This window comes from Triturus cristatus, chromosome 9, assembly GCF_964204655.1.
Source record: "Triturus cristatus chromosome 9, aTriCri1.1, whole genome shotgun sequence".
Taxonomy (NCBI): Eukaryota; Metazoa; Chordata; class Amphibia; order Caudata; family Salamandridae; genus Triturus; species Triturus cristatus.
Genome location: NC_140592.1, coordinates 936,058,423 through 936,333,511, shown reverse-complemented (window position 1 = coordinate 936,333,511; position 275,089 = coordinate 936,058,423). Strand labels below are relative to the sequence as shown.

General features: G+C 44.6%; 1 protein-coding gene across 1 annotated transcript; it reads left to right on the top strand.

The window, feature by feature from the left end:
• The first annotated feature begins 77,943 nt into the window (after positions 1–77,943).
• On the top strand, positions 77,944–273,167 carry LOC146799098 (general transcription factor II-I repeat domain-containing protein 2-like). Its single transcript, XM_085628042.1, has 3 exons — positions 77,944–80,192; positions 80,413–80,766; positions 272,462–273,167. The coding sequence occupies exon 1, from the start codon at positions 77,960–77,962 to the stop codon at positions 79,418–79,420; it is 1,461 nt and encodes a 486-aa protein (XP_085484168.1). The 5' UTR covers positions 77,944–77,959; the 3' UTR covers positions 79,421–80,192; positions 80,413–80,766; positions 272,462–273,167.
• Positions 273,168–275,089: the final 1,922 nt, after the last annotated feature.

The window sequence follows — 275,089 nt, the reverse complement described above, 5'->3', positions numbered from 1 at the left end:
CGATATTCTGTCAGCGAACCCTCACCAGGGCAGATATGACCAACCGGCTGATGAAACTTTGGTCCTGATCCCTCAAACGTGTCACGTACGAAATGGGTCCCACGGAAATGCATTACAAGTATCTGTATGCAGTAAATGTTATTCGTCTCATAGGAAAGCATTACACGTAAAGACGCAATATATTTTATGTTTGACTTACCTGCTAAAATCAATAACACAGAAAGTACATACCTATATACAAAGTTTGTGGTATCTAAATTGATATAAATGCTTAGCAATAACCTCTGATAAGCCTAAACTTCCCACCCACACTGCCACAAAATAGAGCATGTAGTGGTCGTCATTTGAGCCCTGTAAAGCAAGAAGGGTCATCTTAACTCTACACAGTATACCTTACTTGGGTGCACTATATAGAGATCCAGGTTCCTACAATGCCAAATCAAAATAGGTTTAATATTTTCCTAATATTGACTTGTAGATTAATTAAGGCTCTTCACAAGGAGGAGAGAGCATGTCCGACTTCAAAAGCACCATAGGTAACACATCCAGAACCTTATGACGCCTGTGCGACACACCTGACTCCGCCAGAATAATGGCCCCTTCTTCAATAGTGATTTTCCATGTAATTTCCAAAGCACAATTCCTTGATTTAATGATGGCTAGAACATGAGTAGACATTGTGTCCAAGACCTAATAGTAGTACAGAAATACTAGGTCTATTTGATTTTTAAATTTTTTTTACATAGTCTAAGGAACAGCCCTGGACACTGATCATGTTGTCCTGTGGAGTGTGTTATTAACCCTCTATGTAGTTATCCAGATGTCCTGGAACCCATCCTTGTTTGGCTGTACTTACACTGAAACCCTTTAAAACGTTTTGAACATCTGAATCCTTGGATGAACACGAAAAACATGCAAAGTATATTTGTAACATTATTATTACTATACCACTAATCTACTTCAAGATGAAGTCCTTGAATGTGCTCCTTAATGCAAAAGAGAAAAACTTTTACAAAATGTAGAAAAAAATAATGCGTTAACACTGTACATTGGGTAATGAGTTTTACAATTAAGGGGCCGATACCGATCCGGGTCGGACAGCACTCCGACCGAGACAGATCCGGAGTGTTTTCCAAACGAGCCGGGGTCCTGCAGTCCGACCGAGCAAGTACGATGCGGCCGTATGCTGTCGGACTAGGTTCAGTCGAACTCCCATAGAAGTCAATGGGAGCCGGTCGTACATGGGCTCCCATTGACTGAATGGGTACGTCGCGGACAAGTGCGCCCCCTAAAGTGGGTACGCGTCGGTGCCATCCGAACCGTACATGCCTGTGTTAGGGAGACCCATAGGTCTCCCCCTGTGTCCGAGTTGTAAGTCTGCGGGTGACCGGGGGGGGGGGGGGGGCCGTCGCGGACCCCCGAAGTCCAACTCCGGGAGCTATTGCGAGCCGGACGCTCATACTCGATCCGGCTGTCCGAATCGAGCATCATACTAGCTCGGTCGTGAAACGTCTCCATTGCACGCCACGGTTTGCTTGTGACCATGTTGTACCGAGCGGTTTGGAACCGGAAAAGATTCGGACGGAGATTTCGCGCTTGTTCGCATCGTACTTCGACCCGTGTACGACTCGGACTGAAAATCAGCCTCCGAATCGGATTCGTTAATGCCGTAACCCGATTCGGTGCCCTTCCGACCGAGATCGGAATCGGCCCCTAAGTGGTATACCATATACAGAGCAAGCTTCTGCCAACATCCAACTTTTTAAATAGGACCACACTCTGCTCTGGAGATTTTTCTAAATATACACTAGCGAAAAGCAAAAATACTGCTGTTCAGTTTCATATTGTCATGGGAACCCTAGGTCGTTTGGGCAGGTCATATGGTGCCGAACCAGAACATCGTGCTAAAAATATTGTTGGTCAAGAATATCGAAAGAAAAATATTGTGATGCAGAATATCAATTTTGTGTATTTAATATAAATGTGAAACATATCGAAGTGTTTAATATAGTTTGCAGAAATATAGATGTTAAAAATGTCAATTTTTGTATTAATGTTATGTATTAAAGTAAATATGTTATGTTTGTGATGCATGTATTTTTTGTATAAGAATTGTTTGTATTTTTATTATTTGTGTTATGGTGAGAAGAGTGGGAAGTAGTTTATTTTTAATTGATAAATTAATTAGTTAACTATTTTGAATTAATTAGTAATTAATTATGGTAATTGTGCAATTAATGTTAGGGGTGTTGTGGTGTTTATAGGTGTAAATGATGAGAAGGGTGAGAATTAATTTATTGTTAAATTTCGGAATCAATAATTAGTTAAAAAAAAATTAATAAGTAATTTTGGTAATTGTTTAATTTATTTTCGGTGTGTTGTGCATATTATAGTGTTAAAGAATGTGCATTCAACAAATGTGTATTAATCTTTTTTTATACTAATTTGTAAAATCATAATTACGTTCAAATTTGAAAACCAAAAAAACATTTAAAACATAAATGTATTTATTTTGTTCCCTACCATATAACACCACCACCACTTTCCCTATTGTTGCACTCACTGGAGTGAGAATAGTAATTTTTACCCCTCTGCTATCCAACACTTTCCCTACTGTTGCACTCGCTGGAGTGGGAATAATAATGTTTACCCCTCCACTATCCAACATTTTCCCTACTGTTGCACTCTTTGGAGTTGGAATAGTAATTTTTTCCCTTCCACTATCCAACACTTTCCCTACTGTTGCACTCACTGTAATGGGAATAGTAAGTTTTACCCCTGTGTTTTCAAACACTTTTCCTACTGTTGCAGTCACTGGAGTGGGAATAGTAATTTTTACCCCTCCGCTATCCAACATTTTCCCTACTGTTGTATTTATTTTACTGTGAAATGTATGTTGTAATTATTTTTATAATAGTTAAATGTTAGAATTACTTATAAAATGGTATGTTTAAATTTTAAATTGATATAATTAATTTTATGTTTATGTAATTTAAAAGTTTACAAATTCAATAAAGATAATTGTTAAATTATTTTTAAGTAAATATATGTATAAATTATTGTTTGTGTGTTTATATTTTTTAAATTAATTTTATTTGTAATATTTAGTTAAAATGTCAATTAAATTTAATTAGTTTGGTTAAAAATAACATTCGTATTTAATACATTATATTTTTGGTTATATATATTTAAAAAAAATCTATATTATTTACATCTATATTTTTGTACTTACCTGTTCAAGTTTTGGGTAGTCAATATTTTGGTATTCAATATTTTTACTGCGATATGTTACATCGATATTTTAACAGTGAACCGGTCATATTCTTCCTCCTTGGACCTTTCTGTAGCTTTCAGCTCCCTATGCAACAGCTTAAACATTCCAACATATAATCCCTGCCAAATCTTTTCTGTGGTGGACAACAGATTGTGTGCCCCCATCTGTTTTGTCACCATGTATGAAAACTTTTTTCAAATCCTTTCTTTCTTTGAACTCCGCTATTTTGACCGTACCTTTCTACCTCTCATCACAATCTGTTCCACAGCATCAGTTCCCGTGTTTGACCTTGCCCCCTCGTTGTTCTCTTGCTGACTTACCTGTCCGTGCACAAGATCCTACATCTCTTTGTGCAGCCTCCTTTTTTTGCGTACCTTCTTCCTTTGTATCAGAGCTTCGCTCCTCCGTGCCTAACCCAGTGTGCTTAACATACCAGTACATCTGTAGACATGTTGTTTACTACTTTCCATTCTCAGCCTCCACCACAATTGAAAACATAACAGTGGCAGAGAAAGCGGCACTTACATCCTTACCTGGCATTAAAGTCAGTACCCGCTCCGTAGTCTGCTGCCTTGCTTCTGTTGCCTTGCCAGTAGAAGTCACCTGCCCGCCAACCTTGTGTCAGTGGATCTGGACAATACTGTGTCTTAAACCTGTTAAACACTAGGTGGACACTGATTAACAAATCCAGCCCCCACCACCCACTGACATTCCTGCCCCTTGCTGCCACCACGTCTGTGACGCCTTATCAATTACATGACTGCCCAAGACCTCGTCCTCCTCCAGGCTATCCTTCTCATAGTCAAAGTCCATCCAACCCACCAATTCAGTTGCCTGGTCTCAAGATGGCCGCTTTCTAGGTGAGCTCCGTATGCAATCGTAACTATCCGGCAGGAATCCGGCAACATCCAAGCAACAAATTACATGCTCGCTGCCGCTCTGTAAAGCACTTGAGGTTCATTGCCCATCGGCGTGCTCATCGTGTCTGTCCGAGTTGCTAGTGGACGGGGCTGCGCTGCGGCCTCCAAAGGCCTAGTGAAGACGAGTGACATAGTCCTGTAGTGAGATGGCTTCCCACCACTTGGCCGTTTCAGACTTTTTTAGTTTCTCCAGGCGTCGTAATTTAGAATTCAATGATGTATCCACTTGATAGGTAGTTTTGATACTGGTCCCTTTTCCTGGCGCACGTGCCAGCAGCGTCACTGCCGCTGCCCGCTGTTCTGTTTCGGTGTTCATGCTGACTGCAAAAAATTCTGTAAATCTCAATGCACTTTCAAGAAAGTGCACTTGCGTAGTACTCGAAAAAGAGGTAGGCACTCCCCCTCTAGGAATGGTATGGTCACCTTCCCCTCCCAAATGAGGAGGTTCCTGCTGCCGTCTTGCTATGCATTATGTATTTATGATTAACCGCTAAGGTTTCCTATACATAGGTGCCGATCACGATCCGGTAAAAAATTCCCCCGTGCGACTCGTATCGGGTCTTTTTACCGTACGAATCGTACAAGTGCCGTACGAACTGGCAATCACGATTCGCATGGTAAAAAGTCCATACGACCCGCACCGGGAATCATTCCCCACACGTCCTCGGGTCGGAAAATGTGTCCGACACGTCCTCGGACGATTTACCTTACAAACGTAAAAATCCAAGTCCGACCGAGGAATCACGATCCATCCCGTGCGTCCGAGCCTACAACCGTATGGAAAAAACACCGTCCGCACCGAACACCAATAGCAACCATGGAGACATGTGCCCGCATACGCGCCCAACACTCCCCCCAGCCCCCGTACGTCCGACACGTACCCCCAGTATATGTATACCCCCACCCGTCTATGTACACCCCAGTACGTTCCAGTCGTACCCCCACCCCAGTACGTGTCGTACCACCGTCAATGTACACCCCCCCACCCCAGTACGTGTCGTACCACCGTCAATGTAAACCCCCCCACCCCTGTACGTGTCGTACCACCGTCTATGTACACCCCCCACCCCTGTACGTGTCGTACCACCGTCCATGTACACCCCAGTACGTTCCAGTCGTACCCCCACCCCAGTACGTGTCGTACCACCGTCAATGTACACCCCCCCACCCCTGTACGTGTCGTACCACCGTCAATGTACACCCCCCCACCCCTGTACGTGTCGTACCACCGTCTATGTACACCCCAGTACGTTCCAGTCGTACCCCCACCCCAGTACGTGTCGTACCACCGTCAATGTACACCCCCCCACCCCTGTACGTGTCGTACCACCGTCAATGTACACCCCCCCACCCCTGTACGTGTCGTACCACCGTCAATGTACACCCCCCACCCCTGTACGTGTCGTACCACCGTCTATGTACACCCCAGTACGTTCCAGTCGTACCCCCACCCCAGTACGTGTCGTACCACCGTCAATGTACACCCCCCCACCCCTGTACGTGTCGTACCACCGTCAATGTACACCCCCCCACCCCTGTACGTGTCGTACCACCGTCTATGTACACCCCAGTACGTTCCAGTCGTACCCCCACCCCAGTACGTGTCGTACCACCGTCAATGTACACCCCCCCACCCCTGTACGTGTCGTACCACCGTCAATGTACACCCCCCACCCCTGTACGTGTCGTACCACCGTCCATGTACACCCCCCCACCCCTGTACGTGTCGTACCACCGTCCATGTACACCCCAGTACGTTCCAGTCGTACCCCCACCCCAGTACGTGTCGTACCACCGTCAATGTACACCCCCCCACCCCTGTACGTGTCGTACCACCGTCTATGTACACCCCAGTACGTTCCAGTCGTACCCCCACCCCAGTACGTGTCGTACCACCGTCAATGTACACCCCCCCACCCCTGTACGTGTCGTACCACCGTCAATGTACACCCCCCCACCCCTGTACGTGTCGTACCACCGTCTATGTACACCCCCCCACCCCTGTACGTGTCGTACCACCGTCCATGTACACCCCAGTACGTTCCAGTCGTACCCCCACCCCAGTACGTGTCGTACCACCGTCAATGTACACCCCCCCACCCCTGTACGTGTCGTACCACCGTCAATGTACACCCCCCCACCCCTGTACGTGTCGTACCACCGTCTATGTACACCCCAGTACGTTCCAGTCGTACCCCCACCCCAGTACGTGTCGTACCACCGTCAATGTACACCCCCCCACCCCTGTACGTGTCGTACCACCGTCAATGTACACCCCCCCACCCCTGTACGTGTCGTACCACCGTCAATGTACACCCCCCCACCCCTGTACGTGTCGTACCACCGTCAATGTACACCCCCCCACCCCTGTACGTGTCGTACCACCGTCAATGTACACCCCCCACCCCTGTACGTGTCGTACCACCGTCTATGTACACCCCAGTACGTTCCAGTCGTACCCCCACCCCAGTACGTGTCGTACCACCGTCAATGTACACCCCCCCACCCCTGTACGTGTCGTACCACCGTCAATGTACACCCCCCCACCCCTGTACGTGTCGTACCACCGTCTATGTACACCCCAGTACGTTCCAGTCGTACCCCCACCCCAGTACGTGTCGTACCACCGTCAATGTACACCCCCCCACCCCTGTACGTGTCGTACCACCGTCAATGTACACCCCCCACCCCTGTACGTGTCGTACCACCGTCCATGTACACCCCCCCACCCCTGTACGTGTCGTACCACCGTCCATGTACACCCCAGTACGTTCCAGTCGTACCCCCACCCCAGTACGTGTCGTACCACCGTCAATGTACACCCCCCCACCCCTGTACGTGTCGTACCACCGTCTATGTACACCCCAGTACGTTCCAGTCGTACCCCCACCCCAGTACGTGTCGTACCACCGTCAATGTACACCCCCCCACCCCTGTACGTGTCGTACCACCGTCAATGTACACCCCCCCACCCCTGTACGTGTCGTACCACCGTCTATGTACACCCCCCCACCCCTGTACGTGTCGTACCACCGTCCATGTACACCCCAGTACGTTCCAGTCGTACCCCCACCCCAGTACGTGTCGTACCACCGTCAATGTACACCCCCCCACCCCTGTACGTGTCGTACCACCGTCAATGTACACCCCCCCACCCCTGTACGTGTCGTACCACCGTCTATGTACACCCCAGTACGTTCCAGTCGTACCCCCACCCCAGTACGTGTCGTACCACCGTCAATGTACACCCCCCCACCCCTGTACGTGTCGTACCACCGTCAATGTACACCCCCCCACCCCTGTACGTGTCGTACCACCGTCTATGTACACCCCAGTACGTTCCAGTCGTACCCCCACCCCAGTACGTGTCGTACCACCGTCAATGTACACCCCCCCACCCCTGTACGTGTCGTACCACCGTCTATGTACACCCCAGTACGTTCCAGTCGTACCCCCACCCCAGTACGTTCCTGGCGCACCCCCAACACAACCTCCTAAGTACGGAGCGCACCCCATGCCCCAACATCACAACCGCATGTACGAGTCGTACAAAGCCACACACAAGGACCAAATCGTACAACCAAATGGCCCATGTACACACCGTACACACGCTCAAAACGCACGTACACAACAAGGACAAAACAAAACAACTCAACAATACACCATTCGAAAGGCACACAGCCACTAAACATGGCCAACAACCACTAAAATAACACAATCACTGACCTGCAACTGTCAAAAACAAACAGAGGCCCAATACACCACCACTCCTTATAACACACCCACCCAAAATTCAAACACTGCCACACCCACCCATGGACCAATAAAAAGGGCCCACACACACAAACCATGAGCCTTTGCAACAGACCCACTGCTGCCAGACACCACAGAACCAGACTACAAGCGACACCACATCTTACACTTGCACACCTTCACACGACCACCCTCACAAACACCCTCTCATCACATTCACACACACACACAACCATCCACACCCCCCCCCAACATCCACACACCCCCCACACCCACACCATCCCCACCCACACCCCTCACCATGCCCACTACCAAGAATCCAAAGTTCAGTCACCGAGAGTTGGAGGTCCTTGTTGATCAAATCCTCAGAGTCGAGCCACAGATCTTTGGAACATTGGTCAGAAGCACCAGCCAGGCAGCCAAAACAGCCATGTGGCAGACCATCGTCGATGCTGTGAATGCTGTTGCGGACACCAGGAGGACCAAGCAGGATTGCCAGAACAGGTGGTACGATCTGCGGAGGAGGGTCAGAGCCAAGAGACAGGAGGAACACGAACAGGCCAACGCCACCGGAGGAGGGCCCTCCCGCAGACCCGTACAGTACCATCCCTGGGAGGAGAGGGTGATGGCCATACTGCCGGTGGAGGCAGTTGAAGGAGTAGAAGGACTCCGAGACCCGGGTGAGTACACAAACAATGCACCTCACATGGGGGGAACTGCAACCACAACCAAAATTAATAACAGGCACGCAAACACCACAAGCCATCGCATTACTCAACCACACTCCATGAGCAGGCACATGCCACTGCTGCCACCATGCCCCATGCACCCAGCTGGACAATGTCAAGTCACAGGCCACAGAAGACAACAACACATGACACGGTAACCCGGATGGCGGGAGTGTGGGCACCAAGAATCACATAGTGCGACTCCAAAGCAGACAACAATGCCCTCTGCCCATATGGCCTAGGTCACAGCCAGACAAACACTGTGTCCCAACACAGGAATGACTTGCCAGCAAATGGCGGATGCCTTGCATCAACACATGGGGGTGAAGGCACTGTTTTGCACATGCCAGCAGCTAATGAACAGCCAACAGTGTGAAAGAGTGGCAGCACACACCACCACAGCAGCAGCGCACAGACACACAGCAGACAAAATGGGTGCCTGGAGATCAGAAACAAACTCACATCAACAGGCCAAGGGCCACTCAAAGATCTGCTAACAGTGTGTGCCCAGGAAGCTGGGCCAAGGTGACAGAGGGTGACACACGGAGGGAGGGAGAGGGGGACACAGAGGGAGGGAGAGGGGGACTGAGAGGGAGGGAGACACAGGAAGATGGACAGAGGGAGGAGGCTGACACACAGAGGGAGGGAGAGGGGGACACAGAGGGAGGGAGACACAGGAAGATGGACAGAGGGAGGAGGCTGACACACAGAGGGAGGGAGAGGGGGACACAGAGGGAGGGAGACACAGGAAGATGGACAGAGGGAGGAGGCTGACACACAGAGGGAGGGAGAGGGGGACACAGAGGGAGGGAGAGGGGGACACAGAGGGAGGGAGAGGGGGACACAGAGGGAGGGAGAGGGGGACTGAGAGGGAGGGAGACACAGGAAGATGGACAGAGGGAGGAGGCTGACACACAGAGGGAGGGAGAGGGGGACAGAGAGGGAGGGAGAGGGGGACAGAGAGGGAGGGGGACACAGGAAGATGGACAGAGGGAGGAGGCTGACACACAGAGGGAGGGAGAGGGGGACAGAGAGGGAGGGAGAGGGGGACAGAGAGGGAGGGAGAGGGGGACAGAGAGGGAGGGAGACACAGGAAGATGGACAGAGGGAGGAGGCTGACACACAGAGGGAGGGAGAGGGGGACACAGAGGGAGGGAGACACAGGAAGATGGACAGAGGGAGGAGGCTGACACACAGAGGGAGGGAGAGGGGGACACAGAGGGAGGGAGAGGGGGACACAGAGGGAGGGAGAGGGGGACACAGAGGGAGGGAGAGGGGGACAGAGAGGGAGGGAGAGGGGGACAGAGAAGGAGGGAGACACAGGGAGAGCAAATCAGTCCTTTGGTGTGTGGGAATGTCTGCTCGTCAGCAGGTGGACTGCGTGCATGTAGACAAGGGTGCCCAGTGCCAGAACCCCCCCTCTTCATCATGGCAAAACGCAGGGCCATGTTACAACCTGTACACGAGCACAAGGACAGCCACCTGCATCATATGAGTGTGTGGATCCACTCCATGTGCACATGTACAGTGCTACAAGGAAGGCGCAAACGCATAGCTCGGCACACATGCACACTCCACTGCTGACTGCAGTCACACTTGACGCAGCAAGTAAGACTGTGCCACACATAGTTAAAGGGGCCAAATTGGTGCCCAAGGGACACACACATGCACAAGTGCACTGTGAGTGGAATGCAAGACAGATCCTAATTCCAAGAGGAAATGTGCCAACTTTGTAACGGATGCAACATGGATGTTGCATGGATCAAAAGTAACATTGTCTCTCTCACACACAGGTCAACGTCGTGCTGCACCCCCCAACACTGGGGGGGAACACTCACAGGACCCGGATCTGCAGGAGACCGATCCCACCGGCAGCGACCACTCTCACCACTCTGCGGACGACCCCGACCGACCTGGCCCCTCTGGTGTCCAACCACCTGCAGCACCTGCGTCAGGTACAACCGTGCCAACCACCACCCCCACTCCTGCCACATCCCAGGAGACACCCAGGATCCCTGCCCCAACACCACAATGCAGCCAGGCTCGCCAGGAGGGACACGGTGTCCCGGGCACCCAGGAGGAGGCAGGCGACAACGCCAATGCCACCCCTCAGGGGTCCCGGAGACCCCATGTGCCCACAAGTGCAGGCCAGACGCAAGTGGGCAGGGGTGGTGGGAGTGGAGAGCGGCGGAGGCGCGAGCCTGACCAGTTGGCTGGGGATCCGGTATTTTCCCATGTCCGTAACATCCTGGACTCATACCGGCAGGACACCACGGGCATGGCCCAGGTTGTGTCCGTCCTCGAGGGGATCAAGGTCCAGCAGGCCCAGCAACATGCGGAGCTAATAGCCTGTCTACAGCTACACCAACGGAGGATGGAGGACAGACAGGCTGAGCAAGTGACGGCGTCCCAGGGGATTCACGCTGAACTCCGTCGGATGGCCGACACCATGGCCGACCCTCCCTGTGCCAGAAGGCGGAGAACATCACCACCCACAGGGAGGGATCATGAGGAGGAGGAGGAAACATCCGACGGAGCATCCCAGACGTCGTCACGGCCTGCTGCTGAGGTTCCCCGCAGGAAGCCGGGTCGTCCACGGAAAGGACCGTGAGGGTGGCTGCTACATCACCATCTCCCAGGACACCTGGCCTGGCACCTGGCCCACTGGAGCAACAGCATCACAGCATCAAGAGACATTCTCTGCCACATGGCCCTGCTGGTCACTGGCTGACCAATGTTGACAAAGACTGTGGCATGGACTCTGAGGATTTCCAATGGCAAGGACACCAACTCCCCTACTGAACTTTGGATTCCCTAATCCCGGAAAGGCCCTCACTTGGCCCCCCCCCCCCCAATAATAAATCACACTATTAAGAGTAGATGCCTGCTGGTAGCATTATTACCTAACATGTGTCTTGTACAGTCTAAACATGCCTGAGTCATCTGTTCACTTCAACCATCCACACCCTGGGGCCTGAGTCTGGCACAGGACACATGGGTCACAGTTTTCTAGGCAAGACAGACATGGAGCACCATACACACCCGTGATGGTCAGAACCAGCTGAGGGGGTGGCCGAACAACCGTGCTGACAGACACATTGAGTACAGCAACAGTCATGCGCAGAGGTCAGGGATCCTGGCCCGTGTCCTGGGGGGCACCCAGGTACGTGTAGACAGGTGGCAGAACCATGTCCTGCAAGCTTGAGTCCGGTGGATGCAGAGAATGGGGTCATGGACAACGTTGGATGCATGGGGATGGCACATGTCACAATACCCACACAGTCATGGACATCATGCCCATTACACAGTCTCAGCACACACACACAGCTTGCATCTTGCCACTCGACACATTGACACATAGCCACAATCAGGGAATACCATGCCAGACATGCAGGATGCACCGTGCCAACACACCAGCATTGACTGAGAAGAGGCACCTTGGAGGCATAGGGACACCTTTAATAGTCATGTGTTTGGGATTGCAGAGGCAACTTGAAGTACACATGAACACATCATGTGGAGTAACATGTGGCTCCAACACTGGCACCCCCCTTCTGCAGCACAAATGCGTGATAGCCATGGAACTGGCACACAAGTGTCGGATAATAGCTAAATACCCACAGCTGCTCACGGAGAGCCTGCCATACACCATACATCCGCTGATGTGGAAGTCCCACGCCATGTCAAGACAATGTTAACCGTATGTGTCCGAGGGCAGTGTCACACACATTGATGCCTTCATCACAATCCACCATCCCATCACTGATGACTGACAACCAGGCAGCCCATCTATTCAGGTGTACACAGCTGCATGTCGTGTCCCATGGGGATGCCACATGTCTGCAGAGGACCCAAACCCCGACCGGGGCAGTGTGCACACATCGTGAACAACTGCCACACCCAATACACCCCAGATGCATCCCTTACCCCATGGAGACTTCCAAACGTGTCCGTGCCTGTAACGCTGAGTCAGCCCACGATGCCATGTCCATGAGGAATAGCAGTGCCACAACAATGCAACCAGCAAACGGCATGCGCAGGTACCTGGGGAAGAGAGACACACAAGAAGTCAGCCACAAGAAGCACAGCCACTTGCATGTGCATGTACTCGACACATGTATGTATGACAACATGCTAGGTCACAATTATGTCTGGGGAAATACTACCATCACTGCCACCATCACTCCAGTGACACACCCACACACACCTCTGACCCACGTGCCATACATGCAGGTGGAGACACACATCACAACGCATGCCACACGGGGACCAATGCGTGCACACTCAGACCCTGGTACTCACCACTAAGCAAAGAAGTCGCGTATGAGCCGAGTCCGGATGTCCTCTTGCGGCTCCACATCCTCCACATCACTAGCCCCATTGCCAAGCCCTTCGTCCTCCACGGGTGGATGGTCCTCGTCATCTTGATCCAGGATGAGGGGCACAGCTCTTTCAACTGCCATGTTGTGCAGCATGCAGCAGACCATGAAGATCTTGCAGACCTTCGCCGGGGCATATGGGAGTGCGCCGCCGGTCTTGTGGAGGCACCGGAATCGGCTCTTCAGCATGCCAAACGTCCTCTCTATCACTCGCCTTGTCCGGCCATGGGCGGTGTTGTAGCGGAGCTGGGCCGGCGTGATGGGGTTGCGGAGAGGTGTCAGCAGCCAAGGCATGTTGGGATAGCCAGCGTCCCCTAAATGGAAAGCACATGGATATCGTTAGAACAGGCGAAGCGGTAGTGCTGCTCGGCCAAACAGAATACAGGACAGACAGACTGTACCCACCAACAACACATGCACGTTCGTTGCGCAGCTGCATCATCATATCAGGCATCCCGCTACGCCTCATGATGTAGGCATCGTGTGCTGATCCTGGAAAACGAGCACAGACATGTGAAATCACCATGTTGGACAGACACACCACAAGGGCATTGATGGAGTGGTAGTGCTTCCGATTGCGGTACGCCACCTCCCGTGCGTGTGGTGGTACCAAACCTACATGTGTCCCATCTATGGACCCAATGACATGGGGCATCCCTCCCAGGGCATAGAAACCACGTTTGACCTCAGTCATCTGTTCAGGGGTTGGGAACTTGATGAAGTCATCCAGGTGAATCAACATGGCCTCCAAGAAATCATGCAGCACACCGCTGAACATGCTCTGGGACATGCCACCAACATGAGCTATGGTACATTGGAAGGTACCCGTGGCAAGGAAATGTAGGGCAGCCATTACCTTCAGCTGGGGTGTCAGTGCCGTAGGATACCTGTGCTGCGGTTGCAGGTGTGGTGCCAGTCTCGCCGTCAGCTCCAGAATCAACGGTTGGGTGAAGCGGTAGAGCCGGATCCTGTCATTCTCCTGCATGGTGGCCAAGTCTGGAATTCTTCGGGCAACAGGAGGCGCTCTGCAGTAATTTGGAAGTGACAAGGAAGAGTGAGTGCACTACGAGAACAACTCATGTCTACTGAGCACATGTAAATCTGCCAATACACACATGCCACATAGGGAGTCAGGCATGTGCTACATGCCCAGGACACGTATGGATGCAAGGTGACACTCCTTCCAAGACCCAGCTACACACGGTGATTGAGAACCTCCCCATGCCACGCCATGGGAATAGCTGTGTCCCAGTGCAAGTGAACAGCCCGACGCAAGACAGAAGTGACATACACCCACACATCAGCAGAAGTAGGATGCCGATTGTAGAGACTGGTAGCGGAACACCGGAGCCACAGGTCACATGACATTACACTAGGCCTGCCCACACACCTTGCCATGAAGGTGCACATGTCATGACTCACCACACATTCCTTGTGAGGATGCTGACATGGCCTTGTCACGCTACTCCGTGTCCCATGCATACATGTGCACCTCACATCAGATACCACATGTGGCATGGTGTGCGGAACAGTGTGCAATGACAATCTACACACAGACACATGTTGGTTGCTGCAACGGCTGCAGCTTTTGAGGGTGCTACAACATCAACCTGATGTAAATCCCGGACACATAAATGACATAGTCACATTGTGCACTGTGGGTAGTGACAAGTCAGGTGTCATGACCCCTGTACCGGGCATCATGGGACACTTCCGTGTGTTGGTGTCCGTGCCATGCCAGTGACGCTCACCCCAAGTGCGCAGTACGACATGCACACATGTCAAAGGAGTCAAGGGCATGCCTGGCACACATTGCACCCTCACACAGTACACCTGTACACATCTCATCATACATCTGGTGCCTCCTCCACTCAGGAGGCATGTTCCACATCACAGCCTGTCACACCTGTGCCCCACACATGTAGTAATGCACAGACGATGCCTTGATGTCCATTCCTGGACAAGTATGTCCATCCATGGACAAGTATGTCCGCCCTATTCCTACCTGTGTGTCGACTATCACCACAGTGATGTGTACAAACCGGCGTACTGCTGCTAAGAGGGCCTGTGTATGTTCCCCAATCACTGTGGGAGTGCTGCCGTATGTGTACCCATCGTGATGGCGAGCGTACAGGCATTTGTACGGTCCGTACCACAACGAGTACGCATACGCGTGCAGACCCATAGTGATAGTGAGCGTACATGCGAGTGTACGGCCCTCTCACTATGGGTCTGCACGCGTATGCGTACTCGTTGTGGTACGGACCGTACAAATGCCTGTACGCTCACTATCACTATGGTTCTGCACGCGTATGCGTACTCGTTGTGGTACGGACCGTACAAATGCCTGTACGCTCACTATCACTATGGTTCTGCACGCGTATGCGTACACGTAGTGGTACGGACCGTACACTCGCATCTACGCTCACTATCACTATGGTTCTGCACGCGTATGCGTACACGTAGTGGTACGGACCGTACACTCGCATGTACGCTCACTATCACTACGGGTACACAGACCCATAGTGATAGTGAGCGTACAGGCATTTGTACGGTCCGTACCACTACGTGTACGCATACGCGTGCAGACCCATAGTGATAGTGAGCGTACATGCGTGTGTACGGTCCGTACCACTACGTGTACGCATACGCGTGCAGACCCATAGTGATTTTGAACGTAGGCATGCATGTACGGGCCGTTGCCATGCATTTGGGGTGCCCTAGGGCCCGGAAACGCACCGTACCTGTGTGTGATTCTCCTAATTACATAGGGGACAAGTATTAAGGCCTACATGCATGCTGGTTGTCATGGCGACCAGGTTCAAATTTCGATTTTGTTCTGGAAGGTGCACAGCAGAAGTCAGTTGGAATTCTTCTACTTTGTTGCAATGTGTTTGTGGGGCTGACATCATGCAGGAGAATGAAACCGATAGAGAACCCACAGACTGCTAGGTTTGAAGGGATTGGTGGAAACATAGGATGCAAATGTGAGTGACCAATCACTCTGTACTCCTGTGCATGAGACTGGGCAGAAGGCCACATATAAGGCAGCCAGGTCCCATGAGGGATTACTTGCCTGCACATCTTTGCATTTGTCGACCAAGCTGCTGCTACTGATTCCCTGGAACCATGTCAAGGGCTGTGGAGAGGACACAGCCATTCACCCTGGAGGAGAACATGGCTCTGCTGGATGTGATCCTCCCACAGTACCCCATGCTGTATGGGCGACCAGGGTATCAGGTGAGTGCATAGGCCACTGCCACAGACTGTCCCTATGTTGTGACTGTGTCTTCAGGCATTGTGACCCGGTGTGACACACATGCCATGTACTGTCGGGGGGGTACCAGGGGGGGGGTGCCTGATGTCTCCCAGCAGTGCCCTGAGACAGGAGGGGTGTGTGCAGAGTCCTCCCAGCAGTGCCCTGAGACAGGAGGTGTGTGTGCAGAGTCCTCCCAGCAGTGCCCTGAGACAGGAGGTGTGGGTGTGATGCACAGTGTGAGCCTTGATCATTGATTGTGACATTGCCATCATTCCACCTGAGTACCCACTATGGCACGTACTGCCTTTTCTCTCACCAGAGGATGATGTCCCTATGACAGAGGTGCAATGCGTTGGCTGCATTACATGCCATGTAGTAACCAGCTATTATGTTCACATATGTCTCTCTGTGACATGTGGCTGGTGTATTGATGTGGTGTCACTTGTACTTCCTCACAGGTAGGCGCCACTGCCAAGGAGCAGATCTGGCTGACCGCCGTCAGTGCCGTGAGGCGTGTGGATGGTCGGAGGCGGAGCCTGTCCCAGGTGAGGAAACGCTGGCAGGATATCCGGTGCTGGACGCGGAGGATTGCACGGCTCCTGCTGGGGGACTCACCTGAGAGCCACAAGAACCGCGGCCGCCGCAGTCTGACCCACCTCCACAGGCGTGTGCTGCCGGTGGTCTTTCCAGACCTGGAGAGGCGCTTACAGGCGATGCAGCAGGCGGAAGGGGGTAGGTACATGTGCGTTTGTTGTGTGTCACCGGCATTTGTAAGGGCACAGTGGCATTAATTCACTGGCAGGGTTTAAAGGTGCTGTGCCCATCCAGTTTGCCCAAGTGTAGCGCTGCGCCCCTGCCACCCTTCCCCTCCTTGCAATGTGTTCCCTGGTCTGTGTGTAGTCACTCCTTCACAAGGTAATGTAGGCTGGCGCTTTGTCCACGAGAACAATGACTGTAGCATCATGGGTGGTGGTGGTGGGTAACAGGTTGTGGGACCTTGCCTGTGAACTGTCAAGTTCACTGCATGTGGGTTCCATGTCAGTTGGCACTGATGCTGGCTCCAGACATGGGAGTTGGTCTCTCATGTGTCATGCCTTACAGCGCGCATGTCCTATGTAGTGGCCTGTGACATGATGTGCATGAGTGTGCGCTACGCATAGTGCAGGGATGGTGACGTGTGTAGCAGTCATTCCCATTCAGTAGCATGTAGTTGCGTGCCCAATACTGTCCCCTGGGGCACCTTATCCTCAGTGTTGTTTGTGTCATCATCAACGTGGACACTCTCACTGTCTACAGCGTAGGTTGTGCTCTGTGCCATTGTCCCCTGTCACCATGTATATAGACGTGCTATTATGTACAGGTGTCCACTGTGCAGCCTGACCTGATTGTCCCTCTTCATACTCACAGTTGCCAGTGCCTGTGTGTCTTGTTATACTCATCTGAGGATGGGCACTGGTACCTCATTATTCGTACAGGCGCACCTTTGCTGTTTTGCGTCCAATCTTGCCTTTTGCCTGCCACTGTGTTTATCACCCAGACTATGAGATGTTGGTGCCACCTGTGTCTCAGCAATTAGCATCGTGTGGGGGTTGCTTGGGGCGGGCAATGCCTATGTGTCAAATCCTGATTCCTAATTGCTGGGTCTGGACAGTGTGTGATGTTACTGGACACACACGCAAGGTGCAGTGACCGAGTTATGTTGGGCATGTTTGCAGCATTACCTATGCAGCATGTGTCTCAAGTTCATGGATATTGTCCCTGGTCATAGGTATTTTCACAAACGCTGTGTGGTGCAGAGGCAGTGCAGGATTGTCCCCAGGGCCTGGGTGCTATGTCAGACTCCGTTTCCTGTCATCAGCTATTGTCTCATGCTCTCCATGGTATTTCAGTGGCATGGTGGCTCAACCAACTGTGTTTCATGCCCTACATCGGTACCTTGTTTTGCAGATGTTAGGGATCTGCCTCTTCAGGCTATGCAATGTTGACTATGTAGATTGGACTCATGTGACAGATGTGTACAGGTGTCTGATTAATTTCTGTCTCTCCACCCTGCCCACAGCATCGTCGGGGGACACAGAGGGAGACATGGACACGGACCAGGCGGAGGGACCGAGCACCAGTGGCAGCCGTGACATCGGGGCTGGCACATCGAGTGGGACAGAGGCGGAGGATAGTGTGGCCGAGGACCTGTCGACTGGCACATCAGACTACGAAGCTGACAGGTCCGAGGAGGATGTCTCAGGGTTGGCGGAGGCTGCACCAGCAGCTGACAGTGGAACAACACCTGCCACCGCCCCCTCAGTTCCCACCAACCGCCTCCCACTTGCTCGTGTCCCTTCCCAGCGTGCCCGGTCACCGCATGTCTCCTTCCTGCCAGGCACCGCACCCCCTGCCCCTGTCTCCACTGCTGCCGCCAATGCTGAGTCTATGGACATCCAGCGGCAAATGCAGGTTGGTCAGGCTGCGATCCTGAATGTCCTCCATTCCCACGGGAAAACCCTCACCAACATCGAGGCATTCTTGGAGGGCATTCATTCTTTGCAGGCTGACCAACGCAACTTGCTGAGGTCCCTAGACTCCACACTGACTGCAGCAGTGGGTCTCCTGCAGCGCGACCTCCCCCCACCTACCCCTGCCCCATCCACACTTCCCACTTCCATGCCTGTCCCACGTACACCCAGACGTCGGCATGCACCCACCACAACAGACACAGGCACCACACCAGCAGGGAAGGTCCACCGCACTCCTCCTGACACGCACACACAGGGTGAGATAGGCACACCCACTGGGTCGGGGGGCAAACGTGTGACACGCAGCCAGAGTGGGAGTCCGCATTCCACACAATCCACTCCCTCCAAATCCCCTCCCCTCAGCTCTCCTGGCCACATCTCCCCCAAGGACTCCTTCATGGCCGCTCTGTCCCTGAGCCCCACAGTTACGCCACCACGCAAGCGGTCAAGGAAGTCCTCGGTCAGGGTGGTTGAGTCTCCCCCCCTGTCTCCACCCTCCCCCGGTGGCGCTGCAACCCATCCCTCTGAACCCCCCCCCTCCTTGGGGCCTGAGGTCACTTCGGGTGCAGGGGACTCCCTGGAGGACCTTGCTAAGGTGTGTAGTGCCATCCTGGCCTCCGCCTTTGGCCATGACACACCCCCTGTGGTTGAGTCCTCCATCCCTGCACCCACAACGCCGCCCCTTTGCCCTGATGTCCCTGCGGTGCCTGTTGCTTCCCCCCCCCCTGATGCCCTCACCAGTATGGAAGACGATGGCATTTGACTGTGCAGGCAAGGTAGGGGACACACATCCCACTGTGTCCCCCATGCAGCTGGGAATAATTGACTGCCCTATGGCCTTTGTTGACTTTGAACTGCCGTTGATCCACGGACATTGTGCTCATGCTGATTAAAGCTTTTTTTTTTTTCATTATCACACTCCTGCTATGGTGGTATTGGTGTTGGTGGGGCTGCTACATTGTTTTGGGTGGTGTTTAAGGCTTTGGGTGTGTGGGATTTGTAGTAGTGTTCTGCTCTTTGGGGCCACCCTAGGATCTGTGTGCCATCACAAGGTGTTGGCTAACTTCCTTAGGTCATGTCAGCAGTTACTGCATGGTTCAATTGTCCCAGGGTGTATTCCTTCCTCTGTGTACCCAGTTTCTTCCCTGCAGGGTGTTCCCAATGTTTAGCGCAGAGCTGTGTGTACATGAGCTGTGTGTGTGACGGAGCCCTTCTACTTTGGCCATGCATGCATGGCCATGTCTCCACCTGCAACAATCGTGGCATCCTTGGTGATCACTGTACTTGTGTGTGGAGTCAGTTGACATGAGTTCATGGGGACATGTTCCCTTGTAGGCAGTATGGATGTGGGTAATTGTGGCATCACACACATGTGTTACACCCCTCCTGGGTGTGGACACTGCTGGGAGGACTCTGCACCCACCCCTCCTGGGTCTGGACACTGCTGGGAGGACTCTGCACACACCCCTCCTGGGTCTGGACACTGCTGGGAGGACTCTGCACACACCCCTCCTGTCTCTGGGCACTGCTGGGAGGACTCTGCACCCACCCCTCCTGGGTCTGGACACTGCTGGGAGGACTCTGCACACACCCCTCCTGTCTCTGGGCACTGCTGGGAGGACTCTGCACCCACCCCTCCTGGGTCTGGACACTGCTGGGAGGACTCTGCACACACCCCTCCTGGGTCTGGACACTGCTGGGAGGACTCTGCACACACCCCTCCTGTCTCAGGGCACTGCTGGGAGGTCTCTGCACCCACCCCTCCTGTCTCTGGGCACTGCTGGGAGGACTCACCACCCACCCCTCCTGTCTCAGGGCACTGCTGGGAGGTCTCTGCACCCACCCCTCCTGGGTCTGGACACTGCTGGGAGGACTCTGCACACACCCCTCCTGTCTCTGGGCACTGCTGGGAGGACTCACCACCCACCCCTCCTGGGTCTGGACACTGCTGGGAGGACTCTGCACCCACCCCTCCTGTCTCTGGGCACTGCTGGGAGGACTCACCACCCACCCCTCCTGTCTCAGGGCACTGCTGGGAGGTCTCTGCACCCACCCCTCCTGTCTCAGGGCACTGCTGGGAGGACTCTGCACCCACCCCTCCTGTGTGAGGGCACTGCTGGGAGGACTCTGCACCCACCCCTCCTGTGTCAGGGCACTGCTGGGAGGACTCCACACCCACCCCTCCTGTCTCAGGGCACTGCTGGGAGGTCTCTGCACCCACCCCTCCTGTCTCAGGGCACTGCTGGGAGGACTCCACACCCACCCCTCCTGTGTCTGGGCACTGCTGGGAGGACTCTGCACACACCCCTCCTGGGTCTGGACACTGCTGGGAGGACTCTGCACACACCCCTCCTGTCTCTGGGCACTGCTGGGAGGACTCACCACCCACCCCTCCTGGGTCTGGACACTGCTGGGAGGACTCTGCACCCACCCCTCCTGTCTCTGGGCACTGCTGGGAGGACTCACCACCCACCCCTCCTGTCTCAGGGCACTGCTGGGAGGTCTCTGCACCCACCCCTCCTGTCTCAGGGCACTGCTGGGAGGACTCTGCACCCACCCCTCCTGTGTCAGGGCACTGCTGGGAGGACTCTGCACCCACCCCTCCTGTGTCAGGGCACTGCTGGGAGGACTCCACACCCACCCCTCCTGTCTCAGGGCACTGCTGGGAGGTCTCTGCACCCACCCCTCCTGGGTCTGGACACTGCTGGGAGGACTCTGCACACACCCCTCCTGTCTCTGGGCACTGCTGGGAGGACTCACCACCCACCCCTCCTGGGTCTGGACACTGCTGGGAGGACTCTGCACACACCCCTCCTGTCTCTGGGCACTGCTTGGAGGACTCACCACCCACCCCTCCTGTCTCAGGGCACTGCTGGGAGGTCTCTGCACCCACCCCTCCTGTCTCAGGGCACTGCTGGGAGGACTCTGCACCCACCCCTCCTGTGTCAGGGCACTGCTGGGAGGACTCTGCACCCACCCCTCCTGTGTCAGGGCACTGCTGGGAGGACTCCACACCCACCCCTCCTGTCTCAGGGCACTGCTGGGAGGTCTCTGCACCCACCCCTCCTGTCTCAGGGCACTGCTGGGAGGACTCCACACCCACCCCTCCTGTGTCTGGGCACTGCTGGGAGGACTCTGCACACACCCCTCCTGTCTCTGGGCACTGCTGGGAGTGATGGGCACCCACCCCTCCTGTCTCAGGGCACTGCTGGGAGGACTCTGCACCCACCCCTCCTGTCTCAGGGCACTGCTGGGAGGACTCTGCACACACCCCTCCTGTCTCTGGGCACTGCTGGGAGTGATGGGCACCCACCCCTCCTGTCTCAGGGCACTGCTGGGAGGACTCCACACCCACCACTCCTGTCTCAGGGCACTGCTGGGTGGACTCTGCACACACACCTCCGATTTCTGGATATGTGCGCTTGGCACATACACGGTGGGGTTACGCACACTGCATTAGAGGTGAGGGTACGTGTCTACTGACACTGGTGTGGTGGGGGTACGCTCCGTACGTCCGCGGGTGTGGGTACGGGTCGTACTTACACTGTTGGGCAGGGGGGTACGCTCCTTGCATTCGTGGGTGGGGGTTCGAGTCATACTTACACTGTTGGCATGGGGGGTACGCTCCATGCATACGCGGGTGGGGGTACGGGTCGTACTTACACTGTTGGGCAGGGGGGTACGCTCCTTGCATTCGCGGGTGGGGGTACGGGTCGTACTTACACTGTTGGGCTGGGGGTACGCTCCGTACGTCCGCGGGTGGGGGTACGGGTCGTACTTACACTGTTGGGCTGGGGGTACGCTCCGTACGTCCGCGGGTGTGGGTACGGGTCGTACTTACACTGTTGGGCAGGGGGGTACGCTCCTTGCATTCGTGGGTGGGGGTTCGAGTCGTACTTACACTGTTGGCATGGGGGGTACGCTCCATGCATACGCGGGTGGGGTTACGGGTCGTACTTACACTGTTGGGCAGGGGGGTACGCTCCTTGCATTCGCGGGTGGGGGTACGGGTCGTACTTACACTGTTGGGCTGGGGGTACGCTCCGTACGTCCGCGGGTGGGGGTACGGGTCGTACTTACACTGTTGGGCTGGGGGTACGCTCCGTGCGTCCGCGGGTGGGGGTACGGGTCGTACTTACACTGTTGGGCTGGGGGTACGCTCCGTACGTCCGCGGGTGGGGGTACGGGTCGTACTTACACTGTTGGGCTGGGGGTACGCTCCGTACGTCCGCGGGTGGGGGTACGGGTCGTACTTACACTGTTGGGCTGGGGGTACGCTCCGTACGTCCGCGGGTGTGGGTACGGGTCGTACTTACACTGTTGGGCAGGGGGGTACGCTCCTTGCATTCGTGGGTGGGGGTTCGAGTCGTACTTACACTGTTGGCATGGGGGGTACGCTCCATGCATACGCGGGTGGGGGTACGGGTCGTACTTACACTGTTGGGCAGGGGGGTACGCTCCTTGCATTCGCGGGTGGGGGTACGGGTCGTACTTACACTGTTGGGCTGGGGGTACGCTCCGTACGTCCGCGGGTGGGGGTACGGGTCGTACTTACACTGTTGGGCTGGGGGTACGCTCCGTACGTCCGCGGGTGGGGGTACGGGTCGTACTTACACTGTTGGGCTGGGGGTACGCTCCGTGCGTCCGCGGGTGGGGGTACGGGTCGTACTTACACTGTTGGGCTGGGGGTACGCTCCGTACGTCCGCGGGTGGGGGTACGGGTCGTACTTACACTGTTGGGCTGGGGGTACGCTCCGTACGTCCGCGGGTGGGGGTACGGGTCGTACTTGCACTGTTGGGCTGGGGGGTACGCTCCTTGCATACGGGGTGGGGGTAGGGTCCGTACATATCCGTCCCCACGCTATGTGATGTTTGTGCGGCCCGTACCCAGGCCTTTGCCACGTGGGTGCGATCCGTCCCGCCATTGTTGGGGTGACGTGTGTGGGCGTGGTCCGACTCGTACCCACGCTCTTCAGGCGTGGGTACGGGACGTACCTGTCTGGTTGTGTTGCCGGTTCGCGTGGTGACGGACTTCCGTTGTGGCGGTCGCTGGATTATCAGGACACGCCCCCACCCCCTCGTGGTGACCAGGGCATGGGAGTCAGGTATGTCCAGGCCATGTGTAGTGTGTCACTCATGTGGTTGTTTTGTGGCCTGCCCTGGTCGTGCCACCCCCACCCCACCCCACTTTCCCCCCTCCCTTAGTTATTCTGACCTTCTGCGGCGTCTGCGTCGTAACCTGTAGAGGAGGTGTACTGCTATGAGGGCAGGGATGACTCGTAGGTTCGGGTCCATGTCTGTCCGTCGCGTACTGGTACTCCTTGCTCGCGTCGTCCTGTCGCGTACGGGTCCTCCTTGATCGCGTCGTCCTGTCGCGTACGGGTCCTCCTTGGTGGCGTCGTCCTGTGTGTCCGTCACGTACTGGTCCTCCTTGTTCGCGTCGCCGTCTGTCCGTCGCGTACTGGTGGTCCTTGTTCGCGTCGTCCTGATTTCCCGGCAGTTTTTGGCTGCCGCAAAATATTCACCGTGCGGGGTGACGTCGGTGCGAATCGTGATTCCTGGGTCGTGAATGGCTGGCTGCGTGCGTCCCGACGTCAGGTCGGCGCTTTCCCGGATCGCATTGGTAGGTGTTTTTTGTTCGGTCGGTCTTTTTTACGATTCGTACGGTAATGGTGTACCCGTGCGAATCGTAATTCCATGTTTGTATATTTTGACGACCGGGTACGCGTCGGACGGAGAATATGCTCCGTCCGACGGTTCGTACCCGGTTTTTACCGGATTGTGATCGGCACCATAGTCTTTTAGTGACTTGGTGCATTTAGTTTGCGAGGACTTTGTCCGTATATTATTTAAGTAACACCAATTTATGTATATAATATTGTACGATGTACACATACAGGCTACGACATTCACCCACTATGGGTTGTATTATATGGATAGTGTTAGTTGTATTATAGGGATAGCGTTAGCACCATTTCAGTGTTATTAGGCACTAGGATACATTCATGTTAGAACTTGGTTGAAGCTATGCTCTCGCTAAAGGGTGCAATACATTAACCACATAAATGCTCAAACTGGGCTCCGTATTGCAACTCCCCTTTTAAATGTTCAATACAGAGGGTGTACAGCTCTACGCAATGTCGCAAAAACATAAATCTTTACGCTGCGATGAATTAATTTCACCCATTATGGGACGCAGTATATGGACAGTGGTAATATTATTTTAGTTTTTTCAGGCACTAGGCCACTTATACGAAAACTAGGTGGGAGCTATGCTTGTATTAAACAAACTACACATCGCTAACATGGGTTCCGTATGGCACTATGCTGGATACTTACATATTACGGATGGTGTTAAAAAACTATGAAGTATATAATTTTCATCTTTGGCTACATGTGGCACTTTGCCGTTTTTATGCATAGCACGGAGATTGCTTGGCTTTATACGATGCAGCCATATGTATGCTACACCATGTTAAATAGGAACACATACGAAAATTCTAGGCAGCGTATACGAGCAATGGCTATGAATAAATACTGTATGTTTTTAATGCATTTCACCATGCGCCCCAATCACATATGTAATGGTTAAAATGTATTCAAACGTATACTCATTGGTTTCTTGCACATTAAGAAATGGCCGCCGTGGTACCTGTTACTACTTGTCAATTACGAGTCCATCATCGATTTCAACATCTATGTAATGCCTCCTCACTTTGTGGTATACTGTGTGATCAAGACAGCTTGCCTGTCGAAACGCGTTACCTACACAAATAAACCGTGGTGCACCTTCCGAGTGTGAGTCCTTCTTTGAAGAAGACGAATGTGTGGAATTTAATTTGCCGGGGGACCTGCCCGACGCGACTCACCACCTGCCTATGGGCCACAAACTTCAGTAAACCTGGTCGTCTTGTGGATATATGTATATATATATAGGTTTAAAGTAGTAAACCTTGAATTTGTTGTTCAAAATATCTATTGTACATTATTTTATTGTTTTGTTTAATTATTTGAATTTACTACTAGAAAAATCATATACATATATAAATATATATATATATTATATATATAAAATATTAAAAATATTTACATTCCAAAACATTGTATAAATTACTAAATTAAAAAAAATAACAAATACATTTGAAATAAGGCATTTACAAAAAATATTATACAAATTTAGAAGCAACACTATTAACAATTACTATGACATTCTAAACAAATAATAATAATAAATATATTTAAACGATGTTAGGTAATATATTTTAATCTAGTTTATGCAATATTAGAGAAAACTTTGGACTTCAGAGGGGTAAAATGTACTATTCCCACTCCAGTGTAAGCAACAGTAGGGAAAGCACTGGACTTCAGAGGGATACGATTTTCTACTCCCACTCCAGTCTGTGCAACAGTAGCGAAAGTGTTGGACTTCGGAGGGGGAAAATTTACTATTCCCATTTCAGTCTGTGCACCAGTAGGGAAATTGTTGTACTTTGAATGGGTAAGATTTAGTATTCCTACTCCAGTCTGCGTAGCAGTAGGGAAAGGGCTGTACTTCGGAGGGGTAAAATTTAAAATTCCCACTCCAGTCTAAGCAACAGGAAGGAAAGCGTTGAACTTCAGAGGGGTTAAATTTACTATTCCCACTCCCGTCTGCGCAACAGTAGGGAAAGGGTTGGATTACAGAGGGGTTAAAATTACTATTCCTACTCCAGTCTATGCAACAGTAGCGAAAGTGTTGGTGTTAGAAATGGGGGTCTCTAGTTGGCAATGGCTGGCCACTGTCCAAGTAGGGACCCTTCTTCCTAAGTCAGAGTAAGCAGCCTACACCCTTTGACAACCCCTGCTCAACCCTGTGGTAACGTAGCACGAGCAGCTAGGCTTATCTCAGAGGCAGTGTGTGAAGCATTTATGACCATACACAGTAATATAATGAGGAACACTACAAATGGACACCACTCAAGTAGTTATGAAAAATAGGTATTTTTATATCGACTTAATCACAAGACCAATAACAGTAAAAATCCACAATACTATAAAAATATAATTACTTTAGAAATGCTGCAAGGAAAAATAGTTCAGGATGCACAAAATGATGTTTAGTTCAAGGCAGTGGTCTCTGCGACCCTTTTACTCACAAAGTATCTGGTTCCTGGAGCAAAGCAACAAAAATGTCGCTAAGGAGTTGTTGCAATAGATTTCCTCATGCTAGCCAGCGATACGGTGAATCCTTACCGCAACGGAGGATGATGCGCTGGGTTGCGGGCAGGACAAAGTGACAAACTTCTTCACGCTGATCCGGTGATGCGATAAAATCCTTGCCGCAAAGGGAGGATGATGCACCGGGCCTGTTGCGTGTGCGATCTTGCTGCGTTGACAAAGATGGCGCTCCGCGAGGGAGCGACGATCCGGATTCCATGCGGGGAAAATGGCGAACGCTCGGCGTCCGCGCTGCGATGATCCTGTTGCGATGATTTCAGATAGCGGGCGTTTTCAGGCCCGCAGACAGGTGCTGCGACGATCTTCGGATAGTGGGCGTTTTCAGGCCCGCAGACAGGTGCTGCGACGATCTTCGGGGTTAGCGAGCGCTCGGCGACAGCGGAGCGGCGATTTTTCTCACGCTCACCAGCTGCAGCGGCTCGCTAACGGAGGTTAGCGACGATTTTCAGCGCTCTCTTCTCAACAGTAGAAATAGAGGTCCTGGAACACACAGGAGCCTCACCTGCAGATAGGAATCCTCGCTGGGAGGAAACAGGAGGCTGATGGTGGAGTCTAATGTGCCTGAGACTCCAGCAGGAGGCTAGCTCTCTCCTAGCCCTTGGGTAGTTGCTGTAGCAAAAGAAATAAAAGTCCAATCAAAGTTCCTTTCCTCTTCTTGAAGTCCAGTAGTAACAGCTGCAGGCCAGTCCCAGAAACAGCACACAAGGCACAAGGACAGTCCTTCTCTTGCAGATTCCTGTAGCCACACGGACAGAGGTTCTTCTTGTTATCCAGGAGCAATACAAATTGTAGGGGTTTGTGCACAAATATTTATACCCCCAGAGTCTTTGTTCTTAGGGGTCCCAAGTCTCTGAACCCAGCCAGAACCAGTTCTGCCCAGCCCTGGAGCACTTTGTTGATCAGGCTGCATCCTTCCTTTCAGAAAGAGGGGGTCTGCCTCAGACGCACAGTGGGAGGTGGAGCCAGCTTTCACCTTGCCAGGCACAGCCCTATTCAAGTGCAGGAGCTACCCCTCCCCTCACACCTAGGCAGGTCGCTCTATTCAACCCAGGTCTGACTCAGCCTGCCCTGTCCCTCCATAATCAGACAGCCAATACACATAATAGCAGAGCAACTGGAAGGCTTAGGCAAGAAAGTACCTATACTCTAAAAGTGGTAGTTTCAAACACAGAATATAAAAATAACCTTCACTAAAAGATGTATTTTAATATTCTGAGCTCAGGCATACTAGATTCGTTTTTCTACCATGTTCTGTGGGTCAGTTAGGACTACAGGATGTAATAGCCCAGACCTCCCATTCTGGCCTATGGAGAACAGGTAGCCTTACAGTAGTGAAAAACGAAATTGGGTGTAATTCACTACTAGGACATGCTACATACAACAGGGCATGTCCTACCTTACACATACAATGCGCCCTATCATAAGGGGGGCTTACATGATGCCAAGGGAAGGTTTTAGGGGCTGGGAAGCGGTTGCACTTCACAGCCAAGATGGCAGTTCTGGACTGCACGCAGACACTGCAGTGGCAGGTCTGAGACACACTTTACAAGCTGCTTCTGTGGGTGGCACAAACCAGTGCTGCAGGCCCACCAGCAGCATTCGGTTTACCAGCCCTGGGCACACACAGGCCACGCTACTAGGGACTAACAGGTAAACCAAATAGCCAATCAGGGATGTACCAATTCATATGTCATCTTTACAAAGGGAGCATTCGCGCCGTGGCACTGAATGGCAGTGGCACAGCGCCCAGAGCATCTATAACCAGCAAAAACAGAGGAGATACAGCGGAAAAATGGAAGGGAGACTCACGCCAATGGTGCCAGGTCTAACAGTTGGGCTTTGGAGGGGTTAAATGTATCACTCCCTCTCCAGTCTGTGGAACATTAGAAAAAGCATTGGACTTTGAAGAGGAACAATTTCCTATTCCCACTCCAGTCTATGTAACAGTATGGACTTTGGAGGGGTTAAAATTAATATTCCCTCTCCAGTCTGTGCAACAGTAGGGAAAGTGTTGGACTTCGAAGGGTTAAAATGTATTATTCTCACTTCAGTCTGTGCAAAAGTAGAAAAAGCATTGGACTTCGGAGGGGAAACATTTACTATTCCCACTCCAGTCTATGCAACAGTAGGGAAAGTGTTGGACTTCGAAGGGTTTAATTTGAAAAAATAAAAAAACTCTGAATACAAACATTAAAACGTAACATAAAATATATAGATATATGTATTAAGAACGGAAAATATAAAAACCAATTACCCAATTTTCAAAATTATTTAACAATGTAATAATGACTTGCCTTTTTAAAATTAATCGTTATTTAATTATTACTTAATTTACTTGCCAGCCACTACTCCTGCAAGCCTAGCAACCCATAACTAAAATAAATAAGTATAACTCAATTTACATAATTGATAATCAATCGAATAACTAATTAACAATTATTAGTTAATTAATAATTGCTTAATTTATTTCCCACCCAATAACCCTACAAACCCAGCAGCTCACATCTAAAATATAACTAATATATATAATTATTACACAATTTACATAATTATTAATCAATTAAATATTTAATTATACAAGAAACATTATTATTATTTGTTTTATTATTAATATTTAAATATTTCTCAATTAACATCCCACCCTCGACCCCTACAAACCAAGCAACCTGCAACCAGAATATAACTAAAACAATTCAGTATTGCATAATGTCCATAATTAATAATCACTCCAATAATTCATAATGCTGTAATAATGTATTATTAAATAATAATTACTTAGTTAAATTCCCACCCTATCCTACTAAAAAACCAGGAGCTGCACCTAAAATGTAACTAAAATAAATGATGACTACATAATTTACATATGTAATAATCAATGAAATAATTAATGATGAATTAAAACTATGATGTTTATTATTACCTAATTAACTTCCCACCCAATATCCCTATAAACCCAGCAACCTGCATCTAAAATCTAACTAAAATAAATGACTAACACATAATTCACATAATTAATAATCAACTAAACAATTAATTAGAAATTAAAATTAAGTTTTAGATATGACCTAATTAACTTCCCACCTATAACCCTACAACATAGCAACCTGTACCTAATATATAATTAAATAAATCAGCATAACATAATATACATAATTAATATCAATCACATCTCTTTAAAATTATTAATTTATTAATACCCAACAACTTTCTATGACACCATAAATTGATGTTAACTAATTATTTAGTAATTCGAAATCAACTAAAATTACACACTATATTAAACTATTAATAACAACTATACAAACAATAAAACATAAGATTAATATTTTAATAGGGGAGAACATGGCGGCAGACGGCTGATCTGCCGTGGTGCTCCGTGAGTTCGGGCTCCCGTTTCCTCGCTTCCCCCGGCTCCCTCGATTTCCCCGTCTGAGTTACCGATGGCTGCCGATGGCGGACACTAATTCAGTGTTTTGACTCTCTTACCGGTGTTTTGTGCTTGTGTCTGTGCCCTCGGTTTTGGCAGTTTCCTCGGAGACTTGCTGGGTTTGCTGGTTTTCCTCTGTGTGCTACGTGCGGTGGCTGCGGTCTGCTGACTGCCTGTCGCCCGATTGCTGCTGGGTCCTAATTCCTCCCTTTGGTGCGGATCTGTCTTCTCTCTATGCCTTGCTACTCCGGTGACGCCCTTGGTACTCTTGGAGGTGCAGCTGATACTCCTGGTTGCCGCGGTTCTTCCTCTTCCATCGGCTGTTCACTGGTTCGGTGGTCGTGGTCCTCAGCCGCCCTGGAGCTGCGGCGCGGCAGGAGAGCGCGCAGTTTGGTGAGTGCTGTGTGTGTTGGAGACAGCCTTGTTCAACATTTGGAAGACTTTTCTCAGGTTACAGCTGAGAATACTGAAGCGGTTACGACGGAAGCGGATGGTTACAGCGACACAAGCACACAGGAATCAGCCTCAGTCTTACCTCAGTGTGGGGTATTAAAAGATTCTGAAGGTTTGAACCAACACTATCAAACGTCCAGAGGTAAGGGGAGAGGTGGAAAATCTGGTCGAGGACGAGGTAAGGAGCAGGCTAGAGTGCCTACGAGGGGGGTTGTTATCGGCCCTAATTCATCCGGTGCCGTTATTCCACCCCAATTTGGTAAGAGAACCTCTTCCTATTTATCCAAGGAAGTGAAATCAAAGGGCACCAGAGGGAAAGTAACACGTAATCCCGTTGCTGGAGCCGAGGTTGCATCTAAAATTACACCATCTCTTCGGTCATACTTCAAAGTTGTTCCACAGGTCTTGCGCCTTGTGGAATCCAAGGCAATGACCACACCAAATGATTCTGCTCAACTGATTTCCCCTACTTTAACTCCATCATCTCTCTCAACCCCCCCCCCCCTTTAGTTGTTGTGCCAACCCTTTCGGTTCCTGGTGACTCCGTGATGACTGTAAGGGAGGTAGCGCCAGCTGTCTCAGTTGCTCCTGGAATCTCCGTACCTTCCCCACCTATTATTATACCCAAGAGTGGAGTTTTGTCTTGTGAAATGACGGGAGGCCGGGCAACACCTATTAGTTCTAACATGAGGGGCGACGTTGCAGCAGCTAGTGAAGGTGGTCTTACCCACTCCGATTCCTGTGCTCTTGAATCCATCACGCAGGTCACTGGGGGGGCTACTGTATTGGAGCCATCTCTCGAGCTATCCTTGGCAACATCTGTCCCTGTTCTTGTACCTTCCATTCCATCTTGTGAAGAAGCAACACCAGAAAACATCTCGGCAGCCACCTTATTTGCGATGCTCACTACCTTGTCTCAGGACATAAAAAAAGGGTTCGAGCAATCCTCAGTTATGCAGAAGGAGATTCGCGATTATTGCCAGTCATTGGATAATAAGATCGATGGGCTGTCAACAAGGACAGAAGTCTTGGAGGAAAAACTAGCTATAATGTCGATACATCTAGTTAAGACAGAAGAGGACATTACTAAACTTAAAAGAGATGATCAGGCCTTGTTGGACAGGATGGAGGTTTTAGAAAATAACGCAAGAAGATGTAACATTCGTATTCTTAATGTTCCGGAGGGATCTGAGGGGGCGGATGTTAAGCAGTTTATTGTTTGCCTTTTGAAGGAAGGTTTATGTCTGGGTCAATCCCTGGAGCAGCTAGCAACCGACATTCAGAGGGTCCATAGGGAACCCTTCAAACAGAACCCGCAAAGGCAAAAGCCGCGTAAAATCCTTGTTAATTTCCTTACATACACTCTCAAAGAGCAGATACTGAATGCAGCTCTTAAACAGAAGTCCCTACCTGGTAAGGGGTTTACTTTCCTCACCAGGTCTGATCTATCTAGGGTCACACTTGAGAAGCAATGGGAGTTTGGAAGGCGGCTGGAGTCCTTTAGGAAGTTGGGCGCTTCTGCTCAATTGGTGTTCCCGGCCTCTCTGAAGGTCATGTATAATAATAAAATGGTAAACATTAGGTCAATCGAAGCTGCCGATGAATTCCTTTTGGATATAGGCAATAAGTCATCTGGTAATAGCACTTAACTCGCTTTTTTCTCTTGGAGTTTAGGTCCTTTTACAGCCTTATGGTCGCCCACAGGGATTGAAGCATATTTAAGAAAAAAAACAAATGAGAAGGAAAGAGGAAGAGAGAAAAAAAAAAAATCTATTACTTTTCTTTTATTATTTCAGCGAAGGAAAGGAGTAGGAGAAAGGGGAGGGAAAAAAAAAGAAAAAAAAAAAAGTATGTTTTTCTCTTGCTTTCTCCTGCTTTCCTTTTTTTTTTTTTTTTTTACACTATCATAAGTGGTATCACTTCTCTTTTTTTTCTTTACCTTTTAGCTGTGAGTTTCGGGGGGGGTGTAACGGGAGCCTGAGGTAGGGGTGCCATCTACTGGACTTGATCCGGTTAGATACACCACGGGTTCTCCATGGGGAGGGTGAAGGGCGGGTGGGGGGGGTTCACGGGCAAAATTTAAAAATTCCTCATCAGCCATCTTTTCTATTTTCTGTAGGTTTTTTTAAGTTTTTCTGCGAGATTTCTCATGGAGGTGGGTCAGTATATATCTGGTCGCATTATAAAGGCAAGACTGGTTGTGCTCTGGTTCAGTGGAGATGGCTAGTTTAAAGATTATGTCTTGGAATGTCAATGGGCTCCGTACTAAACCTAGGGCTAGAATATTGATGCAGTATCTCCGGGACTCTGATGCCCAGGTCATCATCCTTCAAGAGACATATTTGATCCAGTCTGAAATCGATACCTTGGTTAACAAGAATAAATGGATTGATTTTATGATATCAACCTCACAATCTATGACTTCCCGAGGTGTGTCACTGATTTTCAGAAAGCAGCTTAGGGCCAGGGTATTAGAGTTTAAAGTTGACCCTGCGGGAAGATGGGTTATTGCTTCTGTGGTAATTATGGGTGCCTGTTTTACTATTGTTGGATACTATGGTCCCAATCTTGATGACCCTACATCTTTGGAAGTGATTTTTTCTCACCTTTTGTCCTTCCCGGAACCAGTTATATTAGCTGGCGACTTCAACATTGTTTTAGATCCAGTCCTGGATAAATCTCATAACAGTAGATCCCGTGTCCCTTCAAAATCAAGATCTTTCTTGTTGAATGAGATGAAACAATACGGATATATCGATATTTGGAGGTTAAGGGCCGGGCAGCAGCAGGGGGTGTCTTTTAGAAATTATAAATATAATCACCAGTCCAGGATAGATTTTATATTAATTAACCATAGTTTATCCGACGCAGTTAGGGACATTTGTTATTTCCCGTTACATTTATCTGACCATTCTGCAGTTTTCCTGGAACTTATGGTACCTACCTCTGATGCAGTAAGGACTTGGTCTTTTGACCGTACTCTACTTTCTCACCCTGAAGATGTCACTTTTTTAAAAACTGAAGTGAGGTCTTTCTTAGAGATGAATGTGGGTTCTGCTGGACCTGGTGTGGTCTGGGACTCACTTAAAGCCTCTTTGAGGGGTCTTATTACAAGTAAGATGTCATATAGAAGGAGGGAATATAGAGAGGCTATTGCCTCAGTTGAGGCGAACCTGACTAGTACACAGGTTGACATTGATGCCAACTTGGCTTCCACAGATGCTGTTTTAGAACCTTTGCGGGTTAAATTATTGACCCTAAGAGGCCAACTGACCTCGATCCTTAACCGGCGGCTTCAGGAAAGATGGGAGGCCAGTAAAATCGCACATTTTCAGTATGGAGAGTGTGCTGGTAAATTATTGCCATGGAAAGTAAAAACTGATCAGGTTTGTAACAACATCAACCAGATCTATGTCAATAATGTCCCTCTTTCTTCTGATGCAGATATTAGAGCAGCATTTAAAGATTACTATCAAGATATTTATCATGAAGATAAGAAATTGGATACTGATATGATTAATGAATGGCTTGGGAAAATAGATCTACCAAAACTCTCTGTTGATCAGTCAGCAATGCTAGATAGTAAAATCTCGGAAGAGGAGGTAAGGAAAGCCATTCGGGATGCCAGGAAAGGCAAGGCCTCTGGGCCTGATGGGCTGCCTGCTGAAATATATAATTCTTTGGAGCAGGAACTTGTTCATTTCCTGGTTACATTGTTCAATCAGATATTGCTAGATGGAGTACGACCACCTGTGTCATGGGATAACGCTTCCATAACTGTTATTTTGAAACCAGGGAAGTCTCCAACCGCCTGTGGCTCCTATAGGCCAATCTCTGTTTTGAATGGAGACTATAAGATCTTTGCCTCCATTCTTGCAAATAGATTGGCCTTGGTCGCTCCTTCCATTTTACATGTCGATCAGAAGGGATTTATTAAGGGGCGACAGCTTTTTGAACTAACTTTTGATTTGATTGGATCAATAGATATGGCATGTTTGAAGTCTTTGCCCTTGGCGGTTCTCACGCTGGACGCCACCAAGGCCTTCGACAGAGTTAATTGGTTGTATCTGTCGGAGGCCTTGGCAAAGTTTGGCGTGGGGGGTAGATTTCGTCAGGCGATTAGTCTTCTCTATAGTAACCCTAGTGCCCATGTCTTGGTTAATGGTATACTCTCCGACTCATTTGACATCTCGAGGGGTACCAGACAGGGATGTCCTCTCTCCCCACTCCTGTTCGATTTATATGCTGAACACTTTGCCCAGATTTTGAGGGATAGTGTTAACATCAAGGCATTTGCGTACAGGGGCTGGGAGAGAAAGGTGGCACTTTACGCTGACGATATTCTCATATTTACCTCTGATCCGCATGAGGCCCTCCCAGCAATATTCAGGCTGGCTTCGGAGTTTGGGATGGTCTCTGGATATGAGATTAATGCTCTAAAGACTGAGATGATGACCTGGAATATTGATCAAAATACCTTTGATTCGGAAATCCGGCCGGCGAGTCGGATGAGATACTTAGGTTTGGATATTGTATCTGACCTCGATCAGATTACTACTACTATTTTTTTTTAAATTGCAAAGGATTGTCGTAGGTTGCTCCAGTCCTGGGCCCATCTTCCACTCTCCCTTCTGGGCAGGGTCAGCCTTGTCAAAACGTCCATCTTGCCTAAGGTTTCTTTTTTGTTTAATGCGATACCTCTATGTTTTGATCCCGCCTCTATCAGGAAATTACAGTCGGATATTAGCACCTTTATTTGGAATAAACATCTGCCAAGAATCTCCTGGAAAAAAATTAGGAGACGTAGGGAAAAAGGAGGGCTTGCTGCTCCTGATCTCCAGGCTTATGCCTGGGCTTTCCAGCTTTCGCATGCCAGGATTCTATTAAAGAGACCAGTAGGGGTTGGAGTGGGTTCCCTCTATTCAATGTTTTTGGATGTAGAAGGTGTAAGTCAGTCAGGGTTTCTTTTTAAATTTGGAAACCCCAAGTTTTTCAAAAAAATTAAATTGAAAATTTTAAGGGGTATGGCAAGAATGTGGGCCCAGATGTCTAAAGCAATTAAAGTTGGTTACTATGGAAGTAGGACACCGTTGTGGGGCCTTCCTGATGGTCCAGCATGGTTAGGGGATGCACTAGCTACACCTATGAGAGAGGCAGGGCTGGAGGAGTGGGGTAACCTATTTGTTGACGGGGACTTGTTACCCTGGGATTATCTTTGCACAAAAATTGGTCCACACTTCTCCAGGCTTAAATATCTTCAGATGTTGAGCTGGTCTCGTGCATACTCTGTTCAACCTCCACATGGTGTTAAATATCCCTTGGGCGCATATAGTTATCTTATAACGCTTTTGGCAGATAAGCCGTCTGCCAAGAAGGAAATTTCACTGTGGTATAATTTAATCTTGGAGGAAATGGACGGAACTTTCTCACTGCCAGAGGATCTTTGGTCTCAACACGTTATCAATTCCGATTTACAACATCTTTGGAATTCGTCTTGTAAGATGATGTGGGATATTGTCAAGCCTGCATGGTTACGCAGGAACCATCTTTTCACCATTCATCGAGCATACTACTCACCCCTTCGTCTTTCTAAATTTACTGAGGGGAGTAGTGTGGCCTGTGCGAAGTGTGGTTTGGTGGCTGCTTCTGACATTCACATGTTCTTTGATTGCCCACATTTGTCCCCATTTTGGGATGCCATTAGTAAGACTCTTTCACTTTCTGTTGGAGTTAACATTACCCTAGATTTAACATCAGTAATTTTTGGTTGCTACCAAGGGGTCCCCTCCTTGGCAAAAAAGCTTATTTTTTATGCCATCCTGCTAGCCAGGAGGGAGATATGCAGAAAATGGAAGGATTCTTCATCTCCTTCTATTAATGACTGGTATGCTTCTACTTTGCTGGTCTCTAAGCTAGACCTGGCTAGAACTGGTAATCCAGATACAAGATCTTTCTGGCACCTCCTGAATTGGGTTCATTGAACATCTGGTTTTTTTTTTTTTTTTTCCCCCCAGGTCCAATGATTATGCCATCAACCTCATTCCGGGGGTTACTTGTTTCATGGTGCTAAGTTTAGTACCTTGGCTGGACTTTAGCAATTGCCTGTCTGGTAGCAAATTAGTGATCATTGTTGGTTGAAACATGTTGCTGAGGGGTGAGCTTTCCGTTCTATTACTGCCCCAACCAGTCTTGGCAACTGAGGCAGCACAATGTGTGTAAACCTACAAGATTGCATATTGAAACTTGTCTGGCAGATGAGGACAAAAAAAAAAAAGAAACACAAAAAAAAGATTAATATTTTAACTGAAACACATAAAATTATTAGAAAACGATATTCTTTACAACTAATCATTAAAAACAATATTAACTACAATATTCCTGAAAACATTATTACTTACCTAAAAAAATGATATTCTTGACTATGATATTTCTGCAACCCAATATGTTTTTTCCGATATTTCTATGTTCCGATGTTTATAACTCAATATTTTGTCCAAATACCATATCATATACTTTGGCGAGTGCAGGAGGACAGGGATGAGAAGGTCCTTCTCTCCCTGGAGGCCGAAAAGGCTTTTGATCATGTGGATGGGGTTATCTTTATCTTTTTCGGACAATGAAGAAAACGAGTATCGCCAGGACTTTCTCACACTTGTCAAAGGCATGTACTATGACCCTACCACCTCAGTTATATGCATGGACATCTCCTCCCTATATCTCCCTATACACCATGCTACAAGACAGTAGTGCCCTCTATCCCTGCTACTGTTCCTATTGGTGCTGGAACACCTGGTGATCGCCAATGACAAAATTATGGGTATCATGAGGCAGCAGGGAAGGTCAAGGCCTTGTATTACGGATCTGACATTTTTCAGTGGTACGTCTACTAGGGAGAGTTGCAGAAGCCACTGCTAATAATGGTTGCTGCTACAAGTGTAAGTTGCACATAACAGCAACATTTAGTGGTGTTTCCAAAGAGGGGAGTCATAACACCAATATTTAGAGATTCTCCCAAAAGATCAATCCACAAATACCGCCCACCATTTAACTGTGTTGCTCCCAATGAAGATATCTGCACACACAATCAGGTTTTATGTGTACACCTTTTGGGAGTTAGTGACATCCACCACCAATTTTTGTGTCTCTGCCACTTGAGTAAAATGACACACCTCCATTGTAGGTGAGAGTCACACCAACCGCTGTTAAAGTCTCTCTGGGGTCGGAGCACCAACCGTAGCAGCTTGATACACCCACCCTCAAAGCAGTGATTAGTACATTTAATTGGTGGAACAAATTGTGGAATGTCACTGCATAGTTTCATCAAGATGCAACTCATAAAATACCAGAGGGTACAGTCACACCAAAATATTTTCCTACTTATCTAAAATATTTTCCTACTTACCTCCAGCATCTTCTTCCAGTTGTCCTCAAAACCTGCTCAGGATATAAATAAATTGGAGTGAGCAGGTTCTCCCAAGCTGTATATACGACACACTTTCATTACATCGGCTTGACAGACAATTACGGGCTGACTAGCAGTATTGTAACTGTGACTGGTCTAGGGACCCTGGCTATGAAACTCACAGATCTGGGAAGGATTTCTGGTGTTTCCCTTTTCACTCACTCTGGAGCATATTATCAAGAAACGGCGTTAAAATTATCGCCGCTTTAGCGGACGAAAACTGCCGCTAAAGCGGCTCTAATGGGTTTGATAATATGCCCTTGAGAATTCTAACAGAAGCCCATGTTCTGGTGTCAACATGGGCTTCTATTGGAATTCTCACGGGCATATTATCAAGTCCATTATTGCCGCTTTAGCTGCAGTTTTCTGCCGCTAAAGCGGCGATAATTTTAACGCCGTGCTTGATAATATGCCCCTGAGTTTCTAATGCTCAGTCTTATTCTCTTGCTGATTCTCTTTCTCACACCCCTGAGGGAACACATTAATAACATTACCTGTGTCTTCATCATTAAGCAAACAAATACTAGGTAGACTGATGACTATTGCCAAAGTTGCCGACTCCTCGTCGTCTATTTTAAATGAATGAAGAGTGCAAATTCAACCGCAGAAAGTACTGCATCCTCACCCGCCATAGAGCTTCCTGTGAGCATCTGGTTGACCAGGACCATTGCATCCAATGACAAGGTGAACAAAAGTGTGTTCTCTTTAACAACATCCGGCCTAACAGCCTTAGGACAGAGTGTTCTCAGCCATTGTGATCTCACTAGGACAAACCAGAAAAATAGTGGGATCTTTCATGAAGTGGATCAAGCTCCAGAGAGATTAATTGTTCTTGTATGTAGTTCTTGCTGTGTAGTTGCTTAATTTTAGGACTGGTGAGGTTTTAATGAAGTGAGTTCAATCTGCTAGGGTTATAGCTGCTTCATGGAATATGCTTTAGTGGGTAGTAATATTATAATAGGAATTGTGAAAATTTAGTTAGGAGGGGTCAAATTGCTGGGAAAAAATCTGTTTTATGGAAGTAGTTCCTGTGTCCAAGAGCTTTCACAACGAGTGACGAGGGCCTGTTTTGTGTAGTTTTATATAAAGTGAACTCGACCAGAAGGTGTAGGAGCTCCTTACATGAGCACCAATTACGTTACACAAGGCATTGGCAGACTGGGCCACGCTCCAGGGCACAAAGCTGTTTCTTGAAAGTAGTTCTGGGTGGGCATCCTACATCTCAAAGGAGTCCCAGTAGTTGCGAAAATCTATTATCTTGTGCTATTTAGTTCAGAAATAGAAGATTTGAAATTGACTTCCCCTTCCCAAACCTAATAACTTAAAAAAAAAAAGTTATTTCAAGAAATGCCACTAACCTGAAAAAAAACAATCGAAGAAAGCAAAAAGTAATTTTTCTGGGTAGTTTTCATTGATCCGCTCTTCACTGTCCTGAAGGTCTAGACTGCGAAGGGCGAGGTTTTAAGAGTTCATGAGAGCTGTGTTGGAATGAGAGGTAGGGTCCCGACCACTTTTCTCTACTTATTTGGAGCTTTCCGTATCCCTTCTCAACCTTCTAAAGCTACATGTGTGCCCTTGTTGTCCACTCCACAGGACCAGGCAGTCCTGACACACACTCACCTGACTGTGGGTGCTGCTGCCCGAATAAGCACACTGCAGCCAGTCCTATCAGCCCATTCTGACGTTTGATTCTCATTGTGATTCTCAGATCCCCGCTGCAGCAGAAGCTTTACTCTTCTCCAAACATCCAATGGAAAGGGGAGTTTGGTAATATCAACATCATCCAATTGACTGGTGTTGGGATTTGTGAAGACAACAACCTGCCATTGTAGCGCCTAGTCATGTATTTTTAAATATAATGCTATACCCCTAAAACAATCATAAAATGGGGAACAAAAAACTAAACATGGATGCCAATGAAAACAAGCCACACTACACACTGTACCAACCAAACTAAAAAGTCCTCTCATAAAAAGAGTACTAACATAAAAACATACTGCCCCTAAATAGGAAATGAAAATATTAATCTCACTGTAAGCCTCTCTCTCACAAGCCCTTTCTTAGCTCATCCAGTTTTTGACTTGTCTTTCTGTAGACTATTCAAATCCAAAGAAGCAATAAGGCTCCGATTACTTCTAGAAGCTCAAATTTAAATCTAGTATTACTGCACTCCTTTATATCTCACATGGTTGCCTTATAATGGCCAAACTGCGCCAGGTAATTTAACTGGCCACATTCACCTGCAGTTTCATCCACACTGATCGGGATCTCACCAAGTTACTTTCTTTGGCGTCTCAGACCACGAGGAAGTGTTGACCAACCCTATTCGTAACTACAATTTGGTAAACCAATAGCTTTCATGTAGGCTGATCTGGGGTGTTTCCACTCCCTGCTCATTTGGAAACTACATCTAATATAAAGGTCATTCATTCATTTCCACTACTACCACAGCGGCAGTAACTCTCTTGGGAGTCGCTGGGCACTTAGTTTACTTGAATCTATTGCCAGAGGAATATATGGAGCGCAAAGTATGATATGTTCAACCCCACCCTCTCAGAAGCTATCTCCCCTGCTGCCAGTGGTACAAGAGGGCATTGGTCTGCACCTGGCCTATTATTCACTTGACAAGTTAGGCAGCTCCTGAAATATTTCTTAATCTTTACTTCCATTTTGGGTCAGTAAAAGCCACTTTGCATTCTGTTACTTCTCATGGTCCACAGCATATGGAGAGCTAAACAATTATTGTTGAGCCAGTAATCAACTACATTTGATGTGCATATCTGCCTTTTCACCATATTGTGGTCCTACTGGGGGCAACTCGTTTACCATATGCCTGCTGGGAATTCTCATTGCTATTTGCCAGCATTGAGGTTGTTGGTCTTACTGGAAGCTAGGCTTTGGTGCGTCCTTCACCAGTATAAGCATATGTTTGATGTACACCTGGCCTGAGAATTACTCAAGTTCATGCAAAACAGCACAGCACATCAGGTTGTTGCGCTGCGTTGCGTGAAGCAGAGAGAATGGAACGGTTTTAATTTTGCAAAGCTACGGCACAGTTCTGCCTGCTCCTAACACTGGCACACTTGTGGCTGCCTAGTGCCAATGCAGGCAAACATGAGCCACAGTATAAGGGTGCCTGCATTAACAACAGGATCGTTTTTGTGCAGGAAGGGATACCTTCTTGCACATTAAGTATCCTTTGGACTTATTTCTGCATGGCTTAATAAAAACCAAGAAAGTGACGCAACCCTACACAAAATCCTAGCGAGTCTTGCCTTAGTGTTTCTTCTTTACCCTGCTGCTGGCATATTTGCCAGCTTTCCACGTCTGCGATCCTGCATTCTCCAGATTTTGTTCTAACCCTCCAAACATATTTCTCAGACTATGTCTTTGATAATAGACTACACAGAAGCTTATCTTTGTCCATAAAATTCCGCTAATCCAAACCATAGTTTTAAGTGCGTTGACACAAGCTTTGAAGGCCTTATTAGGGATCCAAAGCAATGACCTGGAAACATCTCTAAATATTGTTGTGGGGTCTTGCAAAACCTTCTTAGAACTGCTTGCTTCATATGTGCGCACACCACAATCTCCTCTGGCTTTAGCTCTATATGCGAACTGCACATTGAGAATGCAGTCTTTAGTGATATGAGTATTATTACACCTTCCCATTAAAGAAGTCCTACTCCAGTGCACTTCCATGAGATGCAGTTTGCAGCTATTTCATAGAGCAGTGCATAACCAGTGGTATAATTCCCCAAAATAGCAGCATAACAAAATGAATGGATATTTGGCAATAAGAACATACTTGGTCACCACTTCCACTCTGGTGGTGTGGGCAGTAGAGTAGAATGAGTTTTTCTATCAGGGTTTCGAGTTCTAACACCTTTATTTTCACTGATGGGAAATGTTCTTGTTTTTCAGCTTTTCCTCCTACACCATTTTCCCTGTAGCCATGCTTCCAAAATGTGGTATATTCTTTAAAGGAATCTACTGTATCTGGTAGCAGTGTGCCTCCTTTTTTCTATTCCATCTCTCTCAGTGCATTTCATCAGGGCTGATTTTTTCATTTATCTGGAAGAGATCCAATTACCGATCTTGGAGTGGGATTTATAAAGAATAATATTTTTGATCTCATGTGGCGTATTACAAGGCTCTCCTCTCTCATCATGAAGATATTTGGTTGGTGAGGGTTATATAGATCTTCTACTCTCTTTGGTCATCCTACTCAGAAGATGTAAGTTCTTTCTCAAATCCTATCTTCTTTTGAGTAGAATCACATGGGAAACCTATCTCTTCACTCGCCTTCTGAAAGCTAATACTGTCAGTGTCTGCTGTGTGGTCAATTCAGATCAGTTTTCAAAAATTAAAGTGACTTATTTTGTCCAGGTGGTAGTTCCTTATTCAAACTGCAAAGTGAAACTATAGTTCTACAAAGGACCCTAACATTCATGCTCCAATATGAGCAATTCTCTCGCCTGAGAGGAACAGAGAGAAGGTAAATGATTAGTGTACTAAGCATGCGCTTCAAATATACTCAAACATGGATATTTTCCAAAAGAGGTGGGCTAAATCCTTTCTAGCTTCATTGGACGCAAGGATTACCCTCCAGGATGTATAGAGGAACAAAGAACAGAATGTAAAACAGTTGCAAGACAGAGAAAACAATCTCCACTTGAATGCAGTTCCACAGATAGTAAGAGGTTTTATTTAGATACAATGAACACATTGGGGATGAAAATAATAACACCTGTCATTCCATTTCTAAGAACTCTAAGTAACAGTTGCTACTAGTACCGAATTCCAATGTTATTCGGACATTAATGTAAGTATTGCTATTTACATACCATGAAGTTAGCTGGGGAGCATTGAAATGCTGCACTGGAGACCCACTGAGGTGCAGGTACAAGGAGGGTAGAAACCTCAAGATTTTTTTTATATAACGGGGAGGAGTTGACAGTCACTCAAGAGGGCATGATTGTTGGCAGCCATATCAGCGGATTAGGGACTCTCTGAAGAGGTGCTGGTTCAGACATGTCCTGAACTGACGGAATGGCATGTAGTAGGGTGTTGTGTCCTGATTTGGGTGTTTAGATGGAGGGGGAATGCTTCTGCATTTTTTTTTCAGTTCTTTATTTCCAATCTGGTGATAAAAAAGAAATTGTAATTCACTGACCCCAGAGATGTTGTGATATCTTCCAGGAAGATGGCGTGCCAGTCACTGCTGCTTTGTACATGATGGAGCAGTACCTGTGGACGCTGTGTGCTTGGAGAAAAAGCCTAGTCGGACTTTCAGGGAAGGAAATATGCAGTTGAGCCTCCTGTGTCCAATAATGAGACATACAAATGTCTGAAGATTGCTACGCATGGGTGAGAAGAGTCTCAGCCCCATGTGAGTAGGGAGAGGACTAGGACTCGCAATGTTATCTGGAGTGAGCTTCAGGCAGGTTCAAATGGATCTTTCACGAAGAGAGAGTAAAGCACTTATGATGATGAGAAATATGAGCGTGTCTATGGTGTGGAATTTCAGGATGGTCGAAGAGAGGATGTCATCTTCTTAGGTGGTTGTCTTGAAGCTAGAGAGAATGGCTTGAAGGTCAGCCTGTAAGAGTGCAATCTGGGTGTGCTGCATGCAGGAATCAGTGGTACTGTGGTCATTTGTTTGGCGTTGTTGTTGATAGTGGTGAACAATTTATCAGTCTCCAAAAGTTTAGAGGCTGATGGAATTGGTCCTACCAGGGTTCAATCTCATGGCCATATAAGATGAGGTGTCAACATCAATCATCTAATTCATTAACCTGTCTTGCAGGGTATATCAGAGCAAGCGTGATAACTAATAAAGTGCCATGCATTTGGAAATTAGTGATGGGCCACCTTTGTTTTATATTGGTCCTGAAAGAGTGTTGTGCACTTCAAAGGAGCAAAAATCAGAGGTGTGGCTGGTGGTTTGGCTGAGACAGTCTTAGCTAAGGTCCCAGTGTAGGGGGTCACAGAAAAATTAAAATCGTTGGCCACAGTTTAATATGCTTGAAATACATGATACATATTCTTACAGAGTATGACAGTGTTTTCAACTACCACAGTGACAGAGCTTTGCCAATTGTGTTATTTGACTCCATGAACCTGATTTGGCTAAAAGGTTTAGATTGCCATGCAATAGAAAAACGACACTGCTTGCAGCAAAGAAAATCTAAGGACTGGGACAATGACGCGTGGTTATGATTTTGTCTCTTTTCTGCCATAGGTAGCGCCTCCTATTTACCTGCCAAGGCAGTGGTACAAATGAGCATGCAGATGCTGGGTGTATACTTGGTTTCTGCAAATGTATTAGTGATTGAGTGCACAGTGATGCACTGTTCAAATGCTCGACTGGGTGAACATTTGGTTCTTGCAAATACATTTGTGATTTAGTGCACATTGATGCATGACAAGGCATGACACAGCAACTGGTTTTGAATATTAGATCTCTCATGCAGATTTCCACTCCGAGCACATGTGCACTGTGCATCTTCCTGCTTCTCTGTTTTCAGAGTTCAGTTTGAGTTACATTTGTAAATTCTTTTAGAGTTCCTACCTGGATGCATGGCACGACTCCCATAGGGAGACTACAAAAACAAGTTACAAGTTTTCTTCATCATAATAACTTCATTTCATAAAAGTACAATAAAAATATGATAAAACCAACAATTCGTTGAACACAGGAACCATACAGATAGAGATCAAAAGCATCTGAAATAAACATTTTACATGTGGATCTAAATAATATCATACAGAGTACCGTTCCAATCCCCGATTCTACTGACCAAATATGCCTATATGGTTTAGCAGAGGCTATATATTAAACCCCACAAAAACCAGCATCACATTATACACGAGGGCCCTACAAACCACCCAACAGGGATACATATATTTACTATGGGCTAGACATTTATTTCAGGCGGAGCATCCCACGTGTAAATTTAGCAATAAAGTGCACGTTCTTTGTATGAACCACACGGAGACTTTAATTGTTAATCCTTTTAATATGTGCGAAATTGCAATAGACCACTATGCAATGAAGAGCAAGTTTTTCATTTGGGCTCCTGGACATGTGTCCTATAACGTGATGCCTGCCTCAGGCACGGATGCGTCGCATGGCTCCTAAAACCCGCCTATATCGACACTCACCCGGGGCCACTGCCGCACAGTCCACTGCCCACCAGGAAGCGACAATCTGAAATTAAAGAGCTATGATTGGGGAGTAAAGCAGGCTTGTGGTGTTTGGCGGTCTTCAGTCCTGCAGGCTTGTGGTGTTTGGCGGTCTTCAGTCCTGCTTGTGAAGCCCGTGGCCAGCTCCAAGAAGCCAGCGCATGCTCGTCAATCAGAGAAAGTCGGCCGGTGTTCACATGGCAATGCTTCCGCGCATGCGCGTAGACTTGTGCGCTGGGGAGCAGATAATTATAGGCTCCAAGTTTTGTGGATGCATACGCGCCTGCGAAAAGAGATACGCATGCGCAAATGCTTAGGGGGAGCGCATAGCCGAGGGGAGCAATCCATTATGGAACACTGGCACTTCTCTCATGCTGGTTAACAGTAAGAGAGCAGTGCATGGACTTGTTAGGGGAGCTGGCTGGGGACCGCCCTGGATGACTGTTGAAGAACACCAGGACTGTAGGACGTGTAGCCAGGTAAGTGAATATTTCATTTTACTCTAAACATGTAAACAGTAACTAAGTCGCTTACATGCATTACAGTAACATTTAAAAGTTAAACTTTTTAACTTTAAAACGTTAATGTAATGCATGTCAGTAATTTAGTGCTTATTGCATGCAATCGTTTTAATTTTCCTGGAGTCCGAGTTGGTACCTTTTTTGACCCATTTGCTTGCCCCACCACTTTCAATTGTCCCCAGTCACCACAGCTAGCCCACACATATACTGAGATGTGGACTGAGCAAAGCATGAACAGTTAATACTTGATCTTACTAATGTAACTGTTTCAGTAGGGCAATTGCTTAACTATTTTCAGGTTTGACTCTGATAAGTGCTTAAATTGGAGCCACAGAATCACTGGAACGTATTCATCCGAGAGCACTTGTTTGTTGCTAAAAGTGTTGGTACTCTCCCATTGAAATGATTGCACCCAGTGGCGTCACTAGGGGGGTGCGGACCACACCGGGTGACACCATCACATGGGGTGACACCGAGGAGCGCGACGGAAGGGACATAGGCAGGGCTCGAGTCGGGGTACCACGTGGGTGGACGGCGTTCCCCCACTTATTTTACCTGGTTTTTACCGGGTGGACGCCGTCCCCCCTGCCCAAAAGATGGAGCCGGTACCCGAGTCGGCACCTGCACGCGCGCTAAGCACTCACCAAACCTTACCTCCTATTGTCTAGAGAGGGCGAACAGAGCTCTTTTAGCCACATGCTCCCCGTTTTGCGTGTGGATCAGGCTGGCTTCTTTGGCAGGCCCAGTACAACTCCTCGAGCAGGCAGGTATGCTCTCCTGCTCGATACAGTTCACCTTTCCAAACCTAGACCTGGTCTGCAGGGAAATCATTCATTATGCAGACATTCTTGAGCCTGGGTACTGCAGTGGGCGCTTGTCCTGAGATATAATGGAAGCTTCCTTCTGACAAACAACTCTTTAGATATTATGGGACTGTGCTCAAAGGGGGTGTGGAAATAAACACTGTAGTGCATGTTACAGTTAACGCTGCTGTTGATTGCCGACCAGTGCAGCTCAACTAGTGCGAGGGTACAGTGGCGTAATTAGGAGGATGCGGGAGGTGCGGCCCGCACGTCACCATGAGTTACCGCACTGGGTGACACCAACCCTAGTGACGCTGCTGCCCCTGAAGGGTAGTGCCTGTACGCTCCCATTAAAAGCATTGGAACCCTGCAGAGAAGATCCAGTACTGGGCTCTTAAAATTATTTGCACACCTGGTGGGAAGTACCAGTATTGTACCTTTAACATGTTTTCACCCTTGGTGGGAAGTGCTAGTACTGTGCCTTTAAAATTATTGCACCCGTGGTGGGAAGTGCAGGTACTGTGCCTTTAAAATTACTAATCAATGCTGTGAAGTTCCCGTTACCCCCTTAGAAATTCATGAAATGCAAATACTCCATATCTGACAGTTTCTGCCCATTTAAAGCACCACTACTGATATGAGGCTTCTCCAAACTGAGATTTTCACACAAGATTACCTATGTTATATACAGAACCCTAATATTCAGTGCACCTCTTTGCTATAGCTCCTGACCATCATGGAGAAGGGTTTGAGATAGGAACACCAGGAGTATTGTGAGCACACCAGGCAAATATAACTTTGCTGGGCTGCAGTGGTCCCCTACATCATGAAACAAGCATTGGCAAAGCCAATAGTTTTCGCCTTTGCAAAATCTATTGAGTTTGTCAATGTTTTCTAAATGTTGCTTAGCAGTTGAGCTGCTGTGCAACATGGCTTAAAGTAATGACTGGAGTGAGGTGGTGGGAAAGACGGGCAAGCAATGAACAGGAAGGGGCATGCAGCGACAAGAGTGAGGTGGTGTGAAGGGCGGGCAAGCAACAAACAGTATGCGGATGTTGGGGAAATCACTTAATCTCTCCGTGCCTCCCAAGAAATGAATGTGTGCTTGTGTAATGTAACTGGTGCTCATGTTAAGTGCTCCAAGTCCTTCCAGTCGAAACAAGCTATGACGGATGTAGGCAACTTGCGACGGGATGGCACAGGAGCATGCAGCAACAGGAGTAAGGTGGTGGGAGGGATGGGAAAGCAATGAACGGGGAAGGGGCATGCAGTGACGGGAATGAGGTGGGGGGGCGGATGGGTAAGCAGACAAGGGTACTGCAGTGATGGCAGTGAGCTGGTGGGAGGGACGGGAAAGCAACAAATTGAGAAGTGGCATGCTGCAATGGCAGTGAGGTGGTGGGTGGGATGGGCAGGTAGGGAAGAGACATGCAGCAATGAGAGGGAGATGGTGGGATGGGCAGACCAGCAATGAGCTGAAGTGCAGACTCTGTAAAGTTTGAAAGGCTTGAAGGAATGATGGGAGTGAGGTGGTGAGAGGGATGGGCAAGCAACAAACAGAAATGCGGATGCTGGAAAGTAAAAAAAAAAACAAGAAAAAAGAAAATAAAGTACCTTAACAAGTGTGTGGCAAGTGGAAAGGAACTGGTCGCCGGAAGCAGTACTTGGTCCAAGCTCCACAGCAAGGATGGAGACGTGAAGCCGAGCAGGAAGCCGGAGGCAGGAGGAGGCGTTGCCCAGCAGGAAGAAAGGAACCAAGAGTGGCTTGGAAGTCAACGAATGGTAAGTAAAGGTAAGTAATGAGCGGGCCCTAAGCCATTTTTAAAGATTTTTTTTGTTACAAGAGGTTTCGCAAGCATGACGCAAGCACTGTGCAGGCAAAACTTTAAAGAAGGAATCTGTTGATCTATTTTTTGGTAGTCTGGTGCCACCAGTAGGTAGCACCCTAAGCCTGCTGTCTTAGCTAGCCTTATAGAAGCACATTCTCACTATTGAGCGATCCTACATTCGTTCTCCTCATATGACATTACGTAACTACACCCTGCAGGCTGTAGTTCATAACATCATGTCACCCCCCCTCCCTTGCCCGACATCGCGTGTTAGAGAGACTAGATATGTGAGATAAAGAGGAATGCAATCCTTCCAAAAAGGTTTTATTCAGCAGTTGAGAGGAGAGGTTTTACCCATCAGTCTATCTGCGATGGGAGTTTGGTCACAGCAGGGCCATAATTGTCTGTGAGAACTGCATCTCTATCTCCACTAACACGGGTACCTAAATCATAGCTGCCAAATTTCAGAATGCGTATGTGTGACATTTTCATAGTTTTTGTGCCTATGAGTGACGTTCCATGCCTTTTTGTGTGACGCTTTGACTGAACTTTAATTGTGATTAAAACAAGCAGAAAAATCCCTTCAATAAGGTACATATAAGAAAGTATCTATATTGGTGCAATATGTTTGGAGGTATGAAAACATTTAATCTTTCCTCGATCACTTATGTATCCCGGCTGCAGACATTTATAGCAGCTGGGCTGATAAATAACTTTCCCCACTGAGCAGCATACAAAGAAGCATAGCTGAAGAGCTCAAGGGAGCACTCAAAATTGCATGAAAAAGTGTCCCAGTGCGGAAATGCAGGACGAATTAATGATTTGCGTTAGTCTGATCCATGATGCGTGACACTTAGCAGTGCTGCTAAGTATTTGACTGAATCCATGCACCATTGCAGGGGAAACTAGATGGTGGGATGTTTGGTGGTAAACGTGAGGTGGAAAACATCCCAATTTTAGCCCCTTGGAAAATTGCATATCCTATGATTTTCCTTATAATTGGCTTTAAAGTCAATTCATTTTAGGAACAGTAAAATTTCATAGATAAATAATGACAATAGGAATCTTTTAGTTGGAAAAGTCCAGCCTCTTGTGAATATACCTCTCTGAGTCAGCAAGCTAAAGACTCAGGGGCAGATTTATGAGCCCCTTGCGCCACTTTTGCATCACTTTTCCCATGTTAAAAGTGACGCAAAAGTGGCGCAAGGGGCTCATAAATCTGCCCCTCAATGTCCAAAGCAAACTAAAGGTGGGACACGAGACCTCCTTGGTGGGTGGCGCTGCCGACCACAAACCCATCAGAATTTTGACTATTAATATGTATAATTGCAGTTGCAGCGGTGTGTAGTATTAAACTAGACTCAAACAATATGCACCCAGCCCCATTCTTTGTAAAATATCAAATATGAAGGGCTATACCAGGGAATCAAACACCTTTTTGGCGTCCAAATGCATTGAGACTGCGTCAACCTCTGGGTGAATCTGGTGCAGTAATGCAAAGAGAGTTCTAAGATTGTATAAAGTTGCTCTGATAGTAACAAAACTCACCTGTTCAGGAAGGATCCATTTGGCCAGAAACGGAAGCAGTCTATCGGCAATTATGCAGGCTAATGTTATTATCGAAATTTAGTAGGGACCAGGGTCTGACTCAACTTGTTGGCTTCAATGGTCTTACAGGAACTGTGATTAGTACTTGCTTGGTGGATGGATGGAGGGAGTGCTCCAAGTTGCAGTGCATCGCCCTAAATTTTGAAGAGAACCGGCGGCACCTCATCCTTAAACTCTTGCACAACCTAGAAACTTTAATGCCAACCCTGAACTCTTTTATTAGGTGTATACAATTTGATTGACAGCCTGCCCTTGAGTAAGACCAAAGACTCGTTAATCGCTACGTTCCTCCCTGGAGTTTTAAACTCTGTCAGGTTTGCTAAAATAAATGTCTCCGTTCAGGGAAAATTTGTAAAGCAGTACGTTTTGCAGATCAAAAACCAATCTGCTCATTGATGCGAAAGATGGCGGCTGTATTGTTGGCTTGGGCTGCGGAATGCAGACAGATGGAGTAGGTTCCTGTTTTATTAGGTCAGAAGTTAGCCAAGACCTTTTGATTTTTACTACAATTGTATGTATGATATCCTCACCTAACGGGGATTTGAACCAGCTTTCTTCATCCATTGGCCTGCCGTTGTCTCATTCACATTTGCTTCCACCCACTGCAGCTTAAAGGACGGGGCAAGGGGTCAGCCTACTTAAGCCACTGGCTAACATCACTTTGAGTGCCTGTATTTTGCTCTCTCACAATGAGCACATCTGCACACAATGTAGTTCCCTTCAGTGCCAGTGTTTTTGTTTTTACTTTATAATTGCGTTAATGTTGCCTCTGTGTTTAGAGCCTAATGCGATAGCAGGTGCTTTCTACCAGGCACATTCCAGCTTTATCAGTTCCTCTCTCTTGCCAGTGCTGTTGTAAATTCTTTTTGGAGTGTCCTTTGTTTATCTATTTCACAGCACACCAGATTGTGACCATTTGAAACTGCTCTCTATTAAGTTATATCATATTGTACAATCCCACTATGGTCTCTGCTGATGTATGACAACATGTCTTATCCACCAGGAGTACTTGGTCCTAGATTATGAACAAGTAGTCAAAATTAAAGTTAGGTCATAACAGTTGTGTTTTCAAGTACAAGCAGTTAAAAAACAAATAATTTGTCTACCATTAGAGTAATCCTCCCGTCCGTGCTCATGCTTTAGCGCTTTAGGACAGTTCAGTGTGCATGCTGGATAAAATCAACCCGCACGAAATGTCAACGTCTGTCGAGTGCTCCTCTTAAGGGGAGAGGAATGGGGAAAATCGCCTGGCTCCCATAGTACAAAGCCAGCCGGTACCCAGGCATTAGGTCACTTTAATCATGGAGATCCTCTTTTAAATTCTTGCAGCTCATGGTGTTTGTCCCAGTCTGCAGCTATGGGGACCCTACGCAGCCCCCGGGTCTCCTCCCCCCGAAGCGCCACAGATTCAGCTTTACCCCACGTAAGTGTTGCTGCGCACCAATGCTTTAACCCAGGTAACACATTGGCCTTCCAAAGCATATCAGTGGGCCTGCGGACTATGAGCAATGCAAGATCAATAAAGTGGTTGGTAGCACTCCCTGCTCTCTTACTCTTGAACAGGCCGAGGACTCTACTCTCTATGGTGCATAGATCTGTGCGTCCTGTGATGTCAGTCAGTGCATTCATGACTTCTCTCCATATTGTCGCCACCGTCAGGGCCAACCCAGAGTATGTGAGCCATGTCACTGTCCAATGCGTGACATCTAGGGCAATTTGAGGCAGACCCAAATGCCCTGTGCAGTCGTGCGGGGGTGAGATAAGCCCTATGTAAAATGCTATATTGGATGTATTGAACTTGACATTATGAGAATATTTGCGCTGGTACACCAAAACCCTATCAAACTCTTTTTTTCTGTCAATTCTCGGCCTATGTCATGTTCCAAGCTATGTCTAGTTAACAGTAAGGGATCCTGCAATGTGCATGGCAAGGATCGAATGAGCAAGGTGAACAGTAGGCGGCCTCCACCTATAGTGTGGAGTGTGTGTACCAGAGGGTGTTGCTGTAGCTCCGTGTCAACAATCTGCCATAGTCGGTGCATTTCAACTAACAACTGGTCATGAGCCAAGAAGTGGCCTGCTGGCTACTCGTAATCAGTCCGCAATTGCGTTAATGGTATGAGCACGCCATTGAGGAACAGGGTGATTAGGGTACCCACTCCAACCACTTTCCATGTCGCCAGTCCCTCCCTTCGAACCAGGACCCGAATTAAGCGCAGACTCCAGTGAAAGCTGTTGTGCGCTACCTGCAGAAGGTTGTTGGACTTTTGGGGTACTCTCTCTTGTGGTAGGAAAGCCTCTCGCAACACGGATTGCGTTTGATAGGCAGTGGAAAGCTGCAGTTCTCCCAGCTGTCGTCCCACTTGCCAGCGATAAGGCCAATGTAAGTGCGCTGTTAATAATAATGTTCAAAATTAGAGGCCCAAGGCTCTCTTTCTCGCCTGGGAGCTGTATCTTGTTTAATGCGACTCAGTGCCTACTCTTTTTCCAGAGGGAGCCCCCCAGTATAACATGTAGGGCACAAAACGTACTGCAAGGTCTGTGCACCGTAAGATTGTAAAAGAAATCTGGCAGGCACGGGAGCATAAACATTTTAGATAGTGATACACTACCTTAGACAGTGAGTAGCAGCGTGTTCTGAAACTCCATTTGGGGTAGAGGGAGGTGATGGCCCGAGTGAGGCTGCCATCTATATGGTCTTGTAGTGTATGATAAATGTGCATGCCCAGATATCGGATGGTGCATGGCTCACAGTGAAGAAGGTGTTAATCTACCACCAAGTGCTGCGGTGGGCAGTCCGGGTGAAGCAGAAACAGATATGATTTAGCCCAGTTCACTCCCAAGCCTGAATCCGCCCGAAACTCCCATCCGAATGTCTCTGACCTCCGATGTTCAGTTTCGGATGTCACGAACGTAGATAAGCACACCATCCGCATATAGGGAGACAATATGCATCTCTTCACCAATCAGTATGCCCCATGCCTGACCCCATTGTCTCAACCGCTGCACCAGCGGTCCCATCATTAAGGTGAAGATAACGGGGGTAATGGACATCCCTGGCGTGTTCCTCTACTCACCGTTATTGGGTCAGAAATATATTGTCCAATCTTCACCTGGGCAGTGTGTTCCATCATGAAGAAGAGTCTGATGAGGCTTGAAGCCTACCAGTAATGCCCATGGATGTTAGTGTCGCGAACATAAACTCCCAGTCTAGGGTATCGGATGACTTCTTCAGGTCCAATACTATGCATGGCACAAATGGCCATTGGACGGGGGCTAGCTCCATCACTCTGTGGAGTCTTTGTGTATTGAGAATGGTGGATCTATCAGGGGTGAAGCCATTCAGATCACCATGGACAAGGCATTCGTGGAGCTGTACCGCAATGATCTTGCTTAGAATTTATAGTCAGTCCCAAGCAAAGGCAATAGGCGATATGACTTCACCTCTAGTGGGTTCCTGTCAGGCTTTGGGAGGGAGACAGTTAAGGATTCGTGGATCGTCAGCGGAAGCTGACATTCCGTTAAGGCATCCTGATACAGTTCAAGCACCTTAAGAACCAGTAAGTCCTCGTAGGCTTTAAAGAACTCAGCTGGCAGTCCATCCAGCCCCGGAGTCTTACTAGTAGCAGGCCCTCGAATGGCTCCCCTAATCTCTTGCACTGTATTAGGTGTGTTGAGTTCCTCTCAGTCTAGAGGTTCGACATTCGATAATGTAACTGTGAAGGAAGTCACAGATGTAGGTAGGCCTGATGATCTACAGGGGGAGGTTCATAGAGATTTTGGTAATGAGTAGTAAATGCTTTGTGTTTGTCTGCTTGATTAGTTACCAGACAGGTTGGTGACAGTCAAATCATGGTTATAAGGGCGACCGGTATCGCGCTTCGCTGTAACCATGCCAGCAGATGGCCAGACCTGTCAGCATGCATTTTTGCCTGATAGGCCCTAAAGTCTAGGATTCTCATTTGCTCAATCAATTGGATGTGAGGCTATTTGATTGTCACCAGAGTTTGTCACATAGTGGGGTCTACATGCGCTTCCACTTCCAAGGCTCCTAAAGATGTCTCTATCTGCACCAGATCTCTATGGAGGTCTTCTCTTGCGCCCACAATCACATGGATGCATTGTCCATAAAGTATTACTTTTAGCAATTCCCATTCCACAGATCTGGAGGTAGCTGTGCCCCAGTTCTCTGTCAGGTAATGGGTTAATGACTCATAGGTCGCATCTCAAAATTTCAGGTTTTCCAACATGGTTGACTGTAATCACCATGTGGGGACAGGCAGACATGGTGTACCCCATTCAAAGTGCAATTGAAGCGGGCTGTGATCTGAGAATGTTCTACCTAAGTATTTGGCTCTTACAGTGTATGTTGTAGTTGGTTGGATGGGAGACAGAGTATTCAGTCCAGGCGCACATAAAGAACATGCGGGGATGCATAGTAAGACTATTCTCTTGCATCGGGGTTTAGGGTGTGCCAGCAGTACACCATGGACCAGTATGCGAGTCATTGGGAGAGGCTGGCACTGTAGGAGAGGTCGAAAGGGTCCATATGAGCATTCTAAATGTGGATTTAAGACACAGTTAAATTCCCGTAGATGATCTAAGGGATATGCACCCATCTGGTGAGGCTGACCGTAGGATGGCCCAAAAAGGCTTGCTGCACTGCATTCGGCGCATAGATGCCACCCAATGTGAGGGGTCGACCATCTGGCTGTCCCTCCACTAGGGCATATCGCCCTTCAGAGTAAGTTTTCATGGCTACGCATTGAAAGGGAACTGCAGGCCGAACCCATATAATAGCTCCTCTGGCGAAGCCTCAATATGTAGTGCTATAGCATTGACCATGCCAGTGTTTTTTCTTCAAACAAGTGTCTTCCCCGTGGCTATGTAGGTTTCTTGGAGGAATGCTATCAGGGTGTCGTGTCTGCTAATATATTACTGTATGGCATGTCGCTTGCGCGGTGTCCCCATGCCTTGGACATTCCACATTATTATACGCAATCTATCCATAGCGCCGTACACATAAGAAAGTGGGGAAGGAGGGGCCCTCGGGGGTGCCCGTTATTTTTCTCAAGGGTGTTAACATGGGGGGTAGGCAAGACTAAGGCCGGACAATGTCACACTGTTTGATCTTTCAAACCCGTAAAACAGAACTCCCAGCCCAAGGCAGCCTTGGAAACTTCAACTGCTCAAACAATTAACAAACAGTCCCATAGGTGGGATTCTCTAAGATGTGTAGTTGTACACAAAACTTCTTTCAAAGAGAATGTTCGGGGGTATGGTCAGGAGGTCTCGTCCAAGTGCAGTTCGGCTACGAAGTGTGTTGGCATGTATGAGCCAAGGGTTAGGCTCCGCAACCCATTGTGTCTTTTTTTTTTTTTTTTTGAAAAAGTTTTATTAAGCAATAATTCGGTTACAAGTACGGGCCTACAACCACCCGGGCCGGCCGCTAGGTACAGAAGGAATTCTACACATATCAAAGCTACAATCAGTTCCCAGGGCACTGCCCTGCAGTGGCTCCAGATAGTTCTCGAGGAACAGGAAGCGTAAGTCCAACAATCACAAAAACAAAAGGACAAACAATACACAACAAAAGGCGAGTTATGAGGGAAACCAGTGCGGGTCAGGCTCCCCCCGGGAAACTCCAGTCAGGACAATTGAGCAAACCGCTAAAGAGAGGAGTACCGGGAGGCCGGGGACGGAGGGGGGGGGGGGGGGGAGGGGGTCAAGGAAGATGAACGTCCATATGTAGTTGTTCCAGAAGGCGCCAGGAGCCATCAAGGGTCAGGGGGACATGGCGATATCAGTATCTACCAGGGGGGGTGTACAGATGCCTCCGCGATACGCGTTCCATTGCCCCCAAATTCTACCCCATGCCCCCGGCTTGCCACGGGCCACATACACAGTCTTCTCCCTAAACATACACCAGTCCATATTCTCCTTCCATACTGACACGGTGGGCGGCCGTTGAGCGCCCCAAAGTTGCGCTATGTCCCTCTTGGCAATCATGTTCCCTAGGGCCGCCCACCGAGTCTGAGCCGCGCTGTAGTCATTGGGCTCCCACACATTCAGGACACAGCGACGCACCTCCGGCAGCAGCACAACCCCGGTGACCTGTCCCATAACCGTGTGGACCCGGCGCCAGTAGTCCGCCACCTCGCGGCACTCCCAGAGGATATGAAGAAAGGTGGCGCTGAGCCCACAGCCTCGCTTACAGAGCCCGTCGCCGGAAAATCCCATCGAGACCAAGCGCGGACCCGTCACATACACCCGGTGGAGAATCTTGAGCTGTACCAACCGAAGACGAGCCGGAATGGCAACCTCCTTGGGGGACGACAGTGCAGACTGCCAATCTTCGTCGTCCAATTCCACCCCGTCCCCAGTCCAAGCCTCCCGAAGGCGAACAAGAAGGTCCGCCCGGTGATTAATTAATTTTTTATAAATTAAAGAAATAGTACTATCAGGGACATGTCCATCAAGTATGCGGTCCTCGAGGGGCGAGGAAACAGGGATCTTGGTCCCCTCCCCGAAGACCGAGAGCAGGGCGTGTCGAACCTGGGCGTAGCGGAAAAACTCCCTGTCGGTCAGCTCGTATTCGGCCTGGAGCACCGCGAAAGTCTTTACCGCGCCCTTGTGCCACAGGTCTCCCACTTTGCTGATACCAATCGTGTCCCACTGGTCAAACCCCTTCGTGGTCCACAAGCTACCCAGGCGGTCGGAAGCAAACAAGGGAGTAGCACATGTTAATCGCTCACTCCAGCCCATGGCCGCAGTGGCGGCCCTCCAGGTCCGCACCGCAATCTTAGTAGGACCCGTAAGGGTCCGGCCAGCCAGGCGGGAATAAAGTGCCCTGTTGTAGTTCCCGCCGGGAAGCAGGAACTTGTCCATCTCATACGCCGGATTCAAGCCGGGCGCATACGTGGCGTGGTTAATGGCAGATAGCTGCGAGGCCCAATAGTACCTGCGAATGTCAGGAAGCGCGATGCCCCCGTCATACCAGGGGAGAGTGAGCTTGGCAAGAGCAATACGCGCCCGCCCGTCCCACACCAGTCTCCTCTGCAGGCTCTCCACCTCCCGAAAGTAGACCACTGGGATAACATCGAAGGAGTTCTGGAGTGCATAGAGGAACCTGGGAAGGGACATCATTTTAAACAGCGCGGCCCGACCCAGCGGGGACAGGGGGAGCTTGCACCACCGGGCCGTGTCCTCCCGCAGCCGCCGAAGTGGACGCAGGAGATTCTGCTCATAGCGAGCCACCGGGTCCAGCGAAACGTATATCCCCAGGTACTTAAAGCCGCTCAGAGATATCTGAATCGGGAGCCGAGGCGGCAGGAGAGGAGGACCACCAGAGATGGGATAAACGCAGGATTTGGACCAATTGATCGTGAGACCCGAATTGTTCCCAAAGGAGGTCAGAACGTCAAAGAGGACGTTGAGTGACTGCCGCGGTGAGGTGAGATACAGGAGAATGTCGTCCGCATACAGCGAGACCCGATCTTCGAAGCCCGGGCCCCACCGGATCCCTCTAAGCGAGGGCTCCCAACGGAGCCAGGCAGCGAGTGGCTCCAGGGCGAGAGCAAAAAGCAACGGGGACAACGGGCACCCCTGCCTCGTGCCCCTGCCGAGGGCAAAGGGCCGAGAGACCCGCCCATTCACCACCACTTGAGCCATGGGTCCCGTGTAAAGGAGCCTCACCCAGCCAATAAATCCCTCTCCAAAGCCGAATTTATCCAAGACGGCCCAGAGGAATGGCCACTCAATAGTATCAAAGGCCATCGTGGCATCCAAAGAAACCAGCACGGCCGGTTCGGAGAGGAGCTCCGCCCTGGCAAGAGCACCGTGAAGACGCCGCAAGTTAAGAGCGGTGTTGCGGTGCGGGATAAAGCCGCATTGGTCCGGATGAATAAGGTCGCACACGACACTCAACAGTCGATTGGCCAGGACTTTCGCCAGGATTTTGGGCTCCGCATTGAGCAGTGAAATGGGCCGGTAAGAAGTACAGCGGTCTCGCGGCTTGCCCTCCTTGGGGATAACGACTATAGTGGCCAAGCGCTGGTCGGCCGGAAGGGAACCCGCCGCGAGAGAGTCGCGGAACATGCGGCTGAGGAAGGGCGCAAGCTTATCGGGACGCAATTTGTATAGTTCAATGGGCAAACCGTTAGGACCCATAGCCTTGCCCGAGCGAAGGGAACGGATCGCGGTCGCTATTTCATCCGACGACAAGGGAGCGTCCAGCCGCTCCCGGTCCTCAACGGACAGGCCGGGCAGAGCAATATCTCTCAGTAGGAGGCGAGAGTCAGCCTCATCCCTGTCAGTCACCGGGGAGTACACCGCCCGGAGGTGGTCAGCGAAACATTCCACAATCTCATCCGGCTCAGTCACACACACACCGTCAGCAGCACGCAACTCGGGGACCACACGATTCACTCTCTCCTTTTTGTCCAGCCACGCGATCAACTTTCCCGCCTTGTCCCCCGCGTCATACAACCGGCCCTGCTGCTCCCTATACATAGTTTTGGCCGCGTCAGTGACCAGGGACCTATATTCGAACTGTTTCAGGCTAAGGGCATGTAGCCCGTCCGGAGTAACATTCGCCTCCAGGGCCGACTCCAACCCCGAGATGTCAGTCTCCAGCTTCACCACCGCCTCGCTCCTAACCTTCTTGGCCACCACTATCTGGGCGAGGGCGTGTCCGCGTATCACAGTTTTAAAGGCTTCCCAAAGGGACAACGCAGACGACACCGACCCCTCGTTTTCACTGAAGTATTGGTCCATGGCCCTAACCAGGCTGTCACGAGTCGCAGGGTCCCGCAGGTACCAAGGGTTAATAGGAGCTACCCGCCCTGCAGACCGCGACCCGGTGTCAAAGAGAAGCCACAGCGGAGAATGGTCGGAGATACCACGCGCCAAGTGTCTGACCTCTCGAATCCGACCAGTCTGCGCCGCGGGCATAAGGAAGTAGTCCAGCCTAGAGAGACTCCCATGCGCCCCCGAATGAAAGGTGAACTGACACTGGGTCGGATGCATTAGTCTCCAACTGTCCACCAAGCCGAAGGTCTCCAACATCCCACCCAGCCACGACTGGGCAGCGGGGAGGGTCCTCGGTGGGTGACGATCCAGTTCACCCGAAACCACAGAGTTAAAGTCCCCGCCCATGAGCAGGAGGCCGTCCGGAAGGTCAAGCAGCATTCGACCCAAGTCAGTAAAGGTGGAGCTCTGGAGACCCGGGGGGACGTAGACCGAAACCAGGGTAAGGGGCTGCCCCTCCCACCTCCCAATCAAACACACATAGCGCCCTCTGTCATCCGAGACTATCCTCGTGATCTCCACCGGAAGGGAGGTTCGCAGGAGAATGCCCACCCCCCTGGAGCCTGTTGTGAAACCAGAATGGGCTACAAGGCGGTATCCCCCCCTGTTCATCGCATGGCAGACATTGCCGACCAAGTGCGTCTCCTGGAGAAACACCACATCAGGAGTCACACGACGCAAATATTGCAGTACAACACCCCGCTTAATACGATCCCCCAACCCATTGACGTTCCATGACATAAGCCTCAACCCGTCTCCCCCCATCCCCCCCAATAGATCAAGAGGCCCCCAGCCCGCAGCACGGTTCCCAAATATGGACAAAAATCAATACCTCGCCCTGTAAACAAAAAACACACAACAAAACAACCCCCCTTCCCCCCCAACCCCACCCCAAGTCCAACTCCCCCCACCCTGCACCCCTGCGGGCCAATGACCCCCCCCAACTTGCAGTGTGCCTGTCGCCCCCCTAACCCCATTCTACAAAAAGACCCCGGAGGAGGAAAGGGACCCGAACCCGCCCGCGCCCCTCACGGGTCCTGGTAAAACACAGTATGCAAAAGAAGTAAGACCCAACTGTACAGTGCAAAACCGCAAAAGCAAGGACCAAGTGTCAGTCTAAGGGGACCCGTCACCTGCGGTGCCCCCAGAGGGCCCGGGCCGGCCACCCCCGTCCGGCAGCGAGTCCAGCCAGTCACTTGCGGCCACAGGAGAGTCAAAAAAGGCTGTCCGCTCTCCATGCTCCACTCGGAGTTTCGCCGGGTAGATCATCGAATACTTCAGGCCCAGCCCGCGGAGACGGCGCTTCACCCCTTGGAATCCCATCCGCTGTTTCTGGACCAGTTGCGTGAAGTCCGGATAAAAATTGATGGTCGAGTTATCGTAGCGGACCGGGCCACGGGTCCGTGAAGCCTGCAGAATAGCGTCGCGGTCCCTGTAGTGGAACAGTTTAGCCACGATAGGCCTCGGGGGGGCCCCCGGCCGCGGCCGGCCGCCCGGAACTCGATGGGCCCGCTCCACGGCGAAGAATTTACTTAGGCCAGCCGGGGACAGCTGTTGCAGGATAAGTTCCTCGACCACGAGGTCCACCGGGCGGCCGTCTGAGGACTCCGGTACACCAATGATGCGGATGTTGTTGCGTCTGGCCCGTCCCTCGAAGTCCTCAAGCCGCCGGGCCATATGGTCGTTGACCACTCTAATGTCCCCGAGCGCGGCCCGCAGATCCGACACCTCCGCACCCAGGGTGGAGGTCCGTGTATCAAGGGCCTGGACCTTCTCGTTGGTTTTGGAGAGGTCGGCCCGAATCAGGGTGACATCGATTGCGACAGTGTCGATCTTACGGGCCAGGGCCTCATATTGCGTCGCGATGGTTTCCCTGATGCCCTCGATGGCGCCCATAATGTCCTGCAGGGAAAGTTCCGCAGAGATGGTCGTGCCTCCCCCCGCAGCATCCGGGGAGAGGCCAGTAGCGCCAGGGGGCCCCCTGCCCTGGGTGTAGCGGTCCATGTTGTTGCTCTGGACCGCTCCCCCGCGCAGAGAAGCCTTGGTCTTGCGCCCCTCCGGACCCCCCTTGCCCGCCATGCGAGCGCAGTCTCTCAATGGGACCTCCGATCAAAAGGTTTGCGGGCGCCAGCAAAAGGACCACAAACTGCCGATGTGGGGGTCGGAGGCGTCAGGCCCACCAGTAGCAAATGGAAGCAAGCCTCGGGCAGAGGCCCAGGAGGCACCTCGCCACCTTGAGCACGCACGCCAGCCGATCTCCTGAAGGCCAAAATCGAAACCGAAAGCGCTGACTCGGCAACTGGCACCGCGCTGAGGCCGCTGTTGTTCAATCGCAGCCCGGCCCCACGGGTCACCGTCACCCCGGCCACCTCCGCCGGGTGGGTCCCAAAAGTTCCGTCGACGACAACTCAGGATTCCCAGGTCCAATTAGAGTTTTAAAAAGAGATATAAGATCAGCTGGTCTTCATCTCCCAAATTCCATAAACCAAATCAGGATAATCTCAGGATATATTCCGAGGAGCAGAAAGGGTCCGGGGAGCCCTGTGCTCACGCGACCATCTTAGATGCGCGCTAGGCTCCTCCCTCAACCCATTGTGTCTTAATGAAAACCAGGAGCATGACAAAACTGAAGCGGGCCCCCCTGAGGACGGTTGCTGGAATCAGTCTTGTAGGGGAGTTCCCCAGTTATGGGGAGGGAAGTGTGTGCCATTCCGCAGGGTCACTACTCGGAGGCTGGCAGGCCCCCTCCCCTCAGCCATTGCATGATCAGGCAGGACAATTCACAGTAATGGCCTCACGCGGCTTACCTGCAGTCCCCTCACCCTACCGTACATGCAGTCTGTGAATTGACAGTTGGTAGTATCACTGATGTAGTGCTGCTCGTCGAAGCACTTGAGCAAGTCTCAGAGAGTGTGTCCTCAGGAGCCTGAGGCAGAGGGGATTGCCGCTCTGCCCTCAGGGTGGTTGCAGTCGACAACACCTGGATTGCTCTTTGCGGGCCTGTGCCAGGGTGAGGGGCACCGCCAACTCTGGGCTCTCCAGTTCTGTGGTTTAGGCATTTGACCCGACAGTGGGGTCCATCCATTCGGGAATGTGGTGCAGGCATTGACTCATAATGGCACTCCTCCATCCATTCCCAGGCATCTCTGGCTCAGTGAAGAAGTAGCTGAACCGGTTTACCATAATCTTCAGCTTAGCTGGGAATAGCAGCGAGTAGGTCAGTCCTCCTTGTTGCAATAGTTTATTCACTCCTAGGAAGGATGCTTTTTTGTGCTGCACCACCAGAGTGTCATCTGGGAATAGGCATACACATGCATTGTCATGTAGTATTGTCACTGCTGCCCCAGCCGCGCATAGGATGGCCTCTTTGCCTCTATAGTTTATTAGTCTGGCCGCTACTGACCTGGGGGGTGTCCCCAGTGGCGGCTGCTGCTCCAGCACTCAATGGGTGCACTCCACTACATAATGAGCTGATAGTTGTACGGGTGGCACTGCTTATGCCAACCATGCTTCAAAGAATGACACCCGGTCTGAACCTTCTGTCCCTTCAGGGAAATCTACGATTCAGAGATTGTCGCAGCGGGACTGCTCCTCAGAATCCTCTGCTCTGTTCTATAGCTCATGGAATTTGGCTGTGAGAGATCGCAGCTGCCCCTCTAGGTCAGACATTTTGGGCCGAACATCGCCCAACCTACTGTCTGCTTACGTGCCACAGGAAGTGAGCATTTGATGGTCATCGCGCAGTTGTCCCACTTCTAGCGCCAATGCATTAACCCTGTTGCGTAAATCCTGCCTTGTGTCAGCGATGGCAGCTAGAATTTTGTCCAACTTAACGTCCGCTGGGGATCTGGGTGGGTCCTCCTGTGGCCTTATCTGGTCAGCCTGTTCATTGGGCCCGGACTCTAGGGCTCCCCACTGTCTCATCTCTGGAGGGGATGAGACAACTAGTGCTCAAGTGGTGGATGTATTGTTGTGGGAGTAGCCTCTTTGAGGGTGGGAATGCATTATATTGCAGTGGGTGCCTGTTACCTGCGGACCTGCGTGTCTCAGGGCCTCCGCCACAAGTCCTCCCGCCTCCTCCTCCCTGGTGCTCCTCAAGGAGCGCTCCTGTTATTAGGTGGTGTTGTCCTGGAGGGTTAGGGTCTCACAGGGATGCCAAGTAATGTTCAAAGGAAGGAGAATGGGGCAGTCCCCAACTGACCACAGTGAGGGTCCCATATGGGGCCTCCCATCAGCCCCAACCGTCTGCATCGCCGGGACACGCCACACCCCTCCAGCACATACCAAGCGCGGCCGGGGGGGGGTATGAGCAGTCCAGGATCCACACAGGCAGCCGCAAATATTGTCAGCTTGGTGAATGTGAAAGTTGAAAGCAGACGCTGGGAGAGGGGACGAGGCGGCAGGATCCCCCTCTGTTCCCAACCAGTGATCCCAACAAGGTGCCTCCAACGCTTCCAGTAGTGGTCCCCTGACGATCCAGAATCACCCACACAGGTCAAGTCAGGTGCGCAACATGAATTTCTGAAGAGTAAGTTATCCTCCTTACTGTGCACACAGTACAAGCTTCAATATTTATAGGAGGAAGAATACATAAGTGAACAATTCTTCAGGACACGATTATTCTGGACTCAGTTTCCTCAAAGATTCTTTAATGAACTTTGCCCATGTAGAAACCAGCCTTTAACGTGTTTAATTTGCATCAGTTGTAACACTTTTTCTTTCTTTCTTGGCGTATACTTTCTTCTCTCTTTCATGCCTTTTTTCTTTCTTTCTTTCTTTCTTTCTTTCTTTCTTTCTTTCTTTCTTTCTTTCTTTCTTTCTTTCTTTCTTTCTTTCTTTCTTCCCTTTTTAGGTCTCACATGCGCTGTTGCTGCAAGTCTCTTGTAAACCAAAAAATCCTTAAAAAGGGCCTTGCACCCACCCAATGTGGGGAACAACCTTTACAACGCAACTTTTACAACGCACTACACTTACAACGTAATTTTTACAACGCAACATCCACTACAACCCATTCCATTACATCGCATGACACTACAACGCATTTTTAAAAACTACCTTTACAACGCATTCCATTACATCGCATACTACCTTTACAACGCATGCCATTACAACGCATAATATTACACTACACTATCCAACACTTACCCTACTGTTGCACCCCCTGGAGTTAGAATAGTAATTTTTACCCCTATACTATCCAACACTTACCCTACTGTTGCACCCCCTGGAGTAAGAATAGTAATTTTTACCCCTATACTATCCAACACTTACCCTACTGTTGCACCCCCTGGAGTTAGAATAGTAATTTTTACCCCTATACTATCCAACACTTTCCCTACTGTTGCACCCCCTGGAGTTAGAATAGTAATTTTTACCCCTATACTATCCACCACTTACCCTACTGTTGCACCCCCTGGAGTTATAATAGTAATTTTTACCCCTATACTATCCAACACTTACCCTACTGTTGCACCCCCTGGAGTTAGAATAGTAATTTTTACCCCTATACTATCCAACACTTACCCTACTGTTGCACCCCCTGGAGTTAGAATAGTAATTTTTACCCCTATACTATCCAACACTTACCCTACTGTTGCACCCCCTGGAGTAAGAATAGTAATTTTTACCCCTATACTATCCAACACTTACTCTACTGTTGCACCCCCTGGAGTTAGAATAGTAATTTTTACCCCTATACTATCCAACACTTTCCCTACTGTTGCACCCCCTGGAGTTAGAATAGTAATTTTTACCCCTATACTATCCAACACTTACCCTACTGTTGCACCCCCTGGAGTTAGAATAGTAATTTTTACCCCTATACTATCCAACACTTACCCTACTGTTGCACCCCCTGGAGTTAGAATAGTAATTTTTACCCCTATACTATTCAATACTTACCTTAAATGCAATGTAATATTATGCGTTGTAATGGTTTGCGTTGTAAAGGTAGTATGCGATGTAATGGAATGCGTTGTAAAGGTAGTTTTTAAAAATGCGTTGTAGTGTCATGCGATGTAATGGAATGCGTTGTAGTGGATGTTGCGTTGTAAAAATTGCGTTGTAAGTGCATGCGTTGTAAAAGTATGCGTTGTAACGTCATATATCCGCCCAATGTTAACCATTAGTTGGACTTAAGAACACTCTCGCTTCCTTGCTGTCCATTGGCCATTGCCTCCCAACGGCTTCCATTTTCACTTTCTTTTGTGTTTTCTGTGGACCTTGGACTAAGTACAATTTCCTGTCCAGGCCAGTGACCATTCACTAGCCTGGCATTTCCAGAGGTATTTTTTTTTTAAGTTCTTGTTGCACTCTATAAGAGTGTATGTATGTATGTAATCGGTGTCCGCTGCTCTGCATCCTTGCCAGTTCCACACTGACCCTCCTCCTGCTGTCCCATGCTCCCACCCACACCCCATCAGTGCTTGCCCCGTTCCCTCCCCTTCTACCTTCCCTGGTGTTGGTTGCTTCTCCCCATCCTCCTCCTGTGGCTCTCTGCCTTGCTTGCCCCCCCCCCCCAACCCATTCAACCCCTTGTGCTTCTTATCTATTGGCTTTGAGAACGCAAGGCGTGCTTTTTCTCCGGGCTCCCTTGGTGCCTGGACTGCAACATGTGCTTATTCACTTGAGCAGGTCCATCAGCTTGTTGCCGGATTGCTGCATTGTACGACCAGGACTGCAGTTTTCCTGATTTTCATTGCAGTGAACAAACTTACATTAGCATGAAGTACTTTTTGTAGAAAAAAACTGTTTCACATTTACCTGTGAGAGGAAGATGCACTATATGAACATAAAGGAATAAAGCTTCCAAATAATGAATGAAGGGTGATACACATCGGAGGTCAAATCATTGCAAACTGCAGGCCTGGGTAATGGTTACAATCCTATCAGTCTTATGCAGACAAAAGGATGCGCCCCATCCACCATCGATGTCCCCTTTGCCTTCTCCAATCCAACAAACTGAAACAGAGGTGTCCAACATAGATCCAGGTAGGCCAGATCCATGACAGCTTTTAAGGATAGTGGTGACTATGTTAAAACAGTTAAGTTTCGGTTTATCATATCTAAATGGATCGTAAGAGGCTAACCCCAATCGATGGGCCTCTTTGGCTTACGTTGGAGACCCATCGTCTAATACCAAACACAATATTTTTGTGGCAAATCCCACTCGTGACAACAATGATTAGCAAAGACGTTTTCAATGTTTTGCTTGGCCATATTGACAGATGTGTAGCTGTTGTACAGCTTGGCTGAAAGTACAGAAACATACCACCATGTATGCGGGAGGCGCTGACCACGACATTGCGTTTTTAAAATTATTTTCAGCCATGCTGCACAGCAACCATGCTGCTGTACAACATGGCTAATACATATTGACAAAGCCATGCTCTTGCATATGCAGCCTAATGGCCCTGCTAATGCTTGTTTGTTTTCGTTTCCTTCCTTTTGAGCATTTTTCCTTTCCTTCTTGCCTTTTTTTTTTTTTTTTCTTGCCTTCTTTCTTTTCTCCTTTTTTTCTTTGTTTCTTGCGTTTCTCTTTCCTTTTTTTCTAGTCTTCCTGCCTTCTTACTTTCTTGCCTTCTTTCTTTCTTTCATTCTGGCTTTCTTTTGTTCTTTCCATTTTTCTTTTGTTCTTTCTTAAAGGCAAGAGGGCGGAAGGCTATGGCAGAATATTTGCTATCTTCACTATTTGTTAGCACAAGGAGCGCATCCACACACAAAGTAGTTCCCTTCAGTTCCAGGGAGTACTATGGTGATGTGTGCTTTTATGAGATTAAAAAAATAGGTTTGCCCTTAGCCAATTTCTTTTAAATTGATGAAGCCCAAACAGTTTCTTGAACAATTTTTGCAAAAACCATAACAAAACAACTTGCCAAAAGGTTGGCTGCCATACCTATTGGCTTTTCCAATGCTTGTTTTTTCATTGTGATGTTTTCGACTTGAGCAAGCTTGCTTTTTGCCGGTTTCTTTCGTTTGCCAGCAAATGCATTTTCTCTCTTTGTAAGGCTTTCCAATTGTCTCTTTACACTCATATTTACCCATCTCTCTAATGTTGGAATGCGTTTTCTTTTATTGGAATGAGGTGCAGTTTCACATATTACCCATCAGATGGCAGTACAGCAACATAATTTAAACTACTTACGTTCGGAATAGACCGAGCGCTCTTTTAATCGACTGTTCATTCAAAATGGTGAATGTGGTGGAAGTGGAACCTGAGCCTACAGGTAGCCGCCCTTTCCAGGTGAGAAAGGTTTCCCGCTTGCCCGGCCGTTCTAAATCTTTCTTCTACGAAAGTAGAATTGCTGGCATAGCAAATTGTACCAAGTGACCCAACGTTCACTATCAAGGGATAATTTGTACCAGAGATAAGAAGTTAACACGAACGAATGTCGCCAATTCGTGTCCCATTCGCAACACTCACGTGGACCAAAAAAGAAACTGCTAATAAAGCGAAACATTAACAATTCATACTGAAACATTAGTAACGTGCCTGTTTCAGTGGGGCAGCTGTTCAACTGTTTTCTGGTTTGAATTTGATCAGTGCTTGAAAAGGAACTGTTTAAGTGCAGGGATTCACTATCCCCAGCACCTGTTTGCTACTGAGAGGTACAGGCACTCTTCCATTAAAAGGTGCTCTCATGCGGAGAAGTACCAGTAAGGTCCCTTTTAAATTGCTGTACCCTGGTGTGGAGTGCTAGCACTGTGCCTTTAAAATTATTGCACCGCTGGAATGTAGGAACTGCAGGTGCTCAATGCCTGACAGCTCCTGCCCATTTAAAGCACCGTCCCTGATACGAGGGCTCTCCAAACAGGAATGAACACATGATTCCCCAGAACATCAATATTCAGGACAATATTTTGTTATAGCCAGGGCCTAAGGAATATGCGGCAGAGGAGGACCAAAGTATTTTCCGAGGTTGACTAAATTATGCGTCAGGGAAAGGCAAAGTATTCAGTTCAATGCAGCTCATTTTGTGACAGTGTTGCTTCCTTACTTTGTCATTTTTACACAGGTTTACACTGTCAGGGCAAAGGTTTCACCTCATTAGTAACAGCTCCATACCAAATAAGCAATGAGCAAGAGAAAGGTGACCTGTCAGTCCTCAAAGGGACTTCCACTGCCCGGCAATACCTGTTGCGGTGTTTTTAGCAATCTTTGATCTGCCAGAGTTAGAATTATTTTTTCTTGTGTTAAACTCAGCAGATTATGCAGCATTTGATGGATTATGTGGCAAAGGCAGCAAATCCACAATCATGGAGAAAAAACCGTGACCACAAAGTCACATAATTCCAGTAGTCCTGTCTACAGTAGGCCTGGGCGGTGAACTCCGCCCAGTTTGCAAAGTTTTACGCAGTCCGTGCAGCACGCAGAGTTTTTACCCGCTTGCCAACGTTAATTTGGCGAGTGCGCATGCGGAAATTCCACCACTAGACCACCTCCCAGCGAGATTTCTCAACACGGGCATTGAGGTTGCATTGAGAAACCATCCGTTTGTGTTGAGAGCTGCCACTCAAGTAGAAAACCTACTTGAGCGGCAGAAAGAAGCAGCGCCCTTTTGCGCTGTGCATGGTGCCGTTCACGCTGATTTTCCAGTGCTGGACCAACACCCAGCGCTAAAAATCATCATGAATGGTGGACCTGACACACTCCAACGCTTGCGGATCTCTGTGTAGCGCTGCAAAGTTTTTTGGACACTTCGCGGAGTTCCGCGTACTCCGCAAACTCCACCCAGGCATATTCTACAGTTCCTGACAACCATGCAACAAATATATCGAGGTGATAAGTAGCGTGTTACCATGTGACCTGCAGATGCTAACACTGTGCCCTCACACCTCACATTGCATGTTAGGGAGAAGAGATATGTGAGCACTGAGGGGCATATTTATGAGAGCTTTGCATCATGCTTCCACCACGCAACATGGTACATGCGTGATGCGAACCTCTAAGTCAGATTTATAAAGTCAGGCAAAGCCACTTTGTGTGGTTATGATTGGCTACAAAAATCTGGAGGAAGGCAACACTGCACAAATCGTGGCATTGCCTTAATCTGCGCAATAAGCATTCCATGGGCGTTGCGGTGCGTGTTCCCACGCAACACCCATGGTTTTGGCACATTCCTAGATTTACAAGGACTTGTAAACCTGGAAAGCGCCAAAAAGGTACGCCTCCCTAGGAGAGGCATAACGAGGAAAAATATCTTTATTTCTCCTTGTTTTTTCCTCTTTCTATGTATTTTACTTTCTGCAGCACACATAGAAAGAGGATAAAGCCTCTCAGGATTGTTTTTGTGCAGGAAAGTGGCCCTTCCTGCACAAAACCAATCCTGCCTACAACACAGGCACCCTTGCACCATGGTGCATGGGCGCCTGTGTTGGCGCTAGGCTGCCAGCGCAGGGGGTGGACAGGAATGCACCTTATTGGATAAATACGGTGCATTCCTGCACTTTTCTTGTGACACAGGGTAGCGCAGAAAGGTGACCGAGTTTTAGATGAGAAGGTTCCGTACCAGTGGTTGGGTCTTCTTTCATTGAAATCAGGACAGGATCAGCTAAACTCTTCTATGGAACACATAACTAATACATGAAAGAAAGTTCTGAAAGCCTCACCTTGTCTGTTAGTGGGTCAATGAGGAGGCGATCCTCCAATGGTGCTGCCTCAGGCATCTGTTCCCCCTCCAGAATGTGCCATCTAAGGGTTAGCCCCAGCTGCAGGTACCTAAAACGCTCAATCTGCGCCATCTCATATTCTTGTTGCAGGACCTTGAATGCCACCAGTGACTGTCCCCGCTCTATACCAACAAGGGCCCTTCGCAAGAAACCTTCCAAGCTTCCAAGCTCCCTCAAGAGGTCCCTGTGAAAGAGCAGGGTTCGGTCAGTCAGCTTACCTCCTTATCACAGGTATTTAGTAGCCTCTATCCACTCCCTCACCACCATCTGAGTATGAGTCTTCAGGTCACGCTCTCGCTTCTGCCTGTAGAGAACTGGCAGGCAACCCTTGTTCCCCAAGGCCTCTCTGTCAACCCGGTAGGTTGGTTCGGCACGGTGGGCAAACACCCATTCGTTAACTGCCACCAATTGGGTGGCCCAATAGTATTTGAGTATGTCAGGGACTTCCAGTCCCCTGTCATAAACCCCTCTCTAGAGTTTGCGATGCCCAATGCGAGAGCTGCCCCGTTCCACAATATTAGCCTAACCTCGTGGTCAATCTTCTGAAAGATGTCTGGGGGACCCTGTATGGAGTATTTTATGGAAGGGTGGTGCTAAGTGGTACAAAGGGTTTTTTAGTGTTCAGGGAAGGGTAGCATTAAGGGGTAGTCAGGAGTTTTTAGGGATCAGGAACTGCAATTTATAAACTAAATACATTATTTTAATTTAATATATCAATATATTACATTTGAAGATAATCGTATTGTAATTTTTAAAAGTCTGGTATTAAATTTAAAATTAAATTAACATTTTAGAATTAAAATATACAAAGCAAGAAATAATACTTACACATTTATCTATGAAGTAAAAGCACCTCACATGCAAAAGAAAAACATTTTGCAGAGGTACCCCAATGTACTTATCTTGATGTAATGGCCCTGATGTAAAGTCTGATGTAGTAATGACTGCCAGGACAATGCATATAGAGAGAGGAATGAGTACATCGGGCCGAGGAGCTCCAAAAAAATCTTCTACGTGCATGTCTCTCCAGCCAGTAAAACGTAAACTAAGAATTTCAAAGAATTAGTGCAGTGTTAATGTCTCTCTGAAGTTAATGATGAGAAGGGATGTCAAAGAGGGGCTGGGACTGTGATATAGCAACGCATTCCATTGACTGCCCTTCTCCCATCTGTGCTGCTGCCAGAGAAGAACAGTGACGTGTGTGATGTAAGGGGCTTTATGTCTAGCTCCTACAGCATAACAATAGCTCGTCTTGATAAAGATCCCAAGCTCAAACAGCTTGATAAACAAATGATCACAGCTGTTTGGAGGGCAAGCCCTCCTTATGAAGAAGCACACAACTTTGGCCAAATCAAAAGTCGTACTCATGTGAACCACCGTCTCTGGGTGCAGCCACAGTCCCTCTATGTAGTGTTCCTGAAAACCTTTTTTTGATCACATCAGGTCTAGTGACACTGCGCTTAGAGAAAGAATAATCACCCTACCCCCTCCAAAGTCCACCTGGCTCCCTTCTTTTGCTTATGTTGGAGTGGGAATTGGAGCTGCTCTAGCCCTTCAAAAGTCCAGCACTTCCTCTACCTGTGCTTACATTGGAGTGGGAATACTAAATTTGACCCCTCCAAAGGGCAGCACTCTCCCTATTGTTGCTAAGACTGTATTTCGAATAGCAAATCTGACCCCTGCAAAGTCCAGCACATTCACTACTTTTGCTTAGTTAGGAGTGGATACATAATTTGTATTTTTGTCTATTTTTATATATAGTTTTACATTATTTATAGAATCAAGTAATTTGTATTTTTTATATAATTTGTAATATGTTTTTGCTAGATATATGGCTATTACATGTTTACGGTTATTATTCTTCTTAATAATTTTAATATATTGTATTTTTTTATTAATTGTTCAAATAATGCTTTGATTGTTTTAAATATTCATTTATTTTATTTTATATTAATTAAAAATGTATATTATTTACTTTTAATTGTATTATTATTGTGAACTTTAATATCTACATTTGATAAAAAAACAATGCTATATGTAGAACATTTTAAAACATATTTTGGGGGGAATAATATTCTTGTGCACTATCTTTTGGTTTCCGATATTTTTTTTGTAATATTCGTGTAACAATATATTTTTGTTCTAGTTGTTTTCTGAAACAACTAAGGACCCAGTAGAGTGAGTAGTGTCACAGTGGACTTTGGAGAAAGCATCTGTATGCTTTCTGTCAAAGTGGCTATTAATTGAACTCTGAGATGGATAGACTGGGCAGAGCAGGTGGAGGGAAGGAAACCAAGTGAGTTATTGGGGTCCAAATTTACCATTTAATCTGAATGCCACCCTGATGAGGTGAAGAGGATACAAGCTCTTTTGCTGAATACTAAGTTAAAATGCCCTCAACAAAAGAAGTGTGGAGAGCTTTAAAGAACAGTCAGGCACATGCATCAATGTAAAAACCGGTCGCAAACGGGCAGATTCTCAGAATCTGCCCCTTTGCGACCGGTATTTTTGCATTTGGGATGCATCATCCAAAATGCAAAAATCGCAATTTAAGGAATCTCTAAATTGCGATTCCTTAAATTGCGATTGCATTTAAGGAATCCCAAATTGAGATTCCTTAAATGCAATGCATGAAAGAGAAAAACATTGCGATTTCGCTAATAGGGGGGGGCAAATTACCATGAAGTTGAACTTCATGGTAATTTGCAAAACTTTGAAAAATGCACTTTTGTGCATTTTTCAAAGTTTCATGTTGCGCTCACACATGCCCTTAGAGCATGTGTGTGTGCAACATATGTGCACAGATCAATTTCAGGGGTGCAATAGGGTGTCATTTTGACACCCTTGCACCCTTGAAATTGCATGAGCAATTTGCGAGTACCTACTGGTACTCGCAAATTGCTCATGCAATCTCCAATTCATTCCTATGGGCCTAGAGGCCCATAGGAATGAATGGGACGGCATTCCTTAATTGCGACTCGCAATTTGCGAGTCGCAATTAAGGAATTTGTAGGAATCGCTATTTTTATAGCGATTCCTACATGCATAGGCTTTTGCAGTTCCTTAATTGCGATTCCTTAAAAATCGCAATTAAGGAATCGCAAAAGTCTTTGTTGATGCATGTGCCAGAGTGACCATAAAACAGCATTTAATGACATTTAGGGAGAAGTATTCTCAAGGAGAAGGTGCTTGTTGGTGATGCAGATTGGATAAAGCAGAATGCTAGATGGGACAGAGGCTTCACAGTGGTATCTGGGTCGGAAAATCAGATCTGCAATTATACTGTGGGTAGTGGATAGTGAGGACCCTTGGACATTTCACCACCGATGACCCTCAGGATTGAGTGCCACCTTCCAGATCCTACCAGGCAGTCCTCTTTTCTCAGGGGATGGCGGGGGGCACCAGTGGAACCATCGTTGACTTCCCACCTTCCAAAATTACCCTTACCCAAAATATCTGAAATTTTAGGATCAAGAATCCCGATGCAGTATTTTGACCCCATTATAATGGGGCCCATGGTAATGATAATTTATCGTGAGAATTATTGATGACATTAAAAACGTGGGCAAATAAAGAAACCCTCCATAGTGCCTAGCCCACACTTCTGTTCTGCCTGGAGCAATTCATAGCCAGAGCCTCACTGGGTATTCCTTTTGTTAGGTGTTGATAAAACTAACATGGATGCCGAAGCTGAGTAGGGTAAATGTGTCAACAAAAAGGGTCACCCTCGAGCGGTGTGCTAAGATAAGAAAAAGGCTGAGGACTAGGGCATTTGCTGATGAAATGGCCAGCCAGTCCTTGCAGGCCCTCTGTTGTCCTTCGCGTGACTACCACTGGCACCATGGGGTAGCATTTTAGGGCATAAGGGTACTATTAGCAACAAAGAAAGAGTAGTTAATACCACATGTTTTTAAGCTGAAGATAAACTTGTATTAAAACACAGTTTGGGTTAAATTCCAGACGATCCCATTGATTTTATTGTTATTCATTCAGCAAAGATATGCCATTCAATTGTATATCTTATTTTCACTAATGAACTCTATGCATTTTTTACACTTTTTCCTTGAGCGTTTGGCTACCTCATGTCTGTTGTTAGAGTCAATTTGTGCACCCTGCACCGCAGAGACTCGCCTCCACTCGCCCGCCAGATTATGACTTTAAAGTGGTCTGGCAGGCGGGCGGCGTGGCGGTCCCGCGGCTTTGCCTCTTTTAAAAGCGGTGGTGCCTTTGAAAAAGGCACCGCAATGGGACCGGACAACAAGGTTCCTGCATGGCATGACTCGAAAGTCCATGCCGTGCAGGAACTGGTATGCATGGACACATGGGGCACATGTTATACTCGTAATATGCTTGGCGGGACGCGGCGGTCCCGCCAAGCATATTGCGGCCTCTGACTGCCACCCCACCTGTAGAGAATGGTGGTTTCCTGGCGGTGTTAGCGATCCCAGGGTGGTCCAACTGCCTAACTCATAATGAGGCGGTCCAACTGCGAATACTGCGGTGGCTGGACGCCACCGCCGCACCCCGCGACTCGTATTTGGGCCTTCAGTATACACCTGTGTTGGAGGGAAATTCTCATTGATTCAGTCCTGAGTGCTAGAATGCGCAGGGAAATAGACACATTGCATATGCTAAACCTTCAAGGTGTAGCTCAGGGGTCTCCAACCGGTCGATCGCGAGCTACCGGTAGCTCGCCGAGACTCTGTGAGTAGCTCGCGCCGAGTGCTCCTCAATTTAGTAGCCCATTAGTGTTGTTTGGGCTATTTACGCTTGTTTCAGTGTCCGTTGCCCGCCCTCACCCAAAGCAGCTGCTCCGATTGGCTTGAGCTTAGCTGGGGTGGGGCGGGCCGAAGAGGATGATGTTCCTTTCCTGCAGAGTCTCGTGACAGGGCGCGTGCAGAGTCTCGTGACTACGTGTTTACGCGCCCCCTGCCTTTTCCACTGGCACCGCACTGTCTATTGTGCAAGTGCGACGTGCGGAGCTCAAGCAGGCGTGGCAGGGCGGAGCATTGTGGAGCAGTTTGGAGGCCGAAAGGACTGCTGCACCCGCGCGTACAGCCTTGCACCAAACTCGCAGCAGGTAAGCCACAAAACTCTTTAGGAGTCGGTGCCCCGGTAAAAAGTAATGTAAAAGAGTAAAAGTCATGCCATGTTCAGGGCGAGGGAGAAGGAAACGGCCAACTGCCAGGACCCTCCTGAGGCTCTTTTGGGTTTTTTACTGACGGTAAACCTCGAGGTGCCCCTACCCTTCCAATACGATATTACACTTTGGCACTGTACCATTTATTTTAAGCCTAAACTTTCTGCAGGCACCGGCACATTTAAAAGTCAAATCTAGTGGCAGCAGCCATACAAAACTTGCCAATAAATAATTGATGATGTTTAACAGTGTAGCAGTAGCCTGAGATGACACCGAATCTTCCTTTTTCATTCAAATAGGTGAGTAAGGCTCTAGCACTTACCACCTTTGTTGTGCGTTGTGAGGGCCCTGTTCAGCGGCCTTCTAATTATTCTCTCTGCCTCCGTCTTATGGTTATTTTCTCCCCAATCCTGGTATGAGCCAATCCAGTTTGCTAGGGAGCAGCGCAGGGGCCGGGATTGAGCTGATATCCAGGGTCTTTAACAGTGATTTCATCTTTGTTAACTGTCACCAGCAATTCCAAAATGCATGCCTGAATGCCGTCGCCGAAGGATTCAGTATCCGCCTCTCAGCCGTGTTTTTGGCGTTTCGGCATCTCTCTGGCTCACCAGCAGCAGCGCGTAGCCCCGAAACGGACGAGGGGTGGGAGCGGAGCGATCACGCAGCAGAACATGCGGGAGTCGCCTGCCGCCAGGGCCCCTCAATGAGACTAAAGTGCTCGGGTGCGGCTGTGTGTGCCCGGGCTGCCACACACGACGGCGGGGGGGGCCCTTTGAGTCCAATGGGTGTTGCGCGACTGAACTAAAGGGTTAAGTGCAGGAGAGCAGGAATGTGACAGCAGAACTACGTCTGCATGTCGCTCATCCATTATAAATGGCAAAATAGACTTTAATAGCAATATGGTTGCAATAAACTGCAAACATGTTTTTATCCGTAGTAGAGTTTCTCCATTTTTCACACATGTTTAACTAGAAATCAAATTTTGTTTTATCTGAAGTGGTGAAAGATTGCATTGGGAATAGGGGTAAATAGCTATTTTGACAATGTATTTATTATAAAAGGCTGCATTTTGTTTGGCTCCTAGCCAGTCAAAATCTAACAGAGAAATTAACCTCCAATGAACTGGGGCTCATTTTGGGCACAACCCATATACCATTATGTTTCCTTTCGATAATATCTATCTCTGAAATTCTCTTATACACATTTTGTACAAACTTAGCTCACAGAGTGTGACAACAGCTTCAGATCGAATTTTTTTAACTCTCTAATGCGGTATAAGGCATAGATACAACCCTTGAGCATATTCACAGGTTGGAGAAAGAAAGAAATTGAATTGATACAGGAAATAGCAGACAATCAGGCTTAAGTCGATATGAAAGCGGCATTGAATTCATGACAAAAAATTTCAGAAACATTGGCCAACATTGCTGTTAGACCTGGCACCATTGGCGAGGGTCTCCTCTGTGTCTGCTGGTAATGGATACTCTGGGGCCGGCGCTGTGCCACTGCCATTCAGTGCCACAGCGTGAATGCTCCCTGTGTAAAGATGACATGTGATTTGGTATATCCATGATTAGCTTATTTGGTTTACCTCTTAGTCCCTAGTAGCATGGCCTGTGTGTGCCCAGGGCTGGTAAACCAAATGCTGCTGGTGGGCCTGCAGCGCTGGTTTGCGCCACCCACAGAAGCAGCTTGTAATGTAAAATGTGTCTCAGACCTGCCACTGCAGTGTCTGACTCTGTGTGCAGTCTAGAACTGCTATCTTGGCTGTGAAGTGCACCCACTTCCCAGCCCCTGAACCATCCCTTGGCATCATGTAAGCCACCCCTATGGCAGGGTGCATTGTAAAAGAGAAAAAGTCAGAACGAGAATGAAAAATATGTAGAAAAGAGAGATAAATCAAAGACAAGCAAATGAGAGAAAGAAGTAGGAAAGTGGAGGAGAAAAGAGAGCAAAGGAGAAACTCAGAAGTGAGAGGATGGAAACCAAGGCGAGAGGCGGGTAGGACAGCCCTGTAGTGAGTCAGCGATGCCGCTGCTCGGAGTCTGCTGGCTGAGGCGGGCGGAGGCTTCACACCAGGAAGGCTCATTGAGCAGCTGAGGGGACAGGTGGGCACAGAGTACAACATATTCCCTAAGTTTGAAACTTATTTTGCAAAAGTGGGCCACTTTTTTTACCTATTAGATTTGCCTGCCCTATATCAACACGATAACATAACAGGTCTATTTGTAAAGCGCACGATTACCCGAAGGTGTCCTGGCACTGAATAACGGATGTTTATTGTTACCCAACTCAATGGTACTCATTTTATCGACCTCAAATGGATGAAAGGCTGAGTGGACCTGCTGGGATTTAAACCTGTGACCATGAGGTCGGACACAGGCCCCTGCAGTGGCTTCTTTAGTGCACTGAGCCACCAGACCCGGCTTATGGGGCTACTTCTAATTTGGTGCCAGGGCCTCTTTCCTGTCCCATTCCGACAAGCATTGGCCTCCGCTTGCACGGCTTGTGCTTTTGTTGTGTCACTGTTGTGGCTTGTGCTTTAGTTTTTTGTCTCACTTTTGTAGCAGTGAATGCACTGCATTTAAATTTTAACATAATATGATGCGTTCCTATTCTTTCCCTGCACTGGCACACAAACTGCTGCCCCCTAGTGCCAACACAGGCACCCCTGTGCCATTGTGCAAGGGTCCCTGTGTTGCAGACAGATTTGTTTTTACACAGGAAGGGGCACCCATGCTCCACTCACAGAACGCCTCGCTGGGGTAGAGTAATGCAGCACATCGATTTGAACTGCCTTGCCTCCATATTTATGAGGCCATTAAAGGCCACACAGGGTGGCTTTGTGTGGCCTCATAGATTTTGTACAGTGCACCTTCAACTTATGCATTTCAAGGTGCTGTCATGTGTGATGATGAAGAAAGGGGAGGCATTGTGTTGCAGAATTATTAGCATAGGTAGGGCACACATACTCAACATTTTTACTCTTGCTTACAGCCTTAACAGCTAATCATGGATGAAGAGCCAGGTCCCTCCAAAAGGGTAAAGAGCAAGACTTACTACTTCCATGAAGAGTGGGAGAACACATTTTTATTTACACGAATTAAAGACAACTGTGTATGTTTAATCTGTGGAGCAAAAGTTGCAGTGGGAAAAAAGGGCAATGTTGAGAGGCATTTTTCAACCAAGCACATGCATTTTGAGAGGAAGTTCCCTAAAGGAAGCAGCCTGAGGTCACAAAAAGTAAACAAACTGAAATCTGCATTGCAGACACAGAAATCTTTTTTTACGAAGCCCATGAAGAAAGCCACTGCGGCTACTGAAGCATCCTTTGTGGTTACTCATCACTTGATTAAGCACAAAGCAACATTTTCAGATGGAGCCGTTGTGAAGGAAGCAATGCTTCTAATGGCCAACTCCTTATTCAAAGACTTTAAAAATAGCCCTGAAATTATGTCTGCCATTTCAGATGTGCAGTTAGGGTCAAACACTATGGCAAGAAGGGTATCTGCATTATCGACCAACATGATAGAGCAGTTAGAGCGCGATTTAAAGACATGCAATTATTTTTCTCTTCAATGTGATGAATCTGTTGATGCAAGCGATATTGCACAGTTGGCAATGTTCGTTAGAATGGTTTTTGAGGATTTTACTGATAAAGAGGAAATTTTAACTTTGTTGCCTTTGAAAACCACAACCAGAGGATCTGACATTCACAATGAGGTGAAAAATTATTTTGTGAAACAAAATGTCCCATTGAAAAAGTTAGTGGCGATAACCACTGATGGTGCACCCGCAATGATAGGGCGTCATTCTGGCTTCATTGCCGATTGTAAAGCAGATCCAGATTTCCCTCCGTTATTGAACTACCATTGCATTATACATCAACAGGCAATATGTGCCAAGGTAATGGGGTTTGATCATGTCATGACTCCTGTTGTTAAAATTATTAATTCAATTCGTGCAAAGGCCAAGCAGCACCGAACCTTCAAATTGTTCCTTGAAGAACTATCAGCCGAGTATGGTGACCTTTTACTGCACACTCAAATCCAATGGCTTAGCAGGGGAAAAATACTGCGGAGATTCCTTTCGCTATTACCAGTAGTCAAAGATTTTATGGAGTCTAGAAATGAAGATACCACACTGTTATCAAACACTCAATGGTTGCTCGATTTAGCTTTTTTGACAGATGTGACAGAAAAATTAAATGTATTGAACTACGAGTTGCAAGGCAAAAACAAGACAATAACCAACATGGTAAGTTCTGTGAAAAGTTTCAAATCAAAACTTAACCTTTTGATACAGCATGTGCAGAAAAGAAAGATGCAGCACTTTCCCTCTGTGCTCCAAATCCTTTCAGAAAACAAAGCTGAGGCTGAGGTCCTGGACAAAGAAAAATACAGTAGCCTCCTCATGAGGCTTAATCAAGAGTTCAGTGACAGATTTAGTGATTTTGAGCAACTGGAGCCCTGAGTGATGTTCACTTCAAACCCCTTCATGGAAGTTGATGTTAGTGACATTTCAGAGAAAATTAGCGTGCTTTTGAACCTTGACTCTGCCACAATGGAAATGGAGATTGTCACACTTCAAAATGACATTGAATTGAAATCAAGGAAATCTGACATTAATTTCTGGAGTCTTGTGGATGCTGAAAAGTTTAAGAACATCCACACAGCTGCATTGAAACTTTTTTCCCTATTTGGCTCTACCTATCTTTGTGAATCAGCATTTTCGGATATGAACTTCATAAAATCTAAGTTTCGCACACGTCTAACTGACGAACATTTAAATGACTCCATAAGAGTTGCCCTCTCAAGCTACACCCCAGATTACAAGGGATTAGTGGACACCATGCAGTGTCAAGTCTCTCACTGAAATAATTTGAATGCATTCACAATCAAAACTTGTTCAATGACAGTTCCTGGTGAAATCCCAAACCTAGGTATCTGTTTCATTATGAACACCAAGATTAAAGCTGCTGCAGAGAAGAATCTTCAGCCCCCAGTTTTTTTTGTATTAATTGAACAAAAACAAAGGAACTTGTACTGCAGGCCTGTTTTACAAACACAAGAAAAAGTAGCTGGAGAGAAGAATCTTCAGCACCTTCCCAACTTTTGATTTGCTGCACAAGAGCAAAGCAGTGTTTGCTGGAGGCCTGGTTTATTGAGATCAAGGAAAAAAGATAGCTATAGAGAAGAATCTTCAGCATCTTTCAGAATTCCGTTTGTTAGTAACAGTTGTTAGAGTTGAACAAGAACAAAGCAATGTGTAGTTCAGGCATGGGTTTCAGACACCAATGAAAAGTAGTTGGAGAAGAATCTTCAACACCTTTCTAAATGTTTAACATTTATTTGCTGCACAAGATAAGAAAAAAGCAGTGTTTACTGGAGGCCTGGTGTATTGATATCAAGATAAAAAAAGAGCTAAAGAGAAGAATCTTCAGCATCTTTCAAAGTTCTTTATAGCTGAATAAGAACAAAGCAATTTGTACAGCAGTCCTTGGTTACTGACACTCCTACAAAGTAAAGGGAGCAATAAGAGTGGAGGACAAAATCGTTACTTTCCAATCCAAACAGAGCTGAAGTTCAGCTTATCTGGCAATTGAAAAACACAGCGATCTTGTCAAAGCTACAGTAGAAGAATCCATCTACAATTGTGATTCCGCAAAGCTTTGCACAGGCTGACTGCCACACACTGTGACTACTTCACTACTATAATGACTTCTTGGCAACTGCCCCCGCCAGGCTACCAGATTACACAGCATTAGAGGACATCATACAGTTCCACAGTGAAGGTAAGATTTCTGCTCCTGTTTGTTTGTTAATTGAGCTGCATTACAATGATTATTTCAGTGACAGCTATTGATAGGTCCTGATTTTGAAGCTATGAAAGGTCGTAAACTAGCAGTTTGCCAACAGCACACATGCAAAGTATTTTCTTTCAGTGTTATTGTGTTCAAACCACAGTATGGGCTCTGAAGAAATAGGCTTAACGTCAATGAAACTGGGCGGGGGAGGTCTCTCAGAAAAATGCGCGAGTTGCTTGGAATTTAGCAGCTCACGACGATTTTCACTGACCAGAAGTAGCTCTCACTACACAAAAGGTTAGAGACCCCTGGTGTAGCTACTGGCTATAATCTATACATTCCATACTGTCTCGGGGGAAGCCTTGAGTCGAGCTCCCCTACGCCAAGCCCGATCTGAAACGTACCAGCAAGGAGAACAAACCTGTCCTGCACACCCACAGACAGAAGTAAAACATTGTTTACATTTATATTCACCTAGAACAACCCCCCCAAGCAACCACACGCTGACCAAAACTGGATTTTATTTGACGGCACACTACCATCTTTGTATTGAGAGTAGTTGTGCAAATACAAATTACTCTAAAGGCTATTGGAATTGTGTGGCAATGCAGAACCAAATGATGCATCAGGGTTGAATACATTATTTGGTAAGAAAAGGAAAATTATTTGGGGTAATGCTGCTCTTTCTTTGCAGCATTATTTCACTATATTATCGTATTCACACCTATTAATACTGTATGGTCAAAAGGTTCACATCATTAGTACCAATTATACAACTGTATACAACAATCAGAAACCAAAAGGTGACTAGATAACTTTTACAATGGGTCTGTGGTGCTCTTTTTGTAGCTGTCTATTTCAGCTAGAATTATTTCGTTTTTCTGTACATTTAAGAAATGAGCAGCAGATAATTGATTATTTGGCCAGTGTGGAAAACTCACAGCTATGTGAAAAACACAGCGACCGCAGAATCCCATAATACCAGTTGCCACGAATATGCTTTAGCATTTCAGAATTATGCTTTAGAATTATGCATTATAATTTCCCTGTTTTGCTTACGTTTGCTGGCTACTTTTATAGAAATTGGCTCTTTTGTATATTTCTGCAAATATTTACAATATCTACACTTCCCTCCTCTGTGGTAAACATGCTTCTCTGTGGGTCCCAGTATGACCCATTCCACTTTACCTCAGAGCCTTCCACCTCTTTAAGGTCAAAAGGCAATCAAGATGACGGACCTTGAAGAGGTCTGACAGTGACTAATGATCGGTTTCCTGCAGTCCTTCAGGACAGTTGCAGTAATAAACCCACACTGCTCTCATAAATTATTGATGGAATTGTAGGATGACGAGTGGTGGAAGAAATAACCAAAGATAATGAAGAGCCTGAGCAGGAAATTTAGGGCAAGGCCAGCCACCAGAACATCATATACCATTCACGTGTTTTTCCAGGCCTCAGCATAGTTGAAATATATTTGGAATAGGAGGCTACTCTCGGTTACTTCTTTTGTCATCCGTGAGATTTTATTTGCTTATTTTTGTATTTGACACACGTATCTAACGTTTTTTGTCATCACTGACTTTTTTATTTGTCTATTTAATTCATGCACGTATATGGAGCCAGGAAGTTACCAAGAGGTAATCACAACCCAACCCTATACCAGACTCCTAAATTAGTAAATACATATATAAACAATGTATATGCAGATGCAGTTTTGTAGCAAAACGGCGCAATGTCGAGGGTGAAAGCTAGGCTGTAGGAAAAACAGACTTGTGTATGGTAATGGGAAGCACACAACTTGTAAGGAGGGGAAGCTCTATTCAACAATCCTTAACAAAGCCAATAGGTTTCACTTTTATATAATGCATGAATATATAGTCATCCAGACAGACTCCTTGTCACCATCATCATCATAATTCCGATCCTGGGCTTTACTCCGAAAACCGAGTCTGCTCAGACTCGATTTCTCTGCTTCCCATCTGTTGCAGCCTCTACACCGCCCTTTCCCAACTCGTCCCAGTGACGAGTTGGGAAAGGGCGGGGTGACCATTTTCTTCACTTCCCTATTGATGTGAAGCCCTGGCACTAGAGGGCTTCACTGTAAAACGCCCGGGGCTAATTTCATTTCCACGGCAACAGGGGTGGAGTCTGGTCTGTAAGTCTATGTCTTTACCTAGCTGATGACCTCACAGGCCTCAGGGGTGTGAGATCGTCAGCCGGGCAAATACTGTAGACTTTGCTCTCTCAGTGCAGTGTCATCGCACAGTGAGTATAGAAAAACCACAGGAGTGTAACCCATAAACCCAACTGAGATCAGGGTAAATGCAAAATACTTATAACAATGTCTCAGCAGGAATTATTGGATTCTTTGCAATTGTATGCACAAAACATTACAAACCACAAAGCAAGTAAAAAGAGGCTTCAAACAATTTGATTAATGCGTCCTTAGACGTCATGTATTTGGAGAAGATTAATGAAAAATATATACAAATTGCAACAGCACTATTTGGTATAGATACCGAAAACAACCCTAAAGAAGAAAGTGTACAATGTGCTCGTGACAATGGAGTGACGGCGCAAGTGACAACGTGAAAGAAACCATAGCAAAATGGCGCAAAACAGTAATTACAAGATATGTACAAGATGAAAGGTTCAAAACATCCAATTTTTCAAATTGTTCTTTTGATATTTTTCAGAATTATTTCAGAGAACCAAAAATTAGAGGGCGCCAGAAGGAGTTAAGGCTGATGGGCACAGGTCAACGAAGTTTCGATCCTATTCAATTTAGGATCATCCTCAGGACCAGGGTCGAAAATTTCAGGGAGTGCTGAGGCATGGGAAGGAAAGGCTCGATTGTAGGAGGAACCGGTGAGTGGATCATGTACCGTCCCGGTAGTGAAACAGTGGACGCACAATTGAATGTAGCATGTCTACTGGGTGCAGATGAGCCGAGAACACGACCTCCGCGAGGGTAGGGGAGTTGGCGTCACGCTAACAGGAGCGGAGCAGGGGAGCCAGGGAAGGACGCGAAGGACGGCTTCAATATTATTTGATGAGCAGGTCAGGGGAGTCAGGGTCCAAAGACTAAGACGAAGGTACACCAAGCCGCCACGGACGTGTGCGGTACTCGAACGCTGCACAGTGAGTGGCAGGCAGTGTGAGTTACAGGGTACAAAGTGGGTGCAGGGGACAATCTTCACAACATGGTCTTCTCCCAACTTGTGAACTTCAGTTGGGTAGTCAGACAAAATATTGAAAAAAGAAAATATTGAGGAACAGAAATATTGAGTTTGAAATATCGTGATTCCCAAATATCATGTGCAAAAATATAATGGACAAGAATATCGATTTTGAGATAAATAATATCGATGTTAAAAATATCTATGTTTTGTATTCGATAGATCACCTGTATTTCTTTCCAGCTTCACTGTGACTTCCACGGTAATGCACTTGAGCAACTTGTTGTTTTCTACTTCCTTTGTATTTCTTATGTTTTATTATTTGTTAGTTTTCTTGTGTCCATTATCATTTTACCAGTGTGTTTATTATTTATTTATTTGTTCTATTTTTAAAAATTCAATAAAAATGATTAGAGAAAAAAAAATAACTATGTTGTTAATATTGATGTAAACAAAATGTATGTTGTTAATATTGCTTATAAAAATATTGTTGTTACTATAAGTTTAAATTATTTTTCTGTTTTTTTAGTATATATTTTAATAATATATGTTATAATTGCTTGTATTATTACTGTTAATCTTTTATAATATAGTTTGTAAATTTTTTGTTGTTTTTAAATTTCATTTAATAGTTTATTTGTATTTTTAGTGCCATAGCGGGCTGTGGGGTTTATAGGGGTACAGGGTGGGAAGTAAAATAATTATAATTAATTATTAATTAGTATTAAATATTTAATTGATAATTAATTATGTTAATTGTGTAATTATTTTTTAAATTATGTTAAATGTTAGGGGCAAATTGTGGGGTTTGTAGGGGCATAGGGTGGGAAGAAATGTAATTATAATTATTTAATAATACATTTTTAATTATTAATAATTATGTATGTGATAATTATTATGTAAATTGTGAAATTATTTTTATTTTGTATTAATATTTTCAGCGTGAGTTGTGGTTTTTGTAGGAGTAAAGGGGTTGAAGGAAATTAATTATAATAATTCATGTTAATTATTAATAATTATTTAAACTGCAATTAATCATGTAGATTGTGTAATGCAATTTTTAAAGTTGTATATGAGGTGCAAGTTGTTGTGTTTGTAGGGGTAAAGGGTGGGAAGGTCATTAAATGTAATTAATTTATTATAAGTTAATTATTATTAATTGTTTATTTGGTAATTATGTAAATTATGTAATTAAGATAATATTTTAAATATAAATTAGTTGTAAATGTTTGGGTTTCTAGGGATAAAGGGTGGGAAGTTAATTAAAAATAATTATTTTGTTTTTAGTTAATTACTAATAATTGTTTAATTGGTAATTAATGATGTAAAGTTTGTGATTATTATAATGTCAAGATATATATTTTTGGTGTGTGTTGTTTACCTTGTGGAGGTATAGGGTAGGAAGTTCTGTAAGTAATAAACGTAAAAATAGTTATTTATTGTTATGTGTTAATTGTGTTATGCTTTTTAATTGTAAATAACATTATATTTGTTGGCTGTTATAATTGTGAAAATATAGTATGGTATTTTAATTACATTATTATTATTTGTTTTAATTTAAAATATTTATTCAATATTGTAATACAGATGTATTTTTTCATTTGAAAAAATATTTCTATGTTTCAAACGTACATATTTATATTTGTTGTAATTTAATCTAGTTGTTGAAATCCTTTATTTGATTGAAGTGAACCACTCGCTCTATCTACTGTTGCACAAACTGGAAATAGTACATTTTCCCACGCCTGAGTCCTACCCCTTTCCCTACTGTTGCACAAGCTGGAGTGGGAATAGTGTATTTTTCCTCTCCGCAATCCAACACTTTTGCTACTGTTGCACCGACTGGAGTTGGAATAGTAAATTGTTACCCCTCCTGAGTGAACCCTTTCCATACTGGTGCACTGACTGGAGTGGGAATAGTACAGATTACCCATCTGCAATCTAATACTTTCCCTACTGTTGCACTTACTGGTTTGGGAATAGTAATTTGTACCCCTCCAGAGTCCAACGCTTTCCCTACTGTTGCACCAACTGGAGTGGGAATAGTAAAGTTTACCCCTCCTCAATCCATCTCTTTCTCTACTGTTGCACAGATTGGAGTCGGAATAGTAAATGTTACCCCTCCTTAGTCCAGCACTATTCCTACTGTTGCACTGACTGGAGTGGGAATAGTAAATGTGAATTTTCTGCAATCCAACACTTCCTCTACTAATACAGTGACTGGGAATAGTAATTTGTACCCCTCCTGAGTCCAACAATTTCCCTACTATTGCAGAGATTGGAGTGGGAATAGTATATGTATTATTCCTACAATGTTATAGTTTTGTTTATATTGTTTAAATGTATATTATTATGATGTTTCTGTGTATTTAACATTATACTATTTTTATTCATTAATGTTTGTAATATGTAATATATTTTTAGTAAAATTTAATTTTTCATTTTGTTTGCTTTTTGTGTGTAATTAAGTTGGTATGTTTTTTAGAATGTATTTCCAATTTATGTGTTACAGTTTTTCATTTATTCTGTGCTTTAATGCAGCTTGTTACAGGGCGCCAGACAGGACTAAAACTATCTGCCTGTCCTCTGGCCACCGACCAAATTAGAATAAAGATCCATATGGTTTAACTTTACGTATTATCTTGCTCACGCTGGCAAAACTAGGTTTAGCTAAATTGAACTTGTGCACATTGATTGTATATGACTGATAATTTTAATCTTGATTTTTATCTATTTATGTGCCCAGATTTGTACTTTTAAATTATGTTTATGTTTTTTATTGACTAATAAATGAATACTTACTACTATTAGTGAGATTACTTTGCAATCATTTCTAAGGATAAAAAAGTCTTACTTCATTGAGTGCAAGCCAATTTAATCTCATCCATATTTGAGTAATCTTAAAAAAGCTTATGCTCGATTCAAAGGTTTAGTGAAGAGTCAGTATAAGGCTTTATGTTTACTTTTACGAAGGTGACCAGTGGTTTCATATACATATGTATTGAATAAATGGGGTGCAATAGTGGAACTCTTTAGATAAGGAGACCGATATTTGAATTTTACCTTTTGGCAAAATGCTGCAGTAAAAAGTGCTACTTCAAACTAAGGCATTGCCTCTTATTTCAAGTCTTGTTCAAGATTTCATTTAAGGTGTTCTAGTCTACGGTATCGAACACTGCTAAGAGTTCAAAAAGTATTAGTGGAAAATCCCCCAGTGTGAAAGACAAACAACAGATCCTGCTCCCTTTTGCTACTGCTGGTTCTGTGCCTCTGCCTCGTCTATTTATAGTAGTACATTTTCAAGTGCTGAAGTATTTGCGTTTATTCCAATCAATTTAGCAACGTGTGGAATTTTAGGAATAGGACTGAAATTGAAAGGAACACCATGAAAATCTTATGTAACTATTATTTTGAATTATAGACTGCACTCTCCTGGACAAAAGAGATGGACTGAGCTTTTGGGAAAGTGAGAGATCTCTCGGAAATAAAAGTCAGTAGAATGAAATGTCATTCATGCCTGCACCCCTTCAGAGACACCAGTCTTGTGTCTTCTTTTCAGCCTTGGCATAGCTCCTTGACCTGTACAATTACTTTGAGTGGGGATCTTACCTGGACTACTGCAATTCTTTATATATTGGCCTTCCACTTCATCAAACTCACTGCGTACAGTTAGTACCATGGGTACCCCCCAAGTGCAGCCACCCCGCCCCCCCAACCCCTGGGGGCCTGCAACGGGTCCCCAAAGGCATTCTCCGCATGCTGAGTCTCTGCCATGGAAAGGCATGAGACCGGCATCATCGTAATATGGATGGCGGTGCCTGGAAGGCACTGCCACCATATTGCTGTCTTTTCCGCTCGGTAGGCAATCGGGTGGATTGCCTACTGGCGGAAAACTTTCCGTCCGCCTGGGTCCCCACCACCATCGTAATATGGTGGGGGGGGAAATGCTAGGCGGGCAAATGGAAATGGCGGGCGGGCGGATTGCCACCACCATACGGGCGGTGGCGAAACGCCCGCCATCCTAATAGACCCCTAAGTAACCAGGTGAATTTCCAGATAAACACTAACATCACACAAATCAAATTCTACCTAGAAACTGGCCCAGAAAACCGAATCAGCATTACTACAGATCTGGGCCAAGGAGAGTTGCTGGTGTATGAAATGGCCCTAGTACTGAAATTCTGGTATGAGGAGACTCTGAGCCCGCCTTACGACCCTTTATCTGGCCCTTGACAGCAGTAACTTCCATCCACCTCACCAAGGGCCTCATGTAGGTAGCATACCAGTTACCACTTCTTAAATACCGAACGTTACCGAATCGGTATTTAAGAAGTGGTAACTCGTATGTAGGTAATGAGTCGGTAATTTTTACCGATTCGTTACAATTCGGTAATTACCGAATCGGTATTTACCGATTCGGTAATGAGGCATATCTTCCCATTGAGGGGAAGGTATGCCTCATTACCGAATCGGTAAATACCGATTCGGTAATGGTGGAGAACATGCAAGGGTGGCAGGGTGTCACATTGACACCCTGTTGCACCCCTGATTCGGCCATGTGTGCACATGTGGCACACATACATGCCCTAAGGGCATGTATGTCTGCCACATTGCACACTGCTAAGCGCTTCAAAATGCTTACACACATCCATTAATTATTTACCACCAACTATTAGTTGGTGGTAAATACCGACTCAAAACATCACCCACACACTCCCCCTACATCTCATTTTTGTATTCGGAATTTACCAAATCGGTAAAATTACCGAATCGGTAAATTACCGAATTCAAAAATGATCCCCCTACATACCAAAAGCCAAAATACCGGTCGGTAACGGTATAATTACCGAAAATCGGCCGTTACCGACCGGTATTTGGCGACCTACATGAGGCCCCAAAAGTGAGATCCAAGGGGATTCTCTTTGATATCGATCTCACGTTTGCACTTCTAGCCAACTCAAAGACACAGGGGTGCCGATTACGATCCGGTAAAAAAATTCCCCGTACGACTTGTATCCGGTCTTTTTACCGTACGAATCGTACAAGTGCCGTACAAACTGCCAATTACGATTCGCATGGGAAAAAGACCATACGAATCGCATTGGGAAGAATTCCCCACACGTCCTCGGGTCGGAAAATGTGTCCGACACGTCCACGGACGATTTACCGTACAAACGTGAAAAGTGAAGTCCGACCGCGGAATCACGATCCATCCCGTGCGTCCGATGTTACAACCATATGGAAAAAACACCGTCCGCACCGAACACCCATAGCAAACATGGAGACATGAGCCCGCATACGCGCCCAACACCCCCCCAGCCCCCATACGTTCGAGTCGTACCCCCCCCAGCCCCCGTACGTTTGAGTCGTACCCCCCCAGCCCCCGTACGTTCGAGTCATACCCCCACCCGTGTATGTACACCCCTGTACGTTCGAGTCGTACTCCCACCGTGTATGTACACCCCTGTACGTGTCGAACCCCCGTGTATGTACACCCCTGTACGTGTCGTACTCCCCCGTGTATGTACACCCCTGTACGTGTCGAACCCCCTGTGTATGTACACCCCTGTACGTGTCGTACTCCCCCGTGTATGTACACCCCTGTACGTGTCGAACCCCCCGTGTATGTACACCCCTGTACGTGTCGTACTCCCCCGTGTATGTACACCCCTGTACGTGTCGAACCCCCCGTGTATGTACACCCCTGTACGTTCGAGTCGTACCCCCACCCGTGTATGTACGGTGCGTACCCCCAGCGCGTAGCGCTGGGGGTACGCACCGTACATACACGGGTGGGGGTACGACTCGAACATACAGGGGTGTACATACACGGGGGGTTCGACACGTACAGGGGTGTACATACACGGGTGGGGGTACGACTCGAACGTACGGGGGCTGGGTGGGTACGACTCGAACGTATGGGGGCTGGGGGGGGTCGGCGCATACATACGGGGGCTGGGGGGGGGCGGCGCGTACATACGGGGGCTGGGGGGGGGTACGGCAGGTACCGGGCCACCTACTCTGGTCGTTTCGCGCTGTACTTCGCTTTTCCGGCACTTTTTGGGTGCCGTGAAAATATTGCCGTCCGGACTGCTGTCGGTTCGAATCGTACTTCCTGGGTCGTGAAACGCTGCCTGAATACGTCCCCACGTCACGTCGCAGCATTCCCGGATCACATTCGTATGTATATTTTCGTCGGTCGGTGTTTTTTACGATTCGTACGGAAATGGTGTTTCCGTGCGAATCGTAATTCCATGTTTGTACAGTTTTACGACCGGGTACGAGTCGGACGGAGAAAACACTCCGACCGACGGTTCGTACCCGGTTTTTACCGGATCGTAATCGGCACCTAGGTGTGCTAGCAGCCCTGTCTCTGGTGGAAAATCCTCCCACTTCTTCATATTGACCACAAAGTTGAACTGACAGGAATGCTCAATCCAGCATGCCTCAGCAATTGTGGTATCATCAACTCAGCAATTGAAATGTCATCTACTCAGTAGCTGTAATTTCATCTACTCGGCAGTTGTAATAGTGTCTACTCAGCAATTGTGATATATTTTACTTTACATGTTTACCACATGTTAACCCAATAAACATGTTTCTAGTGTTCAGTAACTTCAAAACCAGGCAGCCAGAATGTACCTTTTCCTTTTAAAACGAGAATAAATTAAATCTGCTCTTAAATCTCCGTGTTGGATCCTATTTGAAACCAGGACTAAATTCAAAGTTCTTCTGTACTATCCCTAACACATACTGGGGGAGAGGTCCCACATATTTGCAGGAAACAGGCACGTCATTATACCATAACTACTGCCGCTTGCTCGATGCTCAACCATCAGATTAAATAATGTTTTTTTAAAAGGATTAATTTATGGCGGCAGATCACTTTGGTTGTGTGCAAGGATCCAGAATCTGGAATCCTAAACCTGCTCCAGAGATCTGACCCCAGCCATTTACAGTTCTGGCAAATTTTGAAAACATAAATTTTCAGACTGGACTTCAATTGCACCCACCACGAAGAGGGGTCCCAAGTAGAGAATTTTTTTTTTTTTTTTTTTTTTTTTTTTAAAAAACCTTTATTCGTGCATCTTAAAAGAACAAATACGGGCCTACAACCGTCAGGCCGGCCACGATACAGTAAAGCACTGATACCCACATTACAGCCCCCGTGCATCAACGGTCAGGATTAACAACCGGTTATGAGTCACATACTGGAGATATCTTTGAAACCCGGGGAAGGATAGGTGAAGGTTAATTTTAAGTTTTTTGATAATTTTCTCAGAGAAAAAAAAGTCAATGAAGGATAAGAGCAAAGTAGATTCGAGTCCGCAAGATAGCTTCACCACACGGGCGAGCAGCAACATCAGTAAGAACAACAATGGGAGTAAAATCTCAATCAGTGAGGCGGTGCAGAGATATATCAGGATAGTCACATGAGCAAGTACGCACCCCTCCAGAGCCGCCCCCACTCGATCCACCCCACACCCGGACCCCGAATCGAAGAAAGTAGAGCACAGAGACATAAAAGAAAAAAGGCCCATAGAACTAATTGAGAACAGAGTATTACCCCCCCACCCTACACCAATGCGGAGGCTACGGCCTACCCCCCCCCCAGCATAGTGCCTGTCGCCCAAGGAACCCGAAATATAGAGAAGAGAGAAAGTAGGAACAGAGTAAAGAAGGGAAGAAAACAAAAAAGAAGGTGGGGAGGAGCCCACTGGACACCAGAGCGCCCCGAACCATCAGCCAGTTATGGCCCCCACACACTGAGAGCCCTCTACGCCAAAAAACGGCATGCAAAGATACCATGGCACCACAGTTTAAGCAAGGGATACAAGTCGCGACGAGTGCGCGCAAAACCTACATACAGTCCCAGTCCCAGGCCAGCCCGTCCATAAACCATAGCGATAGAAGTCAGTCTAGCCCTGGCCCGATCGCGGGCTTGGGATTAAACCAGCTCCTGCGTGAAGGCCCCGTGTCCCGAGCAGACAAAGACAAGATGGCCGCTTGTGAGAGGATGGTGAAGTAGGATCACGAAATGGCCGCCGACCATCGATTGAGGTCCCTCGTTGCACCACATAAAATCCAAACCTGGCAAGTAAGGTACAGGAGTTCCACAAAAAGGCAGCAGTGGGCCACCGCGGACGGTCCCTCGAGGCCGTTAGGTATCGCTCAGCAGGATAGCCTCGCGGACGCGGTGAGGCAGGGAACAATAAAGCAGGCAGCCATGACCAGGGGGACAAAATATCCGCGGTTGAGGTGGAGAGCGGTGGACCCTGGGCGCCGGGAGCGCTAGATGAAGGCACCAGTGTAGCACAGTCATACACCGCCGCTGCTTCCCCGCAAGCGGACAAGAGCACCGGAGGACCCACGCCCTGTGGATGACAAACAGTGCGCCCACGGCCCGCAGCCGACAGTATGGGGTCAAACCTCTCACTCAGCGCCTGCAGGCCAGCGCACATCTGTAGTTGAAAGTCCCGCAGGACAGCCAGAACGGAGCCGCATGTCAGCGGAGGCCGGGCCCCAACATCGGCAGCAATCCGGGACGGCACTGTGGAGCTGGTGTCCGGAAGAGGGAGGGCGAAGTGAGCAGCGGGCGAGACCGGAGTGTCACCCCCCAGCCGCGAGCAGGCACTCAACGCCATGTTTTGCCGCTATACGGTGCAATGGCCAGGGGGGGGGGTCGTGGCAAGGGGTCAATTCCCCTCAGGTCTACGCCGCAACAGGAAAGGCCGACAGTCGCTTATCTTCTCGCCGGTCCCCCTCGCCGCTGGCTAGGCAATAGGCAAAGGGGGCAGCAGCCCCCCACAGCTCGGTCCTCAGAGCGGGGCAGGAGACTCACCGCACCGGGGCCCACCCCACAGCTCCAGCCCGTCAGGCACAGGGTGCAGAAGGTGTCCGGCCGTCTCTCCCCGGGCTCATCAGGCAACGATCCATGGTGCGAGGCGAGATCGGGACCGCGGGGCTCAGGTTAGCGCTAGCTGGTCCGGTAACTGCGGAGCTTCCAGGAGGCAGGCAAAGGCCGTAAGGGCGCAGGGTTTCAGTGCCGAGGACAAAAGCACCCAGAACTCGGGCATCCGGGCGGGTTAAGACTCCGGGAAAGCAGCAGCGCGGTCAGCGCGTCTTCGCACACGGTGCACCTCGAGAATCGGCGAGGATGGGCATCAGGATAGTAGTCCGAGGCCACGGACCGACGGAGCCGGGCGCTCAAGCGTCTGCTCCGGTCGCCATCTTGGCTCCTCCCCCCAAGTAGAGAATTTTAGACATGGTTCACCAACCCAGCATGAGTGGACTACGATACCGCCTCAGAAGCGGAATGCGTTTCCTAGCTAAGTGTAAGTTAGAGAAACACAACCCACATTAATTTATAAAACTTTGCAATTAATAAATACATGACATTGGATGCTGCAATAATAAATGTGGCATCGTTAGTTTAATCAAAAGCTGGCTATGACCAGGCTACTGAATTTATGGGAGCCTGTAACCAGGGCGTTTTCTGTGCAATTAGTGATTTCACGCCTTATCGAACAGCCCGCTATTTGATGCATAATTTGACATTTGAAATATTTTTAGCTCAAACAGGTCAAAGTTTGCTACAATAAACACAGCTCTCACGGTGCAATACTGTGACCAGTACTTAGCAAACATTACGTTGTCTTTTTTCAGTTGATGGTTGATGAATTAATGTGTTACACTGTGCCTACTGAAGGGAAACCATTGCCCTGGCAATATTACTACACCCAGATGATGGACGTAGGGGCGAGGAGAGATAAGGTTCTGACTGCATTACGAAAAAAAACCTTATTCATGTAAATTTCAACAGAGTGGAAATATTTATTCCTTCTTTATCAAGGAAATGTTTTGTTTTATTATTCGTGTAAATTCATCTCACATTACAGGCACTGTTTCCCTAGCTGCAGTGATTTGAATATAGCACTCAGTAGTGTGTCAAATGTTTCATTTCATTTTTCTATGGAAAGTTTGATGTTTACAATCTTACAGTACTTCTCAGCAAGACCCTTTCTTTATACATGTAATAAACAACGCAATTCTGCAGGGCTCTATATTAATCAGTGCTTAATTTGTAAAATATTAAGTGCCAGGGCTCTGACCAGGCCACTGAGGCTTGCACCACCCATCGCCCTTGTCATCGCTGCCAAAACAACTACTGACCATCTCTTTCGCATGTAAATGCGACAGTTATGATTTTTCCAGGTGCCCAAAGCCAAAGGAAGGGCTGTGGAGGCAGGTATTAGCACTATTTTAATGCATATTGTATTCCTAAACAACCATTGTTCTGCTCATCTTTAAAGTAGATGAGAAGCGCCACCATGTGGTAGACTGCCAACACCATACTTAGGACAGTTAGGGGCCGGTGCCAAGCATCGGAATCCAATTAAGTGCCGGTGCTGAGCACCGGAAAGCACCGGCTCAAATTAAGCACTGATATTGATAGAAAGAGGTGGTTCGAAAGGCCAACTTGTGGAAAACGTGTTAAACTGAAACTGAAGACCGCTTCTAAAAACATAACTGGGATATGCAAACCTAAAGAAGCATGTCTTTTAATACAAGACGTTTGCACGACCACACTTCTTTTCTCCTGGGTGAGATAAGAATATTGCACTCAACAGAAAACAAGACTACATGTGAATACTGCTTTATCATAGTACTATTTTACTCTTGGAGTTAGAAGGGAACACAATAGGGATTTGGTCCGTCAAAGAAAGAGAAAATCTTTATTTTTCAGTATATAACTTCCATTCCTCCTCCGATACCTCCAGCTCATGGCAAAAATGATATAGAGACACCAAGGTCTGTTGGGCTTGTCTTCAGCGAGTTGCGATTTTTAAGTGTATTCCAATTTCCTCTGCCGACAGCCATCTCAAAGACAATTTGCAAACAGGCTCCTCTTTCCCTTGCTATAACTATTTCCTCTAAGGAGATTGGTGCCAGTCAAGACAACTCCACTTCCTCAGTGTTCTGGCAAGTGGTTCTTCCTCAGGTGTGGCTGGCCGAGAATGTTGGCATAGACAGTCTGCCAGGTTGTGTGTCCTCAGTTGGTACTCCACTTTAAGTGAATATTCCTACAAAAGCAGGATCTATTACTTGATTCGGGACGGGGGATTCGATAACAGACCTTGAGACAACAAAGCCAGTCGTTTGCGATCTGTATGTATTGAACGGGTGTCCCTATAAACAAAGAAGAAAATGTTGGTACCCCCAACATATGGCGATAGCTTTTGTTTAGATTTGGGAGTACCTTTGCTCTGAAGGCGTGAACACCCTGCTAGCGAAGGCTGATGGAGCCAGCTCCCGGCATTCATGTCTCTAGGACAGGAATGCATCTAGACCTCTGGGGCCTGCATTCACAGCTAGCTATGATTCCTTGGCTTGGTTGAAGTAGGCTAATGTCTCTGCAGATAAAGCAGTTGTTGTTTTTTGGAAAGAAGTTTCCTGTGTTCTCCTACTTGACTGACGTCTTTATGAAGTCACTCAGAATAGCTGTGAAGGAGGTTAGGTTCTTAATGAATTATGCACAATATTAACTATCCCCAAGAAGCACCTCACATCGGTGACTGAAGATGGTAAGGGGGGTTCATTTGATGTCTTCTACCTTCCCATGGTTAGGCGCCACCCCTTCCGCCGAGAAATGATATTCGAAGAAACTGAAAAAACTGTGCCTCCAGAGAAAATCATACTTTTTGTACTGAAGGGAGGGTGAGTCCACATTTATGGAACTGTTAGACCTGGCATCATTGGCATGAGTCTCTCCTCCATTTTTTTCTGTTTGCCTCCTCTGTTTACGATGTTTTTGCTGGAATATTGCTTTGGGCACTGTGCCACTGCTGATCAGTGCCACAGTGCAAGTGCTCCCTATGTTAAATTGTTACATTGATTGGTGTTACCATGATTGGCTTGGTTGACTTACTGTTCAGTCCCTAGTCTAGTGCACTGCGGGTGCCAAGGGCATGTAAGTTAACTGCTGCTGGTGGGCTTGCAGCACTGGTTGTGCCACCCACAGAAGCAGCTTGTAAAATGTGTCTCAGGCCTGCCACCGCAGCGCCTGTGTGCAGTCCCTGACTGCCATGTCGACTTGGCAAGGAAACCTACTTGCCAGTCTCTAAACCTTCACTTTGCCACCTTTCAGACACCTCTATGGTAGGCCCTAGGGCAGGGTGCATTGCTGGTAAAAGGTAGGTCATGTCCTGATGTGTGTGGCATGACCTAATAGTGAATTACAGCCATTTTCGTTTTTCACTATTGAAGGGCTACCTGCCTCCAATAGGCCAGACTGGGCAGACTGATTATTAACTCCATTATAATCTATCTGACTCAGGGAGCATGGTAGCAAGTCGAGTTTAGTATCCCTGAACTCAGAATTTAATAACGCACCCTTTAGGATGGATGGTTTTTAAATTCTATGTTTGAAAATAGCCCTTTTAGAAAGTGGCTATTTTCTTGTCCAACTATCCACCGGTCTCTGCTGGTTTGGTGTGCGTGTCAGGGGCTGGGTGGCTCCAGAGGTCTGAATGAGTCAGTGTGGGGTGAATGAGGCATTTACACATAGAGTGAGGGAAGAGTAGCCTGCCCTGCCTGACACAATACTGGCTCCACCTCCTGCTGGGCGACTGATAGCCCTGCTCCTGCCAGTGACAATACTGGCTCCGCCTCCTGCTGGGCGGCTGAGGACTCTGCCCTGCTCAGTGAATAGGCCAGGTGCCTCTGCCTGGCAACACCCACAACGAACCTGAGATGGGGGGAATTTCCCTGCTTGGACAAAGGGAACAAAGGAGAAATGGGGTATAAGAGAAGGACCCCTGAACCAAGAACTGAGATCACTTCTGACAAGGAAACCTGTACCAAGGACAAGAAGCCTGCTGATCTAAGGACTTGCCTCCCCTTTCTGCCAGAGTGCTGTTTTGCTGTGGAGGAACCTGAAAGCTGCTTCTTTATTTTTGCCAAGGAACAAGGAGAGAGGAACTTGGTGTGTACTCTCTGAACACTTGCTAGGAAATCTCCAAGGGCTGGAAGAGTGCCAGTCTCCTGTTGAAGTCACAGGGCCAAAGGACTTCACCATCTGCTGAATTGCTGGAAAGTGTTGTTTCCAGTACACAAGGGAAAATCTGCAGTCTCGACGCCGCCGACGCCACTGAATCCAGCTCGACATCGTGAGTAACGGCTCCAGTGTCCCGAGCCTTCGACGCCGGCCGCCGGGCCCGATCGACGCCAGCAGCAACGCCAGTGAGCAGTGGGTATCGGCCGCGGCTCCAAGTGACCCCGTCTCGACGCCGGTATCGACGCCAGTGAGGAGTGAGTATCGGCTCCACCTCCAAGCGACCCCGTCCCGACGCCGCTGCTGATCGCATCGACTCGACGCCCTTCTCGACGCCGTGAGCGCTGCTCCGGCCCGACATCCCTCGACGCCGCTGCGGATTGACCCGAGTCCTAGGCACGATCGACGCCGACCTCGACGCCGACATCTCGACGCCGTGGATCATCGTTTTCTTCGTTTCTCAAGGTACTGTACTTGTGGGATCTGTTGCAACTCCAGGCTCGACGTAGCGCTCCTCGCGGTCGACGCCGAACCTTGGGAATCTGGTAGACTCGACGTCGTGTGACTCCTGTGGGGGTTACATTGTTGCCAAAGAACTGTGCTCCGAAGAATACTTTGCTAAAGAACTATTTGCCAAGAAGAAACCTTACTTGAACTATTATTTTTCCTTCCAAAGAGTATTTATTAAGACTGTGGTATATTTTTGTCGTTATTTGGTCTTGTGCTAAGCCTTATATAAAAATACTATTTTTATAATAACTTCTGTGTCGTGTCCATCTGTAGTGTATTCACTTTATTACTGTATGTGGTCATAAATGCTTAACACACTGCCTCTGAGATAAGCCTGTCTGCTCTGCCAAGCTACCAAGGGGGTAGCAGGGGTTATCTGAGTGTGTAATCCCCTTTCCCTGACTAGAGTTGGTAGGTCCCTATTTGTCAGAAGTGTATACCTCTGCCAACTAGAGACCGCCGGTTCTAACATTGGTGGGCAGCGGTGAGGATTGAACTTTGCATTTATGACTCATGTGCAGTGATTAGTGTACGCTACATAGTGAAAGCAGACCATAACACAGCCACAGTCTGTTTGGTAGGATATTCTATTTTTGTTCTCCGCTTTCCTGGAGCTTATTTTTTTAAACACTGCCAGTTTTGACCATGGAGAATGCCAGAGCTGCTACACCTGTGGAGATTGTTGTGGGGGAATTTGATAAGGAGAAGATAGATTCCTATGTGCTAAAGGATCTAAAAGGATTTTGCAAGCAGTTTAAAGTTCCTACCACAGGTCTCACAAGGAAAGACGACTTCCTCAAAGCGCTGAAGGCCTGGTTAGAGGCCAGAAATCCCTCTGATCCGGTGGTGGTACCGGAAGAGGAAGAAGAGGAGGAAGAGCCCGCAGATGGGCCAGTGTCATCTCCCGGCAGTAGTGCTTCCTCTAGGAGCCTTTCCCCTGAAGAGTTAGAAGACAGGGAGAGGGAGAGGGGGTACAAGTTAGAAATGGCAAAACTTAAATTAGGAGGGCAGTTGGAATTAGAAAAAGCAAAGAGCCTGAGAGAAGCTGAAATGGAGAGCAAAAGATTAGATTTTGAGAGAGAGAAGTTAGCATTTGAACGTGAGAAGATGTTGAGGGAGATGGAACTTAAAGAAAAGAGTTTAGAGTTGAATCCCTCTGGTGGCAGCGCTCCATCTGTGCCTGCAGAAAGTAGGTTTTATTTTCCTAAAGATGTGATCAAAGATTACAGTAAGAATGAAGATATTAGCCAATGGTTTAAAGCGTATGAGTTAGCATTGTTGGCCCACCGGGTCCCTGAGAAAGATTGGGGAACGGGGTTGTGGAGCCGCTTTACAAATGAAGGGAGAGATACCTTGTTGAGCATGCCTGAAGAGGAAAGGGCGTCTTATACTCATATGAAAAATGCTTTAATGCTGAGATATGGCTTAACCCCAGAAAAGTACAGACAAACCTTTAGAGAATGTAAGAAGTTGCCTGGTACTACGTGGGTTGAATATGTGTCTTTTTTTTGCAGAGCCATGGATGGTTGGGTAAAGGGTAGCAAGGTTGATAGTTATGATGCTCTTTATGATTTGTTTGCTTGGGAGCACTTGTCTAATAACTGTTTTCCAGAGCTACGCCAGCACCTTGTTGATAGCAAGATATCTAACCCTAGAAAACTTGCTGAGGAGGCGGACCGCTGGGTCAGTACCAGGGTCCACAAGGGTCCAGTGGGAGACTCAGCCAAAGGTGGGCAGGGTTCCCAGCAGAAGAGTGGGGGGGACAGGGGTAAACAGAGGGAGTTTCAGAAAGGGCCCCAAAGTAATCCCCAAGGGAACCAAGGGAAGGGTTCCCAGCCTCCCCCTGTGAAGAAGCCAGAGGTCCCGACAGGTAAACCTGTTCCAAGGGGCCCCATGACCTGCTACGCTTGTAAGCACGTGGGACACCGTTATTATGATCCCCAGTGTCCCATGAAGGATTCGAATGCACCGCCGCGTGCACCCCCTCGTCAAGTGACGAATGTAGCCCTGGGAGGGAATGAGATGGGTGCCCCCGGTGGGTGGGGTCCCGCAGAAATGTCCCTGGTCTCTTTAGGAGACGTGGAAATGGTCCCTCCAACCCCTCTGCCTAGTAACACTAAGAAATATAGGCAGTGGGTGACCATTAATGGCCATAGGGTGGAAGCTCTCAGAGACACCGGAGCGAGTGTGACAGCTGTCAAGTGTCACTTGGTGTCCAGAGAGCAGGTGGTCCCTCATGCATTCTACCCCGTTGTAGCTGCTGACAACTCACAGAGTCAGTGTGAGGTAGCTCAAGTTCCTTTTGAGTGGGGGGGGTCTCAGGTACTCTTCAGGTTGCTGTGAGGCCCGCCATGCCTGTTGATTGTCTCCTGGGCAATGATTTGGAGGACTCCCCTTGGGCTAAGGTGGAGAGAAAAGAGCATCTGGAAATGTTGGGTCTGCCTGAGTGGGTGTGTGCGACCACCCGGTCCATGCCAGTTAGTAAGGGTGTTGATGGGGCCCTGGAGCCTGAAAGTATGGCCCAGGTCCCAACCGAGAAGAGAAGAGGCAGGGGGCGCGGGAAACCGTCCCCCATCGTTCCCGCGGTCCAGGAGGGAGCAGACCCTGAGGGGGATGCCCTGGAACCGACAGGAGAACAAGTGGCCGAACTGGGAGACCTGCCTGAGCTGACCCATTGGCAGCAGGATGGTGGTCCCTCCAGGGAGGAATTTTGTGCTGAACAGAAAGTGTGCCCTTCTCTTGTGGGTATGAGGCAGCAGGCCTCAGCCCAAACGACAGGTGATCAGTCAGGATCACATTGGATCTACTGGGAGAACGACCTCCTGTATAGCGAGCCTAAGGCTGCTGAGCCTGGGTCAGCCCGTGTGCTGGTGGTACCCCAGCGCTTCAGAGCCTTCCTACTGGGGTTGGCTCATGACGTTCCGTTAGCTGGACATCTGGGGCAGGACAAGACCTATGACAGGCTTGTCACCCATTTTTATTGGCCCCAGATGAGAAGGGATTCAGATATCCATTGTAGGACCTGTCAAACTTGCCAGGCAAGTGGGAAAAGTGGGCGGAAGCAGAAGGCTCCCCTCCAACCTTTTCCCGTCGTCAGTACCCCCTTTGAGCGAGTGGGGATTGACATTGTGGGGCCACTGGACCCCAAGACAGCCATGGACAACAGGTTTATCCTGGTCTTGGTGGACCATGCCACCCGGTACCCGGAAGCCATCCCTCTCCGAACAGTGACGGCCCCCGTGGTGGGACGGGCACTGATGGGTGTTTTCTCCCGCATGGGGTTCCCCAGAGAGGTGGTGTCAGACCGGGGCACCAACTTCATTTCGAATTATATGAAGTCTCGTGGAAGGAGTGTGGGGTAACCTACAAGTTTACCACTCCTTACCACCCTCAAGGTAATGGGCTGGTTGAGAGATTCAACCGGACCCTCAAAGGCATGATCATGGGTCTTGAAGAACCAATGAGGCGTAAATGGGACGTCCTCTTGCCATGCCTGCTGTTTGCTTACCGTGAGGTGCCACAGAAGTCTCTAGGGTTCAGCCCCTTTGAGCTTCTGTATGGTCACCCGGTAAGAGGACCTTTGAGTCTGGTCAAAGAAGGCTGGGAGCAATCTCCCAGGAAACCTCCCCAGGATGTATATAGTTACATGCTGGCCTTTAGGAACCAGACTCGGCGCTTCAGAGATCTTGCTCAGGCAAATCTGGAGGCCAGCCAGGAAGAGATGAAGCGGTGGTACGATAAGAATGCCACTCTGGTTGAGCTTCAACCTGGTCAGAAAGTTTGGGTCATGGCCCCTGTGGAACCTTGTGCGCTCAAGGACAGGTGGACTGGACCATTTGAGGTTGTGGAGAAGAAGAGCGATGTCACCTACTTGGTGGACTTGAAATCTCCCAGGAACCCCTTAAGGGTCCTGCATGTCAACCGGTTAAAGCCCCACTTAGAAAGGTCCGAAGTGGGCATGCTCCTTGCCACAGATGCTGGGATGGAGGAGGAGAGTGAGCCTCTTCCTGACCTCCTGTGTGCAAAAGAGAAAGATGGGTCAGTGGATGGTGTTGTCCTCTCTGACACACTGACCCCTGAGCAGCAGCAAGATTGTCGCCATCTGTTGGTGCAATTCCCTGATCTGTTCTCCTTAATCCCTGGTGTCACTCAGTGGTGTGTCCATGATGTGGACATTGGGGACAGCACTCCTGTGAGGCACAAGGCCTACAGGGTGACTGAAAAGGTCAGAGCATATATCAAGGAGGAGGTCTCCAAGATGTTTGCCTTAGGGGTGGTTGAGTCCTCTAGCAGTCCTTGGGCCAGCCCAGTGGTATTGGTCCCAAAGGCTGCGGCGCCTGGTGCTTCACCAGAACTTCGGTTCTGTGTGGATTACCGAGGACTCAATTCAGTCACCAAGACTGACGCGCACCCCATCCCCAGAGCTGATGAGCTCATCGATCGGTTGGGGGCTGCCCGGTACCTTAGTACGTTTGATCTAACGTCTGGGTACTGGCAGATCGCCTTGACTGATGGGGCAAAAGAGAGGTCTGCATTCTCCACACCAGATGGGCACTACCAGTTCCGTGTGATGCCCTTTGGGATGAAGAATGCCCCTGCCACATTCCAGAGGTTGGTTAACCAGGTATTGGCCGGGCTGGAAGATTTCAGCGCCGCCAACCTGGACGATATAGCAGTGTTCAGCGCCAGCTGGGAGGAACACTTGCGCCACCTCCAGGAAGTGTTGTTGGCCCTGCGCAGAGCAGGCCTCACAATCAAGGCCAGTAAGTGCCAGATTGGGCAGGGTTCAGTGGTGTACTTGGGGCACCAAGTAGGGAGCGGCAAGGTGGCCCCCCTGCAACCCAAGATAGATACCATCCTGGCTTGGGAACCGCCCAAAACCCAGACTCAGGTGAGAGCCTTCTTGGGTCTCACGGGTTACTACAGGAGGTTTGTCAAGGGGTATGGCAACATTGTGCACCCCTTGACCTCGCTGACTTCCCGGAAGCAGCCGATACTTGTGATCTGGACTGACGCCTGTCAGAACGCCTTTGACACCCTGAAAACTGCAATGTGTACAGCACCGGTCCTCCAGGCACCCGACTTTTCAAAAGAATTCATTGTCCAGACAGACGCTTCAGAGCATGGTGTGGGGGCTGTTCTAGCACAGATGAATGAGGAGGGCCGAGACTTACCTGTAGCCTTCATCAGCCGGAGGTTACTTCCCAGGGAACAAAGGTGGAGTGCGATAGAGCGTGAGGCATTTGCTGTGGTCTGGGCGCTGAAGAAGCTAAGACCCTACTTGTTTGGGTCTCACTTCCGGGTTCAGACAGACCACAGGCCCCTCAGATGGTTAATGCAGATGAGGGGTGAGAACCCAAAACTGTTGAGGTGGTCCATTTCCCTACAGGGGATGGACTTTACTGTGGAACACCGCCCTGGTACAGATCACGCCAATGCTGATGGTCTGTCCAGATTTTTCCGCCTTAGTGATGAGGACTCCCTGGGTGAAGGGTAGTTCTCCCCACATTTCAGCTGGAGGGGACACGTGTTAGACCTGGCATCATTGGCATGAGTCTCTCCTCCATTTTTTTCTGTTTGCCTCCTCTGTTTACGATGTTTTTGCTGGAATATTGCTTTGGGCACTGTGCCACTGCTGATCAGTGCCACAGTGCAAGTGCTCCCTATGTTAAATTGTTACATTGATTGGTGTTACCATGATTGGCTTGGTTGACTTACTGTTCAGTCCCTAGTCTAGTGCACTGCGGGTGCCAAGGGCATGTAAGTTAACTGCTGCTGGTGGGCTTGCAGCACTGGTTGTGCCACCCACAGAAGCAGCTTGTAAAATGTGTCTCAGGCCTGCCACCGCAGCGCCTGCGTGCAGTCCCTGACTGCCATGTCGACTTGGCAAGGAAACCTACTTGCCAGTCTCTAAACCTTCACTTTGCCACCTTTCAGACACCTCTATGGTAGGCCCTAGGGCAGGGTGCATTGCTGGTAAAAGGTAGGTCATGCCCTGATGTGTGTGGCATGACCTAATAGTGAATTACAGCCATTTTCGTTTTTCACTATTGAAGGGCTACCTGCCTCCAATAGGCCAGACTGGGCAGACTGATTATTAACTCCATTATAATCTATCTGACTCAGGGAGCATGGTAGCAAGTCGAGTTTAGTATCCCTGAACTCAGAATTTAATAACGCACCCTTTAGGATGGATGGTTTTTAAATTCTATGTTTGAAAATAGCCCTTTTAGAAAGTGGCTATTTTCTTGTCCAACTATCCACCGGTCTCTGCTGGTTTGGTGTGCGTGTCAGGGGCTGGGTGGCTCCAGAGGTCTGAATGAGTCAGTGTGGGGTGAATGAGGCATTTACACATAGAGTGAGGGAAGAGTAGCCTGCCCTGCCTGACACAATACTGGCTCCACCTCCTGCTGGGCGACTGATAGCCCTGCTCCTGCCAGTGACAATACTGGCTCCGCCTCCTGCTGGGCGGCTGAGGACTCTGCCCTGCTCAGTGAATAGGCCAGGTGCCTCTGCCTGGCAACACCCACAACGAACCTGAGATGGGGGGAATTTCCCTGCTTGGACAAAGGGAACAAAGGAGAAATGGGGTATAAGAGAAGGACCCCTGAACCAAGAACTGAGATCACTTCTGACAAGGAAACCTGTACCAAGGACAAGAAGCCTGCTGATCTAAGGACTTGCCTCCCCTTTCTGCCAGAGTGCTGTTTTGCTGTGGAGGAACCTGAAAGCTGCTTCTTTATTTTTGCCAAGGAACAAGGAGAGAGGAACTTGGTGTGTACTCTCTGAACACTTGCTAGGAAATCTCCAAGGGCTGGAAGAGTGCCAGTCTCCTGTTGAAGTCACAGGGCCAAAGGACTTCACCATCTGCTGAATTGCTGGAAAGTGTTGTTTCCAGTACACAAGGGAAAATCTGCAGTCTCGACGCCGCCGCCGCCGCCGAATCCAGCTTGACATCGTGAGTAACGGCTCCAGTGTCCCGAGCCTTCGACGCCGGCCGCCGGGCCCGATCGACGCCAGCAGCAACGCCAGTGAGCAGTGGGTATCGTCCCCGGCTCCAAGTGACCCCGTCTCGACGCCGGTAACGACGCCAGTGAGGAGTAAGTATCGGCTCCACCTCCAAGCGACCCCGTCCCGACGCCGCTGCTGATCGCATCGACTCGACGCCCTTCTCGACGCCGTGAGCGCATCCCTCGACGCCGCTGCGGATTGACCCGAGTCCGAGGCACGATCGACGCCGACCTCGACGCCGACATCTCGACGCCGTGGATCATCGTTTTCTTCGTTTCTCAAGGTACTGTACTTGTGGGGTCTGTTGCAACTCCAGGCTCGACGTAGCGCTCCTCGCGGGCGACGCCGAACCTTGGGAATCTGGTAGACTCGACGTCGTGTGACTCCTGTGGGGGTTACATTGTTGCCAAAGAACTGTGCTCCGAAGAATACTTTGCTAAAGAACTATTTGCCAAGAAGAAACCTTACTTGAACTATTATTTTTCCTTCCAAAGAGTATTTATTAAGACTGTGGTATATTTTTGTCGTTATTTGGTCTTGTGCTAAGCCTTATATAAAAATACTATTTTTATAATAACTTCTGTGTCGTGTCCATCTGTAGTGTATTCACTTTATTACTGTATGTGGTCATAAATGCTTAACACACTGCCTCTAAGATAAGCCTGTCTGCTCTGCCAAGCTACCAAGGGGGTAGCAGGGGTTATCTGAGTGTGTAATCCCCTTTCCCTGACTAGAGTTGGTAGGTCCCTATTTGTCAGAAGTGTATACCTCTGCCAACTAGAGACCGCCGGTTCTAACAGGAACCCTTTGTAGGGTTGTAGGTGATGGTCTTCTGATGACTTCAGATACAATAGAACCTCTACAACCATATTTTGAAAAACTTCCACTGCACTGCAGACAGTTTTTGACAAAATATCATGGACAAAAAATATCACAATACACTAATATTGTGTCAAAAATATCAACAACAAATTTTTATATGTAACATGCAAAAATATTGCAAAAGAAATATTGTGGACCAGAATGTTGTATAATAAAGGCACGTATATTGAAATATATCTATATATTGCATTCAATATAATTTATGTAAAATATTAATGTTTAAATAATTATATAATTAAAAATAAATATAATGCTATTTTGTAATTAATGTAAAACAAAAATAATATAAGTATATTTTAAATCATTGTAATCAATTTAAAATAGATTAAAATTAACAATAGAATAACAGTATTGACATACAGATTTCTAGCAAAAATATATATTTCATTTAATTAAAAACTTAAAAGCAATACAAAACCAAGAAAATTAAAACGTCAATAAAATATTACAAATTATTTATTTGTATAAATATAAAAAAAAATGAAAATATAAAAGTAAAATAAAGTAAATGTTAATAAGCCAAGCTAAACAACAGTAAGGAAAGTGTTGTACTTTTGAAAGAGACAACTTTATTATTCTAACTCCAACATGTGCCACGGCAGGGAAAGTGTTGCACTTTTGAGGGGTCATATTTCCTATCCCCACTCCAACGTAAGCAAAAGCAGGAAAAGTGTAGGACTTTGGAGTGGTTTAGATTTTCTATTCCCACTCCAGTATGAGTGTCTGTTGAGAAAGGGTTGAACTTTGGAGGGGTTAGCATAATCATCCCCACTCAATCTGAGCAACAGGAGGGAAAGTGTTGGACATTGGAGTGGTTTGATATACTATTCCCACTCCATCATAAGGAAAAGCAAGGAAAGAGTTGAACTTTAGAGGGGTAAGATTTACTATCCCCCTCCAATCTGAACAACTGTAGAGAAAGTGTTGGACTTTGGAGTGGTTAGAATGACTATACCAACTCCAAAATGTTTAAAAAACATTTAAATATAAAAAAGCAAATATTTAAACATATTTAACATTAAAAACCTATTCATCGTAGATAAATACAATTAAAATAAATTTAAAAATACATTTTATATTGCAAATATACCCACCAATAAGCAACTGAAATTAATTAAAAAAAATAAAAAGTCATTATAAGATAAAACAATTAAAATTAAAACAATCAATAAATATAAATTAATTGACATTTTATAATTCAATAAACTGATCAACCATTTAACATCAAATTAAAAAACAACAAATAATTAAAAGAAAAATCAATCACTTGAATAATGTACACAACTAATAATCAATTAATAATTTAGTCAACATCAAAAATTAATAAGAAATTAAAAACAGTAATTTATATTTTAAATATTTTCCCCTTCTAATGCTCTACAAAACCAGAACCAACTACTAAATTAAAAATGACTAATTAACTTTCTTAAATTTACATTTCACATAAAAAATGACAAACTATACTAAATAATACAAATAGTATTATAATACTAATACCTTTTTGATAATACAGTAACTAGTCTATATTAAATTAATTTGAAAAGTAAATTGAACCCAACAATGCCCTTAATATGTCTCAAGACCTCCTTCCAGAAGGTAGTTATCACCTCACATGACCACCATATGTGATATAGAGTACCTTCTCCTTCCCACAGTGCAAGCAGAGGTTGGGGACCGTGCGATATGTATAATAGCCAGGCTAGAGGGCGTATAGTACCATTGGAGCATCAGTTTGTATGCTCCAATGGAGGCAAGGCTGCACTTTATAAATTATATCTTGGTGTCATTGTAAGTATTCACGCTGCATGCCCGGTCAGGGTTGCAGGCACCATGCTGTGTTCAACAATGATTGTTTCCAATAAAGGTTTTTAAAACAGAAAAAAATATATTTCATACAATTACAATAAAATTTAAAAACAATATTATATGCATAAAAAATGATAGTCTTACCTTTTATATTTGGATCCATTATATTCTTGAGTTGGCGATATTTTTAACATGATTTTGTACCACAATACTGGTTTCACAGTATTTTGGCGGAATACCCTGGAGACACTAAAATTCAGTCTCAAATACCACTGGAGCCCCATGCAGGTGGAGAATGTCAATATGTATTTGCACTTAAGGTGTAATAATAGTTGGGTATATCAAGCCTGAAGATCTATCTTCGCTAACCAGTGTAACACACTTGTCTTGTTGATCAAATCATGTGTTTTTGGGTCTGATGTCTTTCTCTTTTAATTGCCAGGTTCAGTATGTGAATCACAACATATATTCTCAGCTCACCAGGTTGATTGTACTTTGCTGTTTTTATGACATGGCATCCTTGGCGTAGTCTACCTCTTAACATCTTGCTTTTTCAACCCCCCTTTGCAGTCTTTAACACTGATAATCAGCGCTTGTGCTCTCTCCTTAAAACATTGTACAATTGGCTTGTACCTAATTGGCATATTTAATCTACTTGTAAATCCCTAGTAAATTGGCACTGTAAATTAAATGCTACTAGTGGGACTGCAGCACTGATTGCGCCACCCATTTAAGTAGAACTTTAAACATGTCTCAGACCTGCCATTGCAACTTGTGTGTGCAGTTTTAAACTGCCATGTCAACCTGGCAAAGTAAGCATTTTGCCAGGCCCAAACCTTCTTTTTTGATACATGTAAGGCACACCTAGGTAGGCCGGGAGAAGCTTAGGGGGTAGGGTGCAGTGTTTTTAAAAAGCAAGACATGTGCTTTTTAGTTTTTCTTGTCCTGGTCGCGAAAAACTCATAAATGAGTTTTTCATCACTGCAAGGCCTACCTCTACCATAGGATAACTTTGGAGTTCACTTATTACATTTTATAAGCTGTAATTTCCAAAGGGGAGCAGGTAACCAGTTCATGTTTAGTGTATTTGGAATTGTAGTGTAAAATATTAACTAATGGTGAAGTCGGACTTAAAATTACAATTTTGAAAACGCCACTTTTAGAAAATTGGCATTTCCCAGCCTCAGCTGTTTAGTGTCTGCAGCCTGTCTCTGGGTCACAAAAGTGGGTGTAGCTGACAGATGGGCTTTTTGTATTCCTCCTAGACAGCCACACACAATAGAGATCTTAGGTGTGCTTTGATGGGCCATTGCTGGCAGGGTGGATGGGCGGAGCGGGGCACAGCCCTACTTACACTTGAATTGGCTATGTCCTGCTCCACACAAAGGGCTGCATACCCCCTATAGTTAGTCTGGAGCCAGGGCAAGGAAGGAAGGACCCCTGGAGATTTCCAGATATGTCTCCCCCAATCCAGAGTAAAGGCACCAGGCATAAACATTGAACCTCAAACATGAACTCTTCAGTTCACTTCTGGGCCTGTGGATACTCTGTCAGGAAGAGGGATTGCAGCACCGCTACAAGTACTTGGTGCCCTGCTGTGCTGACCTGCTACCCTCTTGCCTAGGTGAGAATGGCTAGACCTGCATCTGCTGAACCCAAATCCCCAAAATTACTCCAAGAACCAGTTGGCTGGCCTCCTTGCAATTCCATTAAGGACTCTTTTAAATGTAATTTGAGAAAGAGATAAAGCCCAGCATTCCTCTGCCTTAGAATTGAATGCAGCCAAGTTCAAATATTCATGTGCTGCAGAATTCTAGGGTGACTTATTGCCTCCCACACAATTGTACTGAACGTAGACCTTGTATCATTTTTTAATTTATAACAACATTTCAAATATGCTCCAAGGCTACTTATATTCTGTCTCCTGAGGCCAAACGCTAAACAGATTTGGGCTGGAGAAGCCTGCAGAGATAAATTAAACAGGTGACGATAAGTTCCTACCATGACGTTGTCTATGATTTTGTCAGAGTTTGCTCTTAATATCTTCACACCATACATCAAAGAGGGGGCATGTTTAGCTGCCATTACTTGCAAGTGCGTCTGAAGAGACAAGACTTTTAAGGAATTCCATAGTGAGGCAAACGCAACAACTAATGAATTATTCCTTTTTAAAATTGCAGCACACTGATTCTTAAAGGAGCCTCTTGAATCCAAAATTACCCCAAATATCTGTACTCTAATGCTGATTCCAGGGCTGTCCCTTCTGTATAAAATGTTGGCTGGGAAACTCTTCCAAAGCATCTTTGACATGGACCCTAGCAAAGCACCGCAAACCAGGATGTCAGGTGCTTTGTTCAGCAGGATTAACTAGGTCCCTGTAGCCGGCCCACGCTCCATCACGGTGGGCCTGTACTTATGACTTTGTCCCGTTCCGGCTTGACCAGATATCTCCAATTTGAGCTTTGTGCTTTTTGGCGCTGTATGCACTAAAACCTTCAAAATTGGATATCTCTGGATGTACTGATTGGATTTTTGTCGTTTTGGTTTTGTTACATTCTTCAAAAATTGCTCTCTTATTCTACAGTGTTGTGAGATCCTTGTGTGGTGTGTTTTCACTGTGTTAGTGTTGCACAAATTCTTTATACATTGCCTCTGAGTTGAGCCTGACTGCTCTGTTCCAGGCTACCTGAGGGTTGAGCACAGGTTAATTTAAGGTTTATCACCTGACCTGGGGACAATAGAACAATAGGCCCTGTGCACTTCACCCTCTAAGCCAGTTCCCCCTCTGACTTAAAATATTTTAACAATAATATTAAGATGTTGGGAGCATACAAAACCAGCAATAGAACTCATATATACAAAAGTTACATTTATTCTTCAATTATTCAGACCTAGAGGTCTTAGTTCACATGATACAGTAGATCCATGTTCATTCCGAATTCATATAAATCATTAGATCCATGTTCATTAGAACTCATACAAATCAATGTCATCTCATAGTCAGCCAAACTCCAAAGTCCTTTAGACGCCATTTATAATGTTAATAATTGAGTTCCTTGTTCAAGTGTAAGCACCACATATACAGCTAACACGTGTTTCGCTGTCACAATACCACTTCTTCAGGGCTGTAAAATAACAAATTGACAACTTAAGTTGCTTCATACCATTTTCATAATTGTTATAGCAGTACATTAAACTAAGAGATGCCATGAGAACATGCTTCGAACAGCAAAATGTATAAAGATATTACATAGAAGTGAAAAATGTACATCTCCCAACCTGTAGATAAGACCACATTCTTATCTACACATAATTTGAGGGGATACCTCAGACTAAATCAAAATAAATTTTCCTATAATAGTGTTGCCAGTGCTGCACATGCACAACTCACTACAATAATAGTGCAACAGTAACCTTTCTAGCTACTTCATTTAGAAAACTCGGCAAAATACTCTGATCTTCCACTGCTGTGCATAACTCCAGTGGCACTGCAAATAGGTTCATTAGAGCTGGTTGTTTATGGGCTTAATTTCTTTACAAATAAAGTACACACATGGCGTGTTTGTAATATACCCTGGAAATAGCAGGAATTTGTTTAGACGTCAGAAGTACTGAAACAAAACATTTTCGTGCAATCATTATAAGGAAGCCTGTACTCCCTGTAAGTGGTACGTTGCACTCTGCTTCGTGAATACCAACGGACGAATGACCTCACCAGTCCTTTTTGCGTCACTCACCAGAGGACAGTTTTGTATTGCCTCGCGCCACTTCACTGCACTAAATACCTGGGAAGCCGCGTGCGTTGTTGGGAGACGAGAAGGCAGCAAATCGAAGCTGCGTGCTGGTCCTCGCGCGAGTACACAGGCGCATTGATCATCATTGCGCACAGCCAGGAAGGAAGGCTAAAGGGCACATACGAGTGGGGCTTCGGGACTTTAAAACACTCTAATCACGCACTTTAATGGGATAATTATGCCAGCCTTGATCAAGAGCTCCACGAGCGAAGGGACGAGTTGCCTCGATGCAAGCGGACGAGTACCGCGTGTGGTTAATTAGCACACATTTCTTGAAGCCATGTGGAACCAGGCTATTCTTTTAATTTTAATGTAAGCAAATTATGCGGGGGACGCGGATTCCAGCAAGTAAGTGGGTCACACAACATTGAAGATAAAGTGCTGGGGGTATCACATTTCAAGAATCCTTTAAAAGAAAAAAAGGCGACTGTGCAGGCCTTCAGGGGCTTTGGCAGTCTTCTGTCACATATAATTGCAGGCCCACTGCTTTTTTTTCTAGACTGGTCTCAACTCAACGAAAATGTCGGACAGTCTCCTCACACCAATTGAAATTTGTCATGTTGAACAGACAGAAATGGTCCGCTACCTTCCATGTCACTGTCTATATACATCTTCCTTTTTGTGTTACAGGAGTGGATTGGCCTTTAAGTCAATGACAGATTGTACAGCTGTCGTAAGGGTTTGGCGTCGGTCTGCTGCTGGTTTATAGCCAGTCTCCTGCATCTTCAAGTCTTCTTCTTTACAGGTGCTCATATATTTTCCCTTTTTAGCATCCCTACAGGTAAACGTTTTTCTAAGGCTTCGTTGTTGGGCACACCCTCTCTGCTGCAGCTCCTCGCTCCCAGTTACCATGCAAATTAATGTTGTGCCCTCACAAATAGTTCAGCACAGCTTATGTTGAGACCTGCCAACCTTGAACTAATTTTCACTGTGTGATCCTACCAGGGTGAAATAGGAGTGGTTTGGAAGATGCCCTGAATAGGGGGCGTGGCTTGCAGGACAGACACTTCCTGGGCAGCAGTGCCACCCTCCCTGGCATCCACAATGTTTTCCTGGGCAGACTCTCTTTTCTTCTGGAGACAACCAGCAGTGGCACAGAGCTCTCATTTAGAGCTTAGAAGACATTGAAGGCCCTCCAGTTTCTGCAGGAAACTCTAAATATAGAGTACAACTCAACTGGCAGAAGTTACCCCACTATAGGGAGGTATTGTTGGCAATTTAGCTGCTGTATTCTGCTCTGTGCTTAGAATTTGCTCCCTCCAAACTCTAAATGAAGCTGGGAGTATTCATGTGTAGGCTGGAAACCTTCTCTGTGTAAGAGTTTCAGTTCACCTTGGTGTTCACTCTATGGTAAAGTCTCATAATTAGGTGGCCATGTGAAGAGAGCTGACAAACTGTGGCACATGGCCACACCACATATGCCGGTATGTCTGCATGTTCACGGTGTGATGGGCTGCACAAGCACATCCAGTAGGATCACTTTCTTCGTTCTCTGAGCATGCCAAAGGCTTTCCGCTCCCTTCCCGGCCAGTTCTGTTACTTCATCAAAGTTCATGTTGGAAATACTTCAGATACACATTGCTTTTTTTGGGTCCAACCAGATCTCATTCAATAATTAATGCTTAACCAGTGAGCAAAATTGAAAATGGTAAGCTCATTATGAAAATACATTGTAGAATTTTGAGGCATGTAATGAGTGTTTCCATTGTTACTTGAAACCTCGGATAGCAGATGCTCCTGCAAGCTCACTGCTGCAAATAACCTGTGACGTAGTTTTTGTGGGCTAGTGCTGCTTGCGAATGTGATGGGGAGCGATCACATCACTAGGATTTTTATAAGGTGGTGAGGGGTAAGAACTCAGATACAGGTAAAAACTACAATGGTGTAGAATCAATATTTTATGAAATGCTTTGAAATAAAATGTGGCTCTCCTAGGAATACAGGAGGACACTATGTGTACGTATGTGCTGGAATCTGCTGCAGGTGTATTTGCAGTGCATTACAGGTGTGCAGATAGGAAAGCCTACTAGGCACTTCATCAAAGTCTTATTGTGTTTTGTTGACCACACATCAGTTTGCTGGTGTTCCTAGTGTGGCGTAGTACTCAAACACACATGCTCAGCATCTTTCTGCCAGTTATTCTAGAGAGCTGTGTGCACTGTGGTCAGTTCTTACAGTGTTAGACCCTTGGCATTTGGACTCATGCAACCATGGTCCTCAGTCATTGACGCACAGAGAAACTCAGTGCAGTAACAGCATCAGGAGTGTAGCCTGTCTATTGCAGCACAATCTATAACATCGTGATCCATGTACTAAGGGGAGTAGCTGATGTTTGGGAAAGAAAGAGCATGTCAGAAGTTGATTGAATACTTCCTTCTTGCATACTGGGTCTTCCTCTCTCTTCCTTGGGGAGAGAACTTACACAATCTTTAGTCTCAGAGGTATTGTTCTTGAGTACAGGGTAGTGGGAAGCAGCAAGTCTTTAGGATTTCACAACTTCTCGCCAGGCTTAATCCTCATGTCAGCATTTGAGATGATTTAGGGCAGATCCCAGAATGCACTGCAGTCTACCACCCTCTCCATCACAACACAGCACCAGTAAATCATTTCCTTCAAGATAGGTCCAGCCAAACGTCCAGCCCTTGGTTCAGCCCTCAACTGGCTGCAGCCAGTTTATATTCGCAGTGGCAGATGGGTTCTGTCCATCCAGCCCTCTGCACTGGGTCCCTGCGTTGTTCAAGTTTCTAGCTAGCATGCTGAAGTGAGCTGAAACACAGGAATTTCTTTTGGAGACACAGATCTTGATGACAAACTTCGTAGATGTTACTAGGGATACATCGGAATTTTTATGGGCAGGTTACTACCAACATTTTTGTGTCCTGATGTAGACCCCATGCAATCATTCATGTTTTGGAGACCACCCCTTCAACAAGGCAAACAAAATCTTTTACTTCCTCTTGTAATTTATCCTTCAATTTTTGACATCAAATTCAGCATTCCAATGACAATAAACTCCACCACATTTAGGGGCTCATGACGATGTCGGATGGAGTCACTTCTGTCCGACACCGATTCAGTTATGGGACTGGCCGACACCTGGTCGGCAGTCCCGACCGCTCCATTAGGATGCGACCAAACACTGTTCAGTCGCATTCCTATATTTCACTATGGGAGCATGCATTAGGGCCCATAATGCATGCTCCCACTGTGAAATGGGAGGTGCAGCGCATCCCTGCACCCTGTGGTAGGCACCTCAAGGTGCCTGTGACAAGGTGCAGTGATCAAAAGGGGGCACATAGGTGCCCCCTCGGCCTCCAATCGGAGGCCATGCACCAAAGGGGGCCCTCCTGGGGACCCCTAACATGCTTTCCATGTCGGAAGGACCAGCATGAAAACCATGTGGGAGAGCGTGCATTGTAATCTCAAGAGCGGAAAGAGCCGCCCTTGAGATTGCAGGCCGCATTCCGACTAGCGGATGGGCTCTCTGATGCCGTTTGAAGGCAGCGGAATGACGGCTAGTTTCTGTTCTGGCTGCCTCCATCAAAATGACGCGGTCTCATAGGAAACTGACCTGCCCATCACAATGCGGCCCTAAAGGCTCTGACCAAAGTTGGGAGCCTTTACGAGCTGTATCATAATCGGCCCCTTAGTGGTATCAGGATTATAATCTTGCACAAATGAAGGAGAACTGAAATATTAAATAATATTAATTAAGACCAAATATTTTGGACTAAGAATGGAGCACCCTTGATTATATGAACTTTGATATGTCAGTAACTGACCTCCAGTGGAACATTTATGTAGGAGATTGGTGCTGTGGGGATTCGGTGCTGGCGGGTGAAACGCCAGACAATTTACTCCTTTTTTAATTTTGGACTTTGGATTGGATCCTAACCATGCCATGTATTGTTGGACTGTCCAAACTTTAATTTCTATATCGTCAAGTTTCAAAACAGCTTTTGTCCTATTGGTCGAGACCCTTTTACATATTGTAAATATTGTCTATGCACTGAGTATGTATACTGATTGGCTCGTCATTATGCACTAGCTCTACATCATCACTTAGAGCACCTGCATTCTTAGAACTGCCCCTTGGATTTATGCTATGAGAACATCATATAAAGTACATGTTGTTGATGAACTCATGTTGACTACATTTGCTGTAGACTGTGGCAACACCGATATTATTTTGAGGTCCTTTATCCTATCCGGACCGGGGGCTTGCTATTCGCGCTTTTTTCTTTTCTCTGCTGCTATCCTTGCTTATTTGCACACTGGTACACTGTTGACCGAATACCCGCAGTTTAGAAATATTTTAAGAAGTTCATGATTTTCTTTGCTGCTACCTTTGCTCATTTGCACACTGGCACACTGTTGACCGCATACTTGCATTTTAAAATATTTTAGGAAGCTCTCACTTGACCTCTCTTTTATTTACCTGATATCGCCTGCTACTGCGAGGGGCTCAGCCGACTTACTGGCTGATCGCGGTGCCATTAGGGACGCCATTTTGGGAGTTGGCGCTCTAGTGTTTCGGCACACTAGCGTACTTAATGCATGCTGCCCGGACACGCAGCGGACCGGGGGCTTGCTATTTGCGCTTTGTTCTTTTCTCTGCTGCTATCCTTGCTTATTTGCACACTGGTACACTGTTGACCACATACCCACATTTAAAAAATATTTTAAGAAGTTCATGATTTTCTTTGCTGCTACCTTTGCTCATTTGCACACTGGCACACAGTTGACCGCATACTTGCATTTTAAAATATTTTAGGAAGCTCTCACTTGACCGCTCTTTTATTTACCTGATATCGCCTGCTACTGCGAGGGGCTCAGCCGACTTCCTGGCTGATCGTGGTGCCGCTAGGGACGCCATTTTGGGAGTTGGCGCTCTAGTGTTTCGGCACACTAGCGTACTTAATGCACGCTGCCCAGATGCGCAGCGGACACGCGCAGCGGGCGCGCCTAAGGCAAGCCCATCTGCACCCGTCCGCGGCCGGACAGAGGCCAGGGCCAGAAATGCTGCCCGTTTCTCCAGCAATCGAAGGCTTTTATACAGCAGCTTAGAGTTGATGACGTTCAGACCCCTCTCCTGCCCCCATTTGTCCTGCCTGACATTACAGGATCCTTGGCAGGTAAATACATGCTCGGGCTGTGGATTTTCGATTATCCTACTAATATCGCTAGTTTTCTGGATTCTTCCCCAGCTCCTGTGACGGTGAAATTAAAAGCTGGGCTGATAAACTGTAGTACACCCAACAAAGAATAGGGGGGAGAAGGCAAAAAAGCCCTACCTCATCCTCCTCAGAAATAGTATGTAAACACAAACAAGGAGGTAGAGCAACCAATAATTGGCCAATGTATATTTGCAAATGTAATAGATTGGCGAGAGCAAACTCTCTTTGTAAAAACTGCCCTCACCCACAACAAGTTGTGGCATGCTTCATCATAGGGCTGCTACTGACGCCTCTGCGCAAAACCAATGGTAGAGGCGGAACAATAGGGAGGGGTAAACAATACAACAGTGATAAAGACAGAAGGAAAAGACAGGATCCTAAAGTGCAGACAAGTCGTGAATTTAAAACTGGCTATGGGATATCTCTATAATAATTTTATTCCTAGACTCCCTAGTCAGAGTTAAAAAGGTATATAAAAATGCCTATTGGATAGTGGTGGTGTGATTAAATTAGGTGCTCACCACCCCTCCATTCTGCATAGCGGTCAACATGTTTCTGCCGGTTCAAGGTTTATTCTCCGGCATTCATCAGGACAAGTTGCATACCTATGCTACTTTTCCGAAACCCTCATCACCCACTATAATGGGCTATACTCCACCTGTGAGTCTGGAGTGATTTTGTAACTTACTCTTCCAATAGGAACTGAAAGATAAAAAACAAAACAATAACATCAAATTGTTTCCACCACAATAATAAAATACAAAGAAAGATTATTTAATGTGTGCTCTCAAACAATCCCAGACATTCGCAAACCCCCTAATTGGTGTGACCAAGATGTCTCATAAACGGTGCAAAATCCACCATTATAAATTTTCGGGCAATCAATGGCCCCACTACTGGTATATATATATCACATAATCTGTGATCCATATCCATATAAACTGAAAACATACTTTTCAGTGAGATCACACATTAAATAATCTTTCTTTGTATTTTAATATTGTGGTGGAAACAATTTGGATGTTATTGTTTTGTTTTTTATCTTTCAGTTCCTATTGGAAGAGTAAGTTACAAAATCACTCCAGACTCACAGGTGGAGTATACCCCATTATAGTGGGCGGTGAGGGTTTTGGAAAAGTAGCATAGGGATCCAACTTGTCCTGATGAATGTCGGAGAATAAACCTTGAACCGGCAGAAACATGTTGACCGCTATGTAGAATGGAGGGGTGGTGAGCACCTAATTTACTCACACCACCACTAACCAATAGGTATTTTTATATACCTTTTTAACTCTGACTAGGGAGTCTAGGAATACAATTATTATAGAGATATCCCAATGCCAGTTTTAAATTCACGACTTGTCTGCACTTTAGGATCCTGTCTCTTCCTTCTGTGTTTATCACTGTTGTATTGTTTACCCCTCCCTATTTCTCCGCCTCTAGCATTGGTTTTGCGCAGAGGCGTCAGTAGCAGCCCTATGATGAAGCATGCCACAACTTGTTATGGGTGAGGGCAGTTTTTACAAAGTGAGTGTGCTCTCTCAAATCTATTACATTTGCAAATATACATTGGCCAATTATTGGTCGCTCTGATAAACTGTAGATCATTAACAAAGCATGCACTGGATATTTTCCAATCCATAAATGATAATAATTGGGATTGGTTATTTCTGACATGGCTGCGGGAGGACACCAATCCTACGCTGACCTTAGCTATTCCTGATAACTATGGCATAGTTTGTGCCAATAGACAAAAAGGGAAACAGGGTGGTGGAGTAGCTATCATCTATAAAACAAATTGGGAGTTGGTAGCTATTAACCTTAATCAGCTAGACTCCATTGAAGGCCTTTCTGTTTGTATTAAACTCTCAGCATCCTTTTCTTGCTCTGGCTTGTTGCTCTATAGACCTCCTAATGCTAGTCTTAATCAAATTCCTATTCTAGCTGATTTCATCTCTCAAGCCAGTATACGCTATTCCAACTTTATGGTGCTTGGGGACTTGAATCTACATGTGGATAATCTCCTCTGCCCTCATAGCTCCAACTTTATTTCTACACTAGCTGGTTGTAGTCTATCAGAACACGTATCCCACCCAACCCACAAGGCAGGCCACACCTCGGATTTGACTTTCACTAATTTTCCTGAGATTGCTGTTGACTCTCCATTGCCTGTACCATGGTCAGATCATTATTTGATCCCATCTTTATTTCAGATGACTGGCATTGGAAGAATCACTTCTACTCCTAATGAGTATAGGAGAAACTGGAGGAGAGCTTCTCCGGATCATCTAATTCAACATCTTTTGAACTCCAAGCCATGCCCTTCCACAGACCTTGAAAACAGCATTTTAAACTTAAATGAGTGGGTAGTTGATGCGCTTGATTTTCTTGCTCCTTTGAAAGTTATAAAGTCACATAGATCTCTTCCTTCTGCTCCCTGGTTTTCGGAGGAGCTCAGATCGAAGATATCCGAATGCAAAAAATTAGAGCGCAGCTGGAGACTTACTTATTCTACGGCCAGTAAAGCAGACTATTGTGCGGCACTCAAAGAGTATCGCAAACTCCTTATTGGACATAAAAGAGATTTTCTTGCCAATTATATTCACAGTGCTAAAAACTCTTTGAGAGAAATTTTTAAAATAGTGAAATCTTTCACTGATCCGTCAGCTCTTTCCCTCACTCATCCCCATCACAGAAGCTTTGTAATAGTCTCTCTGAGTTTTTCGAGGAAAAAATAGCTCTGATCTATGCCTCCTTCCCTGAACCTCGGGAGACGCCCCTGCTACATGGGGATGACTATTCAAGGTCAACCCCCATCTCTGTGCTATCAGAATTTGCTGATGTTTCCATTGATGCCTCTCTTCTTGAACTGCAGAAGTGTAAATCTGGCTTGCCAAGTGACCCCTGGCCAGCTAAGCAATATAGGGCCTTGGCAGAACTCCTTAATCCCTATTTGAACGATATTTGGAATTCTTCACTTAGACAGGGTATTTACCCTGCAGTCTGGAAACATGCTTTTCTTTTACCCATTCTAAAAAAAGTGAATGCAGATCCTGAAATCACCAGTAACTATGGACCTATCTCGTTACTTGCTGCTCCTGCTAAGGTCTTGGAGAAACTGGTCTATCAGCAACTGGCTGCCTATATTGAGACTAATGATCTCCTTCATGACTCTCAATCTGGCTTCCGGCCCGGCTATAGCACGGAAACAGCTTTGATTGAAATGGCTGATGCTATACGCTGGGCGGTGGATGGAGGCTCTAAGGCGGTGTTGGTGCTGCTAGATTTATCTGCAGCATTCAACACCGTCTCCCATCCTATCCTCCTGAATCGGCTTAGGGATATTGGCATCCAGGGTATCGTGTTGAAGTGGATATCATCTTTTTTATCTGATTGCAAACAACAAGTTCGGATGCACCCTTACACTTCTCCTATTAAACCTCTCAAGTGGGGTGTGCCTCAGGTCTCTGCCCTGAGCCCGCTCCTTTTTAATGTATATTTGACCCATTTGGCTGAACTGATTGCAAATACTGGGATCAAAATTATATCCTATGCGGATGATACCCAGCTTCTGTTCACCTTTCGGGATGCTCTCACCTCTACTTTCAATCCGTTAAAAGAATGCCTGAAAAATATTGCGACCTGGATGGATCAGAATTTTTTAAAACTTAATGCTGACAAGACTGAGATCTTGTTTTTTAATCAACCTTGTCCCCTCTCTTCGAGCCTGTGGTGGCTGGATGAATTGGGCTCTGCTCCCCTACCCAAGGATTCAATTAAGAACCTAGGTGTTAGATGGGACAAACATTTGTCCTTGTCTACACAGGTTCAAATGGTGTCGGCCGCCTGCCTCGGCAAAATCAAAATTATTAAAAAAATCATCAATTATCACCCCAATGCTACTCGTAAAACGGTGGTTCATGCGCTGATTACTTCCCACTTGGATTACGCCAATGGGCTATATCTGGGTCTTTCACTTGGCCTGATTCGTAGACTGCAGACAGTTCAAAACGCGGCAGCTCGGTTAATTTGCGGGACTCCTCTACGTCATCATATCACCCCATACTTGCAACAACTTCATTGGCTACCCATTGTCAAACGAATTGAATTCAAGGCTTTGACCTTAGCCTTCCGAGCTAGTAAAGGTACAGGCCCGCTATACTTAAGAAAGACACTTTGTCCCTACATTCAAGCCAGATCTCTTCGATCAAATAACAAGCATCTTCTTGTTATCCCTCGCCTCGCAAAATCTAGAATGGGAGGCAAATCCTTGGAGGTGGGTGCTACTCAATACTGGAATATTTTGCCGCTTGAACTCCGCCTGATTCAGTCTGAATTGGAGTTCCGCAGGTCCCTAAAAACCTGGTTATTTAGTCGCTCCGACTAGCTTTTCTGCCTTCTTGGCTTGCCCCTGCCTGCCTCAGTGCTGGGACACCCCGTTGGGGGTAGCTGTGCGCTTAAAAAAATTCCATTATTATTATTATTATTATTATTATTATTATTATTATTATTATTATTATTATTATATTAGAGAATGGACAAATGATTCATAGAGGAACATTGTTTTTCTATGACTCGGAACTGGGGCAGCATTTGATACTCTGGGGGATCCAATTAGATTTATATATACTTCTTTCTCAATGTACAGTCTATTGGTTAGGTAGCAAACAGCACGCAGTGTCCTCAGGGTATTTGGCCAAAATATTGAGTTGCAAATATCGGGGAAAAAACATACTGTGAGACAAAAATACAGTGATGCAGAAATATCGTTGCCAAGAATATTGATTATTTCAAGTGAACAATATAGTTGTTGAGAGTATCATTGTTGGTAATATTGTTTTCCATAAGATAGTTGTAAAAAATATTGTTTTCAAATTATGGAATGTGTTTTTGTTCATATATTAATTTTATGTGTTATTATTGTTTGTATAATTGTTAATGTTTGTAATTCTAGTTTATAATTTTAAGTGATTTATAATTTTATTTGCTAATAGTAATTTTTAGTGTTCTAGTGGGTTGCTAGGTTTGTAGGGGTATAGGGTAGGAAGTTAATTAAGTAATCATGAATTAACAATTAATTATTATTAATTTAATTGATTATCAATCATGGGAATTATGTAATAATTATATTTTTCAATTCCATTTTAGGTGTGGGCTTCTGAGTGTGTAGGAGTAGAGGTTGAAAAGTTAATTAAGTAATAATTAATTAAAAATGAATTATTAATGTGTTATTGATTCCTTATATGATTATAACTTATGTAAATTGTGTAATAACTTTATATATTAGTTATATTTTAGGTGTGGCTTTTGGGTTTGTAGGGATATAGGGAGGGAAATTAATTAAGTAATAATTATCACTTATTTATTTATTATTATTTATGTAATTGATAATTATGTTCATTATGTAATATGGGTGTATTTTAGTTATATTGTAATTGCAAATTGCTAGGTTTGTAGGGGTATAGGGTGGGGCATTAATTATGCAATAAATAACCAACAATGATTAATTGTTAATGAATTAGCTAATGGAGTATCAATTATGTAAATCATGTTCTACTTCTTCACTTTAGCTATATTTAAATGTGGGCTGCTATGTTTGTGGGGGTATGGTATAGGAAGTTAATTAAGTAATAAATAAATAAAATAAAAACATTGATAATTACTAAATGTAACCCGTCTAAAGTCCAATGCTTTCTCTACCACTGCCCACACTGGAGTGGGAATTTTAAATATTACCCCCTCGAAGTCCAAAGCTTTCACTACTGCTGTACAGACAGGAGTGGCAATAGTATATTTAACCCCTCTGAAGTCCAACACTATCCCTACTGTTGCACAGTCTGGAGTGGGAATAGCAAATGTAATTCCTCCAAAGTCCAACACTTTCCCTACTATTCCACAGCCTGGAGTGGGAATAATAAATCTTATTCCTCCGAAGTGCAACGCTTTCCCTACTGTTGCACAGACTGGAGTGGGAATAGTAAATCTTACCATCACTTTCCCTACTGTTGCACAAGCTGGAGCTGGAACAGTAAATCTTACCCTTCCTAAGTCTAATACTTTCCCTAATGTTGACCTGTTGGGAGTGGGACTAGCAAGTGTAACCCCTCTGAAAGCCGAAGCTTTAAATACTGTTACAAAAACTGGAGTGGGAATAGTATATCTATTATTCACAGACTTCAATGCTTTTCTTAATGTTGTTCAAATATATCAATTGCTATTATTTGTTTTAATTTGATATATATATATGTATATATATGTGTATATATATATATATATATATATATATATATATTCACTGAAAAAACCATAGGATTCACACAAGTTATAGTTAGCTGTACATTTCAATCGTAAAAAAACAATGAAATTCCCCCATTATAGTTAGTGCAGGCAACTATAACTCACGCAACCGCAATCCTCTGCTGATGCTAATACTGTATTTAGACACTTATTTGCCCATGTCTTCTTCCATTAAATTTTAGCTATACATATATTACAAATATTTTTTTTCATAAAGACACATATGTCATCAGCAGAGGATTGCGGTCACGTGAGTTATAGTTGCCTGCACTAACTATAACGGGGGAATTTCATTGGTTTTTTACGATTGAAATGTACAGCTAACTATAACTTGTGTGAAACCTATGGTTTTTTCAGTGAATTTGCAAGGTTTTTTAAATGCTAATTCCTAACTATAACGTGTGTGAAACCTATGGTTTTTTCAGTGAATTTGTACGGTTTTTAAATGCTAAGTTACTTTACGCCATTCGTGGCGTGCGCGCCCAGTTAGCGCAGTTCGTTCCGTGCGCGCACGGTGCGCTTCGCGCACCGTGCGCGCACAGTGAGCATGCGGTGCCCTTCGCGCACCGCGCGCCCACTTTACGCAGTTAGTGCCGTGCACGCACGGTGGTCACGCGGTGCGCTACGCGCACCGCGTGCCCACGTTACGCGGGATGGGCCATGTACGCACGATGCGCTTCGCGCACCGTGCGCACATGGGGGACATATTATGCGCTTCCTTGTGAAAGGAATTCATTTGTAGTTTCAATTAAAGTTATGGGCCATGCACAAATGGTGCCCGACGGGCACAATTTGCACACGGGGTGGGGAAAGTGGGGATAATGTTTTTTAAAAAAAATATTTTTAACCGTACGCGTACGGTAAGCGTAATCGGCGATTTTTCGAAAAAAATTAAAATTGTTTTTTTGGCCTTGGGGGTTGTTGGGGAACACCTATATCGATGCTGGGTGGTTTAGAACTGAATATACTGCCCCTTTAGATGTTTTTGGACTTTGTTTATGCTGCCCCCCTCAGAGTGCGAGAGAGAAAATGGCGGCCACCGCTTCCTGGTTTCGACCGATTCGAATGTTTACTTAGATCGAACAGCCAATCAGAATCTCGCTCGCGCACGTCACCGTACGCGTACGGTAAGCGCACCGTAAGCGCACCGTAAGCTGGCTCAGATATATATATTGATTTAAAGGCTATTTTCTCAGAATCTACTGAACAGATTTACACCAAACCTACAAAAGGCACTTCCTTGACCTGTAGACTACCTCTCTGCCAAATTTCAAGGAACTCTGTTCAGCCGTTCGGGCTGTAGCTGTGTCTAAAGGTCCTATGGAAAAATGCATGGGAAAAACGCGTTTTGGGACCCCCCTTTTATCTCAGCCCCCGCTTGACGAATCCCCCCGAGACTTTCAGGGTAGGAGCGGAGCGCAGCGCCCCACCTATTTTGAAAATTTCGCGAGGATTCGTCGACCGGCGCCAAAGTTATTCAAAATAGAATGTTGCGGATTTCCTATGGAAACAGGGTCCTAACTATAACTACCTACTGGTGACCGCCAGTAGGTAATATATATATGTATATGTATATATATATATATCACTGCTCAGTCCACACCAAAAGTTGGAAGAACTCACAAACAGGTGCCGGCATCACGGTGGTGTACCGTGAAATAAATCAAGGCTCCAATGCTCCCCTTCCCGGAACATAAGCCAGCACTTGTGGGGTAGTTGCAAAAAGTTTTTAATGTTTCCAAAGCAACAACAAACATGTTTCGGCTTTTGAGCCTTCGTCAGTGTCCAACGAAGGCGCAAAAACCGAAAGCCGTTTGTTGTTGCTTTGGGGACATTAAAAACTTTTTGCAACTACCACACGAGTGCTGGCTTATGTTCCAGGAAGGGGAGCATTGGAGCCTTGAGATATATATAATATATATATATATATATATATATATATATATATATATATATATATATATATATATATATATATATATATATATATATATATATATATATATATATCATGCTCCAAGTTGTCCAAAAGGTCGGGATGCACTCAGGCAACAATTGACATCCTGCCCTCCATTACACTTGGACTGCCTTGCCAACGCGTTGCGGAAATGTGTTCCTTCTTCATAGGCTTTTGGCACAAGGTTCGCTGCTGTACATTACGCTTTTATTTAAGTCGAACCTTCTGATAGGCTGTCGTGATCTGTCTCTCGCCTCCTGATAGGCACTTTTAAAAGAGTCATAGGCATATTGCCTTCTGGGAGATGTATTTCCCTTTTGCAGCGATCTCTAAAACTTTACTTGTCCTCCAATGGACTCCAAGGCAAGGAGAGTAAAAATCCTCGGTGTTGTGGCCTCACGGTTATGCCGGGCAAATTCCCAGGTCCGTGCCCGCTGTTATTGCGAAGGGGCACTCCCCACGGCGTAGGCCGCCGTTAAATATCATGCTCCAAGTTGCCCAAAAAGTCGGGGATGCACTCAGGCAACAATTGACATCTTGCCCTCCATTACACTTGGACTGCCTTGCCGACGTGTTTCGGAAATGTGTTCCTTCTTCATAGGCTTTTGGCACAAGGTTCGCTGCTGTACATCACGCTTTTATTTAAATAGAACATTCTGATAGGCTGTTGTGATCTGTCTCTCGCCTCCTGATAGGCACTTTTAAAAGAGTCATAGGGATATTGCCTTCTGGGAGATGTATTTCCCTTTTTGCAGAGGTCTCTAAAACTTTACTTGTCCTCCAATGGACTCCAAGGCAAGGAGAGTAAAAATCCTCGGTGTTTTGGCCTCACGGTTATGCCGGGCAAATTCCCAGGTCCGTGCCCGCTGCTATTGCGATGGTGCACTCCCCTCGGCGTAGGCTGCCGTTAAATATCATGCTCCAAGTTGCCCAAAAGGTCGGGGATGCACTCAGGCAACAATTGACATCCTGCCCTCCATTACCCTTGGACTGCCTTGCAGACGCGTTTCGGAAATGTGTTCCTTCTTCAAAGGCTTTTGGCATAAGGTTCGCTGCTGTACATCACGCTATTATTTAAATTGAACCTTCGGATAGGCTGTCGTGATCTGTCTCTCGCATCCTGATAGGCACTTTTAAAAGAGTCATAGGCATATTGCCTTCTGGGAGATGTATTTCCCTTTTGCAGCGATCTCTTAAACTTTATTTGTCCTCCAATGGACTCCAAGGCAATGAGAGTAAAAATCCTCGGTGTTATGGCCTCACGGTTATGCCGGGCAAATTCCCAGGTCCGTGCCCGCAGTTATTGCGATGGTGCACTCCCCACGGCGTAGGCTGCCGTTAAATATCATGCTCCAAGTTGCCCAAAAGGTTGGGGATGCACTCAGGCAACAATTGACATCCTGCCCTCCATTACACTTGGACTGCCTTGCCGACGCGTTTCGGAAATGAGAATCAAACAAAATACCCCTTTGAACAGATTTCATTGAATTGGTGCCATTGTCGAAAGAAGTGCCCACACCTAAAAAATAGAAACATTATTTACATGTTAATATCACCAAAATAGGAAACTGCACTAATATTTACATCTTGAATACAGTGTGCATATTTACATTTTTATTCATGCAAATAGATCGCAAGTTCTTCACTGGAATTCAAACCATTTGGTACTAAACTCTCAAGGTCAATTTTATACCTGGATTCAAGTTTTCGTAATGAGAGTTCACGGTTCCCACCTCTGACCCCCATATTTAAAGCATCAATGACAATCCTTCTCAACAGATTTTCATTTTGATAATGACAGTCATAGAAATGGCGTGCTACAGGATACTGCCTGTTGTTGTGCCGTATTGCACGAATGTGCTCTAGTACTCTCTTTTTAGCATGATGTATCGTGCTGCCTACATAAAACTTGCAGCACAGACCGATCAAAATGTACACACAGTACATAGTGTTACAGGTTAGAGGTTTTTTAATCAGGAATTCTCTTTTTGAATTAGGTATTGCAAGCTTAATGCAGTCATTACTTTTACTACATGTTTTGCAATTTCTACAACACCTGAACCCAGGTTGTCCTTTATCACTCCGTCTTTCTTTAGTGACATGATTATGACTAAGATCATCTCGTAAAGATTGACTTTTTCTAAAAGTGATCTGCGGATTACTCCTGAGATTAGTCTTCAAATTATCATCAGTCAATAGCACATGCCAATGTTTTTTGAATATCCTTCAGACCTCATATGCCTGACCAGAGAAAGTAGTGATAAATCTCATGGTATTGGTTGCATCCTTTTCCCTGCTCAGGTGTAGGAACTCATTCCTAGTTGCATTTTCTACTCTGTTACATGCTTCATTGATGGTTTTCTGGCTGTAGCCCCGCTCCCTGAAGCATTTGCACATGATCTCTTTTTCATTTGAAAAAAGTGCTTCTGAACTGCAATTGTGTTTAGCACGCAGTAATTCCCCATAGGGGATGCTGTAAATGAGATTACGGGGATGCGAACTGTTGGCACTCAAAATACTGTTACCAGCTGTTTTCTTTCTGAACAGTTTTGTTTCTAGAGTCTTTCCTCGAACTGCAAGGTTGACATTCAAAAATTCAGTCGAACTTTTGCTAATGTGCTCCGTGAATGTGAGATTATATGTATTCACATAGTGTGTTGCGTGGCAAACCACTTTTTTAACTTAAGTCTCCGTGAGAAGTAAAATAGATCAATTCTGGTTTGTGGGAAATTCAGATTCATGGAAGGACAAAAGGACAAACCTAGAGAGAGGGTCTCCTTTTCTTCAGAGGAGAGGCTTCTGATAAAATTCTGTACTGCCTTGGTTCATCTCTACTACTAATGCATACATCCTTTAATCTTAGAGGACGACCCTCTGGGCGCTGCGATATTGATCGCGTGTGCAATTCACATCAGTTCAAGATAAATGTCCTCAATAATTTTAAAGCGATTATTCAATTGAAAAAAGAATTTTTTAATTCAGTCCATGAATATATCCATTTGTATGTTGTATAATTTTAATCATCTTCTAATGATGTTTCAACATTCTTTGAAAAAGTTCCCAATGCATTTCGTGCACTCATGTGCACTTCTTCAGGTGTAGTCTAAATAAAAACAAAAATTAACTAAATGAGGTTCCACATCCTAACATACATATATCTGATACATTAGATCAAAGATCCGATTATGGTTAATGTGTCCATTTATAAGCAATGATATATATAAAGGGTCATGCATTTGGTTGGTAGTTCTTGTCTTGCCATATTGTTAGAAAAAAATAAATAGAGTAGAACGTGAAACATCTGTAGTGCGGTGCTGTGAAGTGCTCTTAGTGAACGCGTCGATGGCATAATATAAAAGATACTGAAGAAAGTATAATGATTATATGCGTATGTGCAGTGCAATAGATCGTTTTGAGGAATCGGGTCTGGAGCATATCCAGCGGGTGGCCGAATAGTGCGTTAATTTAATAAATACAGTGTTAAAGTTTACACCGCTGTGAGTTCTATAAACGTGCCATGTTAATATCAAATAAAAGCTTGTGCGCAGCCTGGCATTAGCGAAAGCGACGTTTCGGATGGAAGCTTATCGGATGTTTCAACAACTGGACTGAATCAAGACAGCAATCTAGATACACAAAAAAATAAAAGCAATTTTTTATTACAGTTCCAGATGATGAACCAAGGCAGGAAAGAATTTTATCAGGAGCAAAATGCACAAAGGGGAAGGGGACTAGGAGGCAGAGGAAAAACAAGAGGAACAAGCAAGCCAAAGAGAGGAGGAAAAAATGATGAGACAATGCCCGTGGGAATAGAGACAAGGGGCAGAAAGGTGGAAGCATGACTGTCCTGAACCTATCCCAGCGGAGCCTCTCCTCTGAAGACAATGAGACCCTCTCACTAGCTATTTCCCACAAATGCTGTTTTTCACGTAATAAAGAGCACTTTATGAACTTACAGCACGGTGTTGTCTGTACCTGATTATATATATATATATATATATATACATGCAAAAACCAAGTTGCCCTTAAGCAAGAACGCCTCCAACAGCAAAGTGCTTGCAAAAGCCATTTATTGTCAAACCGGCAATTTCTGCTCCAAAAGAAATGTTCTCCTTACGCGTTTCAGAGCTCAGGGGCTCCTTCGTCAGAGGATGGCAGCTGATAAAACTAAATGACTCGAAAGCACCATTGATTGCATGCATTCTTTTAAAGCCCCTCCTGGGTCTCTCACGTGAGTTCCGGTTTCAGCATGCTGGTACATGTAGTTTAAACATCGAGTTAGTATTTCCCCAGTGGGCTCAGTTTATTTCAGTGTCCTTATAAAAGATAAAAATAACATCAGCCCCAGTGGGCTTTGGAGCAGAAACTTCGGTCTTGTAATTTGACCTTTGCTGTGCCTGAGGCTCCAAAGCCTTCGAAACCTGTGGGGCCCCCTTCAAAGCTACAGGGGTGTGGCATCCTTCACGGCCAGGCTGCCGTGCTTAAATCCAAAAACCAAGTTGCCCTGAGGCAAGAACGCCTCCAACATCAGTGATGTCATCAGTGATGTCATTTGAGATGTCATCAGTGATGTCATGAGTGATGTCAGTGACCATGTCATGAGTGATGTTATATGTGACGTCATCAGCAGTGGATTGCGGGTGCGCGAGTTATAGTTAGCTTAACTAACTATAACGGGGGAATTTCAATGGTTTTTTACGAGTGAAATGTCCAGCTAACTATAACGTCTGTGAAACCTATGGTTTTTTCACTGAATTTGCAAGGTTTTTTAAATGCTAATTCCTAACTATAACGTGTGTGAAACCCATGGGTTTTTCAGTGAATTTGTATGGTTTTTTAAATGCTAATTCTTATATTTAACATGTGTGAAATATTTTTGTTTTTTTATTTTTGCAAAGTTTTTTACATCTCTTTTTTTTACTTTATATTCTCTTTAAACACTATGGTAAAATTAAAAAAATTCTGCAATATATAATTTTTCACCTTTTTTTAACCAAACAGGTAAGATATAGTAGTATAACATAGTGAATCTTTTTTTCCATTTTTTTTTTTTTTTTTACGTGCGCGTATGGTAAGCTTACTGTAAGCGCAAGTTTTGCTTTATGTACGTAATATTTCTACTCTGTTTGCGTATGGTTACGCAATTTGCGTACACGTCCGTACTGCGTACGTGACGCGTAAGCGCATACGTTACACGCGTATGTTACGCGGAAGTGTTGGAGCGTGCCTGTTATGCACATGCGCGCGTGTCTTTTATACGCGCATGCTTACTTTTACCGTAAGCGCTCCGTAAGCACTCCGTAAGCGTAACGTACGCGCACGGTGGGTCATGTGATCAAGAAACAACACTTTTGATTGGTTTAAACTACTTTCAGTTCTAGAACTCTCCTACACCACACCCATTCCCCTCATTTCTGCTTATGATCCCTTAGGAGAAGGAGCTGAGTTGTCTTTGTGATACAATGGCAGAACAGCAGTCCTCTTCTGAGAGTGAGCCTGGTAGCAGCATCATCAGAGAGAGAAGGAGGAAACAAAAGACTTCTTTTGTATGGGAATATTTCACCTATCCAGAGGGGCAGAAAAAGGTAAATGCTCCTTTAGTCACCTGCTCACTTTGTGAGCGTGTCTTATCTAGAGGGAATCCTAGGAAGAAGTATTCCTTTGGAAATCACTCTATGGTTAGACACATTAAGGATAAACATCCCAGGACTTATGCTAGACATACTGGAGAAACATCTCCAGTAAGTCACCCAAGCACACCTGCAGAAGCTCAGCCGAGTACATCTTCGGCAGCTCAGCTGAGCCCTTCCTCTGCGGTGGGAGCATCACCCTTTTCTGGTCCTCTGGATATAAACCCTCGTTTTGGGAGGGTTACAATGAGGTGCACAAGATGTCATGGCCTTATTGTTCATGCGGAGACCAGTGTTTCCCTCATAAACAATAGGATAGACCAGCACATCTGTGGTCCTTGTTAGTATTCCCATTCTTTCTTTCCTCTTTCCCTTTATGAACACAATGGTTCTTTTAAGAGCCAACCTTACCTCTTAACTTTTTATAAAAATTTTTAAATGACTTTTTTTTTTTTTTTTTTTACCGTACGCGCATTTTTTTTTTTTTTTTTTTAAAACCCAAAAAATTTAATCAACCTACAAGGTCCATGAGGGACTACTACAGAAATGAGAAAAGCATAGAGAAGAGTAGTGAAAAAAAGTGAGCATTAAAGTAAATGTGTGATAATTCCAGAAATTTCACACTTACCTGACAATGATAATAACTTAAAGAAAAATAAGTGATTTATTTTACTTTCTATAAAGAAGTTTATTTTTATATTTTTCCTTTCTCAATCTGTAAAAAAAGAATAAGGTATTAATATTTAACAATACATTTTAGAATACAGTGCACATATTTTCATATTTCAACAAACATATTTTTGCCCTTTTTTTTCTGTTTTCAGAATATATTGCATCTTACTGTAAATCGTAAAAGCAATTGTATTCATCACTTAACAGCGGGCAAAAAAAAAAACAATCAGAAAGATTGTTTAAAAAAAGCCCAGAATCTCTTCTCACTAAAACATACCGTAATAGAAATGAAACATTTGCAATATAAATCTCACGTAAGAACAATAACTAATTTCAGTAAATATCATCTGAAAATTCTGTTGCATAAGCATAATCACCAAAATAATTTGTGTCAAAGAAGTCCACAATGCAAATTATTACCTTTCCGTAAGGCCAAATGGTAATTTTTATAATAATTTTTGATGACATTTCCGATGGTAATCCAATTTAATTGTAATAATGTTTTCTACAGATGTTGCAATTTCTTTCTAAAATTTTGGTTTCAGAAAAATTAAATAGGAATTTGCTAAATCAAAAGGCAAACGTTGCTTGAAAACCAATTCAGAATCATTACACAGTGTCCAGCCTTTTTCACATTTAAGAAAAACTGTGTAATGACCAGAAGTTACAAAAGGCCCATCATGGAAAATTATTGCAACTGTTACAAAAGTTTTGCCAGAAATTGATAATTGCTGTCCTGTAAATTTCTTTATTAAAGTGTCCAATTTTGTTCCATCAGCTCTACAACGTTGCATCATTAAAATTACATACTGTCCATATTTCTTTAAAAATAACGTTGAAAACATGTCTGATTTACATTTAGAACATTCCATGTTGTGATTGGCATCTTTAACTAATTTACTAAAAGTCACTGATTTAGTCTCTGGCAATGTTAAATAGATAAACCTTTCAGAATCAACATTAGAGCTGCATGTGTAGAAACAGTTTTCACAACTATGTTCCCATTTATAAGAGAGACCTAACATATTTTCTATTTCTACCCCTTCATCTTCAAGTACCAAAAGGATGTACATCAAGAATTCCTGTGCATCTTGCTGGACATTTTGAGAAAACTGTGTTCGTCCTGAACAAACATCTAATAGATTTCTAATTTCATTCGCACTTTCTATTTTAGCTTTATCAACACTCAGTTTCTCATAAAGAAGACTTAGCACAGAACAGAATCTTTTTTCATGATTTTCTATTATCTGCTCTTGCAAACTTTCAAGATAAAATACAACATTCAGCACTACATTTGCGTAGCAGTTGACACCAGAGCTATTTTCAAAATGGCAACCAACAACCTGTTCAACATTGTCCTTTTTCTTTTTGCTTGCAATCACATCACTGTCTTTTTGTTTTCTCTTCTCTACATCCTCATTACAGATATTCTCAAATCTCCTTTTCCGACAAACAACACGTTTCTCCAACACAGGATACTGACCTAAATGAGGAGCATAGGTTCTTCTTAATCTATTATACTCCTTAACACAATTTGCATCAGCACTAACTTTTGAGTCATCAAAGTCTATCATGAATAAACCAGATAATGTTTTCACTCGTGGCAAAGCAACATATGCCATACCTTCTTTGAACACAGTAGATCCAATGTTTACAAATGCACTATCAACAGTTAATCCTTGACACTTGTGAATAGTTACAGCATATGCTAGAGAAAATGGAAACTGCTTCCTACGTACATATAAGTCTTTCACAAGCAAAAAACGGACTGAACAACGACTAATGTGTTTTACCTCTTCAATCTGATCAAATTTTATTTTTAAATACTCAATGCCTTCTTTTTTCTGGTAGTTAACAAAACCCACAACTTTGCCCATAGCTCCATTCACTAAACCTTTTTCAACATCCAAATTTCTCCTTAGAAATACTCGACAGTTCATGCAAAGATATAGATTTTTTTCTAATCCAGCTGTTTTCGAAATGTTCTTCTCTAGAGAATCCAATTTATTTTTCAGTTCGCCTGTTAATGTAATAGTAATTCTTTCATGTTGGATTTTGTCCACTGCTTCCATTTTCTTAATCTCTTCCTTTTCCAATTTCAAAAGTTCCTCATTGAATATCAAGCATTCACGTAGTGTTGGCATTAAGCAGATTACAGTATTTTTTTCTGCAATGTTCTTGTAAATTTTCTCTGCAACTATTTCTTCACTTGGAAATAAATTATGTAGCAACCGACTCTGTAATGCTTTTCTGCCTACTTCTGTGAGTAGTCCAATTCTGATATCTTTCAGAATACTTCCATATTCTTCATCATTTGCTTGCCTCATATTGGTAGTGAGTTCTTTGTACTCAAAGAATGACCAAATATTCGCATTACCAATGCTTCCTAATGACTTCTTCGTGTCCTCATGTGTCACAGTATTAAACACTGGTTGTCCTTTAACTGGAGTGAGCTGCAGTAGATCCCCAAAAACTATAACATGTTTTCCACCAAATAGCACGTCATAGTCTCTTTTTAGAATTTGCTGCATTCTTAAATGCACAAAGGCAAGCATTAAGTTTGATACCATGCTTACCTCATCAATAATGAGAACTTGCATCTTCTTCAACACTCTTGAAACTTCGAAACATGCTTCGCCAGTTAGCATGTGATATTCTATTTTGTTCTCATGCTCCACTGGTAACATTAGCAAGCGATGGAGAGTAATTCCTTTTATATTATATGCTGCTAACCCAGTTGGAGCAGTAACAACACAAGATAAAGTTGAATCAGTTTTTTGCTGTAGGTAGCTTCTGATGACTTTAATTAAGAAACTTTTCCCAGTTCCAGCTTGTCCACTCACATACAACCTAATTGGTTCAAATGATGTGCATGTGCACTCTTTATTTTCATGTAGTAATCCGTGATCAATTTTTTTCTGACTTCTTCATAAATTTGTCGTTGTTCTTCATTCAGTTGTTGTTCCAAATCTGGTAAGTCTATTAAATCTTCCTGAGCTTGATTCATAGCCGTTTCCACTTCAGTCATGGCTATTGCAGCTTCATTTTCTAAGATTGGCTGTCCTAGTGGATCTTGACTGAGCGTTCCAGAACTTTGGCTGTCTTGAGAACTGTCTCTAGCTACTTCAGCTGCAATTGTAGCTTCCTGTTCAATTTCTTCGTTTAACATTTGGACATAATTCCTGAAAATACTGCATTCAATGGTATCTTTACATGCATTAAATGAATCCTCATAGCTTTGAAATTCTCCAAGTAGTTCGTCCTCTGAACGCCATGGTTTAAACAACTGTAAAAGTGCCAAGTAGTAAAATTCCTTTTTGTCAGTAGTGTCACAACTCAGCTTCCTGTGATTAATCAAACTTCCTTTTGTTTGCTTCACTAAACATCCTTCCTCACCATTGACTTTATATTTTCCATTGTTGATGTCTTCTGTGGCTTTCCGTGTAAATATGTAGTTCTGCAGCACTTCATAGAGACACATGTTCTCAAGATGATGACTTCTTTTTGGGTAATATGTGTCCAACATGTTTGTTTTCAAAATATCTGTACTTTCTGGGTCGTTCTCGGCCAAATATTCAATTTCTCCAACAGATTTCAGTACCCGATTTCGCATTCCCGCAAGGCCTAAACTGACCCAAATTATTCTTCTTGATTTCGAGTATAGACTTGCAGATGATAACCTATCTGAACATTCGTAGGATCCAATTTCTCGATGCGATAACATCTTTAAACTGAAACTGTACAGCTTCTTACTGACAGTCTTCTCGTGAGAAATCTCTTCCCACATTTCCTTCAATTCCGTTTTCTCAAATTTAGTAATGTAAGATGTGACATACCGAGCAACAGCAATAGAATTGTCTGCCACATACTGAATATCCATGTTAGCATTCCACATGGATAAAATGACTGGGTTGTAGTCATTTATATATTTTGACTCTTCTTTTCTTCTTAGGTTGTACGTATTTTTGGGAGATTTTCTTGTAATAGTATGTCGCACAGCTGACATAAAACTGTTGACTCTTCCTTTTGAAAGAACAGGTCGTGGAAATCCAAATCGACATTTTGTGTAGAATTTATCTTTGGTCTTGTACTTCCGTCGACAGTATTTTCCACAGCGATGACATTGGAAACGTAAAACTTGCTCTTTTAACTTTTTCTCTTCTGTGCTTTTAGGTATAGCACATGTTGCATATTCTTCAATGAAAGATAACACTGCTTCATCAGCATCTGTTCCAAATTTTGGAGCATCCTTGATCCACAACAGCATATGAATGTGAGGAGCACCTCTTGCTTGGTACTCTTTTCTCCAAAAGAAATCCACAACTTCTCCAAGTGGTGGATTTTTTTTATTGCAGATAAAGGACATCATAGCCTCAAATCTATGATTGAAATATCTGCAAACATTAACCGGATCCAATGAGCACAATTCTCCTGCTGTCTTGTATTCGATGTTTTTAATGTTTGAATTTGCCTCTCGTAGAAAATCCAGTAAATCATCCCAAGCGTACTCTGCACAGCTTAGGGTTAGAAACCATGTTGGAGTTCCTAAATTCCATAACATACATTTCAATTCTCCATGGTGTCGGTACCAATATTCATTCGTCCCACGCTGACAAGCCATCAGATTGATCAATTGTGATTCCAAATGATCATCTCGCTGCTGCACTTTGTTCATAAAATCCTTAGCAGACACATTATGTAGATGTGTTCCACTTTTTAAAATGTGGTTTACTGCATAAGATAGTGCAGACAAGTCACTTTCAAATAACAAATGGAACAAATGGAACAAATAAGGAATACTTTGACGAAATCTGGGATCTTCTGCATATAATCTTGTAGTCCGATACTCCAAAGCAGGAATCTGGACTGGACGTTCATCATATCGTCCACCTTCTCCTGTAGGAAACAGCTGGGGAAAACAACGAGCTTCCAAACTCTCCTCCCATACACTCACGGGAGTTCCTTGTGCTTTTTTCATTTGAAACAGATCAATGGTGCTTGCCATTACTTCTTTTGAATGAAGAGGATGTATGCTGAAATGTTCCTAAATTTCTTCTTCTTTTGACTTGTCTACTTTTTCAATTTGCCCAGTTGGTGTGTCTGTGTCTCCTACTAAATCTTCTTCATCTTCATCTATATAAATTGATTCATACCATTTATTATTCCTTTTCAAATATAAATTTGCTCTTTGTACTTTCCGTACATCTACCAGCTCCTGCCAAATTTTCTTATTCTTTGTAGGTACACCATTAACCAGAATAACTAATGGTTCAGTTTCCAAAATATCTGTATCAATAGTTTCCATATTTTTTTCAAATCCAACGGCAAATAGACAACTCTTCCTTTTAAACCTCTCTGTAAATCTGAAGGAGGTAATTTGCCTGTTTTTGGCTCCATACGTACTATGGTCTGGAACGAATGGACACATTGAATGAGTATAGACTCATACGTATTTAAATCAGAAAGTTCTGCAGGAACTTCAACCAATTCTAAATTATTATGTACAGCTCTAGCTGGCATTTTATTTTCTTCCAACTTGTTGTAACAGTATTTACAAATACGATGATCTTCACCCAAATCAAAACAATTTTCAAGAAATATATATGTTGCAAAATCCTTCCACTTATAATTATCTTCTTCTTCACTTTTTTTGTAGAGATCAACATTCCTTGTTTGGATTTTGTAATGGCTTCTCCGACAACAAATACAAGTAATATTTGGTCTTTCATTAGAGATGATAGCAAATTTTGTAATTTGATCTTCAAATTTCTTATTTACGGAGGGTTCTACATTCTCTTCCACATTTTCCTCAATAACTGTGTCATTCCCTGCACTTTCTTGTTCTGGACCAAAGTAACAAAACTGAATCTCATCAGTAACCTTCTCAACATCTGATACAGATCCATGAAACAGAGCCTTATTCAACTCCTTTAACTTTAGTGCTGGACTTTTAGCAAAATACAATCTTCTCACAAATTTCCTAATTTCAGTATGATGAACTGCCAGCATCCTAAAATGGTGAAAAACACTTTGACAAACTTTCCTAGATAAACAAGCCAGAGAGTGTCCTTGCAAACCAGTATTCCCTCTCACTCTGCATAGATCTAGTCCTTGAAGCACCTTAATCTTCTGTTTAACACTCTTTTTACTATATTCTCTTAAAAACTCACGTAATTTATCAATAGATTCCTGTCGCAAAGTACAAATACTACTACAATTCCAAGTATACACTGGGGCTTTAGGACGTCTCCCCATAACCTCATCTGCAATCACTTCTTCCTCATTTCTTGGAACCATTTTCTCCTTTTCCATTACACAACTATCCTTAACTTCATATGCTCGACCACTGGTGTCAACTGCATGCAGCAAACTATTACTTTGAAGATAACTCTCTTCATTAAAAAATGGTTCAGTACTTGAACTATGCATCCATTCTCCTAAAAACACTTTACAAAAGTTATTTCTTTTTACTACTCTTTTCTTTTTGCTTTGTGACTTCATTACATTAACTATTTTTTCTAATGTACGCATCCTGTTCAAAATTAAAATGAATAGTTTTCTTTTTAAATCTAAAGCCTTAGCTACAATGGCTTCAATATCTTTTTTTCTCTTTAAAAATTTAGCTCTTTTCTTATATTTTTTCACATCCTTTAGCAAATTGGACATCACTCTTCTCTGAAACATTTTCCTACGGATCTCTTTAAATGCTGATTTTCTTTTCAAGTTAATTTTTATAGCTTCTGCTTGTACATTAGCATTTAGTAAATTCTCACTATTCTCCTGTTGTTTTCTACTTGAAACAGTTTTTCCAATGGGGGCATTTTTAAAATTTTTCCTTTTTTTGAATATTTTTTTAAAGAATTCCTTTGTCTGCTTACCAGAAGACTTTTTCTTTTTCCCAACATGAGCATCTTCAACTAACTTGGGTCCTCCAGTTGTCTTCAAATAAACATTTTTTTTCTGTTATTTTCTCTGTCTTGATTTTATAGGCATCTTATATTTCCTTCACTGCTCTGGAGCAATACCTGAAAGAAACTAAAAAAAAATACCTTTTTGTAATTTAAATATATTACTATATTTGTTATGATCTTTTCTTTTCTTATTACACTATCTACCCCTTTCCTACAAGTGAAAAACACAAGAAAACCAACACGAATTTAATCTCTAAGATCAATTCCTGTGTGCACACAGACTCTTGGTGTAATTCTAGGCAGAACACGATATTTCATTTGCAATTCAAAAGCACACTTATTTTTTTTTTTTTTGCAATTGTTAATTACTCTAACAGTCTGACACATTTTCTTTATAGTTTACAGAGGCAGAAAAGAGCACATGTGCAATCTGCTTTTTTAGAGCATGTACATGTGTAACCTGGCTGACTGACTGCACTCCTGCAAAGATAATGATCCTTGGTGATGTTGAATGCATTAGCGTTTGTCAGGGAGTCCAAGAAGGCCATAAAAGACTCATGCTGTGATTTTACGCAGAAAATGAATTTTGCTTGCCAATTTCAAAGCACACTTACTACTGTTTTCTGTGTTTTTAGGCAGAATATGAAATTTGCTTGCCAATTTCTAAGCACACTTACTACTGTTTTTTCCTGCATGCGTTAATTACTCTAACATTTGCATACATTTTCATTACAGTTTTCAGACACAGAAAACAGCACATGTGCAAACAGCTTTTTCAGACCATGAACATGTGTGACCTTGGTGACTGACTACACTCCAGCAAAAGAAATCAGCCTTAGTGATGTTGAATGTATTAGCGTTACTCACTGCTACCTGAAACACCAGTCACTTGTGAATACTCAGCATGATTCTACAGGATAAACTGCTGGGCGTGTGCTAACAGTCTGCTTATGCAGACTGTGTATTTTCAGTTGCAAGAGACATATGCATGGTTACTTCCCAAAAGATCCAGAGAGACACGAAATACATCTCTGACAGCAATTCCTCTGTGCTCACAGACTCATGCTGTGTTTTTACGCAGAAAATGAAATTTGCTTGCCAATTTCAAAGCACACTTACTACTGTTTTCTGTGTTTTTAGGCAGAAATTGAAATTTGCTTGCCAATTTCTAAGCACACTTACTACTGTTTTTTCCTGCAAGCGTTAATTACTCTAACAGTCGCATACATTTTCATTACAGTTTTCAGACACAGAACACAGCACATGTGCAAACAGCTTTTTCAGACCATGAACATGTGTGACCTTGGTGACTGACTACACCCCAGCAAAACAAATCAGCCTTAGTGATGTTGAATGTATTAGCGTTACTCACTGCTACCTGAAACACCAGCCACTTGTGAATACTCAGCATGATTCTACAGGATAAACTGCTGGGTGTGTGCTAACAGTCTGCTTATGCAGACTGTGTATTTTCAGTTGCAAGAGACATATGCATGTTTACTTCCCAAAAGAACCACAGAGACATGAAATACATCTCTGACAGCAATTCCTCTATGCTCACAGACTCATGCTGTGATGTTACGCAGAAAATGAAATTTGCTTGCCAATTTCTAAGCACACTTACTACTGTTTTCTGTGTTTTTAGGCAGAAAATGAAATTTGCTTGCCAATTTCTAAGCCCACTTAGTACTGTTTTTTCCTGCAAGCGTTAATTATTCTAACAGTCGCATACATTTTCATTACAGTTTTCAGACACAGAAAACAGCACATGTGCAAACAGCTTTTTCAGACCATGAACATGTGTGACCTTGGTGACTGACTACACTCCAGCAAAAGAAATCAGCCTTAGTGATGTTGAATGTATTAGCGTTACTCACTGCTACCTGAAACACCAGTCACTTGTGAATACTCAGCATGATTCTACAGGATAAACTGCTGGGTGTGTGCTAACAGTCTGCTTATGCAGACTGTGTATTTTCAGTTGCAAGAGACATATGCATGGTTACTTCCCAAAAGAACCAGAGAGACACGAAATACATCTCTGACAGCAATTCCACTGTGCTCACAGACTCATGCTGTGATTTTACGCAGAAAATGAAATTTTCTTGCCAATTTCTAAGCACACTTACTACTGTTTTTTCCTGCAAGCGTTAATTACTCTAACAGTCGCATACATTTTCATTACAGTTTTCAGACACAGAAAACAGCACATGTGCAAACAGCTTTTTCAGACCATGAACATGTGTGACCTTGGTGACTGACTACACTCCAGCAAAAGAAATCAGCCTTAGTGATGTTGAATGTATTAGCGTTACTCACTGCTACCTGAAACACCAGTCACTTGTGAATACTCAGCATGATTCTACAGGATAAACTGCTGGGCGTGTGCTAACAGTCTGCTTATGCAGACTGTGTATTTTCAGTTGCAAGAGACATATGCATGGTTACTTCCCAAAAGAACCACAGAGACACGAAATACATCTCTGACAGCAATTCCTCTGTGCTCACAGACTCATGCTGTGATGTTACGCAAAAAATTAAATTTGCTTGCCAATTTCAAAGCACACTTACTACTGTTTTCTGTGTTTTTAGGCAGAAAATGAAATTTGCTTGCCAATTTCTTAGCACACTTACTACTGTTTTTTCCTGCAAGCGTTAATTACTCTAACAGTCGCATACATTTTCATTAGAGTTTTCAGACACAGAAAACAGCACATGTGCAAACAGCTTTTTCAGACCATGAACATGTGTGACCTTGGTGACTGACTACACTCCAGCAAAATAAATCAGCCTTAGTGATGTTGAATGTATTAGCGTTACTCACTGCTACCTGAAACACCAGTCACTTGTGAATACTCAGCATGATTCTACAGGATAAACTGCTGGGTGTGTGCTAACAGTCTGCTTATGCAGACTGTGTATTTTCAGTTGCAAGAGACATATGCATGGTTACTTTCCAAAAGAACCACAGAGACACGAAATACATCTCTGACAGCAATTCCACTGTGCTCACAGACTCATGCTGTGATTTTACGCAGAAAATGAAATTTGCTTGCCAATTTCTAAGCACACTTACTACTGTTTTTTCCTGCAAGCGTTAATTACTCTAACATTCGCATACATTTTCATTACAGTTTTCAGATACAGAAAACAGCACATGTGCAAACAGCTTTTTGAGACCATGAACATGTGTGACCTTGGTGACTGACTACACCCCAGCAAAAGAAATCAGCCTTAGTGATGTTGAATGTATTAGCGTTACTCACTGCTACCTGAAACACCACTCACTTGTGAATACTAAGCATGATTCTACAGGATAAACTGCTGGGTATGTGCTAACAGTCTGCTTATGCAGACTGTGTATTTTCAGTTGCAAGAGACATATGCATGGATACTTCCCAAAAGAACCGGAGAGACACGAAATACATCTCTGACAGCAATTCCTCTGTGCTCACAGACTCATGCAAAAATCACCACATACATCCCCTCTCAAACTCATAACTCACCTTTAAAATTAGTTATTTGTGAAAGAAATGTGGCACTCAAACAGCAGACCATCAGAGTCAGAATATCAGAGCTGTACACCTCTCTCCTCTGAGCAGAACCAATTAATGGCAATGTTTCCCTCTCTTTTTTCACACATATACATGTTAATTACAAATCTCAGTGCTTCCCACTGTTTTTCAAATGAAATCATACATTTCTATTGGTTGAAAACTTCAACCCTTTTCCAAATGTTCCCTTCCCCCAACTTGACTTCTGCCTGCTACCATAGCAACAGCTCATGGAACACTGCTGTGAGGAGAGAGTTCAGAAGTTCACCACACAATGTTTCAAATCGAAAGACCAAGAGTGCTTCACCTGTCCAACCTAACAGCAAATCCAAACTATTCTTCTGTGGGAACACAATTTTCTGAACCAATACAAAACATGCTTCTAAAAATGTACACATACAGCCTAGTTTTTAGTGTAGAATGGTGTGAAACAGCCAATGAGTTCTTTTTATTTTAAAAAAATATGTATGCCTCCATTTTCAAACTGTCTTTCATTTCATTTTGCCATTCTACTGAAAGACACCTTCAGAGTGCATCCAGATCTCCTTGAAAGATGTTCACAGTGTGGATTGTAGGTCACAGCTATGTCTTCTGGAGTGAAAAATTTGCAGAAAAAAGAGGTATGGTGAGAGACCTTGCTTTGACAAATGTAGACATTAAATGGATTGGTCAGAGAGGGTTAAAGTGGCACCAATTAATGCCTTTGGTGAAAACCTTTCTACATCTCCCACAGCCCAACCTTATTATTGTGCACTGTGGTGGAAATGACCTAGGTACTTTAACTGGTGTAGGTCTGGAAATGCTTATTAAGGACACCTTTGTGCAATTGATGTCGCTTTTTCCTCATTCTGCCTTTGTATATTCTAACATATGCCAAAGGCAAAAGTGGAACTGGTCCAACCAATTTTGTCCGCAGATTGACAAAGCAAGAAAGCAGGTCAACAAATCTGTTTCTGCTTTCCTCAGAGACTATGGTATGGGTTCTATATACCACAACAACTTGCGTTACAACATGCAAGACATTTATAGAGGAGACGGTGTACATTTCAATGATGAAGGGAACAGAGTCTTCCTCTTGAACTTTAGACTCTGCATCGGTACTTACTTGTAGGTACCAAAAAACACTCATTGAACACAACGGCTCTTTTTAGAGCCCCCTAATACCTTAACACTTAAATTTGTTTTTTTCTTCTTTTTTTTTTATTTTCTACCTTACGCATACGGTAAGCTTACCGTACGCGCACCCCGCGATTTAAAAAAAAAAAAATAAAATGTATTTTTCATTCTTTTATGGCCTTCTTGGACCCCCTGACAAATGCTAGGGGGTCTGCAACTCTCTTCGTTTCCCCCTTTCCACGTTCTCCTCCTTTTTTTTATCAGTGTGAGGCACACAAAATGGAGGCCGACACTTCCTGATTTTGACCGATTCGAATGTTTACAGTCATGTAACCACCAATCAGAATTGAGCTCGCGCATGGCAGCGTGCGCGTACGGTAAGCTTACCGTAAGCGCTCGGAGCGCGCCTATAGATATATATATTGATTTAAATGCTATTTTCTCAGCAAAAACTGAACACCTGTACACCAGACCTACAAAAGGCACATCCCTGACCTGAGGACTACCTCTTTGCCAAATTTCAAGTAATTCTGTTCAGCCGTTCGGGCTGTAGCTTGGACTAAAGGTCCTATGGAAAAATGCATGGGGAAAACGCGTTTTGGGACCCCCTCTTTTTCTCAGCCCCCGCTTGACGAATCCCCCCGAGACTTTCAGGGTAGGAGCGGAGCAGAGCGCCCCACCTATTTTGAAAAGTTCGCCAGGATCCGTCAATCGGCACCAAAGTTATTCAAAATAGAATGTTGCGGATTTCCTATGGAAACACGGTCCTAACTATAACTACCTACTGGCGACCGCCAGTAGGTAATATATATATATATGCATATATATATATATATATATATATATGTATATATATATATATATATATATATATATATATAATTCACTGAAAAAACCATAGGTTTCACACATGTTATAGTTAGCGGAAATTTTACTGATAAAAAACCAGTGAAATTGCCCCGTTATAGTTAGTGCTGGCAACTATAACTCACGCGACCGCAATCCTCTGCTGATGCTAATACTGTATTTAGACACTTATTTGCCCATGTCTTCTTCCATACATTTTTAGCTATACATATATTACAAATATTTTTTTTTCATAAAGACACATATGTCATCAGCAGAAGATTGCGGTCGCGTGAGTTATAGTTGCCAGCACTAACTATAACGGGGCAATTTCACTGGTTTTTTATCAGTAAAATTTCCGCTAACTATAACATGTGTGAAACCTATGGTTTTTTCAGTGAATTTGCAAGGTTTTTTAAATGCTAATTCCTAACTATAACGTGTGTGAAACCTATGGTTTTTTCAGTGAATTTGTACGGTTTTTTAAATGCTAAGTTACTTTACGCCATTCGTGGCGTGCGCGCCCACTTAACGCAGTTCGTTCCGTGCACGGTAATATTTTAATTTTTCGTAATTTTTATAAGCCATGCACAAATGGTGCCCTTCGGGCACCATTTGCACACGGGGTGGAGAGAGTGTGGATAATTTTTTCTTTTATTATTTTTGTTTACAATATTTAGTTTTTGGCACCTCTAATAAGCCCTGTACATTTGGTGGCCTGCGGCCAACAAAATCACAGGGGGTGGTGTGAGTGTGGATAGTGTTTATTTTATTTCCATTTTTTTCCCATACGCGTACGGTAAGCGTAATCGGCGAAATTACCGAAAAAATAAAAATTGCATTTTTGCCCTTGGGGGGTCTTTGGGGACTCCCTCAGCATGGCTATGTGTGTGGGAGTTGTCTTAACAGCCCCTTTATATGATTTTTGACTTTATTTTACAATCTAACTCTCAGTGCGAGAGAGAAAATGGCGGCCGCCGCTTCCGGGTTTTGGCCGATTAGAATGTTTACTAAGATCGAAGAGCCAATCAGAATCGCGCTCGCGCACGCCACCGTACGCGTACGGGAAGCGTACCGTAAGCGCACCGTAAGCTGGCTCAGATATATATATTGATTTAAAGGCTATTTTCTCAGAATCTACCGAACAGATTTACACCAAACCTACAAAAGGCACTTCCTTGACCTGAGGACTACCTCTCTGCCAAATTTCAAGTAAATCTGTTCAGCCGTTCGGGCTGTAGCCCTGTCTAAAGGTCCTATGGAAAAATGCATGGGAAAAACACGTTTTGGGACCCCCCTTTTATCTCAGCCCCCGCTTGACGAATCCCCCCGAGACTTTCAGGGTAGGAGCGGAGCATAGCGCCCCACCTATTTTGAAAAATTCGTGAGGATTCATCGACCGGCGCCAAAGTTATTCAAAATAGAATGTTGCGGATTTCCTATGGAAAAGGGGTCCTAACTATAACTACCTACTGGCGACCGCCAGTAGGTAATACATATATATATATATATATATATATATATATATATATATATATATATATATATATATATATATGTGTGTGTGTGTGTGTGTGTGTATATATATATATATATATATTTATATATATTACCTAGTGGCGGTCGCCAGTAGGTAGTTATAGTTAGGACCCTGTTTCCATAGGAAAACCGCAACATTCTATTTTGAATAACTTTGGCGCTGGTCGACGAATCCTCGCGAAATTTTCAAAATAGGTGGGGCGCTGCGCTCCGCTCCTACCCTGAAAGTCTCAGGGGGATTCGTCAAGCGGGGTCTGAGATAAAAGGGGGGTCCCAAAACGCGTTTTCCCATGCATTTTTCCATAGGACCTTTAGACACAGCTACAGCCCGAACGGCTGAAAAGAGTTCCTTGAAATTTGGCAGAGAGGTAGTCTACAGGTCAAGGAAGTGCCTTTTGTAGGTTTGGTGTAAATCTGTTCAGTAGATTCTGAGAAAATAGCCTTTAAATCAATATATATATCTGAGCCAGCTTACGGTGCGCTTACGGTGCGCTTACCGTACGCGTACGGTGACGTGCGCGAGCGCGATTCTGATTGGCTGTTCGATCTAAGTAAACATTCGAATCGGTCGAAACCAGGAAGCGGCGGCCGCCATTTTCTCTCTCGCACTCTGAGGGGGGCATCATAAACAAAGTCAAAAAACATCTAAAGGGGTAGTATATTTAGTTCTTAACCACCCAGCATCGATATAGGTGTCCCCCAACAACCCCCAAGGCCAAAAAAACAATTTAAATTTTTTTGCGAAAAATCGCCGATTACGCTTACCGTACGCGTACGGTTAAAATTATTAAAAAAAAAAAATTATCCACACTTTCCCCACCCCGTGTGCAAATGTTGCCCGAAGTGCACCATTTGTGCATGGCATATACAAAGCAAGGATACTAAAAATGAATACCTTTCACAACGAAGCACATAATATGTCCCCCATGTGCGCACGGTGCGCGAACCGCATCGTGCGTACATGGCCCATCCCGCGTAACGTGGGCACGCGGTGCGCGCAGCGCACCGCGTGACCACCGTGCGTGCACGGCACTAACTGCGTAAAGTGGGTGCTTCGCGCACCGCGTGCTCACTGTGCGCGCACGGTGCGCGAAGCGCACCGTGCGCGCACGGAACGAACTGCGTTAACTGGGCGCGCACGCCACGAATGGCGTAAAGTAACTTAGCATTTAAAAAACCGTACAAATTCACTGAAAAAACCATAGGTTTCACACACGTTATAGTTAGGAATTAGCATTTAAAAAACCTTGCAAATTCACTGAAAAAACCATAGGTTTCACACAAGTTATAGTTAGCTGTACATTTCACTCGTAAAAAACCAATGAAATTCCCCTGTTATAGTTAGTGCAGGCAACTATAACTCACGCGACCGCAATCCTCTGCTGATGACATATGTGTCTTTATGAAAAAAAAATATTTGTAATATATGTATAGCTAAAATTTAATGGAAGAAGACATGGGCAAATAAGTGTCTCAATACAGTATTAGCATTAGCAGAGGATTGCGGTCGCGTGAGTTATAGTTGCCTGCACTAACTATAACGGGGGAATTTCATTGGTTTTTTACGAGTGAAATGTACAGCTAACTATAACTTGTGTGAAACCTATGGTTTTTTCAGTGAATTATATTATATAGTTATAGTTAGGACCGTGTTTCCATAGGAAATCTCAAAATTCTATTTTGAATAACTTTGGCACCGGTTGACGAATCTTCGCGAAATTTTCAAAACTAATGGGGCGCTCCGCTCAGCTCCTACCCTGAAAGTCTCGGGGGGATTCGTCAGGTGGGGGCCGAGAAAAAAGGGGGTTCCCAAAACACGTTTTCCCCATGCATTTTCCCATAGGACCTTTAGTCGAAGGTACAGCCCAAACGGCTGAACAGAATTACTTGAAATTTGGCAGAGAGGTAGTCCTCAGGTCAGGGATGTGCCTTTTGCATATATGGAGTCAATCTGTTCAGCAGTTCCTGAGAAAATTGCAGTTAAAAGCACATACATATCTATAGCCGAGCACTGTGCGCGCACCGTGTGCGCACCCTTACGTGCGCGAGCGTTATTCTGATTGGTTGTTACATGTCAGTCAACGTTCGAATTGGTCGAAATCAGGAAGTGTCGGCCGCCATTTTGTTTGTTTTCAGTGCGAGAGTGGAAAAGGAAGGTGGCGAACGTGAAAAGGGGGCAGGGTAGAGAGTAGAGAGTTCCTGACCCCCTAGCCTTTGTCAGGGGGTCCCTGAAGGACCCCGAAGGCAGAAAAAAACATTTTAATTTTTTTTTTAAATCGCGGGGGTGCGCGCACGGTGAAAAACCATAAAAAAATAAAAAATAAAAAATTAATACGTAGTTTATTGTGAAATAAATATATAAAAAATATAATAATACATACATAACTTAGCATTTAAAAACCGTGCAAATTCACTGAAAAAACCATAGGTTTCACACACGTTATAGTTAGGAATTAGCATTTAAAATACCTTGCAAATTCACTTAAAAAACCATAGGTTTCACACATGTTATAGTTAGGTGGATATTTCACTTGTAAAAAACCAATGAAATTCCCCCGTTATAGTTAATTCAGATAACTATAACTCGCGCGACCGCCACTCTATCACAAGGAGGATGTCATCAGTGATGTCAAGAGTGATGCAACTGACCATGTCATGAGTGATGTAATATGTGACGTCATGAGCAGAGGATTGCGGGCGCGCGAGTTATAGTTATCTGAATTAACTATAACGGGGGAATTTCATTGGTTTTTTACAAGTGAAATATCCACCTAACTATAACATGTGTGAAACCTATGGTTTTTTAAGTGAATATATATATATATATATATATATATTTTTTTTACAATAGCTTTGTCTGTTTATTAATACTATTAGTGTGAAACAATATACATTTTTTCCAATATTTTTGTACTTACCATTATAAGTTTAGGGGCATGATATTTGTGTAATCAATAGTTTTGACACAATAATTTTGTATCACAATATTGTTATTTTATAAATGCCTGTGATCCGTTCTCAGTGTCTGATTTCACAGCATGATGTCAGGCATCCCAAAATACTGCCAGTGAAAATGGATATTTACTCAATCTTCCAAACATTCATATACTGTTGCTGGGCTTCCACTGACTTCAATCATCAATCTAAGTTGGCCATAGTGGGTGCGGATGGGCAATCAGCACATCCTCTCCTTTGTTCATGTCATACCAGTGACACGGTCCATGGGCATGCATATGTGAAGAAGGAGCAGTGAATTGATTTAAACCTGACATAGAGCATGGCTTCAAGGGCTTATGTAGGGAGAGTAGTGAGAATGTAGGGACACACAGGGGCAACAGTGACAGGTATCTTAGTACCATAAATTCATATACTACTGCAGATTTCCTTGCAAGAGTACATCAAAATCTACACTATTAAATCCAGCTCAAGGGTTGGGAAGTGAGTATTTCAGGGTGTGGTTTAACTTGAAGTTTGTGAGTCAGCGATGCAGCAAGCACAAGGTAAGTGGTTTTATTAATTGTTTTATTTAATTTTACAGATCCCGTCATCTGTCTACTCCCCCCAACCTCACCCGACCCCACCCCACCGCCTCACCACTCCTACCTGTGCCTTCTGCCACTGATCAATAAGTCAAATTTGACTCAATGTCTGTCAACATATACTGCAGTGTTGTACCAATATTGGCATAAAGTGAAATCAGGTTACTGTTGTTTGGACATTTCATGATGGTAATGCTCACGTCAAGTCACTAAAGTACATGTCAAGTATAAACATTCATACATGAATCCTATACTGAAGTAGCTTTGCACTGTATCACACACTATCTACATATGCATGCTGCTGAAGACAGTCTGAAAGTAATATTTGGGTGGATTGATAAATGACTACTACAACAGAATTAAATACGTTGCCCTTGTTACATTTCTAATACACTTTAGTACAAAGCAAAAGTCTCTTCACATTTGACTCATAAATATCTATAGATATTTGAAACTTGTTGTATTTTTGTGAAATGGTTTCACTAAATATGCTGGCTTTCCCTGTAGTCAAAACATTGTACAACATCACACTAATAAATAAATACAATGAATCATGTATGATATTTACTTCCAAGATTGAAATGTCAATCACAATATGCAACATAGTACACCTTTACACATTTCAATATTTGCCTAATGAGTCATGAGATTGGCCTGAATCTGAGTTTTCCTTATGGGATTTCCTTACATATACGTGATGAAACATTCCATCATTCAAAATACCTTCAAGTCTCCAATTTTACTCCATCATTGATAGTTCATCTGGACATGACAGTGGGCATAGAGTACCAACTAGCCCAAACTGATCCTCCGTCACCATTGTGTACTCATTCCTGTCTGTGTGTCATCAAAATTGTATGCTTATCTCAATAAATTGGCCAAAATCAGACTGTCTTACACACACATTTGTGAAGCAGTAAGACATCATGCTAATATGTCACTGCTTAACATGTATGAAACAGTATTTCAGATGCAGAATACATTTTGGATATATCTCGATACCAATACTTAGCCTTCAATTCTGCAGTCACTAATCATGTTGGATCACATACTCACTCTGGTTTGTGTAGAATTCCAACTTACCAATGTGATGGTTGGTACATCCACTGTATCACAAGTGCCTAGTATACTATGTCACCTATAATAGGGCTACCACGACAACATCCACATCAGTAAAGGAGCATCATACCTGACAGAATGAGTACCAGTTGCCTATTTGTTACAACTGTCCCTCATTACATCAAGCAATATAATGTATATGTGGAGTTTAGGCAACCACGTGTCTGCTCAGAACAGTCCATTGGTTGGGGACAAGAATAAGGTGGGATCATTATCCAAAAACAAAAACCAAATTACATCATCATACACCTTGTACAAAACATACACGTTTAAGAACTCTTTTGATCATTGGATGTTGATGGCAAAAATCCTGGCTGTAACAAAAAATAGGTAATGTAACGTGTAACTCTGATAAGAACTTACCCCCTTGTTGCTGTTGTTGGGCCTTCAACTGCCCATGGCGATGGCCTTCCATATGTTGTGCTTCCTGTATGGATACATAAAGGAAAATAAACAACAATGGTATTGAGACATTTTGGGGTATATTTACATGGGGATATTGCCACCAGAACATCACTTTTAAGGGACGTTCTGTTGACTTAAGGCTGCCTTGTAAATAAGGCCTCTTTACATGAATCACTTAGCATGAAAGGGGCGTGCAATGGGTGTTGCTGTGGGCATTCCACAAAAACTAATGCCATGCAAGAGCAGGCATTAGAATGGCAAAATTAGGAGAAATACTTTTATTTCTCCTTGTTTTTGCTTTTTCTATATGTCTTGCATTCGGCAGCACACAGAAAGAGCAAAACACCAGTAATTATTGTTTACGTGCAGGAAGGTGGCCCTTGCTGCACATAAACAATCATTAACTGCAAGTGCCTGCGTTGGCTCTAGCCAGCTAATTTTAGCGCCAGCGCTAAGGAATACACAGGGGTGCGCCGTATTGTTGTGAATAAAGCTCATTCCTGCATTTTGGAAATGTCAGAGTGTGGTGCTGTCAAATTTTGCGCAGCTCCCTGCTTCGACATTTCCTTTTACAAATACCCCCTTTGTTTGTCAGTATTGCAGTCACAAAAACTGTCTAAAGCTATCAGTAGCATAACTGATATGTTGCATACAACATGTGTATTGTAACATGCTGACCTAAACCAATATCCTCATACACACTTTAATAGTTATTCTTATCCCATATCATGGTCTCAACACTGAAATCCAGGCCTGTGACATCAAGTAGCCCAGAGGGCCCTACATAATCTGTGATATGAGTTACTCCTGATCAGTGCTAAAGATTGTGAACTACTGAAGGCTAAACATTAATGATCATGGCACAGTGAATAGTGGCCACGGAGAATAAGGGCCCGAAGTTTGGACATGACATTCTATGAAATGTGAGTCCATTGGAAAAGAAAGTGTTAGCTCAAGAAGTCAGTGAACTCTCACTTTCAACTTCAGTCAATTGAAAAGCATTGGGGGCATAATCTAAGCACACCTCAAATTTTGACCTGCGAAGTATATATATTTCTTTTAAACTGTACCTCAGTCCATCAGTTGTATGACCTTGCGATTCAGGCCCAGCCTGGCCCATGATTATGAATGAGCAATGCTCAATGACAGGTCTTGCTATCTGCAGCCTTATGTTCATAATGTCACATAAACACTACCTTTTCTCATCTTTTACATTACAAGGGTCACCTTGCGTCCATACAAAAAGTGACCTCACAGCTGTGTGCTACTCTGAAGGAGTCTGTGAGCTATTGGTAGCTCACAAACTACATTTTGGAGAGATCTGATCTAGGCTGAGGGATTTGTGGGACTATACACATAGCTAACATAATTTTCAATTTGGTTGGACACAGTGCATACATATCCCCTGGTGTAAAGAGTATATGATGTATTTACCATGATGTTATTTTGCAGTTTATCACAAGTACATCAATCATATACATGCATAGATCTCTACATACACACCAATGTGAATCTAGTGCTTTAAATACACAGTACATCTTGCTGGTGTATATTTGACATTGAAGAGTGCATAAAATTCTCTAACATAATTGTCCTAAGTAAGGACCACATTATATGAAACTTAACATTAATCACTACACTTCTCTCGTGAAGTCAAAGGGACATTGTAGCCAGTGGAAATGGAAAAGAGCCAGTTAGACAGATTCACATATGTATCCCATACATGTACCTGTTCCTCAGGTGATCCATAGAGATGGCCATTCAGGGAGAGGACCTTCTTTGCCAGCAACTCCAGCTCCTCTGGCATGAAGGCAGGGGCCCTCTTAGTTGTTGGACTTAGCATGGTTGCTGCCAGAGGTCAGAAACAGCAGCAAAAGTGGAGGGGGACTTAATAGCAGCAGTGTTAGGAGGCAAGTGAGCTTTTTTCCAACCGTTGCATACATGTCCTCGATGTATGCGATCGTCACCGGAGATGGGCACGGCCATTGGCCTTCTACCGGTATGTTTACCAATGTTAGCCTATGGCTGTGTCCGTTGTGGACTTTAATGTCCACTATGTAGTCGACTGCCACTACCGTCTGATTCCAAATGTCCTATCAGCGAGGTCAGGCATCTGCCATTCCAGGACTTTAAACTAATGTGTTAGTGACTGTTAAGTGCATCATCGCCACTCCAAATGGGGGCTAGTTTGTTCAAATAATCACACTTCAATAGACTTTTTTGTTTGTTGGAAAAAACATTTATGTGCAATGAGTTACTGTGCTGAAACGGGATATTAGAGCGGTATTGTGAACACATCCGTTGACGGTTTATTTAAAGGAAATACGTTAAAAAGTCAAAAATTGTGTAAATAATACATTCATTTCAAGGCCATAAATGTAATTTGTGATGGTTAAAGGACAAGAAGCAAATGTAGTTATATAATATGTATTAACTCATTTACCTTTTTTAATGATAGATGACTTTTGTGTTGCTCATTACATATGTAGCTGTGGATCATGTATTAAATGTTCACATGTTTTTTCCAGTGCAGACAAATGTACCGTGGGAGAGTGAGGGGATGATAGCCTTCAGTGTACCGCCCATTTCCAGACCTTGCCACCATGGAAGAAAGGGACATCATCAAGAAGTTCAGATTGAATAGGCAAACTCAAAAAGAACAATACTGAATTTATGTCATTAGCTGGAGCCAGATCTACAGCCTCACAACAGAATTCCCACATCTTTTACACCAAGTGTCAAAATCATGTATGCACTTCATTTTGTGGCCACATGATCCTTTCAATACACTATAGTAGTATCTGGTGGTATGCTACAAGGAGTTCTATCTTCAATGATAAGACACATAAACAGGTTCATCCGGTTTCAACGGCAGCAGGATTTAGCCAATGTGGAGGGAAACTTTTATGGTTTGGGTCGCCTACCACATTTGGTTGGATCAATTGATGGCACATATATAGCCTTTGTGCCACAACACTCCAGAGAACTAGTCCACCGGAATAGAAAGAACTTCCATTCAATCAACTTGCAAGTTATCTCCCTAACAGATTTGCACATCGCAAGGATCTGTAGGTATTTCCCTGGCTCTGCTCATGATGCCTTTGTACTTTGGAACCGCTTCATTTCCTTGCAAATGTCTCAACTTGGACCTCAGAGGGCCTGTCTTCTTGGGCAGTGCAATCTTTAGTATTGTTTGGGGTATTGCTAGTTGCATGATCTGGAATTGTGTTACGTAATTTGGGCCTTTTTTGTCTTCCATCTAGGAGACTCAGCTTATCCCAACTGACCATGGTTGTTGGCACTGCTGAGGAATCCAACAGCACCTGGGGAAATCTGCTTCAATGAGGCCCATCGACAAGCACGGCGGCCAGTGGAGCGGGCTTTCGGGCTCCTAAAGTCCTGGTTTCGTTGTCTGGCAAAACCTGTGGAGTACACCTTTACTCACCCGCTAAGGTGTGCCAAATCGACGTCCCCTGCTGCATGCTCCACGTCGCCCTGCGACAGAACATCCCTTTCATCGCAAAGGATGGAGACCATGAATTGGCTCCGGTGAGGATCCTGATATGCCAAATGAAGATGATAGTGGTGAAGAGGAAGGAGTGACTTAAGTCCAGATGTCATTGACAACTTTTTCTCATAAGCGTCAGTATATCTTTACATGTCTTGTCTTTTACTGTTACACCATCTATTAATAATGATGATGAGAGAAGTATGTGATGGTACTGTGTTAGAAAGGCCAAATTTGGGAACATACTGGACAAAGGTGTTTGTAGATCAAAGAGTGTACACATTGACTACTGTGTTCAGTTACATTGGTTATTCCTTACTGTATTGTGAAACTGTGTCCTCCAAAAGTTGACGTTGTTATGTGGCCCTCATGTTGCGTGTGATTGGTAATGTTTATTTTTGGGATCTGCTTTAGGTTCCTTTACCATGTCATCCTCATTTCAACATTTCAGAGTTGTGACATTTGCAGCTCTATGGTGCTGTTTCCAGGTACAAAGGGAACCTGGGTTGTTACTGGGAAAGACAGACAGACTTTGGATTTACAAATCTTGTACCAAGGCAACTTGCACTGTGATTGAATGAGAGTTTTGAAGATTCATTAGACGTGTTCTCTGTCCTGTATTGGCACTAAAGCTATATGTGTGCCATCATTTGCTCAAAACACATGTGGTAGTTGAGCCAAATCATGAAACATTCCCTTCATATTGGTGGAATCCTCCTCATTGTGTGTAAAGTGTACGTGGGTTTTGATGTGTCACATCATTGTTTGACATACCTCTTGTGGCACTCCACTGAAACTTGGCTGTGCCATTCCACCAGATACTGGAACAGTGGTTTGGAATGATCCTGTGTCTACAATATGCAGTGCTGCCACTATTTTGTCTCTTGTTGTTGTTATTGATATGGGATTCCTTATATGAGCCAAAAGATCTGGCACCAGTTGATGACATGAATCAAAGCAAATTTGCCAATGCTATCTTATTGTTTTGGACATAATCCCTTTTTCCATGTTGGCAAGGTCTTGAACTGGAAATGTGCAAATACGAAATGAGTATTAGTCTAATGCATGGATTGTCATGTTAGTGCAAATGTTGACAGACAAGTATTGGACAAATGGGATACACATAGTAGTACATGATTGAATGGTATGACATGTTTTGGGATTCATGTTTAGGAACTTGAAATAAACAATACTGACTCGCAAATCATCTATGTTGACACAGTCTTTTGATGTTCTGTCATTGCCAAGTTATGATGGAATTAGACAAATGCATTTATATTGTTGAGATATAAAAAGCTATGATGGAATTGTACAAATGCATTGATATAGTTGAGATAAAAAAAACCCAGTCTATAAATTTTTGACTTGTAAATGTATTGTATAAAACATGATGAAATTAAAGAGGGTGAACATAACAAAAGCAAAGCAAAAAGTGAAGAAGTCAGTGAATGAAACCCTAGATGAGGAGCCAAAAATATTTGAAGTCCAAGGCCCAAAATATTACTGGCATTAGAAAGGCAAATGTGTCCAGAAATAGTCCACATAGTGAATGGTAGGCACACATTGGAGGAAATTAGCATTGAGGTTTCTTGCTGGCAATAGCAGAGGTCTTGCCATCCTAACCGCCTGGTGATCTACGTGGACATCCCCTGCCGCACAGGTGGTGGGGGGGCATGGGCATCCACAGCTGCAGAGGATAGGGGGGCTGCACGTAGTTCTTCTGGTGGCTGTGGCTGTGGCTGATGTAGCTGGCTCTTATGTTGTAGGACCACAGGAGGAGATAGATGGTCCTGGGAAAGCCCTTCACATGTGGGTGTAAATGTCCTGTAGCAGCCCAATCAATGAGCCCATATTAGAATGATGGGCCTCCAACTGGTGGTTGTGCTCACTCTGCAGCAGCTTCATCTCCGGGAGCTCAGTGAGTACCTGCCCCATAATTTCTTGGGACTAATGGTAGGCTCCCAAGACTTGGTCGATGGTGGTCTGGGGGTCAGTGACCCCAGTGGACTCAGTCTGCTAGCCCACAAACACGCTCCTATAAGCCCTAACCCCAGTACCCTGTGGCCTTGGCCCAGTATGCCCCATCCGACTGGGCCCTGGGTGAGCTATAGGTGGTATGGTCTCAACATCACCTGGAACTGGGGGCACTTGATCAGTGTCACAGTGGAAGGGACACAGGAAGCGGAGTCTTACGCTTGCTGAGTTGTTACAGCTGGGGTGGGAGGTGTGGGTGCAGGTAGTGGCACTAGTGCCGTCTGCCCAGACTGAACAGATCTACCAGGCTCCTTAAGCTCCTTCATATCACCATGAGTGCTGTCCTCACTGAAGGCTTGATCCTGGGCTGGAGTGGAGGTTCCTTCAGTGGCTGGAACATGCCAACATGCTCAGTCAGTTTGACCTATTGAGAATAGAGAATATTCTCATTGGAAAAAGTGTGTATTGTACATTTAAATCTTTTGAGACAAACAATGTAGATAAAATAGGTAGAGATTATTGTGATCATAGCTTCCAGTGGTATTGGGCATATCACCCAAACTTTTATCAATTTCAACAGTACAACTTCAAATCAGCAAGTAATCAGACCTCCTGAAATGTTAGTGAAGCAATTAGGTAGCATACCTGATATCTCCTGAAAATTCGGCCCAACATAGTGGAGAGGGAAAATGTGTAATTGACAATTTCAAGGCCTAGCTGGCTGCAAAATAGACGTTTCCACTACTTGGATAGAAGTTTGTCATTAGTCATAATGTGAAGGGTGCAGTGTCAATATTTGCAAGTACTACTTATATTCAGCATAGTCATTTGCATACATGACACATTTTGCATCAACTCAGATTGATTAGTGAAACTCATGGCATCAATACAATTGTTTGAATGGAACAGGACAACATTCAGAAAACAACACAGACCATTTTCATTAGAGATCATTAAATAGGGATTGATCACTACATTACACCTAACCTTGTGTTGAAATCTGTTAGTAAAGAGAGAATGAGCAACATGAGCAATATTCGTTTGAGAATCTGAAACAGGGTATCATGGCAGTTGTAGTAATTTCAAAGACAACTTCCCAACACTTGCAAGCTGGTTAATGGAACATACCTTTGGAAAATCTGCAGTGGAAAAGGGCCAGACACTTACAATTTGACACACATTAGGGCAGGCACCATACCATTATGTGACATATAATTGAGATTGACACCTGTAATCTTAGAAGCAACACAATACATTCATAGAAACAATAATAATCATCTGATACTGATAATTTGAGGTTTGAATGTTAGGAAAATATGTGCACGATACATTGGCAATAGCTGATTTAAGAACAAACAGGACATCGAGGTTTCTTGAGACTTTGCAAAGTGTAACTTACTAGACTCCATTCCACCAGGTATTCCTGTCAAGCCTTCAGTATGTAGGATCTGCAAGACCTTCTCTTCCCAGGGCATGAATGGTATTGGGGGCCTGGAAGAACCACCACCAGTCCTGTTGGTCTCCATGTGAGGCTTGGAGGCCAGGGAACGCACTATCCCCTGCAGGTCATGCCACCTCTTCACAATTTCCTCCTGTGTGCACAGGTTGTTAGCTACAGCATTCACTCTTGATTATTCTGGCCCACAGTTGCCTTTTCTGTGATAGGGGTGTATTTTGGACTTGGGCGCCAACAAATGGTGGCTCTACTCTTAGGATTTCATCCACCATGACAATGCCTCCTCAGTAAAATGTGAATTTTCGGGGCTTGTCATTGTGTACAAAATACAAAAAAAGTAAATCATTAACCACTAGGCACAAAAAGAAAGGGGATAAAGGGACAGGAGACCGAGGGAAGGGCAAAGGATCATGGTCTGAATTGAGATGTGTTTTATAGTGTGGTATGCAGGTGTTTTCATTTGGTCAATTGTCATCAGGTGTCTTCTGCTAGCATCCATCCAATGGACACAATAATGGTGCATTGTTGAATGTGTACCTCGATGGTCTCACTCCGTCTGGGAACCGTCGCTAGTAGACCACCACCACAACTGTGAAATTTAAATCAGCTCAGCGGCCAGAGATGGCAACAGAGTAGTATTAGCCAGCATTAGAGTCCATCACATTGGTGGTGGTGTGCCGCGACGGGAAACACTCACATCCACGTTGATGGCGAGGCAGACTGCATGCATCTTAATGTGGCAGGTGACAGACAATCAACTTGGCGGAGTACTAGGGACCACCGTGGGATGAAATCAGGCCCTTAGTCTAAAAGGACCACTAAAAGTAAAATAGGTGCATAACCTGAAAAGGGTTCAATTATCAGATTCCTGGAAAAAGTAAGGTGTACTGACCGAGGCATAATAATGCTTCCCATTAACACATCATCCGACAGAGCCAAGCGGGGCGATGAGGTCCTAAATATCACCTCAGGCCAAGGAACTGAAAATACTCATGCTTGGGACAGCAGCCTGAAGATCAGGAAATCCAGAGTTCTAGAAATGGACAAATGCCAATACTCAGTCAGGACTCTATACCCACTGAATAAACAGATCTGCCACCGCTGAAGCACTGAGCTTACCTGATGCAAAGTTGGGCACGAGCAGCTGGAGAAAACCACTATTGAGGCAAAAAGCTCTCCAGATGTCTACATAAAAGAACACCAGTGCCATGGGAGGGAGCGTGTGACATCACCCTAGGAAACCAAATGCTTAAGTGTTGACTTTCAACTGTGCGGAACAAACCAGGAAGAGAAATACTTCTTCCTAAGAAGGCACTCTAATGCATTTATTGGGGTAAAAATGCAAAAATGGAACAGTTCGAAACACAATACAGAACAAAATGGAGAGCAACAAACCTCAAACAAAGCCTGGAATGGCAGACAAAAATTCACAAAAGTCCAACCACAAAGAAAACATAACTCACAATGCCAAGGTAACTCCTACCTTGAACCAAGAAAAATCATCAACCTTCTCTTTAAAGGCACCAACATAAAGATTAGCTACACCGGGAGCACAAGTGGCTCCCATGCTAGTCCCTTTGATCTGTTTGTACATGCAGCCATTAAACACAAAATAGTTTGGAGTGCGGATTTCACTGACCGGTGCTGGTGTTGAACTACTTGGCCCAGAAGTCTGTGGGGGTAGCGTGACCATCAACAGCCCCTCCTTCCTCCCATCAGCAGACTTAAAGACCTCGCGCCTCCCGCTTCGCGGGACGCGCAGCGTTTGGAGTGCGGATTTCACTGACCGGTGCTGGTGTTGAACCACTTGGCCCTGAAGTCTGTGGGGGCAGCGTGACCATCAACAGCCCCTCCTTCCTCCCATCAGCAGACTTAGAAGACCTCGCGCCTCCCGCTTCGTGGGACGCGCAGCGTTTGGAGTGCGGATTTCACTGACCGGTGCTGGTGTTGAACTACTTGGCCCAGAAGTCTGTGGGGGCAGCGTGACCATCAACAGCCCCTCCTTCCTCCCATCAGCAGACTTAAAAGACCTCGCGCCTCCCGCTTCGCGGGACGCACAGCGTTTGGAGTGCGGATTTCACTGACCGGTGCTGGTGTTGAACTACTTGGCCCAGAAGTCTGTGGGGGCAGCGTGACCATCAACAGCGCCTCCTTCCTCCCATCAGCAGACTTAAAAGACCTCGCGCCTCCCGCTTCGCAGGACGCGCCGGGCTAAGCCCGGGCAAAGGGCGGGCCGTCTACGGCCGTCCAAGGCTGACCGAGGCTGGGCTGGGCCACCCCCCCTGTCGTTGGCTGCATACATGCTACAAGCTGTCCCAGAGTCAGGTGACTGATAGTCTCATTGTCTCTCTAAGGCATATAGGGGGCTGTCTTTCACAGTTTTTTACTGTTCCACAGTTACATTTGTCATATTATCCTCACTGCACAACATATTGGTTTTCATGCTAATTGTGTTTCATCTCACTTAACAAATTGTCATGGCTACACACTCCACTAAATCAAGGCTCTCTTTGGTGGGGGGCTCAGTTAGGGGGACTTTGGATCACTTTATCACCAGGGCCGCTTCTGTTTTAGAACAAGAGATTGCTATTACGGAACGCCGTTTATCACTGGACCCTATTTATCAGAAGCGTTCGTCCCTGGGCCACATCCAACAGGTTCCTTCGCCTTCAACTAGGACCCCTGACCCTGATCCCATCGACGACGCTGGCCCTTCCGTGCAATCATATGACCCAATAGTCACAGCGGCTACTCCAAAGGAACTTGACATATGCCCTTCTAATTCGCAATCATTAATGGTCTCTTCCTTTGAGGACCTAACCCCAACTGACACCGCCAAGATACCTAAGAGAAAACCCGTAAAGAATAGACCCTCTTCCTCTAAGCTTACAGCAAAAAAAATTCCTATTGCTCCAACAAAAAAAAGGAGAAAAGACTGGCATCCTGATGTGCTTAAACCCACACCTCATTCAACACCGACCCTCACACGAGCTAGGTCTTCAACACTCCCGATACAGCCTCCCATCTCTCCTTTCTCCAACTTACTGGCTGACATAGAGCACCTGGTAAGATCTTTACTTTCACCTTTAGTGGAGAGAGTTAAGAATATTGCAACACAGCTAACATGCCTGGAAGCATCCCACGCCTCACTTATTGCATCAAATAACGACCTGAATTCCCACCTATGTAAAAACCCTACTGTGGCTACTATGCCCCTCCCTCCCACTCAAACAACTACTCAGCCTAATACAACGAATCATACAGAGAACATATCTGTTCCCCCGCCTATAGCAGAGAAAAAAATCACAGCTAAGGGGGCTTTAAGAGAAGATCAACTCTCCAACCCTGCAGTGTCCCTGGGTAATAACATCAACTGGCAGCCCACTTCGGATTACAAACTGGACAAAAGCTCTTACATCGACTTGCCCCCCGAAGCGGCTCCCTACGTAGTGACACTCACTGGCGTTCCAGTGCTTGCCCAGGGTAAAACGGAGAGATACCAGGAACTCAAAAATAAAGTAGTATACTGGCTGACCCAAAATAGACCACTCCCCCAGAAATTAATGGTGAAATATTACATGTGAGGAGATTGAAATGGTTGGGCACTAGACTGAAGGACATCCAGGGTGATATCATTATAATTAATTTCAGAGATCGTAGGGTGTTACCCCACATCGTGGATTGGTACGCCCCGAGCAGGTGTGGGAATTTCTACGGTTGACTTAAGTTATTTTTACCCCCGCTCCCTCTTGTCTAATCCCACATCTTCACACCCACCATCGAGGCTCAACATCCAGGCTCACCACTTCACTCTCCCAACTTCAAACAGATATGCCACTCTTTCAGGTTTGGACGAACAGGATTGACTTTTTAACTTTGGACCTGTGGCTGATAATTTTTCTACCACGAGCATTCTGCCAATTATCCTAGAACCTGATAACCTGAATTTTAAGAATAACATACCGCACATTGACAATATGGGGTGGAAGTCAACTTCTGGCATTGTCCCTCACTCTCCATCTTTAGAGCCAATGCTCTTGACTGATTGTTTGATAACCAATCTTTCTTCTAATTATTTAGCCCACAGTGATATTTCCCTCCCTAAAATTCCCTTGCAATCCTCGGAAACCACTGAGATTGTAACAGATTCTATGACTGGTAATACCGGTACGGATGAACTCCTGCAGGGTGATGGTCTTTTGTCCTGGAATGTGGCAGGTCTCCTCGACAAATTGACTAACCCCGCATGGACTCAAACCGTTTCCCGCTACAGCATTATCTGTTTACAGGAAACTTGGACTGTTTCAGAGCTCCATCTCTTAGGGTATCAGACCTTTCATACCCCAGCCTCTCCCAGTCCCCATGGTAGAAGCAAGGGGGGACTTTCGACCTACATTTCTGTAGAATGTCGATTAAAACCAGCCTTTGTCACAGGGACTTCAAATTACCAGCTTATTAGCTTGACCGGTGGCTCTTTTAAAAACATTGTCCTGGTCAATTTTTACAATAACATTCCAAGCTCTCACTTGGATTTGGTGCTTAATGGATTAAAAAATGATCTTATTAAAATAGAGTCCCAAAATAATTCTGACACTCTAATTATTTTCTTAGGTGATTTCAATTGCCCTCTGTGCCCAGAGAGCATTAAAGGTTCTTGTGGACTGACAATTGACATGGACGATTCTCCCAGTCACTTTCGCCACTCTAAACTAGGAGATCTTTTAAATGGCTTAACATCCCATTTTAATTTATCCTTTGTCAATGACTTATGCCTCCCACCCAAGTGCTTTAAACCCACCTATAATGGGAGAGGTTGTCATACTACGATTGATTATACACTTATATCTTCCAGGTACTCAGGGTCGATACTTACTTGGGAGACCCTTGACACTGTTTTTAGCGATCACTATCCAATCGGGGTAACCTTAAAGCTTACCCCGTTCGCTAAGGACACGGTCAGGCAGAATCCCCCTTATTTTCCTCCCCTACAGCTGGGAACCACTATGGGCCTCTTTCTTAAATGGGACAAAGTGGTTCCCCTCACTTTTCTTAACACTCTGGTTAATAATGTATATGATCACATTCAAACTTGTTTCTCACTCACAGAAAATCTGCAGACAATAACCAATTCTTTTTCTGTAATCTTGTCAGAAATCAAAACTCTGCTCGCATGTGCCCCAAGGAAATCTCCCCCACTTACTCATGGCTGGTTTGATAGGAACTGTTCCAAAGCTTTGCGACTCTTGAAAGTAGCTTTGAAATCTAATCCTAGAAACCGCCTAGTAATACAACAAGCTAGACATAACTACCGCACTATGCGTCAGGCAAGGAAAAACCAGCTGAAATCACAGGCTTGGTTAGCCCTCGTGGAAGCCTCTGGGAAGAGGGATAATACCGCCTTCTGGAGGGCAGTCAATGCTCCCTTTTTCCGACCCTCCCAGCCCCCGATTTTGGATTCAGCCATAACCCCCGAAACTTGGGTTAAACATTTTAGCATCTTATACAACCCTACTGATTCGGCTAATCGATTGTATGAGAGGGAAAGTGACTCCAATTCCCCCTCTGATTTAACTATCACTACTTTTTTCCCCTTAAACATTCTATTCGACCATGCCGAAGTACTGATGGCCCTAAAACAAAGTCCCTCTGGGAAAGCACCAGGCCCGGATTGCGTCCCAATAGACGTTTTTAAATCACAGCCTGATTTATGGGCTCCACTGCTCACCAATGTACTGAATTCTTTGAACACCACTGGTTTTATTCCCACTTGGCCTGAGGCAATTGTCGTCCCGATTTTTAAAAAAGGCGCAAGGGATAATCCCGCCAATTATCGCCCAATCTCACTTTTAGACTCCTCATGAAGGTAGCCGGGCGAATTATTTTAAACAGAATACACGACTTGCTAAGCGATCAAGATATTATCTCCAACTTGCAATATGGCTTCAGACAAGATAAGGGCACTATTGAACAGGGTCTAAATCTGACCCTTATAATAGCCAAATATACTCAGGCCAAAAAAGGCAATCTCTTCATAACCTTTGTAGTCCTCAGCTCTGCATTTGACTGCGTCGACCATACGCAGTTATGGGAAACCCTTGCAGAGATCGGTTTAGATCCCCCTATTCTTTCATTTATTAAAGAGCTGTACAGGGATGCATCTGCCCGCGTGAGATATGGTAATAATGGAGAATGTTCTGACAGGTTTTTCATCAGGCGAGGCATCAGACAGGGTTGTATATTAGCTCCCTTACTTTTTACCCTTTATATCAACTCCGTTAGCCATCATCTGAACAGAACTTTTCATGACTATCCCACAATAAACGGCAAACCTATACCCATTTTGCTTTACGCAGACGATGCCGCAATTATGTCCCAGACCCGCATGGGGCTACAAAGGGCAGTCAACGAATTTACTGACTTTATGTCAAGGAGAGGCCTAAACGTTAATACCTCCAAAACTTACACCATGTCCTGTGGCCTAGGGATCGGAAAAAAGCCATGTTCTATCTTCCTGAATGGCACCAAATTGGATAATATTGATAGTTTCCCTTATTTGGGCATTATTTTTAACAAGAGGGGCACTTGGCGAGCTGCGGCTCAAGCCAGAGGCTTAGCATTGTCTAAAGCCATAGGAGCACTGACCAACTCTTCTAAAAAACTAGGGGGTCGACCAATAAGCCCTTTACTCCAGATCTATCGGGCGAAGTGCATCTCAACTGGCACCTATGGATCCGGGATTTGGGGGATTGAACCCGTTGATCAAATTCAACGCCTCGAGAATGCTTTCCTATGTTATTTCCTGGCTGTCCCTCCTGGCACCTCCACCTATATGGTGCATACTGAATTGGGCCTCACATACATCGCTGACACGATTAATTCTTCCCCCCTTATTTTATGGCATAAAGTCTGGACCAATGAAGAGTTACCTTTTAATAGGGAAATTATTACAGACTGTCTAAAATTGAAAGACGCCAAGAACATAAAATGGTTGTACTACATCAAGAGGTTGTCCACTGATATAGGGCACCCTGAATTTTTTACTGACCCTTCAACCTTAGTTAACATAGCAAAAGTTACGTTAAAGCGTCTTGTTCTAAATTACTGGAGCTGTCATCGATGGTCCTTAGAAAAACAAAAGAGCACTATTGCGGATTACAAAGAATCGACCATTATGAGTGGTACCCAGCAATATTTACTCTTAGAACCATCTCCGTTTACCCGCATGCTCCTGACCCGTTTTCGTACTAACACTTTTTTTAGACTTCTAACTTTTCCCAATCCAAATTGTTGGTCCAGTGACTTACCGAAGTGTCCTTGCGATGATCTTTCAACCCAATCTAACATTCATTGTATTCTATTCTGTAGATTTTATCAATTGCCAAGGACTATTTTTTTAAAACCGTTGCTTAAATCATGGGGATTACGTTCATGTAAAATGGCTTACCAAAAACTAAAAACCCTGGAAACTCCTTTAACCCTGGCAGCCATTTCATCTTACCTGAAAATGACCTTGAGGCAGCGGAAATCAATGGAGACCTAAGTTGATATATATCTTGATGCTTTGATTGTGTATCTGTACTTTTATCTGATCTTAACTACGTTACAAAATAACTGAAATTTTAATTTGTTTTAAATGGATTTTTTATATTCAAGTGTATGCACTTTTATGATATTGTTTTTGTACATATCGAATAAAGTTCATTATCTATCTAAATAGTTATAAACTCAATAACCACCTCAATGCATAGTGGAATGAATTAAAGCAGAAGTGAACTATCACTATTAGACTGGGCTTGAGGAGCAATTCTTGTGACCTCTTTCTGAGGGATGTTCGTATAAACGGACTCTGCATCGAGAGCCACTAACATATACTAAGCTGAATCAAAAGGAACATTTTCATTTTTTTATATCTTGTTTGTGGGGTCCTGTATATAAGACTTCAAAGAAGACATCCACGTATTGAGAAAGGCTGTAGTTGAGCCAATGCTGGGAACAATTGGACTAAAGGGGATCTACAAACTTTTTATAGATCTTAGATAAGCCTTATAGTACTGCTGTTCTAAGCTACTGATTCTTGAGAAAATCCAATTCTTGATTGCATATATTGCCACTCTCTTGTGCTTCTGCTGTCTATTGCTTTAGATTTGTTTGAAATGACCTAGACGTAGTAGCCAGACATTCTCAGAATTTCAGCCATTTTTATAATCAGCAGTGTCCAGAATTACATACCCTCTCCTTAGTCACTTGGCTTGATAGTTATCCTATCATCCCTGGATAAAGAATCCAAAACCACGAGTAGTTCATATGGTATATTAAATGTTTCTTTGGGCTGGTACCTCAATGTTTTATCTAAGCCTTTTATCACCACTTTTTCAGAAATCTCATCTTTTAGACCAAGCATCTCTAGGTCAGGAATGAATTTAGACTGGTGGGGTTTAAGCCCAGATCTGCTACATTCAGTACAGGACACAGAGGGATTTAAAAAACATTTTTAAAACACATTTTGTAAAAAATACTATATATGTCTTTATAAAGGCTGAATTTATTCACTGTACACGTGGTGGCAAATGATAGTCCTTTTGTAAGAACACACTCTTCTGCCTCGGAGAGTGGTCTGCTAGAAAGGTTAAATATGGGGATTGTATTATTCTATATTGCTTCCAATACCTTTGTCTCACTGTCTGCATATGTTCATTAGGAGGCTCCTGTCCACTGAACAAACCCCTCCCCTTCCCCCTCTCTAGATGGTCTGGCAGAAGTCTAAAAAATATATTTTTCTTGATGTCAAACTTCCTGCCATTGCTCTGTAAAAATCTTGGTTCATAAAACTCCCTCCCTGTTCTGGAGTCAAGCAGAACTCACATGGTAGACTTCACACTCAGACTCAAAAGAGTTGGTGTCTGAAAATGTGACAACTTTCTTTTATTTATAATTGCTGTCTTGTATGCTCATAAAATTGCTGTAATACCCTGAGTAGATGTTTGCTGATAAATAGGGATAAGCCTTCTCTTTCGTGAAATTTCTATTATCTTTATGCAATTTTTCGTATCAGCAGATAACAATCAAATCTTTTTAATTTAGCATTAATTACGTCTAATTTCTTCTACTCTTCCTCAACAGCAGACTTTTTTTTTTTAATTTGTCTTCTAATTCTTGAATTTATTTCACCCATGTTAGAACTAGTTCTCTAGTAGTTTCAATGAAAAACATCATCCAGTCTTGAGAGCATTGATTCGCAATAAGGGCCTCATGTATGGGGATTTGTCACCTTGCAAAGGCAGGAATGAACCGTATTTATCCAATATGGTGGATTCCTGTCCTTTCCTCCAGAGCAGTTTCGACAGCCAAGTGACAACGCAGACACCCTTTCACCATGGTGCAGAGAAAGGCAATGCAGCGATTTGCGCTACCTTGCCTTACTCCATATCTATGAGGCCATTCAAAGCCACGCAAAGTGCATCACAAAAAGTGACGTTAAGGCAGCACAAGGGCTCATAAATATGACCCCTAAGTGTTAATTTCTTCCTAAAATCTATAAAAAGTCCCAGGAAATTTTTTTACTTGCAACACAATAGGGATAATCCCAGCTTTGAAATATTTTAAGAGAAACTGTTCATGTGATTCAGTCCTTTTTGCTTTCATTTTAAAATGTAATAATGTTGACTAGTCTTCATTCTCAATATTTAGAAATTATATTATTGTTTCTGATTAATTAGAACTCCCAATTAATTTTCTGAACTCATCCTCGGTACATTCAAAGGTTTAGAATGTCTCCATGCCAATAGAATAAATATGACTGCAAACAAGACCTCGTCTAACAAGAGCAGTACAATGTAAGGCAATCATCGAAGGTTGAGGTAATTTGTAGGTCCTAAGAGTACCCAATAAGGCTATACATCCTAAAAAACAACTCTTCTGAGCCCACAAATGAATTAGCCATACATCAAATAAATTTTAAAAAATATTTTATTAATTTATCTACATTGATTTTTAAATCGATCAAGAATGTCAGGGCAGCGATTATCTATTTCCATATTTGCGTTCTGGCCAGTTGGATCACCATTTATTATGATGGAGGGATCACTGACATAATATTGATCACAACAATATCATGACACTGAAATATTGTGTAAAAAATATTGATTACAAAAAAATTGGTTCCCTATACTTATAAAGGTAATGCAAAAAATAAATATTGTTTCACACTAATATTGTTACAAAAAATACATAATTATCATTTTGTAATGTGTATATATATATATATATATATATATATATATATATATATATATTGGCGCTTGGATTGTGTGCGCTCTGCTGACCTTACTGCCGCCTGCTGAGTGGAGTGTAGTAACCCCGTAGTGTGTGGCTTCTCTTTTGGGCAACCTGTTTTTTCGTATGATAGCGGCTCGTCCGGCCGCGAGAAGCTGGTAAGCACGAGCACACGTTGGGACAGCGGGGGCCTCGCTCACAGAAGTACAGGCAGCGGAAAACAGTGTTTGCACACGCTCCACCGTAAATGGATGTACTATTTTTTGTGGGGCAAGACTTTAGAGTCTTAATGTGGCTACATTATTGGACTACCAAGACCAGCATGCCACTGTGTGTAACGCCCACTGGGGTGGGACTCTGCATTTAATAAAATCAGCTGTTCTTAGTACTGTTTCCTGCCTCCATATTGCCAGTGATCAAGAGCTCGAGGGAGCTCGAAATGCGTTTGGCGCTTGGATTGTGTGCGCTCTGCTGACCTTACTGCCGCCTGCTGAGTGGAGTGCAGTAACCCCATAGTGTGTGGCTTCTCTACCTGTTTATTCATATATATATATATATATATATATATATATATATATATATATATATATATATTGTAGCCACGACCGCCCTGCAGGGTTGGGGGTCCCCGACGACAGCTCTCTTTCTGTGAATTTTGATGGGGGACATGACCCGCTCACCTGACCTGCAAGCCTAAGGATTTCCGGCGATTGTGCAGTAAGGAGAGAAAGGGAGCTGAGGAAGGCAGACGCCTATCCAAGGCAGGTTCTGGACACAGCGCTTATGGGCAGTTCGAGGGTAACAGCAGGTTTACTTTGTGCACCAGTCTTCTCCCACCTGCCACACTTACCTGCAACATCATTTCGGGACTGGCAAAGCAGCAAAAAACATCATTTCGTTTGCAGTAACATTACGCTACCATCCCAGATGATTCATGGGAATTGTAGTGTGGCAGGTGTGGGATATGTGATCTTGAGACAAGTTACACCTGGGACACTGCACTGATGGGGCAACACCTTCGAGAAAGGCAATTGGCCGAAACGCGTCAGGTGCCTCCTACATGCTGTTCCCTGCGCCAATCAAATAAAGCCTCTTTCCAGAAACCGGTGTGGTGGCGTTTTGTTCTTGTGGATATTATTGACGGGAATTGCTGTCTCCCGTTGTAGCCACGACCGCCCTGCAGGGTTGGGGGTCCCCGACGACAGCCCTCTTTCTGTGAATTTTGATGGGGGACATGACCCGCTCACCTGACCTGCAAGCCTAAGGATTTCCGGCGATTGTGCAGTAAGGAGAGAAAGGGAGCTGAGGAAGGCAGACGCCTATCCAAGGCAGGTTCTGGACACAGCGCTTTTGGGCAGTTCGAGGGTAACAGCAGGTTTACTTTGTGCACCAGTCTTCTCCCACCTGCCACACTTACCTGCAACATCATTTCGGGACTGGCAAAGCAGCAAAAAACATCATTTCATTTGCAGTAACATTACGCTACCATCCCAGATGAATCATGGGAATTGTAGTGTGGCAGGTGTGGGATATGTGATCTTGAGACAAGTTACACCTGGGACACTGCACTGATGGGGCAACACCTTCGAGAAAGGCAATTGGCCGAAACGCGTCAGGTGCCTCCTACATGCTGTTCCCTGCACCAATCAAATAAAGCCTCTTTCCAGAAACCGGTGTGGTGGCGCTTTGTTCTTGTGGATATTATTGACGGGAATTGCTGTCTCCCGTTGTAGCCACGACCGCCCTGCAGGGTTGGGGGTCCCCGACGACAGCCCTCTTTCTGTGAATTTTGATGGGGGACATGACCCGCTCACCTGACCTGCAAGCCTAAGGATTTCCGGCGATTGTGCAGTAAGGAGAGAAAGGGAGCTGAGGAAGGCAGACGCCTATCCAAGGCAGGTTCTGGACACAGCGCTTATGGTCAGTTCGAGGGTAACAGCAGGTTTACTTTGTGCACCAGTCTTCTCCCACCTGCCACACTTACCTGCAACATCATTTCGGGACTGGCAAAGCAGCAAAAAACATCATTTCGTTTGCAGTAACATTACGCTACCATCCCAGATGAATCATGGGAATTGTAGTGTGGCAGGTGTGGGATATGTGATCTTGAGACAAGTTACACCTGGGACACTGCACTGATGGGGCAACACCTTCGAGAAAGGCAATTGGCCGAAATGCGTCAGGTGCCTCCTACATGCTGTTCCCTGCACCAATCAAATAAAGCCTCTTTCCAGAAACCGGTGTGGTGGCGCTTTGTTCTTGTGGATATTATTGACGGGAATTGCTGTCTCCCATTGTAGCCACGACCGCCCTGCAGGGTTGGGGGTCCCCGACGACAGCCCTCTTTCTGTGAATTTTGATGGGGGACATGACCCGCTCACCTGACCTGCAAGCCTAAGGATTTCCGGCGATTGTGCAGTAAGGAGAGAAAGGGAGCTGAGGAAGGCAGACGCCTATCCAAGGCAGGTTCTGGACACAGCGCTTATGGGCAGTTCGAGGGTAACAGCAGGTTTACTTTGTGCACCAGTCTTCTCCCACCTGCCACACTTACCTGCAACATCATTTCGGGACTGGCAAAGCAGCAAAAAACATCATTTCGTTTGCAGTAACATTACGCTACCATCCCAGATGAATCATGGGAATTGTAGTGTGGCAGGTGTGGGATATGTGATCTTGAGACAAGTTACACCTGGGACACTGCACTGATGGGGCAACACCTTCGAGAACGGCAATTGGCCGAAACGCGTCAGGTGCCTCCTACATGCTGTTCCCTGCGCCAATCAAATAAAGCCTCTTTCCAGAAACCGGTGTGGTGGCGCTTTGTTCTTGTGGATATATATATATATATATATATATATAGTTCCAAAGATTGCCTGTTGTAGGAAAGGACCACCATCAGGTTGATTAAGCCACAAATTTATTGAAGGCAGCGATGCGGGAAAACAGCCAGACCCGCTGAATGTCACAGAGCCCTCCCGACGCGTTTCGTGACTTCTCACTTCCTCAGGGGCTCACGGCTCAAACAGGAGTTGAACGGCAATGTTTTTGGCACCACAATATATTTCAAATGCTCCGCCCCAATAGGCGTGGCCAACACAGTGGCCTCTGGTACTTGTGGTGCTTCGGTTCTCTCTAGTGAGCTGCCGTGTAAGTCCTGCTCATGTAAATAATAATAAAATCGCAGTGGATTGCAGTGTTTGGCTGTCTTCAACGGCACCAGCGGCTTACTCCTCCAAAATCGGCTCCCGACGTTCTTCTTGGCCATGCCGGTGGCATACCCACAGAACTGCTGAAACAGCAGCCAGTCACTTTCCCGCGACTCAGGGAAGCCGCTAAACATAGTTCCAAAGATTGCCTGTTGTAGGAAAGGACCACCATCAGGTTGATTAAGCCACAAATTTATTGAAGGCAGCGATGCGGGAAAACAGCCAGACCCGCTGAATGTCACAGAGCCCTCCCGACGCGTTTCGTGACTTCTCACTTCCTCAGGGGCTCACGGCTCAAACAGGAATTGAACGGCAATGTTCTTGGCACCACGATATATTTCAAATGCTCCGCCCCAATAGGCGTGGCCAACACAGTGGCCTCTGGTACTTGTGGTGCTTCGGTTCTCTCTAGTGAGCTGCCGTGTAAGTCCTGCTCATGTAAATAATAATAAAATCGCAGTGGATTGCAGTGTTTGGCTGTCTTCAACGGCACCAGCGGCTTACTCCTCCAAAATCGGCTCCCGACGTTTTTCTTGGCCATGCCGGTGGCATACCCACAGAACTGCTGAAACAGCAGCCAGTCACTTTCCCGCGACTCAGGGAAGCCGCTAAACATAGTTCCAAAGATTGCCTGTTGTAGGAAAGGACCACCATCAGGTTGATTAAGCCACAAATTTATTGAAGGCAGCGATGCGGGAAAACAGCCAGACCCGCTGAATGTCACAGAGCCCTCCCGACGCGTTTCGTGACTTCTCACTTCCTCAGGGGCTCACGGCTCAAACAGGAATTGAACGGCAATGTTCTTGGCACCACGATATATTTCAAATGCTCCGCCCCAATAGGCGTGGCCAACACAGTGGCCTCTGGTACTTGTGGTGCTTCGGTTCTCTCTAGTGAGCTGCCGTGTAAGTCCTGCTCATGTAAATAATAATAAAATCGCAGTGGATTGCAGTGTTTGGCTGTCTTCAACGGCACCAGCGGCTTACTCCTCCAAAATCGGCTCCCGACGTTCTTCTTGGCCATGCCGGTGGCATACCCACAGAACTGCTGAAACAGCAGCCAGTCACTTTCCCGCGACTCAGGGAAGCCGCTAAACATAGTTCCAAAGATTGCCTGTTGTAGGAAAGGACCACCATCAGGTTGATTAAGCCACAAATTTATTGAAGGCAGCGGTGCGGGAAAACAGCCAGACCCGCTGAATGTCACAGAGCCCTCCCGACGCGTTTCGTGACTTCTCACTTCCTCAGGGGCTCACGGCTCAAACAGGAATTGAACGGCAATGTTCTTGGCACCACGATATATTTCAAATGCTCCGCCCCAATAGGCGTGGCCAACACAGTGGCCTCTGGTACTTGTGGTGCTTCGGTTCTCTCTAGTGAGCTGCCGTGTAAGTCCTGCTCATGTAAATAATAATAAAATCGCAGTGGATTGCAGTGTTTGGCTGTCTTCAACGGCACCAGCGGCTTACTCCTCCAAAATCGGCTCCTGACGTTCTTCTTAGCCATGCCGGTGGCATACCCACAGAACTGCTGAAACAGCAGCCAGTCACTTTCCCGCGACTCAGGGAAGCCGCTAAACATAGTTCCAAAGATTGCCTGTTGTAGGAAAGGACCACCATCAGGTTGATTAAGCCACAAATTTATTGAAGGCAGCGATGCGGGAAAACAGCCAGACCCACTGAATGTCACAGAGCCCTCCCGACGCGTTTCGTGACTTCTCACTTCCTCAGGGGCTCACGGCTCAAACAGGAATTGAACGGCAATGTTCTTGGCACCACGATATATTTCAAATGCTCCGCCCCAATAGGCGTGGCCAACACAGTGGCCTCTGGTACTTGTGGTGCTTCGGTTCTCTCTAGTGAGCTGCCGTGTAAGTCCTGCTCATGTAAATAATAATAAAATCGCAGTGGATTGCAGTGTTTGGCTGTCTTCAACGGCACCAGCGGCTTACTCCTCCAAAATCGGCTCCCGACGTTCTTCTTGGCCATGCCGGTGGCATACCCACAGAACTGCTGAAACAGCAGCCAGTCACTTTCCCGCGACTCAGGGAAGCCGCTAAACATAGTTCCAAAGATTGCCTGTTGTAGGAAAGGACCACCATCAGGTTGATTAAGCCACAAATTTATTGAAGGCAGCGATGCGGGAAAACAGCCAGACCCGCTGAATGTCACAGAGCCCTCCCGACGCGTTTCGTGACTTCTCACTTCCTCAGGGGCTCACGGCTCAAACAGGAATTGAACGGCAATGTTCTTGGCACCACGATATATTTCAAATGCTCCGCCCCAATAGGCGTGGCCAACACAGTGGCCTCTGGTACTTGTGGTGCTTCGGTTCTCTCTAGTGAGCTGCCGTGTAAGTCCTGCTCATGTAAATAATAATAAAATCGCAGTGGATTGCAGTGTTTGGCTGTCTTCAACGGCACCAGCGGCTTACTCCTCCAAAATCGGCTCCCGACGTTCTTCTTGGCCATGCCGGTGGCATACCCACAGAACTGCTGAAACAGCAGCCAGTCACTTTCCCGCGACTCAGGGAAGCCGCTAAACATAGTTCCAAAGATTGCCTGTTGTAGGAAAGGACCACCATCAGGTTGATTAAGCCACAAATTTATTGAAGGCAGCGATGCGGGAAAACAGCCAGACCCGCTGAATGTCACAGAGCCCTCCCGACGCGTTTCGTGACTTCTCACTTCCTCAGGGGCTCACGGCTCAAACAGGAATTGAACGGCAATGTTCTTGGCACCACGATATATTTCAAATGCTCCGCCCCAATAGGCGTGGCCAACACAGTGGCCTCTGGTACTTGTGGTGCTTCGGTTCTCTCTAGTGAGCTGCCGTGTAAGTCCTGCTCATGTAAATAATAATAAAATCGCAGTGGATTGCAGTGTTTGGCTGTCTTCAACGGCACCAGCGGCTTACTCCTCCAAAATCGGCTCCCGACGTTTTTCTTGGCCATGCCGGTGGCATACCCACAGAACTGCTGAAACAGCAGCCAGTCACTTTCCCGCGACTCAGGGAAGCCGCTAAACATAGTTCCAAAGATTGCCTGTTGTAGGAAAGGACCACCATCAGGTTGATTAAGCCACAAATTTATTGAAGGCAGCGATGCGGGAAAACAGCCAGACCCGCTGAATGTCACAGAGCCCTCCCGACGCGTTTCGTGACTTCTCACTTCCTCAGGGGCTCACGGCTCAAACAGGAATTGAACGGCAATGTTCTTGGCACCACGATATATTTCAAATGCTCCGCCCCAATAGGCGTGGCCAACACAGTGGCCTCTGGTACTTGTGGTGCTTCGGTTCTCTCTAGTGAGCTGCCGTGTAAGTCCTGCTCATGTAAATAATAATAAAATCGCAGTGGATTGCAGTGTTTGGCTGTCTTCAACGGCACCAGCGGCTTACTCCTCCAAAATCGGCTCCCGACGTTCTTCTTGGCCATGCCGGTGGCATACCCACAGAACTGCTGAAACAGCAGCCAGTCACTTTCCCGCGACTCAGGGAAGCCGCTAAACATAGTTCCAAAGATTGCCTGTTGTAGGAAAGGACCACCATCAGGTTGATTAAGCCACAAATTTATTGAAGGCAGCGGTGCGGGAAAACAGCCAGACCCGCTGAATGTCACAGAGCCCTCCCGACGCGTTTCGTGACTTCTCACTTCCTCAGGGGCTCACGGCTCAAACAGGAATTGAACGGCAATGTTCTTGGCACCACGATATATTTCAAATGCTCCGCCCCAATAGGCGTGGCCAACACAGTGGCCTCTGGTACTTGTGGTGCTTCGGTTCTCTCTAGTGAGCTGCCGTGTAAGTCCTGCTCATGTAAATAATAATAAAATCGCAGTGGATTGCAGTGTTTGGCTGTCTTCAACGGCACCAGCGGCTTACTCCTCCAAAATCGGCTCCTGACGTTCTTCTTGGCCATGCCGGTGGCATACCCACAGAACTGCTGAAACAGCAGCCAGTCACTTTCCCGCGACTCAGGGAAGCCGCTAAACATAGTTCCAAAGATTGCCTGTTGTAGGAAAGGACCACCATCAGGTTGATTAAGCCACAAATTTATTGAAGGCAGCGATGCGGGAAAACAGCCAGACCCACTGAATGTCACAGAGCCCTCCCGACGCGTTTCGTGACTTCTCACTTCCTCAGGGGCTCACGGCTCAAACAGGAATTGAACGGCAATGTTCTTGGCACCACGATATATTTCAAATGCTCCGCCCCAATAGGCGTGGCCAACACAGTGGCCTCTGGTACTTGTGGTGCTTCGGTTCTCTCTAGTGAGCTGCCGTGTAAGTCCTGCTCATGTAAATAATAATAAAATCGCAGTGGATTGCAGTGTTTGGCTGTCTTCAACGGCACCAGCGGCTTACTCCTCCAAAATCGGCTCCCGACGTTCTTCTTGGCCATGCCGGTGGCATACCCACAGAACTGCTGAAACAGCAGCCAGTCACTTTCCCGCGACTCAGGGAAGCCGCTAAACATAGTTCCAAAGAATGCCTGTTGTAGGAAAGGACCACCATCAGGTTGATTAAGCCACAAATTTATTGAAGGCAGCGATGCAGGAAAACAGCCAGACCCGCTGAATGTCACAGAGCCCTCCCGACGCGTTTCGTGACTTCTCACTTCCTCAGGGGCTCACGGCTCAAACAGGAATTGAACGGCAATGTTCTTGGCACCACGATACATTTCAAATGCTCCGCCCCAATAGGCGTGGCCAACACAGTGGCCTCTGGTACTTGTGGTGCTTCGGTTCTCTCTAGTGAGCTGCCGTGTAAGTCCTGCTCATGTAAATAATAATAAAATCGCAGTGGATTGCAGTGTTTGGCTGTCTTCAACGGCACCAGCGGCTTACTCCTCCAAAATCGGCTCCCGACGTTCTTCTTGGCCATGCCGGTGGCATACCCACAGAACTGCTGAAACAGCAGCCAGTCACTTTCCCGCGACTCAGGGAAGCCGCTAAACATAGTTCCAAAGATTGCCTGTTGTAGGAAAGGACCACCATCAGGTTGATTAAGCCACAAATTTATTGAAGGCAGCGATGCGGGAAAACAGCCAGACCCGCTGAATGTCACAGAGCCCTCCCGAAGCGTTTCGTGACTTCTCACTTCCTCTTGGGCTCACGGCTCAAACAGGAATTGAACGGCAATGTTCTTGGCACCACGATATATTTCAAATGCTCCGCCCCAATAGGCGTGGCCAACACAGTGGCCTCTGGTACTTGTGGTGCTTCGGTTCTCTCTAGTGAGCTGCCGTGTAAGTCCTGCTCATGTAAATAATAATAAAATCGCAGTGGATTGCAGTGTTTGGCTGTCTTCAACGGCACCAGCGGCTTACTCCTCCAAAATCGGCTCCCGACGTTCTTCTTGGCCATGCCGGTGGCATACCCACAGAACTGCTGAAACAGCAGCCAGTCACTTTCCCGCGACTCAGGGAAGCCGCTAAACATAGTTCCAAAGATTGCCTGTTGTAGGAAAGGACCACCATCAGGTTGATTAAGCCACAAATTTATTGAAGGCAGCGATGCGGGAAAACAGCCAGACCCGCTGAATGTCACAGAGCCCTCCCGACGCGTTTCGTGACTTCTCACTTCCTCAGGGGCTCACGGCTCAAACAGGAATTGAACGGCAATGTTCTTGGCACCACGATATATTTCAAATGCTCCGCCCCAATAGGCGTGGCCAACACAGTGGCCTCTGGTACTTGTGGTGCTTCGGTTCTCTCTAGTGAGCTGCCGTGTAAGTCCTGCTCATGTAAATAATAATAAAATCGCAGTGGATTGCAGTGTTTGGCTGTCTTCAACGGCACCAGCGGCTTACTCCTCCAAAATCGGCTCCCGACGTTCTTCTTGGCCATGCCGGTGGCATACCCACAGAACTGCTGAAACAGCAGCCAGTCACTTTCCCGCGACTCAGGGAAGCCGCTAAACATAGTTCCAAAGATTGCCTGTTGTAGGAAAGGACCACCATCAGGTTGATTAAGCCACAAATTTATTGAAGGCAGCGATGCGGGAAAACAGCCAGACCCGCTGAATGTCACAGAGCCCTCCCGACGCGTTTCGTGACTTCTCACTTCCTCAGGGGCTCACGGCTCAAACAGGAATTGAACGGCAATGTTCTTGGCACCATGATATATTTCAAATGCTCCGCCCCAATAGGCGTGGCCAACACAGTGGCCTCTGGTACTTGTGGTGCTTCGGTTCTCTCTAGTGAGCTGCCGTGTAAGTCCTGCTCATGTAAATAATAATAAAATCGCAGTGGATTGCAGTGTTTGGCTGTCTTCAACGGCACCAGCGGCTTACTCCTCCAAAATCGGCTCCCGACGTTCTTCTTGGCCATGCCGGTGGCATACCCACAGAACTGCTGAAACAGCAGCCAGTCACTTTCCCGCGACTCAGGGAAGCCGCTAAACATAGTTCCAAAGATTGCCTGTTGTAGGAAAGGACCACCATCAGGTTGATTAAGCCACAAATTTATTGAAGGCAGCGATGCGGGAAAACAGCCAGACCCGCTGAATGTCACAGAGCCCTCCCGAAGCGTTTCGTGACTTCTCACTTCCTCTTGGGCTCACGGCTCAAACAGGAATTGAACGGCAATGTTCTTGGCACCACGATATATTTCAAATGCTCCGCCCCAATAGGCGTGGCCAACACAGTGGCCTCTGGTACTTGTGGTGCTTCGGTTCTCTCTAGTGAGCTGCCGTGTAAGTCCTGCTCATGTAAATAATAATAAAATCGCAGTGGATTGCAGTGTTTGGCTGTCTTCAACGGCACCAGCGGCTTACTCCTCCAAAATCGGCTCCCGACGTTCTTCTTGGCCATGCCGGTGGCATACCCACAGAACTGCTGAAACAGCAGCCAGTCACTTTCCCGCGACTCAGGGAAGCCGCTAAACATAGTTCCAAAGATTGCCTGTTGTAGGAAAGGACCACCATCAGGTTGATTAAGCCACAAATTTATTGAAGGCAGCGATGCGGGAAAACAGCCAGACCCGCTGAATGTCACAGAGCCCTCCCGACGCGTTTCGTGACTTCTCACTTCCTCAGGGGCTCACGGCTCAAACAGGAATTGAACGGCAATGTTCTTGGCACCACGATATATTTCAAATGCTCCGCCCCAATAGGCGTGGCCAACACAGTGGCCTCTGGTACTTGTGGTGCTTCGGTTCTCTCTAGTGAGCTGCCGTGTAAGTCCTGCTCATGTAAATAATAATAAAATCGCAGTGGATTGCAGTGTTTGGCTGTCTTCAACGGCACCAGCGGCTTACTCCTCCAAAATCGGCTCCCGACGTTCTTCTTGGCCATGCCGGTGGCATACCCACAGAACTGCTGAAACAGCAGCCAGTCACTTTCCCGCGACTCAGGGAAGCCGCTAAACATAGTTCCAAAGATTGCCTGTTGTAGGAAAGGACCACCATCAGGTTGATTAAGCCACAAATTTATTGAAGGCAGCGATGCGGGAAAACAGCCAGACCCGCTGAATGTCACAGAGCCCTCCCGACGCGTTTCGTGACTTCTCACTTCCTCAGGGGCTCACGGCTCAAACAGGAATTGAACGGCAATGTTCTTGGCACCACGATATATTTCAAATGCTCCGCCCCAATAGGCGTGGCCAACACAGTGGCCTCTGGTACTTGTGGTGCTTCGGTTCTCTCTAGTGAGCTGCCGTGTAAGTCCTGCTCATGTAAATAATAATAAAATCGCAGTGGATTGCAGTGTTTGGCTGTCTTCAACGGCACCAGCGGCTTACTCCTCCAAAATCGGCTCCCGACGTTTTTCTTGGCCATGCCGGTGGCATACCCACAGAACTGCTGAAACAGCAGCCAGTCACTTTCCCGCGACTCAGGGAAGCCGCTAAACATAGTTCCAAAGATTGCCTGTTGTAGGAAAGGACCACCATCAGGTTGATTAAGCCACAAATTTATTGAAGGCAGCGATGCGGGAAAACAGCCAGACCCGCTGAATGTCACAGAGCCCTCCCGACGCGTTTCGTGACTTCTCACTTCCTCAGGGGCTCACGGCTCAAACAGGAATTGAACGGCAATGTTCTTGGCACCACGATATATTTCAAATGCTCCGCCCCAATAGGCGTGGCCAACACAGTGGCCTCTGGTACTTGTGGTGCTTCGGTTCTCTCTAGTGAGCTGCCGTGTAAGTCCTGCTCATGTAAATAATAATAAAATCGCAGTGGATTGCAGTGTTTGGCTGTCTTCAACGGCACCAGCGGCTTACTCCTCCAAAATCGGCTCCCGACGTTCTTCTTGGCCATGCCGGTGGCATACCCACAGAACTGCTGAAACAGCAGCCAGTCACTTTCCCGCGACTCAGGGAAGCCGCTAAACATAGTTCCAAAGATTGCCTGTTGTAGGAAAGGACCACCATCAGGTTGATTAAGCCACAAATTTATTGAAGGCAGCGGTGCGGGAAAACAGCCAGACCCGCTGAATGTCACAGAGCCCTCCCGACGCGTTTCGTGACTTCTCACTTCCTCAGGGGCTCACGGCTCAAACAGGAATTGAACGGCAATGTTCTTGGCACCACGATATATTTCAAATGCTCCGCCCCAATAGGCGTGGCCAACACAGTGGCCTCTGGTACTTGTGGTGCTTCGGTTCTCTCTAGTGAGCTGCCGTGTAAGTCCTGCTCATGTAAATAATAATAAAATCGCAGTGGATTGCAGTGTTTGGCTGTCTTCAACGGCACCAGCGGCTTACTCCTCCAAAATCGGCTCCTGACGTTCTTCTTGGCCATGCCGGTGGCATACCCACAGAACTGCTGAAACAGCAGCCAGTCACTTTCCCGCGACTCAGGGAAGCCGCTAAACATAGTTCCAAAGATTGCCTGTTGTAGGAAAGGACCACCATCAGGTTGATTAAGCCACAAATTTATTGAAGGCAGCGATGCGGGAAAACAGCCAGACCCACTGAATGTCACAGAGCCCTCCCGACGCGTTTCGTGACTTCTCACTTCCTCAGGGGCTCACGGCTCAAACAGGAATTGAACGGCAATGTTCTTGGCACCACGATATATTTCAAATGCTCCGCCCCAATAGGCGTGGCCAACACAGTGGCCTCTGGTACTTGTGGTGCTTCGGTTCTCTCTAGTGAGCTGCCGTGTAAGTCCTGCTCATGTAAATAATAATAAAATCGCAGTGGATTGCAGTGTTTGGCTGTCTTCAACGGCACCAGCGGCTTACTCCTCCAAAATCGGCTCCCGACGTTCTTCTTGGCCATGCCGGTGGCATACCCACAGAACTGCTGAAACAGCAGCCAGTCACTTTCCCGCGACTCAGGGAAGCCGCTAAACATAGTTCCAAAGAATGCCTGTTGTAGGAAAGGACCACCATCAGGTTGATTAAGCCACAAATTTATTGAAGGCAGCGATGCGGGAAAACAGCCAGACCCGCTGAATGTCACAGAGCCCTCCCGACGCGTTTCGTGACTTCTCACTTCCTCAGGGGCTCACGGCTCAAACAGGAATTGAACGGCAATGTTCTTGGCACCACGATACATTTCAAATGCTCCGCCCCAATAGGCGTGGCCAACACAGTGGCCTCTGGTACTTGTGGTGCTTCGGTTCTCTCTAGTGAGCTGCCGTGTAAGTCCTGCTCATGTAAATAATAATAAAATCGCAGTGGATTGCAGTGTTTGGCTGTCTTCAACGGCACCAGCGGCTTACTCCTCCAAAATCGGCTCCCGACGTTCTTCTTGGCCATGCCGGTGGCATACCCACAGAACTGCTGAAACAGCAGCCAGTCACTTTCCCGCGACTCAGGGAAGCCGCTAAACATAGTTCCAAAGATTGCCTGTTGTAGGAAAGGACCACCATCAGGTTGATTAAGCCACAAATTTATTGAAGGCAGCGATGCGGGAAAACAGCCAGACCCGCTGAATGTCACAGAGCCCTCCCGAAGCGTTTCGTGACTTCTCACTTCCTCTTGGGCTCACGGCTCAAACAGGAATTGAACGGCAATGTTCTTGGCACCACGATATATTTCAAATGCTCCGCCCCAATAGGCGTGGCCAACACAGTGGCCTCTGGTACTTGTGGTGCTTCGGTTCTCTCTAGTGAGCTGCCGTGTAAGTCCTGCTCATGTAAATAATAATAAAATCGCAGTGGATTGCAGTGTTTGGCTGTCTTCAACGGCACCAGCGGCTTACTCCTCCAAAATCGGCTCCCGACGTTCTTCTTGGCCATGCCGGTGGCATACCCACAGAACTGCTGAAACAGCAGCCAGTCACTTTCCCGCGACTCAGGGAAGCCGCTAAACATAGTTCCAAAGATTGCCTGTTGTAGGAAAGGACCACCATCAGGTTGATTAAGCCACAAATTTATTGAAGGCAGCGATGCGGGAAAACAGCCAGACCCGCTGAATGTCACAGAGCCCTCCCGACGCGTTTCGTGACTTCTCACTTCCTCAGGGGCTCACGGCTCAAACAGGAATTGAACGGCAATGTTCTTGGCACCACGATATATTTCAAATGCTCCGCCCCAATAGGCGTGGCCAACACAGTGGCCTCTGGTACTTGTGGTGCTTCGGTTCTCTCTAGTGAGCTGCCGTGTAAGTCCTGCTCATGTAAATAATAATAAAATCGCAGTGGATTGCAGTGTTTGGCTGTCTTCAACGGCACCAGCGGCTTACTCCTCCAAAATCGGCTCCCGACGTTCTTCTTGGCCATGCCGGTGGCATACCCACAGAACTGCTGAAACAGCAGCCAGTCACTTTCCCGCGACTCAGGGAAGCCGCTAAACATAGTTCCAAAGATTGCCTGTTGTAGGAAAGGACCACCATCAGGTTGATTAAGCCACAAATTTATTGAAGGCAGCGATGCGGGAAAACAGCCAGACCCGCTGAATGTCACAGAGCCCTCCCGACGCGTTTCGTGACTTCTCACTTCCTCAGGGGCTCACGGCTCAAACAGGAATTGAACGGCAATGTTCTTGGCACCATGATATATTTCAAATGCTCCGCCCCAATAGGCGTGGCCAACACAGTGGCCTCTGGTACTTGTGGTGCTTCGGTTCTCTCTAGTGAGCTGCCGTGTAAGTCCTGCTCATGTAAATAATAATAAAATCGCAGTGGATTGCAGTGTTTGGCTGTCTTCAACGGCACCAGCGGCTTACTCCTCCAAAATCGGCTCCCGACGTTCTTCTTGGCCATGCCGGTGGCATACCCACAGAACTGCTGAAACAGCAGCCAGTCACTTTCCCGCGACTCAGGGAAGCCGCTAAACATAGTTCCAAAGATTGCCTGTTGTAGGAAAGGACCACCATCAGGTTGATTAAGCCACAAATTTATTGAAGGCAGCGATGCGGGAAAACAGCCAGACCCGCTGAATGTCACAGAGCCCTCCCGACGCGTTTCGTGACTTCTCACTTCCTCAGGGGCTCACGGCTCAAACAGGAATTGAACGGCAATGTTCTTGGCACCACGATACATTTCAAATGCTCCGCCCCAATAGGTGTGGCCAACACAGTGGCCTCTGGTACTTGTGGTGCTTCGGTTCTCTCTAGTGAGCTGCCGTGTAAGTCCTGCTCATGTAAATAATAATAAAATCGCAGTGGATTGCAGTGTTTGGCTGTCTTCAATGGCACCAGCGGCTTACTCCTCCAAAATCGGCTCCCGACGTTCTTCTTGGCCATGCCGGTGGCATACCCACAGAACTGCTGAAACAGCAGCCAGTCACTTTCCCGCGACTCAGGGAAGCCGCTAAACATAGTTCCAAAGATTGCCTGTTGTAGGAAAGGACCACCATCAGGTTGATTAAGCCACAAATTTATTGAAGGCAGCGATGCGGGAAAACAGCCAGACCCGCTGAATGTCACAGAGCCCTCCCGAAGCGTTTCGTGACTTCTCACTTCCTCTTGGGCTCACGGCTCAAACAGGAATTGAACGGCAATGTTCTTGGCACCACGATATATTTCAAATGCTCCGCCCCAATAGGCGTGGCCAACACAGTGGCCTCTGGTACTTGTGGTGCTTCGGTTCTCTCTAGTGAGCTGCCGTGTAAGTCCTGCTCATGTAAATAATAATAAAATCGCAGTGGATTGCAGTGTTTGGCTGTCTTCAACGGCACCAGCGGCTTACTCCTCCAAAATCGGCTCCCGACGTTCTTCTTGGCCATGCCGGTGGCATACCCACAGAACTGCTGAAACAGCAGCCAGTCACTTTCCCGCGACTCAGGGAAGCCGCTAAACATAGTTCCAAAGATTGCCTGTTGTAGGAAAGGACCACCATCAGGTTGATTAAGCCACAAATTTATTGAAGGCAGCGATGCGGGAAAACAGCCAGACCCGCTGAATGTCACAGAGCCCTCCCGACGCGTTTCGTGACTTCTCACTTCCTCAGGGGCTCACGGCTCAAACAGGAATTGAACGGCAATGTTCTTGGCACCACGATATATTTCAAATGCTCCGCCCCAATAGGCGTGGCCAACACAGTGGCCTCTGGTACTTGTGGTGCTTCGGTTCTCTCTAGTGAGCTGCCGTGTAAGTCCTGCTCATGTAAATAATAATAAAATCGCAGTGGATTGCAGTGTTTGGCTGTCTTCAACGGCACCAGCGGCTTACTCCTCCAAAATCGGCTCCCGACGTTCTTCTTGGCCATGCCGGTGGCATACCCACAGAACTGCTGAAACAGCAGCCAGTCACTTTCCCGCGGCTCAGGGAAGCCGCTAAACATAGTTCCAAAGATTGCCTGTTGTAGGAAAGGACCACCATCAAGTTGATTAAGCCACAAATTTATTGAAGGCAGCGATGCGGGAAAACAGCCAGACCCGCTGAATGTCACAGAGCCCTCCCGACGCGTTTCGTGACTTCTCACTTCCTCAGGGGCTCACGGCTCAAACAGGAATTGAACGGCAATGTTCTTGGCACCACGATATATTTCAAATGCTCCGCCCCAATAGGCGTGGCCAACACAGTGGCCTCTGGTACTTGTGGTGCTTCGGTTCTCTCTAGTGAGCTGCCGTGTAAGTCCTGCTCATGTAAATAATAATAAAATCGCAGTGGATTGCAGTGTTTGGCTGTCTTCAACGGCACCAGCGGCTTACTCCTCCAAAATCGGCTCCCGACGTTCTTCTTGGCCATGCCGGTGGCATACCCACAGAACTGCTGAAATTCCTGTTTGAGCCGTGAGCCCCTGAGGAAGTGAGAAGTCACGAAACGCGTCGGGAGGGCTCTGTGACATTCAGCGGGTCTGGCTGTTTTCCCGCATCGCTGCCTTCAATAAATTTGTGGCTTAATCAACCTGATGGTGGTCCTTTCCTACAACAGGCAATCTTTGGAACTATGTTTAGCGGCTTCCCTGAGTCGCGGGAAAGTGACTGGCTGCTGTTTCAGCAGTTCTGTGGGTATGCCACCGGCATGGCCAAGAAGAACGTCGGGAGCCGATTTTGGAGGAGTAAGCCGCTGGTGCCGTTGAAGACAGCCAAGCACTGCAATCCACTGCGATTTTATTATTATTTACATGAGCAGGACTTACACGGCAGCTCACTAGAGAGAACCGAAGCACCACAAGTACCAGAGGCCACTGTGTTGGCCACGCCTATTGGGGCGGAGCATTTGAAATATATCGTGGTGCCAAGAACATTGCCGTTCAATTCCTGTTTGAGCCGTGAGCCCCTGAGGAAGTGAGAAGTCACGAAACGCGTCGGGAGGGCTCTGTGACATTCAGCGGGTCTGGCTGTTTTCCCGCATCGCTGCCTTCAATAAATTTGTGGCTTAATCAACCTGATGGTGGTCCTTTCCTACAACAGGCAATCTTTGGAACTATGTTTAGCGGCTTCCCTGAGTCGCGGGAAAGTGACTGGCTGCTGTTTCAGCAGTTCTGTGGGTATGCCACCGGCATGGCCAAGAAGAACGTCGGGAGCCGATTTTGGAGGAGTAAGCCGCTGGTGCCGTTGAAGACAGCCAAACACTGCAATCCACTGCGATTTTATTATTATTTACATGAGCAGGACTTACACGGCAGCTCACTAGAGAGAACCGAAGCACCACAAGTACCAGAGGCCACTGTGTTGGCCACGCCTATTGGGGCGGAGCATTTGAAATATATCGTGGTGCCAAGAACATTGCCGTTCAATTCCTGTTTGAGCCCTGAGCCCAAGAGGAAGTGAGAAGTCACGAAACGCGTCGGGAGGGCTCTGTGACATTCAGCGGGTCTGGCTGTTTTCCCGCATCGCTGCCTTCAATAAATTTGTGGCTTAATCAACCTGATGGTGGTCCTTTCCTACAACAGGCAATCTTTGGAACTATGTTTAGCGGCTTCCCTGAGTCGCGGGAAAGTGACTGGCTGCTGTTTCAGCAGTTCTGTGGGTATGCCACCGGCATGGCCAAGAAGAACGTCGGGAGCCGATTTTGGAGGAGTAAGCCGCTGGTGCCGTTGAAGACAGCCAAACACTGCAATCCACTGCGATTTTATTATTATTTACATGAGCAGGACTTACACGGCAGCTCACTAGAGAGAACCGAAGCACCACAAGTACCAGAGGCCACTGTGTTGGCCACGCCTATTGGGGCGGAGCATTTGAAATATATCGTGGTGCCAAGAACATTGCCGTTCAATTCCTGTTTGAGCCGTGAGCCCCTGAGGAAGTGAGAAGTCACGAAACGCGTCGGGAGGGCTCTGTGACATTCAGCGGGTCTGGCTGTTTTCCCGCATCGCTGCCTTCAATAAATTTGTGGCTTAATCAACCTGATGGTGGTCCTTTCCTACAACAGGCAATCTTTGGAACTATATATATATATATATATTCACTGAAAAAACCATAGGTTTCACACACGTTATAGTTAGGAATTAGCATTTAAAAAACCTTAGAAATTCAGTGAAAAAACCATAGGTTTCACACATGTTATAGTTAGCTGGACATTTTACTCGTAAAAAACCAATGAAATTGCCCCGTTATAGTTAGTTCAGCTAACTATAACTCGCGCGCCCGCAATGCACTGCTGATGACGTCACATATTACATCACTCATGACATGGTCAGTGACATCACTCATGACATCACTGATGACATCTCAAATGACATCACTGATGACATCACTGATGACATCATCCAGTGAATGTGTGTTTTTCTGAAAATTAAATATGTTTTATATATGTATATCTCAAGGTTGATAGAAGAATAAATGGGTATATTACTGTCTAAATGGATGATTTCTTTTTGAAAAATTGATTGTGTAACTGACTGATTAAGTGTATCATAGTGAATACATGGCTTAGTGAGTAATATTTAAATATGTAAATATCTGTATCATTTTTTCACTTTGTGTATAAGTGGCTGCATGGGTTGGTGAGTAGCTACATGGGTGTCTATATAGGTTATTAGTTGGTTTTTTTGAGTATTAGTCTGAGTGTCTGCATGGTTCGGTGGGGGGTATGACGTAGTGCATAGGTGCATGAATGAGTGACTCACTGTTTGTATGTGTTGAACAGAGCATGTGTGCAGGACTGCATGGGTGGATGCGTGTGTGTATTGGTGTGTTAGTGAGTGAATGACTGTCTCAATAGTGTCTTTATGAGTAACTACATATGTTTTAAACTAGTATATGTGACTATTGGTGTATATATGTGAGTATATGTGAGAGGGAGAGATTGAAAGAGTTCCTGTATGAATAAGTATGTGTTTCTATAAGTGATTGTTTAAAAGACTAAGTATGTGTAAGTTTCCGTAGAAGTAAGTGTGGTGGTGTGTGTATAACTGTATATGCAGGTGAATGTATGTTTGATTCTTTATTAGCATGAGTGACTATGTGTGTGAGTAACTCTATGGATGAGTGGCATTATGTAACAGGATGTATAGGTGTATGAGTACATATGATGAGTGAGTACATGTATGAGTGACTGTATAGGACTGTTGGTGAATGAGTGGATGTGTATGTTGATCTTAGAATTACTGAAGAGGTTGTTGTAACTGGTATTGGTATGTCCATTGTTTTGAAAATTTTAGTCTCTATTTTTGAATGTGTGTATCAAAGCTTATATTAAGGTGAGAGGAGGTCTGCCACTCTATCACAAGGATGATGTCATCAGTGATGTCATCAGTGATGTCATTTGAGATGTCATCAGTGATGTCATGAGTGATGTCACTGACCATGTCATGAGTGATGTAATATGTGACGTCATCAGCAGTGCATTGCGGGCGCGCGAGTTATAGTTAGCTGAACTAACTATAACGGGGCAATTTCATTGGTTTTTTACGAGTAAAATGTCCAGCTAACTATAACATGTGTGAAACCTATGGTTTTTTCACTGAATTTCTAAGGTTTTTTAAATGCTAATTCCTAACTATAACGTGTGTGAAACCTATGGTTTTTTCAGTGAATTTCTAAGGTTTTTTAAATGCTAATTCCTAACTATAACGTGTGTGAAACCCATGGTTTTTTCAGTGAATTTGCAAGGTTTTTTAAATGTTATTTTTTTTTTTTATTCTTCATTTTTTTCAAACATATTTTTAATTTAATTTTCTTACCTTTTATAAAGACTATGCTTAAATTTTTAAAATCATTAAATATTTATTTTATATAAATTTTTTAAAATAAACATGTAAAATTTATTTCCAGATTTTTTTTTTTTTTTTTTATAGTACGCGTACCGTAAGCTCACGGTAAGCGTACGGTTTACGCAACGCCCGTAATCTATCTACGCTGCTTGCGTATAGTTACGTACTTTGCGTAGCCGCGCGTACTGCGCGTGGGTCGCGTGCGCGCTTACGCCACACGCGCACGTTACGCGGAAGTGCCGGGGAGTGACTGTTATGCGCATGCGCGCAAGCGCGTGTCTTTTTTACGCGCATGCGTACTTTTTGCCGTAAGCGCACCGTAAGCGTACCGTAAGCGTACGGTAGGTCATGTGATCATGAAACACAACTTTTGATTGGTTGAAAGTACTTTCAGTTCTAGAACTCTCCTACACCACACCCATTCCCCTCATTTCTGCTTGTGATCCCTTGGGAGAAGGAGCTGGTTTGTCTTTGGGATACGATGGCAGAACAGCAGAGCTCTTCTGAGAGTGAGGCTAGCACCAGCAGCACTGTCTTGAGGCAGAGAGCGAGGAAAGTAAAGCCTTCTTATGTTTGGGATTATTTTACTTTTCCAGAAGGCCAGCAAAAGGTGAATGCACCCTTAGTTACTTGCAAGCTGTGTAAGCGTGTACTTTCTAGAGGTAATCCTAACAGGAAGTATTCCTTTGGGAATCACACCATGAAGAGACACCTCCAGGATGTACACAGAAGGATACATGGTCATCTTTTTGGAGGTAACTCTTCAGAAAGACGAGCCAGTACATCCACAGCAGCTCAGCCTGGACCATCACCTGCAGGGCTTACACCTTCTTCTGCAGGTCAGGTGAGCCCTTCATCTGTGGGGGGAGAATCTCCTTTTGCTGGCCCTCTGGAAATGAACCTTCGATTTCGGAAGGTTGATATTCATTGCACATTTTGTAAAGGTCTAATTTGTCATAGGGAGACCAGTGTTTCCCTAGTGAACAACAAAATAGATCAGCACATTTGTAGCTTTGAATGATTTTCCCATGCTTCCTTTCCTCTGTCCCTGCATGAACACAACGGTTCTTTTAAGAGCCAACCTTATCTTCCATCTTTTTTTTACTTGTTTTTAAAAACTTTTTTTTTTTTTTTTTTACCGTACGCGTACGGTAAGCGTACCTTTTTTTTATTTTTTAAAAAAAAACACTAAAAATCATTTATCACATTATAAAGTCCTTGAGAGACTACAATTTTTATTATTGACTTACCATACTCACTCAAAAAAATATTTATTCATTTGTTTTTTTAAAAAATAGTTTTTAAAATGGTTGTAGTTTCCGAAAATTTTCTATATCGATCTGAAAATAAAGAAAAAAGTATTAATATTTTTAAACCATTTAATAATACAGTACACATATTTACATTTTTTACCAAAAAATATTTTTGCCTTATTTTTGCTGTTTTCAGAATAAATTGCATTTCACTATTAATTGTGAAAGCAATTGCATTCATCATTTTACAGCGGACAAAAAAAATTAACAATCACAAAGATTGTATTAAAAAAGCCCAGAATCTCTTCTCACTTAAACTTATCATTACAGAAATGCATATTATTCTAAAAAAATATCATCTAAAAACAATACTTTTTTCTTTAAAATACCGTCTGATATGTTTGTTTGAGAAGTATAATCACAATATTATATCTCAAATAACTCCAAAATACATCTGATTTTATTTCCTTTAGGCCAAATAGTATTTTTTTTTTTTTTCCTGGAATAAATTTCCAAGGGAAATCCATTAAAATTCTAAAGTTTAATCTGTCCAGATCTCACCGATTCTCTGTAACATTTTGGTTCACGAAAATTTTTTGAATAATTTATTTAGTCCACAATAGAATTGCTTACTTTTCCACATGGCCAAATAGTAATTTTTTAAATCATTTTTGAAAAAAATTTCCAATGGCAGTTCAATAGCATTCCAAAATTTAAAATGTGCAGAAGTTACCGATTATCTCTAAATTATTGGTTTTTCAAAATTGCATTAAAAATTAAAAAAGTCCACATTACAATTGGTTATCTTTCCTTTAGGCCAAATGATAATTTTAAAAATATTTTTTCTACAAAATTGCAATGGTAATCCAGTAAAATGGTAAAATTATTTTGTCCAGATCTTGCCAAGTCTCTCTAAAATTTAGGTTTCAGGAAGATTAGATAGGAATTTGCTAAATCAAAAGGCAAACGTTGTTTGAAAATCAATTGGGAATCATTACACAGTGTCCAGCCTTTTTCACATTTTAGATAAACTGTGTAATGTCCAGAAGTAACAGTAGGTCCATCATGGAAAATTATTGCAACAGTTACAAAAGTTTTTCCTGAAATTGATAATTGCTGTCCTGTAAACTTCTTTATTAAAGTATCCAATTTTGATCCATCAGCTCTACATCGTTGCATCATTAAAATTACATACTGTCCGTATTCCCTTAAAATTAATGTTGATAACATGTCAGAATTACACTCACCACATTTCATGCTATGATTAGCATCTTTAACTAATTTTGCAAAAGTGACTGTTTTACTCTCTGGCAATGTCAAATAAATAAACCTTTCATTATCAACAATAGAGCCACATATATTATAACAATTATCACAACTATGTTCCCATTTATAAGAGAGACCAAAAAAAATGTCAATGGGAACTCCTTCTTCTTCCACTACCTGAAGAAAATACATCAAAAATTCGTGTGCATCTTGCTGTTCATTTTGAGAAAACTGTGTTCGTCCTGAACATACATCTAAAAGTTTTCTAATGTCAGTAGCACTTTCTATTTGAGTTTTATCTTTACTCAGCTTTTGAAAAAGGAGACTCAGCTCTGAACAGAATCTTTTTCCCTGATTTACTATTATCTGCTCTTGCAAACTTTCCAGATAAAAAGCAACATTCAGCACTACATTTGCATAGCAGTTGACACCAGAGCTATTTTCAAAATGACATCCTACAACCTGTTCTTCATTTTCCTTTTTCTTTTTGCTTGCAATTACATCACTCCTCTTTTTTTTCCTCTTCTCTATATCTTCATTACAGATATTCTCATTTCTCCTTTTACGAGAAACTACACGTTTCTCCAACACAGGATACTGACCTAAATGAGGAGCATAGCTTCTTCTTAATCTATTATACTCCTTTACACAGTTTGTATCAGCACTAACTTTTGAGTCATCAAAGTCTATCATGAATAAACCTGATAATGTTTTGACTCGTGACAAAGCTACATATGCCATACCTTCTTTGAACACAGTTGAACCAATGTTCACAAATGCACAATCTACAGTCAATCCTTGAGACTTGTGAATAGTTACAGCATATGCTAGAGAAAACGGAAACTGCTTCCTACGTACATATAAGTCTTTCACAAGCATAAAACGAACTGTACAACGACAAATATCTTTAACTTCTTCTATCTGATCAAATTTTATTTTTAAACATTCAATTCCTTCTTTTTTCTGATAATTAATAAAACCCACAACTCTTCCCATTGCTCCATTCACTAAGCCTTTCTCAACATCCAAATTTCTCCTTAAAAACACTCTACAGTTCATGCAAACATATAGATTTTTTTCTAATCCTGCTGTTTTGGAGATGTTCTTCTCTAGTGAGTCCAATTTATTTTTCAGTTTGCCTGTTACTGTGACAGTAATTCTTCCATCCTCAATTTTGTCCACTGCTTCCAATTTCCTGATGTCTTCCTTTTCCAATTTCAAAAGCTCCTCATTAAATATTGAGCATTCACGTAGAGTTGGCATTAAGCAGATGACACTTTTGTTTTCTGCAATATTCTTGTATATTTTCTCTGCAACTATTTCTTCCTTTGGAAATAAATTATGTAGCAGCCGACTCTGTAATGCTTTTTTCCCAACTTCTGTGAGTATTCCAATCCTGATATCTTTCAGAATACTTCCATATTCTTCATCGTTTGCTTGCCTCATATTAGTTGTAAGTTCCTTGTACTCAAAGAAGGACCAAATATTTGTATTTCCAATGCTTCCCAATGACTTCTTCGTTTCTTCATGTGTCACAGTATTAAACACTGGTTGTCCTTTACCTGGAGTAAGTTGCAAAAGATCCCCAAAAACTATGACGTGTTTTCCACCAAATAACACGTCATAGTCTGTCTTCAAAATTTGCTGCATTCTTAAATGCACAAAGGCAAGCATTAAGTTCGATACCATGCTCACCTCATCAATAATGAGAACTTGCATCTTCTTCAATACTCTTGAAACTTCCAAGGATGCTTCTCCAGTTAGCTTGTTGAATTGTATTTTGTTCTCATGCTCCACTGGTAACATTAGCAAACGATGTAAGGTGATTCCTTTTATGTTATATGCTGCTAACCCAGTTGGAGCAGTAACCACACAAGACAAAGTAGAATCCGTTTTTTGCTTTAGGTAGCTTCTGATGACTTTAATTAGGAAACTTTTTCCAGTGCCAGCTTGTCCGCTTACATACATCCTGATTGGATGAAATGATGTGCATGAGCACTCTTTTTTGATATGTAGAAATCCGTGATCAATTTTGTTTTTGATCTCTTCATAAATTTGTTGCTGCTCTTGATTCAGTTGTCTTTCCAAATTTTCTAAGTCTATAAATTCTTCTTGACCTTGATTCATAGCCGTTTCCACTTCATTCATGGCTATTGATGCTTCATTTTCAACGATTGGTTGTCCTAGGGGATCTTGACTGTATGTTCCTGAACTTTGGCTGTCCTGAGAACTGTCTCTAGCTATTTCTGCTGCAATTGTAGTTTCCTGTTCAATTTCTTCATTTAACATTTGCAGATAAGTTGAGAATGTACTGCATTGTATGCTGTCTTTACAAGCATTAAAAGAATCTTCATAGCTCTGGAATTCTCCCAGTAGTTCATCCTCTGTACGCCATGGTTTAAACAACTGTAAAAGAGCCAAGTAGTAAAATTCTTTCTTGTCGGTAGTGTCGCAACTCAGCTTCCGGTGATTTATCAAACTTCCTTTGGTTTGCTTCACCAAACATCCTTCTTCACCAACAACTTTATATTTTCCACTGTTGATGTCTTCTGCAGCTTTCCGTGAATAAATGTAGTTCTGTAACACTTCATAGAGACACATGTTCTCCAGATGATGACTTCTCTTGGGATAATATGTGTCCAACATGTTTGTTTTCAATATATCTGTACTTTCTGGGTCATTCTCAGCCAAATATTCAATTTCTCCAACAGATTTCAGTACCCGATTTCTCATTGCTGCAAGGCCTAAACTTGCCCAAATTATTCTTCTTGACTTCGAGTAGAGACTTGCAGAAGATAACCTATCTGAACATTCGTAGGATCCAATTTCTCGATGCGATAACATCTTCAAACTGAAACTGTACAGCTTCTTACTGACAGTCTTCTCGTGAGAAATCTCTTCCCACATTTCCTTCAATTCTGTTTTTTCTGATTTCGTAATGTAAGACGTTACATATCGAGCAACAGCAATGGAATTGTCAGCAACATACTGTATATCCATGTTAGCGTTCCACATGGATAAAATGACTGGGTTGTAGTCATTTATATTTTTAGATTCTTCTTTTCTTTTAAGGTTGTAGGTATTCTTAGGTGATTTTCTTGTGATAGTATGTCTCACAGCTGACATAAAACTGTTGACTCTTCCATTTGAAAGAACAGGTCTAGGAAATCCAAATCGACATTTAGTGTAGTATTTTTCTTTGCTCTTGTATTTCCGTCGACAGTATTTTCCACACCGATGACTTTGGAAACGTAGAACTTGCTCCTTTAACTTGTTCTCTTCTGTGCTTTTTGGTATAGCACATGTTGCATATTCTTCAATGTAAGATAACACTGCTTCATCAGTATCTGTTCCAAACTTTGGGGCATCCTTGATCCACAGCAGCATATGAATATGAGGAGCACCTCTTGCCTGGTACTCTTTTCTCCAAAAGAAATCCACTACTTCTCCAAGGGGTGGATTTTTTTTATTGCAGATGAAGGACATCATAGCCTCAAATCTATGATTGAAATATCTGCAAACATTAACCGGATCCAATGAGCACAGTTCTCCTGCTGTCTTGTATTCGATGTTTTTAATGTTTGAATTGGCCTCTCGTAGAAAATCCAGTAAATCATCCCAAGCGTACTCGGCACAGCTTAGGGTAAGGAACCATGTTGGTGTTCCTAAATTGCGTAACATGCATTTTAGTTCACCATGGCGTCGGTACCAATATTCATTTGTCCCACGCTGACAAGCCATCAGATTGATCAGTTGTGTTTCCAAATGATCATCTCGGTGCTGCACTTTCTCCATAAAATCCTTAGCAGACACATTTTGTAAATGTACTCCACTTTTTAAAATGTGATTTACTGCATAAGACAGTGCAGACAAGTCGCTTTCAAATAAAAGATGGAACAAATAAGGAATACTTTGTCGAAATCTGGGATCTTCAGCATATAGTCTTGTAGTTCGATACTCTGAAGCTGGAATCTGTTCTGGACGTTCATCGTATCGTCCTCCTTTTCCTTTAGGAAACAGCTGGGGAAAACATCGAGCTTCCAAGCTCTCCTCCCATACACTCACGGGATTTCCTTTTGCTTTCTTCATCTGAAAGAGATCAATATTGTCTCCCATAACTTCTTTCGAATGGAGAGGATGTATGCTAAAATGTTCATAAATTTCTTCTTCCTTTGACTTGTCCACTTTTTCAATTTGTCCAGTTGGTGTTTCTGTGTCTCCTTGTAAATCTTCTTCTTCTTCTTCTTCTTCTATATAAATTGATTCATACCATTTGTTATTTTTTTTCAAATACAAATTTGCTCTTTGTACTTTCCGCACATCTACCAGCTCCTGCCAAATCTTCTTATTCTTTGTAGGTACACCATTAACCAGAATAATTAATGGTTCAGTTTCCAAAGTATCCGCATCAATAGTTTCCATATTTTTTTTCAAATCCAAGGGCAAATACACCACTCTACCTTTTAAACCTCTCAGTAAATCTGAAGGAGGTAATTTACCAGTTTTGGGCTCCATACGTACTATGGTCTGGAACGGATGAACACATTGAATGAGTATAGACTCATATGTATTTAATTCAGAAAGTTCAGCAGGAATAGCATCCAATTCTAAATTATTATGTACAGCTCTGGTCGGCATTCTATTTTCCTCTAACTTGTTATAACAGTATTTACAAATACGCTGATCTTCACCCAATTCAAAACAATTTTCTAGAAATATATATGTGGCAAAATCCTTCCACTTATAATTATCTTCATTTTCACTCTTTCTGTAGAGATCAACATTCCTAGTTTGTTTTCTATAATGAGTTCTGCGGCAACAAATACAAGTAAAATTTGGTCTTTCATTAGAGACTATTGCAAATTTTGTTATGTGATCATTAAATGTGTTACTTACAGAGGGTTCTACATTCTCTTCCACTTCTTCCTCATTTACTGTGTCCTTCTCTGCACTGTTTTGTTCAGGACCAAAGTAACAAAACTGAATTTCATCAACAACCTTCTCTACATCTGATACCGTTCCTCGGAACAGAGCCCTATTCAATTCATTTAACTTTATTGCTGGACTTTTGGCAAAATACAACCGTCTCACAAACTTTCTCATTTCAGTATGATGAACAGCCAGCATCCTAAAATGATGGAAAACACTATTGCACACTTTTCTAGATAGACAAGCAAGAGAATGACCCTGCAAACCAGTATTCTCTCTCACTCTGCATGGATCCAGACTTTGAAGCACCTTAATCTTTTGTTTTACACTTTTTTTACTATATTCTCTTAGAAACTCTCGAAATCTGTCAATAGATTCCTGACGCACAGTGCAAATACTACTACAATTCCAAGTGTACACTGGGGCTTTAGGACGTCTCCCCATTGCCTCATCTGCCATCACTTGTACCTCATCTCTTGGAACCATTATCTCCTTCTCCATTATGCAACCATTTTTTACTTCGTATGAACGACCTCTGGTGTCAACTGCATGCAGCAAACTATTACTTTGAAAATAGCTCTCTTCATTAAAAAAAGGTTCACTACTTGAACTATGCATCCACTTTCCTAAAAACACTTTACAAAAGTTTGTTCTGTTCACTACTCTTTTGCTTTGTGATTTCAGTACATTAACCATTTTATCTAATGTACGCATCCTATTCAAAATTAATATGAATAGTTTCCTTTTTAATTCTAATGCTTTTGCTGCAATGGCTTCAATTTCTTTTTTTCTCTTGTAATATTTAGCCTTTTGCTTATATTTCTTTATATCCTTTATCAAATTGGACATAACTCTTCTCTGAAACATTTTTCTACGTATCTCTTTAAATGCTGTTTTTCTGTTTATGTTAAACTTTTCAATTGCAGAAGGTATATTTGCATTAACTAAATTCTCAATTTTTTGCTGTTCTCTATGTTTTGTTACATTTTTCCGAGAACAGACATTTTGTACATTTTTCTTTGTTTTAAATATTTTGTTTAGGAATTGTTTTTTTTGCTTACCAGAAGATTTTTTCTTTTTCCCAACATCAGCATCTTCTACTAACTTTGGTCCTCCAGTTGTCTTCAAATATAGTTTTTTTTTTAGCGTTTTTTGAACTCGAGATTTTGTAGGCATCTTAAATTTTGTTCACTGTTCTTCAGCAATACCTGAAAAAAACTAAAAAAAAAATCTGTTATTGTATTTAAATATATTACTACATTTCTTTTCACAATAGTCACAAAACGAAATTTCTTTGCCAATTTGAATGCACACAAACTGCTCTTTTTTTTGGGCAAGTGAAAATCTCTTTTACAAACTGTCACATTATGAAACCACTTTTCAGATTTTTTAAAAAGCCCATGTCCACAGTGCTACACTCCACCAAGGGCAACCAGCCTTAGTGATGCTGAATGTATTTGCATTACAGACTTAAACCTGAAAACCCCACTGGCTTGTAAATACTGTGCATGACTATACACGGCAAGGACATGGGTGTGTGCTAAGCCTCTGCTTCTTCCCCCAATAATTCGCTCCCCCTTTCCATCTAATGCAACTGTGAAATCACCAGAGCAAGACGCAATAAATCTCTGCCTATAATTCTTCTATGCACACAGAGTCATGTTTTCACATTAGTCCCAAAACGAAATTTCTTTGCCAATTTGAAAGCACACTTACTGCTCTTTTTTTTTCGGGCCAAGTGAAAATCTCTTTTTACAATTTGAAATCACTTTTACAGATTGACACATTATGAAACCACTATTTTTGATTTATTTAATTGCACGTGTCCAAGCTGTTTTTTCAGACCACCACCATGTGTATTCTCTGTGACTGCCTACACTCCAGCAAGGGCAACCAGCCTTAGTGATGCTGAATGTATTTGCATTACAGACTTAAACCTGAAAACCCCACTGGCTTGTAAATACTGTGCATGACTATACACGGCAAGGACATGGGTGTGTGCTAAGCCTCTGCTTCTTCCCCCAAAAATTCGCTCCCCCTTTCCATCTAATGCAACTGTGAAATCACCAGAGCAAGACGCAATAAATCTCTGCCTATAATTCTTCTATGCACACAGAGTCATGTTTTCACATTAGTGCCAAAACGAAATTTCTTTGCCAATTTCAAAGCACACTTACTGCTCTTTTTTTTTCGGGCCAAGTGAAAATCTCTTTTTACAATTTGAAATCACTTTTACAGACTGACACATTATGAAACCACTATTTTTGATTTATTTAATTGGACGTGTCCAAGCTGTTTTTTTTTCAGACCAACACCATGTGCATTCTCTGTGACTGCCTACACTCCACCAAGGGCAACCAGCCTTAGTGATGCTGAATGTATTTGCATTACAGACTTAAACCTGAAAACCCCACTGGCTTGTAAATACTGTGCATGACTATACACGGCAAGCACATGGGTGTGTGCTAAGCCTCTGCTTCTTCCCCCAAAAATTCGCTCCCCCTTTCCATCTAATGCAACTGTGAAATCACCAGAGCAAGACGCAATAAATCTCTGCCTATAATTCTTCTATGCACACAGAGTCATGTTTTCACATTAGTGCCAAAACGAAATTTCTTTGCCAATTTGAAAGCACACTTACTGCTCTTTTTTTTTCGGGCCAAGTGAAAATCTCTTTTTACAATTTGAAATCACTTTTACAGACTGACACATTATGAAACCACTATTTTTGATTTATTTAATTGCACGTGTCCAAGCTGTATTTTTTTCAGACCACCACCATGTGCATTCTCTGTGACTGCCTACACTCCAGCAAGGGCAACCAGCCTTAGTGATGCTGAATGTATTTGCATTACAGACTTAAACCTGAAAACCCCACTGGCTTCTAAATACTGTGCATGACTATACACGGCAAGCACATGGGTGTGTGCTAAGACTCTGCTTCTTCCCCCAAAAATTCGCTCCCCCTTTCCATCTAATGCAACTGTGAAATCACCAGAGCAAGACGCAATAAATCTCTGCCTATAATTCTTCTATGCACACAGAGTCATGTTTTCACATTAGTGCCAAAACGAAATTTCTTTGCCAATTTGAAAGCACACTTACTGCTCTTTTTTTTTCGGGCCAAGTGAAAATCTCTTTTTACAATTTGAAATCACTTTTACAGACTGACACATTATGAAACCACTATTTTTGATTTATTTAATTGCACGTGTCCAAGCTGTTTTTTTTTCAGACCACCACCATGTGCATTCTCTGTGACTGCCTACACTCCACCAAGGGCAACCAGCCTTAGTGATGCTGAATGTATTTGCATTACAGACTTAAACCTGAAAACCCCACTGGCTTGTAAATACTGTGCATGACTATACACGGCAAGGACATGGGTGTGTGCTAAGCCTCTGCTTCTTCCCCCAAAAATTCGCTCCCCCTTTCCATCTAATGCAACTGTGAAATCACCAGAGCAAGACGCAATAAATCTCTGCCTATAATTCTTCTATGCACACAGAGTCATGTTTTCACATTAGTGCCAAAACGAAATTTCTTTGCCAATTTGAAAGCACACTTACTGCTCTTTTTTTTTCGGGCCAAGTGAAAATCTCTTTTTACAATTTGAAATCACTTTTACAGACTGACACATTATGAAACCACTATTTTTGATTTATTTAATTGCACGTGTCCAAGCTGCTTTTTTTTCAGACCACCACCATGTGCATTCTCTGTGACTGCCTACACTCCAGCAAGGGCAACCAGCCTTAGTGATGCTGAATGTATTTGCATTACAGACTTAAACCTGAAAACCCCACTGGCTTGTAAATACTGTGCATGACTATACACGGCAAGGACATGGGTGTGTGCTAAGCCTCTGCTTCTTCCCCCAATAATTCGCTCCCCCTTTCCATCTAATGCAACTGTGAAATCACCAGAGCAAGACGCAATAAATCTCTGCCTATAATTCTTCTATGCACACAGAGTCATGTTTTCACATTAGTGCCAAAACGAAATTTCTTTGCCAATTTCAAAGCACACTTACTGCTCTTTTTTTTTCGGGCCAAGTGAAAATCTCTTTTTACAATTTGAAATCACTTTTACAGACTGACACATTATGAAACCACTATTTTTGATTTATTTAATTGCACGTGTCCAAGCTGTTTTTTTTTCAGACCACCACCATGTGCATTCTCTGTGACTGCCTACACTCCAGCAAGGGCAACCAGCCTTAGTGATGCTGAATGTATTTGCATTACAGACTTAAACCTGAAAACCCCACTGGCTTGTAAATACTGTGCATGACTATACACGGCAAGGACATGGGTGTGTGCTAAGCCTCTGCTTCTTCCCCCAATAATTCGCTCCCCCTTTCCATCTAATGCAACTGTGAAATCACCAGAGCAAGACGCAATAAATCTCTGCCTATAATTCTTCTATGCACACAGAGTCATGTTTTCACATTAGTGCCAAAACGAAATTTCTTTACCAATTTGAAAGCACACTTACTGCTCTTTTTTTTTCGGGCCAAGTGAAAATCTCTTTTTACAATTTGAAATCACTTTTACAGACTGACACATTATGAAACCACTATTTTTGATTTATTTAATTGGACGTGTCCAAGCTGTTTTTTTTTCAGACCAACACCATGTGCATTCTCTGTGACTGCCTACACTCCAGCAAGGGCAACCAGCCTTAGTGATGCTGAATGTATTTGCATTACAGACTTAAACCTGAAAACCCCACTGGCTTGTAAATACTGTGCATGACTATACACGGCAAGGACATGGGTGTGTGCTAAGCCTCTGCTTCTTCCCCCAATAATTCGCTCCCCCTTTCCATCTAATGCAACTGTGAAATCACCAGAGCAAGACGCAATAAATCTCTGCCTATAATTCTTCTATGCACACAGAGTCATGTTTTCACATTAGTCCCACAACGAAATTTCTTTGCCAATTTGAAAGCACACTTACTGCTCTTTTTTTTTTCGGGCCAAGTGAAAATCTCTTTTTACAATTTGAAATCACTTTTACAGACTGACACATTATGAAACCACTATTTTTGATTTATTTAATTGCACGTGTCCAAGCTGTTTTTTTTTCAGACCACCACCATGTGCATTCTCTGTGACTGCCTACACTCCACCAAGGGCAACCAGCCTTAGTGATGCTGAATGTATTTGCATTACAGACTTAAACCTGAAAACCCCACTGGCTTGTAAATACTGTGCATGACTATACACGGCAAGGACATGGGTGTGTGCTAAGCCTCTGCTTCTTCCCCCAAAAATTCGCTCCCCCTTTCCATCTAATGCAACTGTGAAATCACCAGAGCAAGACGCAATAAATCTCTGCCTATAATTCTTCTATGCACACAGAGTCATGTTTTCACATTAGTGCCAAAACGAAATTTCTTTGCCATTTTTAAAGCACACTTACTGCTCTTTTTTTTTTCGGGGCAAGTGAAAATCACTTTTTACAATTGGAAATCACTTTTACAGACTGACACATTATGAAACCACTATTTTTGATTTATTTAATTGGACGTGTCCAAGCTGTTTTTTTTTCAGACCAACACCATGTGCATTCTCTGTGACTGCCTACACTCCAGCAAGGGCAACCAGCCTTAGTGATGCTGAATGTATTTGCATTACAGACTTAAACCTGAAAACCCCACTGGCTTCTAAATACTGTGCATGACTATACACGGCAAGCACATGGGTGTGTGCTAAGACTCTGCTTCTTCCCCCAAAAATTCGCTCCCCCTTTCCATCTAATGCAACTGTGAAATCACCAGAGCAAGACGCAATAAATCTCTGCCTATAATTCTTCTATGCACACAGAGTCATGTTTTCACATTAGTGCCAAAACGAAATTTCTTTGCCAATTTGAAAGCACACTTACTGCTCTTTTTTTTTCGGGCCAAGTGAAAATCTCTTTTTACAATTTGAAATCACTTTTACAGACTGACACATTATGAAACCACTATTTTTGATTTATTTAATTGCACGTGTCCAAGCTGTTTTTTTTTCAGACCACCACCATGTGCATTCTCTGTGACTGCCTACACTCCACCAAGGGCAACCAGCCTTAGTGATGCTGAATGTATTTGCATTACAGACTGAAACCTGAAAACCCCACTCGCTTGTAAATACTGTGCATGACTATACACGGCAAGGACATGGGTGTGTGCTAAGCCTCTGCTTCTTCCCCCAAAAATTCGCTCCCCCTTTCCATCTAATGCAACTGTGAAATCACCAGAGCAAGACGCAATAAATCTCTGCCTATAATTCTTCTATGCACACAGAGTCATGTTTTCACATTAGTGCCAAAACGAAATTTCTTTGCCAATTTGAAAGCACACTTACTGCTCTTTTTTTTTTTCGGGGCAAGTGTAAATCACTTTTACACACTGACACATTATGAAACCACCATGTGTAACTACAACAAAAACAATTCCCATTTCTATTATTCATTTCTTAAGTTACCACATACATCCCCTCTCAAACTGTAAACTCACCTTTAAAATTAGTTAGTTGTGAAAGAAATGTGACACTCAAACAGCAGATTATCAGAGCCAGGATCTCTGTTCTGTTCACCTCTCTCCTCTCAGCAGAACCAGATAATGGCAAACTTTCCCTCTATTTTTCCACACATATACATGTAAGTTTCAAATCTCAGTGCTTCCCCCTTTTTTTCACATGTATTCACACATTTCTATTGGTTGAAAACCAACCCTTTTCCAAAAGTACCCTGCCCCCAACTTGACTTCTGCCTAGTACCCTTCCCCCAACTTGACTTCTGCCTGCTACCATAGCAACAGCTCATGGAACACTGCTGTGTGCAGTTAGGTCAGAAGTTCGACACACAATGTTTCAATTCCACAGAGCAAGAGTGCTTGACTTTTCAAACCTTACAGCAAATCCATAGTACTGTTCTTTGGTTACACATTTTTTTGTACCAATACAAAACATGCTTCTATTAATTTTCACATACAGCCTAGTTTTTATTCTAGAATGGTATGAAACAGCCAATCAGTTCTTTTTGTTTTAAAAAAATATGTATGCCTCCATTTCCAAACTGTCTTTCTTTTCTTATTGCCATTCTACTGAAAGACACCTCCTGAGTGCATCCAGTTCTCCTTTGAAGATGTTCACAGTGTGGATTGTAGGGCACAGCTATGTCTTCTGGAGTGAAAAGTTTGCAGAGAAAACAGATATGGTGAGAGACCTTGCTTTGCCAAATGTAGACATTAAATGGATTGGTCAGAGAGGGTTAAAGTGGCACCAATTGATGCCATTGGTGAAATCCTTCATTCAAATCCAACACCCTGACCTCATAATAGTGCACTGTGGTGGCAATGACCTAGGCACTTTGACTGGGGTAGGTCTGGAAATGCTTATGAAGGACACCTTTGCACAACTGTTTACACTTTTCCCTAAAACTGCCTTTGTGTTTTCCAACATATGCCAAAGGCAAAAATGGAACTGGTCCAATCATTTCTGTCCACAGATTGACAAAGCAAGAAGGCACGTCAACAAATCTGTTTCTGCTTTCCTCCGTGACTATGGTATGGGTGCCATTTACCACAACAACTTGCGTTATGACATGCAAGACATTTATAGAGGAGATGGTGTGCACTTCAATGATGAAGGGAACAGAGTCTTCCTCTTGAACCTTAGACTCTGCATCGGTACTTACTTGTAGGTACCACTAAAAAAATGACTTCATAAACACAACAGCTCTTTTTAGAGCTCCCTAATTTCTAAACTCTTAAATCTGCTTTTCATTTATCTTTTTTTTTTTTTTTTTACCGTACGCTTACCGTAAGCTTACCGTACGCGTACCCCGTGATTTTTTTTTAAATCAATAAATGTTTTTTTTGTACTTTTCTGTCCTTCTTTGACCCCCTTACAAATGTTAGGGGGTCTGTAACTCTCCTCATTGCCCCCTTTCCTTGTTTTCACTCTTTTTTTTCAGAGTGAAATACACAAAATGGCGGCCGCCGCTTCCTGGTTTCGACCGATTCGAATGTTTACTAAGATCTAACAGCCAATCAGAATCGCGCTCGCGCACGCCGCCGTACGCTTACCGTAAGCGTACGGTAAGCGTACCGTAAGCGGGCTCAGATATATATATTGATTTAAAGGCTATTTTCTCAGAATCTACTGAACAGATTTACACCAAACCTACAAAAGGCACTTCCTTGACCTGAGGACTACCTCTCTGCCAAATTTCAAGTAATTCTGTTCAGCCGTTCGGGCTGTAGCTCGTTCTAAAGGTCCTATGGAAAAATGCATGGGAAAAACGCGTTTTGGGACCCCCCTTTTATCTCAGCCCCCGCTTGACGAATCCCCCCGAGACTTTCAGGGTAGGAGCGGAGCGTAGCGCCCCACCTATTTTGAGAAATTCGCGAGGATTCGTCGACCGGCGCCAAAGTTATTCAAAATAGAATGTTGAGGTTTTCCTATGGAAACGTGGTCCTAACTATAACTACCTACTGGCGACCGCCAGTAGGTAATATATATATATAATATATATATATATATATATATATATATATATATATTTATTTATATATGTATATGGCTTAAAGCAATACATCTTAAATATATTAACATATAGCATTAATGTAATATAAATTAAAGACATTTGAGTAACATATATATATATATATATATATATATATATATATATATATATATTATCTACTGGCGGTCGCCAGTAGATAGTTATAGTTAGGACCGTGTTTCCATAGGAAATCCGCAACATTCTATTTTGAATAACTTTGGCGCCGATTGACGAATCCTACCCTGAAAGTCTCGGGGGGATTCGTCAAGCGGGGGCTGAGAAAATTGGGGGGTCCCAAAACGCGTTTTCCCCATGCATTTTTCCATAGGACCTTTAGTCCAAGCTGCAGCCCGAACGGCTGAACAGAATTACTTGAAATTTGGCAGAGAGGTAGTCCTCAGGTCAGGGATGTGCCTTTTGCAGGTCTGGTGTAAATCTGTTCAGTATTTCCTGAGAAAATAGCATTTAAATCAATATATATATCTATAGGCGCGATCCGAGCGCGTACCGTAAGCTTACCGTACGCGCACGCTGCCGTGCGCGAGCGCGATTCTTATTGGTTGTTAGATCTTAGTAAACATTCGAATCGGTCGAAACCAGGAAGTGTCGGCCGCCATTTTGTCTCTCGCAGTCTGAGGGGGTGAAAAACAAAGGTGGATAACGTGAAAAGGGGGCAGGCTGGACAGTTCCTGACCCCCTAGCTGTGGTCAGGGGGTCCCAGAAGGACCCCCAAGGGCAAAAATGTATTTTAATTTTTTTACGAAAAATCGCGGAGTGCGCGTAGCGTACGCGCATGGTAGAAACGGAAAAATTCCGCGAACTACGTAACGTGGGCGCGCGGTGCGCGAAGCGCACCGCGCCCCCAAAGCGCGCGCACGGTACGCGCACGGTGAAAAAACTTTAAAAAAATTAATAAATAAATACATAAATTAGCATTTAAAAAACCGTACAAATTCACTGAAAAAACCATAGGTTTCACACACGTTATAGTTAGGAATTAGCATTTAAAAAACCTTGCAAATTCACTTAAAAAACCATAGGTTTCACACATGTTATAGTTAGCTGGGCATTTCACTCGTGAAAAACCATTGAAATTTCCACGTTATAGTTAGTGCAGGCAACTATAACTCACGCGACCGCAATCCTCTGTTGATGCTAATACTGTATTTAGACACTTATTTACCCATGTCTTCTTCCATTAATTTTTAGCTATACATATATTACAAATATTTTTTTTTCAGAAAAACACATATGTCATCAGTGATGTAATATCTGACGTCATCAGCAGAGGATTGCGGTCGCGTGAGTTATAGTTGCCTGCACTAACTATAACGTGGAAATTTCAATGGTTTTTCACGAGTGAAATGCCCAGCTAACTATAACATGTGTGAAACCTATGGTTTTTTAAGTGAATTTTATATATATATGTTGGTTCACCAAATGCCCATGCATTTCAGGACGCACTCACAGCAAACTCCAAACCAAGGGTTTATTCAATACAAGGCAAACCAGCAGCTTCTTTCTGGTAAAATTCAGGTGCCGACGCGTTTCGAGGCATAAGATCCTCTTCTTCTGGGCAGCTTGAGCAAATGTTCACAGAACCCACTTAGGGAATAATAATGCTCCAAGAAACAGACTACTGTTCCCAGCATGCAATTGGAAAATATGCACTCAGCATATGCCCACGAAGGGCGGGACACATATAAGCATGCAGAGCGCCCTCTGTGAACATTTGCTCAAGCTGCCAGAAGAAGAGGATCTTATGCCTCGAAACGCGTCGGCACCTGAATTTTACCAGAAAGAAGCTGCTGGTTTGCCTTGTATTGAATAAACCCTTGGTTTGGAGTTTGCTGTGAGTGGGTCCTGAAATGCATGGGCATTTGGTGAACAAACATAACACGCGGACACCCGTCCGATCAGGACAGCACCATCTCGGAACTTTGGAGAGGCTGAGAGGCGGGAACGATTCCACACCCGACATACAGTGCAGCAAACGCGGTGTAATCAATCAGCGCCTCCTCTGGATCCCTACTATAGGAACATTGATGCTGTATTAAAAATGCCACAGAACCCACTTAGGGAATAATAATGCTCCAAGAAACAGACTACTGTTCCCAGCATGCAATTGGAAAATATGCACTCAGCATACGCCCACGAAGGGCGGGAAACATATAAGCATGCAGAGCGCCCTCTGTGAACATTTGCTCAAGTTGCCCAGAAGAAGAGGATCTTATGCCTCGAAACGCGTCGGCACCTGAATTTTACCAGAAAGAAGCTGCTGGTTTGCCTTGTATTGAATAAACCCTTAGTTTGGAGTTTGCTGTGAGTGCGTCCTGAAATGCATGGGCATTTGGTGAACAAACATATATATATATACGGATATTAACAATGATTGCTATATTTGCACATAATTTTGCGGACTTTTGCACATCTTTTCTGTATTTGCACAGATAATGACATATGCATTTATTTTCTGCTATGTTTGCACATGATATGCGTCATTTGCACATAATGTATGTGGAGTGTTTCTCGTTTGATTCCCTTCCACCAATTATCATGGCTATATCCTAACGCAGTGCAGGCATTCTACCCGGATTGCGGCTATATGATTAACAGCAGCGTAATTTGTTTGACAATCCGGGTTTGAATCATGCCAATGGTTTATCTATTTTGGACTGGAAATAATCATCAAGTTATTGTATGCTTTAATTTTCAATTTATTTCTTTGAATTGATTGTGAAATCGTTATGTACAGCCATATATGAGTATTTTGTCTATGTCTACACGTAACTGGGGTCACGGCACCTTTAAATAGCCACGTTCAGTATATGCTAATCATGTGATCAAGACCGCTGTGTCGGTTGAAACGCGTCTGAACCTATCCTTTGTTTAAAATAAATCGAGCATGAAAATCTGAACCAGCATTTGAGTGTCCGTGTCTTTTGGGAGTACCGGCTGGTGCTTCGGAAGGAGGATTCGATATATATATATATATATATATATCAAAGATACAATCCTGCTTCAACGAAGAAGGCACGCACTCGAGGCTGTAGGAATATGGCATTTTTATTTTCTCGGGTCTCCCACGACCCCACGACAGGAGAGACGCGTTTCGGCTTCACAGAAGCCTTTGTCAATCTAATTGGCGCCAAATACAGGTACGTATATATAGCCCTTTCCCTAGATGCAAGCCTAGACTAAAGAAAATACTGTTACATTTCGGCCATGCACTTGAACAGACCCATTATGTGATTTAAACTCTGTCCTGACACAATGTCTCAACAGTGCGGCTGGTATAGATAATCAAAGATTTTTGATCAATATTTACATTTCTTAATGAACTGCAAAGTGCAACCAATCATATAATGCATTCTCAGCCCGTCACTGTCCAAGGGTTTTACATAATGCGTGTCTAAAACTGCACATGAGAGGAATAAATCACCGGCTTGTTACACGTTTTAACAGCACCAATCTCTCAAGAAAAATATAGCCCTCAATATGTAAACCAAAACATTACATTCAGTAAGAATCAAGCTGTTTTCACTTCACTCGCGTTGAACTGGAACCTCCATGACCCCGTAATATTCACTCAGTTGCAGTGGCGGTCCGCCCCAGGTGGCACTATTTAGGGGGCGGACAACGGCATTCAAATAAGGCTCGGCTTGCTTTCGTGGACGTTCGGGGATGGGCAGAGAAGGAATAGGACTCGGGCAATGTCCTCTTCTTTTTTGTGCTGGCAGCTGTCCCCCCCTCTCTTCCTATTATTCTGTCTCTTTCTGTCTTGAAAACCGTAACTTGAAGAAATGGTTCACAATCTCTCTTTCCTTCTTTCATCTAGTTGCTTCCCTGTGAAATGGATCCAAAAAAGAAAAACACTCTTGCGGGAAATGCCCTCGTGCGATCACGGGAAAACCTTTGGTCTCTAAATTCCATGGCTGATACCTGTGCTCACAAGATCGACCTTGGGACTACCACCCTCCCTCAGGCGTGTGGGACCTGTGGGATACCACTAGGTAGGCCGGTTGGTGGGAAGGTGGAGGGGATGATTAAACCCAAGTCACCATGCAATAGAGACCTCAGAGCGGGCCTTCTGAACTGCAGATCCATGGCTAAGCATGCAGACGAAATCTGGCTGCTATTGGAAGGGTATCAGTGGGATGTGTTGTTTCTAACAGAAACTTGGCTTAATGAGGATAATATGACCGCCATTGCACTGGCTGTACCTTTTGGGTATAAAATATGCTTCTCCAATCCGTTAGGAAAAAAAAGGGGCGGGGGTGTGGCTGTCATATTTAAAGAGCAGCTCATACTCACATCTTCAACCCCTACTCTTATTCAGGGTCTAGAAGGTCTACACTTTTGCTTTCAGGTGGGTCCTCAACTATCCCTAGCGGGATTGGTCGTCTATCGCCCCCCTGGGGGGGAGGAGCCCCACCTGATCACTTTGATGGATATTATCATCCAGAGCTCCTTCCTCCACCCTCAATTTCTGGTCGTTGGCGACTTCAATATTCATATGGATAGGGAGGAATGTGTCCCTGCAGCTTTACTAAGGTCAACATTGGATACAGCCAATCTAAGACTCATTAACAAGGGCCCCACGCACAGAGATTGACACATGCTTGATTTAATATTTTCTAATATTGACAATGTGTTGGCAGAGACACCGTTGCCAATGGTATGGTCAGACCACTCGCTGATTCCATTTAAACTAAAGTTAGCGGTGGACAAACCTGCGACAAGTAAGTGCTCTTTTAGGAAGAGACAATGGAAGAAGTTAGTCCCGCTACGATGGGGCCAGTTCTAGCCCAGAACACACCTTCCCTCACCTCAAATGTCGAGACTGACGCACTGTTACTCAATGACTGGGTCGGAAACATGGTGGCTTCTATTGCACCAGCATCACTCGCGACATCCAAGCGTGATTCCCCGTCCGCTCCCTGGTTCTCTCAGGACCTTAGAACACTAAAGTCGGACTGCAAAAGGCTGGAGAGGCTTTGGAGGCTTCATTACGGACTCCCAGATAAAGTCCGATATAAGGAAGCTTCAAAAAAACTGCACAAAGCCATTAGAAAGGCAAAAAAACAGTTCTACGCTGACTCCATTCAACAAGCTGAACACTCGAGCAGAGAAACTTTTAAATTAGTACAGTCCTTCTTTAAACCTAGGTGTGTTGAGAGGGAGGTTCCCCCGTCGACCAAGCTGTGTAACAGCATCTCTGACTTCTTTGACTCAAAAATTAAACAAGTCTATGAATCTTTTGGGCCAGAGAAAAAAACGGTAAAAACGGACTTAGCCGATAAATTGCCGGATTGCGCTACTTTGACACAATTTGAGCCAATAGCACTAAACTTGGTTTCGCAAGAACTTAGCCGTTGTCAATCAGGATCTCCTGACGACCCCTGCCCTCCAAAACTCTGGAACTCCATAGCTGATTTCGTGGCTCCTACTATTCAGCAAATATGGAATGTGTCCATCTCCTCTGGGGTGTTCCCGAATATCTGGAAACACGCCACTCTCCTCCCGCTAAAGAAAAAACTAAATGGGGACCCCAAGGATCTTAGCAATCTCCGCCCGATCTCTCTGCTGGCGGCACCGGGCAAAATGCTAGAGAAACTAATCCAGCGCCAACTGAATAAATTCATTGAAGGAAATAATATATTACATGAGACGCAATCAGGCTTTAGACCCGGCTTCAGCACTGAGACGGCACTAATTGAGGTGGCAGAGTCAGTGAGGTGGTCGATGGATTCAGGGGACTCAGCGATGCTGGTGCTCCTGGACCTGTCGGCCGCTTTTGATACGGTCGACCACGCCATATTGCTGTCTCGTTTAGCGGAGTCAGGCATTAAGGACCAGGCACTGGGGTGGTTACAGTCATATCTGACCCAGAGAACACAGAAGGTGGCGCTGGGTTCCGCCTCTTCAACACCTAAGGCCCTCAGCTGCGGCGTCCCTCAGGGATCGGCTCTTAGCCCACTCTTATTTAATATCTACCTGGCTCCGCTCTTCATGCTGATTGCCAACTGGGGGGTCAAGGCTATTTCATATGCCGATGACACCCAGCTGGTGTTTCCGTATTCAGAAGTGTCTGAGGCGTCCTTTGCAAGCTTCAAGGGCTGTCTCCAAGATGTGGCTTGCTGGATGAACACAAATAAACTAAAACTCAACGCTAACAAGACGGAAGTGATCTTTTTTGGTAAAGGCCCCCCTCCCCCATCTGATCTTTGGTGGCCGGTAGAGATGGGACAACCTCCCTCGCCCAGCCACTCGGCAAAAAACCTGGGAGTGCGGTGGGATGACAGTCTGTCTTTTGTATCACACGTCCAGCAAAACGTCGGTTGCTGTCTGTGCAAGCTAAGAAATCTACGTAAGATTCTGCGACTCTTGCCAGTAACTTACCGAAAAACAGTGATCCATGCCATGGTAACATCCAGGCTGGATTACGCTAACAGCCTTTATCTAGGCCTACCAAAATACCTCATACATCGATTGCAACTGGTCCAAAATGCGGCTGCGAGACTATTAATGCGGATTCCTTTCAAGCGTTCGGTCTCTCCACATCTTCTCTCACTTCACTGGCTACCAGTAGCAAATAGAATAAAATTTAAGGCACTGACATTGGCTTTCAGATCTCTATATGGCACTTGTCCAAACTATCTGAAAGCCCGATTGCCTAGATACACACAAATCCGCTCTCTCCGTTCCAACAACCGGGTTCTGATTGCAGTTCCTAGAGCAAAAAGAGCACGGCTGGGAGGACGGACTTTTTCGGCAAATGTGGCGTCACTCTGGAACAGCCTGCCCCCTGCTCTTCAACAGGCCCCTTCTGAAGCCTGCTTTAAGCGCATGCTGAAAACCTGGCTTTTCGCTCAACCACGCTAGGCGCTTACACCTCTAGCTCTCTTGGTCAACATTTATATCTTGTTCTGCAGCGCCGGGACACCTCCATGTGAGGTAGCTGTTTCGCGCTTTATAAAATTCTGTATTATTATTTATTATTATTATTAAATGCCCTTTTTCTGGCATTTTTCTATTCCAAAGTCCAGCGGGATGGAGAGAAATAGATTTTAAATATGAAAAATAAATACATAACTAAATAAAGCAAGACAGAGTGGTTGCAAAGTGGCCATATTGGTTTTATTCACATCCAAATACATCAGCCTCACTTTACAGAGTTTGCCAGTGAAGCGCAACTTTTGTTTTCTAGTCTTTCTTTGAACAGCATTGTTGTCCCCAGGTGGGGAAGTGCACCAGTCCTGGATGGACTGCAATACCTGGTTGATGGGTGGATTGGAAAGCAACATGTGTACCATGGCTCTGTGTTTATGGATGTGGTCTTTTTAAACCATGCTGCCTACATTTTGAAAGGATATAAGCAATGGACATTGAAACGGTTCCCTTCAGGGCCCTGTAGTCATGTTCTTAACTTTTCAGGTAAAACCACTCACTGATTTCTGAATAGTGAGTGAGAGATCGTTGTTTCTGCTTACATTTCACATGCTTACTTAATCTTGCATTCCCTATGAGTGTTTACTTTTACTTTTTTTTTTTTTTTAGGCAGCATATTACTCTTATCAAGTGCATAATTTGAATTGAGCCACATCCAAGTGTTTATAGCGGGCACAATTAGGTTGTAGCTGAAGGCAGTGCGAGTTTCTCTCAGTGGGGCTGCGGGCAGTATGGTGTTCAGTGGGGAAGAGGATGTGGCACTATGGCCAGAGCTGTCGAATTTGGAACTGGTGAACCGGGTTCAGCCTTCATGACCAGTCCACCAGACCACTCTACTGAGGGAGCACCCCTTAGAAGGCCCCACTAGACCTTAGAAGGCTTGATGTCATAGCACAAGCAGGTGTACCCTAGTGGTGTCAATTGTGGGTTAACCTTGAAGGCCTGTCCACCACAATCCATACTGAAGTTCATCTCCAGTCTTGCGGGCAGGCCTACGAAGCAGCACACCCCAGAGCAACAGTGATCCAGTCACTGTGACCCTGTCACTGAGGTCACATGAACCTTGAGCAGGTTAGGGCGGTGCGAACGGTGTGACCGCACTGGATACCTATTTCGGGTGGGTGCGTAGTGTTTGCAAGTATATTATGGTTTAAAAAAAAAAAAAACTTGCTGCCTCCTTCCTGGCCTCCAGCAATTTTCAGAAACAATAAAAATGTCATGATAACTTTGGTTATTAATGTTCTTCCTAGAGAGAGATCCGAGTTTTGTCTAGTGGAAGGGTTGACTCCTGGAAAGGTAGCACCGATGTGCCTGCTGCAAAGAACATGTACCATGCAGATCACAAAGTGCACTGCTTTAATGGGGGAACCATGATGAATGGTCATTTAATGTCAGCTGTAGATGATGGATCCCTGAACAGTGTCATGTATGTGCATGTTTGCATTGTGCTGAGGGGATTACCAGGTAATTGTTCACGCAGCTCTCTGATGGATGTCACATGCGGTTTTTCTGAGTCCCCAGATAGATCATGCAGTCTGTGTGTTCTCTTTTGTACTGCCAGTCACCGGTGTATTCAACTGTGTAGCCTTGGACCGTGTCATGTATGTGCATGTAACTTGCCTGATTGAGGTAACTATTAGAGGCGATACTACGTGTCTCTAGGTCCTCTTTCAAGTGCTTGTCGTCCTTTTTCCCCAGCAATGGGGTGCGGCAATCTAAGGGATAGCCCCGGGCGCCACAAGCACTAACTACGCCTCTGCTCAGCTGCAAATTGGTTCACCGGTAATTGACTTGTGATTTCGACTACGGGATCAGAGTTCAGGTATGCTGTGCCTAGAACAGAACTTGATTCTAACACGCAGGAGGCAGGGAAACACGGAGATTCTCAATATGTATCGGGGCTAAGCACCACAAAATGATTTGTTTAATATCGGCTTAAATGCCAGCCATTTGGTGAGCGCTACTGTTCCCCACCAAATTGCAAATCACATAATGCCCCTCTGCCGTTGCATGAATGTCTGGAGTTCGTAAACATACACTCCAAGTAAAATTCAAGATCATGGGCTCATTATGCCGGGGACCATAAGCACTTTAAACACAGAGAAAAATGCTTGGAAAAGAGTGTCTCAGTGTCTTTAGTAAAAAACAGAACTAACTAAAAATTACATAATGGCCACAAATACGGGGTCAGAGGAGACCAGTGAATCAAAAATTTGATATGCCACACAGTCCTACGCCAAATTGAGAACAGACCCCAAATTCTGCTTAACAATGTTTAGTGTAGTTGCTGAGTCACAATAACGCGTTTCGGTTGCAGCTGCGACCTTGGTCACACTAACAGGGCAGCACCATTAATGGAATCTATATAGCATTAGGTAAGTGCATAGGCATAGAAAAAATATATCTGTGTTATCAAAATACCTTGTTTTTCTCTTGTTGCAAGAAATGTTCAAATTTTTGTTTTACCACATATCACTTAACAATAAATTCAAGGCCATTCATTCTCTATTTACCCCAATTGTCCATTTCAAAACTATATTTGTTTCAACAATATTTCTTGCATGATTGTTCATGACATTTATGACCTGGTTAAAACAAAGGAACTGATAAAAGCATCTGTTTCGATGAAAAAGGTTTGTGCATTTTGCACTTAACATATTCTTGCCTTGCAGATAAGCTATATGATCTAATTTCTGCCTGAGTCTCAAGTCCTCAAATGGCATACAGAGAGTGTTGGAATTGGATGGACATAGCTAAGCACTTAAGAAGGACTGATAACACTGTATTCCTTCCTCATAGGAAGTTATATAAATCTTCTTCCATATTCAGGCCCTGGGGTGACAACGAATCTAAACGAAGTATATGTTCCCTCTCTAATTTTCCTAAAGCTTTCACCCTGTCTCCCTAACTAATGTTACAGGGTGCTGTGTCCATAACAAAATATGACATCTGGTATGGATTACTGCGATGGAACTCAGCACAGTGCCTGGCCAATGGATATGATAAATCTATGTTCTTAATGTTGGACCCCGGAAGGGTAAAATTTACTATTCCCACTCCAGTCTATGCAACACTAGGGAAAGCATTGGACTTCAGAGGTGTTACATTTACTATTCCCACTACAGTCTATGCAACAGTGGAAAAGCATTGGACTGTGGAGGGGTACCATTTACTATTCCTACTCCAGTCTGTACAGCATTAGGCAAAGCTCTTTACAGTCCATGCTGTGCTGGAGCGTACTTTGGTGGGCCCACGGCACTGCCTTGCCAATGCTCTACCATGGGCCTTTGAAAAGCAGGGCCATGGGCCCGCTGCCGCAGGATCACCCGCCTGGATTACAATTTGTAATTCAGCAGGTGGCTGGTTTTGGCTGTGTGGGAATGGCGCGGTAGTTGGTGTCCTGCTCCCACACCACCAAAGTCAGAATCATGCCCTTAGGGCCTGATTAGGATGGAGGGTGGACAAAAGTCCGCCTGTCTGCTACCCTATCGGAAACTGGACCGCACCATAGGGTGTCGGCAGCCCTGACATAGGCATTATAATATAACTGCCACCACGGTGGTCAAAATGCCTATATTTTGTATTGCTGTGGGTGCTGCTGGCTGCAGCACACGCCACAAGACAAAAAGGGTTCACTGCACATATCCCTGCCACATGGTGCAGGGATGTGTTGGGAGGTACCATAGGTGCCCCCCATTGCCCATGTCTGAGGGCCAGGTGGGAAGGGGGCCTGGTACTCGCCCCCAAAGTATGGTGTCCCTCCGACGCACCGGCGGGCTCAAGGAGCCTGTTGAATGCGTTGCGGTTGGTCTCTCCGACCACCAACAAACTGCCCGCCATCCTAATGTGTCAGGTGGGAAACTGGCTTAGGATGGCGATGAGACCGCCACCGATTGGCTGTCAGTGGTGGTCTCACCGCCATCCTAATCAGGCCCTAAGAGTCTAAAGTCTTCCCCAAATTGATATAGGTTGAAGTGGGAATAGTAAATTAAACCCTTTTAGTGTCCAGCACCTTTCCCAAATTGGTATAGGATGGAATGGGAATAATAAATGGCACTCTTTTAGTGTCTAACACTTTCCCCAAATTGGTTGAGATTGGAGTGGGAACAATAGATGTCACCTCTTCAGTGTCAAACACTGCCCCGAAATTGTTTTAGATTGGAGTGGGAATAATATTTTTCACCTCTTTAGTGTCCGACACCTTCTTCAAATTGGTATAGATTGTAGAGGGAATAGTACATGTTACCCTTTTAGTGTCCAACACCTTCCCCAAATTGGTATAGGTTGGAGTGGGAATAGTAAATGTCAACCCTTTAGTGCCCAGCACTGTCCCCAAATTGGTTTCGATTGGAGTGGGAATAGGAAATGTCACCCCTAAAAAATGGTCATGTTGCAGTGTGATTATTTAATTTTTATAATTTACAACTGAAATGCTTTGTTTGAATTGTATAAGAAATATTTTGTGTTATTACATTTGTATTGTTAGTACTTTGAAATATAATTAATAAATAGTTGTAGCGTTTTAAGCAATAACATCATGTACATTTATTTATAGAATGAAGACAAAATGTTCTCATTTTATTTATGTTTTCAAAGAATATTTAATGTATATTTTTAAATTTTTAAACGTATATATTTCAACTGATAAATAAACATTTATATAGTTAAATAAATAAAACATTTAAGTGCTTTTTTTATTAAATAAAAAAGCTAAAATATATTTAAATACTATTGTATGTTGAACATTTTCCACTTTTTTCCATCCTTTAACACTTTTTTAACATTAAATAATTGTACATCTTTAATACTATAATTCATTCTTTACAATTATGTTTACATTTTAGATACTTTTTTCCACATGTTTTTCATATTTAATAATTTTTAATTCATTATTTCCCAGGTTTGCAGGGGATTCTTGGTAGGAAAACGTTGGGGGATCAACACAAGTCACACCTCCCTGGACTCTTCTGGGTGTCTAGTTTTCAGAAATTCATGGGTTTGGTAGGTTTCCCCAGGAAGCCACGAAGCCCAGGACCAAAAACGCAGGTGCCACCCTTGCAAAACTAGGTCAGTTGGTGATAGATAATACTGATGTCTCCATAATATGTTTTGGGCCCATCCCTGCCACAGGTGCTTTGCCCACCCACAGAAGTGAGGTACCATGTTTATCAGGAGACCTGGGGGAACCCTGGATAGTAGGAAATTTGTGTCAGCCCAGTGATCCCACAACTTTTCCACACAGAAATGTGAGAAAAAATTGATTTTTATTCCAGCTAAATTTGAGGTTTACAGGGGATTCTTGGTAGGAAAACGTTGGGGGATCCACACAAGTCACACCTACCTGGACTTATCCAGTGACTAGTTTTTAGAAATGTCTAGGATTGGTAGGTTTCCACAGATGGCCACTGAGCCCGGGAGCAAAAATGCAGGTGACTCGCTTGCAAAACAAGGAATTTTTGTAATCGATAATTTTGAAGTCTCCACAGTACTTTTTGGCCATTCCCTGACGTGGGCACTAGGCCTACCCACACAAGTGAGATAGCATTTGTATTGGGAGACTTTGGGTAATGCTGGGTGGGTGGAAGTTTGTGGATCCACACAGATTCCAGAACTTTCCATCATAGAAATGTGAGGAATATTTTTTTTTTTTTACAGAGTTTGAGATTTTCAAGGGATTCTGGTAACAGAACCTGGTGACAGCCACACAAGTCACCCCATCCTGGCATCCCCTGAGTGTCTAGTTTTCAAAAATGTATAGGTTTGCTAGTTTTCCCTAGATGCCGGCTGAGCTAGGGTCCATAATCTACAGCTAGGCACTTTGAAAAAAAGGGTCAGTTTTCTCTGGAAAAATGTGATGTGTCCATGTTGCGTGTTGGGCCGTTTCCTGTCGCAGGCACTAGGCCTATCCACACAAGTGAGGTAGCATTTCTATCAGGAGACTTAGGGGAACACAGAATAGTAGAACAAGTGTGATTACCAATTTAATTTCTTTACATTTCTGTCTCCAAATGCAAGACAATTTATAAATAAAAGTCATCTTGAAAAATGACCTCTAATTCACATGCTTGTATAGGTACCCACAACTTTGGAGATGTGCAAATAACCACTGCTTCCAAACTCTATTTTGTTCTCATTTTGGAAATATATAGGTTTCCTTGTTACCTATTTTTCACTCTTTAAATTTTACCAAATGAATTCTATGTGCCCGGTACATAATGAAAAAACTTTGCAAGACGCAGCTCAGTTATTGGCTTTTTGGTAAACCTACAAGTCATATATACTCGCAACCAGAAGGGTCCTGCAGATGTAACTGTATACTGCTTAAAAAAATCTGTCATACGTAGAAGATGTTACAGGTGAAAACGTTGGCACAAATGGCTGCTTTTTTCAACTCACTTTCAATATTTTTTATTTTCAACTGTTATTTTCAATAGAAAGGACCTTGAAGAATCAACACAAAGTATCCCTTGCTGAATTTAGATTTGTGTCTACTTTTCAGAAATGTATAGCTTTCCAGGATCCATTATTGATTTCACACCCATTTCTACCACTAACTGGAAGGAGTTTGAAAGCACAAAAAATAGCAAAAAATAGGCTATGTCACAGTAACATGCCAAAACTATGTAGAAAATGTTGGTTTTCTGACAAAAGCCTGCCTGTCTCTGAAAGTTGAGAAGATGGTGATTTCAGCACCACAAACCCTTTGTTGATACGATTTGCAGGGAAAAACCAGACGCTTTCTTCTGCAACACCTTTTTCCCATTTAAAATAAAAAATGCTGTATTTTGGCAAATTTCAGAGTCCTCTCCAGGGAAATACACAAAGTCTGGGTGCCTTAAGAATCCTCAAGGTGTTGGAAAAAAGGACACAAATTTGATGTGGATACCTTACATGTAGAAAAGATTACAGAGGCCTTAGCCCAAACTACCCCAAAGAGACAAAAAAGGCTTAGCACATGGGAAGCTAGCCGCAAAGGGGTTAACATTGAACTTTAAGTACATTAAAAAAATGATTTGTTATGTTGGTTTAGATTTTGTGATAATGTTTTTGGACTTTGACAGGTTACCGTTTATTTTGGAATATGCTTTTGGCTATTATTTCTATAGGGCTGATTACAACTTAGGCTTTGTGGGAGCGGGGGGAGCCTAGAAGTGAAGGGGTTAACATTAAACTTTAGTTACAGTTTTATACTGATGTAATAAAATAATATATTTATTATTTTAAAAAAGGATTTGTCATGTTGCTTTAGATTTTGTGATATTTATTTTGGTCTTTGGCAGGATACCATTTATTTTGGAATATGCTTTTGGCTATTATTTCTATGGGGCTGATTACGACTTTGGCATTGTGGGAGCGGGGTGGCGCATCACTGCCCAACTCCCGCACCACCAAAGTCAACCGCTGGCCACTCTCCAGATTTGGAGTTTTCTCTTTTCGCATTCCCACAGCAGATCCTTTGAAAAAGGCACCGCTATGGAAACGCCAAAGCAAGTTACTGCACTGCATGGACTGTTTAGTCCATGTCGTGCAGGAACTGGGCATGCATGCACACAGGGGGGAACAGTGTATAGAGCCAGTGTATAGGGCCCCCTTTGTTTCCCCACCACCAGCCTTTTCATGGCGAGCTCATCACCATGAAAAGACTGGCGGTGAGGAAACTCAGAATATGCTTGGATGGACCGCCAAACTTGTAATCAGGCCCTAAGTAATTTATTATTTTGTAAACTATGAAGAGTTTGATTTTAAAGTGAAGTGTCTTGTACATTCTTTTGCTTTGTTTTGTAAATTTAGGGGCAATTTGGTTAACAGATTGCTCCATTCGTAGTCGTTGGTAGCTTTGCTCTTTTTGTAATGCTGTGATAAACTTTTATAATGTAGGTTGGTGTCTGCAGAATGTGGAAGGAATTGTGCCACCCTTCCACTGCATTGTTTGCTTTGACCTCCTCTGCCAAGGTGCTGTCATAGACATTCCACCATGGTATTTGGAATTTGGGTTGGGGTCAGTGTCCGGAGCAATGCAGTCTGCCAACCCAAATGTCTTCAAAATAGTTTTTTAGGAGGCTTAGGTTGTCTTCATGTTGTTGGTGCAAAGGGCTTTCAAGTAGTAAAATTGTAGTGGTTAGCTACCTCTGTGACCGGGACATAGGCTAGTGCTTTCATTTTGTTTAATTTCAAAGACAAATTGAATGTTAGTAGAATACTCTACATTTAATGCAGGTTGTTGGAGGTGTCACCATATGCTTTGATTGAAATGATAGTAACAGCCATGTATGGCTGTGTGGGGGTAATTTATTTAATGTTTTGCACAAAGTCTATTATTATTTTTTGGGGTAATAGTTATTTGATTTATGTTTATTGTGGTTTAAGCGATCATATTATGTACTGCTTTGTTTATTTGGTAGTAGGGCATATATAAAAGGGAAATTTGTGTTTTTATATTCACCATGTATGGTGGTATATGTGGGTGAATGGTCTGGGATACATTTTGAAGGTCCCATCCATCATCCAGGTTTGACAAATGCTTAGGGCTTGATTATGAGTGTGGCCGTCTTCCGACTGCCTCACTCGTGGTAGGGGAGCAGTAGCGGTCCACCGTCTGCCGTATTATGGAACTCACCATCGTACCAGCGGTGGACCGCTGCCTGCGCCAGGGAACTGGTGTTTCCTTGCGCTGGTGCAGCGGAGAGGCATTGTAATATGCTGAGCGGGACTGGCAGAGTCCTGCTGAACATATTATGAGCTCCTTCACCGCCAGCCATTTCATGGTGGTGAGCCTACCACAAAAAGGCTGGTGGTGGGGCGACAAAGCGGATCCTATAGGGTGCCTACGCCCCCCTGCCATGGGGATGCATACAGGGGGGGACAACATATGCCCCCCTGTCGGTTTGCACCACCAGTTCCAGCACAGCATGGACTTCACAGTCAATGCCATGCTGGAACATTTTTGCCGTTCCCATTGCGGTGCCCTTTCTCAGGGCACCGCCGTGGGAATGGTTTAAAGGCCATCCGCATGCACAAGTTGAACTCGTAATCAGGCAGGCGGTCTTTGTGTGGCTTTGGCGCAGCCGTGTCGACAGATAGCTGACACAACTGCACCAAAGTCGTAATCAGGCCCTTGGTTTTAGTAAGTTATTTGCTGTAGAGAACACTAGAATTAGTTTCTCATTGTTTCGGTTATCATGAAAAGGAAAGGTTCCTCATTATATGTCATTGTTATGTGGAAATATGGATTTTTCTGGTCAGTTATGTCCCCTATCTTGGACCCCAACGGTTCTATGTGCATATCACAAGTACATGTATGTTTCCTCCAGTTCCAGTTATGAAGACGCAAATACATGTGCGTCCACCGTCAACATGTCCTCTGTCAGATCCGCCATGAACAGGCCGGATATTCCATTCCTAAATATGAAAGGCCACCGGCTTTGTATGGCTCACTTATGCCATTTTACAGTCCAGGCAAGTAGGCCCTGATTCTGTCATCAAAACTCCTTTTGCCTTCTGCCTCTGAAAGCTCCAGTCTGAGCCTGCATCTGTGACCATGAACTTTGTCTCATTCTCTGCGCGGCTCACGAAGCCTGACATCAGCCTATTCTCTGCCAAGTACTGTATTTCACCTTCGAATTATCTGCTTCCCCCTCAACCGATGCATTCCTGCCTAGTAGCTTAAGTAAACATTCTTCCGGTTACCGAGCAAAAGGCCGGCTTCTCTGTCCTCATGCAAGTAATTCATAGCCCTGTTACCATGGAATATTCCTACCCCCTCGCATTCAGTGTAGACACTTAGACGCTTGTACATGCACGCACAGTCAGTATAGAATAGATTCTGTCCGAGAGTCCTTCTTTTATGGATAACATAGTTCTTTAAACATAGGATGTTAGATATGATTTGGGATTAGGTTGACTTGACCCCCCAGACTTTTTGTCTCCACATATAGAGCTAAATGTCAAGTCCCCTTCACCCCCTAGTTACACGTCAATTACACGTCATACTGCTGCGCGCGCCTCTATGCCAAGTATTATCTTATAGATCCACCTATAGGTGACATCACAACCAATTATGTTCCTTTTTACTCCTTGTTCCACCCATTTCTGGTTACGCAGAACAAATCGTCATTTTCCTTATCAATTGTTACGCCTACTGCATTCGCTTCATTGTCATGTATGTACTATAAAAGTCATTTCTTGTCAATAAAGTATGTACTTCACTTCCTGAACCTCCGGGGTGATGGAACTTGAAGCATCCGATTATAATCGATTACTGGAATAAAGCCCATTCCGAAACTCTAATATCACGGATTCTGCCTCTCATTTTACTGAGCTATTTTATAATGTTTCTGTATCAAATTCAGTCCCGGTAAAGGAATTTTATTTACCACATGATGGCGCCCGAACAGGGACACTTTCTCATCTCACGCGCCGGCGGTGAGTTGCAGGCCCGGTCTCCTGCCACAGCTGGACGGACAATAACGCGTACCAGCAGGATTTCCTGTATCTCCCTCCGGTCAAGCGGGGGCGACTGAGACTGCGATCAACACCCAGACGAGGCGGTGAGAAGTGCGAAGTATCCCGACCAGAGCCTAGCTGAGAGAGCAAGATCCGAGGTATACAGAGACCCACCAGTTCGAAGTCAAGCCCAGTGTCCGACGAGTCAAGTCGAGTCCAGTCCGGTTCAAGTTCAAGTTACCGAGGCCTTCCGTTTCCGAAGCTACCCGGTGAGTACCATTACTGGGGAGGCATTTCTGACGTGCACATAGGTTGTGCCGGTCAAGACGGGTTTGGGTACACAAATCCGGTCTGCACTGTTTTAGCAGTGTATCTGTACTGTTTAGCAGTATATCAAGTATTCCGAAGTATCTAGTTATTGTCAAAAATTAAGCTTGGTGATTAGTTATGCAGACGATCATCATTGTTGTTTCAGTTAAAGGTTTAATGTTCAATGTTTAATGTGTTAAAACGTCCTGCATATTGTGGTATGAATGACTGTTCATTATCGTGTTTATTGTATTAAGTCTGTTCAAATTCAAGTATCAGGTCAGTTGGTCAAAATCAAGTATAAGGTCAGTTCTCAATATGCCGCTCTTCTCGAAATTAAGACAGATCACTACTAGAAAAGGGGTTCTCGAAGAAGCCGTTCCTATTCCTCCTAGGGACACTCCAGGGCACTTTATGTATCACAAACATGGCTTAGACGCTATATTATTTCTTGATTTATGGGTAGACTATACCAAGGGATTACCAGAAAGTCAGAGGTGGCCCGCAGCGGGAACCTGGGATGCAGAGTGCATCATGAAAGTTGAGGAAGAGTTATGGAAAAGGAAGGTCAGACAGTCACAGAAAGACGCCGTTGAGTTATGGCGTAAAGAATCTCATAGACGCACAGAAAAAGCACGTAGACAGGAAGAAAAGAATAAAGAAAGTTCAAATAAAGTTCGAGAGAATCTATTAATTGAGGAAGGTAGCCGAGTGAAATCAGAACAAGTAGACAGACAAAGAAATGCCCTTATGAATTGTATGTATCCCCTTCTGGCCGAAGGATTACCTAAGGCTACTCCAGAGATACCGAAAGACTTGCCACCCCCATTATTCCCAATCAAGGTACATCCTAAGGGGCATCCTAGAACCGCAGAGGATGTTTTTCTTTCCTCATATTTAGATGACGCAGCTCCCGAGTATGCTAATTCTGCCCCACATAGGCCGCATACCAGGGAGGTCCTACGCCAAGATCCAGTACCCGTATCCCTACAGCAACAAATCGAGTCACAAGTTCCGGCAAGCACATCTGTTTCTGTATCTGTTCCTACAGCTACTTCTATAGCTGTGTCCACACCTATAGTTGCTGTGTCACGTTCAACGAATCCTTTCACACCCGACGCCCCAGATGGGGCCACGGGAGGTGCTACCAATATCTTTTCTACGCCACCCAGAATGAATAAACTTACTTTTCAAGAGTCAGCGCATTCACGTACACCCAAATTCGTAAGTGCCCGTGCGCTTAAAGAACTTCTCGTAGATTGTAGATATGACCCTGTGCCCGGTATAGAGGACGAAATGACCCTGGCCTCATTGCGTATCAGACGAGCCGCAGTATATTTAGCGAAGTTACCAGGAATGACTGCGCATCTAGACGAAATATATCATTTTGTCCAAACAGGGCGAGATCCAGAATGTATTAACAGAGCTATGGAGTACCAGAAAGTAGAGATACAGGGGGAACTGTTACGTTTCCTCATAAACTGTGTGATCAGAAATGTAGACCGACCGGGGGTAGACCCGGAAGCAATGCAAATTCTTACCAGATGGAGTCAGAATATATCAGAAGGGAGACATGACAAGCAAAATTGTATAATAGCCATGTGCCGAAAGATCCGTAAAGAAATAGAACGCCTACACAAAGAGAGATTAGAGGCAGACGAGTTCGAACAAAGCGAGGAAGAAGGGTCAGGACTGCCCGCAGGACAGTCGGACACCATAGCCTATGTAGGTAGAGGAAGATCTTGTAATAGGAATCAGACTAGATGTCATACTGACTCAATACATCCGATATGTCCAGATAATAACAGGAATTTCCAAATACCTATAATTAATATAAGGTCTAACGAGCATTCGTTCCAAACCGCCGACAAACTACTCCGAGAACGAAGGGGTTATCATTTTCTCGATTCTATGGACGAACAAGATTTAGCCAGGGCAGCTGTCCATTGGGTGGACAGTCCCGGAAAATATAGTGATGATACAGTAGTACGCACATTTTTGAATCTCACCCCAGATGAACAGAGGTTAGCTGGGATTTATATGATTCAACAACTCATTATACTATATCGGAGTCAGCATTCGGACCCTGGTCCCTTACCTGACATATTGACTGAATTGCTTATGAATAAATGGAGAGGTCCAGGTACTAAATTAATTAAAGAAATTCTAGAATCAAGAAAGCAGTATATTCTTTTTGTATGTTCAGACCGTGTCTCATTGCCCGTCAAGAAAAGAACCATGTATCACATGGATAGACAGAATCCCTTACGAGAAGTGCACCCAATAAGAGGCGAGGACAACGAGTTTAGGCGCGTATTTGTATATACGCCCATATCAAAAATAGAATTGTTACAAATGAAGAAAGTGGTACCCAGTCATGACAAAGATCCAGCGGGTTTTCACCGAGAAATTAAAGACATGTTACTCATGGGAGAGTATACCTATCCCGACATTATGACAATATTAAAGGTATTAATGCCTGCTGGTATTTATGAGAAACTCAAGGAAAAAGAGTGGGAGGTAGGAGACCAAAAGATAGAATGGTCAGTGTTAGAAGCAGAAGAAAAAGCCCGAACTGCAGGAGCAGGACTTGGGGATAAAACTAAAGCATTACCAGGTTTATTAGTACAGGTACTGCCACGTTTATTAACTACGAAAAAGGAAGATTGGGGTACAATTTCAGCCTGTAAACAGAAGCAAGATGAAGACACTAGTGATTACTATGCCCGATTTGAAAAATGTTTTGGTATAAATAGTGGCATAAAAGCAAGTAGCGAATCATACCCACATCTGTTTGTAACAAAATTAGTAGAAAATGCCCTGCCACCAGTAAAGAATAGAGTATTAAAATTCGAGAGTACCTGGCAAGGTAACACTCCATCACAAATGTTACAAATGTTACAGTACCATCACAATAGAATTAGAGAGGAACAAGAACATGAACAGAGACGCATGAAAGACACGAAAATGAAAATGCTAGTTTCCCAGACAGTTCCAGCTGAAGGACATAAAAAGGGTATGACACATTCCGATTCAGCAGGACCTGTAAAAGGGACATGCAATTATTGTAAAAAGCCAGGTCACTACGTACACGATTGTCCAGTTTTGAAACATAATATCAGCATAGGTAAAACACAAGAAAGATCACGGCCATTTAGACAAGAGCAGAATGAACAAGGAGCTCCGCAGCATGCCCAGGCCATGCCAGCCGCACAACAGCCAATACAGTTTGTGCCAGCTGCACCACCGTTGCCTGCTGCTGCCGCACAGACAACAACACGACAAATGTATCAGACCGCACAGTATGAATATCCTGAGTATCAGCGTTACGCATGAACTAGCCTAGAGAGGGAAGTTGACTTACCCCTTATCGAGATTCCTGTAGATCAAGAAGGACCTTATGTACATAGTGAATTATTAGGTCAAGATAGAAAATTTTTACTCGATACAGGGGCAAGTCGAACAACTATAAAACATAGTGAAGTTCCAGGGGCACCCCTCTCAGGCTCTCAGAATATTTCCCTTGGTTTTTCAGGAAAACCTATTGTTAATGAAGTGTCACAACCTCTGCCACTTACGATAGGACCTCTGACCCGAACTACAGATTTATTGCTTACTAAATCATGTCCAGAAAATCTGTTAGGAATTAAAACCCTGAAAGCTCTAGGAGCCATAATATGTTGTTCTCCGGAAGGTGTAAGGTTGTTTTTACGTGATTTTAAAGGTCACTATGTGTCTAGAGACATGGATCCCCGACTGCAGACTTTACCTACACGTCTATGGGCACAAGGCCCTACTGATGTTGGATGCATGAATATTACACCATATAGAGTCACATTAAAGGCAGGAGTGGTGCTACCACGAATGCGACAATACAAGTTACCGCCAGATGCTGTAGTGGCTTTACTACAAATCATTGACGAGCTCATTACCCAAGGAGTGGTTGTAGAAACCGACTCCAATATATGTAATTCACCGATAATTCCGATTCTTAAACGAACAGATCCAAAGGCCCCGCCAGTATATCGATTGGTTATTGATCTGCGCGAATTAAACAAATGCATTGTGCCACAATTTCCTGTGGTCCCAGATATCTCGTCATTACTGACAGCCATTGATTCCGAAGCAACATTCTTTACTGTAATTGATCTCAAAAATGCCTTTTTCAGCGTCCCAATAGATCCGGAAAGCCAATATTTATTCGGATTTAGTTTAAATGGACGTAGCTTTAAATTCTCACGCGCACCTCAAGGATTTACAGAAAGCCCCAGCATCTATAGCCAAGCACTGAAACGAGAACTAGATAGTATCCACATGCCAGTTAACACTGCTCTGCTCCAATACGTCGATGATTTGCTGATCACCGCAAGAAGCGAACCAGAATGTGAAAAAGCATCACTGACAGTTTTAAAATTTCTAGCCGAAAAGGGACACAAGGTGTCCCCTTCTAAGCTGCAATTCTGTGTCCAGCGAGTTGTTTATCTTGGACACTCGCTGTCCAAGGAGGGAAGGCAGCTTACACCAGACCGCATTCAGTTAATAACTAACATGCCAATACCCAAGACACAAAAGGAGGTGCGGGCTTTCATAGGCCTCACTTCATACTGTAGACAGTGGATCCCGCAATATGCATTTCTAGCAAAACCACTCATCCAGTTGACAACCCAGGAGGCAGCCACATCGACTGTTCTCCCTTGGACTCAGGAACATACACAAGCTTTTGAAAGCCTAAAGAAAGCTTTATGTTAAGCACCTGTTTTAGCAACACCATGTTACAGAAAACAGTTTACACTCTTTGTTACAGAACGCGAAGGTACTGCCTTGTCAGTACTCACACAGGATCAAGCAGGAGCACACAAACCATGTGCTTATTTTTCTAGTACATTAGATCCCGTAGCTCAGGCTTTGCCTGCATGCCTGAAATCAGTGGCAGCGACAGCCTTAGCAATCAGACAAAGCGATGCCATAGTGTTAGGACACCCATTGACAGTTCAAGTACCGCACGCAGTAGAGGTTCTTGTAAATAGAACACAAACACAACACTTGACTATAGCGCGACTTACAGGATACGAACTTACATTGTTTCAGCCACACATAGAAATCAGACGCTGTAACACATTGAATCCTGCCACACTTTTGCCAGTAACCGGAACAGACCCACTAGCCCATGACTGTATTGAAGTTATTACTATAACGACAAAACCCAGACAAGACTTGACAGATGTCCCATTGTCAGATCCAGACCTGACGTTGTATGTAGATGGTTCATGTATGAGAACAAGTACAGGAGAGTTAGTGGCCGCTTACGCAGTCACAACAGATACTGAAGTCATTGAAACTAATCGTATAAATACTTTGTCAGCTCAAGCCGCAGAGCTCATCGCTCTGACACAAGCCTGTATTCAAGCCACGAATAAAAAAGTCAACATATACACTGATTCACGTTATGCATTCGGAGTTGTACATGACTTCGGCGTGCTGTGGCGAGAAAGAGGTTATTTAACTTCCCACGGTGCCCACATTCAGCACGGACCCCTCATTCATGCCTTATTAGATGCAATACATCTACCTACTGCAATATCAATTATGAAATGTAAGGCTCATACGAAGGTTACTGATATCATTTCCCAAGGCAATGATCTAGCCGACAGAACAGCTAAACAGACTGCTCAAAGTCAAACTCCCGACATGACAAAGACAATAGTCCCGATACCGACACATTGTATGACAATTAAAGATCCTACTCTTGACGTAATTGACATACAGACACATGCTACACAAGACGAAATAAAGAAATGGACTGAATTAGGAGGGATCCAAACGGACCAGGGATGGATGATGAAGGAAAAGTCTGTGTGGTTCCTTCCTGATTCAATGGTCCAAGTTATAATTAACACTACACATAGTCCAGCACATCTCGGAGAAAAAGCTATGCTAGACAGCATTCAACACATTTGGTTCAATAAACATTTACGAGCAGCAGCAAAGCAAAAAGTCCGTACCTGTATGATCTGTTGTCAGTTTAACCCAGGAAAAAGCGTTCCCGTAGAACAGGGTGGATTTCATCCTCCTGATCATCCTTTTGAAGTACTCCAGATGGATTATATCCAGATGGAACGATGTCGAGGATTCAAATATGTTCTCGTAGTTGTCTGTGCTCTGTCCCGTTGGACGGAGGCATACCCGGTTTCAGATTACACTGCCCCGACCACTGCCAAACAGTTAGTTCGAGAATTCTTCCCACGATACGGTTTACCACGTATTGTCTACTCAGATAACGGCCAGCCGTTCTCATCCGAATTAATGAAACATGTCTCACTTCTGTTAGGATATCAGTGGAAATTCCACTGTGTCCGACACCCCGAGGCAGCAGGTCTCGTAGAAAGACATAACCAGATACTGAAAATCAGATTGTCCAAAATATGCAGAGAGAAAGGTGTCGACTGGGTAGTAGCATTACCAGTTGCACTCTTTTACATGAGAATGGTAGCACACTCACGAACAGGGCTATCCCCGTATGAGGTGATCTTCGGCAGACCACCAAATATGTGGGGGACGCCTATACCACGCAAAATAACTGATGTTGACTGTAATATGCTGACAGATTATTTGGCTTCCTTGATGTCTGCACTACAATCTTGTCGTTCACAGGTAGCTGCAGCCTTTTCCGACAACACTGAGGTGAAACCCCATGACGTAGTTCCGGGTGATATTGTATTTGTGAGAAATTTCGACCGAAAGACTCAGCTGGAGCCCAGGTGGAAGACACCCAAGTTGGTTCTGCTAACCACAAGGACAGCCGTGAAGATCGAGGGCCGCAAGGGCTGGATTCATTCAAGTCATATCAAGAAATGTCATGGACAATACTCGGATATAGACATTGTGCCCTGCACTCCCTCACAGACTGATTCAAAACTTCCTTTGGTTGAAAAGACTGAAACAGAACTTTACAAAGTTAAGTTGAGGCCTAGAACGTCAGACGGTTTGATTGTTTAAGTCCTCTCCTAGGTGAAGCGGTTGAATCTGTCTCTGACATGTATCCTCTAGACCTGAATCATGGACAGTCGCGAAAAATGATGAAACGACAGGCGTATTGTAAATCACTGCGTAGCCACTGCATAGTGACATTATTAATTCTGTTTTTATTAAGTCTTTTAATAATTGTTACAAGTATGTTGTTGCACATATATTACCCTATTTCTAGACATGTTTATAATATTGCTGCTGAACATTCTTTTAGTGACTTGCCTCCACATGAATTGTCTTATAGACTTGCGCTGCGCAATAACACTTTCATTAGTATGTTACATCATTCCCATCAGACTAGTAATGCTACTAATTGTTGGGTGTGTGGTCGGCTCCCTCCCTATCAGAATTATGAAGGAGTCCTGCCATTCTTTCCACACCCATTTACACACAATGGCTCCTGTGGAGCATGGTTTAGTTTAATCAATTCCATAGACTCAGACACAGCAGTTTACCAAGATCAGTGGGTATGGGGAAACCTGAACCTAGTTTTACTCAAGGTCTGCTATCCTGACAAGGAGGGTCGCCCCAAAGGAACAGGAACTGATCTAGAAAATGAAGTATATGGATTAGGTAATTTTACACCTAATCTCATGATTCTAAATGTCGTAACCGAAGTTGAACTAGTCTTACCCACCATGTCAGTATTCCCAGCAAAAGGTGAATTGTGTGTAAGAAAGGTTGGTTCCATACATATGGGCCATAGTAAATGCACTACTACAGTAGAATTCAGTGATCAAGGCAAATCCTCGTTCAGAGCTTATCGCCACTCCTACTTTATATGTGGTCAGACTGCATATATGCGTCTACCTCTAGATTGGGATGGTACCTGCTACATTGCATTCCTTTTGCCACCTGTTTTCCTAGCTCCTCCTGATTATTACAGAAATATTCATTTAGTACACAATAGAGAGCGGAGAGATCTCCCGATTGTCGATTACACTGAAACAGCATGGGAAAAATACACAGATTTCAATAAAGGCATCTTTCCCTACATAGGTACCGTTACTAATAGTAAGCTGATACGTAGATTAACTAGAACCCTTGAAGCAGTAGTGAATGAGACTATTTCCGCCTTAGGCAATTTAACAGAAGAGCAGTCTGCTATGCGGATTGTTGTGCTTCAAAATCGTCTTGTCCTTGACGTCATCCTGGCTGATAGGGGCGGAGCTTGTAGGGTCATCGGATCAAGCTGCTGCGTATTCATACCAGAAAATTCGCCATCTGTATATAAAGCCATCACTCGCCTTCATAAGATTGTAAGCCAGATACACCAGAACCCAGGCACTTGGACTTGGTCCAGTTGGTTTTGGAATGTGATATCAGCCTGGGGATGGAGAGTTTTATCCTTCCTAGGTATTGGCCTTCTCATACTATTCAGTTGCTGTCTATGTCTACAATGTGGACCAGCGATCTGTGGTCTGTGTACCACATCGTGTATTCCACCACCAAGATTTCATTCGTCACGGAAGAAGAAAGAAGAACAAATGATGCTATATGAACAGATCAATGGATTAATGAAGATTGATATCTCTTGAAGGGCAAGTAGGGGACAAGGAGGGAATGTGGAAATATGGATTTTTCTGGTCAGTTATGTCCCCTATCTTGGACCCCAACGGTTCTATGTGCATATCACAAGTACATGTATGTTTCCTCCAGTTCCAGTTATGAAGACGCAAATACATGTGCGTCCACCGTCAACATGTCCTCTGTCAGATCCGCCATGAACAGGCCGGATATTCCATTCCTAAATATGAAAGGCCACCGGCTTTGTATGGCTCACTTATGCCATTTTACAGTCCAGGCAAGTAGGCCCTGATTCTGTCATCAAAACTCCTTTTGCCTTCTGCCTCTGAAAGCTCCAGTCTGAGCCTGCATCTGTGACCATGAACTTTGTCTCATTCTCTGCGCGGCTCACGAAGCCTGACATCAGCCTATTCTCTGCCAAGTACTGTATTTCACCTTCGAATTATCTGCTTCCCCCTCAACCGATGCATTCCTGCCTAGTAGCTTAAGTAAACATTCTTCCGGTTACCGAGCAAAAGGCCGGCTTCTCTGTCCTCATGCAAGTAATTCATAGCCCTGTTACCATGGAATATTCCTACCCCCTCGCATTCAGTGTAGACACTTAGACGCTTGTACATGCACGCACAGTCAGTATAGAATAGATTCTGTCCGAGAGTCCTTCTTTTATGGATAACATAGTTCTTTAAACATAGGATGTTAGATATGATTTGGGATTAGGTTGACTTGACCCCCCAGACTTTTTGTCTCCACATATAGAGCTAAATGTCAAGTCCCCTTCACCCCCTAGTTACACGTCAATTACACGTCATACTGCTGCGCGCGCCTCTATGCCAAGTATTATCTTATAGATCCACCTATAGGTGACATCACAACCAATTATGTTCCTTTTTACTCCTTGTTCCACCCATTTCTGGTTACGCAGAACAAATCGTCATTTTCCTTATCAATTGTTACGCCTACTGCATTCGCTTCATTGTCATGTATGTACTATAAAAGTCATTTCTTGTCAATAAAGTATGTACTTCACTTCCTGAACCTCCGGGGTGATGGAACTTGAAGCATCCGATTATAATCGATTACTGGAATAAAGCCCATTCCGAAACTCTAATATCACGGATTCTGCCTCTCATTTTACTGAGCTATTTTATAATGTTTCTGTATCAAATTCAGTCCCGGTAAAGGAATTTTATTTACCACAGTTAAATGTTTTGGTGTTTTTATGACTTGATATCTTCTAGGGGAAGGAGGAGTATCGCTGTTAGCTTTTTTAGTTTGTGCAGTTAAATGTTTCGAAGTGGGAATAGGTGGTAGTTGGCCTGTGATGTGTTTGGGGACTTTAAACAGTATATCTTTAAAGATTTTGCTTGTGGGCTCCTGGGAGCTAGTGCTCACCTTTCTTATATCCTGCAATACCTCCCTTACTTCTATTTATGTCATATTTGGGAGGTGGTTGTGCTCCTTTACATGAATTACAACATCATCTTTTGCAGCTGCCCTCCCATAGAATACATTAGAATGATATTTGTCACATTTCTAATGTATATATTATATGAATACACTTTCTTGGATGTAGGTGCAGCTTATGTGATTTAGTAACTGTTTCCTTTCTGTGAGGTTATGCATTTTGCTGCCTCTGTCGCTATATCTGAAAGTATTGTAAAAGTATGAATATGTATAATATTTCAAAGTTTGTACATTGGTTATTTACATGTAAAATTATGCAACTACTACTATTTTGTATACTTATATGTATGTTCTGCTTAGATGTTTCATACTGTTTTGTAGCTTTTCCATTGGTGACGTTCTAATGTGGAGCAGGTCATTTCTTTCTTTAAAGGTCTGATGAGAGAATCCAGCAGAGTTTCCTCGTGTTGAGGCGTTTGTCATTTTTGAAGTATTTAGTTGTTTAAATAAGTATGCCTTTTATATTGATAAGTTAATTGTTTGTCTGACTTTATTAGCTAAAGTTGTTTATACTTTGATTTTATTATTTGTTTCAGTTTTAATTTTTTTATCTCAATTATGTCCATCTGTGGTAAACAATAATTTAGGTTTTATTTCTAATGTATTAATTGTACTTTGATTGTTTTGAATATAAATGTATATATGTATATAAATGTATTTATGTCTAGATTTTCTCATATATATATATATATATCCAATCAATTTATTAATTTTTTCTGAAATTTTCTTAACAACTGTTTTTTAGCATACAAATTGTATTGGGTCATTTTGAGCACTATGCCTATACTTATGTACACACATGTACACATATTTTTCTGTTATGACCTTTACTAAGCCTATTTATTATGTTCAGCATTAACAGTCATTACATATTTAGGTTGTCTTGAGCCATTTATTTGACTGGCTGAGAGCAAGGTTATTTACACGTCATGCTCGCATTGACTCAGATATACCGACATTAGAGTATAGCACTCGCTTCTATTAGAAAGATGCTCTTACCATACAGCGTTCACATGTCATGTGATAGTAATGCTCTCAGTGAGACATCACTTTATTAGCCATTGCGCTAGACACTTAGGCAATTTACAGCCATTTGTGATTCAGAAGTCTGTCCTTTGACATAGTAGCGCGTTTAGGGAGACAGCGAACATCTCCACTATCAACTTGTCTTGCCATGCATATCTGTATTTTACATTTACTACGCGGATGAGAATGTTGTTTGCATATTAATTTGCACCGCTGGTCATTTTGAATGTATTCACTGTATTATTGTCATTCATGCCTCCACATCGTGGCACTTACAAGATGGCGGCTGTAGTCATACACATAGTCCTGTTTCGACTCTGTTGCCTAAAACGTCATGTCCGGAGCATTTAGATGCACGTTGTTTTGTAACTGCACGGTTTCATGTGAGCAAGGCTGCGGAGGCAGTCGAAACGCGTAGTGGAATAAACCGGGTCACTATCATATTCTGGATCTGTCGTTTGTTGGCCTGAGAGCACACGTATCTTTGAATTTGTAAAAAAATGATTGCCAGCTGCTCCGCTGGCGTGTATGCCACTTTCCAAGGGGCTAGCTGTCCAGAAGGAGCTGTTGTAACTTGGATATATATTAATAGGTAGGTAGTTGTCAAAGTATTTGTAGTTAATAGTAATATTTTTTTGGGTTGTAAAGTTATGATTTTAGTTATATAATTTATTTGGGTGAATGGCTAATATTTTGGTGATGTAATATATTTATATTTTATTTAAACATGTGTATAAGTTGTTTTAGGTTCATATTATTAACTGCTTTATGTAAAAAGTGATCTTTTTATATTTATAAATGATAATTTAATTATTTTGGAGAAGCTGTAGTAAATATTGTGTGAATCAATATTTTTGAGATATTATATGTATATTTAAAGTTGATGATATTTTTGTTTACAATATTTGTGTTTTTGATGTGTTCAAATCAATATTCTAACAACAATATTTGTGTTCTCGATATTCGTTGTGTTATTAGTTTAGAATAGAATATCGATATTTTTGCTATCAATATTTATTTTCTGATATTTTTGTATTTCGATATTTTATGCATCGATGTCAGTGATGCATACAGTGGACCTTTGAGCAGGAGATCTACGTTTAACAGTTAACATACACTAGGCCACATACTATAGAAAAAAAACTCTCGAACTTCACTTTGATGAGTAGTGTTAAAAATAACAATTTGTGATATTATATGTTTGAATAAAGGTTACCTTTTCTAGAATTAATAATTAACCTTACAATTGGCATAAACTATCATTATTTTCAACATGTTTGTTATTTTATTTCTTAACGGCTAAGCGGCAAGATCTTAGTCATCATCTTCAACTGTGTTGGCCACTCTGCCTGAGGAAAGAATAACATAAACCTTCAAGGGGAACAGAACTTCTGCCCATAAGGATGATCCTCAAGACTAGATTGGCCCATCAGGTTTGTGTGGCCAGCGCCCCATGTCTCTCCCTCTCCCTCAGGACACAACATCTACCACGACCAGCAGAGTCATGTCCCAATTATATACATCAGTGCTCCCTCAAGTGGCCTCACATCCCAAACTACTGTGGGCACCCCTGACTTGCCTCCTGTCACAGTCATAACATCTACTGTACAGGCAGGATACACTACCCCTGTGGCTACTCACTCAAGGTCACAGGGTGATTTACAAAGGGTTGTGGCAGGACCTGATGCAGGGAGAGAGGCTCAGGGAGCACTCACCAATGTCAACACCACAAGTAGAAACCTCTAAACGGCAGTAGGATGAGCTGGGCCAGCTTATTGAACTTCTGAGGATACAGTATGATCTCACTAGGGCTCAGAATGAGATACAGAGAGCCCAAAATGATCTCCTTGAGTATCACTTGAGTTTGCACACTTTACACTCTGGGGTGGTCTACAGCAGTGCCTCATTTAGCTGCCGATTTCCATGGCCAAGTACCATCAGCTGCTAGCTCAGTGCCAGAAACGTCTTCAACGAGGCGTTCCATGGAAAGCGGGATGCTGTTGCATGCAAAGCCATCTGTCAACTTGCTCCCCCTTTGATACTCAGTCCACTTCAGTGGCCCTTAGGAGTGGATGTTCCTTTTGCCAAGTTGAGGGAAACACCTCAAAAACCAACCACTACGAGATGTAAAAAGTGATGTCCTGATGAGGGTCTGGAATATTGCCATTATGACCTCACATTTCAAATTCACTCATGGACTGTTGTCTGCAAAAGGACTCTTAGAAGCCATTGGCTCATCTTTAAATCATCATCCAACATACAAGTAAACTTTTCTCTGAGGAGGATCTTAAAATGCTGATTATTCTTTTCATTATAAAACACTAAACAATGAATACAAAAGATGTGTGTAACAGTCTTCTCTTAAAATTAAATGAATGCAGCATTGATGTGTTATGAAAACATACATCTTTCTCTTAAAATCTTACATATTTCCGAATCATTTAGTGTGCACATACAATAGACATTTTATCATAACAAACATTTATAATTACTGTCATCTCAGCATGTACAAGTACATCTATAGTGGTTTGTTGAATTAGCATTTTAATATAAAAGTGTAACTCTAGCAAAGGAGAAGGCCATGTCAAAAATATGTACCAACACTTATCAACAAGCAAATAATGCAGAGAAGACAAATATAATGAAGCAAAAAGACAAAGAAAATATGACTTATAAAATGAAAGGTAGAGAATGATTCAATGTATTGTGTATATATACAATCAGTGTTACATTTTGTTTGCAACTGCTGCCATTAGCAACAACAATGAGAGTCTTAGGCTGCACTTTGGGATGTCCTCATGTTTTACACAGATATTATGCTGAGACATAGGGGCTAATCACGATCTTGTTAGGAAACTCTTCTGAACGAATCAGGTTCTGCGAGTCCGACCGAATGATTACGATGCTTCTGTACATCATTCGGTCAGACTCCCATTGACTTCAATAGGAGCCTGTGTTCCGAACGAGAACACAGGCTCCCATTGAAAAAAGGGGTTGTTGGGGAAAACGATGCACCCTGTGACGGGCACCCCATGGTGCCTGCCACACTGTGCATGGTGGTAAAGGGGGGTCCCATGGGTTTCTCCACGGGCCCCAACCGGAAGCCTTTGGGTAAAGGGGGGCCTGCTACAGGACCCCAAAGTCAGATTCCGACAGCTGTTTCATGTCGGGCAGACCAAATCTGAATGGCTGTCCTAATTGGTCATCGTAATAGCTTGTTCGGGAACCGTGTCCATAGAGCTGTATGATTCAGCTCCAAACAACTCGGGCTGTCCGAATGCCGTTTGGAACCGATTCAGACAGCCCAAACGGTTTCCTTGCATTGTAATCGGTCGTTGGGAAAAGTGTCTGATTCGGTCGGAAACATAGGTTCCGAATCGCCGCGCCAAATCCGAATCCCATTTGGAGCCTTTCCGAATGGCATTGTAATCAGCCCCATAGTCATAAATTACACCAAATTTCAACATATATGCTACAGTTGACACCATAATTCGAAGTTCTAGTACCTTTGACTCTATCATTCATCATCTCATTCCTGCTCTGCCATTCCTATTCATGGGCAGTGCCATGTTAAGGGTTATTGTAATCCCAGGTACACACATATTATGGGGGTTCCCTATTTGGAAAATGTACATTGAATAATGGGTACTAATTACACACCTCAAAGATGCAATATCAATGTTGATTCCTAGTTGAGCAAAAAGGGCTGTCATTTGAAAATGTATACAAAAATGTAATGGATTGAATGTTTGAATTAATCTCACCCACAGTTAATTACTCAGGTCTACATTCCGGTCCACAGTTATTTTGCACACCATCCCACCTTAGTTTGGACCCAGGGATATGCAAATCATTCTTGACCCTGCTCCTATGGGCACGATTTAACCCGAACTTCCAGGCCAGATCCTTCCTGAACTGGAACACAAGCAATCCAGGACTGTTTTCTCTCTAGTTCAGGCTCATCAGCCAGGTGTAGCTTCGTTCCAGTGACACAGTGTGCCCAGGATCCACACCTGGGCATACTCATTCCACTTAGAGCAATTCTATAAAGTATACAAAAAAGTGATGGATGGAATGCTTGAATTAATCTCAGTTGCTGGTAATTATTTGGGCTGAGTCCCCAGTCCATCATTATTTTTCACACCATGCCACCTCAGTTTGGACCCGGCCATATACAAACCAGTCTTGACCCTGCTCCAATTGGAACAGTCCAGCCCGAACTGCCAGGCCATGTCCTGCCTGAAATGAAACACAAGCAACCTAGGGCTAGTTAGTTAGGGCTGTTTTTAGAAAACAGGTTTGTTCATATATGATAAATCATACACATCTTAGCTTTTCACAGAAAATGTCTTCAGTTTCACAGGTCCTAATATGGGCTTAAGCTTCAACCTTGAAACTATGCCCAAGGTTATATATGTGGTAAAGGTCCAGGTAGCAATTGCTGGTGTTGTAGAGATCTACGCTCGAGCAATGAAGCCATTTGTCAAGTTACACAGAATGTACAAAGTCAGACCTCAGACTGCTACTCTATTGTACATGTTATACAGGTCATTCACAATCTAGCTCTGGAAGCAGTTCTATCCCTTTGGCTGCAGCTATCTGACAGCATTGGCACTCCTCGAATTACACAGATCTTACACACTCATGAGATGCAGGAATGTTCTCAGGGTATGTAGGTCATGCATGCTAAAGCACCTGAAAGCAAAATGATCCCTCAGGTTACACAGATGTTACCAGTTCAGTTATATACACATAACATTATCCCTTATGTTAAAAAAAGCTGCAGGCTCAGACGTAAGATCCTAACATACATCCCAGGTTACATCATTTTGACCATCTAAGGTCTCACACAGAAGTACTTCATGTTACACAATCTCACCGGCTCAGACTTTGAATAGCAAAGGCATACCTGAGGGTACACATGTTTTATGGTTCACAGTCTCAGCATAAGAGAGAAGAACTGTTCAGCACAAATATCAGTTCTGTGACAGACATAGGAAATCATTAATTTTGATCACCCATATCTAACAGATGTTACACCTATCGGAAATTAGGCCTGGGCGGTAAATTCCGTTCCGCTATCGTAATTTGCGTAATTTGGGTAAATTCCTCGATCCACGGCTTTTGTAGAATTTTTTGCTTGTTTGTGCTTTCAAAATGCGTATTCGCAAGATATTTCCCCCCGAGCACGCAAACAGCGTTCACGAACAGGAAAAAAGCATTGCGAACGGGCGGAACAAGCAATTCCGCATGTTGGCGGAACTCTGCGTGCTCGCGGAGATTTTTTACCGTTTCGCGGAGCTTTGCGTAGCGCGACTACGCAAATTCCGCCCACTCCTAAAGATACTGTTCCTCAGGTTACAGCGATACCTTTGACAGCAAACATAACACTCAAAGTTCTCACTTATATCAACTTCTGAAGACTGGGTTGTGGTACATAACTATGAATGCCAAACTTTTAAAATCAATACAAATATTGCTTAGAACAATTAATCGATTTACAAAATAATAAAAAAAGGAAACAAAAATCAACTGAACTTAAATAAATCTGGTACTGGGATGTCTTATCATTTGATGGATGTTGAATAGTAAGTAGCCTTTTATGAAGAAGCACACACTGAGGCAGCCGGTATGAAAATTTCCCTCACAAATAGAACAAGCATGGTGCATAAAAAGCAGACTGGATTATGGTTCATTGTTAGAAACGTCAAACGTTTACAATCAACAAAAATGTTTAATCGTGCAACTGGTACATTTCCAGAACACCCACAGAATAAATAAATTAAAAAAGATTGGTGGCCAAAATATTTAAAGAATATTTTATAAAGTGCAAACCTATAGACCTGAGCTGTTTTAGTATTAAAACAATACTGTATACTACAATGTTATGAATTAGACAAACTATGGCACCAGCTTTGTAATCTCCTTCACAGCCAGCACAGGAAGAGTGCAAGCAACAGCAGAGCAAACATCATTGGCCACCCCAGACAGAAGTAGTACAAATGACACTCATAGAAAAGAGCAGACAGAAACAATGAGAGCTTCCTTCAAACACAGAGGAGACATCACCACAACCAACTTCTCCCTGATATATAATTGATGAAGGACATTAAGGATCAGGTTTTCAAGCTCCTATCACACGTTCAAGACACCAATTTGGGCAGCGGCACTGCAAATGTTCCTCACACAGAAGATGCACCAAGAAGAAAAGTATTCCCGCACATAACAGTCAGCAGGAAATGGAAACCTCACTCACTCATAGATGAGATTTTTCACCAGCCGCAGCAGCCCGAACTACCTTAATATGCAAAGTTAGTTCTGCACATACAGACACCAGGCAAACTTTCTCCACACAAAGTGACAAAGTCTGAGCAAATAGAGCAGTACAAGCAGGCATCACACTGAATGCGTTTGTCTTACCTTGTAGTAATACACTATTAAAAGATTTAACTTGTAAAAAGTACTCTTGGAAATTAATTTTGACCAGGAAGCTCTTGTGACAGAAGACACCATATGCCACTTTATTAATCTTTAAATATGCTAAGACATAAAGTCTGAGATAGTCTACCAAAACGACATACAACTATTTGCCAAGCACTAGTCTGTGTTTCAAATGGTTTTATAACTAATAATCAAAATACAAATACCAAAAGGCAGAAAGTAACATTTGAGTTTCCTATTTTCTGATACATGTGTATCTTACTAGTAAAATTAGAAAGTCTCTTTGCAGCCCCCCTCCTCCCTTTGCTTTTTTTTGTTCTAAATTACCCTTTGGTTTATGGATGTTGCATGAGGATAAAAACAAGAAAAAACATATTCTGTAAAATTTCTATAATGAACTCACACATCACCAAGCTTCCTCTTACAAGAAATAAATGAAAAGAAACTGTATTGATATGAACCTCATTTTAAACAGCGTTCCAGGTTATCATGGCATGACTGACAGATAGCTCAGTTAGACAGTTGAGAATATTCTATTAAGGCCCCCCCCCAGAAAGGGTGGTGTCATGGGCAAGAGCCCACTTTGGCCATGCCTTAAAAAGTCTCTACTTGCACACCTTGCCTGGAGGGTAGAGGAGGGCCCTTCCTGTCATGGTGAGGTACCTGAACCTTTATGTACCCAAATGTCTGTTCCACAGGACCCCTCGTTTACATATTAGCCTCACTAAAGAGAAAAGTACCTGTATTCACTGGGTTTCTCAGAGATGTTAATAGCCATGTGTGACTTGGATAACAGGATTCCCCAGAAAAATATAATCACAAAAGCAAATGTAACTGGAAGTGTATCCAGCAAAAATTGACATCGACATAATGATGGTACTAACCGACTAGCCAAGCCCTCCTTGCTGAAAGGTCTGCCATATGTTGTGATATGCAACTGTTCTGGAGCACTAGCAAGTCAAGGGTGGAGCCTGGAAATCTTGCACACACTCTGGTGACCTAGAGGTCAGCTATGAATACCACCTGGACATTGATGGACTGAAAATGCTTCATAACACGGTGAACTTACCCGCAGTCATGAGGTGGCACCAATGCAACTTGGGATTTCATCTATTGCACCAACCACATGTGGTATGCCTTACAACCAGAACTGAGGCTCGATACTGTTCTCTGTAGCATTAGCTATTGAGAATTGGATGTAATCATTCATACTCCTTAGCAATGACATCCAGGACCTGGTTGAGGCCAGCTGACAAAAGTTGGCTGCTGCATCCTGTTTTTTGTATTGCAGCGCTTTACAGGAGCACCAGTTACATTACACAAGGACACATTCGTTTTTGGCTGGCACGGGGACATTAAGGGCCCGATTACGAATTTGATGGTTTGGGAGCGGGTTGGCATGCAATGTCCCCGCTCCCACATTGCCAAACAGAGCCGCTGGCTGCCTGCCAGATTACTGGTTTCCTCGTACTCTAGCGGGCGGTTCTTAGGTGTTCCCACTGCAGTGCCTTTCAAAAAGGCACCGCAATAGGAATGTCAAAGCCTGTTCCTGCACGGCATGGACTGTGAAGTCCATGCATTGCAGGAAAGAGGGTGCATGCAGCCAGAGGGGCACAACATGTACCCCCCTGCATGCAACCCATGGGCGTAAGGAAAGATAAGGCCCTGTAGGGACCCCTTTACTTCCTTATCACCAATCTTTCCAAAGCAGACTCACTGCCACGGTTATGGTCGCAGTGAGGAAACTCGTCATATGCTTGGCGGTGCCGCAGCGGCCCCGCTGCATATAGTGCGGATTCGGAGCGCTAAGGAAATGAAAGCGCTCAAGAAACACCGAGTCCAGTTTGGCAAGCGGCAAAAGGTGAAGGCTCTCTCTTGGACACGTAAGCAACCCACTGTGGTTTTTTAAGATTGACACTACCAGGGGGCACGGCGGCACATCCACTTTGGAAATATTTACTGTTGAACTCGATCAACCAGAATGCTTTGCCCAGTGGGGCGTGGTATTTAAAAGTGTACAGGTGCACTCAAGTCATGCTGTTCAACTCCTGGGGCCCGAGCCAGTGATCAAGGGTGAATGGATACCCGAAACGCGTATGGCGAGAGGAACTTTATTTACAAGGGCAATGCTGACTAAGGTGCTTATGGGACATTACAGAATCCTCCACAAGCTGCCAAATAAATGGGTAAAGAAAACTCGATGTGTGAGGCGCCTCATTGCGTGAGCAATTTTTTGGTGGATTTGTGAGCGGTCGGCTCAGACCGCGGGGCTGCCCCACTGCATATAGTGCGGATTCGGAGCGCTAAGGAAATGAAAGCGCTCAAGAAACACCGAGTCCAGTTTGGCAAGCGGCAAAAGGTGAAGGCTCTGTCTTGGACACGTAAGCAACCCACTGTGGTTTTTTAAGATTGACACTACCAGGGGGCACGACGGCACATCCACTTTGGAAATATTTACTGTTGAACTCGATCAACCAGAATGCTTTGCCCAGTGGGGCGTGGTATTTAAAAGTGTACAGGTGCACTCAAGTCATGCTGTTCAACTGCTGGGGCCCGAGCCAGTGATCAATGGTGAATGGATACCCGAAACGCGTATGGTGAGAGGAACTTTATTTACAAGGGCAATGCTGACTAAGGTGCTTATGGGACATTACAGAATCCTCCACAAGCTGCCAAATAAATGGGTTAAGAAAACTCGATGTGTGAGGCGCCTCATTGCGTGAGCAATTTTTTGGTGGATATATATATATATATATATATATATATATATATATATATATATATATATATATATATATATATAAGGGTTTATACTTACCTTTACTGGTGAAACCTTTGCAACGCATATGCCTTTACCATGCATGCTTTTATAGCAAAATTCGTTGTAGACGCATGCATGGTAAAGGCATATTCGTTTTAGAAAAATGTGTGGTAAATGTTATGCAGGGTAATGGCGTTTGCGTTCTAACGACTGCTTTGTAGCGGTTAGCGTATATAATGGAATGCGTGGTACTTGCATACATACATTCTTCTCCATCTTGTCTGGCGTGGTTAATGGACATTTCTGCAACATCCAAATGCAATTTGTCAATGCTATATTTTCACACACTTTTGATTGCCATATAAAACAAAATACTAAAAAATTGCTCGTCAAAATACAAACATTTATAATATTTCAAGAATGTTAATAATTTCTGCATAGTAGGTTAGATAAAATATTTTTTTAATATACAAACTTACATTGTGAATAGTACAACATTTATTTTTAGATTTAAAACACATACTTTCAATTAAAAAAACACTAACATTTTCATAATTTAAGAAACATACTGTGTGGGTGGTCAGATTATTTATTTTTTCTCTATAATTTCTAAAAAAATTGATCAAGTTGAAATGGCTTTCACGGTGGACTTTGTATAGCTATTGTTTGTAAAGTTGATGTTCTAGTAGCGTTGATGGAAGCAACATCATGGAAGATAGCTGCTTTTGTCAGTGAAGCTTTGCCAGTCCAACATATTGTCATACATACCCTTTGATGACAATTTTGATTTTCCATGGCAGACCAAACATGGCAGATGCCTAATGTAAAGAATTGAGTTTGTGACTTACTGGGGTGTGAGCCCTGGTCACGCAGCAACCACAATCCTGGTCAGAGTGAGGCACAAGCAAACCACAAATTAACTTGTACTCAACCATCTTGTAGTTTGGCACAGAGCATTCAGGCTTAACTTGAAGGCAATGTGTAAAGCATTTGTGCAATTAACAAGACCAAAATGACAAAATTCCAATCAGTAGAATTGGAGATATGCAGTTTAAAAATGGTAGTGAAAATTGTGCCAAAAGCTCAAAGTGCCAACTGTGGTATCTGGTCACTCTGTACTGGTACAAAGTCACATGTTCAGGCTGACTGTGATGAAGTGTGGGCTAGCTACTGGGATCCACTTAGGTCCGCTGAACACAGTACCTTAAATCTTTGTAAACGGTCTGCGCTGTATTACCTTGCGAGACTTTGCGTCATCCGACATTGGTTCCAATGAAGCTGTGCAGTGAGACTTTGCAGCATTTTGCATTGGTTCTAGGGAGCTATGTTGCATATTGATGAGCTGGCGGTTGTGGGCCGTTGCTTCGTGGAGATTTGCGTGATTGTGGGTTGATTCCGATGAGGCTGCCAGCTGTGCGACGAGGCTTTGTGGAGCTTTGGGTCGCTTTGCCTCAGTGCTGATGGGAACCATAAACTGGACTTGGCAGAGGCACCTTCAGGTCCACTTCTAAAGGTCCAGGACTGATGCGGCACCACTTGGAAACCAGGACTTACAGGTTGCAGAGTCCAGGTGCTGGGTTCAAGGTTGTTGACAGCTTGTTATGTGCCTAAGGCTTCCGATCAAGAGGCCAGTAAGCTAGCCCTTGGAGTCACTCTAAGGACCTGGGTTCAAAGTTGCAGGTCCAGTCCCGCTCAACCAGGCAAGAGTCAGCAGGCAGCAGGCCAGCACTGCAGGACAGTAGTCCTTCAGAGCTGCTGTCCTTCGGAACAGCAGTCCAGCAGAGTGGTAGTCAATTCAGCAGCACAGCAGTCCTTCTTCTCGGCAGAGTATCCACAGGTCCATAAGTAATCTGAAGAATTGGTGCCTGAGGTCCAATATTTATACGTGGTGCCCTTCCTTTAGAAGTTAGAAGTAGCTTCTAGAATTACCTTTAAAGTACCAAGCATCCTGCCTTTCCTGCCCTGGTTCCTGACTAACTTAAGGGAGTATGCAGCTCTTTGTGTGGTGGCAGGACACAGCGCATTCAAGTGTGTGTAGGGATGTGCCCAGCTATGCCCCCCCATGTTGCCAGTGATGGTCCATCCAGGCACACTCAAGCTCTCTATTGTGTGTGGCCGTCTAGAAGGAATACGCAAAGCCCAACTGTCAGCTACACCCAGTCAAGTGACCCAGAGGCAGGCACCAAATGGCTAAGGCAGGAAAACACCAACTTTCTAAAAGTTACATTTTCAAAATTGTAATTTAAAATCTGACTTCACCATGAGAGGGTTTTTCATTACATTACAAAAACACCAAATGTGAACTTGTTACCTGCTCCCATTAGGAAATTACAGCTTACTAAATGTAACACAGTCAATCCAATGTTATCCTATGGGAGAGGTAGGACTTTCAGTAGTGAAGAATGAGTTTAAGAGTTTTTCACTGCTAGGACATGTAAAACTAAAAGGTACACACCCCACTTTTTAAGTGCAATGCACCCTGCCCTCTGGGTTGTCGAGGTTCTACCCTAGGGGTGAATTACCTGTATTAAAAAGAATGGTTTGGACCTGGCAAAAGTGTCAAAATGTTAGTTCAAAGTACACACGCCTGCTGCAGTTGCGGGACAGAGATATGTTTAAAAGTGCTACCTAAGTTGGTGGCACAATCAGTGCTGCAAGTCCACTAATAGCATTTAATTTACGGACCTTGTGTACACATAGTACCACTTTACTAGGGACTTACAAGTGAATTAAATATTCTGGTTGTGAATAAGCCATTTAATCATGTTTTAAGGAGAGAGCACAAGCACTTTAGCACTGGTTAGCAGTGATGGAGTGCACAGAGTCCTAAAAGTCAACAAAAACGGGTTCAGAAACCAGGAGGGTAAAGGCAAACATTTTGGGGATGACCCTGCAGAAAGGGTGAGGTCCAACACCTGATGTATCATGATGGATGGCCGACTTTTAACTGCACTTACCTTTCGGGTGTCTGAGGTCCCACATTTGTTATAGTAGTCCGTTATTGACAGAATCCGTTGCCTGTTGTGCAAGTGGCCATTGAGAGGCATTCTGTCACTTTGGAGTACACATTTTTAATGCCATTCAGAAATTTGCCACCTAACTATCAACTATAGCAGAGCTCCTTAACTTTTGCTGCTCAGATACTTCAGCTGGGTCCCACGATATGCTCCTTTGTAGCATCATATGACTTTTAGTAATGAACAAAGTAAAAATACCATAAACCTTTACAACAATATTAAAACACGATAATAGTCATGATTAGTAAGTTGTTTGACATTTCACACCTTAACATCGTAATGGATATCCCATCCACGTTATCAAAAGTTATATGATATATCACACACTTTTTGATGAATGGTAAAAAGTCTAACAAAATCTCAATCAGCAACAATGTAGGTTAATTAAAAAACACATTTTATACACACACACACACACACGCATTCACACATATATTCACTGAAAAAACATTATAGTCAGGTGAATTTGTTAGTGACAACATTAACGATTGGAACAAAAAAAAACACAGCTCATCAGATGTAGTTAGCACTACTAACTATATCTTGCACCTCACCATGCATTGCTTATCACTTTACATATGACATCACTCATTACATGTTCTATGACATCACGGATGACATCTCAAATTACATCACTGGTGACATCACCCAATGAGCGTTAGTTTGTTTTATAGTTAACATAGTGGCGGGTAACTACAATATTACTTTTCGATCTAATTTCCTACAGCCTGTGTCCAGCTAATTCTTATCCATGTTTACAAAATGCATGTACTCCTAATGTACCATGGGTGTGTAGAAGTATTGAACACATCATAAATCTTTGTACTGAAGGCTAACTCTGTGTGCAAGTGACAATTGACTTGTGTTCAGTATGTTCCACACATGGTTTTTGGCACTACAATAAAAAGCTTCCAGCAGGCCAAAGATTCTATGTACTACAAACTAAGTTTTGTAAGCAGCCTTAAGTTATTGGCCAGAATCGTCTCAGCATGACAATTTCTACTGAACATAGAAACTGTGTGCACCAGATACTAACCTATGAACATGTGCTGGTGTTGCTTCAGAAGATGGGCTATCTGTAATTTTTTTATCACAGAATGATAACTGCAGGTAGTACGATCTTTAGCATCTTCAGACCTTTGTTATTTTAAATGAATAGTCACTCTTTGGACACGTTTTTCATAGACTGTACACAGTTCTTATTAGCCACTTTTTAATACTCTGTGGTGTATTTCTCACAAGAGTTCCCCTGTCTGCTAACAGTGTGGTGCAGATTAAACTCTCTCCATAGAGTAATCAATGTCAACAGTACCCACTTTTCTACTTATATCCAATTCAATTGTCAATGTAGGTTTGATGACTGTCAGGGGTTTGATACAAGTACAGTCTGTCCATAGTAGGGCATTAGTTATGGTATAGGACTTGAGTATCTGGAGGAACTTGGGTGTCCCAGAACAGTTCTCTGCAGACTGAATACTGTGTGTAGGACAGGTTACCCTTTCATCTGTGGTTAACAGTGGACATGAACTCAGCAACCCATCAAGTGTATGGCATAGGGTTAATGTTGCAAATAACACAAGCTTGCTTTACCTATGACGGTTGTCTGGATGACAGCAGTAAAGATGCTTCATATTCCTCTTAGCTATTTTGCCCTTACTTTCATAGCTCTAATGGTATACCCGTTTCTAGAGCAATGTATACAAAAGAAGCTTGGGTGATGTCATCAATGATGTAATTTGAGATGTCAGGCGTTATAGTTAGGTGAATATGTCAGTAACAACATTAATGCTCTGAACAAAAAAAACATAGAAATTCACCAGGTTCAGTTAGCAGAGCTAACTATAACTTCTACCTCCACCATGCACTGCTTATGACCACGCATAACCTTTGCTTGTGTGTAAAGTGGAGTTAGCCACAGATTATGTTGCAGTCAGGCCCTGCTTCCAACTCTTCGCAGGCAGCCAACCCCACCTTGAGCAGTCTTTGGCTCTCTTTGGGAGACATTGCATGCACCAGCCCGGAGGGTGAACAGTACCCTGCAACAGTGGGAGAGACCCAGCTCGATTGCAACACGTTATTTGCCTGTGGCACTGGCCCAGAGCAGCGCACCACCTTCAGCTAATATGGTGGCCACATAATCTGCTTCACTCAACCCGTGCCGCAAGATTTCCACCAGTCTGACCCTGAGAGATTGGAGGCATGGCACACCAAAAACTCACTGGAGTAGCACCCCCCCACCCACTGCAGCAAAGGCCTGACTCTACTGCCATATCCAGGCTCCCTCCAGCCTGCAGACGGTGTCCTCACGGGGGCCGGCTATAGCCCTACAGCCTGACCACACTGAGAATAGCTGTGCCACTGCCTTGGACAAGGCCCCAATCCTCAGTACGTACGTGCAAAGGCCTGGACCCTATCAATTAAAAAATCCTTTGGCAATCTTTCAAGAGAGACAAAGGGGTACATGCAGGGGACCTCGCAGGCCTTTGCCAACAACAGTGCCGCATCAATCAGAGGCTGCAGCCAGGAGGCCCTGCATGCTGATTTCGAGGTGCCTGCTACCTAAGCTGAGTTAGCATAAGAAAATCTTGGAGAGTGCACAGGGCACAGTGTTATCGGACCTTTGATGGGGAGGGTCCCCCATCCTGAATGAACCTGAGCACACGGCTCGCTGGACGGTGCCGGAAGGTAGTGAGAGGGCTGACGTCTAGGGCCCTGCTTTGCGGGTCCTGCGCCAAGACAGATCTCCTTCACCCTGCCCCAGCTGATGACCCTCTGCTGAGATACTACCCACATCTAGAGTACTTAAACTCCTCGTTACCCAGCAGATTCCTGCTGGCCTACACCACACCAGCGTTACGTACTCGTGCTTATCGGCAGCAACCGATCACTGGGACATGAGGTATTCAGTACTATATACAGGTCCTACACCCATGAGGACACTGTCCGCAGGCTGGAGGGAGCCTGGATGCAGCATCAGAGTCACGCCTTTGCCGTGGTGGGAAGCTGCTCCCCCAGTGAGTGTTTGGTGCGTTGTGCCTCCAATCACTCTGGGGCAGACAAGAGGGCGAAGATTGGGGCCTTATTTTGTGAATCCGGTCCTAGGATGCTTGTTTGTTTGAATGATGGATTTAACCCAGATCCTTGTGAGTGCGGGTGAATGTTTGCATTGTCCAGCATTCCGTCCATCAATTGTTTCTTTTGCATATGTCACCCTAAGTGGGAAGGGTATGCCGAGACTTGCGTCACGTGCTCACTACACCACCAGATTTAAGCTAGCCTGGCTGATGAAGGGTGATGCCCTGAAACCGGTAGCAGGATGCTTGTTTCTGGTCCACGGAGGACCTGGCTTGGCAGTTGGGGCTGGAATGTTCCCACAAGGAACAGGTTCAAGGCTGATTTGCATATGGCTGGGTCCAAACTGGGTGGTGAGCAAAGGAATGATGGATTTAACCCTGATCCTTGTGACTGGGGGTGAATGTCCATCAATTGTTTTTTTTTGCTTATTTTGTGGGGCAGCACACAATCTGACCAGGTTAATTTTGCCACAATTAAAGGCCCTCCAATGAGCTTTTGTCCACTTTAGAGCTCTTGATATCCTCGCTACCCCTCTTGATTTGCACCACTCCAGCACTGTCTAACAGTTATCATCTGCTGGGTCCCCTTTTTCCACTGAGGACTGGCCCTTCCAACCACCTACTTCCAAGGCAGAAGGAACTCTGCCCTGCACTCTTACCTACTCAGCCACAGCCACCTCCAAGAATAAGCGTGAGCAATCTGTGCGGGAGATGTTTACTCATTCCACTCTGACGTCCGTCAAAGATGCAGCTTCCTCATTGCAGTCTTTTGCGCAGCCTGACCCAGAGGGGGCCCCTGAGTCCAACCAGGCCCCGGAGACCTGCAGTGTTCCTAGACTCCCTCTTTGAATCTCTAAAGACTAATATCCTAGACCTCAGAAAGCATCTCTCTCAGGACATGCGAGATCTAAGACAAGAGCTGTCATCTCTCAGAGAATGGGTCTCCACCCTCAAGGAAAATGTGACTGCAAGGGGCGAGGAAGTGGAGATGCTGGGCCAAGATATCATGCCTTCATGACCAACACAACGACTTCAGACATCGAGCAGATGATGTCAAAAATTGGACTTGACTAAATAACATCCACCTCAGGGGGGTCCCCACGCACGCAGATGCTATTCCGCTCTATCCTAGACTGGGAGGAGAACACTGATTTACAGTTGGACAGAGTACATCAGGTCGGCCATCCCATGGGTCCCAGCCCCAGACTGATGGATGTTCTAGCATTTGTGCATGACTTCCAAATCAAGGAGAAAATCCTGAGGAAAGCCAGAACCAAACAACCCATCCACTTCCGTGGCCATACCATCAGACTATTTCAAGATGTTTCACTCCTCACACTTCAGCGCCGCAGGAAATTTAAACCAATCACTGAATTCCTGTGAACCAAGGAAGTGACCTACGGGTGGGGCCAGCTTCACCAGCTTAAAACACTCAAGGACACCAGTTGTGTTTTGGGGCTGTCAGACGAACCACCCCTTCAATCTACACCCAGGTTTCCCCATGGGTCTCCACAACCCGGTCGACAGAAAATGGGCATGTGCAAAAAACACACTCGCCCTGGGTCGGAGGAATGTGCTCTGGAGTGCCAGGTGGTGAAGGGCAGCCTTGTTTCAGGTACTGGCGGGCCCATATCTTGACACTTGCCCCACTCACAGTCTGTCCTCGGGTGATCTCCACTGGGCCGGTTCACCTCCAGCTTTAGGTGGCCTGTGGTGGCGGAGAGCTTACTGATGATTCACATTATTGACCTTACATTAAAACCTGCCAGCCTACGCCCATAATGCAAACCTCCATTGATACCCGACTTCTTCATGTAAATAGTTCTGTTCATGTTATATTTTTGGTACTTTTGTACATTTTTACCTATACTTATCTTATCTTATCTTATCTAAACCTTCACTCCACATAGTCTATGCACGACATTGCGGGGCATACCATGATGGTAAACATATTACTAGGCTATCCCCATGCTATATGCCTCACCATCCTATCTCAGCCACTCCACCTCGCACCACTTCCTTGACCAATCTTTCTTGAACTTAAAATAAAAAGCCTTGATGTACATGGTCTCAACAACCCCATCGAACGGGCAGTGGTATTGCCACTTCTGGAACGCTCATCTTGGCCATTGCCTGCCTGAAGCCTCAGATGGTCATCCTGGACCTGATGGCTTTTTCTCACAATTTGATAAGGTCTTCTGCCATGACCTGGCCCCATTACTCACACGTCTCTACAACTCCTTCGCTGACCCCGGCTCCCATACTGATTCTCTGTTAGAAGCCTCAATCTCTGCTATTCTAAAGCCTGGCAAGGACCCGCTCTTTGTGGGTCATATAGACCCAGTTCACTCCTGAACATTGCCGCTAAACTTTTTACCAGCACACTGGCCCACCACCTCAACCTGCTGATGCCTGGCTTGATTGATCCTGTGCAAGCAGGATTTATTCCGACCTGGCAATACAGAGATAATACCAAACACATTTTACACTTAATGGATAAGATACACAGATACCAGAAATAAGCTCTCCTTCTATCTATCGGTGCTAAAAAGGCATTTGATAGAGTCCATTGGCCCTATCTGTTCGCTACCCTAGGGCACTTTGGATTTGGAGACAGATTCCGTAAATGGGTCTATTGTGTATGCAGTGCTCCTAGACCCTCAGTGAGCGTTAATGGTGTGCTGTTTCAATCTTTCCATGTAAAGCGTGGAACACGTCAGGGGTTCCCCGTCTACCTCCTCATTTCGCTCTATATTTGTAACTCCTGGCTTAAAAGATATGGTCCAACCCAGCTATTTCAGGGATACAGTTTGGAGGAGACCACCATCTCATTAGCCATGTTGATGATGTGATCTTTGCCATCACTGAAACGATATCAGAGCTGCAAAGATTTGGGAATCTATCAGACCTTAAAATAAACATCCAAAAGTCCCAGATCTTAAATCTTTTGGTAACTCCACCTCATGAAGTGCACCTCCGCTCACTGTTTCCTTTTGAATGGGTGCAAGTTTCTATACCCTACCTCAGGATCAAACTGTCAAGCTCTGTTCCTAGAACCATTTCACTTAACTATGCATCTCTGACTTCCCAAATACTAACTGATATAAACACATGGCCCAGTCTCCGCCTTTCATGGCTGTGCAGGATAGGGGTCATTAAAATGACAATACTTCCTTGCATTCTGTACCTCTTTGTGACTCTTCCATTGATCCCCCGAACAATAGCTTGTGGTCCTTACAAGTCAAACTCAATAAGTTCATTTGGGATGGGAAGAAACCCCACCTTCAAAAACACCTGCTGTACTTCCCAACATGGGAGGGGAGACTGCCAGTGCCCCTTATGCTGCAATATTACCAATCCTCTCTGCTCTGATTTTTGGTAGAATGGAGCCAACCGCTCTCGGAGAAACACTGGTGCTTTATGGACCAGGCATTGGCAGGTTCCCCCATATGGAAAGAACCCTGGCTTTCCCTCAAACACCGGACATGGGGTCTATACTCTTCCCCAGTAACTAGCGCAGTCTTCTGGTTGTGGGATGCCATAGCGATCAAAGATGGTTTAACCTCCTTCCCATCCCCTATGACCCCAATCTTTTCTAATCCGAACTTCACCCTGGGGATGCAACTAGACCGGTTCCCGCACTGGCAGGAGGGTGGGGGAAAACGCGTAGGGTGCCTATTCGATTCTTCAGGTCCTTATCCCATTTGAACAGCTGAAATCTGACTACGGATTTGTAAAAGCGGACCGTCTGCAATACCTCCAAGGCTGACACTGGGTGATGCAAGCCTCCATTAAATCACATGCAGGGAGATCACTTACGCCATTTGAAAAATGGGGGCTCCTCAAAAGAGACAACAAACGCCTCATTACTTAGCTCTACACCATGCTGGGTAAGGTGATCTCACCGACTAGAACTGCGGGACAAGCTAGCTGGGAGACTGAACTTTGTGGGGCTCTTTCTGTTAAAGAGTGGGAAGATGTCTATTACAGAACCTGTCACTCAGCCCACAACATGGTGAGCACTGAAACAGCATACAAAATGGTGTCATACTGGTAATTAACTCCAGCACTGCTCCAGGTCTGCAAACCTGAAAGCTCAAAGAATATGATAGATGATGTGGAGGCACTGGCACCTTGGTTCATCTACTGTGGCATTGTCCAAAGTTTGGCTGTGACTGGGAACATATACTGGACAATATTGATCAAGCCTTTAACATCGCAATCAAGAGGTTCCCTGCCTACACTATTTTGGGGCTTCCAAACCCTTTGACATTCCCACTCAACTCATTGAGAGGGAAGCAAATGGCTTTGGCTTTAGGGGTAGCCCGCCAGGTGATTCTGTCTTTATGGGGCACTGATAGAATCTCTGACTACACCACCTGGCTGCACAAATCATGGTTCATTCTGGGAATGGAAAAATTGTCCCTAGCTGTTGACCAACAGAGCAATGGTTATTTTGATCAATGAGCACCATTCATACATATGCTCTCATCCAAATGTATTGAGTTAACCTGCCCGACTTATCTTAAACTGCTCAACTTGCTCCCAGTGACTGATCCTCCTGACAACTCAGCTTAATCTTCTAGACTAGCGGATATTCCTCAAAAGCCACCATTTGCCTCAACAGGCTTCCACCGTAGACCTCTCAGACATCTCTCTCCAAGGAATCGAGGGAAGGGGCAGGGGGTTTGTTTGGGTTACTGTTGTTTTTCCCTTTTAAATTCCCTCTCCAACACTGCCGGCCCTCGGGTTAAACGCAAACAGCTGTGTTAATCTCAGTTCAGACAGCTGCATTGACGCTGCTGGCCCCCTGGAATGTAGACAAGCAGCTGTGTTTGCTTGCAAATTGCTATGGCTTTAATAAACAGAATTGATTCATGAAATTAAGAAACGGCCCTGTTGGATTAGTCCCCAGGACTTAATAAGGCTCGGGGAGGTGCACCATGCGGCCCCCTAAATCTTTAATTTAAAAAAAAAGATTTGGGAGGGGGACTTGTAAGTTTCAGCCACAGGGATGTGCTCTCCAGAGCCTATAACTGCTTGGGGAGGGGGTCCATGGCCCCCTTACTCTTTAAAAAAAAAAAAAAGAGCCCGGTGGGATGGAGCCCCCAGGGCATAAAAAGGCTCAGGGAGGGGGGCCCACATGGCCCCCCTCCCCTTTAATAACAATCAAGGAGGGGCACCTTGCGGCCCCCCTCCCCTTTTTTCTTGTATTTGGTCCTAGATGGGGTTTCTCAGTGCCCGAAGGCCAGCTTTATGCTGCACAAGGTAAAGGCATGCACAGTGTGAAGTTGGCTGACTGCTGGGAATTTGGCCGCAGTGCGCGGCGGGTGGTTGGCTTTATGTATGGCAAAAAAATATTACTTTTTGTTTTAAACAAATCATAAACATTCACTGAAAAAACAATGGTAAAAATAACCAGATAGTTAGGTGTGATAAAAAGATCAGTTTTCGTTTTTGAAAAAACCTTAGAAATTCACTGAAAAAACAAAGGTCAAAGTAACGTTTTAGTTAGGTGAATATGCCAGTGACAACATTGAAGTTTTAAACTAAAAAAATCTACAGAAATTCATCTGTTATATTTAGCAGAGCCAACTATAACTTAGGACCTCCATCATGCACTGCTTATGACCTCACTCATGACATAGACAATGACATAATTTATGACATCAGTGATGACATCTCAAATGATTTCATTGATGGCATTACTATTGACATCACTGATGACATCATCCAAGCTTCTTTTGCACACATTGCTCTAGGGAGAGGTGTGGCGCAGAGGCTAGAGCAACTTAATCCAGCACGCGGGGCTAATGGTTCGAACCCCGGTGGCAGCTCAGCTCAGCATTTTGTGACTCTGGGCAATAGCTCACTTAATCTCCCTGACGGCCCCCAGCACCTTGCGACCCCTAGGGGTGATTAGTTTGCGCTTTACCAATTCCGGATTACTCTATAAACTAAATTGGCATCAGAGGCATGAAAGTAAGTACAAATATGCTCAGAATAATAGGAATCGTCATTAATGCCATTACAGATACAACTCCCTTGAGTGTAGCAAGCATGGGTCCTGTGCAACATTAACCCTATACCATACACTTCACGAATATCCTTGTTCACATTAACAATCAACCACAGATATCTCGGAAACCCTTATTACATACAGTGTTCAGCCTAAATACATGTGTTCATAAAAGTGAAGTCCCTCAAGATACTCAACTCAACGTCTCTTCTAAAATTAATAACCTACTATGGACAGCCTTTATCTGCATCTAATATCTCACAGTCACCAAACCTACACTGAGAAATGAAGTTGATTTGAGTAGAAAAATTGGTACTTGAAACAGTGTTTACTCTATGGAGACAGTTTACTATGTGCCACACTGTTTGCAGACTGTGAAACTCTCATGAGAAATACACCAAAGAGTATTAAAAAGTATCTACTTGGGAACCGTGTACACTCTATATAAAACATGTCCAAAGAGACACTATTCTCTTAAAATAACCAAAGTCTAAATACTATCTTCAACGTTCATATTGTGCTGAAAACTTTACAGGTACATCATCTTCTAAAGCTAAACAGGCATACGTACATAGGTTAGAACCTGGTGCACACAGTCTTCTATGGTATGTTGAAATTGTGATGGTCAAACAATTTTGTCTGACAACTCAAGGCTTCTTACAATACTTAGAGCCTGATTCACAAAGGTAAACTTACACTTTTGAGTATGTTTACTATTGTTTGCAATTCAAAAAGGGAATCTCCGCTCATAACAAAATAGGTCTTTTTATATGCGAAGACTCTGCATTCGTAAAGATCCTATTCTTAAATCCCTTTGTGAATAGCAAGCAATTGTAAATGTACATAAAGGTGTAAATGTACCTTTGTGAATCAGGCCCTATGTATCTACTATGTAGAATCTTTTCCCTGTTGGAAACATTTTCTGCAGAGCTTTAAAACCTGTGTGAAACATACTGGAATGAACTTGTCAACTGTCATCTGCACACAGAGATATTCTTCAATGCAAAGATTTATAACATGTTTAATACTTCTGAATATTTAGGATGCATTAGGAGCACATTCGTTTTGTGATCACTTACACTCAGTACCTGGACACAGGTTGTGCAAAATTAGGTAGAAAAGTAATACAGTAGATACCTGCCACTATGTAAACTTTTAAAAAACGACCACACTCATTGGATGATGTCATCAGTGATGTCATCCATTATGTCATTTGAGATATCATAATTGATGTCATAAATAATGTCATAGAACATGTTATGAGTGATGTAATAGATGAGGTCATATACAGTGCATGGTGGAGATGCAAGTAAGCGTTAGCTCCACTAACTGTAACTGCAGAATTTCTGTATTTTTTTAGTTCAAAATATTAATGTTGTTACTGACATATTCACCTAACTATAATCTTACTGTAACATGTGGGTCTGAAAGTGGTTGTGTAAGTGTATTGGTCTGTGAGTGTATGATGAGTGTCTTTGTTGGTCTGTACCTGGGTGTGTGAGTGCCTACATGGGTATGTGAGTGGGTCTATGAGTGCCTTCATGGGTTTGTGAATGGGTGTGTCAATGCCTGCATAGGTCTGTAAGTGGGTGTCTGAGAGTCTGTGTGTGTCTGTAAGCGGGTGTGTGTATCTGTGTGGGTCTGTAACTGGTGTGTGAGAGCCTGCATGGGTGCATAAGTGGGTGTCTGAGAGTCTGTGTGTGTCTGTATGCAGGTGTGTGCATGCCCATGGGTTTGTGAGTGGGTGTATGAATGCCTGCATGGGTCTCTGAGTGAGTGCCTATTGAGTGGGTGTGTGAATGCCTGCATCAGTCGGGTAGGTGAGTGACTGCTTATACACGTCTGTAAATGGGTGTGAGAGTACCTGTGTGGGTGTCTAAAAATGTTTTTTTAAGTGCACCAAGATGTGAGGTTTTGTGGGTCTGTGAGTTAGTGTGTGAGTTCCTTTGTCAGTCTGTCACTGGGTGTGTGAATTCCTGAGTGGGTCTGTGTATGGGTGTGTGAGTGTCTGTGTGGGTGTGTCAATGGGTCTGTGAGTGTCTTTATGGGTCTATAAGTGGGTATGTGAGAGCCTGTGTGAATATATGAGTGGTTGTGTGAGGGCCTGTGTGGATCCATAAATAGGTGTGTGAGGGACTATGTGGGTATGTGAGTGTCTGTGAGTGTGTGTGTGGGTCTGTCAGTGGATATTTTGAGTGTCAGAGTTGTTCTGTGAGTAGATGTGTGAGTGCCTATGTGGGTCTGTGAGTGGGTGTGTAAGTGCCTACACAGGTATGTGAGTGGGTCTATGAGTGCCTATTTGGGACTATGAGTGAGTGTGTTTATGTCTACACTGGTCTGTGAGTGGGTGTCTGAGAGTATGTGAGGGTCTGTGAGTGGGTATGTGAGTGTCTATGTAGGTCTGTGACTGGGTGTGTGAGAACCTGCATGGGTCTATCAGTGGGTACATGAGTGTCTGCATGGGTGTGTGAATGCCCGTGTAGGTCTGTGAATAGGCATGAGTGCCTATTGAGTGGGTGTGTGAATGCCTGCGTAAGTCTGTGAGTAGGTACATTACTGCCTGTACAGATATTCAAATAGGTGTAAGAGTACCTATGTGGGTGCCTGGATGTTTTTTTCTCAAAATGCACCAAGAAATTGTAGTTTTGTGGGTCTGTCACTGGGTGTTCGAATGCCTGAGTGAGTCTGTGTTTGGGTGTGTGAGTGCCTGTGTGGGCCAGTGAGTGGGCATGTATGTGCCTAAATGGGTATGTGAGTAGATCTGTGAGTGCCTGCATGGGTCTGTGAGTAGGTGTATCAATGCCTGTGTGGGTCTGTAAGTGGGTGTGTGAGTAGCTGTGTGAGTGCCTGTGTGGATCTGTGAATGGGTGTGTAAGTGTCTGTGTGAGTCTGTGAGGGGATTTGTGAGTTCCTGTATAGGTCTGTCATTGGGTCTGTGAATGCCTGTGTGGGTCTGTGAATGAGTGTGTGAATGTCTTTGTGGGTATGTGAATGTCTGAGTAGGTCTGCGAGTGGGTTTGTGAGTTCCTGTGCAGGTCTGTGAGTGAGTGTGTGAGTGCCTGTGTGTATCTGTGAGTGGGTGTGAGCGTGTCTGTGTGGGTTAGTGAGTGTGTGTGTGAGTGCCTAAATGGGTATGTGAGTAGAATTGTGAGTGCCTGCATGGGTCTGTGAGTGGGTGTGTCAATGCCTTAATGGGCATGTGAGTATCTTTGTGGGTGTGAGAGTGTCTACATGGGTCTATGAGTGGGTGTGTGAGGAGTCTCTGTGGGTTTATATGGGTGTGTGAGTACCTGTGTGAGTCTGTGAGTGGGTGTGTGAATACCTGTGTGGGTGTGTGAGTACCTACATGGGTATGTGAGTAGGTCTGTGAGTTGGTATGTCAGTGCCTATAACATCCCTGTAACCTTTGTTTTTCCGTGAATTTCTACTTTTCATAACGTTATTTCTTAACTATAACATACCTGTTGCATTAGCTTTTTTATTGAATTTTGAAGGTTTTTTAATTTTATTTCCTAACTGTAACCTGTAACCCTTGAGAGTAGGTGTGCGAGTGGCTGTAGGGGTTGTGAGTGGGTGTGTGAGTAGCTGCATGAGTGGGTGACAGTATATGTGAGGGGCTGTATGGGTGTGTGGTGTATGAGTAGGTATATGAATAGTTTTTAGGGTGTGTGAGTGGACTTGTGAGTCAGTGAGTGGGTATGTGAGTGGTTGATTGGGTCTGTGAGTGAGTGTGTGAGTAGATGTGTGGGTCTGTGAGTGTGCGTGTGAGTGGCTGGGTGTATGAATGGATGTGTGAGTAGTATTGTGGGTGTATGAGTGTATGAGTGGGTGTGAGTAGTTGTATGGGTCTGTGAGTGAGTGTTTGAATGGTTATGTGGGTGCATGATTAGCTGTATGGGCATGGAAGTGGATGTGTGAGTCATTTTGTGGGTGTGTGAGTGACTTTATGGGTTTGGGAGTGTGTATGTGAGTGTGTATGGATGTATGAGTGCATGTGTGAGTGGTATTGTGGGTGTGTGAGTGAGCGTTTACATGGTTATGTAGGTGTGTGAGTGGCTGTATGGACCTGTGAGTGAATGTGCGAGTGGTTTTGTGGGTATGTGAGTGACTGTATGGGGTTGGGAGTGAGTTTGTGAGTACCTACATGGGTCTGTAAGTATATGTGAGAGTGGCTGAATGGGTGTATGAGTGTGTGTCTGAGTGTCTCCTTGTTTGTGTCAGTAGCTGTGTAAGTTACTGGGCCAGAATGGAACCTCACCTGCCCCTTTTTCCAACAAGAGACCACAGTTTTGCAAAAAATGTCTACCCAACTTGAGTAATTTCTACTGGTTAATTAGTAAGTGCTAACTTGTTGGGTAAATATCTAGGTCATTTTCTACACAAGAGCTTTGTAATGGACCAGGAGGAAATGTCTCCAGTGACCTTCTGTGCATTTCATTTCAGCAATGTGATTGTTCCTCATGTGCCTTCTACACATCTGTGAAAGTTAGTTGGGGGCACCAGTGGTTAGCAACAGTTTATGTGCCTTTGTGACTAGTTTAATTAGGCCGATGTTCAACTTCGTGTTGGCCGGATTTGCAGACTTTTAAACCCTTCCCCGAACTAAACTTTGCCATGATGCCCCGCAGAGTTGTAAGTAAAATGTTAATTTTGTTTTCATCTGCAATTTTATATAGTGTTTTCTCTTAATTTTATGTCATACTGCAAGACTTTTTAAATTGTAAGGGTTTAACTATCCAACAATAAAGTTTATATACATCCGTGATAACATAAATTCTTCTATAGAGAAGATGATGAGACTACAAAGAGATGAATCTCCACAAAACAAGGCAACTTCCTCTTAACTACATAAAGTAGGAACTTCTTTGTTTGGTGGCGATGTCCTCATATTCATTAAGACAAGTTAATGACTTATCAAGAAGGCGTCACCAAAATGGGCTGGAAATGTGCTGGGTGACCTTTTGGTATGCTGCCAATGACACTGGCAAAAGGAGGGAAGCCCTTTGCATACTACTAAGGTGGATGGGGTGGGGACAAATGGACAAAGCTTCCAGGTAATTTTGCACATTTGCTTACTCATATTAATTTAAAGGGAGAACCATGGACTCTGCTCTCACCAGGAGGGGACAAGAAAGAAGCCACATATCACAGTCATTACAGATTGTGTTCTCATAGATTAACGATGCATACTTCTCCACCTAGGGTTCAAGACTGTTTTTCGAAGTGGAATTGCTGAGAAAATACACTTGCTTTGCCTTCACCAAGCTCAGGAAGATAGAATCATTTGTCCTTTAAAGAAAGGGGGGGGGGGGTGGCACGAAATGCTGCTTCCTGCGTTAGTGAGCAATTTTTCATGCTTTCTTGCCCACTTGACAGCGGGCTGGAAAACAGATGAAAAGTCAACTCCCACTGGGTGGGAGCAATATTCCTGCTGGGAGCAGAGTTACTGTTGCTCTTGCTTTGCAGGAGCTGTCAAAGCTCCTACCAAGTGAAAACAAACAACTATGTCACAAGGGAAGACACCTTGGGACATAGGGAGCTGGCCTTGAGGGGTGGCAGTCCTCGGGGCTGAAAGCAGCACTGGAGGGGGGGCCGCTGTGCAGGATATGCCTTGCCCCGGGTAGGTGGCGATCTCTGGGCTGTAAACGGCCTTTGGAGTGCGTATGTATAGCATGAATTTAATATATGCACTTAAATGTCCATGTCGAAAACTATATGTAGGGAAGATAGAAAGGAAAATCAAGGTCCGCATCACAGAGCATAAAAGCAACATCCGGAAGAAAACAAAAGGTTCAAGTATAGCTATTGATTAGCTAGAAGCAAGCAGCAATGTGACTCAACTACAATTTGAAGTTCTAGAACAAAAGAACAACCAGGCCAGATATGAACACTCAAAATAAATGATTACAAATGGAAAACTATTAGATCAAGAAATTGGATACTATGTATCCTGCTGGTATGAATGATAAATTAGAATATGCTTGTTTTCTATGATGTTATATATATTGTTATTCATGTTATACTGTTAAAAATATAGCAGTACATTTCATCATGAGTTATTAACAATAGGAATCATTGGGAGTTTTCACTTTGTTTTGAATTACATTTTTCTTTTAATTCAGTTTGTTTTGTGGTTTACACATTTGATGTAGCAGGCACACTAGGCAGGGTGGTCATGATAGTAGTTTTTTGTTTAGCGTCGGTATCCCACATCTTACTCTTGTTTTATAAGTCCAGCACAATGATGCATTTTTACAAAAGTGTCAAGGACCTTTACATTTCTAGATTGAAGCAGTAGCGTAGTGGTGTCTTACGTCACAGGCTTATTTGTTTGGCACGTAGCGGCAACCACATCAGCTGTTTGCACGGGGATAATGAAGTACGCAGTGCGCATCCCTTGACAGAGTACGCAGTCACCATTCACAGTACTGGTAAGCAGGGAACACTTTTTGAGTTATATATGTAGGAGCGGTCTGTTTTCACTGGGCACTCTACAAGAGCATGTAATTCTTTCAACTTATAAACACCAGCATGTTGGAAAAGCACCGGACACCTTTTGAGCATTTAGTATGTGTGTGTCTAATGCAGTAACTTGCTTTGTGAATACCAACATGCCTGGTCTAGCACGGACCACTTTTTAATTTTCAATTAAGGTTTTGACTGCATTTAACACATACAATATTGTTGTGATTAAACAACAGAGAAAACCTTGAAAAAGACTGTCTCAAGAATTATTATTGTAAAAGATAAAGAACTTTGAAGCAGAACTAGGTGGTTTGGATGCTAAGTGCAGCCTGGGCAGGCAAGTGGGGATCCACTACCAGCGCACAGTTTTAGGATTTTGGGGTTCATCATTTGAGACATTGCATATGCCTGGCAAGCACAGGTGAAAAACCAGAACAATATTCAGATTATTCAACCATTACGGAGTGCGAGTTTGGAGCAGAGTTCACTTCCTTCATCACTGCCAGATCATGCCCCAGGGAATGTAGCTGGAAGGACTAGTTGATAAAGTACATTTTGTAGTTGTTGTGGATAGGGTTTGGCTCTTTGTACTCTTTTTCCTCCAATACAGATGTGGCATGTTTCCATTGATGGACATGATACTTTAAAATAAAAGAGTAGTGGCTTTCCATGACCCCGTCTGTTGTGTGTAAGGTATAACAGTTTTGACGGAGGAAATACAATGGGGCAGCAGACAGTTGATGGACTTTCATCAGCCAAATGGCCATACTCTAAATCTAAAAGATGGGTCTCAATGGTGGTGGATGGCTAACCAGATGGTTTATGAAACCCTGCCCGCATCCATCAAACTCTAAATCAGTTGTTTCGTCTTGATCCGGCTTTATGCTTCTTTTTCCACATCTTCCACTTTCTGTCTCTTTATCTCATGCATTCAGGTACGTTTCACCCTGTGTCACTAATATCTTTTTTTAATTCTTCTTTCTCCCTTTCCTGCCTTTCTCACTCTGGCTCTCGGTCAAAGTTTGATGGAGAAAAATACGTCCTGGTCCCCAGAAAGAAGAATGTCAGAGCCCACCACCTGCAACCATCAGCACAAATTGAACCCAGCTACTTTCTCAGCACTTGCGTGGCCAAAGAAGTCTGCCCTACTGTAGATAGGAGCCCCTGCAGCACTGCACAACATCTTTGCATGCATCTGTAGCAAAGGTTTTAATAGCAATAAGTCCCACACAGCAGGCTACTAAGACACCACCACAGTTACATCACTTACCACCCTTGCCTACAACAGGAAGGTCACCCTCTCGGCTTACTGATGGGGAGTAGAAAATACAGTCCCACTCTCATTAACTTTAAAATGTTGCTTGACTCCTATGCCTGCTCCATGGTCCTAATTTATATTACAATATATGGAAGTCTGTAGATCATTCACTAATACAGTGAAGTGGGGCACAAAAAACTGCAAAAGAATGAGAATCTGCAGTTTGGAGTTCTGGTACACCCTGGGATAGTCTTAAGTTGGACTCAAGAAGAAATTTAATTTGACAGTGCGTTAAGCTAAAAGTATGTGATAGAAATGATTTAATCGGGCAATAAAGTTGGGCCTGCACATCTGCCTCCCCATATGCAGGTAGAAATAAAAAGCTGATGGCAGGTGCTAAAGGGTACATATAAAGAACTGGGCAAGGGTTTGCAAAAAATACTGAAAATACTTGTGTCTGCCACAGTGATAAAGTTTGCAGAGAAGAGGGGACCTCCAGTATCCTCAGTGTGCCACTCTGGCACTCAAAACTGAGACTTGAGTTTGAGTGACAGGCTGGGACTTGAGTGAAAGTCTGGCAGTGGGTTTCAAAGAAGATGGCAAGAGTCACAGCTAACAAGAGACCACAGATGCAACAATATTGCATAGGAGTTTGAGGACTCTGAGGAATCTGTTCAATTGTTGATCGATACCATCCTTATATTAGGCCAACCATTCATTGGGACTGAGATGGTCTCGTCCACGAGAAGAACCTTCTCTATTCACAAGTCCGCCAATCAGTGTGGACTTTCCTCCTCCTGCATCCCATTCTAAGATGCACCAGTACTGTGTCCTGTACCACTGCCCTGGGAGCCCCTTTGTTGCAGGCTCTTCTTCTCCCAGAAATGAGCTCTGAACAAAATCTGGAAATGTCTAACAGTCTTACTCCATGCTCTGTCAGACACACCCCTGCAGGATGTCCTTCATTCACACCTCTGCAGATGCCCTTGTAATTCAGACGCGGCCCAAGCATGATTGGTGAAATCATCAATCTTGCCTAACAAGAAAGAAATAATGTTCCTCTGAGTTGCCAGGGCGCACTATTTGTGAAAGCACAGACCAAGCCTGCGGGAACTCTACAACCCCTTGTAAACATAGCATACATGAGATCTACGATTTCATTTTTAATTGAGTGGCACACCAGCCTGCCAGGTCAATGGAGGCCTTATCTATGTCTCCCTGGGGGAAGTTCAGCCCGCTCCCTCAAGAGATGAAAGTTCACACATACGTATAGCTGATGCACCATCATCATGGTTGAATGCTGAGTGAGCCATCATTTTAATGCGCCCAGCACATCATTGTGTTTTGCAATCAAACAACAACAAGGGTTTATTGTTGAAAAAACAAACAAAAACTGCTCCTGATGCATTAAGAGTTTCCCCCATCCCATTGGTTCACAATTTTACATTTCAGTGACTGGGACCACCATGCCTCACATGGCGGTCTCATTCAAGAAAAAAGAGTATGGGTAGCCTGTTCCTAAACAGGACTGGATTAATGCCACTGTGATCCAGCAACCTTGAGGTCGATAATTTGAAGTGTCATGTAGTGGATCAGCAGACCTGGCTGAGGATTTACTGGTGGAAACCCAGGGGTTCCCCAACCTCTAAATGAAGCAGGCGAGCTGCAATATTGTGGTGGTGATCCTGTAGTGAAGTTTAACAGGCCCCGTGTATAAAAGCTTTTATTTTACAAGTTCACGTTTAAACTTGACATATTTTTAGACTGTGACTTTTTACATGCTTGGCACATACATGAAAATGTACTCAGAAAGTGTTCTGTTTGTAAGCACATTTCTTTGAAAGCATTTTATAACAACACTGTACATTATGTTTGAAGATAGAGTACACTGAGCATGATGCCCTTGCATTTTCTTGTTGTACATGTGGAGATAGCTCTGAATTGGAAATACAAACAATGACTTAGCAAAGGACCTCAGACAGTGCAAACAGAGAGAGTTTTTATTATATAAACTTCTTTTGACACTTGGCTCCTCAGAGGTGCACTTCCATGGATTTTCCTGAACGTTCGTCTTTGACTGATTCCTAGCCCTTCTGACTTCCATCACAATCCTGCAAAGGATGGCGGCCTGTTCTACACCAGACTGGCTTCCTGATACCACACACACACACACACACACACACACGCACGCACGCACACACACACACACACACACACTGGGCTGCTCCTAGAGAGTTAGGTAGTGTTAACAGTCTGCTATATATTTACATATTCATATAATCACTGCAACTTTATGATGGCTCAATTAATAATCTTGTTCACCATTCTTGTAATGCTGGTAACAATGTTTTGTTTCCGTCTACTAATTATTACAGCTCATGTCTTTCCCACAAGAATCCAATTGCTTCAATAAATGTTTGAAATGCCAATTTATGTATCTCATGTGTCACCCTTTGGGCATGCCTAAGTAACAACAAAGGGTAGATCTGTTTCCACGATTTCCTTGTGGGAATTAGAGTGATCATGATCTGAAGTTGCAGACACTATCAGGTACGCTGTCAGGTTTAGGGGTCCAAATGGCACATGTGAGCTAGCCAGGAATCGTGTTAGCATATTCTGATTATATGAGTGGACTCAGTCCCCATATTTTGACGCATGGTTGTTCAAATGGACATACCTAATTAACTAGTAGGAACACTACAATGTTCATTTCTAAATGGCCCCTAGTCTCCGAGCACTCTCAATGTATACTTTCATCCATACTGTAAGGAAGTGTATCCTATAATTGTTTAGAATAATTAAAAAAATCATCCATAGATTGGATTTTTTCAATAGACATCCCCTAGATTTTAATTTCCTTAGTCTAGACTTTGATTGCTTTGAGTGAAATTCCACCTTGACAATTACAAATGCTTTATACTGGATCTTGTTGCAGCATACAGGTTCTTGGACATTGGACTAGATATATATGTCAAAATTGCAAAAAGGACATTTTACCAACTCAATGCCATTGCACACCAATAACCAGTTTTAAGGTGCAATTGTCGTCAAGGGAGAAAATTCCCCGATAGCAGTTCAGTAGCTATCCAAAATCCATCCGCTGCTCGTGCAGATAAGAGCAGTGGGGCACGGTTGGGGGGAGGGAGGATTAGACAGACGACCACAAGGGAAAATGAAAGAAATACTTAATTTTTAGGTCGAGCATTCAAGACCTCGTGTATATACTTTACTATATACTAATATACTTTAGTATATACTTGTATGTGTATGCACTTTGTGGGCTCTGGAGATCAGCCCTAGGACTTGTCTACTTTCACTTAGGGACTTTGTTTCTGTTCAACTGCCTCTATTTAACTTGATAGAAAACGACCGCAGAGGTCAGTAAAATACCAGAATTGCTTTCTGTTGAGGTACTTTCTTTTTTTTATTTTTCTGGCAACTGCCAATATTTAACTTTCTTGATAGAAAACGACCAGTAGAGGTCAGTAAAATACCAGAATCACTTTAGCATTGTCTAGATTCCAGTCCATAGAAATTATCTTCCACATGCAACTGTAAACAATAATATGTTTTTCAAATCTTGTATTTTCGGTGATATGACCACCGAAGGCCCTGATTTTATCTTAAAAACAGAGCTTTAGACTATACCATTTCCCGCTGAAAGGCAATATTTCTCTCCATTTGTTTCCATACCTGGTGTGTCACGCAGTTTGGTGCTTAGTTTCCCACCATGTTAAAAAACAGTAGATGTTTCAGCACCCAGGCTAATGTTCTGCATAGCTGAATACATATAAGGCCCCAAAGGCGAGACCGATTGCATTGCAAATGCTTGTTTTCCTCGTCGTCGTCTGTCAAAATGCCCCCACTCCCGGCCCCACTGCTCTAACTTGCACAGGCTGCGGCTGCCAACATCAATAATCAAAACACACCTAAAAAACCCATTACAACCATCGGTGACTGGAATTTCCTCTGTATTGCCTCTATGTGAAATTCTGCGTTTATCATCTCAGCACTATTTTATTGCTCGAACGTAATTTGTGCATGAGCCTTTGTAAGGGCTTCCTTCAATTCCCTAAATGAGAGGTAGGTATCTTATCTCAATTGTAAAATCCTTTGAATTTCGATTTTGACTCCAAACAAGTCATTTCAAGGGCTGCATCCTTATCAATTATGTATTTCAGAGCTCCTTTCTCAGACCTGCAGTTCCTTAGTTACTCTGACAGCAAGGAAATTGCTTAGGGGGGCTTTCTGCTTAACAAGATGCGCACAGTTTAATGTTTAAAACTCCTGTAATTTAATGAGCTCCTGGGTGCGCTGTTATGTGGTGCCTGGGGATGAGTTCTTCCTTCAAGCAGATATGCAATTTCATTTCTTATTTCGTCAAAGAAGCGGCTGTAGAGAGTCAGATAGTAGGAAGGTTTTAAGACCCTGATTGTCAGACGAGTACAATGAACATTGACCACTTCCTGCCTGAGAAAAGGATGAGCCAGGGACGGTGATGGCGGTGTAAGCATGCAGGAGTCGAACTTCGCAGAAGCAGAGAATGACTGTACGAAGAGATTAACAAAATTTAGAATGTTCTAGTTCTGTTCAGCAAGTCGTCCTTTCTCGTACAATGTGGCCAAGAACCAGACAAAATGGCGGATCTGAAATTGCGGCTACTAAAATTCAAATGTAACTACTCTTTCAAGTCCGGAAAAAGGGGGGCAATTCATAAAAGCAGTTATGAGTAGAGTAAGTTGAACTACAGCAGTCCTATTAGTAATCGTGCAAAGGCAGCACAATAGCATTTGTACTATTTATCTATGAATATTCAAATTTTGTTCAGAAATATTTTTAGCCCAATTCTCAGAGGCACATAAAAGAGTACAACAGGAGTACTGATTTACATACTCCAGAATGTCTTTATGAATAGGCCTGAGTTCTTTTCAACTGGAGATTTGTATATAGGGAATTTTTAATTGTGCGATCCTGTAAAGAACTTGAGGAATGTGTTAATGACTTTTAAGTGGCAGTGCTACATACCGCCTAGTGCGGAGATCTTTGAAAGCTCCCCCAGTGTCATGATGGTGACTTGATGGACTGACTGTGCAGGTCTGTTTGCCAGCGTTCTCAGGGTCAAAGTGTGAGCGGCGTGGTGGTTCAGTGGACATGTCTGAAGTCTGCCTGAGCCAAAATTATCAATGGGAATGAACTGAGAGAGAACAGGTAGAAGAAAACGCCTTAAAGGTGATTAGCGCTTGCCACCTCCAGAGATGCTTCTCTTTGGAGCCCTGCATGGAAGTAATCTCCCATGGCTGGGAGAGGACATGGTAGCTTAACAGTAGAACAGGTGTGCGTTAGGCCTATCCTCAGCCAATTGTAGGTATTCCGCAAGAGTATCATGGACACTTCACCTCTAAGAAGGACAGAGTGCTCCTGCTCTATCAATGCCACAATCTTTGTATAAAGAACATTAAGTGGGCAGGCATGTGCTACCCTGTGTATGGCTTCAAGCACTAGGAAGGCCCCTTGCTAAAGCTAGGAGGATTCTGCTCCCTATTCGTGGGGGTATGTCCTTTTCTGGCTCATGATTTAACTGATTTATGACTCACGACAGCAGTGCGATATAGTCACTCAGAGCCCGAAGCAGTTAGGGGACAATTTTAGGTTTCAATCAATCAATCAATCAATCAATCAATCAATCAATTAGGGGTTTTGTAGAGTGCACTACTCACCCGCGAGGGTCTCAAGGCGCTGGGGGAGGGGGGGCAAGCTCTGTTAGAGTCAGTCAAAGAGCCATGCCTTGATTTCCATTCTGAATTGGTGCAGCGTCTGGCTCTGTCGTAGGTGTAGGGGGAGTTCGTTCCAGGTCTTGGCTGCGAGGTAGGAACTCTGGTCCTGTAGAAGCTAGGGACGATGACTAGGGTGAGGTCAACTGAGCAGAGGTTTCTCTTGGGGGTTTGGAAGGAGATTCTGTCATTGAGGTATTGGGGTCCGGAGTTGTGGAGGGCTTTGTAGGCATGTTTGAGCAGCTTGACGGTTATTCTTTGTTCGGCGATGAGCCAGTGCAGGCCACGGAGGTGTTGGGTGATGTGGTCGTGTCATGGGATATTCAGGCTAAGTCTGGCTGATGGGTACTGGACGATCTGGAGTTTGCGGAGGAGGTTCTTGTTGATTCCGGCATAGAGGGCTTTGCCGAAGTCCAGTCTGCTGGTGATGAGTGTGTGGGTGATGGTTTTCCTGAAGTCGGAGGGATCCACTTGAACGTCCTGCGAAGTATGCAAGGGTGTTGAAGCATGTGGAGGATACGGCGTTGATCTGGCGGATCATGGTGAGTGAAGAATTGAACAAGATGCCTAGGTTGCGTCCTTGGTCGGTTGTGGTGGGAGGGTTTCTGAGGGCGGGGGCCACCAGGTGTTGCTCCCATGTGGAAGGGGATGAGGACTTCTGTTTACTCAGAGATGAGCTTCAGGCAGCTGTTGCTTATCCAGGTTGCATTGCCTTTAATCCCTTCTTGGAAGCTGTGCCTGGTGATAGCAGGTTCTTTGGTGAGGGAGAGGATGAGCTGAATGTCATCGGTGCAGGAGACAATGTTGAGACTGTGGTTTCTGATGATGGTTGCGAGAGGGGCAATGTAGACGTTGAAGAGTGCGGGGCTGAGGGAGGATCTTTGGGGTACTCCGCATCTGATCTCTGTTGGTTCCGAGAGGTAGGGCGGGAGTCTTATTCTCTGTGATCTGCCTAATAGGAAGGAGCGTATCCAGTCTAAGGCCTTTCCTTGGACACCTGCATTATGGAGTCTGGTGGCTAGTATGAGGTAGGAGACGGTGTTGAAAGCTGCTGATAGGTCCACTAGGATGAGGGCTGCAGTGTGGCCTTGGTCAAGGAGGCCACGGATGTCGGCGGCGGCGAGAAGGACAGTCTCAGTACTGTAGTTGCTGTGGAACCCCAACTGACAGGTGTCTAGGATGCTGTGGGTTTCTATGAAGTGTGCTAGCTGGGTGTTGACTGCCTTTTCGATGACTTAGGCAGCAAACGGAAGCAGTGAGATGGGCCTGAAATTCTTGAGGTCCATCGGGCCTTCGGAGGGATTCATTAGAAGGGGGTTGACGCTTCCAATTGTCGGGGAAGGTGGTTGTGTCGAGGGAGCAGTTAATAGTTCGGCGTAGCTCGTGTGCAATGGCATTGGCGGCCCTGTGGAGGATGTGCAGCGGGCAGGGGTTTGAAGGTGCTCTGGAGTGGATGCTCTTCATTGTCTTTAAGGTGTCTTCTGTGATGAGAGGGGTCCAGGTGTGAAGGGTCTGTCGGGTGGCGTCGTTGGGGGTGGGAGTTGAGGCGGTGCCGTGGTCTTGATCGTCGAAGTTGTCATGGAGTGTCTTGACCTTAAGGTGGAAGAAAGATCTGAGGTAGTTGCAGAGGTCTTGGAAGGGCGTGACGTTAGTTGTTCCGCTGTTGGGTTTGGTGAAATCCTGAATGATGGCAAAAAGTTCCTTGGAGTTGTGGGAGTTGGTGAGGACTCTGTCTTGGATGAAGTTTTTCTTTGCTGATTTGGTGAATTGATGGTGTGCTGTGATGGCTGTTTTGTAGGCGGCGAGTGCTTCTGGGGTTCCGCTTCTCCAGTCGTTGGCAGGAGCGCTTGGATTCTCGGAGTTCCGTGGTGAACCAGTTTATTTTCTTGTTGTGTCATCGTGTGGTGTTCTGAAGGGGGGCAAGAGTGTTGGCGCAGTTAGCGATACATTGGTGGAGGTTGTTTGCTGCTGTGTTGGAGTCTGTCATAGTGGGGGGTGGAGTGCAGGTGAGGGCAGAGGTGAGGAGCTCTTCAGAGACTTTGTAGCAGCTTCTGCTTGGGAGGCGGCGTGTGGAGAGTATTGGGGTCATAGCGGCAGGGGGTTGGGGGACCAGGGTCCCTGGCGCAGGTCGTGTCATGGACAGGCGCAGATGGACTTGCCTTTGGCTCACCAGCGGTGCGGACGCCGCACAGCCGTCATTAAGTAGGGGTTGGGGGGTGGGCGTTCACCTGGGAATCGGGCGGGTACGACATGCTGGGGCAGAGGGGTGCAGGAGCTGCAGTGGCGGGGAGCGCGAGAAGAGGGAGCGAGGCGGGCAAGAAGAAAATGGAGAGAAAAGGGACAGAAAGTAAAACAGGCAGAGAGAAAAGAGGCACAGTAGAGGAGAGAAGGCAGAGTGAAAGAGGCAAGACGAGAGGAAAAAGGCAGAGAAACAGAGGCACAATAGAGAAATAAAGGCAGAGAGAAAGAGGCAAAAACGGGAGGAAAAGGCAGAGAGACTGAGGCACAATGGAGAAACAAAAGCAGAGAAAAAGAGGCAAAAACAGGAGGAAGAGGCAAAGAAACAGAGGCCCAATAGAGAAAGAAGGCAGAGCAAAAGAGGACAAAAAGAGAGGAAAAGACAGAGAAACAGAGGCACAATAGAGAAAAAAAGGCAGAGAGAAAGAGGCAAAAACAAGAGAAAAGACAAACATGAAAAGAGTGACACAGAACAGAGCGAAATAGCAGAAGAGCAGGGTGCTCCTGCACTAGACCACCAAGGATGAGGTGCAGGCAGAAGCCTGTGGGTGGAGGAGGGCCTCAAACACCTACCTGATGGGCTCAAGTCGGTGCTGGGGGCAGAGCCTTAACGGTGGAGCTGCGCATGGGGAGAGCAGTGACTCTGACCTGGAGGTCAGAGGTCAAACAATCAATCATTCATTTATAGAGTGCGACAAATCACCCGTGAGTGTCACAAGGCTCTGGTGTTGCTAGCTGCTGCATGGTGATTTGTTCATTCTAACAACCAGGTCTTGAGTCCTTTCCTGGATGCTGGAGCAATGAGGTGGTCCTGAGGTTCAGGGAAAGGATGTTCCAAGCTATGACCCCCCAGGTGTGAGGAAAAGCGCCCTCCGCTGTTGGCTCGGTGAATCCAGGGGATGTCTGCAAGGAAAAGGGAAGCAGTCTGGTCGGTTGGTGGAAGGTCGTATGTTTGTTGATGTATGCTGATCCTTTGTTGTGCAGGGCTTTGCATGCATGGTTTAACATCTTGAACTGGCATCTCTTCTGGATTGGGAGCCAGTGTAGCTTCTTGTGGTGTGAATTGGGTCTGTCTGGGGAGGTTAAGGATGAGTCTTGCTGCTGTGTTTTGTATTGCCTTTAATCTGTTCAGGAGGCATGTGGTGATTTCTGCATAGAGTGTGTTACCATGGACCAGCCTGCTGGTGAAAAAGGCCTGTCTGACAGTCCTTCTGCTGTTTACTGGGAGCCACCTGAAGATCTTGCAGAGCATACATAGAGTGTGGAAGCAGGTGGATGAAACTTAGTTTAGCAGTTGCTTCATAGATATCTTGCTATCCAAGATGATCCTGAGGTTGCGAGCGTGGTCTGTTGAGCGGGGGATGAGCCGAGTTCAGCAGGCCACCATGCTTCGTCCCATGGCGAGGTGCATGAGGACTTCCATCTTGTCCATGTTGAGCTCAACACAGTTGTCCTTCATCCAGTCGGTGATGTTAACATACATCTGTGGAAGTTGGCTCTGGTGGTGGAGGTGTCTTCTGATCTTACGGTCTTGGCCAGGGTGTCATGCATGGGTTGAAGAGGGTAGTGCTGAGGGACGATCCTTGGGGGACAACGCAGATGATCTTCATGGGTTCGGATGTGAACAGTGAGAGACGGAATGTCTGGGTTCTTCTGGTGAGGTATGAGGCAGTCCATTTGAGGGCGTCTCCCTGGATTCTGATGTGGTGGAGTTGGTTGAGCACAATGTGGGTGGAGACAATGTCGAAGGCATCTGACATGTCCAGGAGGATGAGGGCTGCCGTTTCGCTGTGGTCCAGGAGGGTCCCAAGGTCATCGGTGTCTGCAATTAAGGCTGTCTCAATGCTGTGGTTGGCTTGGAATCTGGATTGACACGGGCCCAGGAGGTTGTTGTGTTCCAGGTGTTCGGTGAGTGGCTGGTTAATTGCCTTTTTCAGAACCTTCTTGGGTAAATGGAGACCAGGGAGATGGGCCGCTAGTTCTTTTGTTCAGGTGGATCATCAGATGGTTTCTTTAGGAGGAGCCTCACTTCAGCATTTTTCCAGTCCTCAGTCAAGGAGGCTGGGGTGATGGAGGCGTTTAATACTTTCTTGAGTTTCACGCCAATCGTCTTGGTCCCGAGGTTGAAGACGTGGTGAGGGCAGGGATCCACGGTTGCGCCAGAGTTCACGGAGTTCATGATGGAGATTGTGGTTTGGGTTGTGAGAGGGTCCCAGTGGGTGAGCAGGTGTTCGGATTTTGTGTTCGTGGGTGCGAGAAGGCTGATGCTGTCAGCTGCAGGGGGTTGGGGTTTGAGATTTTCTTTGATGACTGAGATCTTGTTGTGGAGGTTTACACATAAGGTCCTGTCTGGTGCTAATGCTGGGGAGAGTCTTGATGGGAAGTCCTGGTTCCTATAGGTAGGTTAGCCCGGTGCCCTAGCTTGATAAGTAGCAATGTAGCCATGGAATTGAACCCAGACCCCTCCATATGTATAGAAGCCATTAAACCATTAGGGTCCAGAGTGGGTGAGATACCATCTATGTGGCTGTTTGTTTTATCTGCCCTAAAACCTGGTCTAGAAGATCAGCGACACCCCGAAAATAGACTCCTCATTTTTCCTGCATGACTGTCACTTGAAGACATTTCTATAGTTCCTGGTGTCTGTGCTCTTTGGGGTGATGGACAAAGATACAATTCATGAACTGCTAAAGTCCAGGGAGGTGGATGAAAAGACAGTGTTTATTTGCTGAGGACATCAATGTGGGGCATTTAACATTGCCATCACTCACCTTCAGTCTCACCTCTGGGTAAAGGGAACTACGCCTTTCCCCATGGCCATCATTTCCACTATGGAACCTGCAGTGATGTCCTTAGGAAAGCCTGGTGGGGCCAGTGCTCCAGCTGTATTTGTCCTGCTTACCTTACCATTGGCACCTGGCAAAAACAAATGGATACCAGAGTTCTGCTAGGCAAAAAGGTGGTTGCTGTGGGACAAACCACATGCTTTAGAGCTCGGGTTACAGTCCACTGACTGGTGTTACCCACACTGTGAAAGAGAAACATGCTGGCCCAGTGCTCTTGCAGCAGCTAAATGCTGCTGGGCACACTGAAACAAACAGATACCACTGTGCTACCTGGGCAAGGAGGCTGGTACTAGGAGGAAACGTCAGGAGCATCTCATTTTTCACATCATGGGTTAAAGTCTGCTGATTGCTGCAACCTGCACAATGAAAGTTAAGCAAATGCTAGACTGCTGTGCTCACAGCAGCTAAATGCTGCTGGTGTGCATAGGCCAACCTTGAATTCTTGGAACTGGCTTCCCAAAATTCTTGTTGTCTGCAGGGGCCACTTTGGCCTGCGCATGCCCTCATCCATGGCTGCCTGCTCTGCCTTTGAAGTTTTGGCACCAGGGCCTAAAGAGAATTAATGCTACAACTTGCCTTAAATGGAAGGAGTGGTAGTAGAGGGCTGAAGGACGTTTGCGCTCAAAATGGTTCGGTTCCTGGATGGAGAGATGGCCGATAGCAAGCTTATGAGAAGAAAGTCCTAGGTTTGCACCTTTACACCAGGAGCGATTACTGCTAGTGCTGCAGATACTTCCCTGGACATCAAGTAAAGGCAGATATTGTCTCTAGCAGTACTGGTATTAGCATTCCCAGTTGGTATCTTTACCTCAGTGCCCTAACCTATACTGCAAATGATTCCTTGGGAAACAGCTGCTGGAGCAGAGTTTTCTGTTGAAAATCTATTGGGTTTTTAAGCTCCGGTTTGTCTTTGTGTCAAAAATTAAAAATATTAATCTGTAACGTTAATTATTTGTTTTGTGTAAATGTTCTGACTAACTAATATGAATTAACAAGAGAAAACGACACGTGGGAATGCGTTCGTATTGCTTATTAATAATGTGCATGTTTTATTAAATAAACGTTGCTGAGTGCTGTTTATTTTAAGGCACAAAACGCTTTTTGAATTGTCGTGTACTAATGCTTTTCTGTGTTGCAAAGGCTAGATAATTACATACACATAAGGGTATTAGTGGGGTTAACACTGTTTAATCACTATGCTGTGGTAACGTTGTTTTTGTCTCTTTTAATTAAGATGGTCCGTTTTGGCCTAGTATAAAATGGCTGCCGTTTGCAGCCTGGGCTCGAGTGAATGATTTGTGATGAGAAGGCCTTGCTGAACATGGTCGAGAGTCATCTGACCACAGTCTTCGCCTGGTTTAAAAGTTTTCCGTGAGGACAGCAGCTCTGGGCGAACATCCAAGTGCATCTGAGTAACCTTGGAGGACAAAGGAGCCACAATGAATGAACTTTGTGATCACAATGCTGGTTCCGAGGAAATATGAATATGAGGAGATACATTTGAAAGTTTAGTTCCGTCTTCCGTCTTTTTATTTTTGTGATTTTTCTGAGCGGAGATTTTCCAAATGTAGCGATGCTACATCCTTTCCTGCTCGCTCTGCTCAGCGGTTCAGCGGATATCTACATTTTATGTTGCCTTCTTTTGTTAAATTTATTATAAATATTGTTAGCCTAGAGAGGGTCTTATGCCACTTCTTCCCAAACCTGCGTTGGTGAGGATCGATGCTGTGAGGACGGCGACTCGGGAGACTTCTACTGAGAGACCTGTCCTGACCCATTTATGACACTTAGCTAGAATAGGTAATTATGAGAATAATGATTGTGCTTTGATTGATTTCCTTTGACTAATTTTAGATAAAGTATCATAATTTTGAAACAGTGTTGGTGGTTATTTCTTGTCAATTTTTGAGTACTCTATTTTGATTATTGTTGTATAGATTGTTTAGATCATGACTCAGGACAGTTACAATTAGGTCTTATCGACCTCAGTGTAGATGCAGGGTGTTTAGGAGTTTCCTTTCCACAGGTTCAGTGCTGATAGAGTATTTGAGCGTATGTTAGTAAAATGGGCCCAAGTGTATGATGAGTGTATGTGCGTGTATCTGTGAAATTACTCTATCCGTGGAAGTAGGGAGAATTTGTACACCCCGATCTGCACCAATTTCCTGGTAGCAGAATTTGATGGTTATTGATGATTGTCTTGATCTGATTAGATTGCTTGTACATTGGCTTTTGATTTATCGATTATTGATTGATGTTGGTATATGTACTAATATTATATGTTGGAGTCGTCGTGTTGAGTTATATGTAGTGCTTCTAGAACTTGGGAGCTAGTAGCAGTTCCGTAGTAGGGCAGAGGGAAGTATATACTGCTCTCAGGAAAGACGGGATTGTTGGTCCTGTATGTATGCAGGAAAAGCGTGTGACAATTGAAGTTGCGCGTCACATTGTCTGGGTTCGGAATCAGTGACATTTGTCGTATGTTACTATTAGAAATATTTCTGGTATAAAAGGAGTGCGTATGATAGCGAAGGTTATCTGTGAAACTCTGGTCTTAAGTCCCAGGGATCTGTAAGGTTCACCGTTAAAGCTTATCGCGGGAGAAGTAATAGGTATTCTCTGAGCTTGTCTGAAGGACTGGGCAGAGGTAAGCGCTGTTTGGTTAACGTATGTTATAATTCTGTAGTAGAGCAGATCATATGCTGTTCTCGGGAAGCAGGATTCTGTGTGTATGTACTAGATTTTCTTGAATGAATGTGCGTGAATGTATGAGCATTTAGTTGATTGTAAAACTCTTTTGGATCAGTCCTAGAGGAAACAGTTAATGGATGCATGTTAGAAGGGCAGAGTAGAGGGATGTGCTACTGTGTCAACGGGATTCTTGTGAAATAGATTTTCTTTACTATTCTATGGTTAGCGAAGCAGACAATGGAGATGTTTATATGTTGTAACTAATAGATTTTGTAGAAATTTGACACGAAGTATACTGAGAAATTTTGTAAAGGAGGGGTAGACGAGTGACAGGAGACAGAGCAGAAACTGCAGCGGCTGCTGACGTCATAGAGACCGCGCTCTGATTGGGTAGTGGAACAGAACAGTGCTCGCGCTAGGATTGGTGTGTTGGTGTGAGCCGGGCAAGGATTGGAAGAGTTGCTCTTGTGACGTAGACGCTCCAGGATTGGTGCGTTAGTGTGAGTCGCGCTGTTATTGGTTGAAAAATCGTACTGTGCAGTTGTAATACGGAAGGGATTAGAAAGTTTTGGTAAACGTTAAAATGTATTACCAAGAAGAGAAAAAAGAAAAAATCTTTGTTCGGAAAAATAAAGCGCTGGTTTGACAAGGATAAAGATGTTAAAACAAGAGAGGGTGAATTGTTACCTCCAGCGAAAACACCTGCATCCTTCATGGCTGCGAGATATGGGTATCATACCTGTATATGGTTGGAGAATTGGGTTAGGTATACAAAGGAAGATGGTGTTTTGGCTTTTCCGGAACATGGTTCATTTAATCTGGCCGTGTTGAGAAATTTACGGGAAAAGATGTTTATGTCTTGACCCAAGACCAAGGCCGACACAGTTTGAGGCTTTAGTGGGAATGGGAAGAAGAAGTACATGAGCGAGAAAAACAGAGGTCTGGAGGAAATTAACGACACATGTTTGGAAGGAGGCATGATCGTGAAACTCATAATGATCGAATGAAAAGATGGCGAGATGCTAGCATGTCAGAGGGATTATATCTTATGAGAACAATTGAAGAGAGAGAAGAAAAGGAAGGGGAAGCGGAAAGGGTTCC

What these genes read in the sequence shown, in the direction of transcription:
- LOC146799098 (XM_085628042.1), top strand. Translation starts at nt 77,960, where the DNA reads ATGGATGAAGAGCCAGGTCCCTCCAAAAGGGTAAAGAGCAAGACTTAC.